The sequence below is a fragment of the Argiope bruennichi genome, chromosome 1 (assembly GCF_947563725.1).
Source record: "Argiope bruennichi chromosome 1, qqArgBrue1.1, whole genome shotgun sequence".
NCBI classification, from domain to species: domain Eukaryota; kingdom Metazoa; phylum Arthropoda; class Arachnida; order Araneae; family Araneidae; genus Argiope; species Argiope bruennichi.
In genome coordinates, this window is record NC_079151.1 from 77,857,018 (window position 1) to 78,119,153 (window position 262,136).

The window sequence follows — 262,136 nt, forward strand, 5'->3', positions numbered from 1 at the left end:
TGCACAGTGAATATTGTTTTAAATATCATTAAAACGAGCAATATTGAAGCAATTAGGGAAACCATTCTAAAAAAAATTGTTTTGCTTAAATTTATGATTCTACAGAAATAAAAGCCTCAAATTCAGTATTCCCAAAGTAATTCAATTTATTATAATGAAAAAAGAATTTAGATAACATTCAGTTATTTAATACTGTTGCGGCATAAATCGTAAATATTTTATTTAAAAGTAGCTAACGATTATTTTAATAATTATAAATTTTATTTTGTAAATAGTTGTAAAATTCAGATTGGCAACAGTGATACTTTTGGAACTTGTTGTTTAAAAACGATGCTAGAATGTTGAATGAAAATAAGCTGATGTAAATTTGATAATATTATCTATATGTAATATTTAGTTTTATAGTACGTTGTCTGCATTTTATTTTTGTTGATGCACGGACACAACAATACATTCATTATTTCAAATTGAAAATACACCTAAAGTCGAATTTGAGCACTGACGTTAATACTCAAACAGAAAACTCGTTGGACTATCTTTGAGACTGATTTTGGTCCAAACCATTTAAAACCCATTCATATAATGATAAAGCTTGCTACAGTCGAAATTATTCTGCTTAAAATACCATTCAAGGAATTCACCATTTTAAAGGAGGAGGAAATAATTTATGAAAATCTGAAAAATGACTGAGATTCGTAAATTTCTTCTATTAAATTTCGAACAACTATTGAAAGAATATTCCAGGATGACAATAGATTTATTTTTAAAAGTGGAAATAGCTGAATCAATAGCAAAGGGAACTCGGAGTTCGCTGTATCGCTGAGTCATTTTTTCGAAAGATTCTGTCGAAATATGTTTAATATGGTACAAAATTGGTTTAACTTTTAAATTGCTATGCTCGCAATTGTGCTTATTAATGCTACTTTTTAAACGCATTTTCCTTTTGTCTGACAATGAGCTCTTGATAGGGAGCCATAGGGTAAAGATGACCGGTTAATAGACCATTAAAATAAGAGTTTCTGCTTGCTCGCTAATTTGCCCTTTCGAGTTTTCCATGAGTTCCTTCGCGTGAATCTTAGATTTATTCATAACCCTTTGATGTGATTGTCAAGGGCTGAGTCTTTCACTCTTATGTATTTGTAGTTAAGTATCCAGGGAATGGGATAGACAAATATTTAGATTTGGTCAAAAGAAAGATATTTTTTCTTAAAGAAAAAGAGGAATGTATATGTAATTTTAATAGGAGAGCCTATTTCACCAGGCAGAGTATATACTATCATCGCGATGAAACACAGGCACTCAAATTTCACCAGTCAACTATTTTCTTAGCTATTGGATATGTCCCTAGTGAGCGATCCCCGTGATTTGTAAACTTAGATATATTACATTACTTTGGGGTTCCTAAAAGAGTCTTCCGAAGATTCGAGAATGTGGAATAAAAAATCTTAGCTTATAATTTAGATTTAACAGCAACACATTGTATTGTGCAAGACTAATTTTATCAAAATGATGGCTGGTTATATGACTGAAATATACAGTTATAATATGATTATGCGATTTTTACAATAATTTTCTCAGACTGTTGACTGTAAACAGATTTTAAACAAAATTTCATTTTTTAATAAGGTATAATTGTTTCCATCATCGCATTGTTTATCATACAATTTGGCTTATATTTTAGAATACAAACTGTATACGGCTTTCGTTCTTCCTATTAAATTTGTGAATAAATAAAAAAAAGTTGTAATTTTGTTATTCTTTCATCTAAATATTATACTTTTGAAAAGTTGACATTTAGTGTTTGAAATACACTTGTATTTTTCAGCAAAAATTATGCTTCGCGTAACTATTATTTGAGTTGTTTTAGTTCCAGACGAGTGAAACACTTTTATTTAGAATATTTATGCATCAAGAGTGTTTTACTCTATATAACTAAAATTATGAATTTTAAATTTCTTTATAGCGCCCTCTCCTAATCATATTAGTTATAATGATTAGGGGGAAGAACTATATAGAGAAATTTAAAATTCCTAATTTTTCGGAAACACATTTATCGACACCAATAGCCCACACACAAAAAAATCTTTATTTCATTTAAAGCATTTACACATATACAAGTATAAATCTATGTATAATGGTTTAAGAGCTATTGGTTAACTGTTAAAGTGGAATAGTGTAATGTTATGCAATTTTCAAAGATTACATGATGAAACATCATATTTTAATTATGAATTATATCGAGGAATAATATTTATGAAACTGAAAGCAATATGAAAGTTTTTTCGGGCATCCTGCACATAGTTTGTTAGAAAAATTTCCTTGTTCAAAAGAATACAATATACAGACTTTAGTAGAATGAAATATCCCACTAGAATTTTTACATTTCATTTGATTTTAAACTCACCAGTTTGAGATCGGGAAAAATTCTGGACGATTGTAGACTTTCTTTTTCAGGCTATCATAATCTGAAATTTAATTCCTTAAACTAACGAGTTCTGACCCGTTTTAAACAGCCTCGTTCGACAAAAACGGAATCGAACTATGACGGTTTTGGGAGCTTAGATGAATTTTGGAGACATTATATAATTCGCGGTTAGTCACATTAATAACTTTAATGATAATACAACTTTTTCTAATCATTCTGTTAGTGCGAAGGGGAAAAAAAAATCAGAAAAGAGTGACTAAAGAGATGAAACAATATTTGTAAGCAAAAGAAATATCAAAAGGCAATTTTTTATTCATCTCATTATAATTGCCAAAAAGCGGCAATTTTGGATAAAATATTTAATTTTCTAATTTTTCTCAAAAATTTCTAAAAGCACTTTTTAAATTTTTATTTTAAAAAAAATTAAATTGACATTGATTAATTTAAATTATTTCAAAAATCTTTGAATACATATTTGTTTTCTAATAATAAATTTGATTACTAATTAATTAATCATTTTTGCCTGCATAGCTTGTCTGTTGTACTAAACCAAAGTTGATTGAATACTATAAAATTATCTATTTTTGTCGAATATTGTACTTTTTTCAACTTTACAAAATTTACACATTTTAAAGAAATATGGAAATTTGTTAATAACATTTAAAATTAATAGTTGAACAGTTAAGCTAAAGATTGCAAATAAGATTTCTGAATAAATTATCGAAATAAAGTACAATTTAATCTATCCAATTTTAATAAAAAAAGTTATTGTGTAAATAATTGAAAGATTAGAAGTTGTTGAGAAACATGAATAGTAATTTTACGTATTTAACTTGCTTTATTCATCAAAAAATTTTCTAATGTTGTGCAAGTTTGATTGAATGCAAATTATATGATTGAACTGCTTACCAAGAGATGCTAGATTGCAATGAAGATGTGTACTTTCACTGAGATACTCTTTACGGACAACTTCAGTGAATCAACTTCATCGAAGGTGAAATATGTAAATAAGTAGTAATGTTTTTTTTTTTTTTTTTTTTTTAATAAATGAATTACGATCCTTAACCTTTTTGATATTGTTGCAGGATATTTCGAATATTTTAGATTCATTTTCCAATGTAATATTTCAATGCACTATATTAACGAAATAATGAATTTTAATCGTAAAGACTCTGAGACTTTAAAGTTTGCGTTTGTAGTTTTGCAAGATGCTAATATTATATTTTACTTTGGCCAATTTATACACATAAGATCAATTATTTAAAAATAAAAATTAGAAATCAGAGCTTAAAAGTTTTACATGACAAATTGTCCTTCATCTATTTTCATATTTCAAAATAAATTTTGCAATTTGAAGATTTTCTTTTTTTTTTTGGTTAGTAAATATTTTGAAATTAATCAAATTTTAATATTACGTGCTCATCTTCATGAAACATTTTTGATAAAATTACACATTTTGATAAAAACACATTAATTTTGATAAAAATGATGTGTAAATATTGATACCAAAATACAAATACACACTAAACAATATGTAAATTCGCGAATTTTCCTATTTATCTTTACTTTGGCAATATTCGCTTTTATTTAAAATTAAGAATTTTTTATTTTAGATGCAAACTTTTCAAACTATTTTGATATTAAATTTTTATAAATTTCAAATTGCACAAGAATTATATTTCCGAATTCATAAAGAAAAATGAAAGAATATTATTTCATTTTTTCTAATGTAGATCTTAAGTGTTTTACTATATACGTGCATATTTTATATATTATATTATATAAAAAAAAACCTGAAGTGATATCTCCATGACTTTTTCAGCATATTTTTAAATAGATCTGTTATTTCCTCCTCCCATAAAAATTGTGGACTATGGGCGAGGTCATGAAAGCAACGAAACTCAAATATTATTTTCAGGATCCCGCCCATGAGCATTTTTTGTTTCTTAGTGTTATCAAGAAAATCGAGTATGCATTTTGGACACTTTTTTTTCAACCAATTAAAACTAAAATTTGACATATTAATAATAGTACAGGCCAAATTTCATTTATTTAAATGGTTGCTGTTTTGAAATATCATATTTTCATGCATGCGATATTTATATATATAAACGATCAAACCATTGATAAATTTGGTCCAAAACTGGAAGTGGGTGTGAATTTAAACATTAAAATTTATATATATAACTATAAAATTAATATTAATTAGTATTTAAACTATAAAATTTATATATCTTGATTTGTTTCATTATAGTATTCAATAGCACTCTGACAAAGATACATATAAAATTTTTATGCACATATTTTTTAAAAATTTAATAAAAGGTGATTTAAAATTTAAAAGATGATTTTATAAAATTTGATATCCAAACTATATCTCATGATTCAATTGCTAGCTTAAAGCTTTTTAAGTTATTTTATTCACAGAATTAAGTTATCTTATTCACACGGAGATTCTTCAAAATATCAAAGTCAAATTTTTGAGGATTACAATATTTTCCATTTGTATATTTTGTACTCGAAATTAAAAGATAAATAAATAAAATAAACCGCTTCTTTTAATTATTTGCATTTTTATTTTATAAACTTAAAGATTTTTTACTTCCTTTGTAACCTTTTTTTTTCAATTACACTTCACTTTTGTGTTATAATGCTTTAGAGTATTAATATTCTTTTGCATTATACATTAAGAATTGGTTGCAAATAGAAAAAAAAAGTAGTTAACTCTTACATGGGAACATATATGTTTTTCTGTTAAACTACCCTTTATACATTCAAAATTATCAATTTGATAAATTTATAAAACTAAGAAAAATGCTGTCAATAAAATAATTTTTTATACTGTATTACTATGTTTTTGATTACCTGTTTACACATCTAAAAGATAATACCTATTCAACTTATGAAAGAGATGATTAAGAGTGGCACTGATAGCATCTCTGTCAGCATGCAAATACTTCGCTTTAAATATCCGATACAAAACATCGGGAATCTCATATATATTTCCAGAGTGAGCGTCGTGAGCTAGATTTGAGTTACGAAAACTTAAAAAAAAAAAAAAAAAAAAAAAAAGGAATAAGGTGGTATTAGCAGATTACGGGTTTTGAACAAGGCCTTGTAACAGGATTACAAGATTATTGTTTTTCTTTACGGGATATTGCAGAAAAACTTTGCAGGGACGCTTTTACTGTGTATGATTGTTGGTAGCAATGATCAAGAGAAATTATTGTCTTAGGAAGATTCGGGTCCAACATCACATAAGCTATTACTGAGAGAAAAGAACGCCGTATGAACAGCACAGCTGTGTGTCTTATATTGATCTGCAGTTAAAATTTGAGATTCTGTTGGCATCAGAGTGACACAGCAAAGAATTAAAAAAAATATACAATTATCACTTGTTTCATTTTAGAGTTTATGTGCAACTACAAACCCTGCCATCTGCGACTTCAGTGGTATTAAATTAGATATCATTGGAGGCGATGTGGAGATTCACAGATGAGAGTGCTTCTGTCTTGGAAACATTGATACTATATGTTGATTAGGAGAAGGCCAGAGAAGCCATTGAAGCAACACTTCTGTAGCTCAGAGGTACTTAATGTAGACTAAGGGTTAACGTTTAGGGATCAATATTCTAATACAATTGAAATACTTTTTCACTATTACATGCATCTCGACAAATTCGTATATCAGACTGGCGATTGAATCGTTTGTGCTGTTATTTTTGATCCATTTTGATTCTATTCCATGAAGCGCTTTCACACAGAATAACTCTCATTCCTCTATCACTGTGCTAACTCAACGTGCTCTACAGAATTTCGATATGTTGCCTTGCGAGATCAATAGGATTTTCTTCCATCTTCCATTCAATATCTAACATTGTTGGACGATAAATATAGCGTTATCCACAATCATCACGAAGCTTTGCTGGTTTCACAGACTAAATGTAACAACAAATTTCTTTTTGATGTTGATTTCATTTTTCATTAGTTTTTACTTAATTAAATTAAAACTCTGTTTTGAAGCCATACGAACGCTATTTCCAGAAACACCTTTTTATTTTGAATAACAATCAAATGACAGGGGAAACGTAAAAGCCAGCACTCTCTCTTACCTAATTTTTACGATTTTCGGAAATAATAAACTATAATTAATCCAAAAAATGATTTAGTTTAATTGTGTTCTTTAAGTTTGCCACATTCAATTAATCATCATCCACTACACCAATCTCTCAGATGTGCAAGCAGTGGGTATTCTTTTTGACACTTTCAATATTATCGATCAAAACATACATATTTGTTGAGAAATCAACTATGAGTGACTCCATATTACTTCTCCCATCTCTATAATTTCCACTTCTTATGAAAAAGAAAGAATACGAATCATCATCTTCCGATTCCTCCCGCAGCATCACATGTTTTCTTCTTTGATATGTTTTTTTCTTTTACATATTTGTCATCAAACAACGTTAAATCGTTATTAATAACCAACTTCCATACATGAAATATAATCTTCAAAAAAGTAACATCGTATATTGTATAAAAATGTCAGTTGTTAATTTAACATAATATAATTAACACTATTCAAGTCATGGGATGATATTGCCTATCTAGATACAATATTGCTTCTTATCATATAATAAATTATCCCCAAAGCACAAAAAATAGATATTTTTTATTACATTAAACGATTGTTTAAACCATACCACGAGGGAAAATATTCAGGGATAATCAAGAAATTTTTTTTTTCTCAGGAGAAAATCCAAAAATGAAAATTATTTCTTACTCGGAACTATTATTTCCTATAAATCTAAGAAATATACAATTTTGCAATTTTCCTTGCAAAAAACCAATGTAGAGAATGAATAGTGGCACTTGAGAAAGTCTTAGTTTCAGTTTTCTTGAATACTGTCACAAGTAAAATATACAAACTTTAGAAAATAACATTAAAAAAATCTTGGGAAAGCGTTGCTCTTCTTCCTCTAGAATACCTGAAATAGGTATTTGTATCCAAGTTCGCTAAGGCTTCGCAAGTTGTACTATAGCCAACGTTGCCAATTTCTCCTTATACCCAATATGCCATCTTGACCCAGTATTAAAATCATCATTCGACGTAACCATAACTTTTTATGGTTAGGAGAGTTAAAATCTTTTACCCTAAATTAGTGGTGCTGAAATTTGTGCCTTACCCTCTTAGAAATTGTGAATATAAAGTCAACGGCAACTGAAAGAAAACAACAGAGTTCTATGAAAATTATCTAAAAGTTGTTTACATTTTTTAGGCAAATAAAATTCAGTAAAATCTCTACTGAATGAATATTCATATAAGGAAATTTTCTACAGAATCTTGACTTTGAATGGCAGTTATGCTTTAATTACGCTCCAAATTACGGAAGTTAATGCTTTGAAAAGATAGCAGCTACTGAATGTTAAGAGCTTAAAAGCTATCTAATTTTCCTCCACTTTAATAAGAACCGACATATTTATCATGTGGGGTTTGACATATAGCATTTGAAGTATTATGAGGTGTATCAAAGGTGCCATAATGAGAGATGAAGACGATAATATGAAGGTTGTTAAAAATTTCAACAAAAAGAAATGCTACCAATATTTGATACAATACAAAATGGATAACAGTTTTAAAAAAAATGTTATAAATGCTGTTTTCTAACTTTTATAAAAGAATAAAAATCTTTATGAGAAACAACGTGTTCTTTCTTTATAGGATACAAATACAAAGTAAGATTTCAAATATTTTACAATGGTATATGTTAAAGTCAATAAAGCGGATATAAATATTACTGTTTTCGTTCTTTTTCTGGTTTTTTATAACTAATTTTTCAAATTTCCATTTAACAAAGTTTATAAATAGAACTGTGAAATTTTGTTAAATAAATAGAATAAATAAACTGTATCTCTCAAGCAATTCATTAATAGCGATTGCATTTCTTTAAAAATATTACTACAAATAGGTATGGCATATTAAATTAAATATCTTGAGTTTTTGCAAGGATTCAATCAATAACACGAATGAATTAGAAAATGATGTTTAATTATATTTAAATTAAATGTATTTCGGATTTGTCCCAATGAATCATTCTGATATGTTATTATTTCACGTTTTAGTGCTTATCGACAGCAATACAAACGAAAAGCACTAAAGGGAAAGAAAACATGCACTCAAACCAATTAAGTATTACATGTTATTCTTACGCAACATGCAATTAAGCTCCATTTTGCGACAACTACTCTTCTGTCCTGGAACTTTTTTTTTAGCTGCTACAGCTTCCACTTGCACATGGGAAAAAAAATATCCTTTACCGTTTGTTCTGCTATCATGCCCGGCAGACAGAAAGTAACATTACTCCCGAGAATCAATTATATGCTGTTACGAGTGTATTGTTTTGATTAATTTCAAGGTGCAATTATAGCTCAAGCTCTAAAAAAAAAACGATTAAAATGCATGTTGGGAATTTTAAGATTTGAAAAAAAAGTGTTATTCTTCATCAATTTTTAAACAAAATATTGTATTTTTCAAAATAACGACTTCGTATTAAAAAGGGGGAAAATAACATTTTGAAACTCAGATGGTAGCGATAAAATTCTTAAACAAGGAGAGCAAACACAGAAAATCAATGTCTCATTATTCTCGTAGAAGAATAATATTCTTTTTTTTTTAATCCTTACTCACACGCAGAACCCTAATTATGATTAGTTTCAGAAATGTTTTAATTATTTTTTGTTGTTGGCCTTGAGTTTTAAATGGTTTGCTCTGTTAAAGAATTTTATTGCTGTGCAATATATAATAGAAAAAAAAATTGCTGGTTGTTATGAAATAATAAAAAGATTAAAGGAGGTTTCATTTTCGTAATCTTTTGTGTTTATTGTGAGATTTTGCGTTATGATAACAGTGCTATTTTTGAAATTAATTAAAGCAATATATTAGGTTTAATTTTTCGGAAGAATTAAACTCATGCAGCTTTATTAACATACTAAACGAACTTTTAAAAAGAGTTTTCAAAACATGAGTGAAATAAATTGATAACCTTTTTTAACTTTTTTTTCCTTAATATGTACATCTAAGAATCAGCTAAGTAAAACATTGCTATAAAATATAATGAATGTTTGTTTACTGTTTTTTCCCCGGGTATTACGTAAAAGGGACATAAAATATCTACTTTATAAAAACTAAATTTTAATCTGATATATATGGTAATTTTTTTAATGTTGAAACATTAGCAACATTAAAAAAATTCTTACAATTTAGATATCAAAACATAAATTCAAATGAAAAAAAAAACACTATGTTGATGATGTTCCTACAAATGCATTGAAATAAAACAAATGCATGCTATTTCATTATCACTGTTTCTAAGCACAGGAGTATGGAATAGCAATTTTTCTCATCAAAATTCTACGTTGTTCTACAAAGTTAGTTGAACAATAACCAAAATTCTACGTGTAGGTGAGCAGTTAATGGTCAGCAACCTTTTGATAGTAGAAAATCTGGAATGAAATTAACAAATATCAATAAAAAATTACACCTTATTTCTTTTTTTGCAAAATAAAATTATTTGACTGCAATATCATTTCAAATAGCCAATATGGTAACAATTGACCGGAAACAAATAATTCTGAAATTTTGATGAACATAAAACTCTAAATTGGTCTGTCATTTGGTTTCCATTTTAGCTGAGAAGAGTATTAATTGCTACAGATTTTACATAGACATAGGAAGGAACGTTAGTGAGATCAGTGTTGACCTCTTATAAATAGACTATTGCCTCCACATTTTGTTTAAAGCAGTTACCATAGCACTTGATATTAGTTATTATGAAATAAAACGTTCTAAAAAGTAATTTCAGATTGAACTAAATAAAGAATTATTTTTCAAAAAAGGAAGAATAAATTAAAAATTTATGATTGATTTCTATAAAATTAATAAAGTGTTAAAGAAAAAAAACTAAATAAAATTTTAAATAATTTAAAATGCCCTATTACGCTTCTAAAGCCAAAATCGTCACGATTATATATGTCCAACTCAATCAAGAAATAAAAAAAAGATATAAGCTTCAACTGAAAATTCTGATAACCTTGGCACTCTCACTGTTCAAAAACTTTGAAGTCACATTATGTGATTAGAACCATGAGGGTATAACTGATTTTTTTTCAACTTCGATTGCCGAATATTAATGTAAATACATAAAGGAAATCGGAAGTTAGTATCATTATGTTAGACTAATAAATGAATTCATTGAAGAAGTTGACGATACACAATGTGTCTTGCTTTCAGTCGGGTCTGTAAATCCGAAGTTTGCTTGATATAACAAAGCTTAAGTAAGTTACATGCAATTGAATGCCTATATGGGAAGCAGGTTTAGAATACAACAATAAAACTTTCCTTTTGTTGTATTGAGTTCATAAGGAGAGGTTTTATTATTGCGTTCTCGCTCTACTACCCACAAAGGTACTTAGTTGCATATAACTTACTTGAGGTTTGGTAAACCAAGCATATATATATTAATGAATAATTCTTTGCCTATGTAATCCTGCTATCACTAACGGTAAATAGAATAATTTTAATTAGAACCATGTTCGAGGGAAGGTGAACAATCACAATCAGGTAGGTAAATGGATCCTCCTCCGCACAAGAGGTGACAATGATGGAGGAATGGAAAACAGAAAGATATTTGCAATGAGGCACATCGTCGCTTTATCTTAATGAAGAAACTTATGTAGTAAAACTTTTTTGATAGCTATAATCTTTTAGAAATTAAGGGTTGAAAGATGATTTTCAAGAATGGCTTTGATTTATCTTTAGCCTGAGTATATGACACTTAGAAAGCTCTCATAAATTGCATTCTCTTTAATCTTTTTTTTATTTTTATCATCATATTTCTAACTTATATGAAATTGAAGGAGAAAATGACGGAAGGGAGGATATATTTTTTTCTTATATCTCCCAATAAAAATGAATTTGCTTTCGTCTCTCAGTTTATCGGTAGGGTCTTTTTTTTTATCAGTACATTAAAGATTTAGAAATAGCTTTTTATGAGAAATAACCAACAGGAATGGTTTCTCCGAAACTTACTCGCATATTTTTCAATGAAGGTATTTCCTTTCATGCGCATGAAATAGTTCACCTTGGATAAAACTACGAAATGTTTTGAATAGCATTGGCGAACAATACACATAAAACATAGATATTTGGCTAGAATATAGCATTTTTAGCGAATGTACAGTGTGAATATGTATTTGGATGCCCTTGTTCCGATCGATGGAAATCCTTTGAATCCTCTTTTTTTCCGACCAAAATTTGACACGGAACTACAGTTCTAGTCACAAGGATACATACGAATACACGAAAAAATAATTTCATTGACTTAAGTCATTGTGTTTATGAGTTATTGCGCCTTAATGTACAGACTGAAAGAAGACCGTGATCAACCATTTCACGAATTTGATTTAAAAGTTGATAATTATCTATATTTTAGGAACTAAATACAGATGCTGTGGATCAAATTTTATGTAGCTAGCTGTTTGCGTTTTGGAGTTGTCGAGTTTACTTGTAATCGAACAGCCAGCCAAACAGATTTACTGGGAATGGATTTCGTTCAAAATGTGATAGAAATCTATAAATTTGGTAGTCACTCCCTCTACGAAATTTCATCCATCTTGTTTATAACATGTTTGAGCTATCGTATTTACAAATGGACAGAGAGATATAATGTCAAAAATGCATTTTTCGAAACCTCGAGTTCGTATTTTTTGATAATTGCTATACATTTCTTTACTTCGTGTATGAGAAAGTAAATAGAGGAAATGGTCTCCCCGAAACTTTCTCACAACATAGCTCCAATTAAAGTCTTATGTCTCTCATCCATTTAAAATTGTAATCCTTGGGTAAAGCTACAAATGAATTGGTGAACCATAGTTATGAAATATAGAACTTTGGGTACGAAAATTGGGTAAAGAACTTCATTTGCAAGCATAAAATGACATGTTAAGTTTCTTTGATTAAAACCATTGCATGTACAAGTTCAGAACGACAGATGGTCTGAAAAGAATCTACATTTTAGATGTCAAATCCGTGTATCAAACTTCATCTATCTAATTCTTTAGATTTTGTATTATCAAGTTCGTTTGTACTGGGATTGACAGACAGACATTCCTCTTAATATATTTTGTCCAGAATTTTATAAAAAAACTGCGATTTTGTCTAAAATCTATATATTAAATTTCATCCATTTGGCTCAAAGTGTTTTTGAATTATCGTGATCACAGACAGACAGACAGACAGACATAATGCCAAAAATGTGTTTCTAGAATTCAGGGAGATGTGAAACATTGAGAGATTCAGCAAAAACTCGAGTTCGAATTTTTTAAAAAAAATTCAATACCTTCTCTGTACTTCGCATACGAGTAAGTCAAGAAAAAAACCCATAAGAATGCAGATTTTTTTGAAAATTAAAATGCTGATTTAAAGAAAAATTAAAGAATAATTTGAAGTAAGAACTGGAAGCAGATCAAATACGATCTTTTAGAATAAATTCTAAATTAAAAAAATAAACCCTCTAAATTTAAAAAGATGTTGCGTCTTATCTAAAAAAGAAAATGCACTGAATTAAATCTAGAATAACAAATTACATGCCTAAAGCCTTGCATGCTTATAAATCAGTAACTATGGAAGAACTATGTATTTATTTATATTATTCCATTATTTGTGTTTATGAGAAAAATACAAATGACATTGAAGTTTTTAATTATCATTTTTATGATTTGGTATATGTAGATAGCTGCTTTTCTATATTAATATCAACTGGGAATTTTGTTTTCAGATGCGAAATTTCCTTTTTTATATATATAGCGTTTGCGTTTTACTTGTTTTCAGTCGTATTAAATAAATAATTCTATATTTAGAACAGTGAAAAAAAATTTCTCATTTACAGAGACAATTTTCTTTATGGAAATGCGAAAGACGAATGAAAAACATAATTTATTTATTAAGTATGAAATGGTAAGCCTCCAATTGCAATGTTTACATTGTGCATTACTTTTGTTATTCAATACATTTCTTTTTATCAAAATGAATTATTTATTTAAGTGCCCGTTTTTTTTGTTTGAGTCTCACACAGGGAAAAAAAAAATCAGCAAAACAACATTGCGTTTTTAATTTCTTATAACCACTTTCTCATTTCCTTTTTGCACTACTTCTTATAGTTTGTATTTGTGCAAGCTCTTCGAGATTATTCGATTATTCTACAAAATGTTTGGTTTATTCAACAATGTCTGATGAACGAAATTCCCGAAAGGGAAAGGAGGGCAGTTGTTATTGCCTTCAGTTTTAAACGCCGGATTCTTTTTTAACACTTCTTACAAGACTGCGTAAATGCTAAACAAAATTGTGCTCCCGGAGTTTGTGTACAGACATTTGAAGCAAAATAGTACACACATAATGTCTTCAATCAGCTCTTAAATGATATTCATTTTATGAAAGAGATATTTTTCTCAATATATGTATATATTTGGCCCTTTACCATCTGATAGTTTCAACAATGAGTCTATTACTTGTCTTTATATTGTTATACACTAAATACCTTACTGTTATCTACTAATAATAACGATTAATGTGTGTGCGTATTAGCACTTTACAGGACAGACCGTTAGGGATAAAGCTACTAAATCTAGTATATTTTAGAAAGTAGGAATGTGCGCCTCAAAGCGATTTTTTTGAAATTTTATTTAAAATATTAATTAATTAAAACTTGAGTGAAATGTTTTGACTTTTATTCACTATAAAATTGAAATTATTATAGAACAAAAATAATGTTTTCTTCGTTTTAAAATTCAAAACAATTAGGAATTTAATAGTTGCGAAAATTGTTTTTAAATTTTGGCAATTTTTTAAAAAATTATTGTTTGTTAACTTTTCAATTCTTTTTGCATTCAAATTCAAACCGCTTTCATTGCTTTATCAAATATTTAACGGCGTGATTTTTTTCCATTGTTGAAAAGCTAAAGAAGGATTCTACTTACTATCTGCGTATTTTACTTAAGAAATAAGAAAGTGAGTTTATAGGTCTCCAAAGTTAGAAAATAAATAAACCAAACAAAAAAGTTTATAAGCGCTACGATGTTGTGGATCTTGACTCGACTGTGTTGGTTCACATACATAAGAAACAGAACAGGTGTTTCTATTAAACTAACACGGCCTTACTTTCTGTCATTATTTAATGATTAAAAACATTTTTTTGTGGAATCTTGAGTAATAAGTCATGCATAAGAAATTCAATTGAAAATAAACATAATCAAAATTCCTGACGAACCAATAGTTCGCCAAAATCGGCTTGTCTATATTATAGAAAGAAAAGTTATTTAATCAAACTATGCAGTACATTTCTCATGTTTATTGACAGTGCAATTTTAGTGTGAATTCTGGGTAGAATTTATCCTGCCATATGGTAAAAGTAAGGAAGTAAGCATTTTCTGTCATCATTTGCGATGATACATAAGAATTTGTTTATATTTTTGGGTTTTTGTTTCAAGCATTGCAGATACATCGCATTTCAAGCATTGCGAGAAGAGTTTTTTTTCAAACATATATCTTAAAACTGATTCTCTTTCCACCTGCTAATATACTATGTATTCTAGTTTCATGCAAATTTATCTGCAATAGCAACACTTTTTTTTCATTTTATGCCATAATACATTTCAAAATTAGTAAGTAAAACTCATAAGCATATGATTTTTCAATCTGATAATTGATTGTGCACCAAAAGATGTAACGAAGAATTTAAAGAAACCAGATATTGACTTATTTACCATGATTTTAACAAATTTTATTTATTTATTTTATATCGCATAGCTGCAAAGATTCTAATTTCCGAAATGAACTCAAACTCATTTGAAAGATTTTATAAACAATCTTTTAAACGATAAAGACCTATTTTGTTTGTTTTACGAACCTTCCAGTAAGTTCATCGCTTAATCATCTCCTAATGATAGGTTTACACGAATAACGCATGCAATTATTACAAGAATATCTAAAATCACAATAAAAAAATTAATTAATTCTCCCATTTTATGAAATAGTAGCCCATTTGCAAAGGTAAAACCTTAATTAACGTGGATAATTTCTCGGTAATTACGAGTAAAATAAGAATAAAAGAGAATTCCTTTCCATTTGGAGAATGCGATTTGCAAAAACATCTTGTAAGTGAAAAAAAATTTAAAAGTTTATATTTTTTACTACTGAGATTTTTTTTTTTTTTTTTTTTTTTGTAGTTTGAAGAATTAATTGTTTACATTTAATCTGTTCTGTAAGCAAATCACGAATCAAATGGTGAAGGTAATGGTTTTAAGGCATGCAACTTTTTTTATTAGTATATTTTATTTTGTATTTTAAGTGGCCTTTATATTTTTATTTGTCGCAATTTAAAACTAATTGTTTTAATAAAATGATAAATATTAAAAGTTAACAAAAATTAAGTTTCACATTTTAAAAACTTTAAAATATTTAATAAAAAGAAAACATTCCCCATCTCTAAATATGATTGCCCAACGAAAGTTGCTTGAAAAATATTTCCCCTTTTATTTATTTTAAGATAGCGCAACTAATCAACATCTTTTGCCATTTTTCATTATTTTGAAACTGAAATTTAAATACAGAGATTCATAAAACACAATTGAGAAAAATGTTTAGTGGGTATCAAAATTATCGACTCATTTCTTTCTTTTTATTTAAAAGGAGCTTGAATGTTTTACATTTAATCCGTATCCGTTTAGAAGTAACGATACATTTCATTTTAGATATTACAATTTCACCTGTTAAGTTGCCTTTATGCTCTTAATATCGAAGTATCTAAGGGTAATACTGCTGCTTCTGTTAATGCAGTCGTTTGGCGGTTTGAGTAAGAGTTTGAAATTTTTTTAAATAAAAAAAAAGGTTAAACTATTTGAAAAAAAAATTTAGAAACTACTACATGTTAATTAACTGAATTAATTCTCTAACCTATTTATGAGAAAATTGAGCTCTAAGGAAAAGAAAACTTGCATTTTAGTACAGCCGTTCTAATTTTGATCTCGAAAGTTTACTTTTCTTTTGTGTAGATGCAGAATCGGAGATGCGTATGAACAACAGAATTTGACGGCATTTTTATTGTTTTTTAATAATATTAGACGAATTTCATCACAATATTTATGATTTTTGCATGAATCACTAGATTTTATAAACCTAGCTGTGGTGAAATTAGACCACTAATGGTTACAATTACCCGTTTGCAATTAATTCGTTATTTATTATTATTATTATTTTTGCTTAAATGATTTTTTCTGCATTGATGATCAAATGATGGTTCAAACTCTTTGATCAACTGAATTTTTGATGACATTTTAGTGAAGTGTTTTACGTTTTTTTTATTTTAAATAGAAATAACTTATCTTCATGAAAATAATAAAATAGTGTTTTTAATCATTGCAGTTTCTTTGTTTCATTGAGATAAAATTCAGTAGAAACGGATTTATTGAGATAGACAGAAAATGGTCAAATTATTCAAATTAAGAAGGATTCTGTAAAATTTTAAATTTCGAAGTGTAAACAAAATTTTTTTTGAAGACTAAAAGAAGACAGATGACATTAATCAGCAACCACCACAAATTCTGTTAATTTATTTGTCCATTTGTCAATTTATCCACCTATGTGCTTGTAAACAAGACTATGCTATTGGAAGTAGTTGTACAGATAACATTTTCGATTGTTTACTTTAAATATGAAAATTATTATCTTTATCAAATTTTGAATAAAACCCACGCATGTTTCGTCTGTATGCGAAGACAGTAATTAAAAAAAAAGCATTGATTTCATGAAAGGGTGTTTGAAAATTACGGAAAAATTATAGATTTGCATCAAAATTTTGATCAAATTTTGATATGATTCTTAGTCCTAATATGTAGATTTGAAAGTTAGAGCTGAAAAATCAATATCAGATTATATAATAACAGAAATCGTTACAAAATTTAAAGAAGAAATTTAAGAGCAGCTTATACATAAGATGCTATATTTTGAATATAGGAAATGGCTAGTATATTGAAAATATTACATACCACCAAAAGAATCTTAATAGTGGCTAATGAAAGATCTTATTGTGATTTTATTCTATAAGTCATTCATTGTGCATTTTTTATTGCTTGAATATTAAAGAAATTTTGCATTTTTCGTCCATTTCTTGTAATTATTTATCCATTTTTGGCTTCAACATCATCAACATTTCTCCCGTTTTTGCCTTTTAGTTAATTTTTTTTGCAGAATTTTTTTCGTTTTGGCTTTCACAACTTGTATGCAAAAATTTAGTTTCATTCTGTTGATCGACTGCATCTGCCTCCAAACAACGAAAATTATTTTACAGCCACCCTTTATTGTCATGATATGCCAGAAAAAAGATACTTTTAAAAAATTTATAAGAGCGGCATAGTGAAAATCCGCATGGCTGAATTGCTGATTAGTGGATGAACTGAAAATTCTGGGAAGGAACAATTTGGAGTAAATAATGTTTGTTGACAGATTACATACTGTATTTTGCTTTAAGAAGAAAGCGCATCAGAACAGAACTGCGGTATTTGAAATCTTATTATTCTTTATTTATCACTTCACAATAGAAAATCGTCTGAGGTATTGTTATTATTTCTAACTATGTATAAATGTAATCAAACTTAGAATAATGCTGTACAAAACCGTTACTGAGACACGTAATTTATCATTTCAGTTCACTTCTTTGTAAAAATTTCAGTGTTCTTTTAGAAAAAAAGTAGTACAATATGAAAGGAAATAGAAATAAGAATTAGTTGATGAATAAAGGAAACATTGCAGCTGTTGTATTGAAGAAAGTGAATAAAATGTTTGAAACACTGGAAATAATGCATAAAGTAAAAACGATTTTCTTTCTTGGGACAAGATCGATGATTCTAAAAGATTTATACTTTCAGAATGTGAAAAGATTCCATGTTTTTTTAATTCCAAAATTCTATAATATTTATTCGTTATAAATTTTTGTTGAATAAAAGTTGTGTGGTTGTTTGATAAATACTATGTATTCTTCTTAGAATAAACGAATGGATTAATTGCATATTTCATAAGAAATATTTCTGATGAATATTCAGAGTAGGATTGTATTTTTGTACATATGTATATATTTCAACGTCTTTCTTATTACAGTAATTTATTATTCTAAAACTATATATGCAGGGTAATTATAATTAAAGTTGTACTTTGAAAAGGCTGTAAAAAAGGATCATTGACCAGAATGACGTGATATTTCTTTGAATGTACGTGAAACAATGGGAAATGTTTTGAAAAAGAAAAAAAGAATTCAAAAATTGATCTATAAATGGTGCTGTACTTTTTATATGATGCCAATTAAAATATGTGGAACATCATTGTAGCACTCTTTGTTCAAAGGTCATTTACCATGACAAATTTGTGCCACAACGGAAGGAAAAAAAAGAGTTTTAAACTGCCCTTAGGCCAAAAACCATAGAAAAAGTAAAAATGAAATCGATTTTTAAGCCAAAAATAGTAAAAAAAATAAGCAAAAACTGATGGAACCATCAATTAAAGGAAATCGTTGATGGTTTGTTTAATAAATGTTTAATATGCTGTCGACTATTTTCTCCTACAACTGAAAGCCCATAACAGATAGGAATGTTTCAGCAGTGATATTGTGAATGTGTTTCGTAATTGTGGCTTTAATTCATTTAAGTTATCAATTGGCCTCCGGTGCATAACATCTTTTAATTAACTACATGGCCAAAAGTTGCAAGAGTTCAAGTCAGGTAACCGTGGTGTCAGGCTGTTTGGAAGTGACGACTGATAATTCTGTCATTCCAAAATTGCAGGTTCATAACTGCTTCATTAATGTTGTTCATTGAATGCGCGCTATTGTGCATGAAAATTGTTCTATCCATATATCTACGCTATAACTGTGCTAGTGTGAGCTGGTTGCGTAAAGAAAATTCATAACTTGTATCATTGATTGTATAGGTTATAGAACCCTAAAGACCTTCGATATATCCTCGAAAATGAAAGGGCAATCATAAATGCTGCCATAAACCCATACTATGCAGTGACATTTTAAGAATGAAAAGACAGTGGTTCATTTAAGACAATTCTCTCTCGCCCAGATTCTGCAGTTTTGAGCATTAACAGAATCTTGGAGAGGAAAATGATCTTCATCTCCATTCGACAGAATATTCTATGACCATGCATTATTCACTTCCAATCTGGCAAGAAATTGCTGCCAAAACCTTCTCTGGAACTTGTTCCGGCAGTTAAAAATAATAAAAGAAGCAGTTCAAGAATCAGATAATATTTTACTTAAAATTCAGAATTATGAAACTTAAATTAATAATAATTATGTACCCATGAAGTAGGATCAATTGAATATTGACAGCATGTAGTGCGAATGTTTGAAAATTATATTTTGTATCAAAAGTAATTCCTTATTTGCTCCAATACAGTTATATAGCAATTAAATTAAAAGCAAGAAGTTTTAACTCAGAATTTCAAATTATTAATTTGAGAGCTGTTATTTTAAATGAATTGCGAAAAAGGAATTTCAAACCAGTGGAAGTGGTCTCCACAAAACTTTCTTGCATGCTTTCTAATAAATTTATCATGTCAGAAAACGCTTTACATGGCATTGGTGTATAGTAGTAACGAAGTATTAAATTTTGTCGAGAATTTAGCATTCTTATTGAATCAATCGTATTATCCTAGGCAAGTTATTTGGCGATTAATAAAATATGTGTTTTAGACTCAACCGATTGAAACAAAAATTTGACACAAAACTGCACTTGTAATCACAAAATCCGACACTAAATTTGATATATTTAAGTCACTGTGTTTTTGATTTTCAGAAGACACCGACAGGCAATCAACACGTAGTTGGATTTAGCTCAAAATCTGACAGTTATCTACCCCATAGGTGTCAAATTTGTGTAGCGAATCTAATCTATCTAGCTCTCATCATTTTGTAGTTATCGTGTTAACTAATATTCGAACAGCCGAACAGACTTTCTCTGAAAAATTTTACTCAAAATTTGCAAATTTGATGTGAAAACCGTATACTAAATTTCATACGCTTAAGTCAAAACGTTTTTGAGTTATCTTTGTCACAGACAAACATTTTACAAAAATGTGTTTTTCGAACGTGGAGTTTCGTCAAAATTTCAAGTTTCAGTTTTTTCACGATTGATATATTTTCTCTATACTTCGTATACAAGAAAGTAAAAAAGGCAACGAAACCCCCATTATAATTGAATGCACGTGGGAAAGAAATACTTCTTTATTTACTTTCACGATATCTTTATATATTCATTATTTTTTTAATACTAAATGAAATCGACCGAACATCTCCTCGAGTAAGAAATTATGATGAATTGAAATTCCGAATTCAATATAAATGGCGAAATTTAAAAAAAAAGTTGACTCAAGCTATTAATTTGTAAAGAATTACTTTCGTTTCAGAATCTGTAAAAGCTATAAAAAATGCATGTACGTTTATAATAAAGATAATGTTTTTAAAAATAATGAATGAATTGAAATTAAATGATTGTTTGATAATGGTTATTTTCATAATTGTAATAATTTATTTTATCATATACATTATAACTCAAATTTTTCCTATAAAAACAGTAGCTATCATTTTATAACTTTTAGAAATGCATAATGTATGTGCTGACAAAAAAAAGTATTTATTTAGCTATTTTTTCAATACATAAAATTCTATTGATTAAACAATTTCATTTTGAATATATCAAATGTCGCAAATCGAGTCACTCATCTTAACCTTTAACTATGAAATGGTCGCTTATTCTTGTTGAAAAAGCAAATAAGTCTTTGTTAATCATTTACGTTGCCGGAGCAACATCTAACGAATGTTTGATAATGATAGACGAAGGAGAATCTCACCCTCTGCAGTTTCGCACTTAATGAACGCATACCGATTCAGGTTAGAGAGACTCACTGAATAAAGGAAATATATTTCTGTAAGGCAACTTCTCTTTAGAGATAACATCTTAGATATACAAAGCCATTAATTTTAGGTATTTCTAGAGATTTTATTTTCTGAATATGATTACGCTAAATGGTTATCATTGTTTTTTTTGTTTTTTTAAATTTGTGAATACAATCCAAATTAAACTGAAAACATGAACATTTTGTTTATAAAAGATATCAAATAAATTCCATTTTTAATCTGATATTCAATTATGGAAATGATTACTGATAGAAATTCTAACAGAAACTTAGTTAAAGTCGCTTACTGTCAGCAAAATTCTTTTTATAAGGAGATCCGAAATTCTAACCCGAAAAATCAGAAGATGATATTGCCCTATACTTGGTTTGTCTGTATTTTATTTTTAAAAATTTTCTCTTCATTATAAAGCAGTTATTATTTAGCAAGCATTAATTATAATGTAGACAAAAATGGTTTTGTGTTTTAAAATGTTCCGAAGTGTCATTTTCGATTAAAATTAAAATTCTGATAAAGTCTTTTTTTATGGGAATTTATTTCCCAAGAAGTCATAACGAGCTAATTTCAGTAGCTGTAGTCATGATGGTCTATTTTGTAGAGCGTTTCGAACAAATATTTCATTATGCATGTCCTAATTTACTGCCTATTGCCAGATTGTACTTGGCATCATATTGGAAGAAAGTACCTTATTACGCAAAACATTGATCACAGTATCTAAAGTCGATGCATTTATCTTCATTCTCTTGATGTTGTTTCTTTTATTTCAAATGGTTTCATATGGCAACTAATTCATATGGCATAAAATGTTCTAATAAATTCGTATTGTTTCATATTCGTATTATTTATAAAAATTCGAATTCTAATAAATTCGTATTTTTAATACTGATTCGTATTTCGTATTCAAACTAGTATTTGTTTTTTTTTCTACTTCATATGAAATGAGCAATATTTTTAATATTATGATGTAATGAGTTTATCGAATAGGTAGCTAATTTACAGCTATCAAGGCATTTTTCTGGTCTTGAATTTATCTTTGTCACACTTTTGGAAATTCTTTTACACATTTTTTTTAACAATTTCTAGACAATAGCATCATTATGCCTTCGAAAAGAGATTGCTGCGATAATATACGTATTCTGGCTAAGTGATTATTTTAAAAATAAAACTTTTTGAAAGTTTTTTGGTTCATATAATTACTGAAATTTGACGAACAGCATTTAACCAGTTAGTTGCGGAATTTATTTTTTAAAGTTTATCATGCCCTCGCCCCCTTTTAATGTTAAGCGATGATGCATGTACACGTCAAACGCAATATAAATGCTTGCATGGCAAATTTTGCAAAAAATATAACAAAGGAATAAGATTCCATTTCTATTAGATAAAAAATTACATATCGATTGCGCCAAAATGAAGATTTGTATTGAAGAGTATACACGTTAAACGCTCTTAGTTGGTTAAGTACGTACCAGAAGGTAGAATCCAAAACATGGTACATATATTCAATTTGTAACGGACTGCGTAATTTTTAATTCTAATCAAACGATAAAAAGGACGTCAGTCTATTCAAACTTTTGTACCAATCCGTCAACAGGTTATTTGACCTCTATAAAAAAAAATCGCATATTTATTTCATAAGAATAATTTCACAAGTTCTACTGTAAATTCAGACTTCTTTTTCATTTTTTCCTCAGCATTTAAAGATTATTTTGCAATTCAGGACAAGCATTTTTAAACTCTCTATAGTATATTTTATGATTTCATAATCTAATATTCTGTAATCATATAACATAATGTCAATAATCATGTTTAATTTCGTCTAATAATATCTCGAATTATATCTAATTTCGCATACCTTATCCATAATCATATTTAATTTCGCCTTTTTAGTCTATAATCATATTTAATACCACTTTTCAAGATCTCATGACTCACTGCTCTATTATTGAATATTTCAATACTTAAAATATTCATTTTTAATAATCTATTTTTCTTGCAGTGGATAAATAATAAGAGTAGCAGATAAAAAAATTATAAAAATAAGTAATACACTCTACAGACTTTCTATTCTATGCCTTCTAATTATTTTTTATGATTTAAGTTTTATTTAAAGCAATTAAAAATTTCAGCTAAAACTCTTTGGTTATTATTAAGAAATTTTTACAAGTATTTTGATTTGTTCATATCCATCTGACTATTAAGTAGAAAAATTTGCTTCTAATGTAAGATTATTTTCATTAATTCGACAAATTTCGAGTAAAAATCTATTTCTGGAAGGATTCACTAACAGCTGTTTTTGTTTTTGTTCTTATTCTTTTATTTTTTTTCTATCGACTACCAGTTAAAAACATTGATTCACAAATGTATTCAAAATAAAAATGATAGATAACTTCTGCATTATATAGTAAAAATACTTATTTGTATCATAAGTTGTTTTTGTGAATCTCGTAAAAATTGGTTATGAACTTAGATTTGAACTAGTATCAACTAAGTTTTCTTGCATTGTTTTAAAAAGAAGTTGCGGAAACGGGGCCGCATAGCATTTCATTCTACAAATTTTCTGACTTTGAATTTCTCACTGCTGGACAAAGTAGCACAACTATTGGAAAATTGTTCATATACAGAGCTCTGCAATGCAGCGATTTTTATTTTTTATTTCGGAGAAGCAATGTTGTATGCAGATTTAACGTAAGCAATGTCACGTTCTGTTTGCTTATTCAAGAAAGAAAAAAAAAGTTTTGAAATTCCGTTCATCCATTTCTTTCTTGAATATATTTATCGAATTTATTTGTTTTAGAGGAAAGAACATGGTAAGTTTTACATTGACAAAGGAGGAAATCTGGTTGACCTATTAGTATTTCTATATTTTCTTAAAAAAAAAGCAGAAAACTTTTTATATTATCATATTTAGTAGAATTTTTTGTTATAATATCCGCTTCTTTTTATATTTAATGAATTTATTAAAATTGAAAGTTATATGTTGAAAATTAAGTATTTAGAAGAAAAAAAATATTCATTTAAAAAAATTGATTTTGTTAAGAAGGCTATAACTATTTCTTCTTTTTTTTAATCAATTTTCTTCTGTTCCAATCTTAAGCAATATAAACTCCAATCGTTAAGATTTCTTTTTAATTTAAGATCTAAATTTCGCTATAACCATTACTGTTTAATATTTAATTTGCATTTCATTTTTGTCATAAAGGTTTGAAAAATACTTCTGCATGGAGATGTTAATCTTTTTTTTGCTGGAAATGCCGGTTGTAAAATGAAAAAAAATTAAGGTTTCTTGTTTAAATGAATGTAAAGCACCATTCACACGAGGCCAACTATTGCGCGCAATGGAAGGCCACGTCTATTTCAGGAATATCATGTGACCGCAATGGGACAATGGGAAATAGTTATCCCGATGAGACAATCGTTTATCATTGTCTTGTTGGGGTCACGTGATGTTCCTGAGGTAGGCGTAACTTTTCATTGCGCGCAGTAGTTGGCCTCGTGTGAAAGCTGCTTAAGGTTCTCACTGTATTTAAACAGACACGTTTTATGTTTTAAAACAGAACTGCTCGTGAGTCACGCGAAGATCTTGAATTTGTATATATCTTTCTTTAATTTGAAAAAAATGTGATATAGGCTTAAAATTATAATTAAATGTTTCTTTTTTTAAGGAATTCCTTTTTGGAAAAACCTGCGATGTTTGTTTATGAAGAAAATTCGATGCGCTGATGATGAGGTGTGTCTTTATAGCATAGTGTTTCAAAAAAAATGGATCATAAGGCTTAGGTGACCATATTAAAAATGATTTTCTAAATGATAGTTATTCTCAGAAAATAAAAACGGATAAATTTTCTATTCTTAATTCTTTACGATATTTTAAATTCATTTACATAATAATACTTGTGCTTGTGTAAAATACTTATCATCCTATTCCAAGGGAATTAATTGTTCTTCTTATGATTATTTTTAGTGCGACATAAATGCTCAAGGCAATTTCTTCTGATATCCGCGCTTCTTTAAACGAAAATTTAAACGAAATTTAAACAATAAATGCTTATTTATAGCTGCGTTAGCAAGATGCTTGCCAAGTTACAGAAGAAACATAATATTACATTAGAATCATAATTGTTTCAAATTATATTTAACAACTCCTTTTCCAAAATTTTCAATTCTTTAATATATATATAAATAATACTTTTTTTTTGTCTCCGGAAATAGTTTAACTTCAGGGAAATTTTTGAAAAATTGGAATTAAAAGGTCATTATATCCAGAGAAAACCTTAACAAAACCTTAAACGAATCTTTTCAATCTTTTTACAATTTCAGTTAATATGGGGTTATTAAAAATACTCAGAAACATTTAAGGTTTAAATTAAGATATTTTCAATAAAATTTACAATGTCAGTTTTAGTTGAATAGCGTCACATTTTGATATGGCGAGACATCTGAATTCCACTTGTCTCTCAAAACTCCGCCTTCTATCAACGCACCAATGTTTGGCCCCCAGCATAAATTCAACATCCTCTAGACCCACGTGTAATATGGATCTACAGCAGTATTTAGTTTAGACCCTTGACCCTCCGGTCCAAAACTCAAGATATTAATTGCTGCTATGGCCTGGAAGCGTGCACTTGTATAATTGGAAATGGGGTATTAAGGGTGTTGAAGTCATGCTATCTCTCAAGTACCAATGGTTAAATACACACACACACACACACACACACACACACACACACACACACACACACACACACACACACACACACACACACACACACACACACACACACACACACACACACACACACACACACACACAGGCCCGCTATTTTTTTCAGTCGTCAATTAAAGCAGAAAATCAAGTAAAATGCCTTTTTTTTTATGTTAGTGTGCTCTATCACTTACAAATTTATTATATCTTCGTTAAATTTCTCTTTATTTCTGGTAAATCCAATGACATCGGAAATGTATAAACAAACGCATAGAATAATTCTAAAACCAGGGAAAAGACTTAATATCTAGGTTAGGCATTTATTATAACAGCATAATTATTTTTAACAGCAGAACTTATAGACGCAAACGCCAAGTATCACAGCTACCGAGGGTCTATTGGTCAAAGGGCGATCTCCAGTAGAAGTTTCCGACGCTGTGTTTAGTTGTAAAAATGATTGGTTTCTGAATACATGAGCAGATCAATAAGTTTTTTCACGATTTTGAAATCTTCTTGTATTTTACGTTGTTTAGGCGTTCTTACATTTTCGGTTTATCTCATTGGCTGGGATATCAAGTTTTTCTTTCAACTCCTTACTTTTTTCGATTCAATTAGTTATGACGAAAAATATTTTATTATTGTTATTATCTTTATTATTTTTTCTTAACATTTGGCCTAGTTTTTATTTTTATCATCCTGTAGAAAGTCATAAAATGATCGCTATTTTGCATTCTTTAATTAAACTGAAGGAGCCAACTGAATTTTTAGACGCAATTCTAAAAAATAATTGAAAATGAAAAGAATTCAGATACATGAATTTTGTGCTAACTAATAGTAGCTTCACACGATAGTACAAGCGACAAGCGATAAAATGCAGAGAACCTTAGATGAAAATAATATGCTTATGTACTTATTTTCTTCCTTTGCCTTTTTACGCAACTCGCTTATGTTTAAAGATAGCCATTTAAATTTCAGTGAATGATCCCTATATTAATAGAAATAAATTCCTGAAATGTTTTCAAGTCACAATTCCTGCTTTATTAATGTATTCATTTTCTTTTAATAAGATTTCCAAGCTATTATGTATAAGAAGAAAGATACACGAAAGAAGCAAGTAGATAAATTATTAGCTAACTGTTTGCAGAAAGAAGGAAATTTTATTTCAGTAGCAATACATTCCATTATCTTAGTTCTCCGGAAGTTTACACTGATTCTTTAGGAAAAAAAAAAGAAAAAAAAAAAGAGAACTTTTAAGTGGTTCTTAGAAATTTTATTGTGTTTGAACTGATAACACTTTTCTTCTGCGAAATAGAATACCCCTTTTTAAAAAGCTTTACATTCGAAAAAGCACTTATACCATGAGGTTTTATGCCTTCATTGTACAAATATAATTATTACAGGAGACAAGTCTTTTTGTACCAAGGCTTGTAGCTCAGCAAAGACTTTTCTCCCGCAGTAATTATATTTGTACCAAAATTTGTAGTTGTGCTTAGAACGGAAAAAAAAAAAACTTTGCGAAAAAACTGATAAAAAATAATAGCACAAAGAAAAACAGTCGATGACGTTTTTATTTCTTTGCTAAATGTAAAGAGCGTTGGCTTTTCGCCGCTCATCTGTCATTGTGTTTGCCGATCTTTCTTTGCTTTAAAAAATATTATAAAATGAAGTATAAATTTCAGATGAGCACAGCTTTATTTTAAAAATAATGGATTTCTCTAAGGAAATTGCTTCCTGTTTTCACGTATAATTATTTTTCAAATGTATTTTATAAATGATAATATGGAGTCAATGGACTACTGTCTTTATTGCTAAAAATGAGAAATGATTGAGCAAAAATAGCAAAAGATTTCGAAAAAAATTATTAATTAGGGTATTCTTTTGTGAAAGACTATGTATTTTTTATTTAATTTGCAAATTTCATTATTATGAGCGTGGGATGTAGCAGTACATTATTTTTAGTAATTTCATCGTACTACTGAATAAATTTCATTTCAATGTTGGATGGAAGTTCCTCATTTTATTGTACGAAAACTTTCAAAAAGGTTTGATTTTAAACAAATTGAGTCATATTCATTATTGTTGAAAATAAAAGATAATAAACAGATCTGCAGACTTACATTTTCATTTTATCTCATCTCACTAATGTTATCGCCTTATCATTTATATATATTCTTGATTATTTCTCAAGAAGAAATAATGTTCTAAAAGTATTTGAGTGGAAAAAATTTATAATCCCATAAATTTCAGAGTTTTTTAGAAATTCCTTCCGTTAAAGAGAAAGGATACATAATCCCATTTTGAACCTTTAAATAAAATTCAGTCACTCAAGAAAAGAGTGTATTAACCTTTTTAAAATCAGGTATTATTAATATTTATTACAATTTTCATGAAGGTATATTTTTCTTTTATTAACCAGTAGGAGTGATCTTCCCAAAACTCCTTTACATACTCTCTAATAAACTTGTCATGCCGGAGAAATCTGACATGGCATTGGTGTACAATATTTACGAAATAATAACCTTTGGCGTGAATTTAGCATTTCTACTGGATCTATCGTGTTATATTTGGCGAGTTATTTGGCTATTAATTCCTGGCATGCTTTAATAGTATACAAAAATCGAATTTCTGTTTTAGATACATTTTTCTCAACCAATCAAAAAGAAAATTTGATACGAAACCGCATTTGTAATCAGATAATTCCATGCAAAATTTCATAAATTTAAGGCATAGCGTTTTTGAGTTATCGGGTATACAAGGTTTTGAAAGTACAGACAGACAGGCAGTCAATCTGCTGTTCGATTCGACTTTAAATTTGACAGGTGGATACACTATAGGTGTTAAATATGTGCGCCGAATTTAATATACCTAACTCTCTTTGTTTTGTAATTATCATGTTAACTTATATTCGAATAGCCGAAAAGACGAATTTCATCTGAATAGAGTTTACTCAAAATTTGATAGAAATCTGCAAATTTGGTGTAAAAACAGTATACAAAATTTCAAACGTCTAGCTCACTCATTTTTGAGTTATCTTTGTCACATACAGGTAGATGGATATTTTCCAAAAACATGTTTTTTCGAATTCAGCGAGTCTAAAACATGGAGATTCGTCAAAATCTCGAGTTCGAATTTTTTAATGATTACAATATTTTCTCTAGACTATATATACGAGAAAGAAAAAGAAAAGAGTTAATATAATTAACAATATAAGTGCTACTTTATGCTACGACATCATTTAATTTTAAGACTGAAATCAATGTAATTGAACAAGAAAAACTTCAAAAAAGTAAAAGCATATCTAATTACTTATGTATTAGAAGCATAAATTGTTTTGCATTTGCAAGGAAATATTATATTCAAACAAATCCAATATCGGAAATGTGCCAAAGAGCATTTTTAAAAAATATATTTTCAAATAAATTAATGTTTGAATAGAAATCGTATAACATACGGCTCTCAGGCTTATTTCAATAGATCCCCAAACTGCATGATGAATCTCATTTGTTTACATTTGAACTGCAAACTCAAATGAAATTTTTAAAAATACATTTAATCTAATGGAATTTGAAAACCGTTTTCTGAGCTTCAAAGACTGTTTTGGCTTTTAACTTCTATTGAGTAGCGTAATAGAACTTATTGTGTCGTATTAAAGAGAATTTCGAAGCGATAAAATTCTGTTTTTTATCTTGGAGAGTTAAATCTTTAAAGAGAACTTTACTATATCAAGCGTATGAGCAAACTTAGCGAAAGGAGTAAAGTCGTCCTTGTTTGATATTTTCAGTGTGAAAATAAGTTTGTGTGAAACTTAAAATGATTTAAGATGGTTAATACATTCTATTCCAGTTTTAGCTTCGAATAAATTTGATTGAGTCTTTAGAGAAAGAAATATATTAAACGAAGAGATAAGCTGAGTAAATTGGCATTAAAATGAGCAAGCAGATTCATTTGAAGATCAGATGTTTCAACTGTGTAAAATTTATCTGCTGAATTCAAGTTTTGTCGACATTCATTAAATAAAGGTATAAATGCAGTTAACATTAATATATAAATGACTTAAAAAATCCATTTGTGAATCAGATGATAAAAACAAGTAAACATTTATTCATAAAATTCCCAAGTTTTTCTTGACCTTTTTAAAAAAATTGAAACAACAAAATAACTTAATTCGAAAAAAATATTGTATCTAAAAAATATAATTTTTAATTAAAAAGGTACATAGTATGCTTTTAATAACAGTAATATTATTAAATATATTGGCTAATATACTCTGCGTTTCTGGCGGATGAAATTATTTTCAAGCCTAATTTTGTAAAACATTAACATTAAAAAATACCGTTCAATACTTATAGAGAGTTTTCAAATATAAATACATTTTAAGATATTCAGTAATTAATTAATAAGACTACATCGCATACAATCACGTTTTCGTAACCTATGTCTTTTTATAAACTAAATGTGAATTAAAAATAAAGATTAAGAGGGATGTGGGACCACGTAATATTCCTCTCCCTGTCTTTTCAATGGAAACTTAACTTTTTATTAATAAAAAATTGTCCTCATGGAACATATCACTAAATCTTAACTTACTGGAACTTATAATTAATTATCATGGAACTTTCATCAAAATAAATCCTTATTTTTCAGTATTTTAAGAAGATATGAAGTACAGTACACTCCCGATTATCCGCGGAATTGGGTGTTATGCGCGGCCGCCGCGGATAACAAAAATCGCGGATAATCCGAAAAAAGCTAAAAACGGGTACAGCAAAAAAGAAAACAGTCATTCCAACTTTGAAAAATCGTTTTATGTACAATAAAACGTAAAATAAACAGCAGGAAATGTTTAACTAACGCTTCATATTTTAGTATATCACTCAAAACTAACCTAAAATGCATTTTGTTAATGAAAACAGAAAAGTGCTTAGTATTTACGAGAGGCGTCAAGGATACACAGAAAAATTAATACATATGTACTGTTTTAATACTGTAATGTATTATGTAATTACAAAAGCATAACTGTAAAACTGCACCTTTTTGAAAAAAATCAGTCAAAAAAAAAAAAAAAAACTTTGTGCGGCAGGCGCGGATAACCCGCCCGCGGATAATCGGGAGTCTACTGTATTTGTAATCAGAAATATATGTTTAATTGCAATAACTAAGGAAATAAGCGTCTGGTCCACTTTTTTGGATACCCTTTATATAGATAATACTGATAAGTTTATCTATACTTTTTAAAAAAATTATAAGGTAATTTTTTAATTATAATTTATTCTTCATTATATATCAACAGTAATGAGTACCGAAAGTGTATACTTAACATCATCATAATCCGCGCACATATCGATTCAGTAATTAAAAAAATAAAAAATATTGTAAATTATATTTTTATTGATGTTTTTAAAAATTTGTTAAAATGAAATAGTAATAAATTGTGAGGAAATAAATTGGATATTACTAAAAAGAAAATTATTTTAATTTTTAATAAGTTTCAAAAATAATTTTTGTGTTATAATGTGCTTTTATGTTATTGAGAAATGAGATTAAAATTTTGTTTAATCTTTAATTAAAATCCAATTTTAAAAACTCTTTTAAGGATAATCTACGTTGGAAGAAATAATTACCTGCTAAAGTTTTTAGTAATTAGTTATAGGTCTACCAATTTGTCCAATAAAGAGCTTTGCATGTCACATGTTGTGATTTACACACAGTGTGCCAGTCTATTACATTATCAGATTACAGCATTAGTTTATTATTTTACTATCATGTTTACATAATAAACAATTTGGCAAAAGGAAGATCTACAGCTATTGATATTCTTTAGTATATTTTTCTTTTAGTATATATTTCTTTAACAAGAGTATGTAAACTATTTTTTTATTTGATTTTAGGATAATTGATTTTTTTTGTTGTTGTTTTGAAATTCTCTAAAGCAAAAAAAAAAAAAAAAAAAAAGAGCTTTATTTTTATTATAAAATCAGTACTAACAGTACACTTCATTTGTAATAACTGGACCCCAATTCTTGATTCATTTTGGACAAAACTTTGCATGTGCGGCAAGTTCTGATATCCATCATTTAAGATGCCATCAACGGCTGGTGTTTTTCTCAGTCATCGCCTCCTCTCTCACGACTCTGTTATAAATTGTTTTGTGTCACACAATGGGGTCCTTGCACTTTCACTATTATCTAACGAAAAAGAATAAGATTAACAGTTTTGAGTAAAAATGAGTTGTAAACTTTCTTGCTATTATCATTTATTTCCTCATTTCTTTTAAGAAATTACAATATCTAAATCATCTCTTTGTTAGTAAATTCAAAATTTTCGTAACAAGTGCAGGTTTTTAATTTATTATAAAAATGTCTACAAATTCAAGTTGCATTAAGTAAACTTATTCTTTTATTTATGAATGAAACTCTCATGAGAATTAGGCTCATTTTAATAGGCAAAGGGGATGGTGGCTCAATACTTATTTCTAAATAGTTAGTAGTAGGAAAAACTTCCAAATGGTTAAATGCTCCAAATGATGTAAATAATTTATTTTTTACTATCTGAATCTATACATGCACTTCTGAGAGAATTACGAAATTTAATTTTTTTTTATAAAGTACCTATCAGTCATATTAAATAAAATATTCTTGACTCACTAATATTTTAAATAACAACAACAAAACAGGTTTACTCTTCTGCGATTAAAATGAACGGAGTTAGGAAGCTTTGAATTTTATATTTACTCATTAGAGTTTTTGGTACTTACATATAAAGAGACTGTCAGACAAACAAATCTATTCTTGTCTTCAGTTTTTGTGCAGAAATTTAAGGAAATCTAGTATCTTGATGTAAAAACTGTATATCAAATTTTAGTCATTTATTTTTCTTCTCTATCTTTGAAACATATCCATAAACTGATGATGGATAGACAGAAATAGTTTCTAAAATATTTTTTGGGATTCTGGTTTTATGGGAAGTTTTTCAGGTGATGTTGAAACTAGATTATTATCTCCATTTCTCATGCAGCAAGTATCATGCATACCGAATGTTTGTAAATTCCGACAATACCGTCAAAATCTTTATGAGTTCATGTAAATTGTATAAACACTTGAGAAAAATAGCTCTTTCGGTATTTAAGTTATATCTTTTTGAGACCAGAGATTGGTTTTATGTCCATTCTGTATCTTTGCATTATTTTTAAATTCTTAACAATAAATTACAGTAATTTTAGATTGTCTTTGCTATTCCATTGATTACTTGGTATTAATGAAGTCAATCCATGTTCACACAATAAACATAAAGTGATTTGTTTGAATACAAATTTAGAATTCTCTGTGAATACAGTAATTGCTTGTCATAATTTTTAAAGCAATACTTTTAATACTTGAAATAATTTATACTTATTTAATACTTTTAATACTTGAAATATTTGGATTTTTTATGAAGACTTTAAATTATTTTTTGTACTATTTTATTAGTTCTCATGATCAATTTGATTTATTTGATAATTCTTTCTATATACTTAGTAAGGTATATGCTCATTAATATAATCTGAAACATTTATTATGGGACGCGTCCACCGCGTCAAATCTATCAAGTTTTAATCTACTTTCCAAATAATCACACACAATAAGCTGGATCCCCATCGTAGACAGACACAGGATAAATGTTGATTTCCAGAAAATCCTTCTGAGACATTGGTGATGTGGGACACATGTGTTCGGCTCCCACTCCCAATGCAATCATTCAATGGTCCTTCCATTGCTATCAACTATTACTCACACAAAGTGTACTTGTCCACTATTTAAATATTTATAAGACTGTATTATGGTATCGAATGCAGCTTGAACATTGAGTAGGTGGTGCTGAGATCCAAATACAGTTTAATCAAATAAAAAATCCAGTTAGCATTTTTGATTTTCCTTTCCTAAGTAATTTTAATTTCTGTTTATGGTTCTTTTCTACAACAGCACTTTTTAAATTGAAGTTTCAACCAGCCTTTATAAACCCTTAAGATCGAATCGCATGTCTTTAAATTGTTAAAAGATAAAAAATTCCAGAGTGAAAATTTATTTGCCACATCTCAGTATTTAGTGGATGTAAAGCGAAGAAAGCTTAACCTTCTGTCAGGTTTAACAAACTTAGCATGTATACACAGTAGACGATTCTTCAAAATTCAGATTGAAGTTGGCATCTATTTCTGTTGTAGCCACTATTGTATCAAAATAGAAACTATAAATTCAAAAATGTATCAAAAATAGCAATGAAGATTAAATATGCGATTACCTTTTCTTAGTTAATTTTAAGTTTAGTTTAGTTTTCTTACTTAATTTTAAATTAAATGAAAAAATGATTAATTTTACGATATGGTATGAAATTATGTTCACTCAAAACAAAGGGGGGATTCATGATTTTAGCTGAACGGGAAAAATTAAACTCGCTTTTAATTATAAAAGAAAAGCGTATGCAGTAAAAAATAATTAAAATTTTCCGTACTTAAAATCCCGTGAAGAAATCAAGAACTTGAATAAAATAATGATAAATCGTGAAATGAAGTAAACAAATCTAACTCGATGAATATTTACAGACTATTACGCTAACCCTCCTTCTTTTTTCAAGGGAAAAAAATTAAAAACATATTCAAAAAGACATCTTTGAATTGTTTGAAGTTTTTTTAAATTGATGATTTCCTCGAGACGACTATTCTTGAACTTCGTAATTATTTAATTTATTATCTACATCGTTTCATTCCTCACTTGGAATATTTGCATTTAGCTAAACATTTATTGAAATTAATATTTCACTAACAATCTGAAACGATTCTGCAACTTCATGCATGTTTTCAGTAAATTTATGAATTATTTTTAGATTGCTTTTGTTTCCAGGATTCGTTGTTGTCTTGGAATAACATATAAGACATTTTGCCTCGAAACTCAAGAATTTTCCTCATAAATATTAAAAATCTTGGAAATTTAAGGTTCAGTTTTCATTGAAAGTGGCAAAAGTATCTTTATGAACATCTTCATGGAATTTGCCTTGTAATATCAAGATCTCCGGAATGAATTTCGCTAAGTTAGGTAAAAAAGTTTGGATGAAGTCCCCCCGAGTTTGTCGTCAATATGGCAACCCATCGGAACGCTCTTCTAGCAACCCTAATGCTGTTTAGTTTACTACTTTTGCAATGGTTGAGTTGTACATAAACTACAACTATATTATGAAAAATGTTAAATTAAAAATATTATAAAAATATCGATTAAAGATTCTAATTTTGATCTTTACTATAATTAAAAGTTTATTAAATAAAAAAGTTAAGCTTATAATTAAAAGTTATTTTCTTCTTTCTTTCTTAAATGTGAATACGAACAGAAAATATTCATTCTTTTGCGATTTTTAATTGTCAGTATGCGCTTTAAAAAATCGTCTGAATTCTTAATTTACGAAATCGTCTGCAATCTCACTTTAAAAGACAGCTGTAATAGAATTCTTCGCAGTTCTCATAATTCGTTTGGTGTTCTAACGGTTGTTTCACTTCATAATTTGTTATGCCGGCAATTGTGCAAGAATGGATGTCGGATAAATGGGATGGAAGACAGTATTTCGAACCTACCGAATGGATGAAGGGTGAGTGAAATATGTATAAATATTTTTTTTACGAGTTGATGAAGTTAGGAAAGGATGCTTGTTTGAAATTTTGTATGGAGAATGATTTTATATCGAACCGGCAGAATGGATGAAGGGTGAGTGGAATATATTTTTTTACGAGTTGATGAAGTTGGGAAAAGGATGTTTGTTTGAAATTTTGTATGGAGAATGTTCCGATTACTTCTTTCTCCGTTCTTTCTTTTCTTTTGGTTATGTTTGGTTATGTTCCTGTTATCAACACAGTCCTTATGTTCAATATGCTAGCGAAGCTACTATGTTCCCGCTCCCGCTGCTAGCGAAGCCGTACAATGTTTTTTTAAGTTAAAAAATTCTGCCAGGTGCCTTCGGCATCTGCAGATGGCACTGGGCAGTCTGAAAAAAAAAATTATTATCAGTAAAAAGTTCTAATTATATGGCGGGAAATGGTAACCGTAACTGTTCCGCGGAAATATTTGTTTATTTTGACCGCCATCTTTATTGACGACTTGGCATTGTTGGCGCAGCAAGGGGTACACTAAAATTCACTTTTACCAAAAGTTTTTTGAGAAACTTTAGCTTACAAAGTTTAAAGTTAATATTTCTTGAATAAATATTCTAAAAAGTCTTATTAAAATACGAATTCTTTAAAGACTGATAAGCTTAAAAGTTTACTGTTGAACATTAAGCAACTTAACAAATATAAATGTTTTGATATGGATATTATTAAGCTATTTTCATGTCAGCATATGTATTATTCGGTTGAAACCGAAGGAGAGAATATCTTTAAAAAATAAATTTATACGTCATAGATGAAATTGGAAATACAATGAAATATATAATAGGCCTAGTTTAGCATCTAGTTACTGTAAAGAAAACATGCATTACAACCTGACATCATTAGTAAATCTTTAAACTTGACGAATTTATCTAAAAAACATTACCAGGCAGAGAAAAGAAAAATTATGTCAAAAGTTTAAATTCTCAACAATTTTATAAAATAACATTTTACATGCATCTATTTATTCCTTGAGTAATTTGTGTACACACGAGTAGTTTTATAATTATAAATATTATTTTGTAAATAGTTGTTAGTTCAGATTGGCAACAGTGATACGTTATTGAATTTTTGAGTTTGTTGTTTTCAAAAGATACTAGAGTTTGAATAAAAATAAGTTGATGTGTTAATTTGGTAATATTATTTATGATGTAGTAAGATTTCGTTTAATAGTAAGTTTGTCTGCATTCCATTTTTGGTGACACACGAATGCAACAATGGTATTCGAATTATTAGATACTATACGAATTGGAAGATTAGTTGGAAGGAATAAAGGAAGCAAAAGAATATACTAGGTCAGTACATATAGAGAACTGTGTGTTTAAAACGTTGACGTTATACTAATTTTGTGTTTACTTTTACCTTGTTGTATTATGTACAGATAGAATATTCAAATTATTTAGAATCTCCTTTATATATTATTTATACATTATCTTTATATGTTTGACTATTGTAATTTAAAACTGTTGCGCTTTTTTATATGATTTTTATATTGTAATAATCTAAATACATCAACCATTGTGTCGACAAGGCGACATCAAGGAGAACAAACGATGTAATATTCGATATAATGATTTCGAATAAACGATATAATGATTTGACTTCCATCGAAAGTAAGAATGATTCGGTTACACTAGCCGTTAATTTTTGAGGAAATATTAAAGATATTTTGTATTTTTATTTTGCATACATTTTTTGCATATCGTTTTCCAAATTATTATTGTTTTATGTTTTTGAGATTGGCAACATGTTGATATTTTTAGAATTCTTTTTAAAAATAAAAGTATGGTAGATTTGAATCATGTTTGATTCTGCAATCGTTGTGTTCTTATTTTTCGTAAATATGTATTAATTAGAATGATTTACAACATGTTTTCTTCAAATAAGGATAAGGAATTTTAAAAAAAGGAAAATGAAGCCCTGAAGAATTACGTGTTTACTGTTTTACAACATTTTAAATGGAGTCATGCGATTTGGTATTCAATGGTAATTTTCTCTCAGATCAGAATTGTTCTGAAATTCTGCATTTGTGACAAGTTACAATCAAAAGGTAAGAAACTTTTTTAGCTAAGTTAAAGTTACGTTGTTTTAAGAATTGTCTTAAAAAGCAAGTATTCATGTTTTAGGTATTATTTTTCGGCATCCAGCAAATTAAATTCATTTTACTTTATCTTTCAACGGATAATATTAAAGTATAAAGTGCAGAATAACAAAACTGAGATTTAACCCACACTTAATATAATTATTGATTCTGATCAAAAGCATTGTATAGATTAATTATCAGTAAAGTCAAAATTCAAAAAAAAAAAATGTTAAATTCTAAATTAAAAAAATGTTGCTGGTGCGAAAATTTTCTTTTAAGTTATAAATTAAAAAGTCTATTAAAAAAAATTAAAAGACCTTAACTTTGAAAGCAATTTATATATAATGATTTTATGGTTCTAAAAAACCAAAAAGACATAAAATAAATGTTAAATACTAACTGTTGTTTTATGGCTTCATTTGCTACAAGTATTGAAAATAAAAAGTATTCAACTCAACCTTTGAAAAGTATAAAAAATGCTAAAAGAAGACTTTTGCCTATTATTATTCTTTTTTTAAACTTGAAACATTCGATTCAGTCACATCTCGAGGGAGTCGTAGATTGTTAGTTTTGCGGGAGAACCATTCGGATAAATCACAGCGTTAATCGAATGGAACAAATTGAATTTTTTTCCTTACCGTGTGTTCTTTACTTTTTTAATGAACAAATTCAATAGGAAGATTGGAATGCGGGCAAAATGGCTAAAGTGCCTTTTATTTTCGTTAGGCAATGGTGGTATTTGATTTTTTAAAAATAAAATTTAAAAAAAAATCAAGAATTTTGTTTTGAAATTTTTTTTGAAAGGTGAAAAGGCGAGCTAATTTAATAATTTATATATTAGCTAAAACAACAGCTAGTTATTAAAATTTTATAGCTTTTTAGTTACTAAAGGCTGCCTACAATAGCTAGACAGATAGCGATTTGTTAACCTTAATTTGGATTCAATTAAATTTTCCTGCATTAAAAAGCCTAAAAGACTACAATAAATGTTGAACTTTAACTGTATTGCACATAAAAATCCTCAAATTTTTATTTGTTGCACATAATTCTTTGATTTTGCTCTAAACCACCTGTCTCTCTTTTTTTTTTTTTAAATTCGAAACCTTGTATTGTAATACTTGATAAGTTTCAAAATTATTTCTTCCACTATGTATTTTGTTTATATCTGAGGAATGCACAAGATATTTTCATCCGATATTTTTACACGAAATTTGTGTTCAACTGAAAATAAAAAAAATATTGAAAAAGAGTTACTTACGTTGGTATTCAAAATATAAAGATATTGCCTATGAGTTTTCTTATTAAAAGTTTCAGATTTCAGTTCCGAATACTGAACCATTGCATTTTGTTAAGTGAATAATTAAAATAGATTTCAATTAACACCATTTTTATTTTTGATCAATAGCATTGTGCATGTTTTTTACGAATTGCACCATAATACATCAGCCAAGTTGTACCATCAGCCACAGCAAAGCTCAGAACGTTTAAGTTGCTGTAAGTAGGAGGAATACTTCGTTTCTGGCAGTTTGAGATATTTTATGTGAGAAAGATTTATAATAAACAATTTTATTTTTTATATATTAGTTTAAATAGACTTTTGTTTTATAGAATCTTATGCTATTACATAACTTATTTTTGCATATTTCAATTTTTATTACTTTGAAAAAAGCATTTTGATATAATATAAAGTGGTTGAAGTTCATGAGGAGAAAGTTTGTAATATTGGTGGTTATCAACGTCCTATTATTAGGAAATGGCCAGCAGTATGCGATGAAAAATCAGTGCGTTGCAATCAGTTTAGATATTTAGAGGAGATAGAAACCGATTATGCATTTTCCTCATTTATTTTATTTTATGAAAAAAAAAATATACTTCTATGGCTATCTTTGTTGTAATTCTTGAAAGAAAAAGAAAAATTAAAGAGGATTCGAACACTTAGATAATGATACTATAATTAATATAATATCCCTTTCTTAAATCTTGGAAGGAATTATTATTCTCATTATAATCATTTTACATTATAAAATCCTTAAAACGTTTCAGAAATTACATGTCGTCTATATACAGCTAGAAAGACCGAGTCAAAACAAAAAGAAAAGTGATTGAATGTATTGTTGTAATTCAAAATATAATATCTTTAACGGAAAATAATGCGCACATCAATATATTTGCAGTGGAAATTGTATTCTGACGATACAATGATATATGTGAATTTAATTGCCTCTTATTCGTTGAAAATTTTGTCCTTGAGTATTAGGTTTCAGAGTAAAAAGAAAAAAAAATAAGTAAAAAGAAAACAAATGATGGAAAATGGTTAAAATTTTAAAAGTGATAAGGCAAAAGTAATTTCGAAAACATTAAATGTGATTTAAAAAGCTTGTGGCTCTTAGAAAGTTAAAAATATTTGGGTAATATTTCTCACCCACCAAGCCCTTCAAAATTACTGCTGATGTATGAAAATATTGGAGACGATGTGAATTTAAAGTAGGGCATTCAATCAAGATGTGTTTTACACTAAACTCAACATGGCAAGTTGGGCATTTTGGTACCCTTTCGCCAAGAATAAGGTGCCTGTGCGTGAAACATGTGTGTCCTATAGGGAGGCGAGTCAACCAGACATCCACCCCACGTATAGGGAGGACAGGCCAAGGGCTAATGTTATTCTTCACTTCATGCAGTTTGTTATGGATCTGCAGATCCCATTTATTTTGCCAGGTAGAATAAATGTGATTAATGAAAGACCTCCTAATATCATTATAGGGAAGTCCTTGGTTCAAACACGACCATTCAGATTTTGCAGCAGAATTAGCCATTTCATTTCCATACATGCTGACATGACTAGGAAACCAACAAAAAATGATTTGGAAATCCTCACTTTGCAAGAGGCGCAAAAGTGATACAATTCGTATTGCTGTTGGATGCATGCGATTATGATCTTTACACCAAATTTATAAATTTAATAAATAAATCTGTAAAATTTTGAATAAAAAGCATTCATAGGAAGTTTGTCTTAGAGGAAGTGGCAAAGATTACCACACATAAAGAAGTAGATAGATAGTATACAATTTTAGCCATGAAAGTATAGATCTGAATAAATTTTAAAACAAATTCCGTCAAAAAGCTAACGGCCTTTTTGTATCATGGATTACATATAAATATAATTACTCAAAAACCAACATCTTAGAAAAGTGAAATTTGGTATGTAAATTTATTACTAAAATTCAAATTCTGTAACAAATTTTTGTTTCAATCAGCCGATAAAAAGGATTATAATATGGAAACTCGACTTTTCTCAACTATACTCTAAAGCGCAAAACGTTCATGTGCGGGATACTGAAAATTAAAATTTGAGTAATCTTTGTGTTCACTGCCTTGTTTCAAGCTTATAGGTTTTGAACATATGGGGAGAGAGTTAGGATAACATTTTTATTAAAAATTGTTTGAAAGAATTACTCAGAGACTCTTTCTTAAAGAAACAAGATTTTGAAACAAGATATTAACTCGTGTTTCTTTGGCTTTCGGATTGTGCATACTGATGACTGGCTAACTACTTCGGTAATGTATTTGGAGGATTTTTATCAAAGTTCTTGTGACATAATAAATCAATAGAGGTTCATATTTCGTAGATAAAATTATGCTCTTTTAGTTTACTTTTTTATGCTCTTTTATCTACCCAAATTCTGTTGATTTTTAATTTTTAACAAAATTTATACAAAGTTATTTGATGTACCAAAACTATGTACGTACATCTACTAAGCCAAATGAATTATTTAATTCATCAAATGAATTTCATCATAATTCCAATTAAGATACTTTAAAAGATGTGAATCTTTATTCTTTGGAGTACAATAACAAAGAAAAAAAAAGCACTCAAATAATCAGACGGAACAAAGGGATTTTTATTGAACAATTAAATATATTACAACAATAAAAGTTCGGAATGTACGGATGTTTTTCAAAATGTTTTTAAACAGGAATTTGAACGGTAGGTTAATTTACTTTTCAACGGAGGAAAGGAGGTAGACAGATATGGGGGTAGTGGAGAGACAGTGAAAGAGCAGAAGGAAATGTTCACCCACACTACACAGAAGCGCGTTTCCTACATGAAATTAATTAATTTTCTTTTCACGAAGAACCTTTAGAAAGAAAATAATAAAGTACTTCGGTAAGACGCGAGGTGTCGCCTTTAAACCTGATTAATTTTTGAAGGAGTTTTGAAGTTCACGTGTTTGATTTCAAGAGAAAAAAAATTGTGCGAAATTAGTGGCAATGAAAAATGATCTGCAAAAATAAATAATTAATGAAATCCACGACAAGAGGTTACTGTGATCTTACGATTTAAATATCAGCAAAAAATTGAGCCGCACAGTTTAAAGGTCAAACTTCTGTTAAAGATATAAGTAAGTTCTCATCTTAGATGGTTTATCGCTGCAATTTAAAGATTTAGAAACAGCCTTAAATTTTTATTATCTGATTTTTGAATCATTTTTCAAAAAAATAATTAATGACATATATCTTGCATTTTTTTTTCTCTTAGTGACTATTTTTGTTGAATCCAATAGTTAAAAATGTGGTATTACTTCTGTTGTAGAAATTTTATAATCTTTGCAGCACATAATATTCAACTGGGTGAAATTCATTAAGAAATTCAGAATAAGCTTAAGTTTTAAACATACAAGAGACATTGAACTATCAATTTTGACGATTTATTTTTGAAACATGCTTAATCAAGAGAAATTCAGAGTGCTTTTAAAAAACGATTTTTGAAAATACAAGATACAATTATTGGGGATTTTAATATACAAATTTTATAAACGATTACAAATATTGCAATTTACGTTAATTGATTTTATACATCGAAAGATACATATAGGAACAACAAAGACGCATCTACAATTTAATCATTTTACACAACACACAGAATCAAAAACAGAGTTTAATTCTAATCATACTGCAATTATCATATTAATTATTATTTTTCATTTATGAATGTTTGAATAAAGGTACGAGTATGTGTTGAAGAAGAATGCGTTTTGTGTAGTGCTTTAGAGTGTGTGCGAATACAATTTCCAAAAACTACATTTACACATTTAATACTGCATTGTCGGTTATTTGTCTTGTCTTTTGTTGGATGAAAGAGTCTTTTATACAGAATTTTCCTTCTCGTTTCTCCTTCGCAATAAATATAACACTCAAACTTCAAATTCTTCAGAGTTGGAGACCTAAGGAATACAAAAAGAAAAAAAAAAATTAAAATTCATATGAGAAATGTTAACAGTTCAGTAATTTTACATAAATGAGTTTATTTCTTATCTCTGTAAAGTGAATAAATATTCAAATCAATTATACGAATAAAATATAGAGCTGGCTTAGAAAGTTATTTTTCACTGGATTTAAAAATATTAATTTTAATGTACAGACGCTCCCATCTATGAAAAAAACTCTATTTTTTAGTATTCAACATTTTGAAGATCATGATAGTTAAAAATTTTAAATACACACATGAAGTAATATAATTTTCAGTTTCACACTTCAAAACAATAGGTGATACAAATATTTGCATAGCTTTAATTTATATCCTATTTTTTAATATTCAAATGTTGTCATCTTTCAATAATATTAATATGTATTTTTTTTCTTCTTTTATTTTTAATTTCAAGAAATTGGTAGAATTGTTTCCTTTCATTCAGATACAGAGTGACTAGTTAATCGTGGCCTTAGTAACTATTTTTTAAGGAGATAGGCATTTATTTACTTTTAGTGTTTAAAACGACAGAAACAAATATGTTTTATATAGTTCGAGCCAATAAATTTATTACTGAAAAAATTATGAAAATTGCATTATTTTGCAATCCCCCGAATTTCTTAGCAAAATATGCTTAACGCAATAATGTTTTTCAAAAAAGCGCCACTATATTGAGACCAAAATTGACTGAATAATGGAATTTTAAATATTATTTCTTAATCAATTTTAGCTGTTTGATTTGCGACTTTGAGGAAGATCCGTGAATCAATGGATGGCGTTTTCTAGAGGAATCATTCATTGGCTTAAAATGGTGAAATTCAACGCTTTCAAATTCAGTCTTCAGGAAGGTTTGATAAAACTGCTACCTTATTAGCTATAGCTAAAAGCAGTAAGAAAATGAATAAGAATAGAATATGTAATTTTTTTTGTCAGTACATGTCAGTTTTTTTTGTCAGTATACTATTTGAGTCAATAAATAAAATTTATTGACTCAAATAATATAAAAGATAATTCTTTACATCACTTAGAAATTTTTTTCAGTTAATAGTATGTGTCTGTCTCGAAATAAATTAGCTATTGAGCCAAGGTTAGAATAGACAGCTGCATAGTAATTCATGTTTGTAAGTGAAATATTATCTATATGATAGCTTGAGCATGCAATTTTTTGTCTCAATCATCAAAATTACTCTGTTTTAATATTAATGCTTTTATTAAATTAATTGAAAAAATTTCCTCTATCTAAAAGACTGCCAAAGAGACTTACAGGTAATAATGATAGTGCAAACCAGTAATGTGTATTATGATATATTACTGGTTGCATTTTATGTTGAGAATTCAATTGTAGTTAAAAGCCATCCTTAGTCACAGTTTAAACGACAGTTAAACACAGTTAGGATTTATGTAAAAAAAATCACCATATAAATATCTTTACTGAAATTATTTGCATCAATATGACGTTTTTGTCTAAGATTGGTTTGGTATTCTATATGAGAATGGGGATAATAAAGATAATTGAAAAAAGAGAAAATTCTAATTAGACCTAGTTATAATAGTAGGAATCAGTTACCATGCTTTGAATTTCGGACTCATTATTAAAAACTATTTGCATCTGGATGTTGTATGTCTTTTAAAATCGAATCAATTGTCTTTAGTTACACAACAATCTATATATAACACAATAATGAATTTTGGGGAAAATATAATATTGGTCAGTAATATTTTTGAAAAAAAAAATCTATCTCAAAATGTTGTTTTTTGCGCTCATTCATTTTTTTTGTATAAATATCACAAATTATAAAATCTTAGTAGAACCATTAAAGAACAAACGAATTCATTTCATACGTTTTATCTGAAAACTAATGTTCTTAATTATATTTTTGTCTCATAAGTATTGCCATTGTTGTTTATCTAAGACTAGCGTGACGCATTTCAAAGAGAGTTCGGCTTATTAGATTCATAAAAAATATTTGGGAATAAATTTTCTAAATTTAACTGCGTGCTGTAAGGAAGAATCAATTTGATGCAATTTCAACACGCTTCCTGAAATTGTCATTTTCAATCATTTGCATTATAATTCAATTAACCTATAAAACAGGGAAGACGTTTCTCCATTAACTACTTTCTTGCTTGTTTTCCCTAAAGTAGGTAGAGTTACATTATTTGCATATTTACAAGTGAAACTGAATTATTTGTTGAGCTAAATTTCATCTCTTGCAATTACGTAGCAAGAAAGAAGAAAAATGAGAAAGTGTAGGCAGAAGCAATTTATGCTAACAAGTCTTGGATGTGCCTGGCTCATTTTGAAAATTTGTAAAATTGTGAAATCATATTTCAAAAGTCAGAAAGCAAAAGTCAGAAATTAGGCAAAGTTCAAATTTTTCAATTTTAGAAGTACTGAATCACAGCATAAACAGAATTTTTATTTATTTACTGATGATAACTTTTCAACAGTTTGCGTGTAATTAAATATTTGAGAAAACGACTAAATTAATTAAGTTATGCATTTTATTAAGTATTTAATAATCATTATGATTCTTTTCTTCGGATTTCAGCTTTAGTAAAGCTGAAGTAGATATTACGAATCCGTAATTATTACTATCGAACGATTTCTATTTTCAGTTCTACATACAAATGCGGGCTGATTCTCAATAAATATTGCTCAAATTCTTAAACATTTAAAATATTTTGTAATATATTCATTTTGTATATATTAAAGCATAATGCAAATTAGAGATTAAGGGCTATAAATATGGCAAAAGTACGAATTAACTATAGAATTGGGCATTGATGGTCAGTAGAGACTTTTTCTCGAAACAGTTTAATTATATCATTAATTTTGTGTGGTTTACTTTTTTTAAAGAATCATTGAAACCATTCTTTAATGAACAACCTGAAATTTTTTGAAATAATTATCAATTGTGAATGTTGCCACAGTCAATTAATTCTATGTGTGTGTGTAAAACATTCATGTTAAGTAATTCATAAAAAAACCCCAAGGATTTATTTTATTTATGGAATATTAGAAATATTCCCATCATATTATAAATATATATAGAAATAGCTTAATTTTATAGATGGTGCTGATTTTTCTCAGTATCTGTAAGTTATTGGAAAAAATAACATTGCTTTGGTATGAAGACGATAAGTACAATATCTTTTAGTCATATTGCATTAAGATTTTTTTTAAAAAGCCACTTCCATTACGACTGTAGTATTAATGCCTTTCCTATGTCCTACTACCAAGTCATTTATTGAAAGCTGATTATAGGCAGCTCAAAACAAGCATGATAAGTGCAAATCGATTAAACCAGCCTGCGTGCTCCGTGCTACCACTTAAGGGAATATACCTAATAACAGAGTAAGCATCGGTCCTAAATATGAAAGCATATTTTAGTAATATGACTAAAAGATGTTGATATTGCACCTTGTGGATACATAAAAACAGCGGTTAAGCACACGCGTTGAAAGAAAGTAAACACCCATCCCTCTGTCGAAAGAAATTAATGGTCGAAAGAGGCACAAATGACCTCTGACGACATTAAACTCAATTTTTTATGAATCCTAGCCCTCGGTAACACCTATGAAGAGAAATGCTACAACCCAAAGTAATCAAGGAAGTGTTTGAACATCGTTCCTGGATAATTCTAGCACAAATAAAAGTAAATATAGAGCGGTTGATTAATGCTTGTAATGTACACACAATAATTGAAATCCCCGAAGGTCTTTTTTTTTTAATTCTCTACAATGTCGCAGTTTTTAAGGGAATGGTTTATAGCAAAAATTAATATATTAGTATGATAGACTGGAAATTTTTTTTTGATTTTTCCTTAAAATTTTCTATGCTCATTAGTGGAACAAGAATGTCAAACAATATATACGTAAAAGTTATTGTTAAAGGTAATATTTGCTTAAAGAAAACAAGATGAATTGGTAATATCTGGTAATTGTTAAGCCATTCCCTTTTACGTTTTTTTACATAAAAGTCTATGTTAATATTAATTTTCTGAACCTGTGATAAACGATTTTACCAGGAATTGCATTGGCGTTAATATATTTTTATATTTGAATGCTAAAAAATGCAAATTTTTCAATCCAGAGACATTCAGTTTAGCACTGCTTTCTTTCAAACTGAAAACTGGTAAAATTGAAATGATTCTAAAGAGCTTTCTGGAAAATGAATTCTTTATGGATTACTTGCTTTAACTATGTTGAAGAAAACCATAATTTTCGTTGTAAAGAGTAATATTTAGAATATTTTTTCAAAATGTAGCAGCTTAGAATGAAAGTAGATTTCAAATAATTTTAAACTACTTTTTTTAAAGAAATTTTTAATATCTATTAAATTCAAAATATTAATTTAAAAGATCCAAATTTTGTGTGCTGTCTGCTTGATTGAGGAATGTCAGAATGAGTATGCTATTTCAAATTTTTAAAAGTATAATGTAATTAATTATTAAAATATTTTAGAATGAAAAGAGAAAAATATAGATTAATTCCGTTTGGAGTAATTTTTTCCCCATCCGTAAAGAAATATTTTTTCAAAAATGTATGCCTTAAAGTAAGGTGAATTTTCTTTTGGAATTTTATATTAGATCACACAAAACTAATTAACACTTTGCACCCAAAAACTACAATGCTTTGTTGTCTCCATTCTTAGGCTAAATTCCTTAAAAATTGGTACAAATGTTTTCCTAAGAAATCGAAATTAGTGCTATTATATCAGTAAACTACTGTATAAATTGTTTGAATTAAAATTTTATTATATATGTTTTAAGTACAAATTATTAAAAAATTAAGTTCTTAAAGACGTAATAATTAATTATTAAGTCTAAATCTCTATTAAATGTAGCCGAATATCTCATAGCAACTCCAAAAGATTGCTAAAAGTTAACTTGTCTTGAGAAGTTAACGAGTTTTAGAATTTTATGAATTGCTTTCAAGAGGCAAACTTAGGAAAAAAATAATCTACTTTTTTGAGCAAATCAGTAATTTAAATTTTATAAATATTAAATATGCCATATAGATGACAATGTCTCTCAGATAATAAAATAATATTTAAAATATTGAAGAAAAAAAATCAATGTATAAAACTGATGATTTGGCTTTATTAATCGTTTTTGCAGATTAGGATTTAGGATTTTATTTTTCATATTTTTTTTCTAAAGATATATTACACTTTTTCCAAAACTATTTTTAGATATGAATAATATACTTGTAATTTTTGAATATCGACTTGAATTTTAAAATAAGTAAAATGTTATTTACTGAGTTCTTACTTAAACAGTTTCTAAACATCATAAATATTTGTAAAAATTAGAATTATAAATAGTTTTAGAAGTATGTTCCAATTTTTTTGTTTCATTTACCTTAAGACGTTTATTAAATGAATTCCTTTTCTATCCATCAAAACTCTTTACACAAAAGAATCTCTCTTTTCAAACTCCTCATGAAAGCCAGAAGTTTTTCAATAAAAAAACATGAAACATGATATTTCTATTCAAGTGCTTTTATTGAAACTACTATGTTGTGACATTATTGGATAAAGTATATTTTTGATTTCAATAAATAAGCTTATTCCCTGCAATTTTTCAAAATCTTATAGGATAATAACTTATTTATTCTTTACTCATTCTCTTTTTCCATTTATAAAAACGTTTTTCTGATATACTGATCATATACAAACTATTAAATTTCTGAAAGCTGCTTTGCAATATTTAAAAAAAATTAATATTTTACATTGTTTTACAAAAATATTCGATGAAATTGTTAACATACTTGTATTCTTCTGAGATAATCTTGCTTCGTCCTAGCATCCAGTCCTCCTTTGTTGTCCATGCCAACCATTGTGCTAAAGGAGGATCTCTTTCCGAGATTTTTCAGAATGAGTGCGTTCTCTCGGATTTGGTCCTGGTTCTCTTTCATCCTTCTGCGAGCCATTTCGAGCATGAGGCGCTGTCGGAGAACGTCCAGGGGATTCACGATGGACAGGGAGTGGCTTTCTCTTTTGTTCTTGGGCATATCTTCTTCATCCAGGGACGAGTCATCTTGGCTGATTAGGGGATTGGAGGAATCTGGAATAGTCAGAAAAAAATGAGAATGTTAATTTGTGGATTAATACAGATTAAACAAGGGAAATACTTTTATTCTGGAGTGAATCTAAGAAAAACAATCCCCTCTTTTTTTTTCTCTTACACGTTGATAAAGTGCCATCTTCATATAATCGATCAATTGCACATAAAAATTGTAAATATCTCGATAACAATCTTTCTGTTGAGATGGGTGATAATTTCCTTACATTAAAATTAATATCGATAATTTATTCTTTGTGATAAACATTAAAATTTATAACGATAATTTATTCTTTGTAATAGACATTAAAATGAATGACGATAATTTATTCTTTGTGATAATACAATGCACATGATGCTTTTGAAACTGTCTTCCTAAGCATATGCATAGATGTGCGTGTGTGTAGTGTGATTCAAAAATATCTAGACAAATTTTAAGAATGCTTCAGAGATATAGAAACAAGGCATTTTTACAATAGTAGGGTGTTTTTTAGAGTCAAGGTATCTTTGTTGCCCTATGACTTACATTAAAAATAATTTTATTTGTTTCTCTATGTCTGATCTAGCGTTATATTTATGTATACATTTTTGTGTCCTCCTATAGATTCAATGAGTATTAAGTGATTAAAAAAGATTTTCCATTGAGGTTTGAGATAAATTTAAACTTAAATACCAGATGAATTATTACATTATTCTTTACTTTCACTTCCTTATTTTATGCATCCTAATAAGCATATAATGACTGATAAAACTGTCTTAAAATACATTATTTCTGAATCTTAATTTTCTTTTATATTAGATACTTACTAACTGGTAGAAAAGGAAAGAAAAATATTTATTTATTTCTATGACAGAAGAAATTTAGGGCTAGGTGAATTGCGGTTGTTTCGTTGAGATAAATATAATTTTTTAATGCTTACTTTTACAGTTTAAAATAATCTTATGGGAAAGATATTTTTAGATAAGAAAAATTATCTGATTGATAATCGATTAGAAAATTTTTTTTATAAAAATTGTTGAAATGGTTTCATCATAGAATTGAAATTTCATCAACTCAGATAATTTCATCGAAGTCCATATTAAATTTAAAGTTATAAATGCCATGATTTTTTAATAAGCAGAGACGAAAGTGTTTCCATTTGTCTAAACAATAGTGATTAACAATTCTTTTTATAAGCTTTTATTTATTACTAAAAGTATATATTATTCCACCACACTTACAAAACAAAATTACATAATAGCAATCCCTTAATTATAATTCTCATGCCAGTTCAAAAACATTGAAATTTGTTCAAATGAATGTGCTGAACTTTTTCAAAACAATTTGAGATTTCTTTTTCAGAAACAATTTATTTTTAAAAGAAATAATTACTAAACAGAGTTTTTCAAGATTTTTATTATTTAGTTTTTTATTATTTAACAGAATAATAAGAATCGTTTTTTGTTGATCTTTATTTCATAAAAATAAAAAAATTGCATCATTATATATTTATTCAATATTTTAATTTCAAGAACAACATCTTGAACGATTAAATTTTATTTATCACAAAACTGTCATTTATAAATGCGTATGATATATGATTGTATGCACAGAGTTTTTTTTTACGTGAAAAGAGCAAAAAAAAAAAAAAACATTACTCTAGATACAATAACTTTTCCCCATCACCCTCCGTGGCAAAGAATGGAAAAAAAAGGAGGATGAATGATTGCTTTTGTTGATTCCTTTGGAAATGGGTAATCTCTACGGGAGCCCTTTTTCTGTTTCTGTAAATGCTAGAAGCTCTGTTTTTATTTTCCATGACAATTCATACATTTAGAAGTTGGGAGAGAAAGGGAGGATTTTTACATTCAGTAGCATGCTCACCTTGCGAGAACAAACCAATCATTATTTTTCATTGTTTTTCCGATATAAAGAACTCATCTATTTGGAAAAAAATAGTTATATATCTTATCATGTCTTATGAAATGTACCGATATTGAAGTTGAATATGAAATTTTAAGATTCACAAGGGTATTTATCCCCATGTTTCTCCTGTAAGTTAACAATTTTTTCCTCATGCAAAACAGTATAAACATTAAATACTGCAAAATGAATTAATGCAACTTTATGTATTTTTTTTGTTCTCAAATATAAAATACCTTTTGTTTGGGGCAAATAATTTCTTTCTGATAGAATAAATTTGGTGATATTTAGCATAAATAAAGAAATTTTATGAATTATTCTATAATAGAAAACAAAATTAAGAAATTTCAAGTTTTGAAGATAATAAACGGAAATAAAAATAAAATTTAAAAAAAATTCTGTAATAATTTATCTGTATATAAGAATTAATGAAAATAACTTCATAGATTTTTTCCTATTCTTTCAATCATGAACATACTTGAGATTTTTTTTTCAATGTAGTTATTGCAGAATTTTTTTACATTTTTGAAAAGATCGGCGGAATAGTGGAGAAATGCGTAAATCGCAAGAAACTACTCAAAAGAATGTAGTATCGAACCAAGATATCAACAAATGTGTAGTAAATTACGAAGGTCGTGAGTAAACATTGGGAAAAACGTTAAAAACGGCAGCATAAATTCAGGTGTAATATTCAAATGCAGAGCTTTTTCCCTTTATTCTGAGTATTTCCTACAGCAGCATTTAAAGTGAAGCGTAATTATTAATGTAAAGCTGATATTTGAAGATTCGTCATAAATTATTTCTGAGAAACATTGAAGAATCCCTATTTTTTTTAAAAAATATTTTATTCGAATGGAATAATAGTTAAAAGTTTGAAAAGAAGCAAAGCCTTTTCTCTTTATAAGATTACACATTATCACCAAAATCTAATTCTAAAGTCATTTTTTCCTAGTTACGAGGATCTTCATACTTCAACGGTTAAATATTATGTATAATTTATTAAACATATTTTGTGAATTAAAAGTGATTTTAATTTGAGTATAAAAAGGAAATAGCTGAAACTACATTGAAATCTTCTGTGTTCTCGGCTTAGATATTGAAGGATCACTGGTTAGAGATCCATTTCTGATAAAGATGTATGGTATAATTGAAATTCTACATATTAAATATTCTATAATGGGTCGAAGATCCTGAAGTTAGTGTGTTGTAGAAACTGGAAAGTGATAGTACATAACGGGCTTTCTATTCGTCATCTGACCATGATTTCAATTTATATAGTTTTTCCTGAAGCAGTAAAGAGAATCATAAAGAGGAGACGATAACATAATTGAAGTAATTATCTTTTACTCAAAGTTTACGTAGACTTTGATTCTTGTATGATACATAAATATTACATAACCAGAAACATTCTTTTTTATCCTTTAACGTTATTTTAACAACTTCTTAAAGGGTATATCTAAAATTTTTTCAGTAGCATGAAAAACAGCTTCTACTAGGTGGGATGTTTGATTAAAAGTTTGATATCAATTTTGATTTCTTTTCCTTCTTTCTGGAGTAAAATGACTTCTTTCATGAAGCCGTTTCACTCTAAATTATGACAAAGGGTTTGAAGCATTTCATTATTTAATTATCAAGCATTAGAAGTAATTTTTAATTATAAAATATATTCATTTCATTCTTTGAAATTTAAATAATTAATTAGAATTTCTTTTCAGATGTTTATTCATTTGCCTGAGATTGCCTTAAAAACACATTGAAGCTCTAAGGAATCTCATTTACTTTTTCAGAAAATTAGATTCATTCCGTAATTTACATCAAGACACTACTTTTACGAAAAAGAAAATGTATTTACTGACATTTAAATTAGAAAATTTGAGTTTAAGTTGTTAGTTTAATTTAAAATAATGGGATTCGAAATGCTAGTAAACAAGATTACTGGAACGTTTTGAAAAGTTATGCATATTTTGTATAATTTAACTTAGCCGAACAGATTAAGAGAACTACTCAAAATTAAATTATTTTGTTTTGAAATGTCAGAAATAACAATTCTCTGTTTTATATCATGGTAGATTCTGCTTATAATTAATGTCTTAAGACCAGGAAACTGCGGTTTCTCCAAGGTAGGAGATGTGACTCAAACTTTAATCAAAATAGCAGAAGTATTTCGGGGAAGTTTCATTTAAGAAAAGGACAATATAATATGCATTTCCATCACAATTATTGAGTGTAAAACTATTAAGTTTTAAACCCTTTGACATTCGGTTTTTGAAAATACCACTTTCTTAAGAATTATCAATTAATGAACACATTACTTGTTTATAAATATTATTTTGATTAACATATGGTAGGTATCACAAAGCACTGTATAGTTGTAATACAGTTTGCTTAAAAATATTTCGAAATTTTATTGCAGTGTTTTCAAAGTTATGTACTTCCAACATTTTACTAAGCAGTTCAGGTTGATTATCACATCTATTTTCTTACATTTAGGACTTTGCTTTAGTTCACAATTCTTTTCATTAAAATCTGATATCGTGCTAAGGTAATTTTCAGAATTCTGAATAAACTCTGAATTGAGGAAATTATTCACAAAATGATCCAATTATTAGTGGGAGAGAGAGTATTTGAAAAATTAAATATTGCAACTATATTCTCTCATTATTATTCCAATTCTTGCATATATGAATTTTCTTATAGTTGCTATAACAAGACATTTACAGTTGATATATTTCAAACGATAGACTCCACCAGGGAAACTATCGTACATATATTTTAAGATAAGATTCATATCTATTTATTATATCATGCATAACATTTTTTTTCGTCCTTTAAAGCAATCAAAATATTTATATAAAAAATGCAATATTATTTTTAAATCTTTATTCGAGTTTCAATTTGCATTATAATTAGGAAATTTTGCTACGTTTGCCAGAAATTTAATTAGTTGTTGTTTACTCTCTTTATTAAAAAAACTTGTTTTATAATTACATTCTAGATTCGTTACAAAATTTGGAGAACTGTGAATAGAAAGAATTGTATTAGCACGTTTTTTTAAAATAATGCATATTTATGCTGAATAAGGAAATCAGAAGTGTTTTACTAGTATTAATCCTAAAATTTTGATTTAAATGTTTCGAAACTTTCTATCCATGGGAAGAGGTTTATAAATTATACTTGTAAGTTTAATTATTCTAGTTTATATCAAAATATTTCATGGACCTATTTATTTGCTAAAGTAATATTAAATTTTAAAAATAAAGAACATGAGCAGCTTTTATTAATATCTTTCAAAAGTATATTATTAAATTCTAATTCCTTTTATATATTCTTTTTTCAGCATGAGTTTTTGTTTAGAATGCTTACACTTTAGATTATAGGATCTTACATAGTGAATTTCTTATCAAGCAGTTCATAATTGTATTAGCTTCATATAAATTTTGTATTTGCATAAATTTGAAAAAAACGCATTAGAACTTTCTTCTTTTCTAAATGCGAAAGGATCTTTTAAGCCTTTTGCTTAAATAAATCTTTTAATTTTTTCATTTGATTTATTTTTGTTAATTCTTAATTAATGCAGATGAAAAATCGCTCCCCCTGTTGCATCAGGAAGCTTTGATTTCGTTAATTTTCATCACAAAATAAATTATAAAACTGAGAAAAGTAGTGAATTTAAGGATTTTAAAATTACCTTTGGGAATTTAAGAATTTAAAAGTAATTAGCTAATTCAGCTTAAGAATTTTGAAGGAAATAATGAATATTATGAAAAGAAAAATGTAATATTTTTCATTTCAAATATAGCTATTCACTTATTATGCATAAAATTAGACAGATTACCAGAATTTAATCAACGCACTTTAAAATTATTTTTAGGTGGTTCACTCTGAATGGATAAAAAAAAAAACAGAAATTTGAAACACCCTAAAGATTAATTAAGAATCATTCAGTTAATAAAGCAAAGAGAAACATTATGCACGATTTAACTTGATATTGCATATAAAGAATTCGGTTCACCCACACAAACTCTGCAAAAATAATTTGATTCACGCTATTTAAATCCATTATCAAATTAACAGAATCATTTAAAAATTAATTTTCAAAAAATTCTTAATTAAAGTCAATTTAGATAACAGGAATTATTTTTATATTTGAGAAAAAAGAATTCGTTTTTTTTTATAATATGATTACAACAAAGCTATTTTTAGACGCTGATTATTTTAAGTTTGATCACTTAGTGCCTTTTTTATATTTCTGACAAAATTTTCTAATGAAGCATAGGATAATCTAATTTAATACCCTTGTTCATTGACTACAAAAATTAAATATTTAAATGAAATTGTTAATTAACCGCGTGCTCATCCTTCTATAAAAATCATTATTCATTTCTTCAGTTACATTGGTAACGATTGGACAGAATTTCAAATAATTATCTTTAAAGAATCTCTGATAATATTGCACAAATAACCTCTCCAAGAAGCTGATATCTAATTATCCTTTTTTGCAACTCCCATTTTCTCTTAAGTGATAAAAACCATCACTTCATTAGAATCTCAAATCTTCTGATACGTTTCTCATCTACATTGTATTTAAAATTAATTTCTTCTTATTTTTTTGATTCCCTTTTAATATCCGAAAAAGTAAGATTGCTGTTTGTTTGAAAAATTTTGAATTTTTTAGCTTTTTGAAAACTTTCAGATCAGAAGCGCTTAACAGAAATCAAATTATTTCTCGGAATCAAAATTTTGTTTTAGTAATTCTGTTCATTTTTAAGAAGAAAAAAAAAAAAAAAAAAGGTGAAAAGAAAAGCAAATCATTAATATATTTGAAAAATTTTTAAAAAAAATCAGCTAAATATTGTAAAATTATTAATGCATATGGAAAATATTATTTTTTACATATTATAAAAAAGCTTTTAAATGAGATCGTAAATTTTGAAAATAATGTGCAATGCAAATGTGTTTATATAACAGAAAATCCACTTATTTTTCACACACACACAAAAATGTATTGCTCTTGTCACAGTTGTCACTTTGGACACCTTTACACGCTATGCTAAATTATCATATGATAGACGCCCTTTTCTAAGATAATCAGTTACTGTGTATTATTAATTTTTTCCTATTAAGCGTTTTAACCCAAAGAAACATGAATAAAAAATTATGCTATCCAAAACATAAATTATAATTTCATTATGAAGCAGGTATCTTAATTAAGAAATTTTTTCCATGTTAATAATTGATTATAAATAATGTTCGTCAATTTCCTTGGATTGTAATAAAAATTGTTGTGGTTATGCATTAAAAACGTTTAACGGCCTCTTTTGTGCTTTAAAAATCTTATATTGAATTAAAATTTCATACATAGTTAATAAGAATCGATTAATATAATTAGAAATAATTTATAGTTTAATTATAATTCAAAATATATTAGAGTTTAATACAATTTGAAAGGAACTGTAGCATTTTAAATATTTTTTGTGATTAATCATAATAACGAAAGTCATCTACAAACTTTCTTATTTGTAGTTTATTAATTCTGCTTCAGGAAATGAAAATTTCAGAAATTTTTTTTATGTAAGAAAAAGAAGAAAATTATTTTTTTCCTTTAAATATTTGAAAATAACAGGAAAGAATTTTTTTCTCGAATAGTATGCTATTTGTTTTTCATTTAGGACGATTTCCTTCAGAATTAAATGTTATTTTGAGATTAGATTTGTTCTAGACTTACCAATAAATATTCTTTGAGAAAAATGTATTTCGATTTGCTCTTAAACCCAGTTTTGCCTCAATGAAACTTTACTATATAACATCTTTAATTCGTTTCATTTATAACCGACAGCAAAATAAATGCAATCAATTATCATTTCCTTTTAGTTCTAAAACTGGCATTTTTTTAAAAAATACATTTTAATATATAATGTCTTCAGAAATTCTGAAATTTAAAATTTTTAAATAGCTTGAAGCATGAAGTTTGAATTGTTTTCATAAAAAAGGAAGTATCGTAGAACGACATATTTGATGCCTAATTGGTGCTTGTAATAAAGAAAGAAGGAAGATAATTTCAGACAGATTGAATGGTTAAGTATTTATATAAATATTATTTAGGAAATATAAACTGAAAATGACAAAAATTCCAATAATTATAGCAATATAGATTAAATAACAAAACATCTTTTTTGCTACTCTTCATTTATTATTTTATTAATTTTTATTATCCAGACATCCATATTACTATAATTAATAGACATCCAGATTGTGCATACAGTATAAATTAAAAGTAAATAGTTAATTTATTATTAAAATTAAAGCAAAAACTTATTTCTAAATTAGAATTAAAAAATAATGACGAAACCTTAAAATCTCAGCATTTACGGATCGAAAACATCTTCATTTCAGAAGTAAATTAATGAAAGGCTGAATTGTGTTAATTTTTTAAGAAAGATAAATATTGCTATGATGAAAATGATAATAATTGAAGATAAGCCACAAACACACGTTAGGACAGTGAAACACTGCTATAATTAAATTATTATGTTGCATAAAATGCCTACACTCACTTTATAAGAATATTTAATAAGCTCCAAGAGATTCTTTAATAAAAACTTTAAAATGATCAGTCATTAATATTCTGCTAATGCTAAAAGTTTATACTTTTTAATGCAATCAACTTAAATCCTTTCGGCAAATCTTGATTGCTTTATAAGTGATATCCATTTATTAAATCGTGAGAAAAATTTCACCATTTATTAGCTTCTCTATCATTACAAAACTTTTTTCCAAGACTAATAGTATGAATTCCATTATTACCAACCGTTCCGCTGGGAAAAGAAGCACAGAGATGATACCAAACAATAATTAGATAGCAGAAAGATAAGTCGGATAGGTTTTGGCGTTGGGACACTCACCTGCGGATTTTTCTCCAAATATTTGTCGGGAGAACGACACAGCGTCGCTTTCTGGCCAGTCGTTCAGATCCATGATGGTCTCTCGGGTGAGGGTTCCCTCCTGCCCATAAGGATAATTGCTTCGTTCTTCCTCTGATGCAGTCCAGCGGGAATCGCTGAAGCTTCCTTTATGGGCTCCCGAGTTCTGTCCTAGATTGGGGGAGTCATACTCTGAGTAGCCACTGTGAGAGGCCAGGGTTGTGCAAATGAAGAAGGAAGATATGACGAAGATCCAGAGAGTCATTTTTGAAACCTTAAAGAAAAACATATACACACTGCAGAAATTGAAAAGAATTGATAAGTGCGTAAGTGCGTGTTTTTCATCGAGGCTGATTATAACTGCAGATAAAATTATCACACTTAACAGACAAATTAAGAGAATTACTTACACAGATATTTCCCGCTTATCTGTATATGACTGTATACGTAATGTCGCTTTACTATTTGAAGACGAAAAGATATATGTAAGACAAAGCCTTAAAAATATTATAAAGGCGTGTGTATTGAAAATATGTGTTTAATTTTGGTATACCTTGTATTCGATACTTACACTTAATTTTAAGACACATGTAAGACGATAATTAATCATTAGTTTTTTTTTCTTTCCAGTTGCTTAGATGAGAATGTAAATACAAAGTTAAAAAATTTTACGATGCAACATCAAGTTATTGACCTGAATATCTTATTTCACACAGTGGACTGTCAGAAGCTGATGGAAGAATATTAAAACTCAATTTAATCTCGTATATTTAATACTTTAAAAAAATAAATCTTTTAATGTTTTTATTGCATATATTGCACAAAAGTAAAGTCTACGATTGCGCTTAAGCCCTCAAATTATAAAGAAGCTTTTTTTTATGACACAAGGTATTAACGTATTTAATAAAGAAACAAGTTTAAGATTAAAAACAAAATATTTAACAAAACAAAATTATTTAAAAAAATATAACTTTTTTTATTGACTTCAAGACAACCAAATAAATTATAATTAATTTAAAATATTCTAAATATAAAAATAAAATCCTTTTACGCGTGAATTTGAATTAAAAACTTTGATTAACGAAGTACTTCTGTAAGTCCTTTTTATTTTTTAATTCTATTCGCATCTGAATTCAATTTTATTCCTCTTTAACAGCATAGCTCTCTCTAAAGTGGGTTTGTGACTTCGTAATAATTCAAATAAAGGTCACAGTAGAAGTTGTGAATATATCAATCATAATAATTAACTTCGAAGTTTTATGTTAAAAGTATAATATAAAAACTCATTTCTGAGAATTTAGACACTTATAAATCCAGTGTTAATAAATTTTTCATAACACTATCATTCTGTGTTTATCAGGATTTGTAAATAAAATACTTGTATTTTAACAAAGATGTCAGAAAAGAATGCTTCCTATTTTTGAAATTCATATCATGTCATCAAACGAAACAATGGTAGTTGCTGCATTTTTTTAACGCATGGAAAAATAAAACAGACTACGAATGAATGATATTTTCCTTTCGAACTTCAAACAATCCTTTGCGTGATATTTTTGCGCAATTCATCTTTGTAATGTGAAAAATACTTAATTTCTTTCATCTTTATTCTAAACTTACTTTTAAAAATTTATCCTTCTATTAAAGATAAATGCATCAGAAAATACGGAAGAAGATCTTTTTGGAATTTAAGCTACGATGCATATTGTACAACTAGTTGATAATTATTTTTTCGCATTTTAAAGCATAAATTTAAAACTTTTATTCGTCTAATCCGATTGAAAATAAAGAAAAGGTGAGAAACTTTGCATTTTTACTTTTATATTATGATTTATAAGAGAAATTTTTTTTTCAATTAAGCATTGTAAGTCTAATATAAATATGATATAAAATCTGTACAATCATTATATTAATATATGTAATTGTTGCTCCAACATATAGTTTGAACAAGGAAATATCTTCTGAAAACAATAATAATAGAAAAATAGTATAGTTTATAAGTAATAGAAAAAGTATGTAAAAGAGTGCTACTATCTTAAGTAAGATGGATTAATGATATGATTTTACATCATCAAAGTCCAAAATAAAAAAAGAATCAGAAATTTTTCGAAGATTCAAGGAATAATTGAAATTTAAATTATTTCATACGGAAGAAAAAAATCTTCAAACTTAAAATATGATTATTTTTGAAGAAAATCTTTTATTAATTGAGTTCCTTCATATATTTAAAATTTCACACAAAATATCGTGACAAAAATAGCTTGCTTTTAATTCGTTAATTAACTTCGTCCTTGAGAATTTCAAGTGATTAATCTTTATTCTTTGAAGTTATAATGCGTCATCTGATCGCAGTTCAAAATTACGAGGACAGTCCAAAAATAGCCCTAGGGTTGCTTTAAAGTGGACGTTAATATAACTAAGCAGAATTTAACTTGAAGTAATAATACGGGATTTACGACAACCTACAAGTATTATGCTTCTTGCTACATATTCTTGAAGATTCTGATATGTCTGTTAGAAATGAGTAATTAGATGGTTCAATCAAAAATAGTCTTTTCTGGGGAAATAATTGGTTTAATCTTGAAAAGAGGAAAATTGGAAAGAATCCTTTCCTATTTTTTGTACTTATTAAAAATGAAATATAATTCATTAAGGTCTAAGTGAAAAACATTTGGATCTTACTATTTTTCAATCATTTTCTTAAAATTTAAAATATGTATTAAAAATATGCTTATTTGCGCAAACACATCTCTAAGATTGTCCATATCATTATACATTTTGTAACAGTAGAACTTAGATCAGTATAACTAATATACAAGAAAAGGATATATTTAACAACATACTCTTTAAATTGTAAAATCTAGTCTTAGAAAAGGATATTAATTGAGATTAATCAATTCATTATGAAGATTACCAAATACTTATTTAAATACAGAAATGAAATTTTAATTCTATGGTCTGATTTCATATCATTGATTTTGATGTAGAATTGTCTTAACGCATGAGTATATTTAAATTTTAACCTTTCACTTAAAATTTTTATACAGTTTATGCTTCTTAATTCTGGATACGTTTTTGTAAATCATAATCCTCACCCCCCCCCAAAAAAAAATGCTCAAATGACCTTTGATGCATCTGATTTATTACAATATATTTCAATCACGATGGTCAACTGAAAATACAGGAATGATTGTTACTAATTTGTCTTGATGGAGGTTTCCTTATCTCAAGGTGTCTTTTTCTTTCTTTGAAGCCGAGGTATTTCACTTTCTTGCACAACGACATTCAGTGATTTTCTGCTGTTTAAAAACTAAGCGCTTAAATTGTGTTTGATTAAACACATTCCGTACGTACAGCTTGTTTCTTTTATTTTCCCAATGAAGTTACTCCAACCATGATGTCCAGCTATGCTTTTTTACCTTACATAATTGAAATAAAATAATGTCTCTTAATACCTAAGAGTAAGCACTGTTTGTTTGTAAATAAGTCAGCTTCCGGCGGATGATGAAGAATAATTCATAGATCCTCTGAGCCCACGCAAAATGAAGATGAATCGGAAGTTGTGCCGGCTTATTTGCCTCCCTTTTGACGCTAGCCTGAAGCACTTTGTGTTATTCGCAATCAGCAATCCTAAACCTAAAGACGTACCTTCAGTTTCTATGGTAACAGCGATTGATAACGAAATGGATGGCTTGCTTTCTTTAAGCGCAATCTGTGGACAATGCCAATTACTGGCGAGGGAATGAAAGGGTTGGCCGGTCCACGAAGATTGCTGCTTCTTTGTCCAAATTTAATGAAGCACAATTCGACGTGTTGGAGTTAAAAGTATAAACTGCATAACTTGTATTTGCTCCTGCGAGTTCGTCAGTCAGTATTAATCTTTGAATAGAAGACTGTAAATATCGTGTACCTTTATCTATAAACGAAAATGTAAATATCAATGCACGTTTGAAAAATCTTAAGATAATTAAAAATTAGTTTCTGAGAAAGTAGAAATGAGTTTTGGGAATTATAAACTGTATGATTTATTAAAGAGGAAATTACAGTGTTTTGCAAAATCCCAGAGATGAATGGTAGCATTTTTAAGGAGGAAAATAAAGAAAAATGTGTTTTGAAGCTTAGGTTTCATGATAAAAATTAAACCGCTTAATGAAACTAGCAAATAAATTTAAATATTACTCATGTCATTAGAACAACATAAAATTAATACAATTATTATTGAAAATTAATATATTTGTGCAGTTTAAACATACGTTCTGATATTTTAATTATTTGGAGTGAATAAATATTTATATGGAAATTAATAATATCTCCATAATCTCTAAAATATAAGATTTTCTTTTCTTATGTTTTGGATATTGATATAATTGTAAAAATGTTTCGTTATATATTAAATGTATAGCTTAGAAATTATAATGGCACAATTCTTTATACGAAATATTGTTTTCTCAAATCACATATAATTGACGAAAATTAAAAAGTCAAAGAATTTCTGGAATTATTTTGAAACAAATCTGTTCGATGCCTTCATTTAACAACTACACAAAACTTATGTAACAAAAAATGTTTAAAACTTATTTAATTCCAAATTGTCTATTCAAGAAAAAAATATCACTTGTCTTGTGTAAATATATATGATAAAAAACATAATTAATCATTCATTAAAATTTTATGATTAAAATTATCAAATCTATTTCAAAGCAGCACAAACATTTTAATTATCTTTTTCCTTTTAGTTTTTTTAAAACAGGGTTGAATTTAAGAAAATATGAGTTCTTAAAAATCGATTTAATTATATCCATATAAAGGCCACTATCTCTCGAGGATTTATCAAATCTGAATTTTTTATACCCAAAGATTATGTTTCATATAGAAAATATAGTGCATAATATTTATTTTACCAAATTTTTAATAATGTTCAAAAAGTTCAATTTATATCTAATTACATTAATCTAATCAATTCATAATATGTAAACATTTCCGAATAGATGAGAAATTTTATAAATTGTTTTTTACTTCATTACTAAAATTTTGATTATGTTCAGACAAGGTATGATAAAAAGGTATTTTTCAGCTAAATTACAAAATTTTAATTCTTTAACAATGGGATGTTCTGTCCATAGTTTTCTCAATTAAGAAGTATCAGATTTTGTCTGAACTAAGAGTGTCACAAATGATTGTTGGATTAAGGAAATGGTTTTCTGAATAATATCTATTTCTATCTTAGGTATAATATTTTGAATGTTATTATTTCAGGGAAACAATGATTCATTATTTTATTTATTATTTTCTACTTCGTCATTTTCTAATTAATTTGCTTCAAATATTTTGAATGATTCTAATTTTCTTCTTTCTTATACATAAAATGTATAAAGAAAAAAAAATCATACGATGAATAAAGTTCCACCTCGAGATTTTGTTGAATATCATGTTTTAAATCTTCTCAAGTTAAAAAAGAAAAACATTTTTGGAATTTTACTCGTTTGTCTATCCTTGCATTTGTAAATATGATATATATTGATTGATGAAAGATACAAAAGGAATTTTTGAGATATATTCATAACACTAAATTTGTAAATCCGTATAAATAGCCGTATAGCCAATCTTTCAAATAATAAAAAAAAGACCATGTGTCTATCTGCATCAAAAGTGTAGCGAGAACTCAAAAGTGTAGCGTGGCAAATGATTAAAATTTAGGAAAACGTCTTTAAATCAAAATTGTAGGGTTTTTTTTTTCCTCTCTAATTTTGGATAAAAACTACGAAAATGCCCTTTATTTATCAATTTAAATATCAGTCGATATATGAACACAATAAGTAAATATTGTAAAAGGAATTAGGTATGAGCTCTTTATATCAAATTTGCCATTTTGTGTCAAACTTTAAGTAAAACTGATCCTCGTGAAATGGTACTTTTCCAAAATTCATGTTTGATTCTTTGAAGGATGGCACTAAACACAAAATGCGACTTTATTTGGAAGTACATAGAAATATCGAGAGTAGACATTAAACATTTATTTAATGAATTTGGAATAAAAAAAATGTAAGCGCAATTTTAATAAAAGGAATATTATGTCCTGTATAGTATATCATAAATATAATATGAATAATTTATACATATTTGGTGGCTCCTTATTAAATTTAGATCATTGAATAAACAATTGCAGTATTAAAGAGAATATAAACCGAAAGTTTAATTACATATTTATAAGCGTAAAATATTTATATAAAACTGTATAAAATTTACTCGATTTATGTCTTTTCAGTAAATACACATGCAATTGTAATAATTTCTAAGCATATAAAATTTCCTAGAACGAAAGACATTTTTTTTTCATTTCAAAAACATAATATCTCTAAAAATTTCTAAAGACAAATGGATTCAGTAAATGAAAAACATCACTAAAATACTCATACTGAGTTATAATAGTTTCCAAGAGCCCTTTCAGAAAAAGTCTGATTATGAATTTTCAGAAATTGTTAATCTTGCTATAAGTAATATGGCTTTGAAAGACAAGAACTTTTGTGATGTTGTATAGCTAATTACAACACACAAGTGCGATTTACAGCTTTGGATATGGGAGCCCTAAAAAAAAGAATGTTATTTCTAGATTTCAAAACCACATTCGGTTTATTTAAGAGATCAAAATAATAACTGTTTTTTTATGTAATATTTTGATACAGAAGCAACAGAGATGACTGGTACTATATTTGATCTATTAAGAAAGAGCGAAATATTTTAGAATGCCTTTCATTAACAAATTTAAAAAATAATATTGATTTTAGTGAGATTCCTTTTCCGAATTGTAGTTACAGATAGCGTTATTTAAGAAAAAATTTAAAAAAAATATTTTCTAGGTCAGAATTGGCCTTACTCCAGATTTAAAAAAATGGTTTTAGTAGTTATTTTCCAACTGAAAAAGAAAATATGTTTTCATTTTTCCTTTAATCTTTCCTTTAATCAAAATCTTTAAAATTTATTTTAATCTTATTTTCACATGTTTATTTTACGTGAATCTCCATAATTCAGAATGAATAGAACTTTTTTTATTATCAGACTGTAACAGTTTTTATCGTTTGTCGATTTTTTTTGTCTTAAGTCCTTCTGACGGTTGAAGATATGGTTGAAGTATTTGGTATGGTTGAAGATTCTTTTCCCAAGAAATGACACCCTTCTACATGTATCGTTTCAATGCTATCAAACATTAGTATATTTTGGGTTTGTTACAAAAAAAGCAACTACAATACATTTCTTTTATTCAAAAAGCGCCTATTTAATAAAATTTTTTAAAGAACCGTCATTATGAAAGAGGTTTACGTTTTATTTACTCTTCACATCACCGACGACAATGAATTTTTTCCGAATAATGTTCTCCCTTTCTTCCACAAATTATGATTTTTACATTGTTTTGCGACCTCTAAGTTATCGAAGTTTCGACAAAATGAAACAAATCACATCATTTGAAAGATATGAGAATTGCTGAAAATGAGTTAGAGATTTCTAATTCTCTTCATATTCATGCACGTATTGCAAATATGGAATATTTCACTGAGCATGTCATATTGGAGTGAGTTACAAAATATAATGAAAAAACTGCAGTGAATGCTGAAGATGACAATGAAAACATTATTAAAATACTCTCAAAAGGAGAAATATTACTAGCATTTCTGATAATTGGAAGGATATGACGGTTCCAAGAAAATAATGCAGATGATGTGTTTCAATCTTGACAAAACTGCGAAAATATGTTCATTGTAATATAAAAAGCAAATTACAGATTTTTTTTGGTTATTTAGAATATTGTAAGCTGTCCCCCTAGTTTTTATAATTTAATTGCTTTAACGAATTTTCATTATAGCGAAATTTCTAAAAGAAACAGATTCTTCGTAATCAAAGACTTGATCCTCTCAGGGGGGGCACCTCGAAATGAGGATGAGATGCTTCCGGTATGATAGTTAGATTTCGCACGAAAAAGTGGAGGTGTGGCTCCTCCCATCGATGACGGGACGTACTTCCTTAGGGAAGGGTTGTACCGTGGCCGGTAATGGCCCTTAGGACTCAACCATAGTTCCCGTCAGTTTTGCTGTTGCGGCGGTCTAGTCATTCAGTATTTATTATCCTTGTACCTTCGGACGGGTCGGAGAGTCAGTGATATGACTTTATCAAAGACTCTGCAATATTTATCCATTGTTTACCATTGCCCAGGGAATGAACAAGGTGTCTGATTATCTGTCACGCCTTGGCTTCTTTTTGGGTAGAGGTCTTAAAAAGCAGGTTTCCGATATTTTCTTTGAATCTAAAGAACTAGTCACTAGAATATTTGAGAAAAATGTACTATCCGAGAAAGAGAGGCATTCAATTCTTCCATCATCTTTGTGAGACATACCATTAGATTTGCTTTTGATTTTTGGAGCCAGTATTGTAATTATCGATCTTAAAGCACGATATCTAAATTATTATTCATTCTTAGCTTTTTACCTCGCACCATCATTTCACCCATAAGTTTTAAAACGACTGATGAAACACATGGTTTGGTGTATATTATCAAGTTAGAACTTATTATCTTTTTATGATACACCTTGTAAATTTATAAAAACGCTGTAGACGAAAAGAATTTCATTGCATATAAGCTGCAAGAATGACGCAAGTTAAGTTTTAAATTTTCTTTGAACTTGAAATTTAATTTTGAAATTCATGATGCAATATTTTTGAAAAAACAACAACAAAATTTATTATATGCAATGTTTCTTTAAATAAATAATATTGTTTCGTCATTGAATGAATAATCAGCTAAGAATGATTCATTATTTATTTGAAAATTTTCTATTAGAATTTATTTTTATTGCTTTAGACTGATTACGATTCTTTTACAAGAATACCAGCAAAATTTTACTACTTGATCTCAAAACGCATGACATTTTCTTTAAAAATAAACGTTATTTTTCATCCTAACAGTTTTATGAAATTTCCAATATATTTATGATCACACATGCTGTCTTATTTTTTTTATTAAGTTTCAATGAAGATAAGAATATATTCAGAAGCACTTCTTAAGAAGAATATATCTTTTCTTATGAGAATATTTTTCCTTGTGTTATATCGTTCTTTTTTTCTTACATGTATAAATATGAAGATAGAAACTATACTTTTATTTTTCTACAATGGAATTATGAATCTATCGAAACATTAAAAAAATAATTTATCGACATAAATGTTTTCAATATATCAACTAGCTTATGGCTAATTCAAATATCAAAAAGGCAAGAAAAATTTCATTTGGAAACTTTTAGTAATTACTTTCTTGCACATAAATATTATGGGATGCAACGTTTGATAAATTTTTTTTGAAATAGGATACGATTTGCAATTGCATTAAATAGCTAAATATTTTTGTCTAAAATATAGTTAAAGTTCATGATGAATTTTAAAATTCAAATTTTTATTACACTCGTCAGAAATATTAAATGCTACAAATTCTAAAATATCATGAATGGTAACTATTTATAAAAATCGTTTTAAAATAAAAATATTTAAAAATCAAACTTTTGCATTAATTAAAAAATTAAAATGAATTTGCATAAATCAAAATTAAAATATTTAAATTCATATCATTAATGAAATAAAATAATATTCTTTAGTTCTTTATGCAATAAACTATAATGTAAATCTTAAAAACTTAAGAATTCCTTACTGATAAATGCAATCATAACAGCATATTTTATAAATTTTGTAATCATATTTAATCTCAATTATCAGAAACCTTGATTAAAATCATCTCAAGCGTAGCTACGATTTAATTAAAATTCTCTGTTTTTAATCTAAAGATTATTTTTTATATCTTCTTTTATACAAGATAAAATATAACAGGTGAAGCAATTTGCCTGTTTAAATTTACAACTTATTGTTATGAAAAAATTATGGTTTATATCGAAGAGGACTACATTTTTATTGTTTAGAAATGGAGAAACGAAAATAAATACACTTGCAATTACAAATTTTATTGTTGCTTTCAGCTGCTTTAAAATTTGTTTCTTTGTTATGACTTAAATTTAAAAAAAATCATTTGCTCAATAAAGGTTTTTATCTAATAGTAAGGCTTGATATATAAGAGTTTGTGGCATTTTTAATGTGGATTTCAATAAATTTTTCATAAATATATATTGAACTAAATTATATTATTTTTCATATTATTGTAAAATTCTATTTTTTTTTTGTTAAAACAATTATTAAATTGTAGGAAGATAGCGGTGCAAAGAATTCAGAAGAAAGGAAAACAAACTGTGACATGTGTTAGACCCAAGAAACTATTCTTTTATGAATAATCATAAAGTATCGCATGGATAGAAAAAATTAATAAAATGTTGGCATATTCCTTTATAAAAACTATTCTTGAAGATCTTCATAATTAGAAGTCTTCCACTCAGATATGTTTTTTAATCAGTGGTTTTCTCATGTAAATTGATAAATTATTTAGTAATCAGCATATGATTTAACATTATATATGTATTTGAGTATTATCAGCTTTCAACTCTTGTGTAGTGAAATATTTACCTCTTGTTTTGTATAAAATTTTAATCTACCTTCCCTTTCCCCAAAAAATGCTTTTCAAAAACTCTTTGGCAAAATAAATATCTTTATATTGGCTAGGTAAAAAGTAAAATGTATGTAATTAACAGTTTTATCACATTTGCAGTAGATTGTAATTACAATTAATAAAAATACTCAAATATGTGAAAAAATTATGATAAATTATATTGAAATTGAATGTCATTTCAATTTAATTGAAATTGAAAAATATTATGGGGAATAAAGAATCAATATAAAATTTTTTTAACAAGTTTGCGAAAAATTGCACAAGACTTTCTCTTAATGATATATTTGTATGTTTATCAACTTTAATTCGTGTTTATGATGTTTTTTATTCCTTTAATTTTTTTAATGGAACCACCTGTCAAAACTTATATTGCAAATTTTTGCTTTGCTAAAAAATAACCTAATTATTTTCTAATTTAAATATGAGTACATCGAAAATAAAATAAAAGACATTTTTTTTTGTAAATAATTTGTATCGTTTAAAACTTTTGAGAACTGAAATGAAGATCTTTGATATAATTAGCATATATTTATTTTGTTCATCATTTTGTTTTTATGCATTAAAAATACTAAAAGAAAAGATTTTTTGTTGTTGAAAAAAAAGTTTCTTCACGGAAAAAGTATCCTGATGCGTATTTTCAGAATTTTATATATAAAATTTTATTTTAAAATGAAAATTCTCTGGATCTAAATAGGAATTAATCCAATATCATCTAGGATTTTTTTTCAAATATAATACTTCTTAAAATTAATTGATAATTCGAACGAAAATATCAGTACATTTAATAATAAATATAATTTTTTCTTTAAAAATGAAAGCCTTTACTCCATATAGTATATATATGTATGCACTACTCATTAAAAAATGTTACTAAACTTCAAAGAGAAAAATAAGTTTAAAAATATTTCCAAGTAATAGACTCAATTTCAGTCTTAAACAAAATTTGTTGAAATATCGAAAAGAAATAATAGTGGTGGACAAATTATGGATATTAGTTTATTAAGCCATCTGAATTACTTATTTTGCATATCTAAATGGGAAAATTGTGTAATTTAATTTGCAACAAAAGTTAAAGTAAAATATATTCAATTGAATATTTATTTTCAATCGCAGAAGTGTTTAGATTTAACTGTATTTAAAATAAGCGACCATATTAGCATTCTCAAGGGATCATTAAACAGGAAAGGATCTCGTACTCAAAGAAATTTCTTTCCTTTCATTGTTCCAGAATCATAGAGTGTTAGATTGAACTGATTTCAGATTCATCGAACCAACGTATATTTATTTAATCTGCAGTTTTATAATTTAAATTATACACAAAAGAAAAATGCAAACGATTTTATGAAAAAACTTTTCATTTAAGTGTACTTTAATAAGTAAATATATTTCTTTGTTATCATCTCCTGAGTATTATTTTATATATTTTGCAATGGGAGATATTTCATTTATATATTGGATTTCGTTTATTTTATTTGATAAAACAATTTGGATACAATACTAACTACACACTGAATGCAGTGTAATGTTTTAGACTAATAATACTATTTCATCTTTAGTCTTTAAAATAGTATGAGCTGCTTAATAACATCAATTGAAAGTTGTATTCCATAGAAATTGTTCGATTCAAAAAAGCATTCATTACTTGAATGAAATAAAGAATACAAATAAAAGTATTATTTATTTCATACAAAAGTTGTAATGAGAAGGCTCCTAGAAAGTGTCTAAAATCTACACTTGTTTAAAATATAGTATATATATATCTTGTAAACATTATAATAAATTAATTTTGACTTAATTTGAATTAGAGGATTATAAGTTGTGGAGAAAATATCAAATGATTTGTAAATAGGTCTTTCAGCTGGAAAGAAGAGGGAATTATAGAAGATTGACATTTTCATTTTGTTAAAGCTCTGAACTTTGAAAGGGAATGATTATTCAAATTAGGCAAATATTTATCTCATTATACTGATGAAATTTTATATTAAAAGTCATTTTTAAATATTTCTTTAACTTTTTAGAGGTTAGGATAAACTAACTTGCAGATAGTATTATTTCAATATATATTTAATATTTATTATTTTTATCTCATCAAAGGTGTAATGGCTTTATGGTAGAATCTTTAATTTCAAATTGGATTCCGGAGAAACTCCATCATGTATGTAATATGTTTGCACATAACGTAGACAAAATAGAATCAATCTTCGCTCTGCACAATCTCGAATTAAAGTTATAATGCACAAATAAACAAAAAAATGAACTAGAAATTGTATTCTAAATGAAATAATCTAATAGCCTGATTTTTTCTTTGATGCATTATTTTTTTCCCAGTTTGTTTTCGGCTATTTCATGTTAATGTGTAAAGCAAAGATAAATTGAAATTACCAAAAACTAAATTTAAGATGCATTCTGTCACAATATATTTTATTGATCATCAAAAGAAAAATAAGAAAGAAGAACACAAGATACAAAAGAAAAAACGCAAAACGGATTAGAATGCAAATAATGTCGGAACAATATGATTTACAACTTTTGAATAAAGATTAATATGGATAGCAACTAACGACGTAGAATTTGTCATTAATACAATTGACGAATAAAAAAATGGACAAGAGATATTTAAAATAATTATTAAATCTATAAGTTCAGTTTTGCTATAATTTAAATATAAATTTGCTGCAAGAAATATTTTTTAATGTAGTTTATCGATAAGAATATGTTTCTGTGCAAACTACAATTTTTAAAAATATCCATAGCTTCCATTATCTAATTTTATTTCTAATGGCTGATTATCCTGTACTTTTCCTATTCTTATACCCAACAACAAAATAAGTAATGCAGCATCAAATTTAATATGCCCAACAAGCTGTCAGGTTTTCATTAATGCGTCGTTGCGTCTCTGAAATCTGTCAACCCACTGTCGCTAATGATTAGCCGAGAATGAATAGATACAAAATTAATATATAAGTGCTCTAAATAAAATGCTTTCGAGGTGCTGGAACTAAGGAGCTAATTGATCCCTTTTAGCTACGTATCTCCAATTTTCTTCATTTTAAAAACAATTGTCAGTCTGCATAACTGGTGAATAGATTACATTTGAATGAATTAAATTTTCCCTAGAATAGAATCGACTCAGAAAGAGTTTTAGGTGCATGTATTTTATTTTTTTTGGGAAATATTTAATAATTCTACAGTCTTAAACATTGAAGATTTCTGATATTTTGAATGTTCAAGAGTGCTTTTTTTCACAAAAGTAATAATTTATGAGTAAATTGCAAAGCTTTCCCTAATAAAAAATATTGTTAAGTAAAAAAAAAAATCCTTCCCAAAATTGAAAATATAAATATTATTTCTATGAGAATGAAGAAAAAAGTTTCTTTCTTTTCGTGATAAACAACTTTATGGAAATTGCCATTGGTACAATAAATGATACACACTCTGTTGTTTCTCTCCCCCCCCCCTCAAAAAATAATTTTAACAATCATTACAAGATCCTTAAAATTTTATTATGAATGTAAATATTGATATCCATTTCATCTGAGTGCTTATAAAATAATGAACAAAGTTCAAAAGAAATGTGAAAAATTCGTTTTTTTTGATAATCCAAAGCGTTAACCTTTTTTTTAAATTTTGGATAAGAGAAATCAAAGAGAAATCTGCCTATTCTTTCTTATATGTACAAACATAATATCTTAAAAATGCAGCGAGGAAGGAAAAGAAATTTGATAATCTTTAAACCAAAATGAAATATTTGTTTCAAATTTTCGACTTTGTCAGTCGAAAAGCAGAGGTCCAAAATTCATATAAGATTCGCTTTATCGCACGACAAAGAGAAACAGAATATTGGAGCAATACAATTGAAAATAAAGCACTCTCTTATATATATAATATTTTTAGAACTGATCGCACTGTGGATACAAATCACAAATGCTCCGTCAGACAGTTTGAAATGTTCTTTCATTTCAGATCTCCTGACAATAATTTTTGCTACAAACCACTTTCTTCGTACTTTTGCATAATACAATGTGATTTACATTTCACTAAAATTCGTAAAAAAAACCTTGCATCTTTTAAAATTTTATTTTGTTTGGAGCAAGTAAGCGAACTTAGTTTTTATATTTATATCGCAGAAAAAATATCAAATTACATTGTGTTATATAATAAAAATGAAATGAGTGATTCCATTCTTCCATTCAACTGTCAGAATGAATAAAAAGAAATTTAAATAGAGAAAAGACATTTTTATCGTTTGGTTTACCACGCAACATTTTAAATTTTATCAGCATTACAGGAACTATTTATTATATATGATATTTTGCTAAAAGCTTTATAAATCAAAATGTAAAGTGAAAATTATGACCAAATGGTGATTATCCAAACTGGTAATATGAATCTGCCCGACACATTATCCGTCTATCTATGAAATCTGCAACCGAGAAGTGACAATCAATCCTAATTTCCTCGGCAGCATTATTCATATACAGACTTATATCAAAAGATATCACGAAATCATGTCTAACGATTTTGGTTTGAAAAATACGTGCGAATGCATTTGATTTAAGCATACTTACAAAGGCAAAATTTTAAAATATAAAATTAAACACATTTCATTGCAGATAATTCAACTAGAAAAAAAAGATGGCAATGGAAAGATATGTCCAAAACTACTTTTTCGTATGTCATGTTCAAGATGGTATTTTGTTCACTTATTGATTTCATTTCAAAACGTAATTATGAGATCGGGTATAGTTATACCGAAACAGCTAAAGAATTAAAACGATTGTTCATTAAGTAAAAGTAAATTTTTCGAATTAAATATTTAAATGCTCTTGCATGTCTGTAACTTTTTAGAGACAAGAAAAGTATCCAGAAGATGAAGAAAGAGAATCAAATGTATAAAAATAATTATAAAACGAATCCACATGGTTTTTTTTTTCGAATTTACTTTGCTTTGTTTGATATCTTCAACGATAATAATCAGACCTCATGATCACTATTTTTATTTCATAAATTGAAGGTTTTTTAAAAATTTTAATTTAAGATTGTTGTTCTTTTTTATTTATAATAACAGTTAAATTTTATTTACATAATTTTTTGTTTGATTTCTTGATAATGGTATTAATAAAATGATAATTTTTTTTAAACTGCAGAAGAATAAGGAAGTAATTTTTTATGCAAATGAAAAATGTTTAAATAATTTAATAAGAGAGTAAAATAGTGATTCAAAAAATTTGACGTAGTTGTTGTTTCATATTCAGTATTACGATAAAATGCAGACGATCACAATGTGTTTCCCTTTTTTTTTGTTATAATAAGAATATAAATATTTGTTCAAGAAAATAATTTTATGAGTTTTCAATGGTGATTGAATAGAATTATTTAAAGGAAAATAATAATTGACTATGTTAAAGAAGTCCTTAAAAAAGTTTTTTTTTGGTCCTTTAAGATATTATAAAGACTTAATTTTTGAAAAAAAGAATGAAACAATACCAGGAAAGAATTCAAAATGAAAAGAATTTTCGGAAGTATTTTTTTCTAGCAATAAGGCTAATCAGAGAACTGACTTATTTTTCACCTTGAAAATTCAGAAATGAGAAACAAAAGTTAAAATGTTTTAAGATTCCACATATTGTTAAATAAATGAAAACTAATAGCATTATTTCAAAAAAAAAAAAAAAAAAAAACCCCTTTAGAGCAAGAATTTTTATTGGACTTTTTGCAAAAGTTACATTATGTTTTATTCTCGCCATATTAATGCCTTAATTTCTCTTAGCACCTTCAGTAATGATAAGCTTGAAAACTCTTTACTTTTATTTAACAAATTCTGGAATAAAAAATGAATACTGCTCTGTTTTGAAAATAAAATAATAAAAGCCAAGAAAATGACATCAAATAATGAAACAAACTTTATCACTACTTGAAGTTACAGATTTTATGTAATTTTTTATTTAAAAATTCTTTTAATTTCACTCAGAATCTCTTTAAAATTCCTTAGAAAAGAGTCCATAGAAATTAAAACAAAGCAATTTTATTTAATTCATACATAAATCATGGCTCTAGATAAATTATTACTATTAAAATAATAAAGAATGTTCTTTTTTGGGTAATTTACATAAAAAAAAATCTACTGAATTTATGCAACCAGAAAGTTATTCGAATGGACTTTTATTCGAATGGACTTCATCCATGATTGCGTGATATAAATGAACTGCACGCTACACTAATTTAATTTTGAAATCTGTTGCATTGTTTTCCCTTGCAATTCGTAGTTAGCGAAAGACACCGTGCTGTTAGTAGTTAGATGGTTTGTGGATAAAATCTCGGCTACCCGAGTATAGACTTCCTGATTTAGAACCTGATTTCACCTAATGTTAGCCATGTTTGAAAAGGATTTAATATAACTTATAAAGAAAACAGATTGTATGAATATCATGTGACTAGGAGAATATATGGTTTGAAGCTAATGCAGTCACAGGAAATCTTTGAATCTTTTAGTTTTTACTATTTTTCTATTATCCAGCACATTTGAAAGGAAGGATATACTTAACAGGTTAATGCAAAAATTAATGCTGAAGAATAACTTTTTAGTCTGAAATAATTAGAAATCCGTAAGTCCAGTAAACATTTGAACCATAATTATATACATAAATGCCGAGTGCTTCTCCAAATTTAACTACTTGATGCGAAATTAATGGATTCGACTTAATTTATCATCCGGAGTTTAACACCAGTATTGGGGAGTAATACAATACGTCAAAGTGATGTGTCAATCTGTGTTTGTGCCAGACAATCCCCAGAGAAGTCATTTGTCGCGAATTTGAGAGGCTTTGACAGTTTAATTTACACACCACCATACATTTGTAATGCTGATGAGATTTATACTTTATGGCCTCCTTATGCATTTTGCAATCAAACGGATGCAGAATTAATGATATTATCTTTTTCAACATCAAGTACAGCTTTTATTCTTTAAAGTTATTCATCTATCAATTTGCGATTACTGATTTCAAAATGTAATTTAAATAAATTGAACAAATTCTTTAACTTCTTTCGAATTTTCTACTCGTTACCAATCTTCGTTAACTTGCATTAATATCTGTAATTTGTCTTTTTCTGAACGATTAACTACTTTTCGAAAGACAGTTTGTTATCAGTTCCAGAAAACTGTTATCTCAGATATAATAGCTATACTAAAACTTCAGTTTTGAAAATTATTGCTTCCATCGGCTGAGCATGACAATGTTTTCAAATATGACGATGAATCTCTCCGAAATTTATGATTTTCATAAACGGAGGCGAATAATCGTTTGATAATCAGAGGGCCAAATTATGTGCTTTAATTTTAGTTCTAAGGCCAAAATTTGAGAAAAGGTTACAGTTTATTATTACAAATATCTCCTTTTTCTGAAATCTTTGAGTTATTGCAATTAGATAATTTTTTTCACACATTGCAATTAGATAAGTATTTTAGGATTTACACTCCAAAAAAGGGGAACGAAAGAAGCTTACATTTAAAACATAGTTATCTGCCTTCCTTTATGCTTGCGGATTATGTAATAATTTTTTTTTCAAAATGTATTAAATAAAATAACATAAAAAACGATGGAATATTTAAAAATAAAAACAATTAAAATATAGTAAAATTAAAAAAATAATTTCAAAAATAAGAGACAAAATATATTGTTATATATGACTTCAACATAAAGTTTTCGATAGCACCTTAAATAATTTTTTTATATATATAAGACTTATTTGCAAGGCAATTGTATTAGGATAACTCAATAAAATCTGATAAATCTGGTCTTAGTTTATTGGTAAATAGAGCTTGTATCTTTATGAAACTATATTTTCTTAAAAAGAAGACTAAAAAAATGGATTATTCAGAAATTCAAAAGCAATTTATAGTATTAGGTGACTTAAAGCTCAATTAATCTCAAACTCTCTTATTCTATTTCAGAACTTTTCTTTTAAATTAAAAAAATCATTATGATATTATTTGCAAAAAATCTGTTAATTTTGCGTTATATTCCCCAAAAAACTCACTCATTGAAACTTATTAATTTATTTATCTGAAGACTTTAACATAAAGCTTTGTATAATATTTTAAATAATTTCGTTACTTCTACAAATCATATTTGTAAGGAAATTGGACCAAAATACGGATTCTTAAACACTAAAAAAAATCCCCCAATTTTATAAATATAATCAGATGAATTTCATGAAAAGCAATATTAATTTCACTTTCTAAATCAATCATATAGTTTTTTTTCAAAAAATGATAGTTAAAGCTTAAAACTAGAAAAATAGTTTTAGATCCCATATAATTTTTTTTGTTCGAAATGGAATTTCTTAAGATAATTTATAAATATAGTAGGATATCGTTTATGCATAAGAAGTGCATTTCCTTTAATATAAAAGAAAGTAGTATTTCCTTGATATCGAATTTCTGTTTTAATGTTAAGTCATCAAATGGAAAGGCTGAGAAATAACTCAGCCTTTTACATTGAGATGGAAATGGAACTTTTATAAGTTTCACTTGTATCTCACAATTAATTGATTTTTGGAAAAGAAATTAAGAACTTGTGAATGATTTTTTCAAAATGTTTCCAATTTAGAAAAGATAAATGAAAAATGCATTGACTATTATTATATCAGATAAAAATATTTTCTGGGATAAATTCTGAATGATAAAATATAAATATGTTTAATGTTTTTCACTAAATATGGTGTAAAATGAAGTAAATCTTGAATAAAATTGGAATTCTTAGAGTTAAATCCTTTGGATTCCTATGTCTTTGCTAACTTCTTGCGGTATCTTTATTATGGAAAACATATAAAAAAGTTTTTCAATCTTCTTGTTGAGGTGCAATTTATATGCAAAATAACGAAAGGAACAAAAATGGAAGAGAGAGAACTCAAATTCTAAAATTGAAATATTTTTCAGAAAGAAACAAAGTTACCTTGCTTCGTACAAATATCTGTAAAAATTTGAAAGAAGAATATGCGCCAATTTATTGAATTCTAGAATCTAATATTTGAGCTAACTACAAACAAAGGCTAGAAAATTTGAAGCAATTTTTTTTTCTGCTAGGTTACGGAAGAGTATTGCAATTTTCACTTTCCCTCCAATGTTTTCTCCTAACAAAGTTTAAATTTTTTAAAATGAAAATACGCAATACAAACTTAATACTGCTTAAAGTTTTTCAGGGAAAATCTATGAATCATCAGAAGTATCTAGTATCGTATTTGAGAAACTATTATTTGGAATCAACGAGGAAAAAAACAATGAAAAACATGTTTTTCTAAACACTTTATATTTATTTTATTGTTACAATTATTTGTATTATTTCATAATTTAGGAATAATTGTTTCTTTTAGAATTTTTAAATACTATTAGTATATAAATTAAAGTTTTGGCATTGAAATCATTTTATTAAAACGAAAATGCTTTATAAGGTAACCCTTATCTTAATATAACATTTGGTATCTTTCAGACAGTAAATTTTAACAAATCACATGATCTTTAAACAAAAAAGTATTTTTTGATTGATCAACAGCAAAATAAGATACAATTGTTTATTCAAGGATTGGATTAGAAGTATCTCAGAAAAAACATCGCAAACAGGCAAGAATAAATGAAAGAGGGCAAAATTTCTGAATACTTATTATTTTCGAAGTGTCGTAATAATAATCAATTTTATTCGATGCGGAAGATAGAAAATGAAGCTGATATTAGGTTATTAATGATACATTTTAGGATTTCTTACTTTTTATCATAATTTTTATAAATGATCAAAATGTAAATATGAAATATAAGAATTAATTTTGAAATATGAGATTTTGAAAACTAATCCTAAAGGATAATTTTTATATAAAGTGAGACATTTAATCACCATAATTTTATGTGAAACTCATCTATGGAAGTTGCCTTTTCCAAGTTCAGAGTATGATAAGTAAATTGATATATTGGTTAATTATTAAAATGTTTAATTAAAGAGCTAGAAAATGTGAGGATTGCAAATATTTATCGTTGTGCAGATAGGGTTAAAATTCAAGGTTCGTAAAGAAAATTTATTTCATAATTTTTAAATTTAAAAATATACTTAAATATTAAGAATGATAAGAAAAATATTTAAATTTTTAAGGTATTTTTTGAAATTTAATCAAAAAATGTAAGCCAATCTTTTAATTACATAAATAATAATTATGCGTAGAATAGAAAACCTCTTTATACTTATATTAAAAAACAAATACATTCTCGAGGGACATTCTTCTTTTTTTTTTCTCTATCCAATACCTTACACAAGAAATATATTGAAATGCAGTCAACACCTAACGTAGCTTTTTTCCACATGGTAAATGGTTTTAAGAGAGACCGACCATTTGCACCTGTTGACCAATTCATTTTTCCCATATTTCCAAAGAAATGTGCTCAAAAGCCTTTCTTTTTGGTTCATAAAGATGACCAATCTACTCAGAACAATTGGAGTTTCTCACGGTTTTCGTGCGTGTTTATCTTCCGTGATAAAAATATAGGAATTGGAAGCTTCCTACAAATGGAAAGAAAAATTTCAGAAGTTTATTTTTCGATTTTGTTACATGAAAAGCATTTTCCATCAAATTATGAAACGCTCGAACTCAGTTTAAATGTATGACTTTTGGGAATTACTTTTTTTCCAACTTTTATTTTAACTGAAAAAGTTTTTATTCTTATTTTCGAATCTTTTTTTTCTTTCTGTCTTTTTTTAACTATGAATTGCAATTCAAGAAGAGCAAAATTTTGCACTATAACCAAAACCGATTTTTGCCAGGAAAAATGGTAGAAAAATTCCATTTCTATTGGATTTTTTTAGGTAAAATATATTATATAATTAATTAAAAAATGTTTAACCTGAAGAAATCTTATACTTTCGCTCATTAAACAATATTCAATTTCGTCAATAGATTTATACAAATATACGTGTTTATAGCCTAGTAGATATATTCACATAGTGTTCCCATACAAGAAATTTACTGTATTGTATAAAATTTCTTTTTCTTTTTGAAAGTTCGTCATTTCGACAAGACAATTAAATATGTTAAAATATATCAAATAATTAATGAAATAATTAATACTTCAAAGATTCAATCTCATAGAGAATTTCTCAACACAACTGAAGATTAAGTAGAATATTATAAAAAAGATTTAAATGAAAATACTTAAAGTATAAAGAAGGAGTTCAAAATGCACGAAAAAATCACAATAATTCGATTGATAGATAAATGTAGACATTTTCCCTTTTGGTGTAAGGAAATATAAGTTGAAATATTTCGTCTTTCTTAACATTCTTCGCCTTTTTAAATTAAGTTCAGAATTTAAATGTTATTAGATTCAACGAAATATTATAACTTTAAAATAAACAAAATCATATATATTAAAGATTCAGAAATACAGAATTTTCATGATTGAATTCAATTTCCGAATTTTTTTTAAGTGAGTATTTTCTTCTATTTACACAATTTTCAGGTGTAGAGTATAGTGAATGTAGCTGTGCCTTGTTGGGTATCCTATTCATTCTCTGCGCATTGATATTTGAAAGGAATCCTTATTTAGAATGTCGAAAAATGAACTGTGCAAACACATTTACTTTTTTTTTTCTTGATGCTAGAAGTATTTATTGCTTTTTACGTCAGTAAAAAGGGGAATTTGTAAGTGACGATTCAGAGATTGCTTTTTCAGATAATTCTTTATAAAATTCCATATAGTTAAGCAGATATGGAAATTTCATCTATCCATGCTTAAATCAACGAGTTCATTTTTCATGTCCTATACTGAAAACAGTTTTTAATAGTCCAGCTATAATCGATTGCTTAAATTTCTTATTTTTATGCATAATAATCAAAATTGAAATGATAGTCACTGAGATGTTTTGATATTACTGATTAGTGTTAGTTTATAGGATTCTTTCATATTACCTTCAGTATTTCTAATTTTTTTGGCCCATAGAGATTAGAAAATTACTAAATTGTAATAACTTGCAGCACAGTTTAGAAAAATTAGAAAATCGTGTTTCTGTACATTAACTTTTGAAATGGAAGATTAAATTTTATACATTAAACATATTTATGCAGCAAGATTTATCTTTATTTAAAAACAGGGATTGGTTATTTACTTTTTATTAATTGATATTTTCAGTTCATATAATTATTTTACTGTTTTTTAAATATTATTTAGCATTTTGCTCAACTATATTTTGAACTCCGTTTCTCCCTTTTATTTTCATACATACAATATAAAATGTAATTGTATTTGCTTTTATGCAATTCTTAATCTTTTCTACAAGCTTTATAGGCTATTATGAATCTTTCTGAAGTTGCCCATTCAAAAATAGAAATATTCTTAATGGATTAAATATTTTACTACTTGTTTATTTCGCCAAATTTAATCTAATAATTATTGTTATCTTAAAACATAACTTTCAATTTAGATTCGTGTCTCTTTTAACAGAGAAAACACAGATTTCTCATTAAGTGTTTCCAGTTTATCCTTTTTAATACGCTACCTACTTTCTATTTAGGTCTGACCTATGCCCAAAACTAGGCCCATTGGCTAAAAGTATTCACCGCCGTGTGAGTAAAAGAACGTCCTGCTCTAGTTTATTGACTCATGATGGGCAATCCCTGACCTAATGAGAGGGAATGTATAATCGATAGGATGAAAGTACTATTGATTTCCATTAGCTTCTTGTCAGGGCCGGATTTTAATTGCAAAGACTTTGGAAGCATGATTGATATCTGAAGAAATAGGATGGAATAGCTTTTCACCATACACGCAACGAGAAATCATTGCATGCTTTCTGGCCCATTAAAAGAGAAAGCCGCATCAAAGTTGCATATTTTGTATTCAATCGATAAGCATGCATGAAGTTCTCAATTAGCGGAGCATATCTATGTTGAGAATAAACAAAGCAATTAATTATTATTTTAGATGATTTTAGCCATCGTTCTAGTTATAAATGTTTTCTATTAAATTTGTATCTTAAGTACCAAATTATTTATATTCCAAAAAAAAAAAAAAAATCAATATCTGAAGGAAAATTTATCGAAAATTAACTGCTATTACGAGGCGAATGAGTTCTATTGATAAAGAATACGGTTCAGAAAATGAGCTGATTATCTTTTAGGATTTAATTTTTGCTAGAAAAAAGATATAAAGACTCTTCAATTTTATTTATCATCAATTTTGATTAGAGAAAGCAAATATTGCAAATTGCTAAACTATATAACTTCGATTCTTAGTAATTACAAAAAATCGGCCTGAAGTTACTGAATACAGATCAAGTTATTTTGAGGAAGAATAATTCGTTATTAAAATTCTAAATCGTCTAATAATGTAAATAAATATTTATGTAATTTTGGATTCCTTATTATTACTTATGAGATATATTTTTTGTAATTTCAAAGGAATCAAATATATCATCGATATACTGCTAATAATGACTCAGTTTTGTTAACATTTTCGTTTGAAACAGAAAAGCCACTCTTGAAATTATCATCTCTGTAACAGAAAAAAACCGTATGTGTAACTGTATCATCAGTGTGCAATGCGTACATAATGCACATATATTAAGCAATACACATGTAGTTTTTTTCTGTTACAAAGAAATAATTTTCAAATAATTTCAAGAGAGCATTAAATTCTTTTTTCTTTCGACTTTACTTTTCTTTACTTTTACTTTTAGGAACATACTGACAATATTGGAGTAAACGCAAGTAATTAGACATGCAATTAGGCTTAAAAAGAAATTATGTAGATTTTTATTTAAGGTTTAGGATAAAATTAAAACCAAATGTTTGAATAACAAATTAACCGCAAATTATATACTAGACAAATAGTAACTAGACTTTTCTATGTTAAAATACCTAGCATACATATTTTCTTTATTAATAAAATATCTCATGTGAGAATGAAATTAATCTCACTTCTACAAAAAGATTATTTAATGCAATTTTTTCAGAAAATTTTTAACAAGTATTTCAAAATTAATAAAAAATGTTCATAGATAAAAGTCATTAACTAAGTAATTTTCTTCATTCTAAATGAAAACAGACTGCGGAGAATTCAGTTTCAAGAATTCCAATATTCAAAGGTTGGTACACACGCAATTTATTTGCAAGACTTATTTCATTAGAATTATGGGGTAATCTTCAATTCTAAATTATCAGTGGTGTTCTTACAACGCTATTAAAAAGAAAAAAAAAGAGAGAGCCGAGAGATTAAGAACAGGTTTTAATGCTTTGAAAATTTTAGTTGAGTTTCTAGCATTTATATTTCTTGAAATAACTGGCTTTAAATTATTGTAAAATATTAAGTAAAGCATTTGGTCTCCCTTGAAAAACGTTTAAAACATTCTTTCATCTACACTATTCTGCAAGACAATCTGTGTTTGAAAACTGCTGTATACTTTAAGATAATGTGGAAATATTTTATACTAAATTGAGCAAGGAAAAAGTTATTTTGAAGGTATATGAAACCTTCTAAATTTAAATTATAACAAAAAAATCTTTTATTTTAACACTTTTAAGGGTCGAAAATATATATTTTGGAGCGTTTTCTTTTGGTAAAGAGCTTTACTTACTTACGAAATTAGATGTAGTGAAAGAGAAAGAATTATTTTAGAAATCAGAAGTCCAATTAAAAAATTGAATATACCGTTACTAAAACAATAAGTAATAAAGATTTTGAGAGGAAATTCCTTTTCAATAATTTCAACTAATCTTGAATAAAGTAAAAATATTCCTAAAATAAAAATGTTGTCTTTGAAAACAGTTAGGTTTAGTCAGAAGATCTTCCATAGATCCTAAATTCTTATTAACTCATGGAAATTGTAGAATATTGCTTGCAAGGATCAACTCGCCTTTTTACAACTATTCTCATGATTTATTTTTCTCCGACAAAGCTTGCAGTGCACATAATTCAAATACCCCTATTCTGAAGTATTCATTCCAGCAATCTTATTAACAGTTTCGATTTTTCTATACTGTTAGTTCTGCAGATATTATATATAGGGTTTCGATTTTAAAATTTTGCATTGAATGTTGTTTTTGTAACTACAGCATTTTTAAGAAGGATTGAACTCATTTGCAAATAAAATAAATTATTCTCGAATAGAAATCACAGGGAAAAGCTTTGCTTAGCAAAATTACGATGTTCAAACAAATCATCTGAATAATCGCTTGTTTGACTTTGGATTTATTTTGAAAGATTGGATGAAATTTTATTGTAGATATATTGATTTAATTGAATTCGTAAAATCATCATTAAAAGAAAATCATGGTTAATATACATATAACAGAAGATATTTCACATAAATATCTTACAACATGACGTGAATTTTTTTATCCAAATTTATGCAAACGACACATTATTATTCAAAGAAACATTAATATGCTTAAAAAATTCCTTTTCATGCTTGTTGATGAAAAATGCCAAATATCACAATTGTATTTCGTATAACGTTAAAATAATTATTTTAAAACTCTAGTATTTCGATGTTTTTTACTATGGAAAAGTGATAAAATTCTAGGAAAAATAAACAAAATATTTTTTTAAAAATTATAATATAATACTTAAATTTCAAGCATTCTGACACGATTTTAGAAGTTTAGAATATTTAAAACAATTAATTTCAATTGCAAATGAATTTTCTTATTAAAGGCAATTTGCTAAAGGGAAAAAAATAAGCTCATTGCAATAATCAACGTATTTGTTCTTAGGCACATTCATTTAATTTAACTAGTTTAATGCTTCTAAAATGAATATTTTCAATCAAATTTTATGCTCACTTTTGTTGAACTAAAGATACTTAGTAAAACTGCGCAAACATTCAAATTTTGGAAATTTATACAAATTATTCTTGATAAAAACACGTTATTTAATTTTTCAGCTCTTGATTAGCAGTTAATCAAATAATAGACTTAATTTTGATTTTTAGTGCAGCTTGGCCAGTATTGGAACCTGAGCCACAAAAACACAATCATTTAATCATTACATTTGATTCCATGCCAGGTAGGACTATTTGATACTGAATTTGAGAAATAATTCTATAATATTCTAGATTCTATAATATTCATGCTGATGATTTATAAGTTAAAAATTAAAAAATAGGAAATAATTAACAAAAAAATATTAATAAAGTACTAATGCATTAATAAAAGTGCTTATATAAAAATTGTTTTATTTACTTTAAATTCTATTTTGTGATTCCATTCGCGGTTTGCGAATATTTTATGTATAAATGCAATTAAATAAAATTTTCTCTAAACAATATTTTTATTCTGCGAATATATTTTGTTGAAAATAAAAGCATTTTTTCAATTAATTTTATGCCATCTTTCATTTGATAGCCTGAAAACTCTATAAAGTGAGAAAATATTCATTTATTTATTCGAAAAACTCTTTTAAAACGGGAGGAAGGGTATTAAGCACAAAGAGGCGGTTAAAAATTAAACATTCTTTCCTTACACATTTAAATAAGTATTTGGAAACTACGAATTAAACTATACAGTTTACGTATATTTTTAGTTTTAATTAAATTGAAAACATCTATTCACTAGCGTTTTGAAATATTGCTAAATAGATATTTCTCTTAAGCAGCATTTAAAGTGCATTTTATATGGAAGACTGCAAAAAAATTTATATCATTCATAAGTTTACTAAAAAAATCTAGTTTCCAAGACTAGATTTCGTCGCTTAAATTTGTTTAGTATCTTAATATTATAATATGTTTATCTTTCCTAAAATGAAAAGGAAATTTAATGTGAGAATAAAAACATAAATTTGTGTTTACAACATAAAGTATAACTTTAAAAAGTTTATTCAATTGCATATTTTTATTTAATAAATATAAATATTAAACACCAATATAAATATATAAAAATATTGAAATTCAATTTACGATTTTAAAATCTTGGTATATTGTAAAATATATTCCTCACTGATTGTTAAAACTTATCAGAGTTTCGGATATCTTTCTTAATCTAGAAGATTTTACTTTATCTTAAAGGAAATAATTATTTTTTCTGTGAATCGGATTTTAACATGCAAACATTTTTTCTTCAACATAAATAATTGTCTTAAGTAGAATAACTGTATCCACATTTTATTAAACAAGTATTTATTACTTATTCTCTATTTTAGCATTTATAAAAAAAATAAACAATTTATAATATTAAGATTTTAAAAGAAACAAAATAAAAATTAGTAAAATTCATAATTGCATAAATTTATTCAGCGTGTTATGCAAAGTTTGAAAGAATGGAGTTGCCAATTCGAAAGATAACATTAGATATTTTCACCTGATTTCAAAGAAACAATTTAATTAAATGGAATTATTAAAATTTGCTTAAATAAAGATGCATACTTTCTAGAATTTTAAGGAAAAGAGAAAATAATTCTGATTTAATAAAACCTTATTATATTAGTTTTTTTTCGTATTATTTATTGAATCTCAACAAGTTAAAAAGCATTCAGCAAATTGCTACTCAAACTTTAGATGATTGGAATTTTTCAAATGCTTGAAAAATGAAGTATTTTTTTTTTTTTATTTCTCACATTAACCTGCCTTGAAAGCTTTTCAAATCAAGCGAAATATTCAAAAGAGATTTTTTTTCATGCTAGTATATGATGAGTGGATAGGGAATACATATCTGATTGGAATCAAACTAAAAGATAAAACAATATTATGTCAGAATTTATCGTACATAGTACTTATTTGTATAAAAATGTGTTTTAACTTAAATTTTCTCAGAGAAATATCTTTCTGCATTCATCAATTCTTTTTTCAGTTTAGAGCACTTTTTCTCAATTTTATTAATGTACTTGAGTGACTAATTTATTTTACAATTCAAGAAAAAGCATTTTTTTTTTTTCAAAATCAGAAAGTGCATTTCCTTACATGAAGAAAAGTATTTAGGATAGAATAGAAGACTATTATTTTATATGGGACAATTTATAAGTTTTTCAACAAAAATGAGTTTTAGTGATTGATTGCAAAAGTATTTGTCGTTTTTTATTTGTTTTTTAAAAAATATTTTTAAAAAGAAAGTTAAGGATCTGTGTTTGCTTAAAAGTTTTCTGATTTTAGAAAATTAAATATGATTGAAGAAATTAAATCTTTAATTGACTTTGTATTAAAAACAGGAAAAAGAAGTCACTGCTTAATCTAACACTGCTTAATCCTCCCCTCCCAAAAGACATTTTTTCCCCAGATTACATCCTTTTCTTGAAGTAGCTCGTACCATACTAGTATTACAAATCAACATATGGTCATATAATTTCATAGAGTAGAAATATGCAAGTTATATCGACACATCCTTTTGTTCTTTCAGTGCTATTATAAGATAATATTTTCGATTTCATTCTGAAAAGAACTAAACACTGCCAATAAGAATTTTAAGGAAGCGTTTTTAGCGATAAATGACTATGACTATATTCTTTTTCTGTAAGGTAATTACACCTCTTCATTATTCATATTCTTGCTGATTTAATTTACTATGAACTCAAGATTTGTATGGAAATTCAAAATTATTTCCAATCCTTTATTAGTTGAATTAATAAAAACCATTTAAGAACCAAATATTAATTTTTAAAAATTATTTTATTCTTAAATAGTCGTCGAGAAAATTTGTTTAATGCACATTTTGTATAAAAAACATGTCTTTAGTTTTCTTGATGATATGTTTATTAAGATGATTAATAAAAATTTATATATATATTTTTTCATTTTTAGTATGTTACACTATTTAAGTAATCTTCGAGTCGCAAGATGATAATTGTGTAATTTTGTAAATGCTTTAATTATGGTTATCATTTTGTTAATCAAAATTAAATTAATAAAAAGTGATCATGGTTCATTTCCTTAAATAGAGTAATAGGTATCAATTTGGATGCAATCTTAGTTTTTAAAGTATCCCATACACGAAATTCTCTTAAATTCATCACTTGTGTATTTTGAGAGAAATATGGGTGGCAATTCATTTAAACATTTTTATCAACGTTAACGATTAACAGAAGATACTCTGAAAAAAATATTTTGTGTTTCATATATATTTAATTAATAATTATTAAATAAATGATTCCTTATTTCAAGAATTGTTCCTTTGAACTAGATATGAATCTGTATCGAAAATAATGAATTCCTTAAGTTTTTTTTTTTTAAAAGCAGCATGCTTTTTTTACCTTAAAATGTAATTATGTCGATATGAGTGGAAGATTTAAAAAAATGGGTTGCTTCCTAAGATATTATTATCTCGTTTTCTAATATTATTTCAAAGGGACACATGTTTCTAACAGCACCATAAAAGTTAAGTTTGAAGAAGTTTAGCTAAAGAAATAAATGAATCCTTTGTTAATTGAAATTAAGCTTGTTAACTCTAACTAGTAATTTGTAACGCAAAAGAAATCGTTTCTTAAAATGCAGTCATATAGTAATGGAAAAAATATAAAATTCAGTACATAGTATGATATTAAAGATTTATCTCGAATGAAAAAATATACGGCTAAGTCATAGTTATTTAAATGCATGGCAGAATTTAATGAAATGAATTAATTTTCTATATCTATTATTATATCTTCTTTAAAGGTGGCAGAATAAGTTTTGATATTTTTCGAAACTAATTTGTATTTTTCTCATGAATAGTAAGGTAGCTTTGAAGTTTTACATAATTATATTATGGGGATTAAAAATGACATCAAATGTCGCAAAATTATAACTGGGTATAATGAATAATTATTTTTCATCAGGTATATTTTGCTTAAACTTTGTTCTAACAAAATCTGTTAAGAAGTACGATGCTTTAAATAATCGAATTGTTAAAGTATAATTGTTGCATGATACTAATGTAGGAAAAGGTAAAAGGAAAATGCGATTTTTTTTCGTGTGTGACTAAAGCAAATTCTATTGGTTTATATTAATTCAAATAAAATTTCACCAGAAAACAGAATTTAACATTAAAAATTATACAATTAATTAAAAGAATTTTTTAAAAATGTGTTATTAGTGTACAAATCAATATTTTCTTTTAAATCTTCACTATATTCACCTTTTAATTTTGAGATCTATTCACTAACAAGTGACGCCTCTGGTATGGTAGGTAATTACAATTGAATTTAATTAAAGATTGGCTATAGTCAAGTTATGAGAAAATTAAAACAATGTATTGTCATTAAAAATAAGCAAAATTCCAAACTTTTAATACGCAACGAAATGAATGGTAAAAAAACCCGATTTAAAATCTCATTTTTTATAAACACAAAATAAAAGGAATTAACTAAAAGTGTTTGCTGTTCGTCAATGAATATTAAAATCTATTGAAATTTCACGAAAAACGTTTTATTCTGGGAATCGGAAAAACTGTTACTCTTCAGATAAAGCATCATTTTTTAAAAAAGAAATTAATGTAAATGTATTCCTTTTTATCAATCAATTTCTAATTTATTTCTATACATATTTTGAATTTTTTTTCATCAATTGTTTTGTAGTAAAGGAAGTCATTAATAAAGGCTGTATCTGGTAATTCATATTTGATTTCAAAGCAAGATTATTATTCTTAAATTCATAAAGATACTCCTGTCTGCATGTTTTTGTATCTAAGTGTTCATATTTTTATTAAGAAGATAATGTAGAATTATTTCCTGAGAATACGTTATGAATAAATTTGTTTTGAAAAGCGTTTTAAAACTTATGATTAAAATCATGGAAATTATTTCTAATGATATTTTATAGTAAACGCATAAAGTAGCTTTCAGAAAAAAATTAAATAATAATAAGAAAGAGTTCATGCAATTGTGGAAATAAATTTATATGTTTTTCAATCCTAATTAATTCACTGAAATTTCTTCTATAACAATAATTCCAGTAAATAATAAAAGGACATAATAATATAAAATGGAAACAATATGTAATTTAAAATAATATAGCATTAAAATAAAAGATACTATATTTGCCATTAAAGAAATGCATCCCGAAAATGTAATTAAATAAAATAATAACATTGTAGGAATTGATTTAATGGAATACTTGAATGAAAATGCTTGTTCGATGCTTTCAAGAAAGAAAAGAAAAGAATTCTTTTACATGGTTATTTCAGCTTTTTATTGGATATTGATAATAAAAATAATGCTTCAATTATCTATTGCTATTTGCTATTAGTTGCTATTTTTTAAGAATAACAATGCACCTAAAAATAAAAAAGAGTTAGAAAAAAATTCTAGATTTTATGCTAATTTTTATTCTGATAAAACTTAATATTAAATTCTCTTGTATGAACTGAAAACTTGAACTTGAAAGGATAGAAAAGATATCTTTCAATTAAAATCAAAGTTCTTTTAATAAATTTTAGAAAACCTTCATGTTTTATAAATTTCAAACCAAAACAGGACTTCAGTAACTAATTAGGATAGATATGTTCTAAGTTTAATTTATAAAATATAATTTCGATTTATTGTAAGCAGCATTTGACATCTCAAGAATGATTTTATTTCGATTTTTATTTTTCATTTTCTTTGCTTTTAATTTGTATTGAAACTATATTTGTATCTCAAACCCATGATTATTTCCTAAATTTTTTTTTAGTCTTTCCGACAATCTTTCGAGTGTGATCTATTCTTTACATCAGATATAATACAAAATTAGAGCATGTAATGTTAACGATGGTATATTTTAGGATAACCAGTATAATTGCGATTGTATTTAAGTTAATTTTCAAGCATCCGGATTCTGAGAAAATTTCAAATTATAATGAATTTTTTAAAGAAAATTTCATTATTTTTATGTAAAGAAAACTAAAATTAGGATTTATTCTTTAAGTCTTGTATTTTTAAAAAAGTTCAAATATCCTTCAACTCATGAATTGTTAAAAATTCAGACATTTTAAGTTTCTTCTAGAATTACAAACACTCTAGATTTCTCTAGTATTTCATATATTCTAAGCCAATTTTACCATTCAATGATTTGATTAACCGATCTTTTAAAGAATTTAGGAAGATTGTCTTAAAATTTCTTAGTATTTTTAGGCACATGTCATAAGATTATTCAGGATATTTTGAAAGAATTGATTTGGATCAGAAACAAATTAAATATTCCATTTTCTTTTACTTGATTCGCCATTATTTGAATTTACTTACTTAAACTGCTTAATATTTATGAAAAAAAATCTCATTTTTGAATAAAAATGTTAAAATATATAGTTCTGTATTAAGAAACACCCATTAAGGTTTTGATTATAGTTTTTTGTTCTTTAAATTCCCTTGATAGAGAAAAAGTTTTGTTCCAGTGCGAGGCATTCGACCATGAGCTGGTTGGTTATTTTCTCAACGTCAGTTGATACTTACTCTGGAATCAGTTCACCAACTTCTTCCAAGGTTCGCATATTAAGCCATTATTTATGGAATATATTTCGTCCCTACAGCGGGTGTTCTTCCAAGGCTGTTGTCGCATTTGCATAATCAGTTGAAAAATATTTGCTCTCCCGTTGAAATTTTATTCCAGCATACGACGCTTTCTATTTAATCTTACACTCCTTATTTTGCCAATGGCACTATCATGGGTTTAATTAAAAGAACACCATGGATATTAATAGTCAAAAGAAAAGAATTAGATGATTGGAAATTTTTTTAGCACTTTTATGTTAACCGTATTTATTTTGCGCATCAAGAAAATAGCTAGTTAAATTTGGTGACAATTGAACATCTTTTTTAAAAATTTTTCCTTGCCCTCCCCCTCCCCTCCAAACTACAAATTTTCCACAAGTGATGATTTACTTGAAGTTATTACTATCAATTCAGCACAGCCAAACCCAATTTTTATGTCACGATATAAGTCAACGAAATAATTCCTTTTTAAAATATTACTTAGGAAGACATTTGAATGTTAATAACTAATGAGGGGAGGGAACATTTAGCATATGATTTGCTTTTCAATGATGAAAAATGAATTAAAAATTATTATACTGAGCATTAAATTTTCAAATTGAATTCAGTAAAAAAACTAAATATTTAAATTACCTTTTTTTTCATTTGTACTCATGAATAGGTATGAATTTAAAGATAAAAGAAAATGTTTTTATTGAAAATACAGTTTTTAGCATATTGTTATTATGATGCATTTATTTACTATGTTTATTGAACGATGATTGAACTACTACAATATTAGAAACAATTCCAATGATATTATTTCAAGAATTATCCAAATAAATATTACAAGGAAACATACTTTGTTTTACATAATCATAGAAAGATATGAAAAAAAAAATCACTGCACATACTTTATTATAGGAATAGAGATAGACTGCCAAAGAAAGAGCTATTTATATTGGAATCAACTCTTCACCACTGGCTTATTTATGACAGTATGCATTTTGAGGAGAAAAGAAATGCTGTGTCACAGTTTAGTATAGGATATTGTGCAATTAAATGTCATGTCATATTTAGTTTTCATCCCAGGCTTTTGACGTCACGTAAATAAATTTGTTAAAAATTTTTTAAGAAAAAAAAGCTGAATAGTATAGAAAAAACATCAATGGCCAAAGGAAATGCCACATCAAAAATTTTCTATTAACATGACATAAAGAATTTGAGTCAATAATGTAATTTTAATTGTTGTATTATCCTTTAACTGATTTCGTCAGTTTCTTATACACAATATCAAAAGATTTAAGGCAATGTATTTTAATTATATGCTATCGTAAGCCTTGTAAATTTGGTTCTATTCGAAATATTTTAGCATTATTTGTTATTACAACTTGGAATGCTGGAATGCAAAAGAATTTGCTAGAAACTCTAGAAGGTGAATTTGTCAAAGTCCTTCATATTCCTAAGAAATGAGAATTTATGCATAATGCATGGAAGAATAGATATGAACCTTCGCACAAAACGTTAAAATAGTAAGATTAGCACCTATATTATTTTGGGCTATCGGGTTGCATTGTTTAGGTTTAAATGCTATCCTTTAATGTCAGTAAGAACAATTCTTATTAGCAATATCTACCATTTTGGATTATCAATGCTCAGTGCATAGAATTATCAATTTTTGAACAATAAAATGTTAAAATTGCTTATATCTTCTCGAGTATTCTTGCCAAGATTCATTAACCAATATAAAAACATTAAATTTCTTAAATATTTTATGATATTCCTGTTGAATTTAGAATTGCCTTTAGTTCAAATATTTCTGTTTATTTAGAATATTATATCATTATATTTGCACATAACTTATAACATTTTCTGTCAAGAAAAGTAATTTTTTTAGAACTATTCATATATTGCCAGTATTGAAAGCTATATCCTAATTTGCAATATAATTAATGGTTTAGTAGTAGTTTTTGTGATAAAGCGGTTCTTAGCAATTTAGTAATGCTCTTTTCTTTACAATGAAAACAGTTGAATATCATATTGTTATAAAAATCAGAGCTTCTATTTTATTAGCAATACGTCATTCGAAAATAACTTTCACTCTAAGCAATCATCAATGGAAAAGGAATTCATTTTTTTATAGTGATTACAGGATTATCCATAACTATGTAAAAAATTTGAGGACAATCTTCTAATGATTACTCAATGGTAATCCAATGAAAAATAAATGCAAAGGAAAATAACAAACTTAAAAACTGCAATATTCAGTATTACAAGTAATCGATGCTTTTTTAAAAATTGAAATTATCAGTTGTTTATTTGTCATTTCAAATAAATTAAAACAGTCATCAGCAGACGTTTTTTTTAATATTTTACTATCTAATAATTTAATCTATGTAAATAAATTTAATAGTCTCTGCATTGGCATTACATTCATTAAAGTATCATAGAATCAGTTTTTTTTTAATCGTAAATAATCTGTTCTTTCTCAGCTACACTCTTAAGTATTAAAATAATCACTATTTTTATAGTCATCGCCATTTTCAAAAGTCTAAATGTTATTCATATTAACAAATTCGAAGAGAATATTGCTATTACAGAATACTATATGAATTTCTCGATCGTAGCTTCAGCACCAAAACGGAATGACTGTTCCATTGCTCGTGATCTTAACGACCAATATACTCATAACATATTCAAGATGGCACGTGAAAGTATCCTTGCCATTAAATCTGAACCATTGTAATTTACTAACCAGTTTCAGATACTACAAGTCCATGTAGTGGAAAGGTGATTTAGAATCAGACAATTGTTAAGTACATTTCTAAATCATCAACGAGTATCAGAGCATGGACTCGCATTTCACGTTAAGATCAGTTTGATATCCATGCTCTTGGGTAAGACATTAAGATACGATACAAGAACATGCTTCACGCTGGAGAGTTCTCCATGTTCAAGTTCATTATGACCTATATACTGAATTCTGGATGCTAGAATATGAACTTGTTCCGTCTTGTTTAGCATCAAAATCAGAAGATGAATTACTGCAATATCATATATTCTATTAGAAGTGAAGTAATTGATGACTGTTGAGAATTATTCCAAATTGAATTATGTGAATTATCATTAATTTTAAAGACTTTATATTAAGATGCATTGAGACTATCAACAACTGTTTAAACTGTTGTGGTTCTTCTTAATAATGCACAATAAATAAAAGATAAAAACAAAAGAAAAAGGAACCTATGCCAATTATACACAAAATTAAGTTCACTGGCAAATAATTTTTTAATAAATAAAAAAAAATGATCTTGCTAAAAATATCTTCTTTAAAAAAGAAAGATTTTATAAATGGTTGCATTGTTAAAAATAATTTAGATAATACAGTTTCTGATCAGATTATAGACTTACTTTAAGAATGTATGAAAAATAAACGAAGAGATTGCTATAGATGACTGAAAGCCTTTTGTAAGCAACTGAAAATATTTTGGTTGAAAGTCAGAGCTTAACAATAATTACGTCATGAGTTAGTTTTAGCAATGCAATGTAATGATGATTAAAGGTGACAAGAACTCAAAAATTATGTAATGAATGATGTTTTATATTTGAAGAAGATAAGTTCAAATTTAAGCTTGCCTTTGAAGAGGAAATTTTGGAATTTAACATAATTTAAACAGAATAAGCTATATTCTTCTTACGTTTCTATCTATATATCTAATGGGTATTCTCACATTAGATATTTTTACATTATTATCAATATAGTACTATTTTCCAAAAAATATCTTTTACCGTATGAAGTTATCATGATTAAGCTATATAATCTAACTGGTATTTTAAAATGAAGCATTCTGATTCCTTTAATAATGATAATTAGCTTAAAAAATTTTCTGAATCATATATTGTTTAATTTTTTATAAAGCTGGATTAAGTCCGAAGATTTAAGAGACTTTTTTGAAGAAGAATATTTCTTAGCTTACTAAAGCCATAAAGAGGCTAAAACGCTATTATTTTAATATTAATTTTTTTCTTTATAATGCGTTTTCACAAAAGAAAGTTTGATAATAATCATGACGGTTTCAATAAATGAATAAACTTATAATGGAGAAAGTATTTATTTTGTCTTCTTAATACGTATTTAGTCTTCAGTCTAAACTTAAAGCCTTCTATATCTATTACAGGAAAAGAAATATCAAAATATTGTTTGACATTTAAAATTTAATTTTTCCTAAAAGAGGAAGGAAGCAAATTTCTATTTTAAGAATCTCTGTCATTTTTATGAAAGTTAATAAAGTGTCTTTTACCTCGAAAGTATTATTGTATAATCATGCATAACATATTATAGTAATTTTTTCTGAATTTGTTGTACATTTATTGATAAATACTAATATAATGCTGAATTCGATAAATAGATTAGCATATATTGTTGTTGTTGTTGCTAATCTCCATGGCCTGACTTAGTCAGACCATGGAGATTAGACAGTCAAGAACGAGGAAGGGTGAAGAATAAATTTCTTCCCAAAGAAGTCCTAAACAGTCTAGAATATGTTCAGCAGAGGCCTGATGTTGGCAGCATGTTGGGCAAAGAGGGTAAGATTTTTCACCCTGAGAAAAGAAAAGACATTTAAGGTGGCCACTGGCAAGGCGCGACAGGCAAGTGTTGGTTTTTCTATCACAAGGAAGAATTAAAGACTGGCCCGGCTTATTGGCTTTATACCAATCATGAGTAGGGGGAACCATCCAATTCTTTTTATTTAGGAATTTCGTCTGAGAGAAAGTTCTAAGTATGTGAGCTCAGCAGAAGATGAAGTCGCTAGGCTGCTTCCTTCCTTTGCAAACATATAGATTAGCATATATAGATATTATTATTAGAAACAAAACACTTATAGATATTAGTATTAAAATCTAAATTGCTATTAAATTAAAGCCTGAATATGATGCTTGTTCATATGTACTTATAAGATACATGTTATAAACGGCAAACATATCTTAATTTCCATTTGAACAATCAATGCTTGATGTAAAAATCTCGTCAAAACAAAATGAAACACTAATGGAATAATGAATAATACTCCTCGAGAACGTAATTTTGAAAAGTTTGTTTATAATATTAAATCTAATAAATATTCAAATGAAAATGTTTTCTTCCAATTTATTTGCCGTCGAAATATAAATCTGTGCATATATTGAAAGAAAAGACGGCATTTACATATAAAAAATCTCATGAAGAAAGAAAAAAAAAAGTTATTAATTATTTTAAAAGGAATAGAATAACAAATGTTATCTTTCTGATATTTTATTACTTTTTCATAAAAAAGTATTTTTTATGTAAACAATCAAACTCTTGCAAAAAATGATTATGCATTGTTCTATAAATTATCAGAAATGTTTCAATGTTTTAAAAAAGATTCAAAACAGATACATCTCTTAGTAATTGAAAATATGAAACCTGCATTTACATTTGTTTGCATTTTCAAAGCATATAGAAATTTTTGCCGACGTGATTTTTATAAGCATAGAATAGCGTCAAATCTCAAAGTGTTTTGGATTTAGTTCTTTTTTTTCCATGACTTTTTATTAATATATAAGAAAAAAATTCGCTTACTATCACTTGGAATTTCTTTTCTACTTTTCCAGTAATTCTAAGTAAAAAACGTAACGTCGGATTTGAATAAATAATTCACAAGGAAAAAAATAAAATGAAAAAATAAAAAGGATTTATTTTCTGAATTCTAAAGCATACCTTTTGCGTTAAATTCTTTAAGATTATTCTACAGAAGAACTTTTTCCTTATTGAGATAATATTACTGGGGTTTCAAAAGTTAATTTGATAAAGACAGACGAAATTTAATACTTTCTTAGGTATTCGTTTTTGCCAAAGTTAAATTTCTTCCCAAAAATTATTTTACCAAAGTGGTATTGAAATTCCATACAACTTTATATATTTATTTATAAAAAGAATGACAAACTTTAAAGTAGGATTCAATATTTGTCTTTCTAATGCTTACATGTAGTAGGGTTGATATCAATTATGAATAAATGATGAAGTGGGACCTCTTATAATGCAGGAATATTACAGTGTCTTCTCGTGCACACAATTAAATTATACCATTTATTGAAATTATTCCAACAATTAGAATTATAATTTCCATTGGCAGAGCACATGTTTTAACGAACCCCGGCAGTTTTTCAACGATTTCAAGAGGCGTTGCTCAATTTTTATATATATAAATGCAAATTATCACAATAAAATATATATCTTACACTTAATATGATTAATCGATTATTATTAATAATAATCAATATTTATCAATGATAAGCGATCATTGTGATAATTCGATATATCATTCTTAATGGTTATTATTAATGACAACAGATTAATTTACGTGAACCTTAACATGTATATATACTAAACTTCTTGCTTAAAATTACGATTAAATAAACAAATATTAGCATGCATCTTAGTTTCATATCTCAATTTACATAAACATGGAAGTTTTGCCAGCCATTAAAATGCTTAAACTGTTTGCTGTTACTATCCTTATAGCTAGCTATATCTAGCTATGGTCTTACAGTTCTTAATCACCGACCGCCTGACAGCAAAGCACGAACTTTGGAATTTGAACGAATTTTTTTCATTAATTACTATGGAATCGAGATTTAGTGGATGCTGTTTGAAGAATATATAAAATATTTTTTCGTATATTTTTATATATTAAATTTAACGGGATGAGATTCTCTAAGAGTATAGGAAGAATTGTAAACATCATTGTAACCATCTGCAAGCAAGAATTGCATCAAAATAGAGCTTCTCAATTCGCGGCAGCAACATAAGGCTTTAATTTATCTTAGAAGTACTATTTTTTATTCTGGAATATTTCTTGAATTCTTAGTATAAACATTACTCGTGTAAATTGGAGAAAACATCACATCAAGCAATTTTTCCATGATGAAATGTTGAGTTAATCCATACACTAACAAACCAGATTGTGCAGTTAAGTACATACACAGATAATATATATGGGAAATTGCATTGTCAAACATGGACTATCATTTGCCGATTATTCGCAAACATTAATGATCGATTGAGCCATTTTTATAATAAAATACTGTTTTAATAGCAAAAAGTTCTAAGAAATGGATAATGCTATAACGAATAAACTGAATCACAAAACTTTTAATTGTATGTAATATTTTATATTTATGTAATCTATAGGTAATGAAAATTTTATATATGACAAATTATTAAGTAATACTTTTTTTATATTATGTAATTTAAGGATACACTGCATATGTTAAGTATCATTTTTTTGGGGATTAAAGTTGATGTTATGATATTTCATCACTCTATGATTAAGAATGTAGGCTTAAAGCGATAAAAATCCAGATGTACTACTAATGCTTTATTAAGTTCTGAAATTGATGCTTATTTATGGTCTTATTAATTTTTGAATAAAATAATTGAAATTTTAGCTATATTTTAAGTTATATTAAGTTATTAAAATCTTCGTTTTCTTAAATTATTCTTCTAATTCACATTCCAGATAATATTTGGATCCATGCAAATCCAAACCTTTACAAGAATCTTATAGAATAAATTGTTTCATTAATTAGAGTTTAAATGACAGTTACTTAAAAGTTAGAACACTTCCGGTTGTATCAAAAAGAAACAATTGGAGATTGCTCGCTGGGAGATGTATTAATCTGATAATGCGATAAATCGCTTCGAGGCGACAGACATTGGATTACACATTCTAGGATTATGCACATAATTACTTCTAATATTCTGCCTCTTAAATCCTTTTAAGAGTCAGAATGCTAGAATATTTAAATTTGTGTCATTCTAATCGCAACATTAAAGCTTTCATTTATAGTAGAATTATTACGTTCAATCCTTCTTTGCATTACTTTTCTTATTTTGTGTGTGAAATAAATCTGGGTGATATAATTCCCTCTCTAGATTAAAAGGAAAAATGTTCAAGAGAGTCCTAGTATAAATATATAATATAAAATAATTAAAAAAACAATATGATGGACATATCTATTATCATGGAAATTTACATGTTAAGCTCAGTGCAAAATCTACAATGTCCCTCTCTTCTAAATTTCACCATTCATTATCCCTTTTATTAGCAAAAAAATAAATAAATAAATAAAATAAAATAAAATAGAAATCGCAGATTATTTATGAAAAATATTTAAGAAATCTTACGTTACTTCCAACAACAATAAAAATCGGAATGTCAAGTTCAAAACTGATATAATGATTGTGACATTTGATTTTTTTCCTGATGCGTTCCTTATTACGCAATAGTCGTGAAAAAATTGCCAGCAACAACCAATTTACAGCTCATCTGTTTTGAGTACAATTTTTTGTTCACTAAATGTTATTCATCATGCAAAGAAGGGTTAAATATGGAGCATTATCAAAATTTCTAAAGGCCTGCTTTCAGATTAGAGAGGAAAGAAATTTAAGAATGGATTCATATAAGTCATTAGAATATTTGTTCAGAATTTTTGTTTCTAGAAAGTCAATTGTTGTTATTAACAACTACTGACATCATTATTCGAATAATCAGCAAACACACTTTTCGGACATAGGAGAACATATTCCATGAATCTGGAAATGAATGCTTTGGCAAGTCGTGTTCTCAAATGTCGTGTAATTTACTTTTCCTTCAAATTATTTAGAAAATTCAGTTTTCTTGTTTGTATTGAAAGTTTTGTTCACCATTAGTATCAATATCTAGGCTACAATACCGGTAAGATTGTTTTTGAAAATATGGACTGTATAAAGTTTGAAATATATATATATATATATATATATTCAATAAGCTCTTTCTTAATGGATGTAAGCTGGAATTAGCACTGCCGGGTTAGCAAAATTGTCTGATAATCTGAAAGTGAAAGAAATACTTTTTAAGAATTTAAACGTCTTGTTCCTTTTTATTAAATTTAAAAACTTCCATAAAAGTGTCTGAAAATCTCTATTAGTATCTTAAAACATAATCAACAGGATGATATCCCTGAAACTTCCCTGCATTAATAAATATATTTGTGTATTATTAATCGCATACCATTGAGAAAGAATAGTTTCAAAAGAGCCTAATAGGAGCTATGTTTCGCAATTATTTGAGCGATTAACCTTTGGGATGAGGTGAATATACAAGTATTAGAACACCGAACGTGTTTTTTAGACATCTTTCTTCCGACTGATTGAAACAAAAATTTGGTATAGAGCTACAATTATAATCACAACATCGCACACTAATTTTCGTTTATTTAAGTAGTTATGCTTTTGAGTTGTTATGTTTTCATGTATGCGAAAATACCAATTGGTATATGATCAACCCTTAGCAGGTTTGATTCAAAATTTGGTAAAAATCATCAATTTTCTTTCATAAAAGATGAAATAGCATTATTTAAAAATAATATTTTTGTTGGCATTAAAACTTTTAAACTTCACTTCTAACTTGAAGCTGTTTATCTGTAGAATCCACAAAATAATGCTGTAGGTATTAATTTTTTTTAACTTTACCCTCAGTTTCTTTACTTTTATTATCTTAATTTTCACTTTTGAATTGAAGACATAAAAATCAAACCAATTATTAATCATAAAAAAGGACATAGTGAAAATTAAATGTTTTTTAATTCATTATTCTTCATTATACTATTGGAAATAAATTTTACGTTCATTAATAAACAATTGAAAACTATTTTTTATTTTATATAATTTCTAACTCTTTTATTATATTCCCTCCTGTGCTTTTATTTTTCCTCAGAGAATTTTCAAGTAAACCGCATTAGGTTTAATCTTTAAATTTTTACGTAATGGGGAAAACTACGAAGAATTTAGTTTGAAAAAAACTAAAGAATTTAGTTTGAAATTTTGATTTTTTTATTCTTTCTCAGTTAATCGCGTTAAGCATTGAAAAAAAATATTTTCAAATTTTAAAAGAACTCCGTTGAGTTGAAATTAGTTTAAAAAGTGTTCCTACAGTTTTTACAGAAAAAAGTATTTAATATTGCTCAGATTCGAAATAAGTTTTGACTATTTACACAGGAAGTAAAAAATTCAGAGTCGTAAATCACTGTTGTAACTCAAATTAAATTAAATAAAACTTCAACGATTGTTTTGAAAATATAATGTTTTTTATTTTTAGTGTTTTATCGAATCATCCAATTGTGTTCATATTATACATATAAATATGCCACATCAATATGATTAAATAATCAAAATACTAGGAAAAATTAGAATACACACACACAAGCGCAAGCACTTCTATGTTAACATTTTATTTTATTATTATTATTATTATTTTTTGACGATTCAAAAAATAAAAGTTTAAATCTCTTATTAAGAATAATAAATATCGTGGAACTTGAAAATGCCAGTTAAATGAACTAATACTGAGGAAATTACGTCGCAATTGTGACTTCAAAATTACTTTCCACAAAGTAAATATCTTTCTTATCTTTTAGAGCCATGTATGCATAAAGTAAAGTAAGTTTTCTTGTGAAATAAAATTCGAATGCAATGAAATTTTCATGAAAATATCTTAATGATTTGATGTATCTCCCAGAAAGTAAATAAATGCTGAGTATACATATGCAACAAAAATATTTCTAGCAATAGCTTTAACGACAGTATATTACTAGAAAATATATTGACTTCGATGGCGCATATATTAAATTAAAAGTTTCATTTAATGAAATTTTTTTGAATATCAGTTTTGAAAACAAGGGTTCTTTATTGTATGAACTAACGTTTCATTCGTGAAGTTTATAAATTCTTCCAATTAATTTAAAATTGAGAAATGTAAATTCTTCGAAACAAATTCTACACGTTAAAAGCATTTTAAATCTTGTTTCGCAAAGTATTAATTTGAAAATTCGCAATTGTAGTCGTTTTTCTACATATATTCTTGATTTGTTCTCTTTAATTTTCAACATTGCTTTGTTATTTTGAATTTTGAAAAATTAAGCCTTTAAAAATTCAACTGTCATATTTTATTTGATAATTTCATTTTATGAAATAGCGTTAGAAATTGAAAATAAGAGTTTTTTTTAGATGTTATTTTACTCAGAATAAAATATATTAGTTTGGAAGCCTTTTATATTCAAACAGTTTGCAATAATTGCTTTACTGTTATCTTCATCCATAAAAATGCAATTCTTGCAGATTTACAATTTCATTTTATAAAAAATTAAATAATTCTAATGTAAATAAAAAAATATCAGTAAAAATAGGGAAAAAGCTGGTTAAATCTTTAAACCTTGCAGAATAGTTTTAAATCCAAACACAACTTTAATTTGAAAGACTATATTTTGTATTAAAAAAACAAGATTTTTTTTTACCTAAAAACTGTAAGAAATTGTTTGAGTAAACTTATGTCTTTTTTATTTTTTCTTTTCTCTTGAGAATTCTATTAAGAAAGAATTTCACTCGTGCATTTCATATTTGGAACAAACTTTCATCCTATTTTCAAAAAATGCACTTTTGATTTTTTTTTCAATTTTAAAGCATCCGGTTTGCTTGGAAAGAAATAGATTTCAAAAGAATCTGAAAAGATGAGCAAAGATATTCTAATAATGCAGTTATTAAGTTGGTGCATTAGATACCGAATAATGAATAGTTAAGCATTTAAGATTTTATTAAGTAGCTTTGCTTTTTCGTTGATATTTTTCCTTCTAAAAGCAAACAGGTAGTAATCTCCAATTTTATATTTAGAGAAAAGTATTCGTATATTTCATTGATGTATTATGCATCTTTTAGACACACTTTCAATTATTGCCTAAGCCATTTTCTGATAATCATTTTCTTAAATGGATAGCTTCATGTATAATTATTTTACCTTCTTTTCTAAGGATTTGCCGCTAATTGTAGTTACTTATCCTCACTTAAGAATTGCTTATGGATGTCTTCATGTGGAATATAGAATTCAATGTTTATTTGAAATATTTGTGTGACCAGATTAGATGAGATTCGGTTTAGAATCTAATTTCATTAGCAACTTGGTTCTTGATTTTTTTTTCTTTTTCCTTTTTATTTATTTATCTATTAATTTTTGTAAATGTTGAAATACTTCAATCAATGAAATTAGAAATCTCATGCACTCAAACATTTACTTATACTAAAGTATTCACCAAGAAAAAATATACTTCTTCATATGCTTCAAACTTGTTTCTGTACTTTTTTTTCATTTGATATTCAATCTAATTATTGTATATCTTTTTTATATCTAAAACAATTTTTTCGTTTTTAATGGCTTCTTTGATACTGGCGTATAGTAGCATGGAAATTAATTTTTGTGCATATTTATTTACGTCATTTCTGTTAAATACCTTTTTAATGATCTTCGAGTTGAAATAAAGTGCTACAATTTCTGCATATTTATCTTATTAATTTAAAGCAGAAAGTAAAGAAAAAATTTACAATTCAGTTATCGATAAATAATCTAGTAGAGTTTTACTTAAAGAATTTTAATGCAAATTTGATTGACAGGAAATTAATTTCTATCATCATATTTTTTCTTTATGAAGTTACAAATTATTTCTTACATGTAATAGAGAGAAACCATGCCGCTATCCCTTTGTTTCTCATGAATTATTTACCCCCCAAAAGAACAATGTTCTAAATATTTTGTCACAAAATTTTTAACTAAATTAATATAAAGACTCTTACAAGCATTTAGTTGGACCCTACTTTTATAATCCATTTTTTTTAAAATCCTATCTTTGAAGACAGGACTAAAAATGCAGTGCTTTTGTATTTATATGAATATAGGGATTTAAACTTGAGTCCTTAAAAATGAAGGCACCCGACATTTTGCATATATTGTACCCTTTAGAGGGAATAACTTGTTGTCACTTAAACGATAAATTAATTTGGGGCAAAATAATAGTTTAAAAATAAGGTCAAAAATTTTCTTTTAAATGCCATTGAAAGATTGAAGTTTCAAACTCATAAATAATTTTCTCCTCATATTACTATATGAGGAGATTATGATACTATATTATGAAAAAAATGTTTATATTTCAAATATTAAAGTGCATTTCATTTTTAAGAATAATTCTGAATTATTTGATCTTTAGTCTAATAATAATTTTTAGAATAAAGTAAGTAATAAGAGAAAAATATAATTCATGGAATTATGAATCTTTGTAGCTATGTAAATAAATGGTACATGTTTTGAGAGAGATTGTATTTCCCCATCAAAAATAATAAAACAGGATATTGGGTAATACTAAATAATACTGGAAATAAAAAAAAAGCCAGAAATTCCTTATTCTTCTCTGGGTAATAACAGGTAGGATATCTTTGATTGAAAAATTACCTGTTCATTTCTGAACAGCAATATTCGTATTCAGCAATTAAAGTTGATAAAAAAAAACCCTGAATTCCATGTATCAAAGTAATATATTATACTGTTTATTTAAAGGAAAAATTAATTCTTAACTTTAGAATAAATAAGGAAATATGTGCAGAATAATAATAATATTTAAAAACGGCATATACTTTTTTCAAAATAACGTAAATATTAGTTTAGTCCACTTTGAAAGAAAGGGACAGCGTTTACAAAAACAAATAGCATAATTAAGAAAAGTCACATCTGTTGCAACTAAAGCATTTAACAAGAAAACTGAGTGACCTAGGAATAGAAAACAACGTCACATTCATAATTTTATTAAAATCTATCATCTTCACACCTCGACAAAATCTGCGTGTGCCGAAACAGCTTCGCCCAGAATTTGTACAAACAGACATTGCTAAATAAACTGTTCTCCGAATGACGGCAAAGGAAATACTAATAAGATTCGTCGCCGAACAGTAATTAAGGAACACTCTTAAAGGACGGACATGAGAGAAAGCGAAGAAACGCTTGCCATCTTTATTGAAATATTAGTTCTCGGATTAGAATTAATAGCCGGACAACGTTCCCTGCCATTGGTCGTCATGGTTTCCGAATGTTATGCGCTTTTTAATTGGAGGAATCTGGTCTGGTGGATAGAAGAACGTCTCTTTTCGGATGACTCTTTACCTGCAGGCGCAACTATGGCTCTGTCTGAGCGCCACTTGTTTGCAGTTTGTGAAAGGAAATGCGAAACTTTATCAAGTTTAAGTAAAGAGGAATTAGACGGAAACAACATGGATGGGAATCTTTGCAGTTCTTTCGGTTCTGGAATAGATAAAGATTGATAACCTAAATGATGTTAGTTTCGAAATGCATATGTTAAAGCAAATGGTGAAATATAATTTTTTTTTTCAAATTGCAGATTCTTTAAATAATTGAAATGCAGGGAATGTGGGATATTATTTCGACTTACTAAAGGAATACTCGAATATTGATTTTAGAATTTGTGAAATAATAATTTTAAGTTATAATTAAAGGTAACGTGATAGTAAAAAAAAATTATTGAATTCGAATTCTTATCATAATTTTTCTTCAGTCAGTTCAAAAACAAACAAATCATGTATCAATATTAGACTTAAAATTAAAATTTCTTGTATGTATATATATATATATATATATATATTAAATGTCAGACAGAATGAACAAAAAACGGAATAGATAATAATCATTAAAAAAAAGAGCTTATATGTAAAAATTCAATAATCTGAATTTTTACATATTAGCTCTTTTTCTTTTAAATCTAGTGTTCTCATTTTAATGCGGTGTTTATCTTTCCCCTTCTTATTAATATAACATAGATTTTAGTGTTATTATGCGAAGTATATCGTCATATTTTTCAAAATAAAAATTTATTATCTTCTGAAATTGAGATAAAACAGTTTAAAAGTATTAAAATGATGGTAATCACAGTCTGATATTAGCAATTAATTTGGATAAATTTATAAGTTAAATTTTTTTAATAATTGCAAAAATGCAATTATTAAGATAATCATTAATTTAATGCATTCAGTTAATTCATGAATTAACTGAATGCATGATAGATTCAATTAAATATCAATGAAAAAATCATATTTACATTGTATTTAAGATAAATAGTATTCTCATTAAGAAATTGAAATTAGTTTTCATTTTCTTTTGATTTTCAGATTACTGCTTGTTAACAGTAATGAGAAATCAAATGAAAAGGAAGAAATCATGCATTCAGTTAATTCATGAATTAAAAACTGCTTTCAGATTTAAGAACAAAAAAATATGCTTCAAAACATTATTTTAATAAAAACGTTTTTTAATTATCTATTTAATAGAGCTTTACTTTTTCTTTAACAAAAAGCATTTAAAATTTCAAAGAGAGGAACATTCCATTCAATTAACTCTAGATTTAAAAACTCTTGCTCGGATTAAGAAAAATATTCTTCAAAGCACTATTTTAATCAATGAAAATACTTTATTTATTACTTTTTATGAATTTTGTTACATTTTTCAGAACTAATTTCAATTTTCTTATACAAAAAGTATTGTTTTAATTAAATTTCAAAGTGAGAAGAGATGGAACATTTCATTAAATTGATTCATGATTTAAAAATTATAACTCACATTTAGGAACAAAAAAAAAAGGCTTTAAAGCAAAATTTTAATAAAAAAACATATTTATGATCTTTCATGATTTTATTCCATGAACAACAAAAATTTTCATTTTTCTTATACAAAAAGTATTGATGTAGGTTAAATTTCAGAGGGTAAAGAGCTGGAACATTTTCTAACAGTCCAATACATTTCTGGAAAAATAATACTTTTTGCTTTCTACTGTATATATTTGCGGAACGAAACATAAAACCACTCTGGATGTGCCTGTCAACTTTATTGACAAGAATATCATCTGGGGTCCCCGAAATTCAAAAAGAACAAATATCTATTTCACTCAAACTGCAAAACAATGACGTATTTTTGGGAAAAGAAAGGAAATCTTTCCAGCTGCAGTTTCTTCCTTTTCATGAATTTTGATACAAAGGAATTGTATCAGATGTATGTAAAATTTATGAAAAACATAATTCCGGAATTTTAAATTAATTTCTTACTAGACAGATGTTTTTTATGATAAAATTGGTTTCTATTATTTCATCTGCCTTGTTTTATTTTTATGTAAAACCTTTATCTTTCTGACATAAGAGTGCTAAGCATTAATGTGAAACAATTTTGTAATTATGTGAAATTATGAAACAGTCTAGAATCTGAAAGTTAAAATAAATAGATAGAAACCCTTAAAAATATATAAAATCAGAAAATTTTTAGAAATTTCGTTGATTAATATACTATATCAATTAATTCTAATCACCTCTGTAAATAACAAGATGATACTAATATGATTTTTGTTAAATTTTTTCTGCAGAAAAACATCATTTCTTAATGCGCGATACATATACTTTTTATAGGGGAAAAATTTCATCACTTAAATTAATATTACAAAAAAAAGCGAGTTTTTTAAATTTTGTAATGAAAAAAAAATATGCTTGTGCGATAATATTTTCGAAAATTGTAAAGTATTTGTTCATTTTTTAATTAATTGAAATACTAATCAAAATTAAGAAAAAAATTCATCCGATGTGTCTATTTTTTACCATCTGAAACATATATGGGCCATATTTGGGAGCTTTAAGTCAAAAACTCTGTCTTGCAAATACATATTTGATATTTTATGCAGAGACATTTGTTTTGCTAAGAAAAGATGTTGCCATAGCAATAAATATCCTTATCATTAGATAAATATAATTACATCAAAATACTCCTTAATAGAAAATTTATTTACCTAATTTAAACTATATGGTACTGAAACTAGTTAGTTCTTGTATTTATAATTCCTAAAGTGAATTTCCAACCCATTTTAATTAAATTGTTTGGTTGAGCTAAGATTTTTTAATTTGAGCTTTCATGTAATTGTTTTAGCACCGAGAAATATATTTAGATGCCTATATTTTAGTGAGAAAAAAAATCTTTGTGAAGATACAATAAAAATCATAAGATATTCCATAATTACTAATCTGCAGTTTTTTGATATAACATTCAAACTTCAATAAAAATCTCATTTTTTCTATTTTAGTTGTTTTTGTATGTTCATAGATTAAAAATGGAAATTATTTAATAAATATTAACTATTCGATACCAATAGCTAATATTTATAACTTAACCGTTTTTTTTTTGTTCGTACCATGAATACATTTTAATTGCATGAAACTAAATCATTTGCAAAAATCAAAGAGTATGTTAGTTATATAAAACAATGATTGATAGCAAAATGTACACTATATTTATCATCACATCAAATTATACAAAAATATTAGTTAAAAAATATAAATTTTCCTAAGAAGAATTATAAGACTTGACATTCAATTTTTCATGATTTACATTCGATAACTTTGTTTTCATGAAAATAGGGAATTACTTTTCTATTCACTATACATAGTGAGGCTGAATTAAAATGAAAAAAGAAAAGAAAAATATGTTTCCTTTCTTATCAAAAGGAAGCTCGTTTTCCTCATATGTATGTAAAAGCTCCCTTAAGAGTAATTCAGCTTAACTGTCTCTTCGTACCATCTTGAATGTAACCAGTTAATTTTACTTTCTAATGGCTTTTTTGTAGTTGCTTTACTTTATTGGCAGAAGGAGTTTCTACCCGCTCAAATTAAACTTGTACATAGTGTCCAATATTCTCTAATAAGACGAAAATCAATGTTTTCAGCAAGATATGGTCATTGGACAATATCATCTAATCTTGGTCCAGCATCTGATTTCTAAATTAGTAGATATCTGCGGATATTTCAAATAGGAAAAATGTTCCATTAACAAATTGAATTAAAAAAAATCCTCTCTTCAAGCTGGAAGGCAAAAGCAGATTCCTTAATATCCAAGTTAATATTTTCAAATTTCCTTTTAATCTTTAGAAGAAAACAATGAAATATTTCATAATAAAGTGATAATAGATTATCAGTTTATTGATATTGGATAAATCAGAGTTTATTAAGAAATAAATATTTAACAGGATTTGCATTTCATATTTAAATAAATAAAAGATTACATTCAAGTCTAAATTTTCTATCTCTGAATATTTTTACTCAATTTTGTCAGTAATTATTTTTGCTCCTTCATTTTTATTTAATTAGTTTTGAAGATTACTTTTTAATCCCTAACTTTTATGCAATTGCAGCTATCAGAAAACATCTGGTATAAAAGTTATTTGTCTTAATGAGACACTTCTTCGCGTTATTCGATTTTTACATCTTCAATCCTAAGGAAGTTCTGGGGAAATGAAAACTTCAACCCGTAATATTTCCATACTTTTTAACTAGATGGCTCATTTACGAATTTATCCAATTTTTTACTATCTTTATAACATGTCCAAGGCCAATTAAAATCCAATCATCAACTGTTATCTCAAATGTAAGCTATAAAATTCATTTCAAACTATATTATTTTTTTTCGAATAATGCTTGAAAATATTGTGAAAATATATCACATATTTAGATTATTTGATTCACATCTGTCATATAATTTTTTCTTCAAATAAACGATTCTACATCCCATTAGAAACATTCTCGATTCCGATTTAAAAACTTCTTTTTTTAAGTATCTTTTTATGAATAAGAACGAATAAAGTAAAAAAAAAATTGTTTAATCTCCAAAAGAAGGCAAATGATGGGAATGAAGATAATAATATTTGCACATCTTGATACAAATTTATCATTTGAAAAGGAAATGTATATTTTTCTTCTAAAAATAGGCAGTTCCAACTATTTAAAAGTATCGCAATCTTCATTCAGGAAATATATCGGGTTCGTTGGAATTTTTTTAATCTTATTTCTGAAATTAAAATTCGAATTGATTTCAGCAAACATTTATTTTTACAAATTTGCTCTCGAGTTTTTTCTTTTAAACCTCGGAAAGATAAATAGTCATTCAAAAACATTATCGCGATACAGCCTGCCCAATTGTACTAACTTTTTTTTTAAATTTAGATTCTCTTTTGTACGTATATTGAAGTTTTCCTATTTCTAAGCCTACTATTTCTAAAGCCAAATTATACTCATTTCCGCAAAAACGATTGGGGAAGTTTTCAAACTTTTTAATTTTTTTACCGAAATATAAAATAAATTTCAACGAGTTATTCGTATTTTTAAGGAAATATAAAAGTTCTCTTATATTTTCTAACTTTTGCAAAAGCAAATAATTACTATGTGTAAGTTTAAAAATCAGATTTCTAGTCATTTACAGGTTTTTTTTGGGTTCCTTTATTTGGGCTTATTTGTCCCTTAGATATTTATTAGCAGAATCTGTCCTCTGAACTATATTTTAATCAATAGTATTAACACGGATTCATATTTTTTTTCTGTTATTTTAGAAGAGCAAACAATATTAATGAATTTAATGAAAGAGTAATTAATATCTTAAAAACAAATAAATGTTTAATAGAATATCAACCATTTCTAGGGCCGTGGGAAGTATGCTTCCCACCAAATTTACCAATCTTTGTATGAAATTATGTAGGTTGGCATAAGTTCTGACACATTTTTTTAGAAAGACAGAAACTTAGATGCTTCAATTCTTTATCTCACACAAAATAATGTGTCTTGATTTGTTACTTAATTACTAATTAACCAAATTATTTAATTAATCAAATTAAATTTATCTAATAAGCTAAATGAATTCCTTTCTTATTCTAATTTCAAGCCTAAAAATATTTTAACATAATATGACTAGAAAAAAATGGCCCTTTACAGGGTTAAATTGAATAAGCTGTAATAAACTGCAAAATCTTCAAAGACAAAAAGAAAAAAAAATTAAAGGGCATTCGAACATCTGGTCCAAAAGCATGATAATTGTCAAAACTTGAATTCATCTATCTTTGTTATATTTTTAACATTTGTTCTTAATTAGACATTGTGATTATACTGTATTTTATTAATTAAAAATTATTATGAAAATTATTATGGTCAAGAAATTATTACGAAAGACCTATTGAATTGTACTGTATAGTTTTTACTTTGGAATTATCTCGTTTTAATTCCCCCCCCCCTCCATCAGATAGTACAACTAAAGCAGAAATAATGATTTTACATTCCATTATATCAAAATGGTGGCAAAAGAAGGAAGATGTTAACTTTGGCCTAATAAATTCAAATTAGACAGTTTTGTTCTATGTCAATTTTAGTGTTACAGAAAAAAAAGCTGTGACAATTGAAGATATTTATCGACTCAAACTTATGATCATAGGTGTATCAGTCAAACCAGATTATTATTATAGGTTGTTTGATATAAAGTAAAATGCAACAATAAGAAAATCAAGAATATCTTAGTTCAAATGCTGAAGTTTGAAAATAATTTATAATCATGGTGGGTACATGTACATTTTCTCTAACAGAAACAATATAAATCATTAATATTTTACTTTTCTTCACTCTCTGTGTTTTAGGACGTGCTATAATAGAAAAAAATATAAATAATTTTAAAAAAAACCAAGGAAGAAAAATCCCAAAATAAGCAATGTTATATTTATATAAGCTGAAGAAAGGGTATTCACCTTATGTTGTCTAATTTAGCATTATTTAATATATGCTTTAGTCATATTCTTAGTTGGTATGGTGTTTTATTTTTTGTGTCGTAATAATTTATAAAACGCGTGCCAATTTAGGAGTTTCAAATTATATTTCAAAATCATACATTCAATGCAAATTCTTTTTTTTTTTTTTTTAGAAATTTTGTTTCAAATATATTACTTAACCCAAAATTCTAGTAAATAAATTTTCGTATTTTTCTGAATTAAGAATTCAATAATTCTCCAGAGGAGGGAAATATTAAGTTGGAAATAAGTTGACTGTGACAAATTTTGGGCTTAAATCTTCTTTAATGTCGTTTTGTATTTACTAAAAGTTATTCTGACAAAAGACTATCGAATAGTGTATTCTGTAATTCCATAAGAAATTTATATCGTATTTTCTGCAATGTAGAAAACTAACTGAGCCATAGATTTCACTTAGTTCCCCTGACAAACATTAAAGATTATTTCATTTGACATTGAATCCTACAATATGCGCACTAAATTCGAAAGAGACTGCTGCGTTTGTTAAAAGAAAAATCGACATTAAACTGGTTTTATTTATTGAAGGGCGTGAGATTACAAATTCAAGATTGAAATTTCTTTGGCAAGGTTTTTTTTTTTTTTTTGTGACAGAGAAAAATTTAGACATAAGAACGTGACACGGTAAAAAAAAAATATTTCAAATGGATTTTCAAGGTAATAAGGTTTCATAGGAAGTATAAGCATTCAGACAAAGGCTGGAAAAGTAATTTAAATATATATGATTGTTTATAGACACTAGTAATAAAGAACTGAGATCTAAAAATTTGATTGTTAATTCTATTTAAATATTAAAAATTTTAAGGCATAGAATAAACACAAAAATATTAAAGTATTAAACATCAGCTTTCTATTTTTAATTTTATTTATAATTATATAAATATTTATAATTATATAATAATTTATAATTATATAATAATTTATAATTATAATAATTATATAATTATTTATTTTAATTTATTTTATTTATAATTTTTTGCACCAGTTATTTATTTTAAATCGAATTTTAAAAAAGTTATATCTGGAAAAATTCCAGATCAAATAAATTTTACTGTAAATTGCACTCAGTCAAATCCAAGACCTAATATTTCAATTACCCCCCCCCCCTTCAAAAAAACCCCCAAAAAACTAAATGAAGAATTTAATTTTTTTCTAAAAATATAATGGAAATCAAAACTTTCAAGTTTATATTTTAGTCACAAAATAATCCGGAATAAACATAAAAAAGCGTTGGAATAAAATGTTTTCAAATAAATTCTTATATTTTATGATAGGTTTTACCCCACAAAATATATGTGACATATTATAACAGAAATTAAATTCAAAAACATTATTTCAAGTAGTAGAATCCATTTCCACTTAATTTATTTAAACAAGTTAGAATGAATAAATTAAAAATTCTATTAAATTTATACAAAAAATGCGAAAATAATACTAAGCCATAAGTAGAAAAATATTAAGTCGGACAATTCCTGGAAAAAGAATTTAGCAAACAGTATAAGATGCTTATAGCATAAAATAAGATATTATGGATTTAATGTAATTTCAGATTTTTTAAAGTTGTCTTCTTCTATGTAAAAGAAGGAAGTAATCAGTAATATTTAATGTTAATCTGAATGAATAATAGGGAAACATAGAATAAGTCGTATTTTACTAACTTCTTCAAAAAAAATTGATTAACCTAACGAACAAAAAATTTTATAACTTAATAAATTCTTTTGTTGCAAAATTGACATTTCCTATTAAATCTTATTTTTTTAATAATTTTTTATTTTACTTTTAACTATTTCATTTGTTTCAAAATAATTAGACAAAAATATTTTCAAACACATCTTCAACCTAACAATCACAGCTGAAAGAAATTAAAACCTGTTTAGAAACGCATTTTCTGAAAGAAGAAATGAATTGTAACATAATAAATAAAAATGTATTTAATAAGGTTGTATTTAAAACCTAAAAAGAGAAAGGTATTTTGTGTTACGAAGAATTATGGGAAAACTTATGACTGAGTTAATTATTTTTATGCATCTTCTGGAGTTGATAAATAATATGTAAAATTCCAGAATTTATAAATAACAAAAATTAATAAAAATTAGTTTATAAAGCAGAAAAAGATATCGCTGAGGAATACGTAAATTTCTTAAAAATTGTTTCATAATATCTAGATCCCGATTTATTTTTTATTTTTGATAAAAAAAACAGATTTCCTGTGGAAAAATAAATAAAAAGGGCTTTAAGATGTTAAAATACAAACTTTTTACACCTTTTAAAAAAGAAATTGAACTCCAAATAGAATATGGCCGGGAAAAAAATTTACTTCTATTTCATGTACGCACTATTATTTTACTATATGTAACTTGTTTACTACTTGTGTCAGTGTAATGTTATGATTTAAAAAGAAAAAAAAATATGTTCAGTTTTATAAAATAAGAAATTTAAGAGTGCATCAACATAAATTTGCATATTTATCGCCTTTGTTCTAAGATCTCAAATTTCTTGAATAAAAGCACGCTGTCACTTAAACCTTTTCGTAACATCAATCAGAGCTCTAAAATTCTTCTTTCTATCAGCATTTAAGTATTTTAAGCTTTATCAAAAATAACTTATTTTTAAGAAAATTATTTCATTTTTTTTTCTGCACAAAATGCTCTAAAAAATAATATATGTTTTTTCTGTTTCCTTGCTAATGTATTGAAGCAAAAATGATTTTCTTTTTAATTGACAAATGAAACATGCGAGTAAGAAAACGGTAAAGAAACTTCATTCCTTCTGTTGAAATTAATTTTTTTTCCTTTTTCTTTTCTAACAGTGATTCAAAGGTATTTTATGTAGCTTTCTTGTATTTTGTTTCTGTTTAATTCATGAAATGATTTTATATGCTAATTAAAGGGCTGAAAGTTTATTAATAAGTAATGAAAATGAAAATATATTATTTAAATATAGACTGTATTTTTTTAAAGCAGGTATACCGCATTGCACAATTATAAACCTTTTTTAGAGTCAAAAGGCTGCTTTTAGGGCAATATATACTAAGAACTTATTTCGAATTATAACCAAAAATATGCTATGAGATCGCAACTATATGCAATCTTTTTGAGATTTTAAAAGAAAGGAATCGAATTAAGAAGATTTTGCATCATTTTTGCCAAACAATCTTTTCAATAACTTTAATAAATACAATTATTATGCTATTTATTGTAGAATTTTGCACAGAACGGTTGAAATTGCACTTATTGAAACCAACTGGCATAAGAATATTTACTAATTGAGTAATATTTCAGTTATTTCAACTAATTGTATTCATTTTAATACTGTTAATATTCAGTACTCATTAATTTAGAACAATGGTTGATAAAATTTGTTTTCAGAAATTAAAACATTTAAATTATGCGTTAGTATTACCTGTTATCACTTAAACTTTGAAACGAGTATGTTGAAATAAGTGATTGCACTCTTACTTCACATCTGCATGGAAGAAATTTTCGAAAATACTATTTTTTATCTAATGGAATTTTCTAATCGAGTAACTAAGTTGTCCGTGTCTCTTGGATTTCTTTACTTTATGAAGAACAAACAATTTTGTTTAAGCAATATTTAAATTTGTTTCATGTAAAGTGTTTCAGAGCAACAGTGTAAAATTTTTCTGAATTAAATTGCTTAAATCTGATCTAATTAAGATCTTTGATATTTTCCGGGAACAATTGTAAGCATGATAAAAATATTATTTCGAAAGATATTTCTACATGAGAGAATGAGAAAGCGCAAGAAGAGCAATGTAGATTTTTTTTAATCAAATTTCGGAGCTTACAAAACCCGGGAAGAAATATTTCGCATAACGTATAGTAAAATTGCAAAATTGTCGATAAATGAAAGAGTAAGTGATAACAATATTGTCGGGGGAATTGATCTAGAATTATTTTCTTGTGCGAAAACTCTTATAGAAACTTCAAACTATGTAAGCTAAAATAATTATAATTAGATAATAGTACACATAAATTTTATTCAGTTGCTTTCTCAGAGATCGAAAATTTTTATCTAACATAAGTTATAAATCTTATCTATTTACAAATCAAAATAGAATAAGTAGTGTATTCGCAATGGCTTGGATATAATAAATACGTTAGGTGTATTATTTATTTATGTTATAAATAAACACTCAATTTATTGAAACACAATATAGATGTTATATCGGAAAAATTCTTTCTTGAAATGTTTTCGTAGATAAATAAACGAAATACAAGTTTATATAATTATTTTCATCCTTTAAATATTTTCACTTTCATGAAACTTTGTTATTTATTTTTAGCTTGTTACTGCGTAGAAAGGCAAATCTGGTAAGGTCTCCTGATATTTAAATAATAAGCAGCGAAAAAGTCAACAGTATTTCTAAATGTTTCTTCAATAATTCCTTCACTCAACGCTTTCATAATATAGAAAATAAGGCTCATCCTTATTTCTAGAAAAGTGGCAAATAAAAAAACCTTTAAATTTGTACAATTTTTGCACTATGATGTAATTTCCAAGAGACTTTCAAAACCAGGATAGCAGTGTAATACGAATATTTATGCAATAATACTTCTTATTTTCCAAAGTCTTTTCCTGTTTTATTTTCCATTCAGGTACTTTGTATGAATGTTTCAACAGCGGAAAATGCAGAAAGCTTTCTCAGAGAACAGAATGGCCTTCCAAAGTAAGACCACAGACATTTGTAAGGTACGTGTCTATATAAAGTTGCGCATCGCAGCATTAGCATTTATAAAGAAAGAACTGCCTTTACAGAGAAACGGCGAGGAATAAATGCTGCATTCTGGACTTCACTGTGAGTAAACTGTGGTGCATCGACTCTGCGTTCTCTACTTTTGCGTGTTATACCTACGCGATAAAGTAGAGAAAAATCATTCTGGGAATTTCGATGGCACAGATGTTTTTCGAAGTTCAGAGACAAATATGCTTATTCGTTAGTCCTTTTTGATATTCTATACGAATATCCTTTCGAAAGTGAAGAAAAAACATCGGACGCCTCCGGTATTTAGTTTAGTCCTTCTCCGGTTGGGGATTCTTTATGATATATGCTAGACTTATTTTTGATGCCTTCTGAAACATTGCAATAAAAATAATTTAAATTTGAAAGAGGCGTTTTATCTTTGTGTCTGAGTTGTGTGAAAAAATCAAATGCATATTCATGTATATATATATATATATATATATATATATATATATATATATATATATATATATATATATATATATATATATATATATATATATATATATATATATATATATATATATATATATATATATATATATATATATATATATATTACTTTACTTATTAACTTTTTTTTAAAGATTGTTATCGATTTTGATTTTTTAAATCTTTAATCCTATTTTCTATTAGGATATTCAGACAAATAATTCCATTAGATCATCCAGTTTATCTCTGACCAGTACTTCATCTTTTAGTGTCCAGTGATCATTAAAAAAAAACTAATTCAAAACCTCATGTACTAATTTCCAATAATAGTGTGAGAAAGTATTTTTCATTTTTACTTTCTATTTTAAAGATAATTTATAAAAGCCCACTTTAGAAATGGGATCAGTTTTTAATTTTGCAGCCGTCGTTGACTGTTTTGGGTTATAAAGATGCATAAATGGAATATCAGAAAGTTTCTACATTAAGCTCTAAGCAACTCTTTCTTTGCAAACAAATTAAAAATAAGACATCATATATTAATTATTTTTTTATTTTGGGCATAAAATATTGCTATAATTAAAGATCGCTGGTTCAGACCGCTTTAAAGCCTATTCTTTATCTCAAAATCAAAAAAAGTAAATAAAAACAACACTTTCATGTAATTTAAGTGATAAAAACAGATGAAAATATTTATAAGTTTCAAGTTTCTTCAGCAGGTAACTCTGCTTCAATATCTAAAGAAATTTTAGAATTTTTTTATTGAATGAATCAATATAAACTTATTTAGAGCTATTAAAATTACAATCCGTTGGTTCAGGAAGCTCCAAAATCGTATTTATGACTCCAGAAATTAAAAAAAATGTATTAATTTCAAGAAAGCAATTTTCATAAGTAAATAAAAATAAAAGCATGTTCTTCACTAGTGAATAAATAAAAATAGTATTAAAAATTTTCAATGAACCTTCCTTTATTTTTTATCACGCATTCCAATATTAACTGGATTTTCTTGGGCTTAGCTTAAAATTCATATGAAGCTTAATATTGTTCTTTCAAATTAGAGTACATGTTACATTTTTTTTGAAACACACTGTCCATAAAAAACTCCCACTGTCAAAAATCAGATAGTGGGACATCAAGTAATCATGTTTTTACTAAAAGTAATAAATTGTCATAAAACATCGAGTAAAATTCTTATTGAAATAAAACTGTTCAGATGAAATAATTCAATTTTTCTTCAATAAAAAGAAATTTGAGAAAATAGTTTTAGATATGGACGCAGGGCTGTATGTTGGTGAAGATTTAAAATCTTTTAAATTTTTTTTCGTAGATTTTTGAAGAGGGCATTCTTTCTACAGCCTTTTAGTAGAATTTTATTGTGTTTAGAGGTATATAACCGACTATAGAGCCTTCCTATGTAATCATATCAGCTCTGTATTTGCGGTATAAAACAGAACACTCCGTTTATCCAGAATGTGTCAATAAAATAGAGAAACTGAAATTAAATTGGAACTTATAGATTTATAGCATTCACTGCTTTAAATTAATTAAATGAAAGGAAGTCCTTAAATTAAAGCATTAAAATTACTGTTTTATTAAAAATGATAATTAATTGAATCATATTCTTATTTTCATTCATTTCAAGTGGAAAATATTTTCTGAAGTAAAAAGTACCTTAAGAATGTTAAAGCAGCAGAACTCTCAAACATATCTTAACTGTATCTTATTCATTAAATCCGGTTAGCGATTATAATTTCTATTTGCTTTCTACAGCATAAAAACTATCAAATAAATGTTAGAGAATTTTTCATTAAATGCGAATTAAATATCACCCAGAAAGTTCGATCGTTAGAGAATTAAAATTCAAGTAATCTCAGTGACAATTAATTCGCGGGCAAAATTAAAACGTTAAGTACTAAATCATTAAAGACTTCTTAAATACTCAAAACTCAATTCTTTTAATTAATTTTTTTAATAATTGTAATCTGCTTCAAATGAAAAGGAATACTAAAAATGACATGTAGAATTATTAGAAACCAACTAGACTGCAATCCTCTTAAAAATTACAATTAAAGGAAGTCATTTTAAAATAAAAATCTCTAGAGTATTGTAAGCGAAAAATGTTTCAGAGATAATATAGTGTATTATAAATAACTTTGAAGAAAATTTCCATAGTTTAAAAGACTTATTACATTGTAAGTCATCAAATAATCTTCAGAGAGAGAAAAGAACGTTTCCTTCTTTTATATGATCTGATTAAGGAATGTTCATATTAAGTCTCATCTGTAAATTTAAATAATATACAAATTCCATATTTAAATAGTTTTGTATTTATCCATTTTTACTTTCTCGTATACGTAGAATAGATAAAATATATAATAGTAATCGTCAAAAATTTCTCTAGATTTTGATGAGTGTCCACATTTTAGACCTTCCTGAATTTAAAAAATGTATTTTTGGGAAAATATTTGTCCATTTGTTCATCTGTCTGTTATAAGGATAATTCAGAAACTCTTGGATCTAGATGTATGAAATTTTGCACACGGTCTTTATACCAAATTTGTAAGTTTCTATTAAATTTTGAGCAAATTCCTCTCAGTGGAAGTCTTTCTTTATAGTCTCTTTAAATTTCTCTGCAGAATGGCTATATTTTAGTTTATATTTTCACAGAAATAAAGTATTAGAATCTGATTTCTTTAAGAAGAAATTATGAAATAATACTGATATAGTTCTAAAATGTGATATTGGAAATAGACCATACTAATATTAATCATTAACCAATGCTAATTATTAATTATTTTTTTCATTATTTTAAAGGTACTATTAATGAACTGGGAGACTATCTTTATGTAGGTGGTTGAATGTTTCTTAGAGTAGAAATTAAGCTAAATTCCACTCTGGTTTAATGGTGAAGACGGTTCTGCACTATTTTTCTATCTCCTCGGCGGGGCTGGGCACCTCAATATGACGATGAGAAGCTTCCAGTGTAATAATTGGCATTCACTGCCTTTATGGACACAGTAACAATGCTGAGTTGCTATTTTCTACCGATGACGGTATGTACTTCATAAGCAGACTCAACCACAGTTTCCACTTATGCTGTCATGTGTTCTTATCATTTAAAATTTCCGTGTGACTACGGGTGGGTCAATTACATATAATTACATATTTTTTTTAAATTTAAAAATAATAATTTCTGACTATTGTTATGAATATAAAAAAATCTTTTTCTCTCTCTCTTAAATAATCTTTATAAACATGAGTTATTACAGTTTTATTATTTACTAAATTATCAAAATTCTGGATTACTCGTGGAGCTGGATGTCGTGACAACAAAGGAATACCGTGGTTAAACCAAAACGACTGTTTTACATGAAAATTCTTTTCTTTTTTAATGATTACAAATTATGATATCTAGAAAAGTATTCGTATTTAAAAAAATAATTAGAAGTTTGCATATATGTTTTCAGGGTTCTTTCAGTGTGTTTCGTCTATTTAATTTAGAAATGTATAATCTTAATCGTGATAATAGCACTTTTATTTTATAACAAAAGAGAAAAACAATTGCTAACTTTCTCTATTGGTGTCGCAGTGGGGCTGTGTTTTCTCAGATTAAATAAAAAGATAGCTTCTGACTAACTTACAATGTTTCTCCCGTTTTACCGAAGCTTTTAATTCTTAAAAAGCTTTTGTTTCTTCGCCTTTTTGACTTAACCTTAATTAGTTGTTGTAGGAGGTCCTAATGCTAATATACACTTATGCATACATTCATATATATAATTATTTATATTTATAAATATATATATCCCTGCAAATCACAAAAGCTGCATTTGCTTGGCTAAATTGTACCCATAATTTGGTAAATCTTAAAGTAAAGAGTATTTGAAGTGTTTCATTAATTCCTAGCCTGTCATTCAAAAGAATCATATTATTATTTACAAAATTATTATAAATATCACTACTGAAAAGAATTGCAGATTTTGCAAACAAATACTGGTACCTAAAAGAAAGTGAAAACAAAACGATTCAGTAACATTACAAGAGCAAATTTTTGTTAAAATTGTTCTAATTTATTCATTTTATATTAGTTTTTAAAAAAGGCATACAAAAAAAATCTTTATGTCTTCGGAATCTCATGAAACGTAAGTTTTTCTGCTAAATGATGTTACATTTATTTTGAAAATCTTCTACATAATGTTTTTAAACAATATTTAAAAAGAAATAGATCTTCTTCTCCATTTCATCTCAACTGAATAAATATTTCAAATTATTCGTCTGTCAAAAAGCAATTACTGATTTTCATATTTAATATCAAAAAAGGGTAAAGATTTTTTCCTGAAACTGCCAAATCAGTGCCATTATTGATGACTTCTATTTTGAATTGTAAGTGATATCTCTATTTTTCAGTATAATCCCCTTCAAACGTATTTGTTTATGAATAATACAAAACTTATTTTTGGATTTAAATTTTTGAATACTGAAATCTATAACACTGGACAATGGTAACTGGTACTGGTAAATTTGGACAATTTGACAATTATTAAATTGTCCAAATGAATTCATTTGGTAAAAAGTTTAATAAATTTAATTTATATAAACAATCAACTCGATAACTCACTTTTAGATTGCAAATGCAGTTTTATAAAGTTTTCAAGAATCCAAAAATTGAAAAGGGGGATGAAAAAAATAGAAGTCTGTAAAATTCAAAGTGAAAATGACAGAAAATAATCATATATAAAAATAGTGGCAGGAATATTTCAAAATGGTTATTTTTACTAGATATAATGCAGAAGATGTTTCAGTCGCAGAAAGAGACCATCACAAATCTTTTTCTTTAGTTAAATGTCCAAAGTTTGAACTTCTCGATTTTATTCTTTTGTAAAGTGCGTCGAATTTCTTTGTGAATACTTTATAAACCATAATTCTTTCATATATTTCTTTTTAACTGAATAAATTCTTGCCTAAATTTTTCCGTTTTTATATGATTCAGAATTGTGACAATTATAGTTTAGTGGTATGTAGACAACTCATTTTTTGATGTATAAATAAAATAGGCTAAGAGCATTTTTTTTTTTGCTATACAAATATGATTTTTATATTGATTGTATAGGAAACTTCCTTAGATTATTTACTTTATTTTAAATAAATAAGTAAAAGAAGTAATCTGATTTGAATATTGAATTTTTAAGCACTGTTCGCATCGAATTTTAAATTGTAAATGTATATAGAAATTTTTTGAAATTTTATAACTCACAAGTAAATATTTTACATTGTATATTCATGAAAATATGTTTAAAATATTATAATAATAATAAATTCATTACTCCAAAATTTTGTTTGCGCAAAATATTTTTTTTTTTAATCTAGAAAGAAAAAATCTTCTGAAGTTAAAAGTTGTTTCGTTTTAAAAATTATAGATTATTTTTTCGAAAGATTTCTCCTATATATTAAAAACTTTATATGCGTTTATTTGAAAGATAACAGATAAATTTAATTTCTATTTTTAGTGTTCATTGATATACAGAATTCGAAGTAAAAAAATTTATAATTTTAATTTATTTGAAGAGTTACTTGTGAATTAATCAGTGTTGTGAACAATCGTGTAAAATAGCATGAAATAGATTTAAATAAAATGATTTAGATGTTATTTGAATTTCTTTTTGTAATTATATTTAAATAGCACATAAATTACTTATTTCAAAGGATTTTAGATGATAAGATTTTTGAAAACTTACTTTATCTGCTTATTTTGAAAGAAATCTTTAAAGGAATTATAATAGACAGAAAGACCTTAAACACATTAAATTTTACTGGTTTTCAAAGTTTCACACCTACGTTGAAGAGAAATAATAAAGAGCTACTTATTTACTCCGCGAACTGACACAGATTGAATTCGGCGTTACTAACCCACGCATATGTACATTAAGCGATCGAATGTGATAAATAAAATTTTAAGCAGGGAAACTTTCTGAAGAGTAAGTTGTTGCTTAAGAACTTCTGCCATTAAATATCTGTGAAGAGAATATGATTTACATCTCTAGAGAATCTCTTTCTAAATTTTACAAAAATTTTCATACAATATGTAATTTTTTTTTATTTTAAGCTATTTTAAAGCCTTTTTGTTACCGAATTAAGGTTACTGAACTTTATTGTAATATTTATCGCTTTATGAAATAAATTTATTTAAATCTTTTGTTAAAAATCAAACTTATAAAAGCATGTAAATATACTCTATCGAAACTACAAATTTCTTCTAATAATATGACATAGTAAGAAATATAATTCTTTAAAACAAAAGTCAGGAAACAGAAACACATTTTTTTAAACAGTGTTATTTTTTAAATCAAATTTCTTTGCTATTTACTTTTTTTATAGATTTACTTTCACTGCATTTTATAAAATTAATATGATTTCAGAAAATGGGAATAACATACATATAGTTTTATGAAATATGCTTTCGTTTACAGAAAAAAGTTGCTGCTTTAGTTATTACTCTTGATTTGCGTAGATTCAAAATGTGTCATTTTCCATCTCTAACATATCAAATATAATGAATTAGTTAAAAGTTTATTTTAAAGTTAGTTTTAAATATAATTTACTTATCTTTGGAACAGGGAAGAAGAATCAACATTTCAAAATTTTTAAAATAAATATATGTTTTATGCTTTTTATAAAATTTATATGAATGAAGTGTAGGTTTTGTTTGAATCTAATTCAAAGTAATTTGCCTACATTCCCTGATTTAGATTAATTAATTTAATTCTTGTGTTTCTCTAATTTCAAACTCATGATAACTTAATTCAAAACACATTTTTGATACATTGATTAACTTTTGCAATATACCCACCCACCTTTATTTTGAATGTATACGAGGGCTAGGGGGAGTTTTAGACGTGAGCAGATGATTACTGTGATTATTGAACTTGCATCTCATACTGAAAGATTCCAAACCAACACAATGCTTTTCTGTGTGTGTGTGTGTTTTTCTTGATAAAAAGTCAGTAAAAAATGAAAAGAAAAATCAAAATGGTATCAATGGTAAGTTCATACTCATCTTTGAAAGGCACAAGTAAAATTAAATTTCGAGTAAATTAAGAAGTCACTTTACAATTGTATTCATTTTATCAGAAATAGGGCGTCTTTCAGACCTTTCCTTATTAACGTTATATGTTTTCCACAAGAATATTTCCAAGTGTAAAAAATATCCTTTCCATAATTTAGGTGAAGTCTTACATTTCCGATTTTCATTAAAATTAATAGCTTTATCATAAAATTGGAGCTGCATTGATGCCTCAAAACATTCTCCTCCTCTCTAGCGGGTATTGCATTTTCATTTTCTAGTTTATTATTAATCATTTCTTATCTTTAAAGACGTAAAAGCTAACACTCCATCAAAGTACATCTATTAATTTTAAATTAATTTATTAATTTTCGAATAAATATAAAATTTAATTTATTTAAATACCTTGGAAATTAATTGATTTCCAATTAGTTAAAGCTTCTCCTTATATATCGGCATGGAAACATGGATTAATATAAAGCAAGCGAAGCATTTAAACGTTTTTATAAATTCAGTGAATCCTATGGAGATAAAATTACGGACAGCACTACTTCCTGAAAACGATATGTTTAAAAGTAATGTCATTTCAAATTGATATAAATAAAAATGAAACACCAATTTTTTGTACGCTATAAAATAGAATATAACACTGAATAGATATGCTGCAAATTTTGCTGATAAATATTTTGAAACATAAGAAAGATTTAAATAAAAATTTCATGTTTAATTAATCAGCAATCTTTTTTATTTAAAAACTAAGTTTCCATTTCGCAGATTTAAGTTATCATTCTCGTTGTTTGGTGAAATTTTGTATCTCTCTTCAAAATTTAATAATAGCTACTGAAAAATGTTCTTTTTGGGGATTTTAAATATAGTTTTAGGCAATGTATACTTTTTTGACGTTTGAAGATTTTAAAATTCTTTAATGTAATATATTTTCAGATTTTAATTAAAAATGAAGACAAAAATCAAAAAAATTGATTTCAAAGAAGATTTTATGCAATAAATAAATAGTAAATTTCCTATGAAATAAAAGTAAATAATTCCTATGATAATAAAAAATAATTTCAGCCTTAGCAACTCTAGATATATTATATTTATTTTTATATTGATATTTAATATATTATTATATAGATTTATCTATATATATACTTACGAATTCATAGAATACAATTAAGATTTTTTAAATCCTAAACTAGAACGCATAGATTGTTTATATTGATTCATTAGATGTATCATTATTATATTGCTAGTAAATATCCATTACTATTATTTATAAATTTTTCACAATGGAAATATTAGAAAAAGTAAATAATCTCAATTGAAATTTTAAACGATACGTTTGCATAAATTAATTATTGTCGATAAATTATACCAATGTATGGACGTTCCTAGCTAAGACAAGGGATCTAAACTTCATACAATGGAGCATAGAGTTTGGAAAATATGCACAATAAAGTTGAAGGGATATTTAATTTTTTTATTTATCGCTTTGAAATGAATTTAAAATCTAATAAGGGGGAGGGGGGCAAGTAAGGACGAGAGGAGTCTTTTGTTGGAAGTTTAGTATAATTCTTAGCATGCAATTCTTTCTCAAGCCTAACCATTGTTTGTATTTTTTACTATCTGTTTTTCTATCGGTTCTTTTCCTATTTATCAAATTTTTGTTTCATTTTCATTATTTGTTTTTAAATATATCTTTTTTGTGCTTTAATTAATATTTCTGAATCCATGCTTTTGTTAATTTTTTTGTTTCAGTTCCGACGTGCTTCCTCATAATACTCCAATTTGCATAGTTTCTAATGTAAGATGCATTCAATTTGCATAATAATGGAAAGCAAACATTTCCAAATAACACAGCAAAAAAAGCGAGGAAATGTTTTTGTTCCTTTAGAGTGCTTAAAATATACGCATACTTCCCAGCTCACTAAGGCGTCGCAATCTTGTATTAACGTTTCCAATTATCCTTCCTGATTTTGGAACTGGAAATTATCCTTAAAGCTAGTCTTTAAAGATAGAATTAGAACAGAACTTAGATTATTAGAACAGAATGATAATTCTTCCAACATTCGCTGGCAGTAAGAAATTTTATAGTAATACTATATTAAAGCAAAAAAAAACAAACAATTAAAAAACATTTCATACTTTTATGTTACATATTTTTTATATTACAAAAACATGAAGATGAAAACATGACATGAAAAATATTATGAAGTAGATTTTTTTATCGATTTAATGCATAGAAGACTAGTTTCAAGAATTTCACATTAAATGGAAACTAAACAAAATATTTTTAATTCCATTAATAAATCAAAAGTCTTAAATTTAAATAAAATTTAAGTTTAAAAATAGAAATTCATACGTCTAAAAAAATTGTAAACCATTCTAATGGAATTATCCCATTTATATTATGATGAAAATCTGCATCTAAAAAAATTAAATTAAAGTTTATTTTTATTTAAATTATTTACACGCTATTTTGCTTAATAAAATCTGAAGCAAAAAAGAAAGTTGAATATCAAAAGTTTTTCTTCCTTAGTGCTGAAATGTAATGAGATTAAAACAGAATAATTACTGAACGAAATATTTAATTAAAAATATTCTCGCGCGAATTGTTATAAAGCATCACACTATTCATAAAAAAAAAAAAAAAAAAAAGGAGCCTGAATTAAAAGGCTAAGAAATAGTCGTAATTAGATTGCATTAACGCTTGACGGAATTTTGATTTGGAGCAGCTTCATTTTAGGCTTATTTTGAGACCTTTGCAACAAAATGGTATTAAGATATTAGCAGTCGTGAAATATGCTTAAAGTAATTGAAATAAACATTTGAATCTTATTATTATATAAAAATAGCGACATTTCTAAATATGGCCTTTAGATACCGCCGGGAAATTCTCTGACAAACAGTGTAATCCATTTGCTGAATCTCATTATATAAAGTATGTTTAATAGCCTTTGTTTCATTTTCTACTAAACGAATATACCATTTAATTTTCTCTAATTCTTGAAAAACGAAAATTAACAATTACATTTATTTTAAAAAAAAATATTTTCGGATATTTTTACTGAACAATATCGAATATTTTTAATTTATAATGTGTTTGTATGCACGAGTTATTAGAAAAGCGTTGGTCAATAAAGATATTTTTTATGATTCATTTGAGAGATTGAAATGCATTTCAATGGCAAGATCTCATACTTTTTCCCTTGGTATTTAAGGTTATTAGTGTTATGACACCTCAGTTTTCCAACTACTCATGGCCTTTTAACGTTTAAATAATTGTTTTAGGCTGGCATATTATTTATTTTAAACAAATCTTTTTAAATTACAAATTTACTTACAAATGAACTTCACAATTAAAAATTAAAGTTAGAATAAGTTTAATTAAAGTTTTGAAATAAATGATGAAAGTTAAAGCTGTATTTTTTTCCAATAAACTTTAATCAAGCATTTTTAAATAGAACATAGTATATATAATATAAAAGAATTCTTTAAACTTCAAGGTATTTTTATTTAAAAGTAAAATGTTTCATAAAATAAAATTTTTTGTTTTTCAGGAATGTGCAAATATGTATGATTATACATTAGAGAAGATCAGGACAAGATGACGATACTAAATATTGATCATTTTTACAAACTCATATTTTGAGGTAAATTATTTTTCTTTGCGTATATTACTAGAATAGCCTTTTCTTGTATTGTACCTTGTCTGATAAATTTTTGTTTTAATGTAACCAATAATATTTTGCTACTTTTAATAGATGATCCAAAAGTGTCATCTTAATCGCTACTAGGAAATCAATTCATTAAACATTAGTAGGTACGTTTTTGAGAATACAGCGCAAGAAAAGTCTGTTTAAAATTTTAGCTCATAGTAATTTAACACAATTCAAATTCGGTATTTTTTATTGACAAAAATTAATCTGAAATTTTCCTCTTATATTTGATAATTACTTATGCCACCATGTATAGCTTTTGTAATAACATAGTTTTAGGACTGGGGATCAAAATCGATCTCACAAGATTCAGAACTGCACTATATTTTCTTTAGAAGCATGAGATCATACCATGAATGACAGGAAATGAATTTCTTTTTCATAATAGTAAATCCCTTTTTTTTGCATTCTGGGCCTCTTGTCTTTAATATTCTTATTGTACTTCTGTGTTTCCTTTTATACAGTCATTCTCTTAATTAGATAGTATCTATACGTCTATGCTCCCAGTATGAAATAGCTTGTGCATTATGTTGATCTTATTTGCTATACATACAAAATAAGTAATAAATGCGCCAGGCGGAAAACATTAAAAGCACTTGGTCTAAGGTAACGAAGCCTCCAACATACTCCGGTAATCTTCCCCCGATTGGAAAAGTATAAAGGCTTTGATCGTTGATCCAATTAAGAAGGATAATATGTCAATAAACAGTGATTGTAAAAAATGCTTTGTCTAAATTAAGCTTCCTGCAGGTCAATGAGATTTTGAAAATTGCATTACATCAGACAATGTACACATCACATCATCCAACAAATAAGTGATTATGGACAGTGGCCTTACTGTGCAAATTTTTATTGCCAAGCAGTATATAGGGCTAACAATATAAATAAGATGGTATAATATATATAAGATTTCGAGTCATATGGAGATAAACTAGATCATAATCTTGCCCCACACATCAACTTATTCATTTTCTCTACATAAAAACATACGCATTAAAATCTCATTAATCCGAACTCAATCGCACATTATCTGTTTAAATTAGCTTATTTCAGAATTAATGCAGACCTCTGTAGCTTTACAGCATAATAGAGATGGAAACTATTTACGCTTAGCTACCAAACTACATAAGCTTAAGACTGAAACTACTTAAGCCGGTTTTAGAATGAAACCAACTGCAAACAATTATCGAAATCATAATTTATATAAAATATTTACTACCCGTTAGTTCAAAACTCGTGTCTACTACAAATGGAATCTCTATATCAACGAATATCACCCTATTTTGGCTTGGTTGGCTACTTTAAATGTTTCCCAACATTAATAATAAGTATTTTTTTTCTATATCTAAAAATATTCCAATTAATTATATTATTATATTTCTATTTTACTAAAAAGTCCGTGTGATATATCATCTTCATTAATTGTTTTTCCAAAATTTTCGAATCCAAGAATATTATAGGTGGGAATTCCGAAGCAATGCCAAGAAAATATTGCGTTCGTTACATTATAAAGTTCAGAGATGATAGAGAAAATTTCTTTAGATATTACAACACAAAAGGTGAAAATTTGTAAGTCATTCAGACATTATGAAGTATCTTCATGCTTTGTCAATGCATTAGCTAGCGTATGCCACAGATACTTAATTTAATATGATGATAGGAAACAACGGATCATCAATTATAATTATTTGTTATAAAAATCAGTATTTCTATGAGATATTTGAAACTTATTTAAACAAATATCTCAACTTTTTCCACTTTTATAAAAACTTTTAAAACTATTTTTATTTATATACTAGCCGCCTTTGGCGACCAGCCGGTTCGCCAATCTTAATGTTCGTTAAAAGTTTAATAATTAAATATTTTATGCAATTCCAACTTTAATAGATTCTTCAGCAAAATATTTTAAAACTTCAAATTTTGATAGTCATATAATTCAGTCATAATATTATAAAGGCCTTCAGTCATAACGTGATATGTATCTCTCTAATTTTATGTTATCCCTCGTAGAATTTATGCTTTAAATTAAAGTGTAAATGATTAATCTGCAATTAATATAATAATATTTTTTACTGAAACAAAGCATTTTTTTTAATAATATGATTACTGATAATAGAGTCACTGAGCGTTTAAACTTTATGGGCACTAAAGAATATCTTTCTTCATTTATGTAATATCTCAAGAATTTGTCAACAAAATTTTCTCAGATTCATCACGAACAGATCGATTCATTAACAATGTTTCATTTTAAATGCATTAAACACTAAGAAAATAAAATGAATCGTTTAAAATAATCGGTCTAAAACAGGTTTTAAAAACTACTTAAAAAACGATGTACTTAAAACTATAAGCATATACAAAAAAATATATAACTAACATAAATACAATTTAATTACAAAAGTACACAACTAACCTAAAAATAATTTAAATCATTGAAAACAGGTTTAAAAAAACTACTTAAAAAACGATGTACTTAAAACTATAAGCATATACAAAAAATATATAACTAACATAAATACAATTTACTTACAAAAACATGCAACTAACCTAAAAATAATTTAAATCATCCGTTGAAAGAGGTTGTCATGACAACAGTCAGAACAATGCGCATGCGTGAATTTTCTTCCCCAGTTAGGTAACGCAAATGCGTGAATTTTTCTACGCCAGTTGGGGTAACGCTAGGCAGATTATACATTTTTAATTTCCTTTATTCTGTGTTATTTTAATTCAAAAGTACTTCAGAATGAATCTGAAACATGGATTAATTAACAATGTTTAATTTTAAATGCATCAAACATTAAGAAAATAAACAGAATCGTTTAAAACAATCCGCCGAAAAATATTAACCTTAGCCTCGTTACTGTTGGGAGAAAAAAGAAACGGAAGCCTTACTCATTTGGCGGTGGGGGAAATGGAAGATTTTTTTTGGCGGAAAAGTTGGCGGCGGGGAAAATGGAAGATTTTTTTTGGCGGGAAAGTTAGTTTTTAATTAGTAATTAAAATTCTAATTAAAATTTCAAAAAAGGGACCCCAGGTGCACATTCCCGACCTCTAAGGTATATATGTACCAAATTTGATAGCTGTATGTCAAATGACCTGGCCTGTAGAGCGCCAACGCACACACACACACACACACACATTGAGCTTTATTATAAGTATAGATGATCAAATTAGATTGCTTTGGTGAATATTGGCCTTTACTTTGTAAACGTACAAAAACTGCATTTTAATGAGTTTTTTAAAAGATTAAATTTTCAAAGCTGTTGCCGGAAAACTTTTCCTTTAAGCTGTACAATTTGTAAATTGGCGAAAGCTTAAACCACAGACCCACATTATTTAGGGCTCTTAAATATAAGACATTCGAAATGAAAAAAAAAAAAAGTTACATCTACGCTTTTTCGAAACTTGAATTACATTCTATCATCAGCATTTCATTAAACCTTTCCTTTTGAAAACTGAACCAAATATCTCGAAAGAAATTTTATTTCTCTTGCTCAGACTGGACAAGTAAAAGTGTAACAAAATAAAAAAAGAAATTATTGCCTTTCAAACATGATTCCGTCTTCGACAAGGGATACTTATTTCTTTTGAAGTCTTTGATTTAACAACTGCCGAGCTTTAGAATTTCTTATGGTTAGGGAATCACGGATTTCAAGTGAAATGAAGTGAGTTTACAAGGTAAGGGAAGAAAATCTAATATATATTTATTTGTCAGTGTATTTGCCCGGAGAGAGCAATCTTTACCTGTATTCTAGAAGGTCAAGGGAATTTATTTTTCAAATGGCGTCTGTCACCGGAACCCCTATAAAGGCTTTCCGGCAGAGATATAAAGTGGAAATTCTATTCTGACACTCTCAAGTAACGCGTTTTATTAAGACCAGGAGATAAATGATGATGTTGCTTCCTTTTTTTAAAAAACTTTAATTCCTCTTCTTGCTTACATTCACAATTTTATTTCTAACGACAAAATGTTTGATATTTTTTTGAGTTGAATTATATAATTCATTAAAGAGAAAATAATCTTCAAACAAATATATGGCTTATGATTATTGATTAAAGATTATTGATGTAAACTAGATTTAATCCATTTCTCATTTCTTAAGATACTTCAAATTCAGGCACCTCAGAATACTGGAATGCCCAAGTCTTTCAAAGATAAGAAAAATTCCCTATTTCCCTCAAAAACCGAAATGACAGATCGGGTTCTTAAGGAATTGAAAGAGTATACAGCTTAGCTCATGGCTATTAAACTACTGACATTTGTTGAGTGCTTTCAAATAAATTTCTTATCCTCAAAACCATGTAAACGTGCTTTTCTGAGAAACAAAACATTGCATCTCCAATCAATCACATTTAATGAAAGGGAGAAGAATTTCAATAATATCCAGATGATCGGAGAATCTCTGTAGTGACGTTGAATAGGTGTTTGGGGCCTTCTAGTATTAATAGTTTTAAGAACAAGAAATTATTTGAAATTATTCATTCCTGATTATGAATCTGATAATTTATTGGAATAATGGTCAAATAGTAGAAAATATTTAATTGAAATGGTGAAAAGAAGAACATCGCTATTTTGAAATAATCAAACTTTATGTTTGTACAGTTACTACATTGCTATAGTCATTAAAATCGAAAGAGAGACTTCAATCAATGTAGGAGTATTGGTATAGTATTGCCTACACTCCCCACATTTATATCTACATTTATGAAATTGAGTTATTAAAAAAATATAAAAGGCAGAGTTTGATTTTATACTGTTTTTTCTCATTAATTCAAATATAAAATTGATATTTTGCCTATATATTCTTCGACAAAAAATTTTATTGATAAACACAACTAATATATGGCTATAATAAATAATTTACAGATCTTCTAATTCTATAATTTTAAATTATTTATTTAAAATTTAACATGAACTTACGAAAGCACGAATCCTACGAAATATTTTATTTCACTTTCTGTTAAAGTATGAAATACGAACTTGTACATGACCATCTTATTTTTGCTTTTCTTAAAATTTTTAGCAATTCTTTCATTAAAAATTAAAATTTGATTTAAGCGATTTAAAACATTATTTTTGATAAAATTGTGTGGAAAAAAATTACTTAAAATTTTTTAAAGAAAATTTAGGTTTTTTTTTTTTTTTTTTTTGCAAAGATTGTTATTCTAATATTTACTCCAGGAATTTTCATTTTGCCGCATAAAAACATTAAAAAGAAATAAAAACAAATTTCTTATTGTATGTAAAAAATTCATAATCTTAAAGAGACAAATTTTTCATCAGTATTCATAAACAATATTTCGTAACAAGAAAACTTTTGCAGTGAAAATCCTCAAAGTAATTTCGATAACTAATTTTTCTTTAAATGAATGTCTTTAAATCTGCATTTTAAGCGAAAACAAGCACATTTAAATTTTTAATCGAAAGAAGATGTTCGTTTGGAGGAGCAAATTACATACAAAAGCAATAAAAGCCAAAGAGAAGAAAAAGAACTGCCAAGAATTTTTATTTGCATAAATTTTTACGAATTAATACTATATAAGTATGTAAGCATTAATTCTTATTGATTGATATTAAAATCTGTTTTTTTGAAGTAAAAACGAAAGAAAAATGAGCTTTATTTAACTTTATTATCAGAAAATTCGTGTTCACTTATTTTACTGATTTTTTTGTTTCTTTATAAATATTAGAAACGAGTTAACTTTTTTATAATATATTTTTATTCTATCAAACACAAAAATATGAAATTAGAAAATAAGTCACTTAAGATTATAATTATTTATAAGTTAACAATGAATCACTTTTTCTAAATGGACAATGAATCACACTAAATTCCTAAATGGACAAAAATAATCCTTGAAATATTTATAAATGAAACCAAATATTTCACTAGTGTAATTTTTACCATTAAGTTCTGCTTTTTAGAGAAACTTTAAAAATTTCGTTTGATATTCAGTTCCATTTCTTTCTTTTAAGATCTTAAGATAGATGGATTTAGTAGATCCACTCTTTGTCTGAACAGAATATATAAAGTAGCAACAGAAACAAAGTGAATTAGATAAAATATCTATATTTTTTCAGAGCTGACGAAAATTCTCCTTTGAGTACTACTTTTGTTCTAGTTTTGATTGATTTTCAAAAATATTATTTTCTATCTTCTTCTGATGTTTAATTTGACATTGAATTCATGTATTTATGTACAGTCCCTTTAGACTTCCTTGTCTGTGTTTCGTATGTTTTCTTTTAACTGCAATTCAGTAGTTTTATAATTTTTTTTGAATAAATTCTCTTTATTATGATTTCTAGAGTCCTATTGCAGCGTTTTGCTTTGTTATTACGTGAAGTTTTGAAAATCCCTATTTTTTAATGTTATCGTCTATGGTTTAGAATGTATATTTCAGGATGTCCAATTTAATGATAACACAATCTTTAATTTTTTTTAAGCCCTTAGAATCAAGTGTATATTACAGGTGGCCAAAATGTTTCAAATGAGGTAAAATATTATATTTCCTATTTCCTAGGTCAATAAATATTATGATGGAAAAGTTACAAATCTAAATTTTTATACATTCTCTAAGTACTTCTAATTTAAAAATTTTTGTCAATAATTTTAGATTTTAAGCAGTGATAGTTCAACTTATATGGAAAATTTTAATGGCCCTTTTAAGCATGATTCTAAGATTTTTGATCATATAAGAGTAAAACTGATTTTTTTAGTGCTTAAAATATTAGTGTGATGAGAATATGTTTTTAAATGTAACCAATAGAATGGGGGGATCGTTAAATAGTTATATATTATATTCTCATCAATATATTTCTAGACTTGAATAGTATAAAATATAATAAGAGCAGTCAATCCGTTGGAAACATATGTCGATTTCTGATTGTTTAGAAACTATCTGTTGAACCATAATTAGTACGAACATTCTAACGTTCAACAAAATATTTTTACACACATTTTAATATTACTCCAGTAAACAAAAACTCAATAGAACTTTTCCTAGTAAAATTCTCAACTAGGAAAAAAAATAAGATAATTTTTTTCCTAATTGAGAATTCTACTTATTTCTCTAAACTTTTGAATTTTTAAAAACCCTTCACGCCGTTGGATTATTCCCTAATGGTGGTGAGTTTTATTCTGTTTTCTACACAATTTCTATTTCAATCTATTAAAATTTATTTTTATTTTTTAGAAATTCGATTATAAATATTTTAAAATTGACTGTACCTTTCAAAATATAATTAAAGAAACTGTGGTAAAAATGTGAAAATACTTCTTTAAAATCCTTTGCATCCATTTCGTTTAATTCCTTTTGCTTCAAAATTTGATATTTCTAAATTTATATATGTATGTTACTGATTATGATGAAAAAAAATGTTTTCTATTGAATTTTTCTTAATCCAGGTTCTTAAGAATATATAAAATATGCAACTAGTATCATTGGATATCTTTCTTATATGTTTACCAAAAGAGAGCAGCTATATTATGTTCTGAACTTCCTTATCACTTTTTTGATATGGGATAAATATTTTCTTCTTATCATTGACTATCTTGGAAATCATTGTAAATGAATATAAACAACAATGAAACAGCGTAAAAAAATGCAATAATTTTACATTAAGTAGCATTAAGTATGCACGAGGTTATTTTTGTAGGTAACTGGAATAAACACTGAAAGAGACGGATGTGTCAATTTCAATCGCAGAAAAATATAGAGCTGCCTGTGGGAGAATCAATCTATTTAGAGAGCTTCTCAAATATTTGTAGAGGACTGTCCATAGGGAAACACATTAAGAGTAAATCCTTCCCCACAGAGTTGAGGATTTCCTGCCTAAGCATACACCTGAATTGTATTGGATAATTGTGTTATGTGCATCAGCTATTTACCAATCATCACATTATTAATGAAATATCATTTGCTTTATATAAAGCTTTATTGAAATGTTCTAAAAATTTTATTAGATAACAATTTTAGAGAGAAGCGCAGTTTTGCGACCAACGATATCATAATTCCTTTTTTTTTTTAATAAATAGCGATGCCGAATCATGAATGAAACAATTGCAAAAATACGTTTTATTATTTTATTGTTGGTTTATTTAATTTTATTTTTTTCATTTAAGAAAAAAGTTTGATTGAAAAATTATAAATAATTTTTTTTAGCTCATGACGCTTTTAGCCCTACTAACATATGTATTCATGTTTTTGCAAATTCAACATTTTAATTTATTTTTTAGAAATCAGAAATATTATCATTTGCTAAAAACACAGTTTTTTTATTAGTTTTGTCACTGTCTATAACGTATTTATTTATAAATATAGTGTGTTTGAATTTAAGGGCCAAATATTAAGAATAGATAAAACACATAAAGCATTTTTTTATATCGGCAATATAGGTTAGAAATGAGTAGTTAATTCGGAAAAGAGCACGAAATACTGAGGAAATAAAAAAAGAAACTTTTTCCTTATATAATATTACTTAAGTGTTCAGTAACATCGACACAGGCATGGTAAAATCTAGCAAGTGGTTGGCTTTTTTTAAAGTCCTGATGTTCACGAACAGTTGCAGTAGCAACTAAAAGCTCTGTACAGTGGTCCTTCCTCATCAGAATCAACCAGAGTCTCGTAGACAAGTGTCTTGAAGTGCTCGCATAAGAAAAAAAATCGATACTTGATAAATCAGATGAACGTGCAACCAAGGTATTGGTCTTTCTCGTCCAATCCCTCAAGGATCAAAGTGGTATTGAGGTAAAACGCACATTATTGTCGAAATCGGCTGGAGCACCATCGCCCTGAAATCGCATGGCATTCCGAACAGCAAAGGGAACATTATCACGTAATTCCGGTAATATCTCTTCTGGAAAGATTCTAAATGTCGTGCCATTGAGTCGATGCGATAGCAAGTGTGGGTCAATGAGATATTCATTCAAAAAACCCGCCCTCACATTAACAGGGAAGTGCTTCTGAAAAGCATGTGGACGTGTAGCTTACGGGCCCTCACATGTCTCGATCATTCCTCATTCCTATGTCTTGATATGAAATGATTCGCTCTCGTAAAGCTGAACTGACGATATACACACGGAAACAGTTTTGATTCGACATTGTCTGATTGGGAAGCGTTCATGATATAACTTTAACGCATCTCTTTCGTTACAAATCCCGTACATAAGACGCATTGCCTGATTTTTCAGAGAGCTCATATTGCTCCACCAGGAAAAATATTTTCAATGGGCAAAGAATCGTTTTAAGCTCACGTAATGCCATTCAGACTCAACAAAATTGTTTTTTAGACGATTTGATATTGCAAACTAAATACACCTCTATATTTATTTAGTATTTTTCTTCCAAAAAAATTCTTCTTTTATATTATGTCACTAAACTTGTATGCAGTCTAAAAATATTATTTAAACAAAGAGCTTTCTTTTATTTACTCAGCATTTCTTGTTTTTATTTCCGCCTATATTTTTCATTTCCGACCTCTTACTATCATACAAAAGAAATGCTTCTTTATATGTATTTTAATTACTATTAAAGTTTGACCCATGAATTCAGAAACACCCTGTATATAATACATACTTGACTACTCTTCCTAATAATAACAAGGAATGTAATCGAGGCAAGTAGCAAATTATTGAATTGTATACTTAAATAACTTTTCATACTCATATGAAAACAATACGCCATGTGTAAATCTGTAATAAACAAAATTTAAAGAGTGACTAAAAGCTTTATTTCGAAGCAATTGATTGCCTTTTAAAAATCGTGAGCTTGTCTTCCTATAAGCAAGTTGATAGTAATATTTTATTTCTAGCATAATTGTATTTTTAATATTTATATGTTTATTTTGAAGCATAATAATTTTTAAATGAAGAATAATAAATATTTTTAACAATGCATATTTTATATTGTATAAGAAAGAAACTTTGTATTAATTAATCAGTTTTCGTGAATAGTTGATTTAATTATTTTTATTAATGCATTTTTTGTCCTAAACAAATTATTTATGATTAAGGTTCATGTATGATATTATATGTATGTACCAAAATTTTAAATAAAACCACAGAAATAGAAATTTAATTCCTTGTTCTTATTAGAAAATTTTTAATAATGCTTAAAATATGCTTCTTCTATTAACTTAAGAAAAGATAGCACCATTTTATCAAATTTTATTTACCCAATTTAAAAGCGCGAAATAATTTAATTAATGTGTCCTTTGACACTGATATGTTTCCGAAAATTTTTTCTCTAAATATGTTAATTAAATCATGATTTTGAAAATAAATCCTATCATGAAATATCGCTGTTAAGAATGCTCAATAAAACAATAAAATGTTCCAATGCAAATAAAGCATAAAAAATATTCGCAAAAAAATTATATAAAATAATAATTCAGTATAAAGTCAAATATTTTGACGCCTTAAAATAAATTTAATTAATAGCAATATTTTCTAGTCGCTAGAACGAAATAAAATGCGCCGTGCACCAGATTTACCTGCGAATAGTTTCCTTTTAATTGCATTCTTTCAATTACAGCCGAGGAATTTGTTTGAGGCAATAAACAAAGGAGCAGCATTATCTTTAATGCTATCAAGATCTGCATTTGCCCACCAGCGTCTAATTCTGTTTATTCAACTCCTTAGCTCTTGTGTTAGCCTTATTCACGAGGAACAGAAGAATAAGCCGTGAGCTTAAATATAAATAGCATTTTTCAATTGATTACAATTAGTTAATTTATCAGTTGCTTGTTCTTGAAATATGTTGGATGGTGAGAAACAAAAATCAATCAAAACTCGAACTTTACAATAAAAAGATTTTACTTTTTTTAAAAAACAATCTAGAGTTTTCGAGCATGCAACAAAACTGACGAAGAATAACATATATTTCGGAGCAACTTTAATAAAAATATTGATTAATTCAGTAAATCTACCTTATAAGATTTATGAAGTTTACTAGAGTAAAAAACATTGCTATTTAAAATGGAGAAGAATTCAAACAACTTAGTGAAATCAATAATACATGTTACCTTTCACGCATTTAATTTAACATGATAAATGAAATTCAATTATAACTGACTTTAGAGTTAAAACGTTTGCTTGAAAATAGTTGGCAAAAGTTCTTGTTCTAATTGTTCATTTCCAAAGTTCAAAGGAAAGTTAAATTTCCCTTTAAAATTAATTCGTTTGATTCACGACTAAAATAGGGTGAGTTACACTTTATGTACAAAAACTAAACTTTTCCATCGCATCCACTTCTTGTGTATTTAAGAAACAACCTCTGCGTTTAATAATTTTTTTTCAGAAATTCGTAAATGCATTGTTAATGAAGATAAATGTATATATAGTTATAATACTTTTGATCAAAAACTACCTATTTAGTGTATACAAAAAATGATATTAAATTAGTTAAAATAAAATAGGATTGTAAAGCACAAACGTGCCATTTTGACTTTTAGAAATGCTTCATAAATATTTTGGCACAAAAATGACATACTACTGCATAGATCTCTGTATAAAGTTCAAAATTAATTTATTATTAAATGGTAAAAATGTCATTTAATTCACTACTTTAGCCACTTTTGTTGTAATTTTCTTAAAGTGTGTTCTAGAGGAGCCTACTGAAGTAGACTTTTTTTTAATTTTTGTAAAATTATTTATCTCATTTCGAATAATCTCCTTAATAATTTTGATAAAAATTTTCTCAGCATTTTGAGTTGTAGAGAGAATTTTAAAGAGTAAAAGTTTATTTATTTTTAATGATTATTTATTTATCTTTTCACGAATGGAATGCTAATTTTCTTCAAAATCCCCAAATGATTAATTTAATTCGTGGTTTCATTCTTTTTATTTAAAAAAGTTATTTCTTGATAATAAGTTTGAAATTCACGATCTTATTTTTTATCTTTTTTTAATTTTTATAGTTTTGTGGAGTTAATTAACCATGTGTAAAAAATGCAGGGAAAAGTTTAAAAATTTTTATCTTAAACTTTTAGTTAATAACAAGTACTATAAATTACCAAAAAAATATTAATAAACTTCCTAATTGAATAAAAAAAAGTATAAACGTATTAGTTTTTTATTGCAATTGTTCAATAGTAGTTTTTAAAAAAGAAAAAAATATGAATGAGGCAAATATACATTTAACATTTACAAAATCTTACAAAGCATGAAGCAATATATGTCTTACATGTTTTTATATAAATTTAATTTGGAATTTTTTTTTTTCCTCTTTGTATTTTGAATTCGGTTTAAATCCATTCGTTCAGTTGGGATTTATGAATGTCATTATTTTAGTGACCTGAAGATCTTATTTTTTGATTGTTTTAGAAATTTTCGGCATCGTAGTTTCCCTTTCCAATTTGTTGATTTCCAGATTCGGACAAAACCCTACATCTTTGTTTACAGTGACGTCCTCAAGAATTGTAGTTGTACATCCTTATATTTTTCCTTCAGTTTCACAAGCAATCCCGACAGTTCTATTTGCCAAAAAAATTTATTTCCCGTGACAAACAAATCCGTGGACTTAGCTGAAATGGACTTAGAGAAACTTTTTTAGTTGGATACTCTTGAAAGAAGAAATATTTATAATACTATCTGAAACGCTCAAATCGAAATAAGAATGTTTTATTTTTATATATGATTCTTCTATGGAAAGAATAAAAAAAAGTATTCTCTTATAAATAAAGTTTTATAATTTTACTGTAAATATTTAATTAAAATAAGATATTCATAGAAAATTGGAATTTCTCTTTGATTAAGAGGCATAATCTTTTGAGTTTGAGAAAAAATTTATAATAGAGCCTAATTATGTCAAAAACAATGTTATTACAAATTTAGGACTTCTAAAAGCAAGATTAATGTTTTAAATTTATAATCAAAAACTGCATAAATTTGTAAAATATGACATTTTTTTATCCATAACTTATATGGCATATCAGGATTTAAGCAATTAAGTGACTACAATGGATATATTCAACAAGCCGATTACATGTAACAACGAATTCAAGCATTCAATAAACTATATTATACGTAACTCAAATTTACATTGATTAAAATCTGATATCAATTTTTGTATTATAACAATATATTATATTCCTAATTTCATTAAATCCTGTCCAGTATTTCTATAAATAATCCACAAAAGTGGAAACATTCTTAATTTTAAAACCAGAGAATATGTACAAATACGAATTCAAAACTTCGAGATGAATTAGCCTTATTAGTTCAAATATAATATCTAGTGTTATTCCACTATGTTTAGTGTTTTGCCTCATTTTGACTGGCACAGTATCACTACCTCTGCCTATTGATACAAAAAAAATGCCATACCAACAATTAGTTAAAATATTCTTAAAAATGTATCAGATAATTTAACTATACTTTATACACGATCAAGACAGTAAAGAAGTTGATACAGTGCTACTTATGTTTAATATATACTTCATTATTTCGTGTTTCTAAAGGGAAACCTAGCAACTAGAACGTAGAAAACTTAAATGTCTTGTAGATTGATAGAAAGCACAGAAGAAATTCCTTTCACATAAAATAGCCTTTTGTCTAGTCTAGCTCTTCAGGGTGGAAAATGCAGCCGCTTTTATTTGAAATTAAAATCTGAGGTTACTGTATTAGAAGTTTGGAGTATTAGAAATTGGCATTATCGAATACCTATGACGCTATAAATATTATTTTCACCAATGAAATGATCAAGAATGAGTTGAGACGTTATCAAATTGATGTAATAACATGAACTATGCACTTATGAGTGACGTCTAACGAGGGTTTGTTGTGTTTATAATACATTTTGGTACTTGTTGATATTTGTGGTCCTGGCCATGAAATTAAAAACATCACCAACTGCAGTCACATGCGATAAATTGGCACCAAATGAAACATCATTATAATATAAAATGGAGCTTTGTGTAATCTGGAAATCACCAAATAAAATAAAAGCTTAAAGTATTAACAAATACCCATTATTTTTCATAAATTTTTTCGCTTTTCTTTATTTTCTTAATTCTTCTAATATATTGTGCATTTATATAATTTCAAAAATAAATAAACCATCTTAAAATGATGTATGGAATCATTCGCAAGCACTTCATTATGTCATTCCTGTTTATGACATGATTGAAATCACAGCGAATCGAAGTAATGCTAATAACATTTATTCAAAGCTTTATATATTACGTTTTCAGAAAATAATTTTGGAAAAGTTTAACTTAAGACATTTCAAACCAGCATGTCTACCTTGAAGAGAAGGGAACTTCATTTCGCAAACGGGATTAAAATAGATTCATTAGAAGATTAGTGTTTAATTATTCCTCCCTTCGCATTGTTTCAAACGCAATCAGGAAACTTGTAAGATCGTCTCCCGCAACGGTTTGGCATTTCCAGAGATGTCAGAAGATTTTGCTAAACCAACCAATTTATTTATCAAAAGGTTCTCAGAGGTATGTTACGAAACGCGCGAATTCCAGACATTTTAATAGCTCTTTAGACAGGCCCTCAACTGTGGAGTGATTTCTTAGGGTAATCAAAAGGATTCCCGCTTCACTGTTTTCTCATTTATAGCATGTATAGAACAGATGTGAATATATGTTTCCGCTAACTCAGGCGAAACCAGTGCCTTTTTAATTTAACGTCAGAGCATTAATGAAAAGAGTGTGCCATCGAATAGATTTGCCATTCGCTACCCCAGTCTTGCTTGAATAAAAAGCTCTTTAGACATATTATACTAAATTCGTCACATTTGATCCAATAGAATATTTATTTTGAGTTATTATCATGAAGGTTTAGTAATTATCTGCTGTGTGTAAATAGAAACACAGAGAGAACTTCTGTTTGACGCCAATAGAAAAGAGTAAATAAATTTAAAAATAAATTCTGAAATTAGAATTATTGCTGTTAGCAAGTGCTACGCTTGTGTGAATCGGTAATGAAGAGAAATTACTTTTTTGACAAAATTCGTTGATTCAGCATCAGATTACGATGGTTTGGGGATCTGATTAATAACCCTTTACTTCTCATGCTGAGATTCTATGTTTTTTTTTATTAAAATATTGGTGTACATCTGCATTAATATCGTGACAAGTTTATTTGTAGTCCTGCATTTTGATCATATTAAAAATGCAGTTTTTTAAAAACTCATTTCTACACCATTGTAATTGAAAAAAATTATGAAAAAGAGAATTAAAATTATTTATTTATTTATCTTTTATCTTTATCATCGCTTAACAAAAAACATCACTACTTATATCTGAGACCCCACATTTTATATAAGATAAAAAAAACTGAATTTTAAATTAATAATTATGAATTTAATCATTCTAGATTTTTTTTTCATATATGGCGTGTACATACGGTCTCATATTCACACACACTAAATTTGGAAAAAAAACAGAAATATTCATTATTATTCAATTTTTTTTACAAATCTTCGAAAATCGAAGTATGTATTGTTGCCAGTTAAATAAGAGAAACTCAACAGTATTTCTTCTGGAAAATAGTGTTGGAAATACACAAAATCATTAAAATGTTCCAAAAGGAATTTATTTAAAAATAAAATATTCTTTGCAACTTATTTTTTATTGGTAAAAAGTATTTCAATTCTATTCGATAAATTTTAATAATATAATTTTTTCTAAAATAATTTTAATGAAAAGGCTATAATTTTTCAGATAATGAAATACATTTGCCTTCATTATTTCATTCCAAAAACTAAAGAAATGTAAAAAGCATTTTTATTTAATTATTAATATGTAATTATTGATTTTATGAGAAAATTAAAGCAATTATAAAGGCTTTTTAATGCAATCACAATTTGAAAAAAAAACAACAGAAATCTAAAATTTTTTACCAAAAATTTACTTTATTAACAAATTAAAACACTGTTTTAATTTAATCGGGTTTTAGTACAAATATTTTTCTTAAAGTCACATAAGCTTCTGTTAGTTATAATTAATGCTTATTAAAAACCGGTTCGTCTAATGGCATTTTATTTTATTTTAAAATAATGAGATAAATTAACGACATAATATAAAATATAAAACATCTAAAGGGGGATGAGCGTTTTTTGGGACATTCATTCGCAGAATTAACAGGAGAAAATTTTAATGGCTATTAATTTTTTTCATTTTCAATGAAACAAATTTTTCCCTTCTTTTATATAAAATGTCTGCAAATTATTTTTGTTTTGCTATTTCTAATAAAAGCATATATGTTAAATATCAAAGTTCAAAATCATTTCCTGATAATAAAATGCATTCAAAGCATATTTCCACTCGTTTGCCATTACACACTTTATAATTGAATTTAACAATTCAAAATATGAAGAGAAATCAATAGTATAAATGGTATTCGAATATTGGCACCAAATTTGCTCAGAACAAAGAAGATCAACAATTCAGATAAAGAATAAAATTTCATATAAGTTTTTACAGAAACCTCCAAATTAGGACAATAACAATGTTTTTATCAAATGAAAATATTGGAATAGTACAAAACTGATTGCCATTCATTGCTATCAATATTCTTAAAACAATACATTTAAAGGATTATAGTTATATTAAGGTTTACATGATTGAATTTTATTGCAATAAAATTAATTTATTATCGTTACAAGTACATAATGTATTAAATTCTAATATTGCATTAAAGTCAATTAATATAATTGCTTGATTTTATTTTAAAATATTCTACTTTTTTATAGAAGAAAATATTTAAAATGATACAAAATCAACTACTGAATTAGGACGATAACGATTTCTTTTTTCTAACTCAATGGAACTTCTAAAACATTTTTGATATTAAAAAAATCTTAATAATTTTAAATAAAATTTTGGAATTATAAATAAAATTTATTTATAAAATATGTACAGCATAGTTTGATATCTTCCATTTCCATAAAAAAAAAAATCCTCTAAAATAGTTTAATTAAGAACCTCATGTCGGAAGTTTTTCGAATACTCATAAAGTATCGTCAATATTTTGAAAATTTTGACTTAAGGTCAAACATTTTAAGAGAAAGAGACCAGTAATCTAAAAGTTCTAAAAAGAATTTAGAAATAATCAGTCAGAAGTACTGGAAGCATATAATAATATTTTTTACTGTACGTTAATTAGTTACAACTATCATTCTATCTAACATCTACATCACATTCTCCAATTTTTTATTAAATTAATGTACTATATACGTTTAATTAATTTTTGGAAATTATAATTAAAATATTACATAACAACTTCAAATAGTTTTTTTGAAAGATTGCTTATCATACCTTAAAAATGTGTCTGAAGTCTGAGTTCTACTAAAATATTAGAGGACAAATACTTCATGCAATGCTCTAATGCTTGTTCTAATTGTAGCCCAATAATTGATTTTTATGCCGTGAAAGATAGATAAATACTTCTAGTTGATAAAATACTATTAATGAAAAACTATGTTTTGTGTTGTTTGAATTAATAGATATAATTCTGTGGAAAATGATGAATTCTAAATTTTTGTATAGTCTTCCAATCATATTGTTATATTTATTAAGATAAATTTGATGTATTAACATTTTAAACAAAAGTACTATTCCACTATTTCTTAGTTATGTGTTTTCTAATTCCATTTAGAGGCTATGAAACTTCGAATTTCATTATTTTAAGTCGACCCAAGGATACTTGAACAAGTCTGCTTTGTAATTGACTAATATTCATAAAAAAGTCTTGATTGTATATTGTCTAAAATGGTAATATTCAAAGCTTCATAAATTGGCCAATTTTAACTACAAAAGTAGGGTACTATTCTGTAATAAATATACGTAATAAGACTGAGGGATTGTACAATAATTTAAACTTCATAATTACTTCAGGTTTAATTTCATTGAACCAAACAAAAGATAATTCTTTCCTTCACATAAAGCACTTTTTTAACTGAAAGAAAAAGTTTTTTTTCCCTAAATGTTTAGAAACTTGCTTTTAGGATATGATTAGATTGGATGAGACGAAAAATATAGACGATTGCATGGTTATGTCAGTTGATGCTCGAAGATTAATATATAATTAAGTAAAAAAGAAATAACTTCTTTTGGTAAATTTTCCAGAAGAAAATACCTATTAAAATGTAGTAAATAAAAAAATACGTATGATGATTATTTCTCTACATAGTACAACATAGTAAAAAATAACTTCTTTTGGTAAATTTTCCAGAAGAAAATACCTATTAAAATGTAGTTGTGAAAAATACGTATGATGATTATTTCTCTACATAGTACAACATAGTATCAAATATTTCCCCATTTAATACTAATTTTTGTTAAGAAAATTTAATGATGATAGCTCTTGCTGCTTTCGAATTTTAAAGAAACAGTTTATAAGATTTTATGCAGAAAAACGGGTTACAGAATTCTGTAATTTGACTGATGAACAAGATTTCACTTTTAAAAATATCCGTTTTATTCAGACATATGTTTCTGCTTTAAGTATTTTCTATATAAATATTTTTTACCTTTAAAAATAATTGAAAAATTTTTTACAAAGTAAAAATCCAGAATTTATGTATTATGTATATAAATCACCATAGCTTGATGTAATAGGTACTAATAGTTAATTGTGTCTTATAATAGATTTTGTTTCTCAACGTAGGAACTGCATAGAATTCTTTTAATTTTTCCCGTAATATATTCCATTTGTGAATAAAAATTATTATAAATAATAATCTTTATAAATTGTTTTTGCTGATTTGTTATAAGGATAATTGAGATTCTATTCGATGAATAAAAATTGTCTCCTCATTTCTAAATGAAAGACATAAATCTATTAAATGTTGGTCAATAGGAAGGCTTTTTTTAAGTTTGATTATCATTTAGATTATACAAAACTTAATATCATGTAGTAGATGTAAAATTTTCAAGTTCATTCGCTTTTATCCTTTTGTTTTAAAGATTATTCATCAATATGTTTAACCTTTTACAAAAAAATGTACAGTTTCTAAATGTGAATTTAAACAATGTCAACAACTAAGATACAGCAGGTTATTAATTATTCAAAAATGATGACTACTATTCTGAGACAAATATATATTTTTTGTGATATTTGTTTAGCAAAGAGACATAATATGTAAATGTTTAGTTCGAATAATAAATGAGTTTAGCGATGTGTTTCTTTCTGAATTCATAATTTAAATATTCATAAAACTTGTTATAAAACCTATGCGGCTATGTCAAACTCATTTATTCATTAGTTTATAGAAACAAATACGCATTTCTTAAAGCAGTATTCAAATTCATGAATAAGAAGGGAATATTTACTAAATCTTTCGATTTTTTAAATAAATGGATTTAGTTTATACTCAGAATTTGAAATCTGTAATATCTAAGGATCAGAATCTGTAATAAAGAAAGCAGAACAAAAATTTTACCTTGGCTAAGAAATAAAATAAACTCGTGAATCATTAAGGGAGTTTCGGCTCTTATTTAGGAAAACTTCGTGTATTTAAGCAACAACTACGCACTTACATTACTCCTTTTCTTGAAAGAGATTAATTTTCGGTAAACGCAAAAGTTCCTTCAACTATGAGGCAGTTTTTATGTAAAAGACCTCGCGGGATCTTATTAAAAACTGCTCTTACGTTCGATGATCATTAAAAACGTAGACAATCGAGTACGTACTTCGAAAGGAAGAATTAAAGAAGAAAAAGATTGCCCCCAGATCATCTTCATTTTTAAACTCCGTTACCTTTTTTTGTATTTTAATAGATTATTTAGGATAATTACAGGTTTTGTACACGAAATGGTTTTTCTTTTTTTTTTCATTCTTTGTCATAATCTATTTTTGTATCAACATGAGAAAGTGCTTTTGATTCATTATTCTTGCGTTAATGAAGGTAAACTTTTAAGTTCGAAATAACCGAACGTTCTGAAATTCCTGCAGCAAGGTTAATTAAAGTAGTTGTTTAATGAACTTGAAAGGCTTCAGATATTAAAAGAATTTTTGCTCATAAAAATTACTCAAATTTAAAGCGGAAAAATATCCCAAATTATCATTATAATCTATTTAATGATACCTTCGTTTCTTTTTCGTAAATTGAAACAAATTCAATTTATTTATAAATAAAATTTAATTTTTCTTATTGTGTATGTTCTTTAACCCAAATTTTGAATCTCGTTAAGTAAGCAAATAAGTTGAAAACTGTCCTAGAAAACTGAAAATAAAGTTTTGTCTTATTCGAAATCATTACTGTTTGACTTCCAAAGCAATTAACTGATGCTGTGATGCACGAAGATAAAAGAACCAGAAATCTGATAAGCTAGGTAATCTCATACAATGAGATCATATGTACTAAATGAAATTTTGTTTAGTCATTTATAAAATTTGCTGGAAGGGGAATCCCAGATATGGGAAACAGATTGATTGAGTCTCAACACTTTGATGGACATAGTATTGATCCATGGTGGAGTTACTTCCTTGCCGATGACTGAATATCGTTAGAAGTTTAAGCGAACTTTGAAAGCTATTAGTACTCAACTGAAGTTCCTCATAGCTGTCCCGGTACCCAGGTCTGTCACCAAACTCCGAATGCTTTCAGGCGAGCCAGGTGAAACTTTTTTGAAGTTAGTTCCTAATGAAAATTCCACTGACATACCTCATTTGGAGGGTATTGTAAGAACTGTGAGGTCGAGTTACCTTTCATGACGGAATGTATCTCTTATTGGAGTGTATGTTCCGTGGGTAGTGATGGTCTTTAAGACTCAACCTTAATTTCACTTTCGTGCTGCCGAGATGATGGTCATTAAATCTTCACCAGTTTGATAGGGAGGGGGGGTGGGAGTAACTCCAATATAGTTATTTATTTATGCGAATAGCAATTTATTTTACTTTTTGTAAAAATGGGAAGATGTCCAAGAATCCTAGTAGCTGATGTAGATATTAAGCAATTTAATGCAAGTTTTATGTATATATTATATTCACTATTTTGTAAAGACAAAAATGTAACACACCTGAGACAATTGAGATCTCATTTATTTCAAACGAAAACTGTCATGACTGAGATTATATATAAAGAAAATGAAAATTCGATTATTAGTGCTATTAATTTCACTTTATTTTCAAACAATTTTTGCCTTTACTTTAGATTTACAGCTTCAAGTTTACAATTTCACAAAAATATTTTCTTAAAAATTATAAAACCAACAAGAGTAGATTGATATATTTTCTTAATAAATTCAATTTTACTGTGCTTTATCTGAAATTAAAAAAAAAGGTTTATTTAATTTTATTTAAAATATTTCGAAGGTAAACGAAAAGAATTCAAAGAAAATCAAAAACTTTCTTAAATGATATTAAAAACCAAACAGTCACAAAATTTGAAATTATAGCCATAAAACATAGCAAGATAGGTGAAAATAAAATTTAAACAATGCTTCAATTTTGATGGAACAACAGCGTGTAGGTACTGCAGCTACAAGCCTTATTTCTCTATAATGTTTACGAAATCTCATAATTCACGTAAACCACCATAAAAATCATGAGAAAATTCGTTAAGCATTATTGAAAATCTCAAAAAATCTTATTACATTTCACATCATCAATTCAATAGACGCGTGTCAAAAAAGAATAAATTTACGTGATCAAAACAGGAAGATATGTAAACGTAGATTTTCTCACTTACGGGAAAAGTATTGGATTTATTATAATTCATGGGAGTAAGTGTAAAATCTTCTTGGCTTTCTTTTCAGTTATGCAGATCTCTTTTTTGAAGAAGTCTAAATTAATGTTGAATCCACTAGATGGCCATAATAACAGCATTTATATATTGGATCCTTTATTTAAATTTGACAATTGCAAATTTTGTAACATTTCTTTGGAACAACACTTGAATTTATCATCGGTTAGAGGCAGAATCAAAGATCTGGTCTCTTGAAGATATATTGTTATATTAAACTTGTGTAGAAATAAATGACTATAAATAAATTTCGATACACTCTTTCAAAAGACGTCCAAATATTTGTAAAAAATGACTACATAATTCATCATTTCCCTATTCAGAACAATCCAATCATGATACTATCGATTAAAACTTCAGAACCTGAAGATCAGTCCTTATACAACTATACTACACGATACTAGTCCTTATACTTATTTAGATCATAATATCTAAATTTACTACAAGCACAAAGATAAGTTCGCAAGAACTTGTAGAAGTAATTTTTTAAATTTATCAATATTATCCTAAATTTCCATTTTTTTCTCGAATTTATCGTTTGCTTTTAGAAATGATAATTATTTAGCAATTTGCTATTCTATTAGAAGTTACTACATTTCAACTGGTAAGGACATTTTTTAAAACATTACTGAAACTATATAATGATGTTACATTTAAATATATGACATGAAATAATGAAAATGTTAACGAGCATTGTTTATTATATCTTTGCCGTTTTTGTTTTCAAAATCAAAATTCTTTTATGAAAAACATTTCCAGTTAAATTTCGTTTAATTGTTTGTTTACATCCTACTATTATAAATGTTCCAGAATTAAAATAAATAATGTAATACTTCATGGTAAAAATTATCATAATTTGAGCATTTTAAATGATGAAGATGAAAAGTATTTTTATTAAATGATCATTGATTTTTCTATATTAAATGAAATTATTACTTTAATTTTTTTTCCTTTGATGTAAGAACGATTATGTTATTTTATTTATACATTTTCTAACAGAAAAAATCGCAATTACACTTACCAATATCCCCATCGCTGTAAAATATTTCTTAATGTACAAAACATTGTTATTTGTTTTCATTTTAGCTCTTAAAAACTTCCGCTTATCTATTCGTACATTGATCATGCTTTTTTCCTGGCTGCAGATGCTCCTAAGTAAGGATTACTCTGGAGATTCGCTTTCTCATGAAATATTATTTTCTCATACAGAGGGACAGATAAATGGCCAAAATACAAGATTGATGTCTTCAGGACATTACATCTTCTATCTCCAACACTAATCTAGTTTGTTCTCAGCCAAAATGAACTAAAACAATAGTTTGAAGTAAATGTTTTTGAAACTAGTTACTCATTTATTTACAAATTTACAAATAAATTTTATCATCAACAGTTTCTTCCAGCGAAATTCGAGGATTAAAAAATAAATAAAACAATGATTTTTGATATATTTGGTTAAGAATTTCAGAAAAAAGTTTAATAATTTACTACACATTTATAGAGTATATTTCCTGAGAAATGTATTTAACTCTATAAATGATTGTTGTCTTTCCAAAAATTAGTGATTATATTTTAATAAAATTCAAAGCATTCCATATCCGTATTAATGTTTTATATTTCCTTGGACACAAAGAGAAAATACAGAATCGTCAAAAAAATTCGATCTCGATATTTTTTACGAATCTTCAAGTGTTAAACCTTCTAAAATGCGAAAGTAAGGATTACAGAGGAGAATTTCTTTCTTGTGAGTTTTTTTTAGATCAGAATTTTTGAAATATGTCTTTTCAGCATAAACGGGCTAAGCAAAAAGATGGAAATGTGAAACATGATTTTTATCGTCAAAATTCTATATCGATATAAAATTGTGATTTGAAACTGACTACCTCTCGCATTGTCTGGATGTTCATATTCGAGTGTAAAAACTCAAAATTTAATAAAATATACATATATAAAGTATTGAATGAAATTTAGACAACAAAATCAAAGGAGAAATGAAATTTGTATTCAATTATTCAATAACAAAAAGTTCTAAATGTACATTCGATTCTCTCCCATGCCACAATGTTAAATACAAAGGAACAAGCTGCATGAAATATACGGGAAAAAATCAGGAGATGACATATTCACTGGTTGTTATTTCCTGTTCCATATTCTTTCCTACCATTCAGTAACGATTCGAAAGTTAGAATGGATGTAAGTTTTAAAGTTCCGGAAATACACTTTTTTGCAGAAAACCAGCAAGGGTAGCCGCCTCAAAACTTCTCATGTATACTCTCTAATTGTACTTGTATATTATTAACACCTGCCATTGGCAAACAATAATTACTAAAGAGCCTATTAGAGTGAGATCTTTGGCGATTAATAGTTAGGTTTGGTTTAGTTATATTAACGTCCCGTTTGAAGCAACACTAGGGCTATTTTGGGACAGACCTCGTAATTTTGAACCGCGGTCAGATGGCGAGGACGACACCTGAGCTGGCACCCCCTCTCCACACCACACCACACCAGCGGGAGGACGTTTGGTCATGACGAATTTAACGTGCAACAAACCCCCTTACACGACGGATCTTCGGTGGAATCGGGTCACGAACCTGAAACCCTCCGGTTCCAAAGCCGAGACCTTACCACCAGGCCACCGCGGCCGATTGATAGTTAGGATGCGATTAACAGAAAATTACTAGAACATAGAACAGACATTTCGAACGCCTTTATCCGGCCAATTGAAACCAAAATTTGACCCAGAACTACAATTGTAATTGCAAAATCACATAGAAATTTCATATATTTAAATCATTGCATTTTTGTGATATCACGTTTTCATGCTTATGAAAATACAGATCGACAGACGGATAATAGTTTGATAGATTTTGTTCTAAATTTGATGAGTATCTACATTTTAGGTATTAAATTTGGAAACCAAATATTATCCATCCAGCTCTCTTCGTTTTGTAGTTATTGGGTTAACATATATTTGGACAACCGGTACAAATTAGGTATGAAGACCATATACCGGACTTCATCATTTTAGCTCTAAGCGTTTTTCAATGATCATGTTCACAGACAAATATAAGTCCAAAAATGGGCTTTTTGGACTCATGAGAATTCTGAAACTCGTAGATTCGTCAAAATCTCTTGAAGATTACAATACTTTCTCTTTGAGTACTTCGTATATGAACTAAGTAAAAAACGAAGAGAACAATAATGATCTCTCTGATATAAAGCAGCTCCTTACAAGTTGCTGTTAGGCACGGGCCTTGTTGAATAATTTTTTCAAATATTTCTTCCAGCAATAGTTAAAAATTTAAATAATTCGTTAAAATAATTAAGTAAAATTAATTAAGTAAGCATTATAGCAATTTTATATTTTACGTTCTATAAAGTTTTAACAAGTTAATTTTACTCACGTTTCAAATCATTTTTACTCATACTTGAAAGTTTGAAAAACATCGAAAAACTTTGTTTGAGTTCAAAAATAGGATTTTGTAAAAGAAATAATGTGTGATATCTTCAAGTAGCTTAGCAATTTAAAAATCATAAATGTATATTCTCTCTAAAAATATTTATTTCAAATTGCTAAATGTTTACTAATCTAGCTGAATTGAAATTAATGATCTACTCTTCATAGTAAACAAGTCTGGCAAAGAAAACCTCAAATAAGGTCATTAGATTGACTCATAGAGGTTTTTAACGAAGTAAATAAAGTTTTTGCTAAAATAAAAATGATAATTACGAAGTTAATTCTCAAAATTTACTAGATAAATTATATTTTTGTCGTAACTCTACAATAAGGCTAATTGCAAAGAAACAAAAAATTCTTACTGTCTTTGTAAGTATTAATTAACGAAGTTTGTTTGTTTTGTGAAGTTCGCTGGCATGAGAATCAGATTTAGGTATACATACAGATATATGATACAATAATTAAAGAGATTCTCAAGTGTGCAAACATACAGAGGTAAAAAGGGGCACTTAGATTCTATATTAAGGAGATAAAAAATTTTATGTATTCTAGTGTATAATTGGCACAAGAAGAATGACGGAAGGTGACTGATATTTGGGGTATTTATATTTAAAAAAGAAAATGTTTCTAACATTAATTAGAATTTTAACTATTTAAAAACTAAGTGAAATGTTTACATTTTTCTGTTTTAACTTCCGAAAACATTATATTACAAATTTAATTTTACATCATTTTTTTTCTTAGTGAATTCATTTTAATTCCATGCAGTTATATTTTTGCAAATATATTTTTGAATATTTGCGACAAATATACTTAAGTGCAGCAATAAAATTCGAATTGTTGTTGTTGTTTATTTCGTCACATGTATTTAATGCCGGCGTTCTGGCCTAAGGGTAGCGCGTCTTCCCTGCGATTTGGACGTCCCAGGTAATAGTCCTGTTTTGGGCCTGGTTGTTCTTTACCCTGTGTTTTATCTGTGAGGTGTGTGAGAGAGCCCCCCCCTTCCCCTTCGTAAAAAGAGGTTGTGCGAGCGAGTGCGTGCGTTTTCAAGGAATTGGACAGATATTGAAATTTTCAATGTTCAATGTCATTTGTATAGATGCTGAAATTTTCATTTCAATATCAAATTTTCATTGATGCCATGATATTCGAATTCCTTTTGCTCCTTTGTCGAGAGAAAATTATGAGCTTCAAGTTAGGCATAAGAGATTTGTTTTAAATTAAACACATCCAATATACCCATCGAACCAGCGGCCCACCAAAGATTATTAGATAATCCAAAAACTGTGACATTCAGGAATGGCAAAAAGAAAAAGAAAAAAAAATGGGATTTAACGACTACTTTCTAGCGGCTTATGTAAACCAATATTTCAATACATCAAACAGAAAAAGAAATGTCTTAGCGACAGATATCCCAAAATTGACCTTATAAAATAACAATACTTCGACCCATATCTTTTCTATCGTATACATATAATTCAGTTACTCCAATATCTTAACTGAAATTGGAGGATCGTCTTAGACGCTCGCCCTGTCTTAGCAAGATGCATATTCCTTCTCCGAAAGAGCGTAAAATTGTATCACCCATGGCCTTCAGTCCGGATTCTATTGCAGAGCCTGTCTTTCATCACGTGACATATCATGAACTTAAAATTGCTCGATTTCATAAATGCGGGCGCACAATACAAAGAGGGTATTTCTTTTTGAAATTGTCTTCCCGGCGAAGAAAAGAATGCTAATACCCTCACGCTATGAGAAGTGGGACGGTCGTGGACTCCTAGGGATTACTGGGAATGCATGGGATTATTAAGGAAGCCTTCTTCGTCATGGTTGCTGTTTGGGATGGGAGAGGAAAAAAGATGAGGAAAAAGCCATTTCCTTCGCGATATTCGCTTAGAGTTAGTTTTCTACCTTTTAAAGTAGGCATGCGGATCCATGGATGGATTCTACGAGGAAACCATAACCGCAGAAAAATGAAAAGGTAAATCTGGGGGATATGTCGAATATCGTTTTAGGAAGCAATATTTGTACTTCAAAATAGCCTCTAAATTCTGAAATTACATGTAAACAGTTTACAAAGTCTGAATGACACTATTATTTATTTCATGAAATGGTTTTGTTTCAACAGTTTATAAAGGTGAAGATCATATTAAATTATGTTAAAAAAAGATACCATTAGATTATATTTAAAATCCCAGTTTCTTATTAAATTCCAAGTGAAAAATCTTTGTCTGAATTCATAATACTAACTGATAGTTATTTCGAGTGAAAGTTTTTTAAGCACATTATTTCGAATAATTAAAATTATAATTGCCAATCAAATATTGAAAAAAGATAATCTGCAAAAGAAAAATCAACTAACAGTTCAATATTATAACTTAGTATCTTTTAATAAATCATTATCAAATAGGAATAATTTTAAGTAAAATCTTTGAAATAAAGTAAAACTTTTCATTTTATTATTTCAAATAGTTGATTTTAATTGGAATTAAATAGAGATATATTTTTTAAAAACATGTTTTTTTTTCTAAAAGAGAGAGGTCATATTTTTATAAAACTCGAAAGGAAGTATATCGATGACAAAAACGAATTTTCATATTGTTATGATTGGCCACTCCAGAGCATTTGTAAGGCATTGATCGAAAATTAATATCATTCTTTAGAAAGCATTCTCCAAATAATTCGATTTTAAGAAAACTGAAAAATATCAAATGTCGCTATTAACTGAATATATGCGTTAAATCCATATTTATGGAATTATTGTAGGATTTAAATGAAACAAATTCAAACATTTCCTTATTTATAAAACAAGATCAAAGAGTTTTTGTGAATAATCCGAAACATTTGATGAATAGGATTTCTTCTTGATATCATGCAGCACCTAATCACTCAATCGTTTAAATGTAGCTAGCATGACTATCTATAGAGCTATATGGAATAATAATATCTCATTTGCTTTTCACATACAGTTGGATTTGGACTTTAATAAATCTTGAGAATTTTCCCAGAATAGTAATTCAGGCCCAGAACATATTTTATTTTTGCAAACTCATAGTTTTCCTTTTATTAGAAAGAGAGATATAAACTTTACTTATATACACTGCATGGAAACTATTATGAAGCAAAAATTTATATACACTGCATGGAAACTATTTTTCATGTGTTAAAGCACAAAGAAAACAATTACAATTTTATTTTTCGATTTCTTTTAACAAAAATTAGAAAAATATCACTTTAACGGAAAAAACTGACAAAATACGACACTGCAACGAATAAGATGAAGTTTTAACAGTCGGCAGTAATCTCAAGCAATGCATCTTTTTATTGCCTAAATTTCAAGATAGAAGAAAATCAAGAAAAACTGGCAATGAGTTTGCTAGTTTTAGATTTTAGATGCTCGTTTTTTACACTTGTCCAAAAATTGATTTACACTTGATTCTCCGTACTATTCTACAACCATGATTAATTTTATTTCTTATAGCACCGAAAATTTAATACTAATTTGATCTGTTGCATATTATATATATGAAAATTTTTCTTTCTTTGTTATTACAAATGATTTAATAATGATATTGATTATTTTTCTAAAAAAATAGCATTTTTATAAATTCTTAATTTTTTTAGGTGGATGATGGTCGAATATCAGATAATTCAATCTCATCCAATCGACGTCATTCCTATTTTGCCAAATTATTATTTGGAAAGTGCTTCAGGGACGCCCTACTAACTCATCCATGCGCACAATCATGTATCATTAACAGGCAGCCCTTGCCTCCGAGTGAGTATGATCTTTGACCTAGATCTGTAATGTATTTTTTTCTATTTAGTTGAATAACCTTTTCTCATCACGAAACGAGGTTCTCCGAAAATCTTCCCTAGATCAATTTTCATTACACCTCTGATGTAATAATGCGTTTAAAAATTTAATATTTCTGCAGTGCCTATAGGACACGTACACTTATTGATCATGCTATTATTGTTTGCAATTGCAATTAAACTAAGAAAAAATAACCCAAAGAAAAATGGATTTGCCTAGATGTGCAATAACTAGGAAATGGAACTTGAATCTTACATTTTTTAAATATTCCTTAAAAGGAAAGAATCCTACCTTAATAAATTAAATTTCTAAACATTTCCGAATAATGTATAGACTCGAATCCTTCCCTAGGCATTGATAGACATATATCACAACTCTTTTTTAAATGTTGTAGAACGTACCTTCATACCATGATCCATGAATGGGTATTTAAAGTTGGACAATTATGGTTGAAAAAACTGTAATCGCCGATGGATTTGTAAAAGATTTAAAATAATGTGAATTTAGAATGTTAAATCTGTGTTATAACAACAAATTTTATTGAATAACTTTGACGAATTGAAAGGTCAACAAAACTCAATAAAGATTATTAGTTGCAAATAAAACGAAAAATTCCAATGATGCATTTTTAAATAAAAAAAAAAGATTACTAGTCATCTTTTTTGTAATATATTGAAGTTTTTTTGATTCTGCACTTCAAAATAATTTGTGAGAATAGTGACAACGTAATCCGTAAAATGGTGTCTGTATTAGGAAATATAAATATTACTGATTTAATTAACATTAAGGTTAATGAATTAAGAAACAAAAATCGTTATCAGCATTAATATTTTCATTCGATCTGCAAATCTCTACTTTTGTAGCACTTACTTTCTGTCTGCTACTAGCAATTTTTACTATTAAGAGCATTTTTAAAAATTAATTTATAAGCTTTCCACTTCTGGAGCAGATATTTTAATAAATTTAAACAATCGGTGGAATATTCCCTATTTTATAAGTAGAAAATAAAAAAAAAGATCGATTTCTTGGTGCAGACCATTCCATTTTCCTTAAATAAAATTTATTTTGGTATAGAAATGCTTGGGCGTAGATAATTTGTTGAGACATCCAGACAAGAAATGAACATGAAATTCAGACATCATTCATATGTATCGGATAATTGAGAAGTGTTTCTTTATAGTAATTTTTGCATTAATTGTTCGAAATTGTATCTACAAACTTGATAAAGCCGATGGAATGATTTCGCAAATGCCCTATATTCCTCACTTCTGAATAACAGAACTGTTTTTTTAAATACTTTTTTAATGTACTTCTACTTTTAAAACTATTTAAAGCTGTGGGCTGTTTCCTCATTCAATAAGCTATTCATTTGAAAGAATATTTTGTTGTACAGAATAAACCTGTTTGCTGAACAAATACTAGTGTATTCCAGTAGTGCGTTCGTTATAAATTTAACTTGAAAATACTCTTAAAACTAAAATGAAGTCTTCTCGACATTAGCTATCCAGTTATAATTACTACACTCAGTAATAGTTTTAAATTCCTTCAAACCATACAAAATATTAACATTTTCCATTTCATTTGCAAAATAAATTCTTAAAAATGCTGCTGGACTGAATAATGACACTTTACAAATATCTTCCTTCTCAAAAATGGTCTTCACCTAATTTTCATGAATAAGCTGGAAAAATTACAGTTCGCTAATTCCAATCAGCAAACTACATTTTTCTACTGTTCAAATTAGTTAATTAAAATTATTCAAAGAAAAGTTAAAATTCATAATAATGTGCTTTAGTAATTTTCTCCTGGAACTTTTAAAGCAAGCAAATGTTGAAACAAATACAGTTAATGATCAATCATTTTCCATTTTCGTACACTTTGCAAAACTACGGCCATTTTTCTCACTCATTTTTTGAAAGATTAAGTTGCTAACTAAATGATATTTCTTTGAAATTAAATCTAAAATTTTAAAAAATTTTGATTTATTATTTTTTAAGACTTTTAAGCTCTTGTACAAAGCTAAGCATTATAAAAATATCTCAAATGTCTATTTAATTGCACGAAAAAGGAATTTGTAAAAAATTGATGTCGAAATTTTCATGAAATTCTAAGATTTTTCTTTAGTCTTGGAATAATGTCTTCTTACGAATACAAAAATTGAAAACATAAAGGAAATTGGCATGTAATAGATAGACGACTTTTATGCAAAAAAGTTGTAGTTCTCTATCTAATTTTGAATAAATCCGTCAATGGAAAGTCTGTCTCTCCAACCTTGTGCCTACAAATATGAAATAAGTATAAAGAGGTAGATGACTGAATTTTAGTAGATGGTTTTGTACCAGAATTGTAGAATCCTATCACATTTTACAATAAATCCATCAAAGAACTGATTATCTATTGATTTTTTTTATTCGTTTATGCGTAAGCTTAATAACTCGGAAATACACATATGATATTTTTTATGTTGCTTCCAAACCAAAATTGTAGATATGGGCCAAATTTTGAATCCTCTCGATAAATGAACGGAGTTCAGAACTCACCATAGTGTTTTGAATTTGTAGTAATACTCCCCTACGCAATTATTTCCGTAATAAGGAAGGTTAGTTTTACAGAAGTTTTAACGGATCCTGATCCGATCCCTAGTCAGTGCACCCCCCCCCCCTCGAACATGGCGACGAATTTGGCGGCAGAATTGAAGATTCCAGTTTCTTCAAGAATCTTCATTAGGAGTTATGTACAAGATTCCTGGAGTTATTCCATTACTCCATTCCTGGAATAATAGGGATTTTTCTAGAAACTCCTGTGCCCTGTCTCGGAAACTATGAAAATTAGAAAGACAGAGCTGAAGGATAAGTCTGTATTGAGTCAATGAAGAGTAGCAGATGAATTGAGGGGCCTCAGTAGTCGTGCAAAGTCTCTCTCCTGCGAGTTCTGTCTTAATGCTCTGTGCTATTACGGTTGTTTTAAGTTTGTTATACCAACTTGTTACTTGTGTGGTGCTGTTTGCTATAAATGTTGTTTTGAGTACGCTTCAGATGTGCGTTTTTGCTTGTGTATTCGTGTAGATTAAACCGCCATTATTTGTTATTGAGCATGTTGGACTCTTTTCATGACGAAAAGTTAAAAGAAAAAGCACGCGCATTTTTGTGGGGAAATACAATAAAGTCATGGGGAGTATATTCTTCCAAGTGACAACGGAAATAATTGTCACCGTCTCAATCTAATTTCCAATTTTTTCGCAACTAAGCTTTTATTTTCTTACTTTAAATTTTTATTTATAATTTCTTAGGAATAAAATTGTTATCAATTTGTTTATTTACTTACTTATTTATTTTTAAATGACTCCAATGAAAATTTTATTTGTTATACAGCTAATATTAATTGGATGTAATAAAAAAATTAAGTGTGAACTTAAGAAATTGAGTAGCAATGTTTACAAAGTACATGCTGTAACTTTGCATAGAATGTTTGATGCAAAATTTTTATCATATACCGATCCAATAATTTTCTGTATTATGCTCCTAAGCATCTAGGTCATTTTGGGATATGAGAGATCAGTTGCTAAAATAGTTACTAATTTTTTAATTATATCTGCTGTTTTGACTGGCTTCTGAACCTTTGCCCGAAAAATGGATAGTACTTACATCTAACTTACTGAGGCAGAATGTCTGAGGTAATCAAATTCATAACTAGATTCATATTATTAATTCAAACATAGACTTATAGAAAACAGTTTGGTAGAATGTTTAACATGATGTTAATAAGATTGCGAATTGGACTCACTCGCTTCGTCCATCAGCATTTGTGTTCGGGAAATCTGCATCTCATTCGGTGCTTCTTATATTCTTGTAAAACGTATTGCATAGATCGTCGCAATGTCAAATATTTTTAAGGCGTATTTTTTTCCCATGGATAATTTGCTTTTTCAAAATTTCTCATTCTAATCTTTTTATTCTCCTTAAGGATTCTATCATTGCAATCAAAGGCATTCTTATGTATACTTTTCTTGTAAATTTTTTTTGTAATCTTTCCTGTTAGTTACTTCGTTCTTTTCTTTTAATTTTTTCTCCCATACATCTTCATATCTTGAATATTGTTTTAAATATCTGGCTTTATTAAAAGTTATTTCATTTTTGGCATCTTCGAAGATTGATTTTGACCCAATATTGTCAAAACTGACTTTAACGGCCTGAAATTTAAACGAATCAACCGAAATCAAATTAAAACCACAGTTTTTCAAACGAATAACAACGTAAAGAATAAAAAGGCACGATATAAAATCCTCAATATCTAGAAACTTTTCACTTGATGGTAAACATAGCTTATAATACTTCTATCAAATAGTGGCAATGATACCCTGACAACAACAAACAGATGTTGAGATGACAGAGCAAGAAAAAATAAATATACCGCTGTAAAGAAGATTATAGTGTGAGTGAAGGATAATGTATAAAATGTCACACAGGTCAATTCTGACAACACTAAGAAAACCTCTAAGTCACTTGTATTGCAGAAATACATCTTTGGCGCAATTGGAGTGAAAATAAATAAAAGAGGGAAGTAAAAGCAATTTATAAATATTTCTCTTTTGGTTAAAAAAAACATTTTTAGAGAAAAATCCCTCAATCATTTTTTTTATTGAAGAATGAGAAGTTTTATTGCCATTTATAATATAAAATTTATTGAAAACGTCAACGGTTAAAATTTTTGATGAATATAAAGGATGCCTACAAGATCTATTTTCTTTGTATTTCCTGAAAGTAATTTATATTAATATCAAATGTGGCTCAAAATAATTTATCGTCTCTTACCTTGCACTTGAAAATGCTCGGAGAACTGCACAGTTTTAAGTAAAAAGTTAATAAAATTAATTCAAGATTTGAAACCGAATTTGGTTTAAAAGATAATTTTTTTTTAATATTAAGGCTTTTCTTTTAAAATGTACTTATCTTACATGTTTTGTACTTTTTAATTTAGTTCCATTAACATTAAAATTTTAAAGCAAAATAAAAGCTATTCTTGGATTTTTGAGCCGCATCAGATGATAAGGCCAACACCATGTGTTGGCTTTCCCTCTCCATATTTCCACAGAAGGATATTTTGCCCCGATGGATTCGCAGTGTACTAGGTGTGTTTGAAAGGAGGATCGGGTCTTGAATCTGGATCTCTCCAGTTCCGAAGCGGAGATTTCCCCATTAGATCACTTGCGCTTTTTAAGCTTTGCGAAATAATGGTCTGTAATAAGCGCTATTACAAAATTATATTTTAAATTCTCTTTTATCACTTGTGATACTATTTTTTTAGTTAGATACAAAAGAGAAATATGCATTTTTGTACATGTGTAGCGTTGTTCTTGAATTTCTTATTTTATTTTTTAAATTCTGAGTGGAAATTAATTTCTAGACGATTAGTATGCAGTGTGGTCTTACATCGCGGTAATGAATTCTTGCACTCGGCTAGATTCAACAAGTCATTTTGCAACAGTTCTATTTGATTCTGCAGTTCTACACGTTATTTTGAATGTTTCAACTATGACCCAGATTTAGCATTGAATAACTACCACAATTTCAAATATACGTAAAGTAGTATATTACATCTCACGCTTCGAAGATGACAATGAATTGAACAATAAGTAATTGAATATTTTTCATTAAAAAATCCTTTTTCATTGCATATGCACGGAATCGTGCCAACAAACAATATGGTGGCAGCCATACTTTGTCTAGAGAACTAAAGACAAAATAAACAAATATATGGAAAATAGGGACATTTAAGTAAGATTTCATCACCTTATTGACACAGGAAACTCTCCCATTAACTCAAAAATTGTTTTTAGGTTTTCTTATAATATAAAAATTGATCCAAAACGTGAATACTTAGTAATGACTTTTAACGGTCAATGAAGATTCAAAGTTTTCTGCTCTGAAAAGTTTCTAAAGATATACTTGTTCGAAATGAATGCATTCATATTCCATGATGTAAGCACATTTTTCAGTAGCCACTCAGAACGTTTAATTAAATGTTGGTCATTGAAAATTATTAACAAGTTTTTCAAAATATTAACTTCTTATAGTTTTGCTTAAATGTCGTTTGGAGAAATTTTTCGAGTTGCTTTGAGATTTTAAAATTCCTCGGCACTATTGAGAATTTCATTTTAATTAAAGATAAAACTGTAAAAGATAAAAAGAGTTTGTAATGGGATTCAATCTAACGCTAATATTAAACATATTTTTACTTCACATAATATTAAATATATTTATACTTTGCAATATTTCTTGGCTATTTAATGTTATTGCACCAACTCATTTTTCAACAGATGATTTGCAATGGGTTAATTTTAAACCATTCCATAAGTATTTCTTATGTTACAAGTACTTCAATTACTCACAATTATTGATATATAGGAGAAGTTTTAATGATCTTTTGTGGAAATCAATTAAATTTTAAAATTTCATTAGTGTAAAATCATGAAAATTATTTCAATTCAAGCAATGCCGGTATATCCGTTCAGAAAAAATTAAATAAATCTAATTTGAACCTATATTTTAACCTTATTTGTCGGATTTTATCTCTTTATTTATTTTTAATAGATTTATAATATATTCAATATGATATTAGTGTCATAATATGATATATTTCACTTATTAATTTTTTATCTTAACTATAATATCATCGATCATTTTTCAAAATATTGTGAAGTCAATACTTTATCTGCATTTAGATTTAATCAAAGCCTTTTGAATAATACCATTAAGAATTTTTAAGATTTGCAAGAATTTCTGAGAACTTTAAAATGGTTTCTAAGAAAACTTAAGAAATAAAATGAATAATAATTTATTGCTGAAGTAATTCTTATTTTGATATAAAAATTTTCAAAACTCTACTGCCCTTTTGGAACTTTAAAATGATTAAGATTCCATATTATTTTCTTGGTAGACCAAATATCAATCTACACTTTACGAATATTATTCTGTGTTTATTATTCAGAGAACAGTGTCACCGGAGAATTCCAATTCCCTGTTTATTCAAAGATTCTGAATACAAATTAGTTAAGATGTGATTTTGTTAGAATTCGTTTTCGTATCTATGAAGTTTCACATTTGCATCTTTCTCACTTGCATCTTTCCTGGAATCATGGTAAAGCAGAATTTGCTTAAATCAGGTTGCCATGAATAGATGAAAACAGAAGAAAGCAGCGGAAATTTTAAGCTCATCTAACATTTCTCATACCGCAGGGAAATCATCAGAAATTCTTGAAATTCAGATGCAAGAATAGTTGCTAGTTTTCTTTTTTCTAATTGAATATTTTCAACGGTAAACAGCTTAAGAAAAATAACTTGTAAATCTTGCGGATTTGGCTATATTAATCAGGATTCCCAGTTTTAAACAAATGTGCTTTTATAATTGAATTATCATTTGATTATTATTTTCTTGACATGAAATAATTTGCAATGTCTATAAATTTAGGTTTACCATTTTTTTCAAAAAAATTAGCTCACAAGATTTTAAGTAAAGTATGCAATGAAAATAGAGCATCTGATGGAAATTCATTTTAAATGTTTGATCATTTTTTTATAGTTAAGTAGTTTAAAAATATTCAAGTATACATGAAATTTATTAAAATAAACCATAAATTTCAAATGTTTAAATTTTAATTTTATCAAAAGAAACACCAGAAATTATCGCAAAAGGCGATGATTAATCAAAATAATAAATTAATTTTTTTGTTTATTTACTTACATTCTTTGTATTAATTAATAAAAAATAATATAATAATCTTTATCCTTTATAAATGTAAACGTTAATATGGTTGAAAATATTTATTCCTCAATTTACTTGCTATAAATTACCTTTCTATTTGATTATTCTTTTAAAACTGAATCTATAATATTTTATTCTATGCCTACCAGAAGATTGCTTAAATAGAAATTGAAATCTCGGAGTTGCGGCATCTGTCTTTAACTTTTAACAATACGGAAATGAAAAAAGTGATTGATGTACACTTGCAGTGATTGGTCTTACATTTTTATGAATGGATGAAGAAAACTGGTTTCATCGGCTGTGAATAAAATACTTCCTTTGAAGATCACATTCATTGGTGGAGGATTTTTTTTTTTAATTTAAGGGAAGGTTGTTCAAATCGTGCCCCTTAAGAAATTAATTAGGAATCATCTTATGAAAAAAAATTTTTAATCATCAAAATCTCAGTAAAAAATATTTCTGTTTATTATATCCTCGAAAATGACTATATTTTTAATAAAAATAGTAGCAATAAAATTTTTTACAAAAAGTTTATGATTGTGGTAATTTATACCGTAAGTTTTATCATTTACTGTTTAAATCGCACCAAAGAATAAAATGTGGCAAAACTAACTTAACCTTATTCTATTCTATTACTTATTAAAGTGACATATAAATTTTTTTATATTTTTGTACATGCCAGCATGCAAGTCATGCATTCATACCTTACATTGTAGGTATAGAATTATACTTCATTATCTTTAACACAAAAGCGAAAGCAATCTTCTTTATTTTTCAATCTCTCCTTTTTTTTTTTTTTTTTTTTTTTGTAACTTATAGTTTGCTTTTAACTGCCCCCTGACCGTTAGAATTCTTTTCGAACATAGCTTTATGGGTATAAAAGTTTACCCCTATAGATGAAAATTTACCTTTGCAGAAATGTTGACGAACATCTGTGAAACGTGAAACTGGATTTAAAGCATTTGAAATATCTCTTATTTTGTTTGGACTCAACGTGAAAGTGGATGTCGATCAGAACCACAACTTTATCTGCCAAAGATAGGTCCTTTATATCAATTAGAGAGCCATTGGTAGTCTGAAATGCCTCAGATAGGGTTAATTAATCTCATGATGAGCTTTCATAACTTAGCATGGAATCCATTGTAACACGGAACAGCTGCATGGCCTTAAGCGTGTAGATAGCATTAAGCAATATCCATACAAACAGCTTTGGAGTATTCAACATCCATTAATCCGAAATTGGTAGCCCATTTGAACACACTGCACGGATTTGTTCATTACAAAACAGAAGATATTTCATTTTAGTAAGTTTTAGGATTTTTTTTTATTCGGCCCAAAGGTTCAAGACAGTGGATTGTGCGAGCAGTATTCCTAAATAATACCAATCATGATTTATGGATTTGACGTTGGAAGACTTAAGATATTATATGAGTTGTATTTCAAACGAATACAAGCAATCTAGGAAAAGTGTCATGGTGTTTTTAAATCAAATAGCCGCTCAATTAATCGAGAATGAATACCAGCAAATCATTTTCTTATTATAAAATTTACATAGAAAGTATCAAAAACTTACTTTTTAATCGTATGTATAGAGGGCAGATTTTTTTTTGTTGAAAAAAATATGATTGTCTCAATAGCTATTTTTGGTGCATAGCTCAATGGCCTCTTTTGGGGGCTTTATTAAAAATAGCGGCAATGGAATGACTTTAGCCCTGCATACGATCATATAACTTTTGGATTGATAAAAAGTCTAAGCTTCATCATTTATGCCTTACAATTACGTTAGACAACTATAGAAATTTTAATTTTTAATTGAATTATGTTATTATATATCCTTAATTTCAATAAATACAGTTTACGAAGACTAAATTAATTTTAGAAACTTGCAGTGTGATCACAAAAGAATGCCTCAACTTCGAGAGACTATCTGTATGATACGAAAAGGGTCACGAAATCGATTGATAAATCACTCCAAAATAATATTTTTTAGTTAAAAATTGCATAAAATAAAATTCTTATAAATGGCCGTCCTGTGATATTCAAAAGTTGATTAGAAGACATCCAAAATGATCTCATCTTCTCTGTAGAATCTCTTGTAATAAGATCTGCGTAGATGCCTTAATATATTGTCATCTTAAATTAATCTGGCTTAGTAGATAGTGATCATCCGATTGTTTCGTTGGAAATCCATTCGCATCTCTTTCTGATCCAGATTAGATTACAATAAATCGTTTTACAAGATGTTAGTTCATGCAGACGCTGAAGACGAAGTATGTTTCTATATAAACCAAACTTGAGATTTAAAATTAATTCTTACTAAGCGAAATAATCCATTACCATTAGTTTATCTGAGCGTTGTCTATGAAGACTATGGATCTCTTGATCATTCTTAAGACACAGAAAAGAAAGAGATAGTTGATTTCTTGGAGGCCAGTTAACAGAAGACGCGCAATAATCTTTTGTATGGCGAATGCTTGAAAATAATCTAATTATTAGTGTATTAAAACGAAAATTTCCAATATGTAAGGCTGAAACATTGGGTTCTTCAAGTAAGGAAGAATTAAAAACTTCGTCTTTATATACCGCAATGAAACATTAGTATTTCTTTCAGAAATATTTATAGAATGGCTATTTAATTTACTTGATTTCACGGATACAGCCTACCAAAATTGAATTATTTCGTAATTTGTGCATATGTAATCAATTTTTAATTTATTAGATGAATATCACTTATTTATTCTTCTGATTAGAAGACAAAAATGTATAATATGATGATACATTTGAAAAATTAACTATTCCTTGACTATTCAGGGAATAGATAAGAATAATTTTAATAATAAATTAACTGGAATAGTTAATAATAAATTAACTATTCAGGGTAAATGTATAAAATTTTTATTTTTTAGAAAAATGACATTTAACTGAATTCAGTTTCACAGAAAAATGATATTTCTGTTTTATTTCAACAAAAAAGTTATTATTTTGTAAATTAATATTTAAATAAACTTGATATTTCCGCTTCTTTTCTGATTTATGTGACAAAAATTAAATTTTTTATTGCAAGAATAACTGATTTCTGAGTATAATATTTTCTCTTACTACATAATTTCACAAATGCTCTACAAAATGAAAAATTAGAAGAAAAAAAAGTTTTGCATAAACCTACTCCCTTTTTCTTAAACTCTTTTCACCCACCTCTCCTAGAAAAAATGCCTGCAAAATGCCTTCAAAAAATTTGCGTAAAAATTCAAGGCATACTTCTCTCAAATTCGTATAAGTAGCTTAGACGTCATTTATATAATCAGTATTTTGCTTTCTTAAGCTTTTGAAATAGATTTATTTTTCCAGACTCGTTTCAACACCTAGAAGTTAAATTAACTGCAAACCTTGAAATTAGCATTTTCAGCTAAAAGGGTTTAGTAAATCTGATAGCGCGGTGAGCCTTTCTGTTAGAGAAAAATCCTTCTTTTCTGAAAAATTATGGTACATACAAAAAGGATTTTCAGAGTGATGGAGTAAAATATTCCACACCTTTCATTTTATTTGCAGTTAAAAGTAAATGCAAAAAAATTAAACGAATGCAAAGATTTTATTTAGAGCAAATTGAAATCTACTTTAAACAGTTATGTAAATTAACATGCAACACATGGTCTCATAAAGAAAAATGAAGTGTAAAGAGAAATTCCTTATCATATTTACATTACATAAATGCGCCTTTCAATATTTACAAAATAAACGCTTATTGCTGATCTTATTGTATCAAAATTTTCATAATGAAATATTTATTATAAATTATTTCTTTTTTTTACTCTCCTTATTAAATTTAAATAAGATCATTATTATCATTTTTAGCACATTAAAAATGGGAAGTTGAAGGAAATGCTTTACTTTTTAAACCGCGTTAGAAAGCGGAGATTGCCATATATTTGCACACTTGTTGAAAAAAAATGTCGAAACCAGGAAGAAATTAATTGTGGTACCTATGATTGCTATTTTTTTTCTATAACATCAATAAATCAACGATTAAGTTTGTAGCAAGCCAGCATACTGGCATAGGGGGAGCGCGTCTTCCCCGTGATCTGGGCGTCCCGGGTTCGAGTCCCTGTTTGGGTCTGGATGTTCATCCGTTGTTCTATCTGTGAGATGTGCGAATGTGCCCTCCTTTAAAAATGGTTGTATAAGCGAATGAGTGATGCGTGAGTAGCAAAGTCGTACTCTTGGTCCTAGTTGGCGCTACTAAAAAAGCAAGAGAAGCTCCCCATCCGACTTAAAATCGCTGTCTTCGTAACAGCGGGTTTGTCCGTGGCAAGTGACATAAGAAACAACAACAGCAGATTTTAGAATTACAATAATTTACAAAAGTGCGATGTGCCAGAAAGTTGTGTAATGAACTACCAGGCATAGCACAAGTCTGTACATGCTTGAAATTTGAGTGGTTATTGGCTAAATATATTCATATTATCTAGGAAGAAATAGGAATAAAATTAACTATAATTTATTAAGTTTAATTAAAATAAGATTGTCAGATCGAGAGAGGGCGAGTTTTCCTTTTTCCCATATGCAGGAATAATGAATAAAAATATTGTAAGTGTATGCTTGGTCGGCATCAGCGGCTTTCTGGAAGGAGTAGGCAGTATTTCTGTAATGTAGTAGATCATCGGCAATTTGTGAAAGAAGAAGGGAATGAACTCTAAAAACGATCATAACTAATCAGTATGTTTTGAAAGAAAAATACAGTGTTTGGTAGACAATTATAATATTGCAGACAATAAGGAATCATCCTTTTTACTGCGGATTAATTTTGAGACAATCCGTGACATATCTATTACTTATTCCAAAGCACAGTCAGTAAAATGACATCTTACACTTTCAAGACTGAATTCATGCACAGTTATATTCAATAACAAGGTGTCTCCAAATGTTTCTAAAAAGAAGCTTCAACACATTTTCCATGCCGTAATTCATTTATCCCCCCACCCTCCCACATTACACTTCAAATTGTAATTACCTTTATACTTTATTGAAAAAAATAATATTTCACAATTTTTACGGATTTGTTATTTTTTTTATCAAATAGATATTTTTCGTTATTTGCGTATCAAGCAGTTAATAATGACATTGTCTTTAAGAAAAATACACATAATATCGGTGGGAGAAGAGGACGGAGATGATTTTGTCTACTTGTTGATAAGAATCAATGCTAAAACTGGTGCTCCAAATACTCACACTCAAGGTGACGCTAAATCTGACCTCGAAAGTCAAATGTCCTTTAATTGGTAGAGTATAAAATTGGAAAAGAGAGGGTGACTCAAGTTTCATCCTTGTTGTGTAACTATCCTCCAAATTCACGATTTCTGCTTTTATACCAAATTTAAGTGCGTTTGAAAATGAAGCAATTATAAATTTATGTAAACATATGTATATGTGTGAGCTTAATGAAAGGTTATAATGGATTTTCAAACTTAACACTCTCAAAAATAACCTCTTTATCAATCTGTAATTATTTGTTTTTCTTTTTAAAATGAAGATTTTTGTTCTAAAGGGCAATATATGAAAAAATAGATTGTTATAGGTAGTGGATTGAACTTCCGATATAAATCAACCTGCCAATTATTTAAATTTTCGTTAGATTTGTTTACATGTAATCTTAATTTTTGTTTTATCATTGTAATCAAGAAAAGAAATACATATCAGAAAATATTTTCAGGGGCTTGACGATTGTGCTCGTACAAGTCTTAAAGAACATCTATAACTCTTCGGAGGGATATCTCTTTCGTGAAGAAAAGGTTCGAAGTTCGTGTATTATTTCTACCAAAGATGCGTTAAGCGAATTTCTAAGGATGTTATCTATCTCCTTCCTATATGTAACAGGAAAAGCAAACATAAAAGACAATGACCCAACGCAAACAGGTTACTTGCTCACATCCATTAGGTCTTAAGAAAATATATTGGTCAAAGCGATTCCTCGCAATATCTAGGAAAGTTCATCTAGAATCTTTGATTATGTGAATTATGAATTCTTCAATGCTTACTTTAAAACAGTCATTGGTTCAGATTGCTGAGAAATATATTTATAAAAACTAGAATTATTATTTAGCGAATACATTTAACATTACGACATTAAAAATATATTAGAATTTACAGAATTAACATAGGAAGAAGAATTAACACATTAAAAAGTGTGGAAGAAACTCAACATTTAAATTTAAAATGTAAATCAAGGCATTTTCACTGTCAGTGAGTCATTATTTCCTCCTAATCAGTATTTATCAGTTTACTACAACCGATTAAAAATTAAGTGGACTAAATATTTTAATGTTTCTCGAATACATTTGAAATTTTATGAAATGTCAATTCATATTTGGTTCTCTAATACATGCACTGAAGAAAATGCCAATGTAATTGACATGTTTCATTATGTTAATTGAAACGCAAACTCTTTGATAGAAAATGTTTTCATGTCAGCAAATATATATTTTACTAAGAAAAGAAACCATTATAAGAGAATATTAGTTTCTTATCTTCCTAATTTTAAAAAATATTACTAGCACAAATAACATTTTAAAGGAATGGAATTACATTGCAATTAAAAAATTTAAAAACGGAAAGTTTTACAGACAAAAAGAAATTTTTGAAGAAAATTTAACCTACGAAAATATTTCAAAGAACTAACATTTTAAGAACATTAATTTTACATTCTTCATCGCTAAGAAACTGTTCCATTTTTTACGCTTTGAAAATAAAGCCATGGGAGACAGCAAGACCATTTTCAGTTAAAAAGTTTTCCAATTAAGTTTTTCCTCCTCAGAAAAAGAATCGATGATCTCGAACTACATCAATTTGGCAAGAAAAATAGATGCTTAATCTTTTTGTCCATCAATTTATGATCATTTGTGAATTTATCAAAGTTTTAAAACTGAAAGTATTTCGAAGAAATTAAGAAACTTTCTAAAACAAGAAGAAAAATAATATAGCATGAATATATGTAATCTTAAAACATTGTACATTTATATTATTATGTATAAATATTCGCTTTATCTAATTAAAAGCCTAGATTTTTATTGCTTCATAATTCAAATTTCATTACAATTTTTTTTCTCAAGCTAGCTGAAACAAGTGTGATATTTTACTCAAGAAATAATATTTAATTATTATATAGAGAGTATTCACATATTTATAGAACGATTTCGATAAAGAATTTTTTTAAAAAGCAATTGTTTTAGAATAAAATATTTTGTAAACGTCTTACTGTTTGAAATGGGAAATATCTTTCGCTACTTTTAAATTTGCTCTTTCTTTGAAAATGCTGCATAAAAAAGTTGTGAATTGAAGAAATTGTTTTTGAGTTTTCCGAAGAGAAATATTCTTAATCCATAATTCGAAAACACTTTGAAATGCATGGTAATAAAATTTGAAGAGTAAAATAAGCAGCTTTATTAATTGGAAAGGGGAAAAAATCGGCAAATATTACTTCTACATGGAATTAAGTGTCAATAAGAATACCTGAAAAAGGTATGTACCATTTACCAATATTTCTAAAGTGAAATTGCTGGTAACAAGAAAAAATTCGGAGAATCAAAAATCAATTGCAAAGTCTTTAAATGCATCTGTAGAAATAAATAAAATAACAAATTTTTATGGCTTAGAAAAAAACTAAAAGCATAATATTCATCAGTCTTTGCCGAGGCTGAAAAATGCCGTGACTCAAAACAGAACAGTTTCTAGAACCTTGTATGAAAACTATTTAGCAGGAAATATATGGTAATTCGCTGTAATCTTTGATGAAAAATAGATTTATCTAAATAACTGCAATAAAAATAGGCCTTTTTTCGAAAAAGAAGGAGGAAAATGGGCAAATAGAGTTCCTTTAACGAAAAGAAAGTTTCAAAAAAGTTTTCATGTTTGTTGCAGAGTTCTATTATAATAGAAAATTAAAAATAAGAAGAGTAGGAAAAATAAATTAAAACAGACTCAACGTACTATCAATAAAAAGTTTTACATCCTATATTTATATAAAAAATTCCCTTTCTTTATCTCAATGACTTTCAAAAACTGAAACCTCATCAAGACAATGTTTCAAAACGTATTTCGGAAAGTATTATTGCGTTTCTTGAAAAAATGAGGAACTAATATAAATATTTCATATATACTTTTTCAACATATTCCTTCAATGCATCTTATGAACTATTATTATTTTGGTTTATTGAAAAAGTTCTTTATAAGGGCGAACTCACCAGATTGATAGAATCTGGAAATTAATGGAAGAAGAATTGAAATCAAACCGTTGGAAATTTTATGAAGATCCCTTTTATTATATAGATCATAATGCATATTTATAGACTAGAATAAAAGCTATTAGTTTGAACAATAATAAAATCGTCCTGAAATTTTAATATTAATTAAATGCCCCTGAATTGAGAATATTTCTTCTTATCACTTTTAGAATTGTTAGCATTTTAATCTAGTTTTACAACTCATTTTTCTTTGTATATCATTTTTAATATTCAATTTTAAAATTCATGATAACTTCAAAATATTCTGTTTTTTCATTATCGTCTTAATTAGAATATTCCTCAATCCCATGGACATTTTAATTATAATTGAAATAAATATCTAATAATTATATTGGTTGCGCACAATTTTAAAGAAAAGTATTATTATCCAAACACAATTTTTTTATTTCCACCTTGAAATAATAATTTTTAAATCAACAAGGAAGGAAATGATTAGCTTTTTTAAAGATATTTTAGATAGCACCATTCTATAAGCATTTTAGAAATTTTACTTGCGAAGGCGACGCATGTAATCAGCAAGCGTCAAATCGCAGAAAGCAGTTAGATTTTCATTTTTTCGAAACGAGGAAAATTCAAAAAAAGTGGCAGTTCGACATTTTTACGAAACTCATGGATTGACGATCGGTTTAGCGAATAGAAAATGAAAGTAATTTGTTTTAAATACAGCTAAAAAATGGAATTTATTACATATGCAAAATATTTAAAATAATAAATATACTGTTGTAAATTTTAACATTTCTTTTTTTTCCTTTAAAACATAAAATTCTTGGAAAAAAGATGTTAAATATTATTTCACACTTTTACTAAGTTTTAGATATTGTATATCGTAATGACGCCTTTTGCATGATATCTTAAACAGCATGCATTTTTATTTTAATGAATATTGTTCCAAAAATGTTATTATTTTAATACAGGCATTTAAGATGAGAATTTATTTTCCCTCTGAAATAGAAGAAAGAATTAAGCATTTATTTGAAAGTAAAAATTACGCATTCATAATATAAGCCAGAAGGTGTTAATAACATCTTAATTTTATTTCATTTATTTAAAAAAATATATACAGGAGAATTATCCGGTATTGTTATTTGCTTTCTAAACTAGTTCAATCAGTCAAATATTCCCTTCTTGACGCTGTTTTAGTGTCACCTTTGGTGTTATTTTTTGAATTAGCTGCGAACAATTGTGTATTCGCGAATAAAATATTTAGAAACTTTGATAATGTATTATTCTATATTTAGACAAGATCATTTTAGTTTCTATTATTACTTAAAACAAGACTTGGAAAAGTTTACTGTATGGAATTTTGAATGTAATAATTCTGAAAATTTGAAGAGCACCTATTGATCCACAACATTTTTACTCCAATCTACAATTAAAATTCTAAAAATTTTGTTGCCAGAATTTTTAGTACTGCAATAATTTTGTAATAAATTAATGATTTCATCAAACGTAGATAGAATGTAAAAACAGATATATAAGTAATATTAGTCTTTAAATTTAATCAAAATATTTAATTTTAAAAGTACTTACTTTCTTAAGATTATTTCATATTTAATAAATAAATTATTTATCATCAGTGTATATTATGTTTTAATAGATGAGCTTGTCATTCTCAGATAAAACAAAACATTGCTTAGCAACAGTTGCAACGTTAAAAAATTCTAATACATAAAAATATTTCAAATTTCTCAAAAAGATCAGATAGATATCTAACTTATTCCATGACAAAACTGAAACCAGATTCAAAATAGCATCGGGGAAATTTAGTATAGCTGATACCGGGATCCTGTATGAAAGATCAACTTCATGACTGAAAAAGATACTATTTTAACTTGAGAGGCCTACATCGTAAGAATTTCTTATGCGGTTTAAGTTTCAATTTTACTTTAAATATATATATATATATATATATATATATATATATATATATATATATATATATATATATATATATATATATATATACAGAGAGAGAGAGAGAGAGAGAGAGAGAGAGAAATTTTCTCCATTAGTATCGGATATACTTATTTTAAATATAACAAATAGAAAAATAAAACTTGAAGTTTAGTAAAATAACTGTATTAATTATTTTCCTCTAAAAATACATTTCAATCCTTAATAACAATTTCTTGATCCTGCTTTTCTGTTCTTAATAACAGTACTTGTTTTCCAATGGATATTAAGTGATCGCCACTGGGAAGTATGTCAATGTCTAGAAGCACTCATATATAAAAATATGAATTATGGAATTTGCTTTTCTTTAAAATGCATTTTTACCTTCATTTAAATGATTTTTTAAACATTTTCTTCGAAGATTAAATAAACAAACAAACAAACTTTCTAGCATTATTTCTTGAATAATATTTAATAAATATACAGGCATTCTAGAAATTATTCGAAGATTTTATGTGGAAGAAGGCAATAACAGTGCGAAATGACTGCATCTGAGAAATATTTCATTACAAATTATTACTCTGAAGTTTTAATATAATTTACTCCTTTCAATTTTATTTTCTTTGTAACTCACTTAAATTAAGTCATTAATTAATAATTTTGATAACTTTCTAAAGTAAGAATACAAAAATTATTTCAAAACACATTCTACATTTTTCACAAGTTTTATAAGTCAGAATGATCAATTAATTTTATTCATATAACTTTCTTAGGAAATTTTCAATAGAACTTTTCTAGCTTAAATCCTTTGATTAAACTTTTTTTTCTACATAAACTCCCAAATTTATCTTAATTCGTACCCTTTGTACTATCTACTGAAGAGTTTGTCCGAAACCAATCCATTAACGTCGCTTCATTACACCTAATACCGTCAGAGGGAATTGTTCCTCAAAATGTATTCACATTTATTCTTATCTTTGCTACGTTAAAATTTTAGGAGTAAATTTATGATTTTCGATTTTCTTAATTAGCTCCCATGGTAATACGTCTGATTTTAACGAAATCTGATAATTGAACATTCATTCTACTCTAAACTTTTTTTTTGCAATTAATAAATTATTCTGGGAATGATTTTGAGAGTTCGTAAAAGTAAAAATTATATGACTCAATTTAAGTTTCCTAAATTAAGTTTGTTATCTTTAATCCAAGAAGTTCTTCCTTTCAGTTGAAGCATATAACAGCTTTTAATGCATTTATTTAACTTCAAATAAAGAAGCAGTTTAGTTCAAATTATTTTATTTAAAGGTTTTGAATCCTCATTTAGTAATCAGAATCTTTTTTAAATAATAAAAATGAGTTTGATATGTTTTTTCAGAAACATTTATACTAAATTCATTAAAATAACTCAATAGAATAAATAACTCAAATAATTCAACAATATAATAACTCAATATATAACAATAAAATAACTCAAATTTAGTAATGATAAATCAATCGGGGGGAAGAATTTTTAATGGAATCTCGAATCTATTTTTAAAAAAATAGGAAATTAGAATCTATTTTTAAAAATCATTTAAAATTTTAAGTGGAATCTCGAATTATTTTTAAAAATTCATTTAAAAAATTTACATAATATTAGGCTATTTCAAGGAAAACAATTAATTTTAAATTTAATATTTATTTTAACTAAGTCAATAGATATGTTAGAGCAATTTTAACATTTGAGAGTTGGTGATAGTATTTTCTTCGAATAATAATAAAATTCAAATAGATTTTCAAGACTGTAAAAAAGATGTTTTAAAAGTTTCAATTGAATATTTCAAGCAACTATAATGTATAACTGTTAGAGGTATATTTTTTGCCAAGCTACAAAAACAATTCTTAAAATCGTTTCTTGAATTTTATATAAGAGTGTTACAAATCGTTCAAAATGTAAGCATGTTTTATAGATCAACAGTATCTCGAAAGAATCGTGGAAGTAAAATATAATTTAAAAATCCTTAAACATTTTTTTAAATGATTATCGAGAACAATTTCATGCCAAAAGAATTCTTGATTCTAATTACCTTCATGGATATCTGAGACAAACTTTTTTGAGATTAATCGATGATTAAATTAGCTCATTAATTGATAATTATTTTTTCTTTAGAGTCTTAAAACTGAAGAATAAAAGATTTTTAATGGTTTCAAAAATCCTTGTAGTTGATAGTAATTAAATGATTTTAAAAATAACTCTAAATAAAATTAAATGTTATACTATGTCTGCAATTAAAAATAATAAAGACGTAATATAAAGCACAGATTCCTGAAATTTTCACAGGAATCTATAAATAAGCGAGTAAAAAATGTGCATATTTTAAAAGGGAATAAAATATGTATTTAAGCATCGAAAACTGAAAGTCACTGAACTAATTTTCTTTGGAAAATATAGATTTTTTTGTACATTATTAAATATAAATAGTCAAATAATACTACGCATTAATATAAAAATATTAATAATTACATGGTTATAAATATATCAGTTATAGTATACATTGTCATGAGAAAAAAATACATGTGTATTTTCTCAAGAAATGGTGATGACATACGCAATCTTCTCTTTAAAACTTTAATACGCATTTTAAAAAATATGAACTCGACAAAAGAATTAAATCCTTATAAATATTAATAAATATTTTTAAATAAATTATAGAATTTTATATTAAAATCAATATTATTGACCTGCTTGTTCTAAGAATGGATTTTATGTCTCACATAATTACATATCAAATAATATTTACTATTATATTATGCTTTTGAGAGAAAAAAACTCAATGAATTTATGTTTCCCGTGTTGTTTCTGTTGTATTTCCGTGTTGTATTTCTGTTTAATCATGATTTATTTGTGAGGAAAATATATTTTACTTTAAATAATTCACTATCGCGATACCGATGTGTCTTTAAACAAACTAATGAAGACGGTGAAATAAATGGAATGAAATAAATAATAATAATTGATAAAAATGAGAAAAAAATTGTTTATATGGCAACATTTAATCATGTCAAGAATATTACGTCGATAAAAATCAAACTATGAATAGCGATGACGGACTTCAGAAACCAAATTATTGAATAATTTCCTAAACAGTATCACTTATCGGTCTTTATTTAATCTCAAAATATTTGACAATTTAAGAGAAATTACATTTAAAAATATTAAAATTTTTCTGTCCATATTTGTACAAACTGAAATTAAAGCTATTAATTGTTGAAATATTGTTAAATTTTAGAATATTTCCTTTAATATATAAGTTTTAAATAATTTAAACTTTATTTAATATTATCTTTGCTGAGAGAATTTCATTGAATTTTCGAAATGTACAGTTCCAAAAAATATTAACTATTTGTATTATTTTTTATTTAATTGATGCTTTAATATAGTGTTATTAAAAATTATGTTGTAACTAATCAAAATCATGATTTCATGATACGTAATTTTATATCAATATTTATAATAAAAATAATTTATCGTTGAACAAAAAAAGAATCTTTAAGTGTCTTCTACGTTATTTTAAAGGATTATAAAAAGGTTTTCAATTTCCTTAAATTTTTACTTATTTTTAATTCAAAAGCTTACAAAAATGAAAGAATTTCAGAACTTAATACAGATTATATGTATTTTTTAGTTTTTGTATGAATTGATATTCATATTCTTTCTCAAGAATAAAAATTCTGACCTTTTATAACGATGAAAAAATTCTTTTTTCGAATATGCTTCCTGTAATTTTATAAATAAGAGGTCGTTCCGATTTTTGCATTTCATTGATTTGTTCATAATACTTTTTTAAAGGAATAGCAAATACTTATCTAATGTCAAAATGTGAATATAATTAATTGAAATAGAATCGAATTCATTAAAATAAAATTAGCTGATTACAAATGACTCGGATAAATCTTATTAGAATAAATGTAAGATTGAAAATAAAATGTCAACGATAATCATTTCGCACTTCAACGATTATCGTTTGAAATGCGAAACAATAAAATATCGTCTGAAATGAAAAAGAATCAGTCTAGTCTGAATAAACCGCATCATATATAAAAGAACGAAAAATATTTAAAAACATCAAAGAATCACATAACATTTTCTTTTCCTTTGAAAAATATGAAATATTAATTTATTAACATCCTTAAACTCACTTACCGCCGAAGAGAAATCTTGCGCCGGTGGATGTTCTGAGCAAAAAGTTCTTTTCAGAAACAAAGAGCGAAGAACGAACTCTTCGAGAGCGTCCAGTAACCGAAAAGCTGATCCAGGTATATAAGTCCTTCGCTTTCTATAAGGCAACAGGCATTCTAGACTGGGATCCTGGTTTTGTGGAGTTTGCTCAACACAAATCAGCGATGCGATTGGTCGAAAAAATCATCACGTGGGAGGATCGGAACTGCGCACGCACACGAGAAGCAGATGATTTTCATTCATTAAACTGTGATCTATAGAGGTTTATTACTATCCCGTTATAGGACATTTATGACAATAATCTCGCCTAGATTGCTCTTGATAACATTTGTAGCAATATAATTTGTTCAGGAAATCAGGAAAGGCAAAGATGATCTATCTGCGAGTTGTTCGGGATAATAAAACGTTATCAACTACGATTGAGGCTAGAAAACAAAAAACAAGCATTTCGATTTCTGCAATTTCGTATTCAAATCAATAAATGTTCGCTGCTTCATAAATTGTAAGTATTTTTTATGAAAATAAATTAACAAAAGAATTTTTTTAGATTAATTTTTCGATCATCTGAAAAATATCAGATAAAAAGACAACAGAGAAGAAACCAAACAAAAATGTGAATATTATGGAAAATTTTAAACGACTATTATTGATTTTATAATTTATTAAAAACCCGATGTCTTGTAATTTTCAATTACGATTTGTTTAATATTATAATATTATTAATAGCAAGTTATTTTATACTTCGATAAAAGCAATGAGAAATTTCCTGTGGCAGTTTGTATTGAAAGTAAATCCTCTAAAGCTATAAAAAATCTTCAGCAAAATTTTTTTGCTAAACACTTTTTTTGTTATTGTTCTTTCAAATTATTCCAAATAATAGTTCATAAAAATTTGAAATAGAAATAAGAGAAAAGGCTTTAAAATTTAACCATTTTAATCGTCATTTTATCAAGAATTGTCATATTAAATTAATCCGTTTTCATTTTGGAATTTTAACATTAGGACCTTTTTTATTATTATTTTTTTCATTTTTTTCTATTAATTTTTTTTATAAATGATGAAATATATAAGAAATACTATTTTTTAGAAATTTTGTGTGGAATTTCAATCTTTCTGAAACTTGGAGTTCACTCTAGTCATGTGTTATACACTTATTTAAGGAAGACTCATGAGATCAGAATATTTTATTTACAATGGCTTGGTTGCAAAATGTATCTGCATATGTTCTATGCAATGTGTTTTACATATTTTAATGACCAATTTTAATCCATATACAAATGTGTTTCCGTAGTGATAGAAATGTGCTTCTAAAATCGAACGATTAAGTTTTGTGAACATAAAATAGAATTAAGATTGAGAAAACTAGACAAAATATATTTTGGAGAGTATTTATCTGAGAAAATCAGTGTAAATTTTTTTCTTAAAAAACGGACGGCTAGATATTTTTTTGTCCATTGGTTTCATGTATCGATGATGAAATTTCATTAGTTGGTTCTGAAAAGTTCATCAGATCAGAAAAAGTATAAAAGTAATACAGTAATTTGTAAATGTATCTACTGGGATAATTAAAAAGTATTTAATTTTTTTTTTTTTGATAATTGGATAAAAATGAGTAAATTTTATTTTTTTCTTTCAATAAGAATCTCAAATAAAGCATGAATTTTCATAAGACAAAATACATTACTATTTCGGAGGGGGATGCATCACTTAAATGGCGATTTTTCCCCTTCATCGAATTCTAAATGCAGAATCAAAGGAAGCGTTTTCATTTTATTTCATTTTGTAGCTTCGAAAAAAAGAAGAGAAAACATAAAAAGTATAGAATCAGCATGGTGAAGATTTAATAAAAAATTCTTTGCTACATTTCTATAAGAGCTTATTGTTGCTAAAATTGGAGTGCGATCAGGAGAGGTATGTGTTATTCAAAATAGCAAATTAAATGTAATAATTTGGATATCCAACAATGGAGAAGTATTGTTAGCTTTAAGGTATTTATTTTAGTATTAATTATTTGAAACAGTGCGAATGTGTTAGTTTCAGCATATTTAGAAACCTTATGAGTTGAAAGAAATCATTGCAATGCACTTTTGGTAAGCTATTTTGCTTTTTAGAAATATTAGGCAATAAATCATTTTAGAAATTATAATTAGTGATGAGTGTTGATTATCTATAGTATTTCTTGATGGAATCACTATAAAGTTTCTTAAAGCACTTCAAAGAAGAAACTCTTTAGGTTCAGGTTATATTATCTATGGTGATATTTCCAAATAATTCCACAGATTTAATTATATCCTAGAAGCAAAATCATTTATTAATTTACTGCCGCTGACTGATTACATTATACGTTGATATTTTTAAAAAAATGTCTTCAGAAAAGATAAATCGCTGAAACATTGCGGGGTTTTTTCCCATTATGCAAATTAAGTCATTCAATGAAGGAATTATTAGTGACTCGATAAGTACTTATTAGACTTGTTACCATCATATCCAACAGATACAATAAACTACTCAGTTTTTAATCACCAGTTTTTTTTCCTCCACAAAAAATCTGATTGTAAAGGCTTTGATAAATCTGAGCTAAATCGCTTTAAAAATAAATTTTGAGAATAAAATTCCAATCCCTTCTATTAGTTTATAATAGTGACTTCGGTTATAAATAACTATGTGATATGTGATAAAAAGTAAACTAAAATCTATGAAAAAATTTTACTACTTTTTTGGAGGAGGAGCGTAGTTCTAGTGATAAGTTTTCTGCTTCTGGCTAGAAAACTTTCGCGTCAACACCGGATTTCAATAAAAATATATTATACATACGGACTTGGTGCATGCTAAAACTTATACTGTTGTCGAATGACCTTTCGTTAGTAAAGCGCGGAAGTTTGGGGAAGAACGTGCCAGCTCAGACGTCATCCTCATCATTTGATTAGATTCCAGATTACTAGGGTTGTCTCCTAATAGTCCTCATGTTCCTTCCGAAGTATCGTTAAAACAAATAAATTAAATTGCTTTTTCTGCCACGTAAAAAAAATTAATTTTCGCTTAAAATGGCAAAAAAAAGGCAAAATATCGGCCAACTTATAGGTTAGGTAAATGTGTATAATATTGGCCAACTTATAGGTTAGATAAATGTGTGTAATATTGGCCAACTTATAGGTTAGGTAAATGTGTGTAATATTGGCCAACTTATTGGTTAGGTAAATGTGTGTAATATTGGCCAACTTATAGGTTAACATAAAATGTGCTGTTAAAACCTTTATTATAACCGATTGAATATATGTTTTGACTTCTCTTCCATAATTTATATGTCCTTTTTACGCAATTAAATTTTAACTTTTTATTCTAAGATATTTTATATTTCTAAGATCTAACATTAATTTTAACTATCTAGTATTTTCTTAGAATTTGTTCTAAAATTGGAGTCAATCTCCGATTTCCAAGCTAAAAAGAAAACAACAGGAATGAATCATAAAATTTCGATTTCGCACATTTGTCGAGTTTGGCATTATAGATAACTTTTTATTCACCAGATTTCCTTATTTTTCAAACTTGCCGTGATTTTATACCCCTTAAATTTAGCATGCGCAACTATCGTATCAAACTAGTAAACTTTAGGTTTATTTTCGATTGGAATTTACAATCATTTCTGATGCGAAAAAAAATGGAAACTTTTGCATTTTACTTAAGTTCATACTCAAAGGCAAAATCAAATAAATGTTCTATGCCAGCACCAATATTTGATGGAAAAGAAATATTTATGATTTCATAAGTTCTCTAGTTTAAGCACAACTTGCAGATCCGAAATTATATTGACAATATGTCCCAAAGTAAATTACAGTTACGACCGTTACAGTTATTGTTCAGTTACGACCAAACGATATTTTTATCCTAGATCTGTTATGGGAATATTTCATTTTCGATGTGCTGAAAATGGCTCACGTTGAAAATATTTCTGACTAGCCATCTTGGCGACGAGATAGTTTTCTTTGAATATGTATTGTGTTTGATGACTATTAATCGCTCACGCGTAACTTCATGCTTCTTTCAGTAAAATATTTTTAAACTTCAAATTCACATAAAATTTATATATAATTATTTTAAGTGCCTTAATCTAATAAGCATGAACTTTCATGTTGAAATCGAGTCAAATGTAAACATAATTTGCATTTTAATTTGACCATATTTTTAAATACATTTAAAATATATCATTTACAAAATTCAGTTTTTATTTTGAACAAATGCATTTGTCAATCTAAAAAAAAATTTGTGAAATATTTAATTATTAAATTTATTATGATTTTATTTTAATTTCAGAATTTGAGCGAACGAATTAATGTTTCAATCATAATATACTATATTCAAAATTCAGAAATTTGAACAACAAAATTTAAATTTCGCAGTTATAAATATTATTTTGATCATTATCATTAATCTCCAAAGATAGTAAATATTGCTCTCAAAACAAAATTTGATTAATTTATATGATTGGGAAAGGTTTTAAAACGTTAAATAATCATGAAAAAGTACCAACATATTCTCTGTCTGAATGCATAAAATGTTCATTATTGAAAGTATAAATTATAAATAAATACATGGAATAAAGTACTATAAATATTTCAAAATAGAGTTAAATTCATATAGTATTATTTAAGAAGTTATATAGACAAAGATACGAAGAATGATATATCGTTATTTTCACTGCTTTTTATTAAATATTTTTAGTTATTGTTTTGGTAAATATTTTAATTATTAATATTATGAGTGAATATGAATCTTTTTTTAATTGAAATGTAGTTTTAATATGGATTTATTTTTCTCAAAGTTCTGATACTAGTAGGAGCATTTAAAATTTTTGAATTTTACTGAAAAGTTTAACAAATTATTTATAAGATTAATACATATATTAGAAAATATATTTGGAAGTAAAACCCTTATTCAAACAATACTTATATTTAAAGTTTAAAAATTATCTAAATGGTTAAGACGATAAATGAATTTTATATGCGCTTTAGTTGCTTGTGGAAAGATTGCATTTATTTGTTTGAAAGGTTACACTTATTTAAAAAATGTAGCATCTGTACATGCATAAGAACCAAAGCCAAATTTCGATTCAAATAACTTTTATTTAAAGTTTAGAAAAATAACGATGATAATTGTTATCGATATCAAATTAAGGAATTCTGAGCAGAATTTTGTTGCTTGTGGATCCTTATAACTTTTGATTCGTTTTTTGAAAAATAGTTCAATCATTCTATTAGTTCAGTCATAAGAAAATTTAATATAAAAAGAAAAAATGCATGAAGAATGATTTTTTTGTTTAAAGTTTAGAATTTTTTTATAAATGCTTTATAATCTTTGAAAAGAAAAGAAGTTATTAAAAAGCACATTTTTAATACTGTGTAAAGCATTTATCCTCAAATTATTTGTTCTCCTATATTTATGATTTCATAGTAGAAAAATTCAGTTTCCCTAAAATAATTTACTGTGGTTTTAGAAATATTTCTGGAAAGATAAATAAGTAAATACAAAATTTATAAGTTTTAAAATAAGATTGCAATCAAAGAGCATTTTTCTCCTGATCATAAGTTTTAAAATACGATTATAAGCAAAGAACATTTTTCTCCTGATTTCCGTTTTTCATTGGCAACATACTTAATCATAAAAATTGTTATTAATAAAATTTATTTGACTTCATATCAGTTCATTTTTAAAAAAAGATAGTTTATTCTCCACTTTAAAGATTATTGAAATGCAGATGAAATCCGCGTGATAATAAACTTTTCTGAGTTTTTACATAACGTTAAAACATTTTCATCTAATTGTTAATTTTGCTGTTACTTTGACATCTAATTGTTAATTTTACTGTCTTTCATTCTTAAATTTTACTGTTATTTTAAATTTATTTTTAGTACTGATTTTATACGTCGAATCTGTATGGAAAAAAACACAATGTAAATAAGACTTTTTTTGGGGGGGGGGGGGGCTTCATTAAAATTGCCATTTGATTTCGGGGAATTCTAAAAATCTTGAAAATTCCAGAAGGGAATATTTTAAGAATTATAAAGTCAGTGGTTTCTATATTTTGCCTCGTTACATGAAATACAGACTTTTCCTAGAATAAAGAACGGATTCTAATCTTCACTAAAAGGCAGTGCAAATGTTTTTGCATGTTTTCTTCCTCTTGGGAGATACTTTGTTGCTAGATAAAAAGTGCAGCTGTAACTTTACATTCGGATCGCTATTAAAATGACTTTAAAAAAGAATGCCAATTTCTTTGACGTCGAAAGCAATATAATTCCTTCACTTTGCAATCTTCAAATTGAAACTCGGGGAAATCATCTTTAATTTTGAAGAAAATTTTATGCTTTCTAAATACTAGTCTAGGCATTTCATAAAGAGTCAGATTTTAGAGAGTTTTATTTCAGTTTTTAGATAATAACTTTCATCTTACAGGAATCTGTGCTCATATTTCTGATATAAAATGTTTTATTCTGTTTTATGCATAACCGTTTATTTCAAAATATTAAACGAACTATATATATAATAAATCATTAAAGCATCATACTTTGTTTTAATATTAAATTTAATTTTTATTGCTATTCAGTAACTATCTGTTTTTTAGCCTGGAATATTTGTGAGTTTTAATTTCAATTAATTATTTAATACATTTGGATTCCGTGATTTCTTGAGGAAAAGGATTTTAAAATTAAATTGAGACAGAAATTTAAGAATTAGCTGATTTAAACATGTTCTGTTCTGTGAATGCTGTTCCTGAATAGATTTTAGTCAAATTTAAAAGCTTATAAAAGTGTAACTGTCCGCTTATCTAAGTTCCAGCTCAGCTTTTTCCTTACCTCTGTTGCAACTTCACTTTTCAATTCTTCATGTAAAGTAGAATTCTGGCGCAATCGATTTGTATTATTATGTGAGCATGCCACATAACATGTTAAAGGGATTGAAACAGTGTATAAAAAAATCAAGCAGCAAGTACAATCTATCAATAGTTATTTTCACAGTGATAAACGTATTTTCATAGTGGTCTACATTTACAGATTATACACACAAAAAAAACTGAAGGAAGCAATTTCTATTCATCGACTTTTAACAGTTGAAGAAAACATTGAATTTCATTCTTCATAAAACTATTGAAATGTTTTAATTTCATTGAAATAACAATAATCAATATTGCAAGTTTTGATTAAATATTCAAAAATGATTTTGATGAAATATAATTTTTTTTTAAATCCTATGATATTAAATTGACGTCATTTAAAATAACATTAATTGAACTCTAAAATAATATAAAAATCATTTTATGCAATGATATTTTCTAAAACTATTTCAAAAACACTTCATATATATTTCTTCTTTCTAATTTTTGAAACACAAGCTGACTTTGTTAACCAGCTGATATTGATTGCTGCTGATCATAATTAAATCACTTATGTATAGCTTGTTATTCATGATTATCTCAAATTGCGATAGACGTTAATGTCAGATTATTTTAATAGCTTTTCATCTGTTCTAATTATTGCATGATTGAACCTTTCTTATGGAGTCCATTCTAATCAAAAAGTAATGCCATTAGAAGCGTTAACTGCCCGATTATCCAATTTCAAGTTGCATATTGTCTTTCATTGTTCGCTAATTTTAATTTTTACTCCTCATTTTAACTGCGTTGATAATAAGCAGAAATCTTCTTTGTTTAGCTTTTAACAGCAAAAAAAAAAAATCATCCGTTAGAAAAAAATCGTATAATTGAATATTTGATTTAACAACAAAATGGTTTGAATCTTATCGTAATAATGAAATTCACTGTAGAAATCGTAAATATATATATATATATATATTCAAAAAAAGTCAAAATTCGGAAAAAATGCATGGCAATTAAATTGGAAATATTAAAAAGGCAATTTTTTTAAGTTTTAAAAAGACATAAAAATCAATCTTGTGCAATAATAATTTCGTTTCTTATTTCGTAAAATACCATAATTGTGCTTAATATTCAATTAATTAAAATGCTAATTAAAATTCTGAAGAAAGGATTTCCATGGTGTACATTCCTAGCCTATAAAGTACATTTTTGGAAAATTTGGCAACTCTAGTTTAAATAATCGATCCTGTGGAGCGCCAATATGAGCAAACACACATGCCCACATCCATTTGCAGTTTCATTTACTCTTAATACAGATCTGTAAGATAATGGTGGAAGTGGCACTGTCTCCTGAAAAAACTTTACAAAAATGTTTGACAGCAATTCGCCAAAAATTTGTTCTTAACTTTCAAAATTCCGTTATAAGGTTATGTTAATGAGGAAACGGGAAAGTTCTTTTCTATTTTTCAAATAATAGTGACAGAAAGCCTAAAACTAGTGTGTTTCATTTGTAATTAATTAAACAAGTATTTGGGATATCTGGATAAAACAGGGGTGTAAAATCAGTCAGATAATTAAAAAATGACAGGTTAGTTCAACAGAAAATAACATACGAAGTCCTCGCTAGAAAATTAGCTATTCTTATTTTATTTAATCCTCTCATAAGCAACAGTACAAATTTTGTCGAAATTACAGTAAAGAAACAGCAGGTAAAATGTTAGTTATTTTTAAATTGCAATAGTTCACTTTTTTCAAAAACAAATCAGTAATTTTGTAAAAGATTCTATTTCTATTTATAAAAGTTAATCTCCATAATTTTCTTGTTTAATATTATACTATCTATACCTATTATTTTTTAGTGACTTTTTCATTAGCATTTATTGACATTCATTTTAGCTAGTCTTAGTATAATGTTTTATTATTTTTACTTTCTGAAGAAAGAAATTTGAAAAGGAGATAAAGTAATTTGATGTACCTCCACTTTTTTAACTTCCTGAGTCCTAAAAATTACCTGTTGGAATTATGTCTATTTCTCCGTCTGCCTGTGAAAATGATAATTCAAAAACACTTTCATATAGATCACTTCATATTCATATAGATAGAAGATCAAAATACTCTGTTTGATTATTCAAATACAATTGAGCTCGATAACGAGAAATCACAAAGAACTAGATAGAATAAAATTTGGTACACAATTTTAGCAACCTAAATGTAGATTTTTATCAAATTTATCAGAGTTTACCATCTGTCAGTCTGTACTTTTATATACATGTAAATACAATAATTCATAAATGGAATGATTTAAATCAATGGAATTCCGTATGTGCTCTTGTAACTTCATCTACAATTCCGTGACAAATTTTGTTTCAAGCGGTGGCGGGGAAAGGCTTCAACAATACTTATTAGCAAGAATAGATTTTTAGATTCACGCCAAAGAATCGCCAAATCATACTAAGTATTCGTGACCTTACCGAAGGTCAACAGTTTTCTAAGAGGGAGGGTGATAAGACTTTTTTCAGAGAGCATCTGAGAAATTTTCAAGAAGACCACTACCGTTGGTTTAATTCTGAAATGCATGTCACATTTAACATTTTCCCCTCCTATTGTGAAAATAATTTATTAGTTCGACTATTATAAAATATCTGCGTTTATCATTTTATGTCTCAATTGGATTTTGGAGTTTTCTACCATGAAATGGGAAGTTATAAATGCACACCGGCAATGATGTCTGTAATCGTAATAAAGGAAAATTGCAGAAAATGTGAAACCAAAGGGAATGAAATTAATTGGTGTCAAAACTTGAATTTAACTTTAAAAGTAATCATTAAATGTGAAATAATCTGCATCTTTATTGGAAACCTTATCCTGGGCCTGACTTTCGTAATCTATTAATAACAATTCATTTTTAAGTTGCACGCGCATTATGAAAATAATTAATGACTTATACAAAGACAATACATTTTAATATTTATTATTTCATTTTTATTTCTGAAATATAATGAGCATAATATTTAACTGTCTATTATAACTGTAGGAGAAACATTTTGGTTTTCTTATAGGAATCGTTCTAATGTACATTAAAATTATGTTAGATCTTGACACAATTGACATGCTTATGTTCTATTTTATTGAATAATAGAAAGCAGATAATTGTTAGTAGGAGAGGCTCTAAATAATTTTGAAAATCGAAAAAGAACAGCTCTTTTAAAATACGGGATTGTTCAAAAATTTCAAAATAAATCATTCTTCAACAAAATTGAAACTATTTTTAACTAAATAGTTTTATAAACGAATAAAATATTCATTTTATTATTTAACTTTAATCTTATTTTACTTCTTTAACTCATAGTTACATAAATATCGGAAAATCTTCATTTACTTTCACCGGGTTTTTTTTTTCTTTATTTTTATTCTACATATTTCAAATATTTGATTAGGAGTTTTGGAAGAACGGCATTTGACTATTAAAAGTAGTTTATCTAGATATGCTGAAAAGGTTAATGTACGTCAGATACATCGTTTTTTTTAAAAATCAGATTCGAATCTTTGACTTTAACCTTGGTTTTTGTTCTTGGTGATTCCTCAATAAATCTATAGACATATACATAAGAATAAAATTATAGAATCAGTTTAAATTTTATTGCTTGCAAGAATAAAATTTAAATTAATAAAGGGGCTATTCAGATACAACTTCCTAATACTGTTTCCACTGATACTAAACTTTTGGCAATTCATCGATATGATCCCGAACATTTTTGATCCTGTGACTCAATTCAAAATTTACAAATCGTAGTATTTATAACTAAAGCAGCCTGCTTCCTGTCAAGATCAATAGATGTTGAAAATAGAATTGTCTTTTTCTTTTTTTTAAAGTAGCAAAATTCTTGATATGATAAATGATCAAAGTGATTTTCATTTGCGTGATTCTCCATTATATCACCTGTTAATACATTTATTTCCATTCATTTTATTTCTTGTTTGCAAAAGGATATCATATTTCCTGATACATTTCCTGATACATCTGTTGCAGTTATACAAACCAAGATAAACAACCTTTTATAAATATCTGAAACAACCATATCTGTGCATCTTGATACCAAGGGAGATACTTTCGTATTTTATATGGCTTGCATTTTTTAATGATTTATTCGATATTTTATTCCATTTAATACCTTCGGTTATTTTATTTTATCTAATATTTGGTATTTTATTTTATCCAATTTCTTCCTAAAAACGTTCATCAATGATTAATTTTGTTAGTTAAAACATGTTTTTAAAATGCTTGATCTTTTAATAATAATTAATATGCTCTAGCTATGTTTCTGAATTAAGGAATTTTTGACATAAGATAATTTCTGCCGTCAAATATCAGATCAATTCTTGTGGCTTTACACTGAATCTTTACGGTGATATTTAATATAATGTGTTATCCATTTTTTGCAACCTGTCCATCAGTATTTAATATAATTTAATACATCAAAGAGTAAAGGTGACATTTCAGCTTGCATAAAATTAACACGGAAAGAGATATGTTAACGAATGCGTTAACAGGGTACTTCCTTGATTTGATTTTAGAACGGCTAATCGCATCACAAATTCCGACATCTAAAGTATATTTATAAATTTTTATTGTATTGTAACTTCCAATTAGTCGACTTAAGCGATTACATAGCTTAATTTTTAGATTCGTTTACTCTGTATAATATAAATTAAAATAATAAAACTAAAGTGCTTATTAAATCTTCAAGAATCCTTTTAAATGAAACCTCTTCGTAAAGATTTCAGAAATTAGAATAATTTTGAATGGAAAAAAATCCTAATACTATTAGCATGAAAAGCATAACCCTTCTTGAGAATTTTAATTAAAATATGCTTGTTACTGATTTTTATTTCCAAAATAATGCAGGAGATATTAGTAATTCAGATGGTAATCCAATTTTAGCTGCTTATCTAAAATCTGCATATTTATTACGTTATTTTCCCTGCAGTATTCTTAAAATCCATTCTCAAGCCCAATTAGGATTTTATTATCTATAAATAATTTTTTTAGCACATTTCATGTACTTAATATTTTTTTATGTTAAGAAGATATCGTGTATAAATATATAATCTTTTTGAAAGAATTCACCAAAATATATTTATATGATTAATTTAGGCAATCGTTTACTTATTTATCTTCAATTATTTGCTTTTTTGATATTCTTGATTAATTCAAAGTGTGAAACTTAATGTAAAGTGTAAATAAAATCTACTTTTCTTTATGTTTCAGATTTCATTCTCTCGGTCATGGAGAAAATAATCGCAACTATAAGGTACATTATTTTTAATTTTATGCATAATTTACGCAATATAATAATAATTAAACATTTAATTAAATATTATGTAGCAAATACTTGATCTTTTTTTTTTAAATTTTCATGGCTGTCACATGAGAAAGACATGGTATTAACAATAAAAATGGATAAAGGGTTTATTTATTATATTTATTTATGTGAAACACAGTTAGATTTAGTTGCTAACATTAAATATGATTTTAATTATGGATATTAATTCTTAAACTAAAGTGCTAAATTCAACAAAAATGAATTTTAAAAAATTCATTTACTAAGATTGTAACGGGAGAATTTCTGTTATCATATATAAAATAAATATTGGGTTAATAGTTTCCGAACAAAAACAAATAACACTTCTTTTATTAAATTTAAATTTTTGCATGATTTTAGAAATTGGAGAGCATAAATGGCAAAATATATATTATAAAATTTGATATTAATAAACTTTTGATAAGTATTTTTCTCAAAAGCAGCATAATATTGTTTTTTAGAAAATATAGCAAATACTGAAAAAGAAAAAAATATGCAACCAAAAAAATTATCTTCTAATAAACATTAAATATATAAATGAAAAAATTATTTTTAGACTCCAAATTAAACTTGTCTATACATCTCATGTATATAAACTCAAAAAAGTAATAACTTAGATAAGCGAAAAATGTAATCTTATTCCCAAAATTATGCGTCAAATGATGGTTTTAATCGATTGAAGAGACAGCCTACAAAAATATTTCTCGGTTTTATTTACTATACTATGAAGCAAAAAACACTCATGTGCTGGATACCGAAAATAAAAATTTAAGCATTCGTGTCATTCCTAGCCTTTATTAAGACCCATACTTACTTCGCGAAGGAGGGAGAAAATTATTATATCTATTCGATATATATTAGAAAGTAAGAGAGAAAATTTCAAGGTGACTATTTTAGCTGGTTTCAGATTTAGTCCAGTGAAGAGAGTTAGTATCGTTGAAGAAATTGTCTCACCTGTAGAAAACAACTCCTTTTTTTTTCCTTTTATTCGTTCATTTGTTTGGAATATGAATACTGCATATGAATCTCATTATTTTATCAATGCATCGTTTTCGTTAATACAAATTCAATTCTTTTTAAGGTCAGTGTGTTTTTTCATTCGAATGAAGACATTTTCTACCCTTAGTAATATCCCCGTCCAGTTTCTTTTAAATGTCTTTTTGCAATTGATATCGATCCCTTCTTCAATAGTTAAGAGCTGGCTGAAATCGTTTGACATTTTTTTTATTAACTAAGAATATTCTTGATGTTAGAGGATTTTTATATTTTAATTGCAAACTTTTTTTAATGAAATATTTTAAACTAATTTTTAACACAGCCATGTTTATAAATAATTTCCGCATTATCTTTTCTGCATTGGTGGAATCTTTATTTTTTTTTTTTCATTATATGTAGCAAAAACAATCCATTAGATAATACTCCCAGAAATTGGAACTAATAGAACAGTAGTTGCTGATGGAAGCATGCACGCTTCTTTGCTCAGGTATTGATTTATTTAGGATACTCATGACTTAAGCAAAAATAATAGAATAGGAGGATAGCAGCCGTGGGAAACAACCATTCGTGACACATGAACAACATGAGATTACTTCTATATAGTACAAGATAAGCAACAGATGTAACTTTTCTGTAGAAATGTTTCCTTTCATCGCTTTTGAGAAAATTCCTAATTGTCCATTCGCGTAACAGTCATGCTTTTTCTGTGGAGAACGAATGGAAAATAATCAATGGCTAGCATTTCAAAAAGAGAGCATATGTGTACTAGGGTATTTTAATTATCCATGCTATACTCAATAAGCACCTGTTAGACAGTCTCTTGCAAAGGAATGATAGAAATTGCGATATTTTCTATCAAACGAAGTAAATAAATGCTACTGGCGTGGTCCAGGAGTGACTAAAAAGTCGCCCAAAGAGCAAGAGTTGACAGAGAACGAGCAGGAAAAGTAAATTTTATATTTTCATTAGAAACGCTTGATTTGACTGTTCATACTAGACTTGATTTAACGTAGCTGCTGATATTCAGTCTTGAAAATTATTTTGTATGATCTTTATATATATTTTATCCATTAATGCCCATTTCCTTTGTTATTAAATATGTATTCTTGAGTCAAGACTGTACATATCTGTGAAGTTATCTCTTATTTTCAGAACGTTACAGTAAGCGCAATGGGTTACATAATCTCACTTATGTCTGTACTACTAAAAGATGTAGTTGTGGCCAACACTTTACGATGCTAATCAAGTAGGCAAGCAATCATATTTAAATACTAAAATTAATGTAACAAAATATTTGAAAACGCGTACCATTTAATAAAAGGCAGCCAACGGTTATATAAAAGAAAGGAAATTACATCAACAATTCTTTTTGATACATCAATTAGAAATGTATCAAAGAAGTTAACAAGATAAGAAAAATAGGAGTAAAAGTGTAAATTTATTTACAACTAAGCATAATTTTGTAAAAGACATTCCTGATTAGAAGGGGTGCTCTAAAAGCCCAAACTCTGTATGTAGCAAAAGAAGAAAGATATGTATCCTAAAAATAAAGACATTAAAGGAATAAAATGATGAAGTTCAGATGCAATTAATTTCTTACTTTATGATATTACCTAGCCTTTTTATGATATTTTGTTTAAACTTCTTTGGATTCATCGACTCGTTTGAGTACTTTTCTCGGGCAGGCATACTATGAGTCCTCTAGCCATTTCTTAATAAATTATTTTAAATCTGCCTTATATTAGCAGTGTGTTCATTTTTGTCAGAAACCAACATTACAAATATCAAACAGAAAAAAAGTTAATTAGTCTATAATAGTTTCTCCTGTTCATAATTAAATTAAATCGCCTTTCTAATATTTTCACTTGTTAAATGTTTTGAGACTTATGTATTTCATGTTTAATGAACAAGACAATAATTCTTTAAATAAGAAATTGGATGAATATAATTTCCAATTTAGTTATCATGAAATTTTAAATTGAATACATAGAAATATTTAAGATTTTCCATTCAAATATAAGATCATTTTACTAAAATTTGAATTACGTAGAATATAGATATTTTATCTGAAATAGGCCAAAACCTATAATAGGGGAAACAATAGTGGGAAGGATATAAAATAGGGAAATAACACGAGAATTAAGAACACAAATATATGAATACAATAAAAAGTCTGTACAAAGGTTTAACAGCAAAATGCAAAATCAAATATAGTATAGAAAATAATGCATATTACAGCAATGTAATTTGCGTACTTGTTAAAAGTATTCGTCAGTATTAAAGGAAGTCAACAAAAATATAATATTTAAAAAAGTATTTTGTAGGATGCTACATTCTAATTAGATTCACATCGTTTTCATGCCTCAATCTTACTTTATAAACTATTAGGAATAAATATAGACTTCCAATTGGAAATATGTTTTAAAAAAGACATAGAATTCTATTGAATCAATAAATGTTCTTCGGAAGAAATTACGATGACTTAGTACATATATACACTCGCGATCCTATTAATCGTATCTATTAAAAATGTTTTTGATGTATTACTATTTAAAATAAAAATTTTAAACTCTTCTGTGACCAAAATTAACCTAGTCATGAAGTTTCGAATGTCACTGTTTTAGATTATTGTAATTGTTTCAGTAGCTACATTGATGAAAATTTAACAATCAGTCCAAAGAGATTCATTGAGATATGCATTGATTGGCAATAAAATAATGAGCTTCATAACTTCATAACACCTTCAGTTTTGATCAAAGAAGAATAGACTGTTTTTTTTTCTTTAAATCGTTATATATTAAGAATATTTTATTAAATATTACTAATAGAACCAAACGACTTTATAAAAATTTAGATTTTTCATATCATTTTTCACAAGCGTACTTATTAATTCAAACAAAATAAAATATAATTTAGTATGTAATATAGATCATTTGCCGTATATGTTTATTTCTAGCAGAAAGTATCTTTTTCAAGCGATATATGTCTAATTTATTATATATATGTCCATTTATAACTGTTTTGAAATTACCTAATGCTCCACGATTAGATTGACCACCTTGTGCATATTGTGTTTATCAACAATAATTGGTGATCGAATTATTCTTTAAACCCTTACACCAGTAATTCCTACTGAATAACTTCAATACCAAAGATTGTACAGGAAAGGAGCCTTAATTAAAGGTCATTTGGTTGATTAGTTTCAAAGATTTGTTTATTTGTCGCAAAGATTTGTTTATAGATAAAAATGTAATTACATTCATTGAATTTATAAACACTTTTTTCGAATTTGTAATACATTCAATTTAATTAAAACTTAAAGGCTATTCCGGCAATTCTGTTAAACAGAACTAATTCAGTTTCCTTGAAAAATAAGATATTTTTATGTGATTCTCTTTACTTTATCATAAAAAGAATTATAACCATTAATTCTTTTTATCAATGAAATTTCTTTAAGTTCATACAGACTATTGGAAATCTACTTCCTAAGTGAGCGAGCAGTTATCTAAGAAATTTTTAGTTAAGTAAAAACAAAATCAAAGTATAAGATTTAATTCAAATAAATTATTGGGATAATTAACCACCATTTAGCCGTAAGATAAACCACATGCTCGAAAAAGCTGGTTACAGCAGTTATTTTTTAATTAAGAACAAACATGGCGATAAATTTTTATGTAAAAGTTCCTATCATCAACCAGATTGAACAAAGAGATTTATACAATTCATATCATTATCTCAACTGTGCGTAAAGAATCCTTACAGACTCTTCTGAAACACAACACAGATACACAGTCCAAATGCAGATCTGAAAGAGATATCTCGGTTATTAATAAATAAAGCGACCTGAGAGAGGGGAGAACTTGTAAAAGGGTGGAGACACACAACAGAAATCCCACTGGAAGCCAAGCGCTCTAAATAAATTAGAGTTTGGCGCGGGACGGACAATGCGTGTTCTCAACGAAGCATAAGATGCGGATATTACCTCCCTAACAAACCTATATTCCCGTTTTAACACCATACTCATTATAATTGACGTGGTTCTAAGCATCATTAGGAATGCCTGATGGCTTCAAATTTGCAAGTTAAATCACACCGAACGATTTATGTGTTCAGACTCTTAAAGGCTCTTGACCAAATCTAGATTTCAAAGAACTTCATTTATTTGCAAGTGCGTATTGTTCCTGTCTCAAAATTGTAAATAAACTTTTGTAATCTTCCAGTGTCATCTTTAAAGGAAATTAATTCATTAAATCTATATTTCTGACGCAGCTTCTAAAGGATTATTTCGTGCAATTATTTTGCATCCAGCATTTCTCGTCACATATTAAAATTAACTGGTTTGTGTTTTAATTGTTAAAATGTGTTGGGGTTATTATTTTCAAAATTAAATTAATCACCTTTTGTTATCTCAATTTAATTTCTCCTTGTACCTGGAGAGTACGGCACCTTTAGTTTCGATTTTGCTTATTTAAGTCTGCATCTCCTGAACATACCATGGGGATGGAGAGGGAAGAGGTCCAACCTTCCAAGGTCACGACTAAAACTCAAGAAACAGTCTCCCCTCCTCCCACTTCCAGTTCCATATGTTTTGAGTCAATATTTTATGCTCTCTGTTTCATAGTATGATAGAAAAAAAATTAATGCAAATTTTGGGAATTTTTCTTTTAATCGATCTGATTCAAATTTCGATATGATCCAAATACTGCATTCGATACATTCGATCTGATAGAGAATTGGGTCCAGATACAGATCTGAAATTTTAATTGCAAAACGGTATATCATTTATTTATTTAAATGTTTGAGTTATCACATTTATTATAGGTGAATAAATACACAAATAGATCATCATCACTTAGCCCGCAATTCAATGCATATTTATTTTTTTGAATACAAAATTATAATCTGAATTTCATTCTTCTAGCTCTTAGCATTTTTTATTCAATTTGCAAATGGACAGACAAATTTCGTTTCAACTGATTTCATTCAAACTTTGATTGAAATCCCTAAATTTGCTGTTAGGGTATCATCTTTCATCATTTTAGTCAATGAGATTTTGAGCAAAACTGTAACAAAAATCATGTGTTGATTTTGAATGCTAGTGCTATACTAGTGGTTCCCAACCCGTAGAAATTTGCGTACTACTAAGACAGAAATTGAATCATATACGGATCCCTCTTCCCTGATCTGGAGATAGGAAATACCCCAAGAAAAATAAGATCCAAGGAAAAATTTTAAAAAACTATAATTCTGAAATGTGCATTTTGAGGCACTTTTATAATGCATTTATCTATCAGCTTTTTTATGAATGCTGTTAAACCCACCCGCCAATCCCGCCATGCTCGGTTAGGAACCACTACACGGTACAACAAAAAAATCCGCAGATGATAAAAATTAACTTTTTCTTACGTCGGAAATGCATTTGTAAATGAGTTGCATTAATAGAGGCATTAACTCTTTAATGAAAAGTATTTCAAGTAAAAACAGGTTAAGGCTTCTGTTGCTCATTTCAAAAATGCATTTTGCCCTTCCAGGCTGTTTTATGCATTTTCAGTATTAAACAAATATCTGTTAGGAACTGTTGAAGAACATCTTATGGAATCATACTTTCCTTACAATAGCAATGCTCTAATATGAAATTGGTATGCATGAAAAAAAAGATATCCAATATCTTTATCCACTAGAAAAAAATTCTTTATTGTAAGGTTTGTTTTTTACAAGAAAATTCTCTGTTGTTGTTTATAATGACACTTGCCATAGACAAGCTCGCTGACAAAGTAAGCGATTTTAAGCCAAGAAAGCGCCTCTTGTTTTTGTAGCACCAACTAGGGCCAAGAGTACGTCTAAGCTACTCACGCATCACATTTGCTCGCACAATCCCTTTTTACAGGGGGGTACATTTACACATCTCTCAGATAGAACAGATGAGGAACAACCAATACCGAACCGGAACACGAACCCAGGACGCCCAGACCACGGGGAAGATGCGCTACCCCTATGCCAGGACGCCGGCTGAAAATTCTGTAAAGCTATGGAATAGTTCTCTCCATTTAAAAAAATGTCACTGCCTAAGGAGAAAATTCACCTTTTAAATAGTCATGCCAAAAATTTGATGAAAACCTTAAAAAAATTTACTTCGTAGAAACTTTCATATGATGTCCATTGACACAACAACGCATTCTATACATTTCCATAGCACAATGCTTCTAAAACAATCCAAGAAAAGGTACATGAATTTCGAATATATTTTGCCATGAAGAATTATAATTTATAATATTCAAGATATTTTATTAATTTAAATTAAGTAAACTAAAATTATCTATGAAACTATCAAAACTATTTGTACTTTTTAATATAAAAATTCTTTATTATTTCTTTCTTATCTTTCTTGGGAAAAATCAATTAAATGGGAGTATCCCATAATCAACAGTCGTCTTATGGCTCTATTGTAAATAATTCGCTTTCTCACTGAAAAAAATGAATTTCTAAATACTCTAGAGCCGTAAGATGATGACTGATTATTGATATAAATTCGGTATTAGGTTACCTCTAACTCTAGATTTGTACTTACACAGTCATTCCTCAACATATTTTCAGTACTCTGATCGCAGTAATTCATCTTTCCCTCTTATTGTGGAGAAAATGGAGCTTAATATTCTTTTTCAAACAGACAATTTACGCATTCACAGCATCCATTTACTTCCTAAAAATGTTGATTGCTTAATTGATAATTATAAAACAAATAAAAATAATCATGCTAATTTTTTTTAAAATACAAAGTGAAAAAAAATTCTGAAAAACAAAATATTATAATTTAATTTTGTTCCGAGAATTAATTTTTCACTATTAAAAATGTTGAATTACTCCCATTAATGTTATTTTTAAAGTACAAAAAAGCATAGAAAGTGTAATAAACAATTTTTACATCCTTTATGAAAGCTACAAATATGCAGTTATCAAAATACATTTTTTAATAACATTATTCTTTATAGATTTGAAATATTTAATAAAACTATCTCATTTGATCAACCATTTAAGCTAACTACATAAACGTATGCATTGTCATTCTTTCAATCAAGTAAGAATTGTTTCTTTTAATATTTCTTGCTTTTAAAGAAGTTGCCATTCTTTTCAAAAATTTTCCTAGTTTAACTTCCTACAACTCCCCTCCTCTTCCACCCCTTCCTAAAAAACACGGTGGGGTTTTTTTTTTTTTTTTTTTTTTTTTGTATTCAGGAAATACGGAATCCTATATCTCGATCTTCTAACTCCTTATTCAAAAAGCATGAAGAAATTTCACAAAACTGAAAATCAGTTTTCGTAGCCCTTCCAATAATGAAATATTTGTAAACATCCGCTGCGACGCTTTTCAATCAAATAGATCTCAAACCCCTGCCCCAAGAATGAAAAAAAATACAAAAATACCTATTCATACAAAAAAGTTTAACAAACATTTTTTTTTTTTTTTTTTTTTTTGCTTCTATGTAAAATGGATTTGTTCTTATCCGCATGGTTATCGTTGTAGTGTCAATGCATGGTTAACTTTGTTTGTAAACATTTTCAAAAAGTTTTAAATAGAATTTAAAAACAAAAAAAGAATGATATTAATGCTTTCAAGAAATTAGGAATTTTTAAAATCTATGAGTTTTAACTACTTAATATTTTTTCCCAACAGAATGTTAAACTCTTAATTGACAATGTATATAGGTTAAACATTTTCCAAAATATTCTCAGATTAGTAAAAGTATCAATCGAAGCAATAATACTTTGATACTCAAAATAGAAACATCCATTTTAAAGTAAAAAAATCTTTACCCAACCGATAACGGCTTGTAATTTTCTTTTATTTCCAGTATGGGAATACAAGTGTCATAGTATCCCCATATTAAATACCCGTGGCACGTGTTTGTTCAATAGAGATGCTCTCCAAGATAGGTTTGGGGGATGGGAAGGGTTTCTGAGAACTCTCAATGAATGTCTAACCATGCATTTGCTTAGTAGCTATCAACTAAGGGATGTCCTCTTTTGTTTATCAACTCTTTAAGAACATATGCTATCGCTGTGATTTCTGATAGAGTAAGAAAATTTCCTTATCTTTGAAAGAGGAACTCTGGCATTCCAGTATTCTCGAAGTCGAATAAAGAAACGAGAAGGCTGATTTCGGAGAGATGGCGGATATAAAAAATAAACTTTTAGCCCAAAAGTTAGTTATTATAATTAGGTAATTATTCGCCTAATTTTAACAATCCTTTTATCTTTAATAGCTAAGGAATTACTGGAATATGAAATTTTCCCTCCTAAATTTAGTCACCCATCTACGAATTCGTTTGAGACTTCCACCCTCTCTTTAACATATCTCTCACTAGATCCATCCAAACAAAATTATTCCAATTGCTGTGCTCACAAGCAAACCAGCTAAATTAGAGTATTTTGTGATCTAGAGATCATAAACAGCGAAGATATACAGAAATTATCTAAAAATGTCATAAGAACTACTCCAATAGCCATACATCCTAAAAAATTCTACCTATATAATAAAATGTATTTATAGAATCAAAACTGAGTAAATTTCATTTCTATGTTACATCCCATGTATATTATAAATAAACAAAACCCGGATATAAACAATCGAAATCCTTAAAAACAATTTTAATACATTAAAATTCAATCAAGATGCATCTTTAGAACACAAGTGAGTAACAGAAAATAAATAAAAAAGAAAAAAGAAAAACTGAAAGATACAGAGAAGAATTTTATATCCCTATATGTATAATCATTCTTATTCCTAATCAATTGAATGAGAATGCAGTAAAAATTGATAGGCAAACAAAGTGAGTTGTTATGAAATACAAATCCATATAAGGCTAAAAAAAATACTAATCAAATAAAAAAAACGATGTATAATAAAACGTAACGAACGTAAATATAGCCACATAAAAACATATGTAAAAACTACGCAAAACAGCTTATACGTGTATATAAGTAAAAAGTATAAGAATGTTTAATGATAATAAGTTGCAAAATCGGTTCACTGATTGGCTTTTTAATCAAGTTTGGAAAGTTAGCTAATGTTATACGCATGACGAATATTATGTGTTTTAATCCATGGAAGGCAGTTGTCTGCGACCTTCTGAAGCCAAAAAAGATGGAAGTGTGAAAATGACTTTTGCGTGATTCAACAAATTTCAGACTATACTAGGTTGTATAATAAATGGGAAAACCTATTCTTCCTACTACAGCTGAGTATGCTGGCAAGGTGGCATATAAGGTAACCTCCAATTCCCAGGTGACCATTTCCCTACCCATGTGGAACTAAATAGCAACCAACTTTATTATTTGGAAAGTTGATATCAAAAATAATGTTGAGAGCTTTATTGGAAAACAAAAGTATTCAGATTCCTAGGATCTTCATCTTATGTATCAGTTATTTCGTTGACTCCGATAGCCTACATTGGTTTTTAACCATGTGATATGAATATTAAAGAGAATGATTACTAACAAATTAAGTCATATATACTTTACTAAATGCAGCAAGATTCGCTTTGTTTTCTATGTTATTATTATGAAGTTCTGCGTACCGTTTTTAATATATATCACTCTTGTTGTGGTCCAACAGCTAATTTCTAAATCATCACATATAATTCTAATTAGAGACATGCGTTGAAAGGCGGCATTATAATATTTTATATCCGTTTGAGTTAAAAACTACATATCTCAAAAAGTTGAGAAATCTAAATGTTTATATAATCTCCAGGTCCTATGAATCATATTTGGTAAAATATTTTTGGTACTTTTAGATTTAAAAAAAATCCATTCTTCTGTGATTAAAACTGATCGATTTCTGAAATGTCGAAAACTATTATTTTAGACGAATTCTCCATATAAATTTGGGCCCTTGAGAAAAATCTTAAAAAATCGTTTACATATTGAAATTATGCACCATTGTGTTATTTTCAAATCGTTTCTTAAAATAAATTTGTATACGACCTTTGTTTTGGTTCTATAGTTTTAACTCAACAAATTTTTATCAGGAAAAAAATAGAACTTTTTTATTGTATGTTTTAGAATGTCGACAATTTTTTGGTAAATATGATTAATAGTACCGGGAGATTGTATAAAAAGTCAGAAGTTGTAAATTTTTCAGAAATACATTGATTGGACCAAACAACATAAGAAATAATTCTTCCTGGTATTTAAAGCATTTTTTCAGTTAGAATTACACAAACGGTTTAAAAAACAGATATTCGTCCGCAATCAGATTTGATGCCCTGTATAAAAAATAACGTCTATATGTAAGTCTTTTGTATATAAATCAAGAGTTTTTGCTCAATTTTAATGAAATTTGGCACATGTGTTCTTCCTGATAAGATACAAGCAAATGAATTTCATCGAGTCCAAAATTTTTAAAAAGTAAAGTTTAGAAATTTTTAACTGTATTTTCCCAAATATAATCTCAAAAAATAATATTAACATTATTTTAAAATTCAAAAAATATCTTTTTAAAGGTATCATTTCCGTGCAACTTTAATAATTTTTAATTAAATCTAATATAAATTTGCAACAATATTTTAAATGACGTGATGAAATTCATATAAATTTAATTGTTCCGTCATAATTCATGCGTCTCCCATGTTAAAATATAGATTAAAAAAGTACTCTATTTGGACGTTAAATTCAAAACAAGATTTTCATTTCCTCTTTCATTTTACACTTTTTAATTCTAAGCAAGAATTATACACTTTTTAATTCTAAGCAAGAAGATTGATACCAAATCGATTTTTTTATTCTTATCAAATAACAATTTTAGATTTTAAATAAAAGTATTGCATAATAGTTAAAAGCCAGTAGACTGATAATCAGGGCAATATCTTCCATCTTCGAGAGTAAAATGTGGAAAAATTTTAAAGACTATAAGAAAACCCATTATTGAAATTAGTTTACTAGAAGCATTCATTCTGTATTTTTCAGAAAGAAATCTTTTTCTAAGACAACAGAAGTATCCATTGAAAAATCAATTATATTCTTTGAAATAGTGATTCCATATTAAATTATTCTCAACAATATTTGGCTATTCTTAGAAATCCATTCTTTGCTTAGAACTTACTTAACAACCATTAAGGTTTGAACAAACATTTGCAACTGAAATGTAGCTTGGGATCGATACATCTGGTTAGAAACAACGAAATTCGAAATATAAGAAAATTAGAGGGAACAGAAAAGCATAAATCAATTTACACAAATGAAATTTAAGAAAAGAGGACTTCAAAGATTTTTATATTATTTTAGGGAATATGTTTAAAAACATTTCGTGGTTTCTTCTTATTAAGTACCAGCATACTGATTTTTTATTATTTATTTATTTAATTTGACAAGCGGGCAAAAAAAATGTTTCAGTTTTGTCATTATTATTTCCAAATGTAAACAACAAAATTAACAAATATTTTTTCATTTCATTTTCAAAGCAGCTGCGTATTTGAAAAATGTTATTTTTCAGAAAACAAGCCCATCAGTTAGCTTATTCTTTAAACAGTTTAAGATTCACAGTTCCTCGTAACTGAATTTTTCCTGAATACTAAATAAAACGATTTAAACTGAGACTGAAACATTACATTTAATATGCAGGCAAATTTAGATGGAAAAAAAAAACACATAGGTATTTATTCGAACAGACTAGAATTATTTTTCGTAACTGTGAAAACCTTTTCTGGATGTTATAAGAAAAAATATGAGATCTTTTTACCTGCTCGTGGAATTGATCATAACATACTCACGAAAAAAATTACCAACAAAACCACACGGAAATCATTCTGTTTTTATTTCAGATTCTACGTTGCATGTTGCCCTGTTTTTATGGTCTTCCTTCCCCTTTCTCACAAGGGATTTTCTTGTAGGCAAAAGCTGTAGAGTGTGTTTTAAAATCGAAACCTTTACTCTTGCCATAGTATTGTTAATAATAGATAAGAACGCTTCTGAATATTTTATGTCTTAACCAATATTTTCTTTCTGCCTACGCCTCGTAGCCAATTCTCTCTTAAGTCAGAGAAAGGTTTTTATAGCGCAGAGCCTGGGGACAAGTACAAAAAATTCAAATTAAAATTAATTGCCTAGAGATTCAATTTCTAAGGGAATTGTATAAAGCAGGCAATAGCATGTTTAAAATATTCCTGTTATTTATTGACATTTGCCCTTTTATATATTCGTTTTCTGTATTTTTTTCAATAAAGTATTCAGATATTTTTATTCCAAACATTTTTTACGGCAATTAAATCTCCATAAATTCCCAGGTTATGAAAAATTGCAGGTTTTGGCAATTGATGAATTTGGCAAGCATTTTGATTTATATTTGGTTTTATAAAAAATATCAAAAATTATTATATTGCTAAGTCTGTTGTTTTAAATCTCAAAATTCGGTGAAATTTGCTTTATTCGACATTCGTAAAATAAAATACACATTAAGGATTCACCAGAAAACTTTGTCAAGATGACTTTTTAGTATATTGACTTTGATTCCTATGCAAATTAGATAATATAAAAAATTTCTTTCAAAGGTAATTTTTTTTGTTTTTTTTTATTTAAAGGCATTCCACTATTAATTATGTTCCATTTTAAAAATGTTTTTTTTTTTTAGATTTTTTTCAATAAAATACATATATCTTAATTTAGATTACGGAAGAAAAAAATAGTATCCAGTATTTTTAATTATTATTTAAATTGTCCATTATAAAATGATATGCAGATTAAAAAATAATAAACAATCATGCAAGATGTATATATACAAGATGTATCCTGAATTTTTTTCTTGCTTTTTAAACTTAAATTTGTCATTCTCCATGAAGTGTGGTGTTTCTTCTAACATTATATGATCATGAAGTGGATTATTTATCTAGAAAATAAATACCATTTATTGTGATCAATATTTTTATTTCGTAAATATTTATTTTATTTCTTCAATTTAAAGAGTTTCTATATGAAGAAAACAAAGGAAAAGTCAGTGTCTAGATTCTGAAAATTCACGTTAATTTATCAAATCCATATTCATATAATATTTTTCAAGAAAGTGCAATATACAATTTTATTTTATATTTCTTTACAATATTTTTCAATTTAAACTTGTACTATCTTTTAAGATTTTTTAAAAATAAAATTAAACTTATGGCGAATTGAAACTCTTCGAGTCCTTCATAATAAAATTCATCATTACACATGTTTTTTTTTAACTTCCTGCATAGTATAAAACAAAATATATAACTGTATGAAATATTTATGCTCCAGACTTTTCAAAAGTAAAATAAAAAATTAACTACAATTAAAATTTTAAGACTATTTACTTATTCTGAATCCTTCACGCTTTTTTCATTTTTTGGTTATGAATATTTAGTAGCATAAAGTTAATGGTTATTTTAAGAAATTAAAGAAAATGTATAAGTATGTGTTTCTTTAATTTCAAAACTTCGTAAAAATTTTAATAAAAATGTAGATTGAATGAAATTTAAATCGAAGAATATTGGGAAAGACAATATCTGCATTGAAAATAACTTCGTCAAATAATAGAAAAGATTTCAAATTTACCCTCTGTAATTCTATTTAGCAAGGCAATGCTTATAGGCAGACATGGTATGAGTGAATTGTGGCATAATTGATAAATGTATCTATATTTATGTTTATAAATAAAAAAAGATACAACATAAATGATGAAAGAATCATCTATTTGTCCAAAATTTCTTGGATAGCATCGTTCACAAAAAATAAGTTCTCAAACTTCCGACTAGATTTAAATTAAGATTCAGTCAAATTTTTAAAGTTCTTTCTTAATAATTTAAAAAAAAATACTGCAAAAAACTAATTTTATAATTCTTTAGAAGTTAAAAAATAAACATTTTAGTAATACTGACTTTATTTCAGTATAAATTTATCTCTTATTTTAATAAATGTTTATAAATATTGTTAAGTAGGTGTATTTTATAATACTTTTCGTTTTTTAGCATATAGGTGTTTAGTATTAGGCTTTATCCTCACGTGCTTAGCAACGATATGAAAAACATTGTTTTTTGTATACACATAATCGCTGCTATATAAATAGGGGCAAATTTAAAAAATAATATAGGCAAAAAAGTATAGGCAATTTAATTCTATAAAATAATAAATCTATTAGGTTTCTTTTGAGATATAAAAACATCCTTTCTTATGTTAAAATTACCCCCCCCCCCATTATATCCACTACGGAAATACTTTTTTGTTTTTACAATATGTATATTGAAATTCAATAAAATAAATTTAATGTAATAATTTTTAGGAAAATATCTTAAGAAAATTTATAACTTCTACTCTGTGTTGTTAAAGATGGTATTTTCTTACAGGTTGTTGTTTCCAAAAATATACATGTTTGATAATGAATTCTTCAGCAAATTGCCACGTATTATTCCGTACAATTAGATATATTATTCTTCAATTATATCTCATTTATTTCAGAGTCAGGGAATATTATTCATCATATCTACTTATGATTTTTTTATATTGAATTAGCTGAAGTTCACAAAAATATAATAGCATCCCAAACGATGACCCTGCCCAAAACTGAACTTTTCAGGAGACTAAAATAAATCGATAACATTCTTTACTCATAATAGAACCGAATTTTGAAGCTTTTCAAAAAATATTTTCTTGAAGCTCAACTTAAAGGAAAGGAGTAAAAATAATCTCATGAAAGTTTCCATTCAATATAAGGTAAAGATTTATTCTTGGCTAAGCTTCTAGTAGGAGATAAACATTGAGAAGTAGTTTCATTCTACTCGCACTTTAAAACTGCTACAGACAAAATGAGAAATGGCATATGACAACATGAATATATAGTGAAATAACTTCATATGAATATCTTCTATGTTATATAATAGAAGTTCTCATGTTGAATGACTTCTTTTATTTTAATGTATCTGTAAAAGAATTAGTTTTAAAATTTGTAGAATTTCCTTTTAGAATTTATTTTATTGGTAAAATTCCTTATTTATTAATAAGTTTATAAAATAGATTTTTTTGTTAAATAAATTTTCAAAATCTGATAGTTTGAAATAAAAAAAGCAGAGAAAATTCAGCTTTTGTAGCATTGGATCATTTTTTCATATAAAGAGAGAGAAAGAATTTAAACTAAAAATTTTATACTAATTTTTTTTATCATGAAAAGTTCACATATTGAATAACTTGTCTTATTTAAATAAACATGTAAAGATTTGTTTTAAAATTTGTAAATTTTATTATAGAATCTATCAGCAATTTAATTATTTTATAATTTTTCTAGTTCATTAAATAGATTTCAAGAATCTGATTGCTTGAAATAAAAAAAGATAGAAAATATTCGGGTTTTGCAATATCGGATTAATTCTTATTTCAAGAAAAGAAAAAAAAATTAAGAGAATGAAAAAAAATAATTTCACTTGATTTTTACGATTTTTTTAATTCATAATTACAAATGATTTACAGATAAAGATATTTTGAAGAAATAGAACTGTTAAATTTTCATTCTGATATGCATGTGTATAAATCTATAGCATATTAAATTAATTCATTCAACATAAAGATACAAATGTTTATAAAGTGCTATTGCTTTCGATTTTTCTCTAGGAAACGTTTTCTTTAAATATAAGATTTTCATTTGAATAACAAACAGAGTATTAAAGTTTGACAAAGGGACAGATGCGATTTTGCTATATTATGAAATATATATGTTGCATTTTTAAAACGAATGAAGGTTATCTGGATAAAGGAAACGAAACAAAAATAGTGGAGAAGGTTTTCAAAACATTATTTTATACTCACTATATTTTCGTTAATTTCAAAAAAAAAAAAAACTATAGAGAATAACATCTAAAAGAGATGTGTGTGTGTGTGTGTGTGTGTGTGTGTGTGTGTGTGTGTGTGTGTGTGTGTGTGTGTGTGTGTGCACGCGTGTGTGTGTGTGTGCACGCGTGTGTGTGTGTGTGCACGCGTGTGTGTGTGTGTGTGTGTGTGTGTGTGTGTGCACGCGTGTGTTTATGCATGTGTGTGTGTGTAGAACTGCTAAATAAAATAAAATATTAGAAAATTAAATTTCAAACTGATAATTATGTTCATTCTTCGAATAAGTATTTTGTTTTTAACTTCATTGTGCACCGACAAAGTGCACATTTGGTATCCAATCAACCTTTACTAAATAACATATACTAAATCTCATTTACCTTATTTTTTTATTTTTTTATTTTTGCATTTTTTAATTACTGTGTTCGCATATGCCCAGAGAGACAAACAAACAAATAATTTACCCATTGATGGATTTTTATCCAAATACAGACACAGATCTACAAATTGGGTGCTATAATCTGCACCTAAATTGCAAGATATTTTAATACCTGAATTGTAAGATATTATACTACCCCTGTTGTAAGATAATTTAATAGATTTACCAGAATTGTATAATATTTTAAAATTCACCCATCAATTTTACAGCATTTTTTTTAGTTGTAGAGTTAAACACATAATTATAAAAGGATCAATAGACAGTCGAACTTTTAAAGAGTTGCATCATAAGTTCGACGAACATCAAGAATACTAATGATAAAAAAACCAGTCTAAAAACCATCAATCATCTTTGCTTTTTAGAATTATAGTTCTTGCATACACTGCAACTCAAACCCCTTCTGGGATCTGAAGATAAAAACTTTTTTTCAAAAACTTTTTATTTTCCGACCGCAGACGATCTAGAATAAATAGATTTATCAAAAGTGTGATCAGTCCTTTTTTTTTAAGAAAGTGTTACTTTCTCAATGCACATTTCGCATACAAGAAAGCATGAAACATTTAACTTACCCACTTATTCTGGAACTCAATTTATCTTCATGTGCATGATTATCTATTTTTTTTAAGCCTGCGTCGTATTTCTTAGAATGAATTCTCATGTAGTATTTTTGAAGTAGCTGTTATTTGAATTTATTGTAAAGGGGTACATATCTTTTAGAGTGCTGTGTCTTCTGAAATAATGAAACAAAAATAATTTAGAATTTCATTTTAATTTATTTTGATGTCTATAATTAAAGAAAAAAATTTAAAATGTTTTAAATAACTTTTTAAAAAATTAAGAAACATTAAGATACATTTTAAAAAAATTCTTTCAATGACATGTCAGACATTTATTATAGATTTTCATATAAAAATTATAAAAAATAAATTTCAATTCAATACTAATCAATAAGTAATCTTGTGTGTGTGTTTTATTTTTTTGTTTAAATAAAAAAGGAGTCTTCCCCCCTTTTCAAAATACAAATATAGAGAGAAAAAAAATTTCAAACAGCATACATCCCTTTTTGTTTTATTACCCTTTGAAATTTTCAGGTTGCTTTATGGCTCCAAGTGTATGAAAATATTTATTTTCATTGCAAAAAAATAGTTCCAGAAGGATTTTCTATCTTGGCTAAAAAAGACCTATTCCTTTTTCACTGACAATTTTGCCATCAGTTTTTTCCACTTAGAATAGAAACAAATGAAACTTGAAGATAACAGATCTGACTATTACGATGGGTCCAATATCTCATTCCATGTAAGTTGCAAAGATTTCTTTTTGATCAGGAGTTAAATTTATCTGCAGTCTGGTGTTAACATTAAACACAGAAAATTACCAATTCACTTTTTTTTAGAATCGTTGATTAAATGAAGATCATATCCTTTAGAATTCATAATTCTGTATATGCAGATCTACTATTTAAAGTAAACAATGGTTTTTAAATATCACCAGACTCATAACAAAACCTTCCACTTTTGTATATCTATTTCCAAAAAATTTTTTATTAAATTTTGACTTAAGTTTATTTGAATTTTTTTTTTTTTTTTTTTTTTTTTGTAAAATATTGTCCTAAATCTTTAGCACCATTTTTGCCAAATTAGTCCCATCACTGTGAAGAGAATTTTTTCGTGATTCTTAATGGATGCAAAGTCGGTGCCTTTCGATCTTGGTTAAAAGTTTGATGACTTGGCCTAACAAAAATGATGACTTTAGAAAATTCAAGAATTTTGGCTTCAATGAGTAGCCAAGATCTGGAGATTCTTCGAGAGAATTCCATATGATGTCAGAACCTGTCAAAAAATTATATTAACTCGAGAGGTTGAGATTATTTAGCCATTCTGTCTTTTAATTGGTGGTTGCATAGCCAGTTTTCTAGTTGTTTACGCTGAGCGCTATTTTTGTTTTCTATTTAGAAATGTTCAGTCTGCTTATAATGTTAATACCTACAAAAATAGTTTTTTGTATATATCTTGACTTTTTTTATCCGTACTTTGTGCTTTCTGGGGTATTCGTGAAATAAACCAGCATACAGCATCTGGTACAATCACCAGATAATTTCAGTAACAGTATTTCAGTCCACTGCCAGTTAAAATATTTTTCAAAAAATATGTTTTTTTCTTCGTTTTTCGGAAAAGCATCACAAGTATCAAAATTGATAGTCATGTGATTTTTTTTAGCTCATGAGGCACCAAAGTAATGCATTTATTAAAATGTTCAAACTGTTTCAGAGGGTTTTCCACTCTCGAATGTCAATACACAAACAATAATATTGCATACATTATGATGGTTTTCAACAATCGAACTTCAAGAACAATGTGCCATGATTTTTAGCAATCAATCGTTTTCTTCTCTGATAGAAACGATATATGCTTATAATTTCAGCTTTAATTGGTTTTTTGAGGACTTTCTAAGCGAAAAGCAAGTTTAAAGTATTGAAATTGAAACGTAATAGATCCATTTTATCACTATCTTAAAGTATCTTCACATCATTTTCTCTTTTTAAGAGCTTACAAATCATTTTTTAATGTTGTAAATATGACAAAGAAGATTTCTTTCAATCCCCACTTAAAATTTGATTCTGAAAAAATTGCTAAATAAATCATGCACCTTTTTTTTCTCACGCTTTCATATGTTATCTAATATTTAGTTGTATAATAATTTGAGATTCATAATAAAATTATTTTCAAATGATATTTATCTAATAAGGAAATATAATTTATTTGATGCAATAGCATCAGAAATCACACATTAGTTTTCTGCCTTTGCTTATCCTCTATTACATGTTTAAAGAAATTGTTAAGACAAGATAAAATTTATTTTAAAAATTAAGCTTATCAAATTTATTTATACGCTTGGTTCTAAACTAAATCGATTTATCTATAGAATTTTTTTGAGATTCATTTTGAAGCATTTACATATACTGTACAAGCAACCTTGAAACTTAACATCAATATGCGCAGAAAGTCATAATATAAGTTTATATTATACATTCTATTTTTTTTTTTTCTCATTTTCACTCTAAACAAGGATTTAACAAAAGCTCACTTAATTATTGAAATTTTTCAAGAAAACTACGCTAGCATGAATTTATGAATAAATTTCTCTTGGTAAGATCCTATTCATAAAATGTTAATATATCTATCAATTCTGTTTCGAGAAGTACACATTAGTAACTATATCAAATGATATTTTTTTATTATTATTTTCAATAATATTTTCTATACCTTGTAAAAAAAAACTTTCGTGTCGTACTTTCTTACTCTATATAAAATCTTCATAAAGAAAATGATGATGATACCAATAACGTAAAATTGACAAGTTTCTGATTAAGTTTTTCCGTGCCACTGCAAGATATACCCATATTTCTAAATGAATATATATGATGGAATAATGAATCTTTTTAAAGCGAACAGCAATTTTTAGAAAAATAATCCAAAAAATTGCAATTCATGATTACAAAATCGCGTGGCTTGCCTCGGAAGAGTTCATACAATCAACTAATTTCACAAGATATGCTTTCATGAATGATTTTCTTCTTTTATTTGGGTCAAATCCTATCGATTAATTCGATCGAAACCAGGATTAAAGTTAAAAATCCCTTTTTTTTCTCTCAAATTGGATTTTCACATGATAAAAAAAAACGTCTCCAAAATGCTGTTGCTTGCAACATTATATTGCTTTTACACAGCATTTTAAGCTTTGCAAATCTCATCTTATCCATCTTTTATAAAATAAAGGAAAACTTATAACAATTCTAAAAGAATATCGCTTCAAACGTGGTTATTATTTTTATTTTAATTCAGAGATATCATTTTTTAATAATGTTCACTAAATTTCTGATAACTAATCACAGTTTTTGGCATGTTTAATTGTTTCGTTCGATCCATTTTAATCTGAAATTTACTTTCTAAACAAAAACATCTCAATTTATAAAATTTCAAAAAAAAAATTTCTTAGTTCTACCAATTCTAAGAATTTCTAATGTATAATAAATTATAGGAAAAGAAAAAAATTCCGACTTTCACTTAAAGTAAGAATATTGAATAAACCCAACAATCAAATTCCAAAATATTTTTTTAAATGATGCACTCATTTGTACTTTTTATATATTATTTATCTTTTGGCGACTTGTTTTAGATATTTTAAAGAAGTTTCGAGATTTTTTTGATATTAAACACTTGCTAAATACATATTTCATATTATTTTATAATATTTTAAGAATTAACAGAATATTCAAATACTTAGATGATTCCATTATTAATGGCATTTGATTTTTCTTTCTTTTTTTTTTCAACTTTATAATGTCAATTTAAAAGGAATTATTTCTACTTAGATGAAATTTGTATATCGAATTTCAAAATAAAAACCAGATCTTTTATCAGTGTTTATAGGAGGTAACAGTCTTAAAACGAATGTTATAAAAAATTACATTTCAAAAGATAAGATAAATCAAAAAAAATTCCTAGTAAGTTCATGCATAATATGAAAAATGAATTATATATTTGTTATTGCCGTTTTCACGGAATTTACCTCATAAATTCTTTATAAATCAATATCATTTATATCTTCATCAAAATGGATTTGCTAAAATAAATCTTTTCTGTAAACAAAATGCAATTTCAATTTGATTATATTGCTAATGAAAATAGGTAGATTCTAATTTCTTTGTTTCCTAAAGAAAGAAATTGTACAATGCGAGCTCATTTTCCCTAAATAGACTCATAATAAGGAATGAACGCATTATATCTCGCATCCACATATATATATAATAATCAATTGATATATAATAACACATTAAGTAATTTTATATCATTATAACATAATGGCACAATTCTTATAAAAAAGATTATGAAAGCTATTATTCGACTTCCTCGATGATAATGTAAATCAATAATGATTCTATCTTATGGTTACAGTTCAGTTTTCCTTAGAACTATAAGAAAACAATACACAGAAAACTGTGAAAACGATATTTTTGGTGTAGACGTTATTATAATTCGAAGTCATAAGTAGATGTAATAACATATATCAACAGTAAAGGTTAGTTAGAACACAAGATGAGGTTTTTCTTTAAAATAATAATAACATTTCTTAATTTCAATATGATGATTTCTGAAATATTCTTAAAAATATTTCAAACTAATCATCAAAATGCAAAAAAATGCGTATTATTATTTTAGAAACTTAAAAGCTTACTGAAAATTTCAAAGCAAATAATTGCTAAAAAAATAACTGTATTCGCATAAAATTCAAGCCCAAAATCATTTTCTGGTTATATTAAAATTGAAAGCTTCTACTACACATAGAAGCAAATGTTGATGTCGGTTTTTAACAAATATTAGAATTTCTCATTTTTTTAAAAATTTTGTATTATATCGAAAGTTTTCGAAAAAATGAAGTGATAATTATGCATTTTAACGCGGTAAGTATTGAGATATTTAATTATCACTGAGATTTCGAAATTCAACAATTCATTAAAAAAATATCTTGTTAGATGAATGCACCAGAATCAAATTATCTCATACATCCTTTTCATGAGTTCATCTTAAATTCTTATGTGTCCCTAGACGAAATTCGATATTGAGCCAGCTGCGAGAAAATGTGAAATGAATTTTAACACCTGAAAACTATTCAGGTGAAATTCCATAGCGTAAACCAAAATAGTTCAGCATTCCTACTATGGATATAATTTCCTGAATGTGCTCTGAATAATTTGCAGTGCGCAACAACTATTTTCTGACAAAAATATATTTAATCAAATTTTCTTATTCTTCTTAATAACTTCGTTTAGACTTAAAGATTATGTATTTTTAACCTTAATAATTCTAGAATGTGATTAATTAGAATATAATTAAATTATAATAATATTCTAATTTTAAACTGTTTAATGTAATTAAAATAAGCTCACGAATGTTTACTTGGATTCACTTTTATTTAAAAATGCGTAAGTATTTTTAGTTGACTTACTAAAAACAGATGAATATTTAAGAATATAAGGAATAAATTATTTTCACTAATAATGCTGTAATCATTACTGATAAATAAGTTTGGAATATATGATACTAACAAAATTTGAGTTTTTTTAGCTTTTGAAGTGTTCCATATTTAATGTCATGGAGAAAAGACATTTAAAATTTTCAGATTTATAAATAAAAAAATAAGTGATAAATGGTTAAAAAATGATATGTTATGAATGATAAGTTATTAATAATTAATAAGTAGTTTAAAAAATTTATAAAAAAGACAAACACTTTTAAAATTCTTCTTAAAATAAATTATTATTGAACCACCTTTGATCAAAAAGCATTTTGATTTAATTAAACTATCAATGATTTTTATCTAATTTCTACTAAGAAGCATAAACAATAAGAAATTTTGATAATTTATGAAACAATTTTAATGAATATAGTAACGACTTCAAATATCTTGTGTCTTTGAATCAACTTACATATCAATATATTTCAAACTTAAAGATCTTGGGGGGAGGGAGGGATCAATAAACAGAAACAAAAACTGCAAATTTTTCATCATTTTCATTTTCTTGAATGAGCATATCGTGTTTTAAATTTATCGAGCCCTCTAAAGCTGGATTGGAAATTGGAAATTCACAAATTTACAGCATATTCAGTTGCTTTATCCTTAATGGGCAGCTCAGTTAAAAATAGGTCCTTGTTTCGGATCAATTTCAACATTACATCACCAATCTTTCAAATTTTAAGGATTTGTATCGTTTTTTGTCGCTTATAAGAGTTTCGAATATTTTCTTGATTGAATCAGAGTATTTTAAAGTTATTGATGCTATGTTTGTTCGAAATTTTACACTACTTTTTTTTGCCCCGATTTAGTTTCCATTGAGCATTTAGCTGAATTTTTCTTCCGCCTATAAACCTCCTTTCTTTCTTTCCTTCTGGAGACCATATGCACTATAAAAATATGTATAATATAACTGAATTAAAAGTAAAAATTGTCCTCTAAATTTGGTGAAGTCGTTGTTTATTCCTTTTCTAAACAAACGGATCGTAAAAAAAAGCTGAAAATAACATACAACCTCTATTCGTATCAGAATGCGACTCTTTCGCGAATCTCTACTGTAATTAAAATAGGTGAAACAATCTTCCTTTATCTTTTTTTTTCCATTAATTTGTAATCTTTCTTTCCTACGAAATCAAAGAGAGCCTTTTGACTTTTTCGGAACTTTTTGCTTGAAATGTAAGAATCTTAATCTATATAAGGAAATAATTTATTTTTTTTTACATTGAAAATTCAAGATCCCTGAAAAATAAAGCTCTTTATAGAGATATTAAATTTATAGAAGTTTAATATGAGAGATCCTGATTTCATTTCAAACAAAACAATTATATAAGACGATTATTCATTTATAACTATGAAGCTTTATCGACAATAATGGTTTAATTTGATGTTACTTTAATCTGGTCACAAATACAGAAATTCTATATAATGTGACAGCTTATAAAAGATGCTGAACGGTCAATATGAATGGCAATAGTCGATTAAAGTAAAGTTTATGAAAATAGTACAAATCCTGAATTCTCCTATTCTTATACACAATTGGTTATATTTTCTAACATCAGTAAAACCGGAAATTTGGAGAAAGTCCCTTTGCCTTCTCTCTTAATCAAATATTTCCTTTTCTCTCGTAAAAATCTCTTATACTTGATTATTATAATTGCAAATAACATATTTACAAGTCTATGTAATCACACTGTGTTACCACTTTCCGTCTATATACTCTGTAATAACCCACTATTGCCAGCCGATTATTTTCTGCGAGCTCTGATTAATTTCTTGGGACGCAGAATAAACGGTTCAGATCTATTTTTAACTTCTTCCTCAAGCAAATATAAAGGAAGGAGACAAGATTTCGAACTTTATCGATGGAGGACCGATTCTCGGTCATTCAAGTCAGTCGCAATTCTTTAGGAAATTCAAAATGTTATTTGCATGCAATTATAACCAAACTTTGCACAAACGGAAAAGCATTTAAATATTTACATAGATCATCAAACGATCAGAGCAAAATGTAAACAATTTGTTGAAACCAGTTCGAATGTTAATTTAAAGTCTGAATTAGTTAAAACTACTTGTTTATATAAATGTATTCTTCTGCACTTTGCTATTCGTGGACAAAATTTCTTAATTTAAAATGTTTAAATAAGCAACAATATTTATTATTTTAAACCTAAAGATCTGTATTATATTTTACAGCCCTAATTAAACTTATTATGTTCAAATCTCTAGAAAATTTTTAAAAATCAAGAAGTTTCCAACAGAATTTCTACTATAAGTGTATCAAAAATATTTTCATACGAAATAAATCATTAATTTTCTTAGAAAAATATTCCTGAACATCACCTGCTCCTTTGAATCTTTCAGGCAAAATTATCGATCTCACTAAAGCACAGAATCTGAAGTTTATTAAGCAAATAGCAGGAAAGATATTCAAAAAATCTGCATAAATTATATTTAATCTGCAATCACTGGATTAAATAGGAAAAATCGAGAAATTTAAAAATATTTTATGTCATCATGAAAAGGATATCAATAACATAGACATTCCTTTGTATTTTATTTCATGAAAAGGTTTTTCTCATTCAAAAACATATAAACAAGTAAAGAAAGTAACAAAGCAGACTGAATGGAAAGATTATCATATTAAAACAAACAAAAACATAATGAGAGAAAGTATTTGGCTGAATTGAATCGGAGCACACCATAGATCAAATATTCACAAGCTATTGTACTGTACAACAGAGCGTTTTTCATTATTTACCTATTTTTAATGATGCAAGTTTTACACACAGTAAAAATTAAATGATTTTCCAAAATAGATATAGAATAGTGTATTATCCTTTTAAAATTGAGAAATTGTTAATTGAAAACTGTTTTTGGATGATATATAGGTTTTTGTTTTTTATGAACGCAGTAAAGAATGCTAAAAAAACTAAGAGCTTTTGTAATGGATTATAGACTAAAAGCATGCTTAGTTGGTAGCTAACATCTCCTCTTTACAACAATTAGTCGCTTTTGAAAAATTTCTAAAGCAATAAAACTTTGTACCTTCTTTAATAAAGATGAACAACATTTTTACAACATAGTAATAAAAAAATTTCTTCTCATGGTAAGAATAAGAATGAAAAACTGTGGCATTATATTATAGTTCCCGTCTTTCGAATCTTTTCAAATTTATTTACTTAGGAATAGATTACTAAACCTTATTTTAATAATTATCTTTTAAATTTCAATTAAAAGCAATTTCAATTGATTGATTAAAAGGGCGCAACGTATTTCACTCATCTCTATTCCCAACCTTTAACAACTTTACAAATTTCAACACCATTGCTCCATTAATTTACGAAACAAAATTTGAATCTTGATCGGTTAAACGAGAATTGATTGAAGGAGTATCGAAATGAATGAAAGAAAAAGAGAAATAAAATAAGGTTTAATTTTGGTTTCAATGTTCTTGGAATCGGAATTAGCTTCGGTGAACATTTATAGAACGTCAGAAAAGTAATTAAAACAAGCTAAGAGTTAAATGTGAAAATTCATGGGATTCAATGTTCTAAAAGGATGTGGCAGATTATTCCTGTGAAGACGAGGACAATCATTCATAGAATTTACTTTATTTTAACGAAGTACAAGAAAATAGTATCTAAGCATCAGTCGGCCTAATATACATCAATTTTTTTTTCAGGAATAAAATAAAAATTTGAAAAAAATTAATAAGCGTTGCTACAATGTTAAAAAAATATTAAAACGGTGGTCAATGGCAAATAAATGAAATTAATATAAATTAATTAAATTACAGATAAATTAATATAACGTTAGTAAATTATCAGAATGTTTCAAATTTTAATATTAGCCAATTTCGATAATAAACCTAGCTACAATTGACAAGGTTGAGAATTTAATTTATCCTTTAATTGACATGAAACACGATGATAAAATACACGTCACGAACATGTATATCACAATTGCCATAACAAAATCACAAATTCTGGAAGAAAACTAAAAAAAAAGTTTGAAACAGACAATAAAGATTTCTGTCCGGAAAAGACATTTATAGCTTATCATTAATTAATAGAGTCAGCTGCTGAATAATATTATTCCAAATGATATTAAAATGTGACTCATTAGAAAATTCGACAAGATTTAAAATCATTTTTAATTAAGTATCAAATATCGACATATATCTTGCATAGTTATTTTGTATAATTTCAAACAAAGATATTTAATTGAAGACATAACTTCTAATTACTTTAGACGCTGACTAACTCTTTTAATGCTAATTAATTTCTTAATTTTCAATACTTAATCAAGATTTATATATCGAATTTTATTCTAGCGTTATTTAACGGTAGCTAACCATTTTTTTTGTATTAGTTAACATGATAATGAAGCAAAAAAAAATGTACATCTAAGTTTGAGAGATTAGTGCTCTGGTTTATTTTCAATAAACTTTTTGAAATTGAATTTGAAGCTGTTTTTGTAAACATGCTTTTCTTTATCATAATGAAACTGGGACTAATTTTATTATTGAATTAAATCATTTTTTTCCATTTTCAAAGTTATGATAAAATTTCTCTTTTAGAACATTACCTTTAAAACTCTTATTTCATTTAAGTTCTTTATTTATTTTTTTTAGTTGTGCTTGCTGTAATATACATATAATATGCATTTTCAGCAATATAATAAAAAAATGTCAAACCATTTTTGCAAAATCTTTTAAATTAAATGTTTTTCAGAGATAACATTTTTTCATGTGTTTTTTTTTATTTTAATAAATTATTATTTTTTAATTTTAATAATATTTTAATAATTTTTTTTAATTTTAATAATTTTATTAGATTTTTAATTTTAAATAATGTAAAAATAAATATAAATTCTGTAAGTTTTATAAGGGCCGACAAATCAAACCTCAGACATTATCACATTGCGATCTTTCATACTACAGGCTTCAATATTCTATAATTCTTTTATAAATTTCAGTTTCTGAAGTTTTGAAGTCAGCCAAATCTAAATTTCAAATCTTGTAATTAGACATTACTTTTTTATTATAAAAATTGTTTGCTTTAATTAAAAATTACATTTGCTGTTTATTTTCGATATAGATATCGCTGGATAAACTCCAAAGACTAAAAGCAAGTTGTCAAGACAGAATGCATATAAAGAATATCAAGCTTCATCCTCTATGCATTCGATAACAAAATTTTAGGAAAAGATTGTCAGATGTTGGGTGAAAAATTTATTTTTCTCAAAGCTTCAGAATTTTTTTCCAGGAAATGATGTGATATATCTTCAGAAAATGCGTATATATAAGAAATATATATGAAATAGTTTTTAGACAAGTTTGGTTTTCAGGTTAGATTTTGTATTTTTCGTACATTTCATTGAAGGGAATTTAACACATGGAATTATTCTATTTATTCACTTTTGTTTTTAAATATATATTTCTTATATTGTAAAAAAGTTTTAATTCAACACAATTTTTTAAATTATTTCGAAATTTTCAAAATCATGTTTACATATAAAACAGCTTACATACAGGAGAGAGATGTCAAATCTAGACCGATATCTATATTAGAACTGCTTCATAATTTCAATTCTATTAAATGTTTCGACAATGAAATAATGAAATAATGCAATGATATAAATGTGATTCATAGAATAGAATCATTTTTTTAAATAAAGAGTTATGTGATTACCTTTAAAAGACAAATATTTACGTGCAATATAATCAATTAAATATTTTTTTAACTGATATTCCTTATATTATTTTAAAGTGCAAAGCTAAATATGACATTGCATCATCAGAAAGAAAACATGCTCGGGCATAATTCACTATAATAATTTGATTAAAATAATTTAAATATAAGGTTAGATTTTTTAATATAAAATAACTCAGAATGGATTAAAATGATGCAGCTGTTCAACTAGAGGAATAGTCCCCCCCAAAAAAATATAATTACCAGTAATGTGGAAGAATTAGAAATGGAACAAGTCAACTCCAAATAAGCAACAAAAAAATATTGATTCACAAAAACATTTATTCACAAAGAACAAAAAATAAGGCTAATTAATTTAATATAAAATGTAAGTAAATAAAGGAAATATCAGAAAAAAGCAGTGCATAAAATATCATACTTTTTTGCTATTGTATCCTGATATGAGTTTTAGAATAGAAAAATACGTTGGGTTTAATTGAGCTTAAAGTAATTAATGCACTTATTCGCAAGACCCATCTTCTTATTTTGTCCGATGGCTTGGAAATGTATGCTATTTTTCCTACTTTAAAGAGTATTTCTTTCAAGGTTTAGAAAATTAATAAACTACAAAAAAAAGGATTATTTTTAATCGAAATTTCTTTTCTTACAATATACATTAAGATTACGATTAGGAGGTCCAATATGGCAGCTACAATTTTCCTCTTCAGTTTCTGTTAGTTTAATAATCTATATGCATAAAATGTTCACTTGCGTGGCACAGAAATCGCTCTTCTTACTAATTGTCAAATGGCAACAATCAAATGCAAACAAAATATCATACGAATTTTAAATTGAATCGTTGAACGTTTTTGCAGCTGCATTGAAATAAATGCTTTATGTAGCGAATTATTGGAGCTTCAAAATACTGTTATAAATATTCTGGAAATGCTCCGCTTCGTCACCAAGAATTGCCTCATTAAAGAAGATATAAAAGAAATCAAGAAATAGGCTTCAAACAAGAAATTCATTCGAGTGCAAATATAAATTTAACCATCGCCAGGCATCTGAAGGCAAGTAATAATTTTACTTGCCTTCAGAAATTGATTTTAAAACATTTATCTTCCGAAAGTAATCTTTGTTTTATCTTAAGAATCAAAAAAGTGGGCGATTCTGCTCTTTAGTCAAATTACCTTTTTAATTATATCAGTTTTATTCCGTAGAATTTTTTTTTCATTTTAATAATATTTTTAATTCAATTTGATATAATACGTATAATATTTTTTTTGACTGCTATTATGGAATTCAAACTTATCTATCAAAATATTCACTCGAGGGTTTTTGCATATCATTACTTCTTAGTAGGATTTTCACTTCATCTTTTATTTCGTAAAATATACACTTTTTTTAATTTACAGTAAGATTATTCTAGAGAATTCATGTTTTCAGTCACATTAAATAACAGGATAAAATGTTTTATTTTCAATGCAATCCATAAATTATTTATCAGCCTAAGAAGTCAATTATTTCGGAGAACACACTGGTCGCCAAAAGCGGCTAGTATTGATGAAAACGTCTTTCTTTCAATTAGTGGAGATGCAGAAAAGAAGAATTTTCCTATTAAATATTGCTCAGTAACACAGCGATGAATCAATTGTTACGAAAGAGCTAAATAACAAGACTCGTCCAGAGTTCAAATAAATGATCATATTCGCGAATTCCAAAGATTTTCCCGCTAACATCAAAATGTCTCTTTTTGCTTTTCTACGATTAAAACTTGACACATTTGTAGTGTTTATCTTTAAAGATCTAAATATTTTATAATAATTTAGTTTTCAATACACTTTCTTGAAATATTTATATTTTGTTAGAAATTTTAAAGGATTTAGCACTATTGTATTGTACTAACCTCCTTTGCTGACCAACTGGTTTGTCCAGAATGTTGATTGTGTTAAAATTGTTTTACAATTAAATATTTTACACATGATGTTCATGTTTCCCTCTAAAGAGTATTTTTATGCATTAAGTTTTGCTACATATTAGAGCCGTATAATTATAATAGCATTACATCCATTCTGTTTATTGTATATATGGAAATTTCTAATGGAGTAACGTCTTATCTTAATGCCATTAAAAATCTGTTTTCCGATAATCTTATTACACTGTCATCGTTGTCTTTCATGGAAGTGTAACTTCTCTTTCCTATTCCACGTGTAAGCTGACTATGCAGTAGGGTGGAACGAAAAAATCAATTTTTGATTTTTAATTTGGAATAGCGCTGAAAAGTTGCGTTTTGGTGTAGATAAAAAAAAATTATAAATATGAAAAATATTGAAGTAGATCTTAAGGAGTTGTAAGGATGTTAAAGTTTCATAAAATTGAAATTTTTGCTACATTTTAAAGTTTTTTTAAACGAAATAACCAACTTTTAATTTTTAATTTGTAGTAGGGCGAAAAAGTTGCCTTTTGGTATAGATAAGATAAATAAAAATTATAAAAGATATTAGAGTACATCTTGAGGTGCCACAAGGACATTAAGGTTCCATATAAATACACTTTTTGCAACTTTTTAAGGAGGTTTGCTTGCCTTGATTATGAAATAAAAAGCTTTAAATAGGCGTTGTCATATGAATAAAAGTATAAAAACAGTTTTGCTATTGCATTGACATGGCACTGAGTCGTCGTCGGAGCGATTACTATTGAGGAAAGGTAGAGATCTATCTCCGACCCTTGACAAGGACAGAGCTGGTATCAAATCAGTAGATTTGCCGAGTTCAGTTGAGTTGCGTCTCCGCTTCGTCTATTGTGTAACTGATTAACATAACTGATTTGTTAGTTTGTGCGTTTGTGTGCTTTGCTGTGAGTAAACATTGCTCAGTCTAAATTAGTGAAGACAAGACAAATATTGGAGTGTTCTATTTTTGAGAAATTTAGTGATTTGCTTAAAGTTGAACTCGCTACTTACGAATCTAGTGCTACAGTTATATTAGACATAATCTCAAAATTGCTTCAGAGAAGGATCCTTCTGTAAACGAAATTTGTGACATTTTAATTTTCATATTAGAACAAATATGGTCAAGAGCTTCTATTCTATTTGCTTCTAGCAAAAGAATTTCGCAATTGACAAAAGCTTATCATGCTAAATACAGGAATTCATTAAAGTCTAAAAGCAGAAAATGTTCATATAAGGTTAATTCCAACCTCACGGAATTTACAGAAGAAACTAGAAGTTCATTTGATATTGCTGATTTGTATCAAGAAAATGGGAATAGGTAATACTGATATTACTACCACAGGCGCATTGAGGAAGAAAGAAGCAAGAAAGAATAAAGAACTACAGAGAACAGTTAAGTTTAATCAAGAATGGACAAAAATATTTGTGCACTAGAAACGATTATTGGCGACAATGACAACCTGAATAACAACAGTGTTCTTTACAAAAAGTGACAAACCAACCAGATTCATCAAATAGACAAGAAGAGATAAAACTATCAGGTGCCTTTGTGGTTTAATATTAAGTTAAACCTTTTGTGGACAAACATCTTTTTAACCTTATCTCATATCCACGCAATTTCTCTGACGATCTCAAGAATGTTATAGACCAGATAATTCAAAGAAATGAATACTTTGTTGCTTCAGAAAATATCCTTTTATCCGGGCTAAGTGATAAATGTAAAATTCCAAGAGAACTTCGTTTACGACGTGTTTTAAAATCAAGAACATAAAGACAAAATCAGGAAAGTTACAAAGATAAACTTCGATGCAAAGGACTACATCGGCATGATCGCATGACTTGAAAATGACGTAACTGAACCCCCTTTGCTAAAACGTGTTTCCAGTGACTCTCTCAAAGACTTTATACAGAAGGCATCTGAAGCTGAACAAAATAGCATAGTATAGTCTATATATAGTCTAGGCTTCTTTGTCACGTGCAAGTAGTGGACAGAGCTGTGAAATGGTGGCCGAATCGGCTTAAAATATCTCAGATTCAATAGCAAAGGAATGATACACAAGAGCAAAAATTGACTCACGAGTGAATATGCCAAAATTTAATTTAAAAAAAAAAACAGTTTTATGTGGCAATGAAGTAGAAACAAACCTTTTGCAGCTGTAACATTTGTAATCATTAAGGATACAGAAGTAAGAAATGCAAAATATGACATAAAAATATTTTTTTATTAATAATTTTTCCAATTGTAATATATATATATATATATATATATATATATATATATATATATATATATATATATATATATATATATATATATATATATATATATATATATATATATATATATATATATATATATATATATATATATATATATATATATATATATATATATATATTTCAAATCATCTTTTGTAACATTATATGAACGAAAAATTCATAAAAATATTTATCATATTTTACAATTTTTCATTTTTTTTTTTTACAAACTTTTAGCTCTTTGCGGCACCTCCAGATATTGTTGTATTGCAACCAAAATTTTTTAAATTTTGTTTTGAACCTAATAACTAACATTTCTCCACTATTACTAAGCTGAAATCTGAAAAAAAATTTTAAATGCTCTTTTTAAAAATTTCCCCTTTTTTTTTTTTACAAATTTCAAGCTTTTTGCAGCACTTCAAGATAATGCAATATTGCAACCAAATTTAAAAAAAAAAAAATTGAACCTAAAAGGCAGATTTTCCGCACTATTACCAAAATAAATCTTAAAAAAGAAAAAAAAAATTAAAACCATTTTCTTTCTACCCTATTGCAGATAATAAATAAAATCGCTCTTCCTCAGTTTCTAGCGAAGCAAGAGAAACAGGTGATTGAAAGATGAAAGATGACTTGATGAAAGATGAAAACAGTTTTTATTTCATTGCAGTATATTGTATAATTTTAGGTAGAATATAATACTTAGAAAAAAAGAAATTGTTGAAATTTAGGACAATTAGGAAAATTGTGCATGGTAATTAAATTGATATCATTTCATTCATTTAAAAAATAAAAATATTAATTTTTTTAAAGTTTTCTAATTTTTTTTTCCCCGTTTATAGAGATTAGAAATTATTTTCAGGTCACTTCCACTGATAATATCATGATTATTCAAAATATTCTTGGTTTGTTACAATATTATTTTAGTTTGATGTTTTCTCTTCCATTCGAATTCCTAACGTGGTGTAAACATCGAGAAACATGAAATTTCTTAAATATAAATTTGGGGATTTTCCTAAGAGCGGTTATTTTTCAAAATCCAAAGGGTCATAAATAAAAGACAAGGATAGAGAACTAAATGATTTTACCTCCGAAAGTTTTGTACAAGTATGTTTATTTTTCGACATTACTGCCGTGTCGATTCGGTGTCATATCGGTGGACCGGATTTATGATATTTTCTTCGAAGAACGTTGTCTCCAGTGATGTGTGATGGATCTTTATGTTCCTTTGAAGCTTCTCAATAATCTATAATTATTATGGCTTGGTATCTTGTCCTTCTTCAAATCACTAAAGAGATAAAACTCATTCGACTTTAGTCATATTTTTCTTGAAGGAGGACAAGAGCGCAAGTTTTTCGCAACAAAAGATCTGTTTCAACGAATTGATCACATCGTTTGAAAAAAAAAATGGGGCATGCCGGAATCTCAGGAAACAAGATGGCCGACCATCATACTAAAATTGCAAATTTGAAAGTGAATGTGTTTTCTTAAAAAAAATGCAAGTAATATGGATCCACTCATCGCCTGGATTTCCGCCATCATTTTTTTATTTTTCCATCTCCACGATTTACTGTTTTTTTCTTCTTATTGACAGTTTTTTCTTCCCATGTGATCAATTAATTCATTGAACAAGGTCTTATATTACAACTTGACTCGTCTACATTGAGAATATACAGCTGAGTGATTTTTCATCTTTCCTCTGAACTGAAAAACTGACAAGGAGAGAGTAACTAACTAAGCTTCCAAACCAAAGAGAAGCTTCAAAGGAATTTTAAAACTCATCTCGCATCGCTGATAGCAACATTCTTCGAAGAACAGAATGGGAACTTGGTTCACTTATATGACAAAAGCTTGATTTTTCATGGCGATTATGTCAAAAAAATAACCATGCTTATACATAACTTGGGTAATTTTACGGTCTATTGGTGCTTGAAAACAAGTTATTTTTATATATCGTGAATATAATAATAAGGTACTGTAAATGAAGAAAAAAATTAAAAACGAAAATTAAAACAAGAAAATAATGTATTTACAAGTGTATGCATAAAATTTCCTCATTTTTATCTGTGAGTTGAGATCACCATTGCATCTATTATTTCCTCTTCACACATATTCAAACTTTAAAAGTCATAGGTGTAATAGGTGTCTTTAAACTTTGTTATATTTTTATGTAGATAGAAAAATTTTAAGAAAATGAATTTTTTTTTTATATTTAATTACTAGAATTAGAAGTTATTGTGATTTGTTTCATGCAATTATTATTTGCTGATTATTAAAGTTAATAATGGATTTTTTAAATGTTTTCTATAATCAAATTGTTAATAATTCATTTCCTTTAAACAAACAAATTGCAATTCATAATTTAATTTTGAATATACAAAAAAAAAATTTGCTGATACATAATTTAGTTTTGATTTAATATTTAAATTTTCAAACGCTATATTCTTATGTTTTGCCAGCTTCCTTCGTTATTTGAACTTTTTGTCTGAATTAAAATTAGTAGAAAAGGCAAAGAAAAATGATATAAATTATTCAAACCGTGGGCGTTAGAATTCAAAGACTCGCTCTCGCATTTAAATAAAGTATTTATCTCCTATTTATTATTTGCATATTTTCCATTTCGAACATTTGTACGGAGATAAAATACCATAATTTCGTTTGACTTCGAAAATGCCAGACAAAAAGATGCAATGTAAATTTTTTTTTTTTTTTTTTTTTTTTTCTAATAAATTCCACTCCTTTGCTTTCCACTCATTAGCTTTGAAAAAAAACGCATCAAAACATCTACAATAAGGGTTATCTTGCTTTGTCTCTGTAAAGTTTTCGGCAGATTAATTATCTAATTGCTATTTGCAATGAAGAATACATTCAGTAGGTTTTGAATGATTTTGAAAAATAAAATTTAATTTTCATGTGAGACATAGAAAAATACATTTATTTCCATGAAAAAAAATGGAGGCATAGTGAAATTGAATTCGACAATATATGCCTAATAAACTCTGCGCTCAAACGAAATGGCTATTTCAATGCGAAAAAAAAATTGTATTTAATAAATATAAAAGGGTATGGCTGAAATAATTAAAGAATCAATTTCATTTCATCTCGATAGATATCAACCAATCTAATAAAGTTTTTATTTCACTCTATGCGACCACGAAAGATTTTAAAGAACCTCATCCAATAAATTTAATATTTTAACAACTTTAAATAACATCATCCATTAAATTTGATGGTACCTTAAAAATTTTAACATGTCACTAAATTTAATAACATTTTATTGCATTAATTTAACACTCTAACATCAACAAATTCAATGTTAAAGACAATCAAACTTTATTCCAATGATTTTATAATATAACGGCAAATAAAAATGATTCATAAACTTATGACTCCGATTAAATTATTTTTATTTTGTCTTAATATGAAAAAATAAAATAAATTAATAAAATTATATTAGCTCTTAGGATAGCCTGGTTGGTAGAGCGTGGGATTCGCGTTCCTTAGGTTGCGAGTTCGAACCCCGCCGGCCGAAGATTCCCCGCGTGCTTGGTGGCTGACGCGCGTTAAATCTGTCGTGGTCACAAAGTCCTCCATGTCGAGAGTAATACCACTGGGGGTACTGGATCAGGGGTGATCGTTCTCTGATTCAGGATTCAGGTCTAAATTACGATCTGTGGTTGAGTGAATGAAATGCGTGAAGGAAGTCCGCCCCGTAAAAAGGGTTGTGACGTGTGTGTAGCTAAGTCGTTCTCTTGACCCTAGATGGCGCTACTATTGAAATAAGTGGCGCTCCCCCCCCCAGGCTTAAATCGGCTGTCTTCGAACAACGGGCTTGCCCATGGCAAGTGCCATTAGAAACAACAACAACATTTTAGCTCTAAAATTTATATTATACTAATACGTTGCAGAATTTTACAAAATATTTCACGAAATGGCTGACCCATTGACAAAAAAGATATCGTCTATCGATGTTATTCAGTTTTGTAGCCATTTCTAGAATATTATGAAATAATGTACCTTTTTTATAATGTCTGTAACTATAAAATCACCAGAATATTGTTGTGCAATGAAAAAGGGAAGGTATGAAGCTATTTCCCTAAAGACTATGATACTCTTTACTTTGTCGGTTATTTAGGACAGCGGTGAAAAGCTAAGGGAGGAAAATACTAATGAGCCAGTTTTGATGAAGTGTGCCATGACATGATTGCAAGTTAAAACAAAATTATTCTCAAATTTTAGATTGATTTTTTTCTGTGTCAATCTCAACTGTTCCTAATTGTTCTCATTTTTTAACGGTGGTGGGGGGGGGGGTGATTAATATTAATAGAATATGAACTAATATTTTCATACAACGAAAGCAGCCTCTGGAGAAGAAATCTAAATTAGCTACAATAATATCTACTTATTAACTAGAGCATCTCTATCTCAATTATCACTTAAGATTTGTTAAAAAAGGCACAATAGTGTATTTGGAAACAAAAATATCTTATCTCCAAATGCTTGAGATAGTGAAAGGGATAATCAATAGCAACAGAGTACAGAAAATCACCATTTTCATACGAACTGACAAAACCACATTAAAATGCATATCCAAAGGTATATAACAGCCTCCATATTTACATCATGAAACAAATAAAAAAGTGATATTTTCAAAGGGTTAGAAATTAATTATTAAAGATAGCATCTTTAAGGGAATTTGTTCATTAGCTGAATGATATAAAGAAGAAAAACATAAAACAACATTCTGGAATTATTTTATAAGTGAAATAGAGATATGAGTTTCCTAAAGTTCCTTATTAAATTTTAGAAAGATATTTTGATTGGATCCTTTTATATTAAATTAGAGATGCTTTCGACCGATATTCCTTTATTTTTTTGCTATAAAATATCCTTTTTGTATATATTTTCATTTGCTTCTCAATTATACTAAGAATATCCATTTCCTGGATATTTCAGTGCATGAATAGATTTAACATTGTTAAGCACAGCGGTTCTTAGAATGTTAGTACTTTGCATTCAACTTTCCAAATTATTCTATTTTGAGCTTTCTTTCTAAATATTTCTTTTAAATTAATTCTTAATTTAAGTATCAATTAATATTTTAAATAATTAATTCAAAAAAACTTTTTTATGTCATCGGTATGTCAGATTTAATAATTGTTGTAACAAAAAAATTTCGGTTTTTTTTTAATTATTATTATTTAAATAGTTAATCTCCACACTTTTTTTGGCAATTCTTTGTGTTCCATTTACAGTATTTCGACCCATGCTAATAAAACTCAGCAAATGAGAGCTACCGATCTATTAATCATCAAAAGTTTCAAAAAACTTAAATGAAGAAAATATAGTAATAGCTTTCAAGTATGAAGAACAGACAAAAGCGGTCAATGAAAATTTATTTGCATTAAAAAGCGTGAAAAATGTATGAAAGTTACAGTTTGTCGGATATTTATTTTATACAAATAATTTATTTACAGGATATTAGGGTCAAACTTATTTACAGGATATTTTTTAAGCAAATAACGAATTTTATAAACAAATAAATCTATGCACGAGTAATTAAAAAATTTTAATTAGAAATTAAGCTGAATTCTGGCGTTTTTCAGCGATAAATTTCGAAAATATTATGGTATTAAATAAATTTTTTACCATTTCAAAATTTAAAAAAAGGTTCTTTTTAATAATACCAATTTAATATTTTTGTGATTTTTTTTTGGATATTGATATTTTTTTATTATATCCAACAATCGATTGCATTGTTGCCTAAAATTCAAAGTATTTTCATCGTTTCTTCAAATATTTAATAACATGATTTTCTTTTATTATTTAAAGAGGAAAAAGAGGATTCTGTTTAATATCTGTGGAGGGATAAATAAAAAAAAATGCAGTTACAATTCCGCGAAAATTAGTAGATAGATGAATCGCCCATATATGTTTTTTGATAGCTCTGTGATGTTGCAGAAATGGTATCCATTAGAAAGTAACAGATAATGAGTAGAGTATATATAAGGCAATTAAAATAGTAAGGCTCTAATGTCTGACAATTTGGCAGATTATCGAAATGAAGTAAAAATTGTATCTATTAAATTAAATTGTTCATGAAGTGACGATTGTATCTAAAATTATTTAAATCAATATCTCCAGCGAACCAGCAGGTCGCTAAAAATGACTAGTTTGTTAGTATAAAACCCTTACTCAGATTTATATTAATGTGATATCTTAGATCAGATTAATGTGTTATTTAACAAAACTATTATAATGAAGAAAATTAAATAAAAAACTATTGCAATCTCTAAAGTTAAAATTAAAAAATCTATGTTTCATTAATCAATGTTTTACATAAATTAAAGAAAAAAAGAATATTTTCTCTACACAATGGCATGAATATCAACTATAATTAAGTAATGATTCAAAATTAATCAATAAAGTTGTAAATTTTGATGGCTAAGATCTTTAATTTGAAATTCAAAGAAATAAAAATTCCTGACTCTATGAAATTCTATGATTCAAACTATTTGTATTGTTTGATCAAATATTTAATAATGATTTTCTTCCATTGTTTAAAGCTAAAGAAAAAAAAATTGAATTTAATATAACAAGACAAATTAAAAAGTAAAAATACAATGCCGAGAAATTTAGGAGAGAGCTGAAGCAGAAATTTAGGTTCTTAATAGCGCTATGATGTTATGGCTATAGTCCGGGGACTGTCTGCATTAGAAAGGTTCATGCACACAATAAACAGAATTTCAGCAAAACTATCAAACTAACACGTCTTTAATTTCAGACAACTTGGCGGAATCATGGACATCATAAATATAAAACGCTATCCAATATTGTTAATGGTATATTCTCGATATTATGAATTATTCACGATTAACATCATTCCTTATAATTACATGATTTACAATATCATGTAATTATAAGGCACCCGCCAAATCACCTCTTGTTTGTTCCGTAGTTAAGAGGTCAATTAGTTAATTCGTAGATTGTAGATTCGAATCTGAAATGAAAGAGAAAGGTTATAAACGAAAAGGAAAAAATTATAAGTGGAATGAATAAAAAAAGATGATAAGTGAAGGGTGATACGTTTTGTTTAAGGAATGATCGATTTATGTCTGAAGAAATTAAATAATTTCTATTTTCCCCTATGCTGTAATAAATAGATAGTTTATTTTTTTAATGTTGGACTCTACAGTGAACAATATCGGGAAGTTGTGCGATTTAATCGATACTGTTCTCTACAATATTGATGCTTAACATTAAACAAAGACCAAAAATTTTATATTTTAAATGTTTAGTGTTGTGTAATACTTTTATACGATTCTCTCATTTCGTATTTTAAAATATTATACTGTAAAGTATACTACTTGGTATCATGTTTGCTCATCAGCATACAATTGCTTTTTCTGAAGTGTTCTATTTAAGTATTGTTTGCATTTCTCTACAATTTTTTAAGTAAACCTCTATTTTATTTTCTTAATTGGTTATCTGCCTTAGCAAAATTAATTTTTCCTATAACAGTTTAGGGAAACTTACTCAATCATTCATATATCAATTCATTCACCTGCTAACATTTACTTACAACATGTGTTGCAATCATTCTAATTCTCTAGGAGAAAGCGCGCCAAAGTGTGACGTGTGTTTCATCTCCGTTAATCATCCAGTCGCATTGATTCGCAGCTTGACTCAGCATTGCCTCGAGATGCATAATCCACGATTTTTTGAATAACAAATAATTTTGCTATTGTTATTTTTAAATATTTGTTCCAAATATCTGTTATTTCAACCATATTATTAATTAAGAATGATTACTTAGTATTAAATATAAAATTTATTAATTGAAATTAATACTTAATTTATTAATTTAAGTAACGTGTGATTGAATTAATTTATCTATTTCAGCTTACTTCTTTAATTTGATTTTTTTCAAAACTATTTATTCAATTTCTTTCTTGAAATAAACCATTTTCTGAAAAATTTGAATTAAATATATATGCTATTTCTTTAAAATGTTTACTTTAATTCTATATTCTACCTATAGATGCCGCCAGCAGTAAACAGAATATATGTAAAGTTATGTCACAAGCAATAATAAATGCAAGCAAGCAATAAATGATTTGTATTGAATAGTGTATCATCAAATGCGAATATCGGAAAGTCAAGGTCACTCTCATGAAGTGGAACGGCAATTTTACACTTTCCAGTGAAGTCACCGCTCCGATAAATTTCAGTGACATGCAATTCAATGATACGATAATTCCAAAAATAACCGGTCTGTTCACTTTTCAACCCATTCACAGATTTCTCCTTTTCTGTTTTGTTCGAGAGCTTCCATTGGACAGATCGTATCGATTGTTACTTTCTATCGTGATCCAAAACATGTAATCGAAATATCACTAGTAAGATCTAGGAATGACGAATATTTCTCGAGCGGTTATTACGTAACCAATATCACAAAGTCACAAATACCAGGGATCAATACTTTTCAAAGAAGGGTGTGATTCAAACCCTTGATACTATCTTACTGGTGATATTTCGATTACAGGTCTTGGATCACGATATTAAGTAACAATCGATGCGATCTGTGAATGGGTTGAAAAGTGATCGAAAGAATAACCGATTCTTGGAATTATCATATCATTGAATTGCATATCACTGAATTTATTGGAGCAGTGATTTCACTGGAAAGTGTGAGAATTCACTGGAAAGTGTGAAGTCACCGCTCCAGTTCATGGGAGTGATCTTGACTCTCCGATATTCGCATTTGATGATGCACTATTCCATAAAGACCATTTTTAATTGCTTGTGACATGACTACATATATTCTGTTTACTGCTGACGCCATTTATTGGTAGAATATAGAACTAAAGTCAACATTTTAAAGAAATGACATATACATTTAATTCAAATTTTTCAGAAAATGGTTTGCTCCGATAAAGAAGTTAAATAAATAGTTTTGAAAAAAATCAAATTTAAGAAGTAAGTTGAAAAAGATAAATTAATTCAATTACAGTTATTTAAATTAGTAAATTTAGTATTAATTACAATTAATGAATTTTATATTTAATACTAAGTAATAATTTTTAATTAATAATATGATTGAAATAACAGAAATTTGGAACAAACATTTAAAAATCAATATAGCCAAATTATTTGTTATTCAAAAAATCGTAGATCATGCATCTCTAGAAAGATCGTATCAAGGATTTAAATCACACCCCTCTTTGAAAAGTATTGATCACTGGTATTTGTGACTTTATGATTTTGGTTACGTAATAACCGCTCGTAAAATATTCGTCATCCCTATTGCTCCCTCACAGAGAGGGGCAGAATATATGCAAAGTAGCTATTAGCGACAAGGTACGATGTTGTTGGTTGTAAAATAAAGTTAAATTTTTGATAATAAATGTAAACGATTGCCTGCAAACCCTTATATACAGTCAAATTATGATAAATATTTTTTTTTTTATGGATTTGTGGTGGATTGTTATGAGCGAGGATGGAACCTGGGACATTGTGGTGCGCAGCCTAGTAACAAGACCACAAGACAAAAGCGATCGCCCGTGTTCGGAGCTGAGACGAACGATATGGCTGTTGAATGGTGATGTATTAGCTGTTAAGTCTAATGCGTCTGTACCCATTTGAATTGGCGAGCGTGTGTGTGAGTGGTTGCTGCAGCGGATTGATATGAGCGAGGATAGAACCTGGGACCTTATAGTTTGCAGCCGAGAAACAAGACTACAAGACAAAAGCAATTGCCTGTGTTTCGTAGCTGTTATCTGGCTTATAAGCTTTTAACCAGATAAACCCTCTTCATATGCATATAACTACCGTTTTGACAAATCATTTTTTTTTTCAAATGTCTCTCCATTTATCCGTTATATGGAATAAGATTTATAGAAATTAAAAAATATAACAATGTATAAAATAATCTTATTCCAAAGCATCGGATCTGAGCGCATCACATAGATCGCTTGTGTACGGATTTGAAAATCAAAACTGTGGATATGAAGGTATCAATCAAAGATATAATTACAAAAAAATTAGTTTTGGTAAATTTTCTTTTAATGTTTAATTGATGGTACCTTCTCCAGGCTATTTAGCATTTCCTTGAAACATATTTTAATTCAGATTTATTAATCAATTCTAGCGACGAAGCCTCATCATTTCATAACATGTTAGTAGGAAAAAATACTGCAACTTTAGATGGCCAAAACAAAAAATAGATTCAAATGTTTGTAAACAAAATCTGAGAGCTTGAGATAATCTTTTGAAGTTTTGTAGAAGGACCTTCTATTTTATGATGGCATTAAATAGGCAGTTACAAACAATCCTGTTTCAAAAATATAAGGTTATATATTAGCTCTTTTCAAAAGTTTTATTTTGATCATATGTCCTGTCGAAATTATTATTTTAATTTGATGACAGAGACTGTTAAGATACATTTTCAAATCACATTGAAACAGTTTATTCTCATCTCTATACTCATTTTGTATCTGAATATGCATCTTTTTAGCAGTTGTATTCGCTCGATAAATTTAAATTTCAGCTACTCTTCCGCATTACACACAGTATTAGTAATTCAATCATTCTTTAAAATTGATTATATTTCTTTGGAGATGTATTTATAATGTCATGCTTTAATAATTAACTTTTCAAAAAGGTTTATAATTTCATGCTTTTATAATAGATTTGTCATTGAAAATATAATTTTTTCTAGTCTCTAATTTCTGGCAGAGATAAGAGACTAATTCTACTCTACCTATTATTAAAAAATGGATTATAATAATATTTTTAATTTCTTCCAAAGAAACATTTGTTTTGAAAATACACTTTACAAACCAGTAACTTTGGATTCTATTGAAATATTAAAATGGAACATGATTTATAATTTCCTGAGGCAATCTATTAAATAGCTAGATTTCAAAATTTAAAATCATAAATTAATCATATTACATATATTTATCAGGCAGAGTGTTTCATTTAATTCATCAAATGTCTTAATTGGCATGTTATTGAAGGGTTTTTATCACTAATTAAAATTTCAATTTATTTTGGCAAAACGTTTTGTCTGAAGAATCTTAAAAGTGTCTGCAAATGTAACTAATTGCCAGTTATAAATGATGTTTTGTCTCCAGAAAAGCTAATGCTTTTAATAGATCTATCATATTTTTTACTTTGCTAGTTTTCTCATTATCTATTTTCACTTCAGTTTTCTTAATTTTAATTTTTTCTCCCATTTTATGAATAAAGCTTTCAATTGATTTGCTGCTATCTTTATAAATTAGATTGTATAGAGTGTATGCATGTTTGCTATATCATTAACAAAAAGACATGTCTTCTTGTTGTTGCTTCATTTGATGTCTTGAATGTAGATATTAAAATTTATCCAACTGAGTTACATTATTAAAACATTTTTGTATCACAATCATATTCAAAAACAATTTGCTTTTTTTAAACAAGTTTTTTTTTTTTTTACTAAAAAATTTTATTATAGAACTAATATCTTCCCATTTTTTAAAAAATCACATTATATTTTTTTAAACATTATTTCATATCTTTTCTGATATATTGAAAAAATATCTTATTTCTATATTAATAGCTTTAAAAATATGTATTACTTCAGTTTTTTAAAAATATGTATTACTCCAGTTTTTTAAAAAATAGTATTACTGATTTTTTTAATTTATATTTTTTAGTTAATTATGTTATTTTTGCATCATTAATAATTTTTATTTTATAAAATAAATGATTGTCTAAAACATACCTGTAACAAGAAATAAACATTTTCTTTGAATTTGTTTATATTTTACTATTGTAGCTATCAAATCAATCCTTTATTACCATAGATAAAAGTGGTATTTTACAGTTTCATTTAATTTGAATACAAAATTAATGAAAATAAATTTGTGGTCTACAAATATTTTGATTTTTGATCACACTCTTTCAAGTACGATAAAGGAAAGGAAAAATTAGATTGAGTACTTATATTTCTGAGTTTAAGCCAATAATTTTTGGAACTTTTTATGAAGCTAAATTATTTGAAATTAGTTTATGTATGGATCCAGTAATCTCTAAAAAAATGTAGTATATTATACATTGGCAAGGGATAAATCATCATATATTGTTAAATATTTTACTTCTTGTTTATGAAATATAAATTTCTTAAGATTAAGGGGAAAATTATTTAAAATTGATTGATTGATTTGTTTTGTTGGAATGAGTTATTCTTTTTGTGAAAAATGAGCATTTTATTTTCAAAGAAGGATGAATTTTTAACTTCCATTCCATTGACAGAAAAATGTCAAGTTGCTACACTATGAGAATTTTTCATATGTAATCATCTGTAATTTTATGTGTATATCCTGTGCTGTATAAAAATTTCTTTTCCCATTCATCTTACAAACAAAAAGTGAAATGGCACCGAAATTAAGACTAGCATAGATACAACAATTCATATACGAGATAGCAAATAAATGGAAAAAATGTGGTATCTTCAGAAGGGTTACCAGAATTAAAACTGTCGGCATTTTATTTTACAGCTACTTGATGAAAGATATGCAATCCATTCTACCTACTTGGTAATATTTTCATCATGGTAACATATTTGAATATCACAGAATTTTTTAAACGTATGTATGAATTTTAAGTAAATTTTTAAAGAAAAAGAATGAACCTCTAGGTTTATGCATGGGTTGACTTATGATAAATATATGATATTTGAAATTTCACAAATGAATTTCTGAGATTTCTAATAATAAGTTTTGATTCTTTTAAAATTGTTAATAATAGAGGAAAAGTTGCATTGTTTTCAATATTATCTTAGTTTTACTTAGTTTTATTATCAATATTATCTTAGTTTTTCTTAGTTTTATTATCAATATTATCTGATTTTTCTTATTTTATATGTATATTTCCTATAGGTAACTTTGTGACAGATTTGGATATGCAGAATCAAACCTGAGTTTTGCAAAAATTTTCAACTGACAAATACATATATTTTCTTGAAGCAAGTTTTTAGGGATTTACTCTAATAATTAAAGATTTTTATAAAAATGTGTATTAAGTGTACCATATATCAGATTTTTTGATTTTGATTGATTTCCTTGGCTGATATATTAAAAGTTAAGCTTTCTCATTTGAATTCTACACTATTAGTATAATGTTTAGTTAAGTTTAGGTGCAAATATTATTAAAATGTGTGGAAGTTCCATGTGTGGATTGAATTATGATATTTCATTTCCAGAAGCTAAAACAATAAATTAGTTTAGTACTTTTCAAGCATAAAACATTAAAGATATTCTAAATCTGATGTATTTATACCTCTTCTATGTCATAAAAATGAGCTTTAATTTTTAATTTCTTCATAAATTGCTTCATTCAAAAAATATTATAGATTAAAGTGAATGTGCATTTTGAAAAATCAAAAATATCTAAAATTAATACAAAGATCTAGTGCCAATTTCAAGAAACATCTTTTAAGAGTTTATAAGGCATAATATTTAATAATATCAACTTAACTAATTTTAGTAGCACAGCTAAAGTAAAGGTTGTTTCTGTTTTATTTTTTAACTTTTGTTTTTACCTTTATTATTGCATTGAATGTGAATGAATTTTAAATCTTCAGCATTTTTTTTATCTTCAAAATTTTATTATCTCTCTTGCAGATTCTTAGTTCTCCATTGATTAGAAATTACAGTAATCAATCAAACCTTACTATTGTTTCTATAGACAAGGGAGTAAAAAGAATCACATTAAATAATCCTAAAAAAAGGTAAGATATAAAAAATTTATTAATATTATGCATTATTGCATTATAGGTAGAAATATTACTATCAAGTGTTAAACCTACTGATAAACTTAGTAAAGTTAAGAAAATTTTATCCTTATGTAATTTTTCTTAAAAAAAAAAAAAGAAAAGAAAGAAAGAAAGAAGGGAGGAAGGAAGAGAAAAATAAAAGAAATTTAAATATATTATTGCAGATTTCAAATTATCATATGAGAACATTTTTATTTTGCAATATAAATCTTGATTGCTGAAAGTTAGAGTTAGTTAATTATATGAAATGCATTAAAGAATTTGAACCATTTAAAATATTCAAGGGAAAAAGAGAAGACAGATTGATCTTTCAGCCATAGTTATTTTCAATAATCTAATTACAGTTAAAAATTGATGCTTGTATTATCTATTAATTAATTATTAAGTATTATTCCATTATTCAAGCATTTTGCCCTTTTTTTAATGTTTTTATGGCTTTAATTCCAATAGACGTAATCAGCAATCTTCAATGGTCCATGGTTTTTATATTTATTTCTTGCTAATTCTTTCTTTCTTTCTTTCTTTTTTTTTTTTTTTTTTTTTTTTCAAAATCACAAACCTTATTTCCAAAAAGTAATCTTCCCACTGGAATTTAAAAAAACAACTTAATTCTAGGTTTGAACAGACAATTTTTCTCATAAAAGATTTGACCATGATAATTTATGCAACTAATCAGCATATTTAAATTAGCATTTTTTACATGTGAAATTAAAATATTTACAAAAATTGACTACTATGTTTATTATTTCCTTTTTCTTATTTCTAAGGCGCATTAAAAAAATTTATCTGCATAAGAATTTTAAAATGTCTTCTTTCCCTGCACTTTCTATTTTATTAAAAATTAAAAGTATTATTTTATTATTCAATTTAAAATGTAATTTTAAACTTTACCCTTAATATTATTAATGCCCTAATGTAATGTACTTTATTTATTTTACTATGACTTGCTCTAAAGATATTTTGCTTATAAATACTGGAACAACAATTGGAATACCTGCAGTGGTACCTGCATAGTGTCAAACTTGGGGATAAAAAAAGGAGTCTGTTCAGAAATAACACATCATCATCTACCCGAAATTCATATACAGGGCCAAGACTATTTTGGGACTTAAAAAAAATGTTTCATTATAGACATTTAATTTTTAAACATGCAAATGAACTTTTTCAAGAAATGCAAACTTAGAATGCATTTGTTTAAAATACAAGATTGATAAGTTTTTAAATCTTGTTTGTATTTAATTTTTTCTTTTGCATTTTGTTATATTATAAAATTTTATCATTGTATCTTTTTAAATCTTTAATAAGAAAAAAATGTAGGATTTTTTTATTTTTTTATTTATGGTTTGCTTTATTTCAGTCTTCTGCTGCTAAGCCTTACCCATAAATCTTATTAAAAAAAACTAGAGTTATTTACTAGAAAATTTATTTATTATTCTTTTTTCTTAAATATATTTTTTGCCAATGTTGATGCTGGATTTGATTTTTTTTGTTTTGGGGGGTATTCAAATTGGACAAGGGTTCAGTTAAATCAAAACTGTGACATTTTTTTTTTTTTTTTTTTTCCAATCTAGGTCCAGTGTATATGTCTATATGTGACGTTTTTGATTATCAGAGAGATTTGTTGAAACGAAAATGAGGTGCTTTATATAGAAAGGATGTATTGTTCGTATAATTTTATTCCGCCTCTTGCTATTGTGCTCTCGTCCATTTTTTTTTTTTTTTTTTTTTTTTTTTTCGTTAGTGAGGTGTGTGTGCAACGATTCGACTTGTCCATGTGCAAAGGTACCTCAATGGCTCGGGAGTGAGCTGGGTATTCAATGGACTTACCTGTGTATTCTCTATCTGAATACTCGTTGGGATTCAACGACCTATTTGTATTTGATTACATAAAGTCGTCAAAAACTATTTGCTTGGACTATTTACGTGAAACGTCGTGACAAGAAAAATTGGGCACGGGTAACAATGATTCAGATGTACACTCTTTACTCGAAACTTTGCCGGTAGAAAATTGACTGCAAAATTGATTAGAGTCCATAGAAATTTTTCCTGCGAATCGAAATAACATTAACATTGATGTATGTAGACTCTAAGAACTAAAAATTTGTAAACTGCTATTCGGAATTACCAGCAAGAATTTGCATTAAAAGAGATAATAAACGTTACATTTTTACATGTATTGAGATTAAACATTATGATAGAGTTTGTGAAATATGATAAATTGCATATATATTTATCATTTTTATTTATTTGTGTATGTATTGTAAATATTTTATTTGTGCATATATTGTATATGATCGCTTATATTTTTGAAGTATATAAATAAAGAATCCCTAGAAAAACAAAAACCCATTTTATAGTACAATTATATACCTGGTGGGTTCAGGAATGGCGGGGATCTTCTACTTCCTATCGATGACGGGATGTGCTTCTCACGGGAAGGGTTGTACCATGGCCAGTGATGACCCTTAGAAATCAACCATAGTTCCCGCCAATGTTTCTATCGCGGCGGCTGGCTTATTCAGATTTTTCCGTGTGCCTTTGGGCGGTTCGGAGTAACTGGTTATGGTTATGTTTCTAAAGTGGCAAAATTTGGCCTTAACGAGCTGTGGCATTAAAAGATTGACTCAAGTGCCTTTAGTAATAGCATGACATAGATGAAGCCGTCTCCTAGTCTCAAAACCATATCGGTTTAACCCTGGATGACGAAAACTGGGGCTTGGTCAGACCAAGTCACGATTTCAATTGGTGAGAACTAATGGTAGGATTCGAGTGTGGCGCAGACCCCACGAATCCACTTCCCCAAGTTGTCAACTGTCACTATTTAAGCTGGACGGGGCTCCATAATGCTGTGGGTTGTTTTTACATGAAATAGACCGGGTCTTCTGGTTCATCTGTACCGATCATTGACTGAAAATAGTTATATTCAACTACATGGGGACTACTTGCAGCCGTTCATGGACTTCATGTAGCCAAACAAAGATAAAATTTTTATGGGCAATAATGCGCCGTGTTATCAGGCTAGAACTGTTTGCGATTGGTTTGAAAAATAATCTGTACTATTCCAGCGAATGATTTGGCCACCTAGATAGCTCGATGTGAATCCCATCAAACATTTATGGGACATAATCAAGAGGTCAGTTCGTGCACAAAATCCTGCACCGGCAATACTTTTGCAATTATAACGTGCATAGAGGCAGCATGGCTCAATATTTCAAGAGGAGACTTTCAAACACTTGTCGTGCCCATGCCACATCAAGTTGCTACACTTCGCCTGGCAAAAGGAAGTTCAACACATTATTAGTCTCATGACTTTTCTCACCTCAGTATAGTTCAGTATCATAAAAATAAATAAATAAATTTTAAAAAAACCCTGGAATCTTAAGTTGTTGTTTTTTAATTCTCTACCAAATGATAATTTTTGTATGAACTAAAAATGTCTTTAAATTAATTGATTAACTAATAACTAAGTTTGAAAATATCAGAATAGAATATTGCCATTGACAGCTTATTAATGTAAAAATAATCAGAATGCTGCAAATAAATGAGTGGCAAGTTGCATGTAACAAGGTTGTAAGCAAAAACCAACTTAAATAGAAGTGCATAAAAATAGAGTCTAAAAGAATAAATAAAAATAAATAAGTCCGATAAAAATTCTATTTTTTATTTATAAAATAATTCGATATTTTTCTTTTGAATGAGTATATCTGTTATTTTGAATACCTTATATTTCAGTCTTCATTTAAAAATTAAAAAAAAAAATAGAAGGAGAGAAAATCGTGAAAAATTGTTTGTCTTTATCTTTTTATATATTTTTATTTTTACCATAATAAGCTATATTGTTAATATACTTTTTGCTGACTGCTTCAAATTATTTTTGTGATTGTAGAAATGCTCTTTCATCTGCTATGTTGGACAGCTTGAAAAAAGATATATTTGATGACTTGCAAAACATAAATCTTCGATGCATTGTTCTGCAGAGCAGTGGACCTGTTTTCTCTTCTGGACATGACTTAAAAGAATTGGTATTTTCTTTTCTACACTCCAATAGAAGTTTTAAATATTGACAGTTAAAAATGTACAATATTGTTCAATCTGTGCATCAAAAAGAATCTGTTAGCAATTTTATTAACAGATTAATAATTATTATTTTCATTATATGACCTGACAATATGTGAATGAACAGTGATTTTAAAAAATAAGCCTCATCTGTATTTTTTCTCTAGTTCTAATGATATTCAAATAATAAAGCAGAGAGAGGGGGTATGCCGTTCCTTCTCTTTATATTAATTATATTACACTGATTACCTGAATCCTGATTTTTTTCAAAAGAAAAAAAAGGATTGTATACCGTAAATAATTTTTTTGTTTTTAAACTCTGCTGACTTGATTTGCTGTTACCTCTTTTGTTTTTCTTTAAAAAATAATGTTTTTTAAAACTAATCGATGGTGAAGGCGTATTTTATTTACGAGTTTGGCTGTTTTTTGGAAATATGCATTTTTTTTTTTTTTTTTTTAACTACTTACCAAGAATATTTTATTCAACATTCGTCGTAATTCGATAATATTGATATACATCTTTCTTCTTCTACTTTTTTTTTCCTATTGATAAAATTTTCTTACAGATGTAGCTGCCTTTATATATATATATATATATATAAATGAGATTTTTGATAAATGAGATTATTTATGAAAATTTCAATTTATTTTGCTATGGGAGGCATTTTATGTACAAGGAACGATGTTAAAACTGATGTTCGTTTACATCACAATATAAGTGAAAAAAGGGACAGAAATTTTTTCCTTCAGTGATTTTACTAAAAGATTTTAATAGGGATTTCGTTTACATGTGTTGGCTCAGGCAAGAGAATCTTAGGTATCTTTAAAAGGAAGTTGCAAGCATTTGGAAATTTTATGCCTTCATTCGGAGCATGAAAATATGCAGAGATCAGCTATTTTATAGAGCATGTGTAGAATTAATTGAATACAAAAGGGGGAATTAGGATCAGGAAATAAAATAAAAAAACATTTCCGGATGTAGTAAATATTAGCTAAAGTAAGATAAAAATTAGGAAATTAGTAAGGATTTAAATTAGATTAAGAAATATTATTATATATATATATATATATATATATATATATATGAATTTGAAGTAAACTTTAAGCTTTTTTTTAATGCAATATTTGAAAAACTTATATATGCCTTATATGATGCTTTTTAGGAACTTAAAATGATGACTATATAATAATTTTATTTATACGATTTTTTAATTGTAGTATTTCTTTTTCTAGTCTCAAAGTAATGAACAGACTAGAACTGATATTTTTAAGAAATGCTCTGATTTAATGGTTGGACTTCGAAAAGTTCCAGTCCCTGTTATTGCTGTTGTAAATGGTAATTCTTTACTTCTCTTCTCTGTTGTGATTGTTGGGTTATTATTTTAGGATTTTTTTTTTCTATAAAGAAAAATTTAAATTTATTTCTTTTTGTTGTTTATATCTGGAAGTATAAAGTTAATTCTTTGCAAATATTAATGTAATCTTTAAAATCTATGTTACCTTTTTAATTCATTGTTTCATTTTAATTTCTTTGTTAATACCTAAAAAATGAAAGACGGGATTTGCTTCCTGAATGGTTTAAAAATATTCACCTATACATAACTAGGTTCTTCACCTTAATATATGTGTCATCATATGATATATCTATTATAAATTTGTATTTTTAAAAATTAATAATTAAGATTGTAATTGAATTTCAGTATATTTATGTTTATGTGTTTACAGTTAACAGAATGGATACTCAAAATATTGCTTAATTATTTGTTATAATACTCATTCAAGATTTTTATCAGTGAAAATGTTTCTTAAAAATCTTTTTCTTTTAAAATTGGTGAGTACTTTTTGCCTCAAACAAAGGAAAGTCTCCATTGCACTTGTAAGGAAAACTTTTTTCATAGAAGAAATTTTCACTAGAAGAGACATTTTGTGCACATACATCTGATAAATTTAAATTTATTTTTTTTTTGCTTTAATTATCTTATCTAAAATTACATTTGTAATACTTTTACTGGTGAATTTATTTATTAAAACTTGATAAAGTACACACAAAACTTATTTTTATACACTTTATTGCAAAGTTACTATTTGTAGTATTTTTATCTTATATTATTTATTTATCATTAATGTATTACTCCCATATTTAATCTCATTATCATGACTTCTATCATTAATTTCTAAGCTATTAGTATGATTATAAATTTCATAAATACTTCTCTGGGGTTTCTTTCAATATTTGTAAATAGTGTATTTTCTAATGATAAAATTATGTAATTAATATAATTTCTAATTTTCACATCATCAGGTAAGATGTTCCAAGAATAAGATACAACAATGAAATATTGTAAGACTATCACAACATTGTTGGTTGTAATTTGAAAGACATTGTACACACATACACAACGCACACACAAACACACGTGTGTATTCAAAACAGATTTGATAAAATATCACATACTAGATCATTTTGCCTAGATCAGTACCACCTAGATATTTGACACACCACTAACTTTTTAAAAGAGAAATTGTGATTCTAGGTTATATTTTTGAAATAATAAATTCCTAATGAAACAAAATATAAAATGTTTTAGTAGATAGACAGCTAACTTGGACATATGTGCTCCAACAATCTTGAAAATGTTGAGCACAAACTATGCAACTTTAATTTCAAAATCTTGTATTATTACAAATTTATTACTAAATTCTTAATAAATTATAATTAGATTGAATTCCACTATATATGCAAATAAAAGTATTTATATAAATGTAATAAATTTTTAAAAGTTTAATAGTGTCACTTTTGTCCTTTTTGTTAAACCACTATCTTCTTGTTGTTTCAAATTGCCTATAGATATTTTTTTACTTTTGATATTTTTTCAATAAATAGTTGCTTGCATGGTACCAACAAATAGGATTCCAGATTGTCTAGAACTTTTTTTCTTCTGTTAACAAAACTCATATACCAAATTTAGATTATTAGCAAAGCTATTTTAACTATTTATTAGCAAAATGTTGATATTATATATGGTACTGTATCTCAGCTCTGAGATGTTTTAGAGCAGGATACGTTATGTTAAAATTTAAAGCTGTTAGTAATTTCTAATTTATAAATGTATCAATATTTTATTATGTCTAATGATTGGATATTTTAGATTCAATTATGCATATGTTGTTTTTCACTCCCTCGCTCCCCCCCCCCCCCCATTTCAATCAAAAAATATATGTTTAAATATGGCTATGAGGGGTTTTTTATTATTTTTTTATCTCTTAAAGCAGACATTATAAGGCTTATAACTTCATGTAAGTACTCAAAACATGAAAAGTTTTTATAACCTTTTCTATATTTTTATGAAATAAGTTAAAGCATGTTAAAAAGAATGTGAAATCTTGAATCTTGCAATGAATTGAGAACTATTATCTGAAAGTAATAATATTTCCTATATATTTTATAAAAATAACATCATCTATTAGAAACTTTAGATGAATGTCATAATGAATGCATTTTATGTTTTGATGATGAGTGATATGTATGACATTACAAAAAGTTCTTAGATTTTATAATATAATGTGATATTCTTCTGAATGTAAATTTATTTTCATTTTTCAATTCATTTAATTATATTTTAATTCCTATTTTTTTTATTTGAATTGAAATTGCATCAGAATCCATGGTATATTTATTAATCATTTAAAATATTTCACATCTACAAAACATACAAATTTCATATGGCTACATTTCTTCCATTATTATGCAAATTGCTTGAAGATGAAAGAGTTGCAATTCTTAATTGCAGAGAAATATTCAAAAACTTTAGTACCTTGAAAATAATGCTTGGTCCTTAAAGATTGAATTTATAAAGTACAATTAAATTTGATAAATAATTTTATATTTTTCCTAGCTTGAGGATATAAAAATCATTATTCTAAAAAATACTAGTGTGGCTTTAAAAGGAAATTAAGTTGAAAAAGAGGACTTGAAGAGGCTTGAATCTATCTATTTTAAGACATGCTAAATGTGTTTGATATTTTTATGATAATTACATTGTTTTTTATTAGTAGCATTACTACTTCTTTAAATATTTTGTCTTATACCAATTAAATTCAAGAATGGAAAGGAATGCCTTAATTTTAAGTTTTTGTCTTCTGAGTTGATAATAGTAGAGAGAAAAGTGATTAATAACAATAAGTACTTTCTGCATGGTTAAGCTATTATCAGAATTGGTTAGCATACCTTTTCTGTAATAACAGTACTTCACATTTCAACCTTCCTCAAACTCTAAGCATTTTTTTTTTTTCATGCTTCAAAGTCAATAAATTACAAGAAGTGTGTCTTTATGAAATTTGTTTTACTGCTAGCGCTGAAAACATTTTCAATTTGGATGGTCATTGATTGAAGTGTTTGCTGTATTTCACAACCAAGGAATCCAATAAATTTATGATGATATGAACTCTAAATTTATATATTTTCTAATTTTTATTTAATTGTAAAATTTTTCTCCAAAAGCTGCTATGTACTGATTTTCATCCACAAGTGATGAAAACATGAGTAGCAAATTTTTCTATTATTTGGTGCATTCTAAAATTTTGTTCAGATTATAATATTATTTCCACTTATTGCAATTTTTTCTTATATTAAATGTATCAGTCACTAGAATTGAAATAATAAACTATTCAAGGATAAAAATCCTTGTTAGTTAAAATTTATGTGTTATATATAAAAAATGAAGAAATAAACATAAAAATGAATAAAAATATATAATGGATTTGTATTCATTTTCAATTCTATTATCTAAAATAGGAACTTATAAAGAAATTGTAGATTCCTGTATAATTCAAGACAGGCAAGAGTAATTTTAAGTAACAATAATAGTTAAAAATGAATAGAAACTTCTACAAACATTTTATTTAATTGCTTCAAGTTTATATTTATAAGCCCCTTCAAAGATGATTGATTGTAAGATCTGCAGCTCTCTCTATTATTCTACTCATTTCTATTATAGGTTTTACTGGATAAGATTATATATGAAAACCTTCTATTTTATAATAACAACTGATTAGCTTATTTTATTGTACTTCTGTTTTTATTACATTACTTGTCACGTTTAGAGGCCAACTAATTTGCTAGGATTATTTATTACATAAAATTTCAATTCTATCTTTTGTGCTTGATTGAATCTTAATGACATCCTCTGCAAATTATTTTCAATTCAAAATTTGGCAGTCATGTAACTAAATGAAAACTTTATGTTAATTGTGCTATATGCTTCTAATTTCCTGCCATTTCACCTAGTATTTGCATTTAATCTTAAACAGGAAATTATTAAACTTTAGCAAATCCAGTAACATTCTTACTGAACTGAAGCATGTTCATTAAAAATATAAGGGCAAAAAGGAGAATCATTCAACAGGGAAATTATATATATATATATATATATATATATATACTAAAGAATATGTATCATGATTTACATAATATATCAGAAGATTATTCAATAAAAATTACCTTATCCATTAAAAAAATCATTTTATTTATAAGAAAGCTAATCCCAAGTTAAAAGATCGATAATATAAAAATGTGTAAAAATGAATGAACTTAAAATAATTTTATTAAAAGCATGCTTTAACCAAAAATTTATTCAATTTAGAAAATTAATAGTTATAAATTGTCATTATAAGTTATATGAGTACTAATAAATGTTCATATCTTGATTATAAACAATGGAGAAATGTGGATCAGGATGGAGCATCCTGCATCTTAGTTGCAACAATAAAATTTATTTGTTTTTTAGTTACAAAAAAGAAAATATTGTTGTAAAATATACTTAAAAGCATCTTTAAAAGCTAAATAAGCTTTAAAGTCAAAATAAATTAGCAACTAAATTGATATTATTAAAAAGATATTTTTTTAATTTTTAAAACAATTTAAAAATTAGTTTATCTATCATTTCATCAGTGCAAAAATCATTTAATAATATTCAATAGAGTTATTATAAAAAAGTGAAAAAGAATATACTATTTCTTTGCTTAGTTTTTAAATAATTAAAATTGGTTCAAAAATTGATCTTAGGTGCATTTTTTTTTTAACCTTCTAAACTATATATATGCTCAGTTTTGGCTAGCCTATAGAGCAACAACAAACACACACTCATACATTCTCTTTTATTATTAAGAAATATATATTATTAATTTTACAAAAAATAACTCAGTAAAACAATTTAATGTGCAAATATTATTTAAGACTTTATAAAACTACTGGAATTTCTTTTAATTTTATTCTCATTATTATTTTCAAAAATTTAAACTATGGAATCAATTATATTTTTCAAAATTCTTTACTTTCTTCAGGCTATTATTTTTTAATTATTTTATTTTATTGTCTAGTTGTTTAATGCAATTTTTTATTGTATTTATTTTTGAATATTTATTAAATTTTGTGTATATAAATTGACTCTCTTCATATTTTTGACAATGACTGTATAATAATAATCTGTTTTTTGATCCGTGTTTAAATTTTATAGATAATTACAATATATATATATATATATATATATATATATATATATATATATATATATATATATATATATATATATATATATATATATATATATATATATATATATATTTAGCATTATAATGAAATTAAATTGTGTTTTATATAAACACAAAACATCAGATTTCTAAAGATATATATTTTATGTCAATGTTATTTATAATTGTTCTATATTTGATGCTAGAAGATCATGTATATGGGTGTATATATATATATATATATGTGGGTTAGATGGCTTTTAATGCATCAGTCCACTTGAATTAGCTTAATCTTTTTATTCTTGATTAACAAATGATGATTCTGATGAATTTTACAAATGAGAATTCAATGATGAAGGAATTTATATTACATGAAGATGGATAGTTGATGTTGTTTAAAAAGGATCTTTCCCACCTACGCGTGGTACACTGGCGTTTGCAGAGGAATTCTTCAACGCAAGAATTCCAGTTTCGGCCCTTTCTCAGAGTATAACGGCTTCTCGGTTTCCGGTCGCACCCTTCTCGGCGGACGTCCGTTCTCTCCCCTCGTCTAGTGAACTCTGAACTCTGCCCTCCGACTGCTGGCTATCACCGGATGAACTCAGAGTGCCCTCTCGTGGAGTTAATTTACCACATATATATATATATATATATATATATATATATATATATATATATATATATATATATATATATATATATATATATATATATATATATATATATAATACTTCTTTTCTAGGTTTGGCAGCTGCGGCAGGTTGCCAGCTTATAGCATCATGTGATATTGCTATAGCTACAACTAAGTCACAGTTTTCTACTCCAGGGTAAGAAATTTTTTAATTAATCAGCATTACTTTCACATTAAAAAGAATTAATGGTATATATTCAAAAGAATACATTCTAGAATACTATTAAAATTATATTTTAAAAAATAATGTAATTTTAATATATTATTTTTTTTTCATAGATATATTTCATATTTTAATAGTTGCTTTGTATTATGTAGCCATTGCTTTATTGATAATCATTTATTTTATATGAAAATATATATATAATCATGACTGTGTCTTTTTACATAATCTTTTGAAAGTGACACTTTAATTCACTTTCAAGCAGCATAAATAGTAAATAACAAATAAAAAAAATCAATAAATTCTTATAAAAATCTTTTTCTTTTAATTTAATAAATTAATCATGTTATTGTGTCACAAATGTTAAGATTCTCTTCCTATATTTTGCGTATAATAATCTATTCATTTTATATGACTTTTCTAAATATTTTAAATGCTATTTTCTTTATCATAATAGGCTTTTTGTATGATATCTTATAATATGATTTTATCATTTGATCTAAAAAAAGTTTTGAAATATTTAGTCTATACAGAGATTGTTGTTAAATGTGTCAATTTTTTAGTTAATTAAACAAAACGTTTTTAAGTTCCAGGGACTTCCACCATTTTTAATGAAATTGTTATAATAGTATTCCTAGCTTTACTTTATAATCTTACCAAATTCCTTTCTTCCTTTATTATTATTATTATTTATTTATTTTTATTTTTATTATTTATTTATTTTATTTATTTATTTGCTCTTTTTTTATATTAAAGAATAATAATATTGGCGTATCTTAGATGGTATTATATGCAAGACCTAAATTTAAAATAATTTTTCAATAAAAAATTTTTGAATGTATTTAAATTGTAAAGTGCTTGGGAATAAAATATCTAGATATAAAGTGGTAATATTTTCCAATGATAAGCATTAAAAATGTGACCATCATACTATTCCCTCTGTTGTTTTTTTAATTGTATCTTGTGTAGTAGTGATTTATTATTATAATTATAATTATTATTATTACTGCATTTATATCCAAAATCATAATTATATATTGTTGAATAAAATTCTAATATTTCAAGAGCAGAAATTTTCTCTTCATTCTACTTTTCCTCTCATTTGAAAATTCTGTTGACATTCTTATTTAACTTTGTAATAAGAAATGGTTTAACATATTATTACAAATAAAAATATTTAGATTTAAATTTTCAAAAATAAGTATGAACTAAAATATTTTGTTAAATATGAGCTAAAGTATTTTGTTTCTTGCTATTTTTCTGGAATAAAATATCTCACGTTTTTTTTCACATCTTAAGATATAGTTTTTAAACATTTAATGTTTTATTAAGACATTCTTTCATTCATTTATTTTTATTTATGTCAATTATTTGTTGTATGAATTTTTTTAATTCATCATTTCTGAAATCTGAGACGAATTTGAAATGTTTTGTTGAAAATAAACTAATTAAAAATAATGTCATTAGAATCATTCTATGTTAGTTTTAGAGTCTAATCAATTTTCCTTTTTTTATTGTTTGTTATCATGAAAGGGCCTCAGTTGGTCTTTTTTGTTCTACTCCTGGTATTGCTGTGTCAAGAAATGTTCCACTCAAAATTGCATCTTATATGTTATTTACTGGAAATAACTTAAGTGCTGAAGGTAATTAATTGATTTTTAATTTTGCAAGATATTGCAAAACTTTCACTTAAGGACCTATATCCATCTCTTTTTGTTCTAAGGAAAATATATAAAAGTTTTTTTAAAATTATGTGTTGTTAAAGATGTTTTCAATTAGATTTATATTAGGTTAAAATTTTGAATATTGGAACTACTTCTAATAGCATGAGAAAAAAAATTAAACATATGAATTGAAATTTTTTCTGTGAATAATTGCCACAATTTTTCCTATAAGAATTTTATATGAACGCTATGTGTATGAATTTTTCCTATTTGTATTTGAGGTAAATGAAAAAAAAAAATGTCTAATTATTTTTATTATCATTGATTTTTAATAATGCATAGCAATTTTGCAAGTGTAAAATAGCCATCCTTTCTTTTTTTGTTTTTTTACGGTACATTAGTTATTGAATGTTTTGATTTGTAGGTACTACTTTGACTTTTGATTCTATATAAGATCCATTTCTTTGTGTGATAGAAGTTCAGTCAATGACCTATTGGTAATGAGAAATTAAATTGAGTGCACAGATTATTTGGTATAAAATATCTAATAATAATATATGGACTTAGTAGTAATTTGGTTATAAACTTATTTCTATAATAAATATAGAAAATAATTATTTAATTTATGATTGCATTTGTTGAAATATTCTTTTATATGTTATATGACAGTTGGAGAGTAATAGGATTGATCAGTCATCTTTCTTGCTCTTTTAACAATAGTGTAAAGTTATAAAGAGCTATTTTTCAATCACTGACGTTTTAATACTACTTTCTACAGAGATTATAATTTGCAGCCATTTCTTTATATATTTTTTATGCTACAGTAATTCACATATTTCATCATTTAAAGATTATAATTAATATTTTGATACAAAAATAAAATTAAATTTTGTATTAATGATTTTCCATATAAAAATTATATGAATTTTTATCTAAGTATCTGCCTGTAGATATTTACACTATTAAAGTAAGATATAAAACTATTAAAGTAAGATATAAGCTCATAATGTTTCTAGCAAATTACATTTTATCAAATTATTTGGTTATTTCCTTACAAATTAATATTGCTTGACACACATAGTTTTCATAAAAATGCTTAAGATTCATTAAATTCTAAATTCATATGTGTTCATCATTAATCCATTAACATTTGGAAATATCTGTACTCAGTACTAGGGATTGCAATACCAGGATACTGAATACTGGTATTTTGAGCCATTTGTACAATTTTCTAATACCGGTATTCACAAGTTTAAATACCATTTTTTCAGTATTTACTTGAAATTTTTTTAATTGTTCCCACTATATGTTTAGGGATCTCAAACATAGCAAAATAGTATATGTTTTTGTTTTTATGTCTCCCTAATGGGTGAAATTAATTAGACTGTGAATACAAAGTTGCATCGTACAATCAAGAGAAGTGATAAAATACTGTTTGACAAAGGATTGTAAAACCTTCCGTGCTTTTGCGCATGCGTTAGGATGGGTTTAATTCGACAAAATAGGTGTGAGAGGAAAGATGAAACGAGGAGATGTTTACATTTAATAATGAAGAATGGTGGTTTTATGAAACGTAAACATTACAGATAATTAGTAATGCAGAAGGAAAAAGGTAACTAATGACAGTAAAATATTTCAGAGCAATTTTTATTTAACATAAGGGACATAAACATTAAATTATAAAAATAAATGAAAAATTTCTGTTCTTAAAATTTGGTAATTACTTTTTTACAAAATAATAATAACCTTTTTATATTAAAATGTTTCTTTTTTATATGTAATTAAATTTTTTCAGGAATATTTTAATTTGCTGTTTTCTGTTTCTTGATCACAATTTTTAATGATATTATGTAAAATTTTCTTCATACCATTCCTGAAAGCTATTTTATCACTTCTTTCTACACATATCAATACGAAATTTTGAGTTTATATAAAATGTTGTCAGTTATGTCAATGTTAATATGCAGAACTGTATCAGCTCTACTTTTAATAAAACTGGCTGTTGAAGCATTATGTCGGAGAGATTCTAATTTATGCAGCAATAAATTCCATGCTGCAGTCACTGAAAGAACATCACTATCTGAAGAATTATATATTACATTGAAAAATCGCACAGAAGAAAGGCATAATGAAATAGAAAATGTCTTACAGTATTTACATAATTATAATGATTTTAAAAATGAAAAAGAAGGAAAGAGGCTAACCAATTCAAATCTGATCAAGTTTATAGTAAATTTTCTTAAAATTTTTTACCCACAAACCTATCCACATTCAGAAGAATTCGGTACACTTATCGAAGATTATGATGACACTAATGTCAATAGTGAAAAGGAATTGCCTCTTTAACAAAAATTAGAATTAGTGATAAATAGAAAAAAATTCAGCAAACCAAAATACAATACAGAAATAAGCTACATCCAAAACCATTCAATAAGAAATCGATTTATTTGAAGATGAGGGATTTAGAAATAAATACTTGGGAAAACTATATTGTGCATTGCTAACAATACCACCAACTAGTGTAGATACTGAAAGAGCGTTTTCGGCAGTTGATAATTTTTGCACAAAATTACGTTCCAACCTTAATGACAGTACAATTGATGCATTATGTTTTTTAAGATCACATTTCCAAAATTTGTAATAGTACCACAGACTGAATGGTGATATTTACACTTTTTTGTGATTTAAATAAATAAGATGTTCCTTTACTTTTTTGTGATTCTTTATATACTGTTATAATTTATAAGTTACAAATTATTTTTTATGATATTTACACTCTCTAATAAAACTGACAACAAAGAAACAACTGTGTTTCCTTTCTTTTTCTAAAATTTCTACTCTCGGTATTAAGATCTAAAAAATACTGAAAACCGGTATTGAACTTTAGGTCCGATATTGCAATCCCTACTCAGTACCTTTCACTGTAAAACAAATTTATTTAACAATTAATATATTTTTTTAATTGTATATCTTTTTTTAATCCATCTTATTTTTTTATTTTATTTTTCACAGATGCTGTCCGGTATGGTTTGATTAGTAGAGTCACTGAAGAAAAAGAACTTGATATTGAAGTAAGAAATGGTTTTTAGCATGATAATTTTTATTAGTTATAATTCTTTCTGTAAATTGCACCATGCATGATGCAAAATCATTCTAAATATAAATAAAATTAAATCTAAATGCCAGACTATTAGAGTTACCTAATTTGGCCCATAGTTATTTCTTGCTCTCATAGTTATTTTCATAGTTATTTCCTTTCTGTAGGAAAAAGTGTCCCCAAATATTAATTAGATTTTAAGAAAGAATTAATTGAAATTTTAAAATTTTTCCTCAATAAACACAGAGCATATTAATGAACAAAAGTCATTTCTATGTTACTTTACTATTAACAAAAGAAAAAAAAAATATTACATAAAAATGATTAATTTATTTAGTTAGTAGATATTTCTGTGAAACTTTTGTTCTCTTACTTTATTAAATTTTTAAAAATGCTTTTAATAATGTTTTACAAAAGTATTTTTCATTACATTATTTAACCCTGCTACTCAGTTGAAATTTATTATGAAAATGTAACATTCAGGTCAATGTAACCTGAACATTAAATTCTAGCTGCAGGATCTAATGTTAACAATGTAGTCTAAAATATATATATATTAGAGATGAATAAGAATTGTTTTAACAGAAAAAATGATATAAATAAAAAAAAAATTATATAAAATCAGTTTTATTTTTTACCTTATAAGCTCTCAACTATATTACATGATTCTTCATTCCTAGAATGATGTTCTCTTCTCAATATATGAAGCATTTAATGATGTACTTAAATCTTGTTTTAATGATTTTGTTTTCAATCTATTTGGTGTTTCTTAATGTCCAGAGAATAAATGTTACAAGCAAAACCGCCAGAGGAACTATTATAAAATATAGTATTGGGAAAGCAATTTGTTTTCTTTTTCCCAGTGTATTCAAAAGTTGATTAAGAGTATCCATAGCTTTTCTGATGATATTGTGACATAGATTTCTAGATTTTAGTATGGTCTTTTATTAATGGATTTTTGATGCCATATGCTCATAAATATAGAGTTCTTATCCTTTTTTTGGAATATAATTCACTGCAATTGTACCATCTATGAAGTAAAATCTTGAACTATATACCTCTTCATTTTTATTTATTTATTTTCATTTGGGCAGAAAGTTCTAAATTATTATTTCTATCTCTATCAGGAAGAATAATATTTCATTTTAGAATAGTATTGAAAAAGTTTGTAGAAAGTAATCACATGTCCCATTATGGACTCTAAATTTAAATTGATCACTTAATGCCTTGGATACCATGGTTTTATTTTTAGTTTTGTTACAAATAATTTTCTAGTGTAAATCTGTGCCTTTAGAATAAATGAAGCTTTACTATCATTTGAAGACAATATTTCAATATCACGTTTAGATTATTTAATTGTTATTCATTATTCATCAAACATGAAAAGTACTAACTATTCATCTACTATAACAATTTTATATAGATAAAATAGTTTTGTCAAAATTTCTTTCCATTTTTCCAAAATTTCTCCATTAAGAGAAAATGTCCTGTGTAGCTTCTTTCTTGATGAATATCAAAACAAATAGTTTAAAGGAATTTATTATTATTTGCTTTATAGTTCAATTAGAGATATGAAGTGTAATTGTTAAGTATATGTTAAGAAAAATAGCATCAGGTCTTACAAACCCAAATAATACATTAATACAATTTAGAACAATTTATAAAAATATGTTTAAATAAAAGGAAATCCTTTTCATAGCAATAACAACTGCACTAGCAAAATCAGGAAATATCTATGAAATACTTTGTTGCCATCATTTTTCATAAGCATTTTAAAAAACGTTTTAGGTCAGAAAAATCCAAACAGAAAACCAAGATTCCTACTTTGATACATGCAAGAATATTGTGTGTATTTTTTTCTTTGTATGTGTATTATCGATGCTGTACAATTAAGGGTAAATTTAAAAGTAAGACAATTTAATCAAGTTTGATACATCATTATTCTACAGTGTTTCAGACTAGGAATTTGAGCTGCAATTTTTTTTCTCTCTGTTATATTTCTTTGTTATTATAAGTAAGCATTCCATACAAGAAATTTACATGTTTTTTTTTTCTTTTATAGGTAGAAAAAGTTATACAGTCAATATTATCTAAGAGCAGATCTGTTTTAGCTCTTGGAAAGAAGTTTTTTTATAACCAGCTTGATAAGAATATTGTAGATGCTTACAAGTATGATATTTCATATTTATTTAAAATGTAGTTAAATTGTTAGTAGTTTAATGCTTAGTAAATAAAATATTAATTGGCTTATTTTTTATCACATCATTGTTAAGATTCAAACTACATTCATAATTAGATATTTTTAAGAGTATTTTTAATATTTCTTTTTAAATTTCCTAAAATAAAAATATGAGTTTAATATGACTAATTTTCAAGCATATCAAAAAATAAATTCCTGATATAATACATTTACTGCTATAAATTCTACTTGGAATTCTGCAAGAATTCTTGACAATTTTTATTACCTCATAAAAGGTTTCTTATTGTTCAGTCTGCTATATTTTTATTTTAAATGGGAAAAAATATTTATACTTTAAATGTATAAAATTTTAAAACAAAAGAATTTCTTTTTTTTACAATTTTAGAAAATAAATTAGCTTTGAAAAATTATATTGCTCAATATATATTATTCATATACTTTATAGTTAAGTCTCTAAGAAAATTTGAATAAAATGTATTTCTAAGTTAAATAATTAAGGCTATTTTTGAAACTATTAACTGCTTATATTCCTTTTGAAGTTTCAGCAATCCAATTGAAATTTTCCGATAAAAAAAAGAATGGTAGTGCTATTTCAGAAGTATTCTAACTTTGTATTCTAAATAATTACAATTTCAAGTGAATTTTATTTTTACAGTTAATGTATTGAAAGCTGCATGATAGAAATATAAAGCTGTCATCTTTATATTTCTACTATATTTATATTTGTATGAGACATTGAAATATTTTAAAAAGTAGAAAGGTTAGAAGTAGTATCCTTGTTTATTTTTATTACAGTTATTATTGTATTCAAATATTAGAAAAAAAATATTTTTGAACTCAAAATTTTAATATATCTGGAAACAAGTTTTGGAACATTTAATATAATTTATTAGAAGTAGGAATACAGACACTTTATTGTTCAATGAGGCAGGTTTGTTACCCTTAGACAGATTATTGCTTTTTAATCTTAAGTTGTTTGCTCACATTTTGGTGATAATACTTGTCCTGTTTTGTTAATTAATTATTGGTTTAGATCACTAATGATTTAATTTATTATTTATTTAATCAAATAGAGTAATTTTTTCTTATTAAATTTTAAATATTGAATGAACTTCTTTATATATGTAATATTTGATAAGATTTTCTTAATATACTTTATATTAGTAGCAATAAAATTTGAATTAAGTTTTTATGAAAATTGAGGTGAGAGATCAATATATAATGAAATCTATGTACAATATAGATTAATGTTCAAAGTGATATCTACTATATTTAAAACAAATAAAAAATGTCTTTCAAGGTTAGTGATAAATATATTTCTCAGAATGAAATGATGCAGAATTGAATCTATAAATTATGTCTATACAATTAGCCATGACTGGTTTCTACATTGTTACTACAGAACTGCAGTATTCTATCTTTTTTTAAAGCATAAATTTAATCACTAGTTTATTTATATAATATCTAAATATTTTCAAAATTGATAGCTTTGAAAATTTAAAAAATAATATAGCTTATAATTGAAAATTCTTTTTAATACTGTAAATATTCAGAAAAATGCAACGAAAATTGGTATACCACTTTTTGTAGTGAAAGAACTTGTAATCAATATTGATTTCTCCCACTTGCAGGAACAAGGTGTATTAATTTCACTTAATAGTTTATATAGGATAGAAGGCTTTGAATGTGGTACATTCTTCTGTTCCAGAGTTATTAAATGTTTGTGCCCTTTACTGATATTTTCAGTACCATCTGTAAAATTTTTGTGGCTTCTTTTGCATGATTTAACCATTTGTGTAACAGATTAAATTCAAATTGCTAACACTTTTTTATATAACTATTTATTTATTTTGAAAATAATTTAATTGCAGTCTTTTGAATTTTTAGAAATCATTTAAGATGCACTTGCTTGTTAATTTTATGTTAATATTTTAATTATTATGAATATCATGTTGTATCAATATTGTTTTTAATATCTTTTTATTCTATCAAAAATGCTTGTTCAACTCTGTTCTAAAGGAAAAATTGCAATCATTTGGAATAAACAACACTTTTAATTATTTAACTTGCAAAAAATATAAACATCTATGATCCATTTTAGTTAATATTTTTTTTGTTACCGGCAAACATCTGATAAAATCCATTCTTATCTGTTTTTTTTTTTTTTTTTTTTTTTTTTTTTTGTAGTCTTGGAAATGATGTGATGGTGACGAATTTGGCTAATAAAGAGGCAAAGGAGGGCATTGAAGCATTTTTTCAAAAGCGTCTTCCAACTTGGTCTCATGACTAATAAGTAATATTTTGAAATTAATTAAATAAATATTTTGAATGCATAGAAACTAAGAAAATAATATTTTGTTACTGGAGTTTTGTTATTAATTTGCCAGAATTAATGAATATATTTTTTGTAAGTGTCCAGTTGCCAAATTTATAGTATGTTATGTTAATAAATGAATATGTATTTTATAAATGAATATATGCATAATTTATGAATTCTTTATATTATATACTTTTTAAAAATAAAATATTTTTATATTTTGTATTTTTATTATCGTTTTAATCTTGCATTTAGTTATTCCAAATTTTTTTATCCTTTGCATTACAAAAATTAATTTCTTGACTTTACTATATGCATTTTGACAAAAAAAAATGTTGTAATTTTAAAGATATGAATCTACACTGCTGTCTGCATTAAGAGCAATTTCAGTGAAATCTACTACATGAATACATTTTGATAGAATAGAAGGCATGTTTATGGTAGTTATTATTAGGTAATTAAGAGGATTCAATGTTTTTTAACCAAAAATAGAAGTTTATCTACCATTAGTATCAACTGAAGTCAAAACTGTTAAGAAAGCAATATCAGAAGACAATTTTAATGGTCTATTTTCATCAAATAGAACATCAAAACTATTAAAATTTCTTACATTTTGCTTGTCACTTTAAATCTTTTTAGATATATTTAAAAATTTAACAAAACATTTTTTTCAAGCTAATGAAAAAATTAATTCCTAATGATTTATTAAACTAAAAAAGACCTTCTAAATCATGATGTATCTTAAATATGAATGAAAAAAATTATATAAAATAAATGAAAAGATTTAAAGTAGGTAGTTATGAGATTTTTATTCAATCTATAAAATTTTGAATAATTGTTATATAAATTGTAATAAAAGAATCTGTAACTGAAGCATACGAATTTCATCTTTCTTTCCTGATCAGTTTATACTAAATATTTTGAATCATTCTATAAAAAAAGGAAGGGGGAGATTCATTTCATTCTTGTTTTCTTGCAAGCCATGCTTTTTCTGATTTAACTCTAGTTTTTATCATTGCTCTTTTGATCCCATAAATGCGTCATGATTTCATTCCCATTGGATTTGAGTATTAAACTGTAGATATATGTTTAATATAGCAATCCTTTCATTACCCTTGTAAACAGAATGATGAATTAAAAAATAAAAATTCTGGGTTACATTTTCATTTTGTATGAAATTTGCCTTTAGTTTCCAAGAAGTAATGAATTAAACAGATAATGATTACCTCATTTGAAAAATTTTATTTATTTCTTCATACAAGAATACATAAGAAATTAACTTTTTGTTTGAAATTATCAATGTGCCTTTTGTGTTACAATAAATGATGAATTTTTAAGCTACTATGAAGACAAAAATTGAAATTTTTATGGTTTTGCAGCATTTCAAAATGAATTCTTTTAATTGTCTTCTGATCAAAATGTATATAAAGATTAAAATAATATCACAATGATAGATATAGATTTGAATTGATGAAGAATGGGATATTTTGTAATGCAAACAGTTATCATCATGGAAAGCATATTTATTTTAATAAGCCAATTTATATAACATAGATGTTGAAAATTTCATGCAATAATTAGTATTAACTCAATTTTACTCCCTCAGTTAGTTATTGCATCCTAATTCTCAAACTTAAATATTTGATGATGCAATATTTAAATGCGAGTTATTTTGCTATAAATAATAGAATTGGGTATTATTTAAAATTTAGCCAATAATGAATGATGAATTAATATTTGTAACTGTTATAATATTAATTATTAGTAAATTGATTATTATAAATTTTTTTTAATGCTAACTAAAAATAACTTTTTTTCTATTCATAGATTTAAGAATTGAAATATGACAAATATTCCCAAAGCTTAAAAAAAATAATTGTCTTTGTAATTTCAGATTAATTTTTGTTTATTTCACATGCATTTGATATATATTGAAAATAAATTTTACATAGTGATTTCTGCATTAAAAGTGCCAAATTTTATTGTATAATTTCTTCTTTTAAAATAATTGTGACTTTAAAAATATTCAGACATTAGAAATTAGCAAAAAAGCTTTGTAACTGTACTTGAATTTGAAAGAGTAAGTTTAATGTTCTTTCATATGATTTCTCCTTGATTATAAATAATATAATATACTTTTAAGATGTTAGTTTTTATATAAAAATGGAAATAAAAATAGAAAAAGGTCACATAGCAAAAAATTTTCAAAAGCAAAATTCTTCCAAAAATGTAAGCATTGATAAGAATTGAAAATAAAACATAAAATCATCATCGTATGCTTTTTTAAAAAATGTGTTATGTTATTGTGACAATTAAAATATCTAGCATTTGCTGATATATTTTTCCATCCAAAATTGACTTATGACCACAATGCTTTAAATAATATTCAACAAAGGGATTTTTTCCCCTATAAAAGAAGTAAATAAGTTCGGACATTATTTAATTACTAAAACTATTTCATTTAACGATCTGTATTGATGAGTGTTTTAGAATAGAAATGAAAACTAGACAAAAATATTTCATTTGACAACTATTAAAATGGCATGACCAGAAATTTATTATTCTAAAATTTTAAAAGAATCCCGATTTGAGAACAGTATAATTTTTGACATAATTCGATAAAATTGCTGCCTCATAAGCTCTCTTGAAATATGATCAATGAATGCTGGTTTACTAGAGTGCTATATCAGAAGAAAGTTTCGAATATGAAAAATGGGAATTTAGATTTCTTTTGTGTGTTGTTTCATATAAATTATCATAATTTATCTGAACCAATCATAATAAGTTTAACATGTTTTGTTGTTCTTTTGGACGTGCAATGAACATAATTCTTTTGTGAGAGCGCATTTTGCAAATAGGACTAGATAATTGAGTATTTATTGATGTCATAATGAACCATTGTATTCATTTAAATATTTGAAAAGACACTTTAAAATTGCCAACTAAAAATTTGAGTTTAGAAATAACATAGGATTTTTATTTCGGTAATAATTCTAAACTCGCACTATCTAACATGCATGTGTGTTGTACCAAAACTAATTAATGAGTTCATACAGTTGGAACACATTTAGAAAGTACTAGAGATGGAATTGGAGTTTTTATGTAAATACTGAATGAGGAAAACATATTTTGAAAATATAGATGGAAAATACAATTGCTAATAAAATATTAGTATTGAAAAAAAAACTAATGAATTCCCTTTTGGGACTGTTAAAATCTGTTGTAGATGTTCAGGTTGTCCTACTAAGGAAGTAGTGGACAGTTATCGATTTTAATGAGTTTTTTTTTTAAAGGCTTTCCAATATTTTTATGAGGTGAGTTTTTGGCTAGTTTTGTTTGTTGATTTTATCAAAAAAAATTTACTATATATTTAAATTAGTTGGTATATTTTTATTAAGAGTAAGAGTTTGAATTATATTAAGAATTCCAAAATTTACCTAAGTTATGACTATGCAAACTTACTGTAATAAAATCT

General features: G+C 26.9%; 2 protein-coding genes across 2 annotated transcripts; one reads left to right on the forward strand and one right to left on the reverse strand.

Moving 5' to 3' along the window:
- Positions 1 to 42,816: 42,816 nt before the first annotated feature.
- On the reverse strand, positions 42,817 to 178,758 carry LOC129969246 (uncharacterized). Its single transcript, XM_056083713.1, has 4 exons — positions 178,625 to 178,758; positions 58,017 to 58,308; positions 48,919 to 49,214; positions 42,817 to 43,120 (listed from the first exon to the last, which is right to left on the reverse strand). The coding sequence occupies exons 2-4, from the start codon at positions 58,297 to 58,299 to the stop codon at positions 43,091 to 43,093; spliced, it is 609 nt and encodes a 202-aa protein (XP_055939688.1). The 5' UTR covers positions 58,300 to 58,308; positions 178,625 to 178,758; the 3' UTR covers positions 42,817 to 43,090.
- A 55,580-nt stretch (positions 178,759 to 234,338) lies between these two features.
- LOC129968527 (enoyl-CoA hydratase domain-containing protein 3, mitochondrial-like) lies at positions 234,339 to 258,793 on the forward strand. Its single transcript, XM_056082515.1, has 9 exons — positions 234,339 to 234,477; positions 237,794 to 237,900; positions 241,832 to 241,967; positions 243,235 to 243,337; positions 249,272 to 249,356; positions 250,917 to 251,026; positions 254,060 to 254,118; positions 256,207 to 256,313; positions 258,532 to 258,793. Exons 1-9 carry the CDS (start codon positions 234,427 to 234,429, stop codon positions 258,632 to 258,634), a joined length of 861 nt encoding a protein of 286 aa, XP_055938490.1. The 5' UTR covers positions 234,339 to 234,426; the 3' UTR covers positions 258,635 to 258,793.
- The last annotated feature ends 3,343 nt before the right edge of the window (positions 258,794 to 262,136 follow it).

What these genes read in the sequence shown, in the direction of transcription:
- LOC129968527 (XM_056082515.1), top strand. Translation starts at nt 234,427, where the DNA reads ATGATGGCATTAAATAGGCAGTTACAAACAATCCTGTTTCAAAAATAT. An exon ending in AAATAACTTAAGTGCTGAAG is followed by an intron (nt 251,027 to 254,059) that starts GTAATTAATTGA and finishes TATTTTTCACAG; the next exon opens with ATGCTGTCCGGTATGGTTTG. An exon ending in AATATTGTAGATGCTTACAA is followed by an intron (nt 256,314 to 258,531) that starts GTATGATATTTC and finishes TTTTTTTTGTAG; the next exon opens with TCTTGGAAATGATGTGATGG.
- LOC129969246 (XM_056083713.1), bottom strand. Translation starts at nt 58,299, where the DNA reads ATGACTCTCTGGATCTTCGTCATATCTTCCTTCTTCATTTGCACAACC. An exon ending in ATTTGGAGAAAAATCCGCAG is followed by an intron (nt 49,215 to 58,016) that starts GTGAGTGTCCCA and finishes TGACTATTCCAG; the next exon opens with ATTCCTCCAATCCCCTAATC. An exon ending in ATTATCTCAGAAGAATACAA is followed by an intron (nt 43,121 to 48,918) that starts GTATGTTAACAA and finishes TGTATTCCTTAG; the next exon opens with GTCTCCAACTCTGAAGAATT.